We start from the raw sequence: 288,358 nt of genomic DNA, 5'->3' as shown, positions 1-288,358 counted from the left end.
GTCACATCCTGTGAAATAATTTTTTTAAAACCCAGGGAAGTACCATGGATCTGTTCCAAGTCTCTGAATCTAGATCAGAGTCAGAGACATATCTGCAGCGTCCCTAGCAGTAGTGAATTACCTATCGGAAGTTTAAATTTCCCGGGCAACTCCCATGTAGATCCGGCAATCAGAGACCAGGAGATTTGGGACATTGTCTTTTGCAAAGGAAACTGAATGTCCAGTGGATCTCTGGGTTGATTGGGGGAGAAGGAATTCCACAGCAAATAAATGTAGGTGATGAAAAAGCGTAAGGAACAGCATAAAAATTGAAAGAAGCACTAGAGTTATATTAGCAGCATAGTCCGATCAAAGGAGAGTCAAAAACTCACTGAGCATTGAGGACCAAGAGATAATCAATGCCATAACATAAACAAGAGAGTAGACTACTTGAGCCATTATGTCTGCTTCTTTCACTGATCAAGTATGATTTACTCTTCCGGAGCAAATTTGTGCCTTTCATACATCAAGTATCCCTTGAAGAGACTCAGTTCTTTAGATTCACAAGAATCCTGCAGTGGATAATTGTTGGTAACATGCCAGGGATAGAATCTGTCCTTGGGTAAAACACACCAGTTTAAAGGGAAAAAATACTTTTTCTCAGACAGGACTATTTTCCAAAGTCTGGTGTCCAGGTGGACCACAATAGCCATCACATGACTGGAATATATGTACAAGCACTTAGAAAACAATTTTGTTTAATATGTAATTATCTTTAACCAAAATAACCACAGGGAACAGTGGGTTTACATTAATTTACATTGCACTTCATTCAACAGTTAGATTAAATGCTATTCCCCTGCCAATATTAGCAAACAAAAGATTGCTGTTTTATTATTTAGGTTTGAATAAACAGAACAGTACGCCTAAACTGTGGTCTGCACTATGCTTTTTTTTAAAAAGCGCATATTGTGCCTCGGTGTGAGAAGTGCTTCAGTAAATGGACACTCAAGCGTGGGCAAATAAAATTGGACTGAGCAGTGAACGTGTGGTCTTCTCCGTTCCACACACAGCTGAAACTTAAGCTACCTCCAAGTCCCCTCACAAGTAAACAAAAGCTAGGATACAGTCACAATAAATGTCTCAGCAAAATAAAACAAAACCATGCATGGATCCAACAGCTCCACACACGATCACCGACACGTCTGAGGCATTGTACTTTCCATTCAGGCATCGTCTGTGAAATAAAAGACAGTGTCCCTCTGTGTAGATTGTGGCTGAATATTGTGGAGACAGTGGTTTAACAGTGGAGCAGGCGCAGGGTCACCAGCAGATCACTAACAACTATGTCAGCCTGCAGTGTTTTTTTGACTGATATGTCTGGAGATTTTCCAGTCCTTTACCACGGGATCTTTACTCAAGTCTCATACCCATGCCAAGCAGGAGGTCATAGGAAGGAAAAGGGCAACAGAAGGCCAACAGAGATCATTTGTTTCTCATCTTTTCTTCCAGTTAGCTGTATCTTATCATTTCCTGTAGTACTATAACTTACAATCTCATTCTTAACTTTAATAAAATATGATAACAAAAAGATTTGTTGTATTAAAATTTTTTTTTTAAAATAGTGCAAGCAGTAGGACAGCTGTCTGTATCGAAAGGGAACATAAAGTACATTAAATGCCTAGAGTTAGATTTTTCAACTGAGGTTTGGAATACTCCTTCTGTTCAATAGAAAGTTAAATTGACTTTTCACCATTCGAATTGGAATGATGAAATGAAAAATAGAAAATGCTGGGGATATACAGCAGCTCAGTCAGTACCTGGAAGAGAAAAGTAAGTCAATTTCTCGAGTGGGGCCATTTATCAGAACTCAGTTGTAATTCAATGTTATCAATAGAAATCGAGTCAAATTTGCAGGCAAGTGCTCGAGAAACAGATTTAGCAAATATCTTTCAGGGGAAAATGCAACACAAACAAGAAGGGACAAACAGCATCAGCAGTGAACAAGCCGAAAAAGAAAACATAAATCATCAAAAAGAACAGTAGTTGCTCAGATTTGAAAAATGGCAATAAATCAAATAATGAAGGTCAAATTATTTGTGATTTTGATAAGCACCTAATTATTGAAATGATTTGACTGCCTTATGTAAACAGGCCTGCCACTAATTGGATTCTTTATTCATTTTAAATGAATTTTATTACATCTAAGTTGGTGAAGCAACAATGGAAAAAATGTATTTCTGCTCGAGTGACAAAATTTTTTTTTTTTGTATTCGTTCATGGGATGTGGGCATCTCTGGCTAGGCCAGCATTTATTGCCCATCCCTAATTGCCTAATTGGTAAAATAACATAACAAAGTAGTTTCAATTGGTTTTCTTGGGCTACAAAAAATATTTCAAAAAAATGCCCATTAATTATTCAATTTCAGTCGAAAGCTCACTGGAATTTCAATTGGCAGAGGCCCAATTCATTTGAACTACTGGTACCATTTTCCCATACTCAGTCCCCGTCCTACCCCCCACCCGAATGATGGACACCATTCATTTCAAAGCCGAATGACCCAGTCATAGGATCGCAAAACTGAAATTTTGAGATTGGAACTCGTGCCCATTTGCGTGGGAATTGAACAAAGCACATTATACATCTACTTCATTCATGTTCATTTTTAAACCGTGTCCGGTAAATTTTGACATGGTGATTAATAATTTCATGAAACTCTCTAGTATGCTTTGTGTTGTTAACATGAAGCTTAGAGGCCGATCTTTTGCTTTGTTTGCAAATAGGATAGTTCGATCAGTTGTGTGAAGTTCAGGGTAATTTGAGACAGCAACATAGAATTTCTTGAAACTTGTCATACTCTATCTGGAAAAATTAGGACTTCACTCAGTCAAAAAGAAAATAAATTTTGAGGCCTAATATGACGCTTGAAATACATTTTAAAAGATAATTAATATACAAGAAATATTTCTATTGGAATAACTATGCTTCTTTTATAATGTCAGGGTACCTTTTATGATCCTGGTACTGAACCTGGAGGTTTGTGCTGTCTTGAGTTAGGAACAACTGGGGTGCAGGGAGTTTCCCGCAGCTGGAAATCTTACCAGGGCTGCAGGTAACGCTCATTTTGTTGGCAATAAGAGCATCACAGATAACAGGTGAATCACAGGTAGCAAGTGCACATCGCCCAAAAGCAATGATGTGTAGTTCACATATAATGTCAATATTCAGCAATGCAACTGCACCTGCTGCTTTTAGAAGTGAGCCAAGGGAGGTTACCTGAGCTCCCTTGTCATTTTACTGCTCAATTTTAGGATTCTGTTTTGATTTTACATGTGGTCTGATGTTCAGTTTTAATTATTCCTTCCCTTGAGTATTTTTATTTACTTTTAACACATCCATTTCTTACAGGGCTGCTCCTTTTTGTTTCTGCCCATGCTATTCTTTATTTTTACTTTGGTTCTCCCCAATTTATTTTCCTCTCTCCTATTGTTTTATCTGCTATCCGAGAAGGTCGATGTTGGGCCTTGCAATTGCCATGTCTTTGGAACATTTAACCTACTTGCGGGTTTCTGTTTCCTCGATACTGTTAGCTCGTGATGGAGTTTTCTTATCCTAATCTGCAACAGAAACAACTTACATTTATATGGCACCTTCAACATGGCAAACTGTCCCAAAGTTCTTCACAGAAAAGTTATTCAGACAAAATTTGGCACAAACCATTTCAGGAGATCTCAAGAGAGTTGAACAAAATCTTGATCAAGGAGGTAGGTTTTAAGAAGTGTCTCATAGAAACATAGTATAGTTACAGCACAGAAAGAGGCCTTTAGGCCTGTCGTGCCCATGCCAACTCTCTGCAAAAGCAATTCAGTCAGTCCCACTCCTCTACCCTTCCGTCGTAGCCCTGCAAATTATTCTCTTCAGGTGCTTATCCAATTCCCTTTTAAAGCCACGATTGAATCTGCCTCCACCACAGTCTCAAGCAGGACATTTCAAATCCTAACCATTTATTGCATAAAAAGGTTTTTCCTCATGTCCCTCGCTAGGTATATAAATAGTAAAAGGGTAGTGATCAGAGGCTAGGGCTGATTAGAGAACAAAAAGGAGATTCACACGTGTATCAGAGGGCACAGCTGAGACACTAAATGCTCACTTTGCATCTTTCTTTATTAAGGAAGGAGATGATTTCAAAGTCTGAGTGGAAGAGGAGCTGATTGAGACACTGGATTACTAAAAGGTGACAAAGAGGAGGTATTAGAAAGGCTGGCTGTATTTAAAATTGATAAGTCACCAGGACTGGATGAGATGCATCTGAGGATACTGAGAGAAATAAGGATGGAAATTGCGGAGGCCCTGACCATAATTGTCCAATTCCCCATTGACAGAGGGGTGAACAAAGAACAAAGAACAAAGAAAAGTACAGCACAGGAACAGGCCCTTCGGCCCTCCAAGCCTGTGCCGATCATATTGCCCGTCAACTAAAACATTTTGCACTTCCGGGGTCCGTATCCCTCTATTCCCATTCTATTCATGTATTTGTCAAGCTGCCTCTTAAACACCACTATCGTACCTGCTTCCACCACCTCCTCTGGCAGCGAATTCCAGACACTCACTACCCTCTGCGTAAAAAACTTGCCCCGCACATCACCTTTATAGTTTTCTCCTCTCACCTTAAATCTATGTCCCCTAGTAATTGACTCTTCCACCCTGGGAAAAAGCTTCTGACTATCTAATCTGTCCATGCCACTCATAATTTTGTAAACTTCTATCAAGTCGCCCCTCAATCTCCGTCTCTCTAGTGAGAACAATCCAAGTTTCTCCAACCTCTCCTCATAGCTAATAACCTCCAGACCAGGCAGCATCCTGGTAAACCTCCTCTGCACCCTCTCCAATGCCTCCATATCCTTCTGGTAATGTGGTGACCAGAAGTGCACGCAATATTCCAAGTGTGGCCTAACCAAGGTTCTATACAGCTGCAGCATGACTTCCCAGCTTTTATACTCAATACCCCTGCCAATGAAGGCAAGCATGCCATATGCCTTCCTGACTACCTTATCCACCTGCGTTGCCACTTTCAGTGCTCTGTGGACCTGTACACCCAGATCCCTCTGCCCGTCGATGCACTTAAGGGTTCTGCCATTTACTGTGTAAATCCTGCCTGTATTAGACCTTCCAAAATGCATTACCTCGCATTTGTCCGGATTAAGCTCCATCTGCCATTTCTCCGCCCAAGTCTCCAGCCGATCTATATCTCGTTGTATCCTTTGACAATCCTCTTCACTATCTGCAACTCCTCCAACCTTGGTGTCGTCTGCAAACTTACTAATTAGCCCAGTTACATTTTCCTCCAAATCATTTATGTATGCCACAAACAGCAAAGGTCCCAGCACTGATCCCTGCGGAACTCCACTAATCACAGCTCTCCATTCAGAAAAGCACCCTTCCACTGCTACCTTCTGTCTTCTATGACCAAGCCAATTCTGTATCCATCTTGCCAGCTCACCTCTGATCCCATGCGACTTTACCTTCTGTACCAGTCTGCCATGAGGGACCTTGTCAAAGGCCTTACTGAAATCCATGTATATAACATCCACTGCCCTTCCATCATCGATCATCTTTGTCACTTCCTTGAAAAACTCGATCAAGTTAGTGAGACATGACCTCCCCTTCACAAAACCATTCTGCCTCTCACTAATACGCCCATTTGCTTCCAAATGGTAGTAAATCCTGTCACGTAGAATCTTCTCCAATAATTTCCCTACCACTAATGTAAGGCTCACTGGCCTGTAATTTCCTGGATTATCCCTGCTACCCTTCTTAAACAATGGAATAACATTGGCCATTCTCCAGTCCTCTGGGACCTCACCCGTAGCTAGTGAAGATACAAAGATTTCTGTCAAGGCCCCAGCAATCTCCTCCCTTGCCTCCCTCAGTACTCTGGGGTAGATCCCATCTGGCCCTGGGGACTTAGCCACCTTAATATTCTTCAAGACGCCTAATACCTCCTCTTTTTTGATCTCAACATGATCCAGGCTATCTACACACTCTTCCCTAGACAAATCGACCGCTAAGTCCTTCTCTTTGGTGAATACTGATGAGAAGTATTCATTCAGTATCTCTCCCATTTCTTCTGGCTCAACACACAGATTCCCACCTCTGTCCCTGAGTGGGCCCACCCTTTCCTTGGCTACCCTCTTGCCCTTTACATATGTATAAAAGGCCTTGGGATTTTCCTTAATCCTGGTTGCCAGTGACTTTTCATGACCCCTTTTAGCCCTCCTGACTCCTTGCTTAAGTTTCTTCCTACTTTCTTTATATTCTCCACGGGCTTCATCTGTTCCCAGCCTTCTAGCCCTTACAAATGCTTCCATTTTCTTTTTGACTAATCTCACAATATCCTTCGTTATCCAAGGTTCCTGAAACTTGCCATGCTTATCCTTCATCCTAGCAGGAACATGCTGGTCCTGAATTCTTATCAACTGACGTTTGAAAGCCCCCCACATGTCAGTTGTTGATTTGTCCTCAAACATCCGCCTCCAGTCTAGATTCCTCAGTTCCTGCCTAATATTGTTATAATTAGCCTTCCCCCAATTAAGCACCTTAACCCGAGGACTCCTGTTATCCTTATCCACCAGTACCTTGAAACTTACTGAATTATGGTCACTTTTCCCGAAATGCTCCCCTACTGAAACTTCGACCACCTGGCCGGGTTCATTCCCTAATACCAGGTCCAGTATTTCCCCTTCCCTAGTTGGACTATCTACATATTGTCTCAGGAAGCCCTCTTGGATGCACCTTACAAATTCTGCACCATCCAAACCCCTAGCACTAAGTGATTCCCAGTCAATATAGGGAAAGTTAAAATCACCCACCACAACAACCCTATTGCTCTTATATCTTTCCAAAATCTGCCTACATAACTGTTCCTCAATCTCCCGCTGGCAATTGGGAGGCCTATAGTAAACCCCCAACATTGTGACTGCACCCTTCCTATTCCGGAGCTCTACCCATATTGCCTCGCTGCATGAGCCCAACGAGGTGTCTTCCTGTCGTACAGCTGTGATATTCCCCTTGACCAGCAGTGCAACTCCCCCACCTCTTCTACATCCCTCTCTATCCTGCCTGAAACATCTAAATTCTGGAACGTTTATCTGCCAATCCTGTCCATCCTTCAACCAAGTCTCTGTAATAGCAATAACATCATAGTCCCAAGTACTAATCCAAGCTCTAAGCTCATCTGCCTTGCCTGTTATACTTCTCGTATTGAAACAAATGCATTTCAGACCCCCAGTCCCACTGTGTTCAGTATTTCTCCCTGCCTGCCCTTCCTCTTAGTCCTACTGGCCACATTCACTGGTTCCCAGTCCTTTATTTCACCTGCTGACCTATTGCTCTGTTTCCCACCCCCCTGCCATACTAGTTTAAACCCTCCCAAGTGACACTAGCAAACCTCGCAGCCAGGATATTGGTGCCCCTCCAGTTTAGATGCAACCCGTCCTTCTTGTACAAGTCCCACCTGCCCCGTGGTTCCAGGGAACTGGAGAATTGAAAATGTTCAATTGAAAAATGTCCAAATGATAAGCCCAGCAACTGCAGGCCAGTCAATTTAACCTCAATGGTGACAAGCTTTTAGAAATGATAATCTGAGACAAAATTAACAATTCCACGGACAGATGTGGATTAATTAAGGAAAGTCGGCAATGATTTGTCAAAGGCAGACTGTGCTTATCTAACTTCATTTGATCTTTTTGATGTGGTAACAGGGAGGTTGTTGAGGGTAATGCAGTTATGTAGTGCATGGATTTCCAAGGCACGTCTGATAAAGTGCCACATAACAGGCTTGTCAGCAAAGTCAAAGCCTATGGAATAGAAGGGAAAGTGGCAGCATGGATACAAAGTTGGCTGAGTGACAGGAAACTGACAGTAGTGGTGAATGGTTGTTTTTCGAGCTGGAGGCAGGTACACAATGGAGTTTCCCAGGGATCTGTACTCAGACCATTGTTTTTCTTGATATATATCAATGAATTTTACGCTCCCACACTGGCAGGTTTTTAGGCGGCGGGGAGCATGAAATTGAAGGGACAGGATTCCCTCCAGGTCCCGCCCGCCCCAACCACACAGCAATTTTACCCTGGGGCAGGCAAGGCCTCGGATGGGAATCCTGCCTTTGCCCCAGTTAAGGCCCTTAAGTGGCAATTAGTGGCCACTTAAGGGCTGTGTCCATCCCAGCCTCAATTTTTATGCTGGCAGGAGGATTGAACCTCCAAGAGGGGAGCCCGAAATACATAAAAGCATCAAAGTTACATTCAAGGGGGTCTGGGGGTGGGGGTGGTGGGGGGGCACCTCCATCAGAAGCCCCCGTCTGAAGTCAAATATGACCCCCCCACCCCCCAGCCAAGCTTAGGGTCCAATGGCCTCCCTCCCCCATTGGCCTCTCCACCGATGCTTCGAGAACCTCCCTTGCACCCCCACAGGTCTTCCCTGCCCTCCCCTTCGTAGGACCCCCTGAACTTACCTGGGCCTCCCATTCCTGGACTTAGTATCTGATATCTTCTTGAACTGCCTTTTCTGTCCACTGCAGTGCTGTCGTTGCAGGGACGATTGGCCAGCAGCCCTCTGAGGTGGGACTTCCTCCCGAGTGAGGGTCAGAAGTCCCGGACTGCAGGCAATTAACGCTCGTTGGAGCATAAATTGGTTGTGGGGCAATCAGAGTTGGCCAGGATGTGTTTCCTGCTGTCTCTTTGGGTGGCGGGAAACAAGACCCCGCCATCTGAAAAATTCAGATGAAGTGTGAAGTAATATATTTTGGTAGGAAGAATAAGGAGGAGCAATATAAAATAAAGGGTGTAATTCTAAAGTTGGTGCAGAAACTGAGAGACCTGGGGTTGTGTCTGCACAAATTGTTGAACGTGGCAAGGCAGGTTGAGAAAGTGGTCAAAAAGGCCAACGGAATCTTGGGCTTCATAAACAGAGGCAAGTGCAAAAACAAGGAAGTTATGATGAACCTTTTTAATACACTGGTTTGGCCTCAACTGGAGTATTAAGTCGAATTCTGGGCACCACACTTTAGGAAGAATGTGAAGCCTTTAGAGAGGGTGCAGAAACGATTTACTAGAATGGCTCCAGGGATGAGGGTCTTCAGTTACATGGAAACATTGGAGAAGCTGCACTCCTTAGAGAAGAGAAGGTTAAGAGGAGCTTTGATAGAGGTATTCAAAATCGTGAGGAGTCTGAACAGAGTAGATAGGGAGAAACTGTTCCCATTGATGGAAGGGTCGAGAACGAAAGGACACTGATTTAAGGGGAAAGGCAAAAGAACCAATGGCATAATAGAATCATAGAATTTACATTGCCCTGAGTCTCAGATCTTGCACAGTTTATATACAAAAAAATTTGTTATCTGAACATCAATGTTATCTGTAGCTATCTGGATCTGTCCAAAACACCTTGCAATTTTACCAACATCTGGAGAAATCCATGACACACATCTGTGTGCTGTTGCACTTTATCAGAACTTCAATCCACTGCACTTTGCATTCCCAGGGGTTTCTATGTTTCGACAATGACAGAATGCTTTTGCACACCGGGAATATCTTTCATGAACACACAAACTGCTGCTATGGAAACCTTAGGCATTAACATACAGCAGACTGCAATGTCCAACTTCAACATGCTGAAGGATCAGATGGGTTTCACTGATCTCATTGACGCCCAGAGGTCTGTTCCCACGCAGTTTGGTAGTTTGGTGAACATCGTAAGAGAGCACCCAGCAGCAGAGAGATTTCCTTCATATGGCAGGAAACCTAGATGTCCTTCTGGTAGTATTAAAAGTGTCTGCTTAATTTCCCATTTGCAAAGAAATTCCGGAACTCCCCTGCAACATCCCTCCCCCACCCCCCCACCCTGTACCCCCCATTCCTGCCCTCGGAAAATTTATCGGGTCAGTTGGAAATTCCTGGTGTAGACAATCTTGATGTAAGATTTGGAATCAAGGCCATAGTGTTTTTTTTAAACATTCTTTACAAAGGAATAGTTTTGTTCTTGAATTGAATTCTTTTTTTTATTATTATTTTAACCATTTGAGAATGCTGTAAGGATGTTTGCTGTAAATATTACACAAATGTCAATTATGTACTTGTTTATGAAAGGAATTCACTTAATATTTTAAATTCAGAATGAGGTATAAAATGATGTTCCATTGTTTTTGAAAACTGATGTAAGAACTGAAGGAAGCATAAGACTGGTTTTACGATTCATTTTTTAGACACATTACAAAAAGCTCACCAAGATCTCAAAGCCAGGTTAGATACTTCTGTAGGTTTGTGGAAATGGAATTTTTCCATGAGAGTGATCTAAGAGAGATAATTAATTGGATAAGCATGTTAGAAAAGACCAAAAAAACAATTCTCAGTAATGGTCCTGGCGCTGCAAACAGTTTGTTATGTCTATGCTCGCTTGGTTTTCCTGGCAGTCGCAAAGTTGTTGTGAGCCAGATTGAAGAGGCTCGTTCTTCCTTGAAGCAATCCATTGAATCTGACTTCTCATTCAATTAACACTGCCAAATAGGATTTCTGTAAAATAAAAAAAGTCATGAGTGTTTGATATCGCATGATTCCATGTAATTTCTCACTCAATGGCTGGGATTTTCTGTGCCCGTCGGCATCGGGCGTGTTCGGTGGCATCAGTGAACAATATGGCACAATCAGTTTTACAACGGCGGGACACCAGTTTGCAATCATCCCCTCAGCCCACCAATGGCAGGCCGCGTTTCCCTCCATCTGACGTCGGGAACCTCATTGTAACACATCTGCAAATCATTATCAGACCAGCCCGCCAGAACTGATCATCCCGCCGCTGGATCGTCCGTCCATGCCGATGGGAAAGCACACCGATATGTTTCACAACAGCACATAACAGGCATGCACTTGGGTGGCTGCATGTTGAGGGGAACTCGAGGTGAGTACACAACAACTGTTGGAATTCAAGCTGAGGAGCATGGGGGGTGCGGTCAAGGGCAGCCCTGCCATTCAATATAGCAACAAGCATTCGGGGTGGAGGGTAGGGCAGGCGAGGGAAGCGGCCACGCATTAGGGAAACCTTGTATATAGTGACAATTCCTCTGCAGCTGAGATAGATCATGTGCAGCCACATTGAAATGATTGGAGTCGGGATTCCAGCTTCTTTGCCCTCTCAAGCAACGCAGAGGCATCAAAGTGCCACCAAGTGTTCCAGAGTTTTTCACCCCTCGGGCACAGACAGCAAAGTCATGAACATTTTAGTGGACTGCAGAACAGTTGGACAACTGCACACATTGTACAATCCACTCGCTAAAGCTGGCCATGGAGCAGTCACTGCTGGAGGTGCTCACAGCCCCTTGCAATGTCATTACCCCGGTTTGGACCAGTCTCCCCCATGGTACAAGCTAACAATGCAGCCTTGCAGTGTGGGTTAGGAGAATGCCTGTGCCTGAGCTGAGAGTACAACATACAGTCCAATGGACAAAGATGCCGCCAATAGGTCAGGTGGATTGGGGCGGAGGAGGGTGGGGTTTCGGGCAGCCATGCAGCGCACTAATCTCTGGCCATCCAAGTGGTGGCCAGCACTCTCCGGAAAGCATTAAGGAGCCCTCACACTTAACCAGGACACGTTTTTACAGCACCCATGATAACCACATATCTCTCCCTTTCACCTCACCCAGGACAAGGACAGTGAGGATGCAAGGGCCATTGGATTTGCCCAGATCTCAGGTTTCCAACAGGTGTAGGATGCGATTGACTGCACTCATGTGGTGCTTATGTCTCCATCGCAACACACCATGGACTACATCAACCACAAGGGCTTCCATTTGCTGAATGTGCAGCTGGTGTCTGACCACCAGAAAAGCATCCTGCAGGTGTGCACATGGTTTCCAGGGAGTGTGCACAACTCCTACATCCTCAGTCAGTCACATATCCATGAAGTCTTCCAGGGTCCACAGAAGTTGCAGGAATGGCTCCTCGGGGCCAAGGGCTACCCATAGAGGACGTGGCTGATGACACCCATGCAGCAGCCTCAGACTGCAACAGAGTGAAGGTATAACGTGGGTCATGCTGCAACTCGCAACTTGGTGGAGCAAACCATCAGGATGCTGACGATGAGGTTCCAGTGCCTGGACCAGTCTGGTGGAGCCCTGAAATACAGTCCACAGCGGGTGCCATCGTCTGCTGCACCCTTTACAACCTGGCGCTGCAACAGGGAGACGAGTTGGCTGAGGAGGAGATGGACGAGCTGGAGGTCTCATTTGAAGAGGAGGACACCGACGGGGATGAGGGTGAGGAGGTCCTCGAAGACAATGATGATGGGGATGAGGCCCTTGCACTGGCCAGACGAGGCAGGAGCGCTCGGGAGGCCCTCATAGCTGCTAGATTTGTGGAGGATGATGACGACATGCAGTGAGGTGTCTCCAGAGATCCTTACATTGCAGTTGTGAACGTTTGACTCCAGTCTGGCTTATGGCAGCGCCAATACCCTCTGTGAGAATGCTCCTGTCATGGAGACACAGTGGAGGCCCTAATAGTCGCTCGCTTGCAGGAAGATGATGATGATATGCAGTGAGGACACTCCATAGATCTTCACATGGCCTCTGAGAATGTCTGACTCCTGTCTGGCCAAGGGCAGCTCGCTTGCGTTCTGTGATCAGGGTCATATCATAGAGACGCAGACATGAAACTTTTGAAGCATCTGATCCTTTGCCCATCTTCAGTACCTGAGCCCTTCAGGAGCACAGTGTCACTGGTCACAAATGTTGAAGAGATGGGGTCCAGCACACAGAGAGAATGACGGAACTCTGTCTTGCCTGCCCACTACATTCTGGCAGCAATGACAAGCACCATCGAGGTACAGGTATCAGTAATGTGTCCAGGGTATGTGAGGCCGGACCATCACTTTTGTCTGAAGGCTGCACAAAGCACAGGGAAGAGGCCTTGGACTGAGGCACTGCCTTCATCTTGTGCAGAAAGGTTTCACATTCTCAGTGACACAAACACTGCTCATCAGAACAAGGAGCCAAAGGCAGGGAAACATTCTTGGGAGTTTATTGACAATAGTGAACAGTAAGTACAAGTGATTAATACCCATGTCCAGGCTTTGCAACTAATTCTTCTTAACTAACCCTTAACTAATTCTTCTTTCCTAACCCTGCCGCTACGTCTTGGTGCTCCCTGGACATCTACAGCGGAGGTGGAGGCAGCCTGCTGACTGCTATGCCCTGGTGACCTTGGCGGACGTTCCCTGTAGGGCTGAGACATGGAGGGTCCTGGCCTGCTTTCGGGGCCCTGCCCTGTGGCAGTGGCACCCTCCTCGGCCTGAGGAGCTGGAACTGCTGAGGTCACAGGAAGAGGGGATTCGAATGGGCCGGACATCCCTGGAGTCACCTGGATGCATGACTCAAGGGTGTGCACCTGCTGATCCTCCTCTCTATGGGTGTGCGAGGGCCTCTGGCTGACTCCTTGGGGAGAAGGAGTAGCTGGAGTGAGATGGAGCTGCTCCACAGCCCTCTCGCGTACATGCTGTTGGAGGCCAACTATGGCATCAGCGATGGGTTTAAGCCCGCACAGCAGTGCAGGAGCACCGTCCTGGACTAAGGTCTCCAGGGCAGCCGCGATCCTACCAGTGTTGACCTCGGTGCATTGGCATGCTGGTGCTATCACCTCAGAGTGAAGGCAGATGGGCTCCTCCATATTGCTTTGCAATCTGAGGAGTGCAGCAGACATCCCTTCCTGATGTTCCCGAGCTTACCTTTGCAGCTCCAGTAACTGTGACATGACCGAGTCCAGAGGCTCGTCATCTGACTTGGCCTCAGCAAGATTCTGGCCTCCAGTAGTCCTCCGAGTGCCGGGCACCTGGGAAGTCCCTGCCACCACCTGCTGTGGATCAGACAGTGTGATGTGCTCACCATGTGATCCCGGGGCTATTCTAAGCTAAGTCCCATTGAGGTGTGTGTCTCTGTGCTGGTGGCGGGTGTGGGTGGGCGCTGTGACGGAACTTCAAGGAGGGTGCCTCCAGATTCCTCAACAGAGGTTTCTTTAGGACTTGATTGGAGGCCCTGGGTCATGGACTCCATCAGCTGTTTCCCAGATGTGCCTGCAGAAGCAAGGGGAGATAGTTAATGCATGACAGTGGCCTGTGAAACAGGACACATCACTCATGGCATGGTTGTCTGATGGATGTTGCACTGCTGGACCCTCACTTGTTAGAGCAGCACCGACCTCACCATTGGCACAGGACTGGTTGTCGCCGGCCAGCTGGATGGCTCTGTTCTCAAAGTCTGTGAGGACCTTGATTTCAGGCATTTCACCACTGGTCTGTGACCTCTCCCTCCTGTTGTATGCCAGCTTCTCCTGCATGAATAGAGATGGAGAGAGTGTAAGCAGGATGCCTGCCAGGCCAGATGATAAGTATGCCTGGCATGTGTGGGTGGTGAGTGGTCTCATGGACGGGCTGAGGACAATGACGGTGAGCGTGAGAGAGGGAATGGTGATGTCCCTTGACCTGGTAGTGAGTGAGGGCCCTGTGGATGTGTGATAGGTTTGTGAGTGTGTGAGTTGAGAATGATGAGGAGAGTGACTTACCCTGGCGGAAGAAAGGAGATCATTCATCCTCTTGTGGCACTGGGTGGCTGTCCTCTTTTGCAGGGCGTTGGTGCTGACCACCGCTGCCATCGCCTCCGAAGCCTGGTTGGTCATGCCACTGCCCATCCTGCAGCCCGAGTGACGGTGGAGGACGTCCCAATTGGACTCCATGGCATCCAAAAAGTGTTCCAGTGACATGTCGCTGAACCTGGGGTCTGCAGTCTTTTTGCCTTTCATGGACATCTTCCCTGCAGCAATTGTGGGCTGGAAGCAGTGAAATGTGTGCACGCGGCTGGACTTTAAATATGCTGCCCGGCATAATGAAGCAGCACGGTGATGGCAGGCAGGCGAATGAGAGCCTGCCACAATGGAAACGGCGTGTTTTCTGGGAATGCATAACTAATGTGGCTTGTTTGGGATGATACGGCGTGAAAACCCACCATCGTGGCCGGTGGGTAAAAAGATATTTTGTTGGCATTTAGTGAAAATCTGGGATGATTCCACCCAATATCTGCACATTGATTAATTAAACTCCCTATATTTCATTAAAATCATGAATTGTGTGCAGTGCCCAGAAGGTATCTTTGGGGCTTTTAATACTGCCTTAACCTTTGGGGAATTATGTGATATGGAAAAATCATAGTGTCCTCTGTTGCTTATTTTGTATGGGGAATCTCATAATGGTATTTGTTCTGGTATACAACGCATTGATGACTTGCTTGATGCCTATGTGCATTGTGGATTGACTCATGTTGTGAATGTGTTCTACAGTCATTTAAGCTATAAAAAAATCCAAGGTCCTAATAACTTTGACTGCCTGTGGTAGTGTTGACCCTGCACTGGAGGACAAATCATACTCCAAATGATGAGAAACTGTCTCCCTGATAAAATAGGGAACTGCAAAGACAATTGTCCTTGGATGTTCCCAGAACAGAGTGCCTGAGTCTTTACACATGACTGCATGAGTAAGAGCAAAAGCGTATCATCCACCTTGCATCCCTCCTTCAATCTTAACCTCCTCCAAAAATCTCAGATAAAGAAAACTTCTCAATCCAAAGTTCATCTTAAGAATTGTTATCATAGCGATGAAACATCCACTAATATAACTTTAAGTACTGTTGTAATCTGATATGTAATATACCTTTAAGACAAGCATTGTAATGTAAGGTCACATGATCTTAATACCCAATAGCAGAGTAGTGCAGGCTACCTCTCTGTGAGAGAGTCTTGAGTTAGTCACTGAATAGAATTTTATGTTGTGAGCACACAAGTATAGCTGCTGAGTTTAGTTTGTAAATAAACAGCATGTGTTTATTTTAACAATGGTCTCCTGACGTTCTCTGTCTCTGTACCAACTCTGTCACCCCAATACAAGTGTGTAACCTAGATCCTTTAGCCCAACAAACCGAAGGACACTGGATCCAACAAGTGCTCACTTTCTGAACAGCCCAGAATAGGCTTTCCTTTCTTTTCCCTTTTATCATATGATTGAGTGGAGGCATATGAAGGAATCATATACATCCTTGCTTCAACATACATTATATTAAATTGAGCCCATTGTATAGAATGTGCAAACCATGTACATAAAGTGCTGCAGAGATGTTAAAGGAATCTGGTGATATGGATCTCCAGCTGATTGTCTGGTCCCCATTTGATCATTGCTCAATGGCACGAATCACCTCATTGGCAAAAACTTTTATCCTGTTATTCTTCCTCTCTCTTGCTTTAGGATCATGTTAGTTTACTTCTGGCCTCTTTCCAATCCTAACATATGAAGATACATATGAACATACAAATTAGGAGCAAGAGTAGGCCACTCAGCCCCTCAAGCCTGTTCCACCATTCAATAATATCATGGCTGATCTGATTGTAACCTCAATTCCACATTCCCACTTACCCCAATAACCTTTCACCCCCATACTTATCAAGAATCTATTTACCTCTGTCTTAAAAATATTCAGACTCTGCTTCCATCACCTTTTGAGGAAGAGAGTACCCAAGACCCTCTAAGAGAAAAAATTTCTCCACATCTCTGTCTTAAATGATGACCCCTTATTTTCAAACAATAACCCCTAGTTCTAGGTTCTCCCACATGAAGGAACATCCTTTCCTCACCCACTCCGTCAAGAGCCCTCAGGACTTATATGTTTCGCTCAAGTCGCCTCCTACTCTTCTAAACTCCAGCGGATACAAGCCTAGCCTGTCCAACCTTTCCACATAAGACAACCTGCCCATTCCAGGTATTAGTCTAGTAAACCTTCTCTGTACTGCTTTAAATGCATTTACATTCTTCCTTAAATACTGTACATAGTACTCCAGGTGTGGTCTCACCAATGCCCTGTATAACTGAAGCATAACCTCTCTACTTTTGTATTCAGTTCACCTTGCAATAAACAATAACATTCTATTAGCTTTCCTAATTACTTGATGTACCTGCATAGTAGTCAGAGTGACTGACCTCTCATTTTCCTTTCATCAATATGGAGAAACATCATATCTCTGCTTGATTAAGCTCACATTAAGCTCACGTGTGGTATTATAGGAGGGGACCATATCCGACCATTACATCCAACATCATACATACAGCTTCAGCATGCAGCAGCACCACATCAACCCCGGGGAAGTGTGTTTTAAGAATTCTCATTAATTTCCAAGCATATAGGTATTGAGCTATGTATAATGTAATTTTTATATTTCTTTTACAATAGTTACTTGACAATGAGAAAACAGTTCATTAAATGGAATAAAGCATTTATCAAAATGCAACACTAGTATAAATGCTGTAAATCTAAAAAGGCCGTAATAAGCTACAAATCATCACAAAATACATAGTTGAAACAGCTATTCAAAGAAATGTTGACTCATTTATGTTTCACTGACAGGACTGCATTCTTTCCAGGAGCTAAGCACTGAACTGGTTATAGGTCAACATAAACAGTATAATTACAGTTGATGTATATAATACTTGGAAAGAAAGAGAAGGCTGGAAGTGAGTTGTAAGGCAGATTTTCAATGAGAGATTGCCATAAAGCAGTCAGTCTAAAATTTCTGAGCCTAGCATTCCTTCCTAACTTCTTCTCAAAAAAGCCAATCCAAGCAGTGGGAAAAAAATCAAGTGGTGCAATAGGATCAGCAGTTTGTGTTGGATTTACTCTACAGAGCAGAGTCCTGTAGGAACTGTTAGACCTATACTGTCCTGAAGTCACTGGCAGTCAAAGAGGGGAGAAGGGCACAAAAACAGAAAATGCTGGAAAAATCCAGCAGGTCTAACAGCATCTGTGGAGAGGAAAAAAACAGAGTCAACATTTTAAGTCCTTATGACTCTTTCCAGGCTTTTCTGTTTTTGTTTCAGATTCCCAGCATCCACAGTATTTTGCTTTTATCTTAGGGAAGAGGGGCAACCTACTCTCAGCACTTTGGATGCGATGGAGTCTGCTCTTTTCTTTTAATCCTTTCATGGGATGTGGGCGTCGCTGGCTAGGCCAGCATTTATTGCCCATTCCTAATTGCCCTTTAGAGAGTTGTGGTGAGCTGCCTTCTTGAACCACTGCAGTCCATGTGGTGTAGGTACACCCACAGTGTTGTTAGGAAGGGAGTTCCAGGATTTTGACCCAGCGACAGTGAAGGAACAGTGATATATTTCCAAGTCAGGATGGTGAGTGACTTGGAGGGGAACTTCCATGTGGTAGTGCTCCCATGTGTCAGCTGCCCTTGTCCTTCTCGATGGTAGTGGTCGTGGGTTTGGAAGGTGCTGTCTAAGGAGCCTTGGTGAGATCCTGCAGTGTATCTTGTACATGGTACACACTGCGGCCAGTGTGCGTTGGTGGTGGAGAAAGTCAATATTTTGGATGTGGTACCAATCAAGCAGGAAGCTTTGTCCTGGGTGATGTCAAGCTTCTTGAGTGTTGTGGGAGCTGCACTCATCCAGGCAAGTGGAGAGCATTCCATCACATTCCTGACCTGTGCCTTGTAGATGATGGATGGGCTTTGGGGAGTGAGAAGGTGAGTTATTCGCTGTAGGATCCCTGGCCTTTAACCTGCTCTTGTAGCCACAGTATTTATATGGCTAGTCCAGAGCAATTTCTGGTCAATAGTTACCCCCAGGATGTTGATAATGGGGGATTCAGCGATGGTAATGCCATTGAAGGGATGATGGTTGGATTCTCTCTTGTTGGGGATGATCATTGCCTGGCAGTTGTTTGGTGCAAATGCCACTTGTCACTTGTCAGCTCAAGCCTGGGCATTGGACGTGGACAAAGCTGCATTTGGACATGGACTGTTTCAGTATCTGAAGAGTCATGAATAGTCTGAATGTTGTGCAATCATCAGTGAACATCCCCACTCCTGACCTTATGATGGAAGGAAGGCCGTTGATGAAGAAGCTGAAGATGGTTGGGCCTAGGACACTACTGTGAAGATTCCAGCACACCCCTGACTTGTGCCTCATTGATGGTGGACAGGCATTGGTTAATCAAGGGAGTGAGTTATCCACCGCGGGGTTGATGTGGTGCTGCTGCATGCTGAAGCTGTATGTATGATGTTGGATGTAATGGTCGGATATGGTCCCCTCCTATAATACCACACGTGAGCTTAATGTGAGCTTAATCAAGCAGAGATATGATGTTTCTCCATATTGATGAAAGGAAAATGAGAGGTCAGTCACTCTGACTACTATGCAGGTACATCAAGTGACTATCTCTTGTAACCACAGTATTTATATGGATGGTCCAGTTCAGTTTCTGGTCGTGGCAAATGCCAAGATGTTGGTGATGGATGACATGGTCAGGGATGTTAACACCAGAGCAAGAGGAGGAAGTCAAGTCAACCATCAGCCTGAAGGACAGCACTGGCCAACATCTAAGGCACTCAATTAAGCAAAAAAAAAGATTATTTCTGCTTTATCATGGAGCTAAAAGAAAATAGGAATGGGAATGCATGGAGTAGTTGTGCGTAATTTTCCCATTGCGCCCGTGGTTAGTTTTATGACAGGCAGGAGCAAAGAATCCAGCGGCAGGAAAAAAGTTAGAAATCCGCTGGCATAAAAGCAGCTTACAATTCTCCCAATGGCGGGTTTATGGTGGGTTGGTTATCCCGCAGACTAGTGGTGTGAACACCATTTGCATTCATTAACATCTCATGAATGCTCATTAAAACAGCTGCTCACCAGAATCTTGTCAGGCCTTCCAATCTTCCGCCACACCAGCGGGAAATCACATCGGCCTCAAACCTGTTTGAAAAGGGGTGGCATGCACAAGGCAGACCTCAGTTCACTCGTAACTTCAAGGTGGGTACAACACACATAACCTACCTGCCATAGCGCTGCACCGGTCTTGTCGTGATGAACATCACACTGCTGGGGCTGTAGGGTTGGTCTGCTCCTGCTCTTTGCCTACGTTATCCCAAAGGACAGCACTGTGCTGGGGTACTCATGCAGGCCTCCACTTTCAGACAGTGACCAGTACTGCAGCCGGAGCTGGGGAGCGCAGGGGCCTCCTACTCCCGGTGGCTGAGGCCGTTATCCACAGGACAGCACTGTGCAGTTGTAGTCAGGCAGAACTCCACTTTCATAACTAGCACTTCAACTGGGGGTGGGCTGTGAGGTGAGAGTGGGGGTGATGAACACAAGGTGGGCAATGGGGAAGGAAGGCTGTGGAATGGCAGTCAGGGGGAAGTGTGAACATGGTAGGGGGGGCAAAAGGGAGGGAAGGCTGTGGAATGGCTGTGAGGGAGAAGGGTGAGCACAAGTGGGCCTTTCTAGGGTTGCCCTCTAACTTGTTGTTTCTGCAAAAGTGAACGGGAGTCTGCTTAGAGAGAAAGGAGGAAGGCCTCCTTGCGATGAAAGCCACTGAAAGCCAATGGTTTCATTAGCACTGTTAAAGGGCTACTCAAAACTCAGTGGTTTCACATCACAGTCGCTGCATCTCAAGAGTAATGGGAATGTAAAATTTGGGAATGCAGACAATAGTGAAGGAGGCACAGCTGGATCATATATGGCATTCCATCAATGAAGGCCTGTCATGTATTCATCAGATTTAACATTCCTAAAGGGCCAAAGGGGATCCACTCATTGACCATGAGCAACTGATTGGTCATTAATATGCCAGACCAGAGATTGGAGCACAGAGTTAGGTTGAGTCACTCATCTCAAATTAAACTTTATCATCCCACACAGGGCTCAAGATGTTACATACCTGCGATGTTATCTTGATCACCTCTGTGTGTACTAATGTCTCAGGGACAAGGCAGCATCAGCCACCATGTAAGTAGGGCAGGGTAAACTATGGACCCTTATAGTTTCCATACATGTCATCTTCTGAGCATCACTTTCTTGCCCCGATGCCTCCGATGTTTCCTTTCAGAGAGAAGACAAAAGCAGATGTGGATCCAGGGCTCAATGCTGCCTTTGTCAGGATCCTAATGCAATGGAGGAGGCGAAGGAGGGAGAGGTGACTCCGTGTGCAGCTCCAGCAGGAGGCCACAACTAAGGGACATGGTCAAGCGGAGCTAGAGCATGAACAGGAGGGTCAGGAGGAGAGACCCAGACAACAGGGGTGACTCGCCAGACCTAGGGTTTATTGTAGTAGATTCTCCTATTTACAACTGAGTGAGAGGCAATGCCGTACACGTCTGCGCTTGTCCCAAGCTCTGGTGCATTACATGTGCCACATTCTTTGAGAAGACCTGATCCCACATGGAGTTCGAGTGTATCCCCTGCCAGTGGCTCTGAACGTGATCGCAGCGTTCAATTTCTTTGCAACTGGGTTTTTCCAGGGATCAACAGGCGACCTGTGTAGCATCTCTCAGTCTGCAACACATCAACGCAAAAAGGTCACAGATGCCCTTTACAGGAAGGCCCATCATTATGTCCGGTTTGCTCTGGATGAAGATAGCCAGGCTGCGAGATTCATCGGCTTCATCGCCATCTCAGGCTTCCCTAGAGTGCAGGGTGCAATAGACTGCACCGGGTGCCTATACAAGCTCCATGGCAGCAGCCCCTAATCTTTATAAATTGCAAGGGCTATCCTTCCATCAATATATAACTGGTATGTGATCACTGGAAGCACATACTGCACGTTTGCGCACGGTACCCTGAGAGTTGCCATGACTCCTACATCCTGAGTCACTCCCAGGTGCCTGAGATTTTTGGGGGGCCATTACGTCTGCAGGGATGGCTGCTTGGGGATAAAGGGCACCTACTGAAGCGCTGGCTGATGGCACCGGTGTGTCGCCCTCAGAGTCATTCCAAGTAGAGATACAACGCTGCTCACAGCTCCACGTGCTCCGTTATAGAGCAGACCATAGGGCTTCTGAACATGAGCCTGAGCTGGATAAGACTGCATGTGAGTCACTGTGATTGTCGGGATTTGATGAAGTGATGGAGCTGTGATCTGCGCTGGGTTGGTGGGAGAGGCCGATCTCCCCTTCCCCACAGGAGCGATTCCTGCCCTCCCCAGCCAGCTCAGCTGCAGCCTCCTCAAACTCAGTGAGGGCAATGATGGCAGCCGTCCCTTCCCCGGTCTGCGATCTCTCATGACTGTTGTGTGCCAGCTTGGCCTGTATGAAGAAGAAAGAAAGGCAAGTGATGAGAAGGGATGGAGCAGAGACTGGGTGAGATGCATGTCCCCTGTGTGTGGTGAGCCCTCCCCAGAAGGGCCAGAGGATGGAGTGTGAACAATATGATAGATGGGATGGTGGCAATGTTTAAGTCTTGGTGAGAGAATGAGTGTTGATTCGTGTTTGAGTGTTTATGTGTCCCTCGCTAATGGTTGTGTGAGACCCCCTGAAGAGAGTAGCTGTTTGAGTGCATGATGCTATGATGAGAGTTGGATATTGGAGGGAGTTGAAGGATGATTTACCCTGGTGGAGCGGATGTGATCATTCATCCTCATCCTGCACTGGGTGGTGTTTCGCATCTGCTCCGCGACGGCCTCCCAGGCTGGAGAGGTGAAGCTGCTGTGCTTGCTGCAGCCATCCCTGGGATACAGGACATGCCTGTGTGCCTGCACTCCTCTGAGCAAGGCCTGGAGGGCCTGGTGAGTGAAGATGGGGTGCTGCCTCCTTCTTGAGGCTTTTCGCCTTCTTCTTGTGGCTGGGGAAGACATCTTTGCACATGTCCTGAAGCCAGATGGGCTGGAGAGAGTGAGATGTATGTGTTGGACTGGCGTTTAAATGTGGCGCTTAGACCTTTGGCCCTGCCAGCTGATGGCGGACGAATCAGCTCCTGACCTGCCAGGTGATTCAGACCAATACTCGCCTGTGCTTAACTAATAAGCTTCCAAGCACGGAATCGAGCGCGAGTTCCCGCCATTCCAGCCAGCAGGGTGGGTGAAACCGCCTTTCATACTGCACTCAGTCTCATAAATGGAAAATTCCGTCTGTTGAGCTGAAGAGCATAGATTCATTTAAAGGGAAGCAAGACAGATACAAGGGAGAAAAGAATAGGAAGATTGTGAATAGAGTTAGCTGAAAAAGGGTAGGAGAAGGCTAATGTGCAGCATAAACACCAGCATAGGCCAGTTGAACTGAATGCCCTGTTTCTATGCTGTAAACTCTATATAAAATTTTGCAAAAGCACTGGAATCCTGAGGTTCTAATAACCTAACAAGGGCAACTAAAGTAGTAGAACTGTGACTTTCCATTTTTACTTTGGCACCATGGGACTCCCTCCACTGATTACTCTAACTTATTAAGTGGTTGGCAAGTCTTTATTCACAGCAAACCTTGACTGACTGGCTTTCTAACTCTTCCATCTGGTGCCACTGTTTAGAACTCCCCTCACAAGTCCTACTTGCACCTGGCCTCTATTACTCCAAACTTTCATGTTATAAGGTCCTTCTGGTACTTGTCCTTTCAGCTACAAAAGCTATCTGCTGATTGGGAGAGTCCATAAAGGTATTTGCCCTCGCCCAAAGGACCAAATGGCGATAAACTCTTCAGACCTGTCTGTATCTTGTCACTCAGTCTGCGGGCTATACACCTATACTTACCTCATGTCCTCATCTTTAGCAGATCCTGCACAGTGAGGTGGAATGGTAGAAGATGAGGAGGAGGAACAAAGGCCAATAAAAAGCATACAGAGGCTTGTTTTGCTGCATCAATACTCTCCTTTTTGCTGATCTGGGATTTCAGGGGCTTCCTGGTAGGGTGGCTGAACTGAGCATGTGTCTGCTTTAGGTGTAGATCTATCAATGTCATGATAACAAGGTAGGGATATTTTAAACCACTTTCTCCTGTAGGATGAGCACGTACAGGGATGCCCCAAGCAGCTGATGGAGCATTTGCATCAGGAAGTGTCTTTTAGACTAGGGCGGCTATTCCTCTGATTTTATACTGGACAGTCTGGTTTTTAGTTGGTCTGTTCACTGCCTGGTCCTGTATGTCGTTATGTCCTGTATACTAGCATTAGAATGGAATAGTCATTTAAAGAGGCATGTGCCTAAAGAAATTTCACAAATACAGGAATCTAAAAGACAATGACTAGCCAGGATTTTTCACTTGAAAATAAACCATTATACTCACAAGCCAAGTGCTTCTGTTACATTTTATATTGCGGGATTGTGGATGGGTGGCCTGTGATTATGTCATTTCCATGCAGTGATATCTTTCCCCTCTCCCCCACCCCTCGGCAGCTGTGCTGCTGGTCTGGTACCCAGTATTCTTGGCCTCTGGTAGTGACCACTCTACTTTAAATCAGGCAGTCTGCTGTAGAGCCTGCGGTCAGTGACCAGAAACATGGTTGAAGATCTTTCAGGCCTGCAGCTTTACTCTAATCTCCTGCCCTGTATCCAACATTAGACATAGGAGCCTGATCTGAGCTCTGTCCCTGGTCCATGCTAATAGCCAGGACAGGAGATTTCAGCAGACCTGACCTGCAGGCTCAGCACTTTTTGCGTGCACTCAATTCAGCATGATAAATGGGGTGGGGGCAGAGAGAGAGAGAAAGAGAGAGAGGACAGGAAAATTGGCCCCTTTATTTCTTCTTAATCTCTTTTCCTCCAATAAATCAGGTTTTTGTTCACCTCAGACTTCGAGTCCAAAGTCCTAGAATCATCAAACAATAAGCAAATACTGGAAGTTTAGAACAAAAGCAGGAAGAACTGGAAACACAGCAGGCCAATCAGCATTTGTATCAGGCTCAGACCCTTCAGAACTGAAAAATAAGAAATGAATAAGTACGGAAGAAACAGAAAAGGGAGCGGAGAGACAAAACAAAATACATGCTGAGAGGAAATATCAGTGGGATGATTATTGATTGTGTGATAGATCACTTTAGCCAGGCAAGAGAAAGGATCACTAAAGAAACAAATTATATTAGTGATACAAAGGGTGTGTGAGGGAGCAAGAGAACCAATGAAAAGGCAACAAAATGAGGGAAATGGAAATCATATAGGGCTAGAAAGTAGATAGCTTCGTTTTTTGGGTTGCGATTAATGACCTGTCCATGCACATTCAGGTCAAGATGGGAAACAAGCAAAGTTCTTGTACCTAATTCATCTGAAAGATTATAATGTTGGCCCAAGCGACTCCCTCTGGAAGGATGTTATGTTTCTCCAGGTGGGCAGGAAGCTCTCACACACCAACCTGAGGAGGGAGCGGGAGCATGTCATCAGGGAGGTCAATGTCCAGAGTTAAACCCCCAGGATATGGCAGCAGTGCTGGATAGAAGTACAATGACCTCACACGAGTGGCCAAGGGGAGAGAAAATATCCTCAGATTACATCTCATACCCACTGCACCACCAACTTCTCAATGCACCACACCCCATAACTCACACAGCAACTCTACTTGGCACTCAGGACTCACGTTGAACTTTCACATAGGGCACCTCACCAATATACAATTTCCAATACTTTGTGCATCACACAATCCTCTTGGTGCCTCTACAGAACCCTCCAGCTATTTAGCTATGGCAGACACATCACCTAAACACAGTGCTAAGCAATCACTGACAGTGTACTCTCTCTCTTGCAGGAAAGCATAATGCACAACAATCAGAAGACCCAGAGAACCAGAGGGGAGTGCTCCAACTTCAATCACCTGAGCTCTCTGGAGGAGGAGGTGCTCAAGATCATAGGCCCTTAGGCGACACAGCAAGAGGTATCTGGTGCAGCGGAGGCTGACCAGGATGATGATAAGTGGCTAGATTATCCTCCCTCTGAATTCTCCCCTCACCCTCATCCTGAGAAGTGTCAAGTGGAGGCCACAGATCTCCTGCTTTCCTTGCCCCATCCCAACTCACCCCTTCTGCTTTCAGATACCCAAGGCCTTCCACCTGAACAGTTTCAGCAGAGCCAAGAGGAACAGGAGTAAAAATCCCACGATAGTGATGAAGAGGCACCATCACTTGATCTAATGCTCACAGTCACCAACTCAGACACTGGCGCTCTGTAAATTTTAGAGACAAGTATAAAGTTAAGATCTGCACATGTCACCAGGCACAAGCAGCAGTCAGGCCAGGGGGAAAGGGTGGCTCATGTGCCAGCTCCCCAAAGGGTAAGGGTTATAGATAAGTCCAGCAGCAGGGGACTCAGATGAGGACTTTGATGGGGTGGGATATAGGAGAACACTGATGAGGATGCACACTGATGGAATTGGCATACCTGCCAGACAGTCTGCTGTCACTATCTAGCCTAGGAGCATGGATGAGTCAGATTCCTCAATGTGGCAGAGGGCATCGCATTGAACTGGAAGTCCAGACTCAGTCATAATGGAACATCTGGCAGCTGCTATCTCAGATTCCAAATATCTCAGTGATGCAGAGGAAGCTCAGACAGCTATCTGCGGTAGTTTCAGTACAGGTTCATGGCCATCATGGGTGAGGATCTCAGTGCATAAAAAGGAATGTAGATCACAGCAGATCAGGAATCTGCCGTCCAACACATTACCAGGATTGTTCAGGTGCCACCCAGTGGGAGTCCAGTAGAGGATGAACCTGTTGCTTTCATCAAACCATGGCTGCCATTCTGCCAGTGCCCTTGCTGTTCCCTCTGCCAGCCAGCCCAAACTGCTGTCACAAGTGCTGAGTCAGTTCAGTCCACAGTCAGGTCCCCAAGGCCCAGAGCTGCTCAAGGTCACCCTGCTTGGCCATCTGAAGTCTCCCCCACTGAAAATTAGCAGCCTTTCACCAGCCATGCTGCAGCCGCTGGGGTAACACTGCATAAGAGCATTGGGCAGGCAAAGGCACCCACAGATCAGGCAGTAGAGAAATGCACAAGGTTGAATGTTTAATTGTTGCTTGTATGATTGGATGTGTTGTTATGTAAAGGTATTTTATGAAGGTTTTTGATGGTGGCTTTTATTGTTCAATGTTGGCCAATGGGACATTGTGATGGGGAATGTGAAATGGATGTTACAGTGGTGAATGGTGGCTCCATGTTCAGAAGGGGATATTGTTGAAGTGGAAGTGGAGCACCTCAATTCATTCTCCTACAATCGTACAATTAAATGATGATTGCACTGTGTTCAGTACCATTCGCAACTCCTCAGATACCGAAGCAGTCCATGTCCATATGCAGTAAGATTTTTTATATATTCATTCATGGAATGTGGGCGTTGCTGGCTAGGCCAACATTTATTGCCCATTCCTAATTGCCCCTGAAAAGATGGTGGTGAGCCACCTTCTTAAACCGCTGCAGTCCATGTGGTGTGGGTACACCCACAGTGCTGTTAGGAAGGGAGTTCCAGGATTTTGCCCAGTGACAGTGAAGGAACAGCAATAGAGTTACAAGCCAGGCTGTTGTGTGCCTTGGAGGGGGCCTTGCAGTTGGTGATGATCCCATGTGTCTGCTGCCTTTGTCCTTCTAGGTGGTAGAGGTCCTTCTAAGGGCTTGGAAGGAGTTGCCATAGGAGCAAAGGTGAGGTGCTGCAGTGAATCTTGGGAGAGGCGGTGGTGTAGTAGATTTGTAACTAGACTAGTAATCCAGATACCCAGGGTAATGACCTGGGGACCCGTGTTTGAATCCCACCACGGCAGATGGTGAAATTTGAATTCAATTTTTAAAAATCTGGAATTAAAATCATGAAACCATTGTCAATTGCTGTAAAAATCCATTTGGAAATCTGCCTTCCTTACCTAGTCTGGACCCACAGTAATGTGGCTGACAATTAATTGCCGCCTGAAATGGCCTAGCACTTAGTTCTCGAAGGCTGGCCTAGCCAGCGACACCCACATCCTATGAACAAAAAAATAATACATACTGTGCATCGGTGGTAGAGGGAGTGAATGTGGATGGGGTGCCAATGAAGTGGGCTGCTTTGTCCTGGATGGTGTTGAGCTTCTTGAGTGTTGGTGGAGCTGCGCTCGTCCAGTCAAGTGGACAGTATTCCATTGGCCAGCCATATAAATACTGTGGCTACAAGTGCAGGCCAGAGACTGGAAATTTTGAGGTGAGTAACTCACCTCCTGACTCCCCAGAGCCTGTCCACCATCTACAAGGGACAAGTCAGAAGTGTGATGCAATACACTCCACTTGCCTGGATGAGTGGGGCTCCAACAGCATTCAGAGAAGCTTGACACCATCCAGGACAAAACAGCCCACTTGATTGGGACCCCATCCACCACCTTAAATATTCACTCTCTCCACCACTGACACACAGTGGCAGCAGTGTGTACTATATTCAAAATGCACTGCAGCAACCCTCCAAGGCTCCTTCAACAACACTTTCCAAACCCATGACCTCTACTGCCTAGAAGGGCAAGGGCAGCAGATACATGGGGACACCATCACCTGCAAGTTCCCCTCCAAGCCACACGCCATCCTAACTTGGAATTATATCGCAATGAAAAACATATATAAAGAGGGATGGAAGACTATGTAGGGGTGTGGCCATGTAAAATCCTGAAAGGTACACTGTGTGACGGACCTGAAGGAAGCCTCTAGCCATTTTTGCAGAAGTCTGCTATGTCCAGTAACTAAAACTGTGTTAAAAAGCCTTTGGAATTCCACTGTTGAGTGGGTGCATGTGGCAACCTTGCTGGATTGCTTATCTAAATTTAAAATCTATTTTGGATTGTTGCCTTAAAGAGGGTGTGTAGTTGGGAATCAGGTTAATTAGGAATTTTGGGATTTGTTACAGCATTAAGTAACTATAACCTTATGTACATGCTTGAAATATTTTCTTTTGTTAATAAATGTTTTAATTTAATTTCTAAAATCTCTAAAGGTGTTAGTGGACTCATTACTTCTGAATTCAATGCACAAATCATCTCATAATAAATACAAATTGCAAAACGGTTCTGATGGTGTGGCCAAGTTTCCCTTGTGGATTTGGTCTGCCCGGCACATCACCTGCCACATCATAAAATGTGACAAAGCAAAACTTACTGAAAAATACCTCACTGTAATTGGCTGAGTGACTTTTTAATTTGTACAGGTTCAGGTTCCAGCTTGCAGCTGCAAACCTGATCTTTGTTGGGTGATGCATGAATTTGAGGGCTGGACCAGGATATAGTCCAAGTTTCCAATCCTGGCATCTTATCAGCTGGTTGGGCTGTGTAATGTCAAGTTAGCTTCTAGTTATGGTCTTCTGGTGTACAACAGGGTTGCCCCTGTGAGCACCATTCTACTGCAGCAATGTCACACCAGCCAGGCAGGAAGCAGTCAGTGGCACATTACACCCTGGGGAAACAGCATTAGGTCTCCGCACTGCTGCAGGTGGCGCTACACAAACAAATTCCTAGCCCATAAAGTACAGTAGTTTTACTAGTTCTGAAAATAAAAGAGCAGATCAACAAAGAGGACGCATGTCACCCCTTTCAGCACTCTTCCAGGGTTATCAATTTCTTTTATATTGATCGACTGATTCAGATTCCAAAGCCCACTGTCTCGTGAATCAACCGCCAGCATTTTGTACCACTAAATCCATTTTCTGTAACCCAGTGGCAGACTGATACAGTAATTAGTTTACTTAGCATTCTAGCACATGCATCTGCACATTAGTAGGGCAGTAGGCATAGCATGCTGGGCTCTGAATTAAGAGTCTGTTGACAGAGAAAGAGACCTGGGTCTTACAATGCATGAGTCTCTTGGAACCGACTAGTGCAGAGGGCCCACATTGAAAGCAAATAGATGATTAGGATAATGTAATATGAAGCAAAAAGTACCATAGTGCTGTTATTCAAAACAATTGGTTGGATCCCATTTAGAATGCAGCGCCCAGTTCTGGTCTCTTTACGTGATGGGCAAGATAAAGACTGTAGAAAAGGTTGAGAAGAGGGTTATTAGATTAGTATCTAGTTTTTAGAAACCCATGGTTATCAGTACAGTCTCAGAAAGAATAAGGGCAGAGGTGTAGAAGCTGCATAGAAATAGAACTAGGTTAGATGTCAGTGCATTTTTCTTTATGCTGAAATCCACTGACCTTTGGAATGTGTTCCTGGTTTGTGCTGCAGGTGCAGGTGCAGATTTGCTGCAAACATTCAAAAAGGAGCTGGATGATTTCCTGGAGGAACATGATATCATGACATACAAAAGGTGTGTTAGATGTTTGATGATTTACCTTATAATCATTGTTAACTTCTGTAACTCACTTTGATCACTCTAAGCAATTGGTGAGGAATTTCTCAGAATTTATTTTTCCCCTGAATTGGCCTAGGTTTTTTCAAAAAGATATGTTTGCCTCTCCCAAAAGATTACTTAGCTGCTTGAGAGGTGGGAATTATTGGGGGTTAAGTATTGCCTGGTTGCAACACAGCAGAAATGAGGCAGATTTGCTGAACCAGCTGATCTTCCCCTTTCTTTTTTTGTATATTTGTATCTTTGTGAGACAGTTGCTGAATCAATATTGAATATTCCTTACGTCCCATACACCATGGGGTGAGAACAAATGAACATTTAAAGATTTATCTGAAATTTCTCTGCTATTTTAGTGAAGGTATTGCCCCATTTATAATAAAGTAGCAGAAAGAGGAACATCAGACAAGTGTCTGAAACATTTGTCCACTGGTATCTTTTTTGTAATTTCAGAGTCCGTGTCCTTTGATGAGCATTGATACCAGCCAATAATGTGTTCATCGGCATTATCTCCATGTCAGACTTTGACTAGTTGGTCAATAATTCTAGTCTGATGTCTCATTCCTTTTTTGGAATGAACCCTTAAGTGGTAGAGCACCTAAAAAGGGAAGGTCCTCCCAACAAACTGAACCAGCCTCAAACCTGTTACCCAGGAGGAACGTAATCATGGCCACTTCCCACTGCAGTACCCAGACTTAATGATTAGTGTAATTTTTATTTCAGGTTACAGCACCCACAGTAAGTACTTTACTTCAATGCTGTGTTGTTAAATGATTTGGAGATTTCAGCTATATTTGCCAATTTAATTTAATTTTATCCTGTCCGGCTCAATAATTCATCCAAGCTATTTCCCCTAATATGCCAGAAGTGTGCAACAGGCAAACAAATCAAGGAAATGGATGTTAAAGCTACTGCTAATTCTTTGTACCTTTTCTTTGTTTGAGAGGAATGTTAACTGTGCATTTCTCTTTAAGTATGCATACAATGTGATGACTTGTTTGTTTTTTCTCTTTAATCCATTTTATTTTTATTGAGTTATAATAATAGCAGTTTCACAAAGGTCATACAGTTAAGGCAATAAAAGTGGAGTTCATTAAAAGGTTCCAGACATTGGGCAAGACACTTCTAAACCGGTGCAGTTACACAAAACATACAAGACTGGCAAAATGACAAGATGACTTAATGCAGCATTAGTTTCAGGATGAGTTTTGAAAGGTGACAAACAGATTGGTTACACAATAGACTGTGGTACGAATATTTAGGATAACGTTTTGGGATGTTTTATGCATCTTATTGTGTCTATCTCTCATTATTATCAGCTTCATGGGATAACTTCCCTTATACTCCACAAATTATGGGTTTTGACAGCTGGTCTGGGACTTTTAGTTGATTTTAAAAAACCTTATTGTTACTAGAAGGCCCTCTAGGAATAAATGCATTTTACAGCATAGCCAGAAGCTAAGAAGTTGTGCAACTGTACAGTGAGCATAAATAATGCAGAACTGTCATCTAGAAGCCTCTCCATAACACTGGACTAGCAAGCTCATCACACACTGTCACTTGTTCACATACCCCACACATTTTACTGGAATAGTAAGAGTTACAGCAATGATGGAAATAAATCATCAAAAATAAATCAGTTAGAACCACCACCAGGGTGGAGAATGCAGCTGCATGAAACAATTTGAGTAAATTTGTCTCTTTGTTCACTTAACATTTGAAACTATGTTCAATTAGCCTGTTTCTAAAATCAACAATACTTGAACTAAATAATTTAAATTAAACTGGGCAAGCAGCCCATCAGTGACCCTTCAATAAACATTTCCTCTGCCATAAATTCACAATCTTCCACTATTTCCCTCTGTGTCTTGCACGTCTGTTTCAGCAGTATCTGCAATTGCATTGATTTGTTTCACTGGCCCCTTTCTTTTAATACAAAATGGAAATAAGGAAATCAGTATATCAAAAAAGAAATAATACAAACTACAGCTGATAAAATAATACAAACTATGATCCAAAAGGTTACAAGTGCAAATGCATCAAAGCTCATCAGATTATCAGTGGCAATGTGCAGTCACACGGGACTGAACTTTACAGTGGCTTTGGGACCCCAACATTGGCCCAAAAAGTGAGTCAGGTAAGTTTGGGTGAATACATGCCAAATATGCATGCTAGTATGTTTTTTATTTTGGTGGCACATATTTAAATTTTATAAACTCTCACGTTTCTTTTTTAAATTATTGATTTTGCTCCTACCTCGCCATTGATAGCGTTAAATGTATTTTATGACACATAAATCTCAATTGAAGACTTGTTGATACAAAAATATTTAAAGAAACTCTTCTTACTGTATCAGGTATGCACTGGTGTTGTTCTTTTAAATTAATATTGTTCAAATCATTTTAAATCGCGAGCTGTGATAGAAAGGGCCACAAATAGTCTGATGTACACCTTTCAAGATATGAGGAAATAAAGAACTTTAAGAAGAAATGCGAGAATTGGAGGAAGTTTCTCCAACCTGGTCAGAAGCAGGAAGGGGAAACACAATAAGATTGATGACTATTCTGCATGGAGGGAATGTAGCAGCACCAAGACCTTACAATAGACATTGTCAGAGGCTATTCCTCTGAGCTCAGTCCAACTGTGTAAATATCTCCAAGGACTAAACTGTGTTCAGCTCCTGAGTGAAGGAAATTAAAAACAGCAAAGACAAACCTCTGACACTTAGTAAATAATTCTTAAAGTAAATAACTCTTAGCATGTAAGATCATTTAGATATGTTTTCCCTTAATTTGTATTTTGAATGAACAGGAAACAAATCCAACATTAACAGTTCAGCCAACATGTATATAGTATCTGAAGCTGTACAATGTAGGATTAGGTTATCAGCTTCTCTGTTTTTTCTAATTGGGATTGAGTGAGTGAAGTGATTCTTTATTCATTTATACAATCAAAGGGACATTGAATCTTTTACAGTTTGAATATTGGTGCCTCTTTTATTCGCTTAGCCTTCCTCCCTGTGGGTTTAAACCATGTTGTAGTTACATAGCCCTTTCACTTTAACCTATCAATATTTCCTAACATTCACAGGGTGAAGATAACATCTTCCCTGAATTTACTGTAGAACAAGATTAATTTGGGAAAGGGGAAATTTTCAACTAGTCGCAATGAATTCAACCCGTGCCTGTCAGACAGAGATTGTTTCACTGCAGCTGGGATTCTTCTACCTTATAGACGAAGTTTCTCACTCAATTTTCTTATGTTACATCAATGATTACATTTCAATAGTATTTCATTGGCTGTAAAGTGCCTTGGGACATCCAAAGTCATGAAAAGTGCTATATAAATGCAAGGATTTCCTTTTTTTCTTGATTTCCTTTTGTTCTTATTCTTTTTTAATGTTCTTTTACTTCTGTGTTTTGCATCGTTATCTTTTCTTAACTCCATTGCTGGAATTACTTCTGTGTTTGAATCACTATTTTCCGTCGATTAATCATTTTTTTCAGGCAAAAAACCAAACGATAGAATAAGTTGCAGCCTGGAAAACTACCTATGTATTTTCTTATTTCTCCAATTTTTTCCACTCCTCCCTCTCCTGAAGATGTTAACTTCTTGTTGGAATATGGGTTGAAAGTTGCTGGTCACCTTTCAATATCTTATCAAAATAAAGATTATTTATGGGGCGAAATTCTCCACTGATCGGGTGGGCATGCGTCATCCCGTGATCATGCAATATTTTGGTCGGTGGGCGCGCGCAAAAGTCAGAAGCGTGCCCGCCGACAATTAAGAGGGCAATTAAGCCCATTAACAGCACAATTGTCTGTCATTTTGCGTAGTCCGTATGGTTGGCGGGCGGGCGAATCAGCCGGCTGGCCTTTGCACTTTTCAACAAGCCTCGTCCATTGGTGGGATGAGATATCCATGATGAAATAAAATATAAATAAATTTCTGTAAACAGTATTTTCATAAGCTAAATTTTCAGGTGACTGATTGTGATGCATGGACACTTTTTTCAGCTTTTGAAACCTTTATTTTTGCAGTTTCAGGTCTTCAGCTCCCTGAGGCAGCTCTCTGCCTTCAAGGAGCTTTCTGTCAGCACTGGCCTATGCCTGCTTTGACGTCATCGCCTGCCCTCTTCCTGTCCCCACTTGGGCAGCGCTAACCTTTTCAGCGCATGTCACACGCTGGCTAGCCAGTAATTGGCCAGCCAGCACGAAATTGCGGTCAGGGGCCTGGCGGCCTGCTTCCCGGCTGACCCTGGGCCCGTCGATCGCGCCTGCCCACCGAGCTGAAAATTCAGGCCAATGTGTTACAGAGGCTGTTAGTAAGTCAGTTAACCCTGGGGGAACTATTCACTAAACCAAGTCTTTTACTCATCTAGATCCACAGACATGCATTGCCAACTGGGATCACTGGATAGTAACGTAGAGTATGAGCTCTAGGTGATTCTCACCTCCCTCACCGAGAATGTTGAGGTTGGATGTACCCCTCTCCCTCCCTCAGTAATTCACAAAAATAGAAGTGAGTGACCCTTGCCTGAGAGACTGACCACATCAAATCTGGCTACAAAACCTAAAAATATCTAGGAGCATCAAAAAAATTAAGAAAAGCATTCATGGCCTTATTCTGAGCAGCATGTTTTAACCTTCTTAACCCAATGCCGCTATTTTCTCCTTGTAGCTAGGAAGTTTAATCAACATGAAGGAAGAGCAGTGAATCCATCAAAATTTGCTTAACAAAATGTTGGATTTTCTGTAGGCAACTGTACTATCTACAGTGATACTGAGTCACACAAACTAAACCTTTCCAGCTTAATCTCTGGGCTGCACATATACCAGATCATCTGCTGAGTTATGTTTGAATATCAGTATTTTCATGACAAAAACGACTGCTTCCTACACTGATCTTTGCCCCTTTTCTAAGGTCATCAGAATGCCCACAATTTCTTCTTGCACATGTGCAAAGGTTATATGGTCACACAGGTCCTGCACATGATTGTGATCAGCACCAAACAACAGGGAAAAATTGAAAACTTTTTTGATGTGTTTGAGGCTGTGGAGCTCCCAACCACAAGACTGACTGTTGCGTGAGGCAATGGGAGAAATGACAGTAAACTTAAACAGTACCAGCTTTCAGCTTTGGCAATTTATTTTTCATGGTTGATGAATATGATTCTATTGGAGACACATAGGCTGGAATTTTCCAGCCCCGTTAGCGTCAGGTGTCATGGCGGGTGGGGGAGGGGTGCAATATGTTGAGAAGGACAAAAAGAGGTTTTACGCTGTTGTGAACCAGTTTGCAATCGTCTGCTTCAACCGTCAATGGCAGGCCACGTTTAATGCCATCGCACATCAGGAATGTCATTTTAATACAAGCGCAGTGCAGCCTTGCAGTGCGGATTAGGAGAATGCCTACGCCTGAGATGAGAGTACAACATGCAGTCCAATGGGCAAAGCGGCCACCAATTGGTCAAGTGGAGTGGGGCGGAGGTGGGTGAGGTTTCGGACAGCCAATGAGCGTACCACGCACTGGCCATCCAAATGGTGGACAGCACTCTCCTGCATGCTTGAAGGGGCCTTCAGGCATAACCAAGAGAGGTTCTTAGGACACCCATGCTAACCCACGCATCTCTCTCGTTGATCCAGCAGGAGGAGAACATCAGGGTCATGGGGACTGGTGATTTAGCGGTATGTCTCAGGGCTTACAGAGACTAGAGAAGAGAGCAGCGGAGATGCCTGGCTCACCAAAGGAGGAATACCTTCCTCAAGGTGAAGGGGCAGCAAAGCCTGATGTGCACATAGCTGAAGGTCCACAATGAGCCGTTGCTCGTAGGCACCTCGCTAGTCCCAGGGTTTATAGACGGCACTTGACATTCCTGCAGATGACTGAGAACAAGTGTCATTGAAGATTGTGCATGTCTAGGGCACTGGTAGGTCACATATTCCACCTGCTGCAGGATTTGGAACCATCAGGACATGGAGGGCATCCACTGCCAGTGGCCATAAAAATGACCGTGGGGCTCAATTTTTACGCCAGTGGTTCCTTCCAGGGCTCCACAGGTGAGTTGTTCGTGATCTTGCGAGCCTCCATGCACAAATATATCTGGGAGGTCGCAGGTGCCATCTTCATAAGGCACAGAATTTTGTGCATTCCCCCCTCCCGGGATCAGGAAAGCCAAGAAGCAAGAGCGCTGGGATTTGCAGCGATTTCTGGTTTTCCACAGGTGCAGGGTGTCATCAACTGCACTCATGTGGCACTTAGATCTCCATGGCAACAAGCAGTCAGCTATGTCAACTGCAAAGGCTCTTACTCGCTGAATGTTCACCTGGTGTGAGACCACCACAAATGCATCCAACAGGACTACGCATGATTCCCACAATTCCTACATCCTTAGCAGGTCTCAGATCCCTGACATCTCCCAGGGTCCACAGAAGCTGCAGGGTTGGCTCCTTGGGGACAAGAGTTACCCACAGAGAACGTAGCTGATAATGCCTATGTGGCAGCCTCAAACTGCAGCAGAGCAATGGTACAACAAGGCTCATGCCGTGACCAGGGCTTTGGTGGAGCAAACAATAGGCATTTTGAAAATGAGGTTCCAGTGCCTTGACAGGTCCAGTGGAGCACCGCAATACAGTCCCCAGAGGGTGTCGCACATCATCATCGCTTGCTGTATGCTCCACAACTTAGCACTGCAACGGAGGGAGGACCTTGCTGAGGAAGAGATAGAGGAGCTGCACATCTCCTCCGATGAGGACAACGTCAAAGGGGATGATGATGATGAGGTCCTTGAAGGTGAGGATGCTGGCGGTGAGGCCATCGCACTGGCCAGATGAGGCAGGTGCTACTCAGGTGGCCATTAAAGCTGCAAAATCCGTGGAGGATGATGACAGGATGCAATGAGGACAGCCCTGACATCCTCACCTTGCATCTGTGAATGTTTGACTGCTGTGTGGCTTATGGCAGTGCACATACCCCCAGCGCTCAGGCTCATTACATGGAGACACAGCGGAGGCCCTAATAGTCGTTAGATTCCAGGAGGATTATGACAAAATGCAGTGAGGTCACTCCATAGACCTTCTCACAGCCTCTGTGAAGGCCTGACTCCTGTCTGGCTGAGGGCAGCTTGCCTGCGCTCTGTGATCAGGGTCATATCATAGAGATGCAGCTGTGAAACTTTAAAAGCACCTGATCCTTTGTCCACCTTCAGCACCTGAGCCCTTCAGGAGCACAGTGTCACTGGTCACAGATGCTGAAGAGATGGCGGGGGGCCACCCAAAGGTGCTGAGAGCACACAGAGAGAATGATGGAACTCTGTGACACCTGCCCATGACATTCTGGCAGCAATGACAAGCACCGTCGTGGTGTGGGCATCAGTAATGTGTCCAGTCAGATTCTTCTTCCAAGGTGTCTTCTGGGCTTGAGTTGAGAACCTGGCTCCTGGATGCCCTCGGCTGCTTCCCAGAGGTGCCTGCAAAAGCAAGAGATAATTAGTGCATGGCAGGGGGTTGCAGAACAGGGGAACTGACTCACAGCATTGTTGTCTAATGGATGTCGCATTGCTGCATCTTCACTTGGATGAGCACCACTGACCTCAACGTAAGGTCGAGGAATGGTCCAGATCCTCGCCAGCCAGCTAGATGACTCTATTTTCAAAGTCTGTGAGGATCTTGATGTCAGGCATTCCTCCACCAGTCTGAGGCCTCTCTCTTTTGTTGTGTGTCAGCTTCTCCTGCATGAATACAAGTAGAGAGAGTGTAAGAAGGATGCCTGCCAGGCCAGATGAGAAGGATGCCTGACATGTGTGGGTGGTGAGTGGTGCCATGCACAGGATGAGGACACGATCCACAGGGTAGATGAAGGTGTGTTTGAGAGAGTGAATGGTAATGTCCCTTGAACTGGCAGTGAGTGAGATCCCTGTGAATGTGTGATGGGTTTGTGAGTGTGTGAGTTGAGAGGGATGAGAAGAGTGACTTATCCTGATAGAATGGAGAAGATCATTCATCCTCTTTCGGCAGTGGTTGGCTGTCATATTTTGCAGGATGTTTGCACTGACCAGCGCTGCCACCACCTCCCATGCTGGATTGGTTACCTTGCTTGCTGGTCTTTGCCCAGCACGGGGGTACAGCGCTTCATGGCTGGCCTCCACTGCCTCTAGTAGGTGCCCAAGGGAGGTGTTGGTAAATTTGGGGGCAGCATGTTTCCTCCCTTTGACAGCCATGACTTTCCAGCAGCTTTCAATCCCTTAGAGAGTGTGGGATTTGCGCAGGAGTGCACTTTAAATATGGCACCCAATATTGAAGGCCTTACATGAGGGCGGGATGTGTGAATCAGACGCCAACCTGCCAGCAACCCAGCATGTTTCCTGGGAAAGCATTATTAATGAGGCTGGGTGCATCAGGAATGGGAAGGATGTTTGAGATCAGTTGTGATTTTGTACACAAGTGTGGAGCAACATAAAGCCCAGGAGACATTGTTTTTCTTGACACAAAAGCAAAATACTGCAGATGCTGGAAATCTGAAATAAAAATAGAAAAATTCTGGGAATACTCAACAGGCAACACCTGTGGAGATGCTGCCAAGTGGCAAGTAACATTTGTGCCACACAAGTGCCAGGCAATGACCATCTCCAACAAGAGAGAATCTAACCAATCTAACCATTTCCCCTTGACATCCAATGGCATTATCATCACTGAATCCCCCACTATCAACATCCTGGGGGTTACCATTGACCAGAAACTGAACTGGACTAGCTATATACATACTGTGGCTACAAGAGCAGGACAGAGGCCAAGAATCCTGCGGTGAGTAACTCAGCTCCTGACTCCACAAAGCCTGTCTCCCTTCTACAAGGCACAAGTCAGGAGTGTGATGGAATACTCTCCACTTGCCTGGGTGAGTACAGCTCCAACAACACTCAAGAAGCTTGACACCATCCAGGACAAAGCAGCCTGCTTGATTGACACCACATCCACAAATATTCACTCCCTCCACCACCGACACATTGTAGCAGCAGTGTGTACCATCTACAAGATGCACTGCAGGAATTCACCAAGGCTCCTTAGACAGCACCTTCCAAACCCACAACCACTACCACCTAGAAGAACAAGGGCAGCAGGCATATGGGAACACCACCACTTGTAAGTTCTCCTCCAAGCCACTCACCATCCTGACTTGGAAATATATCACTGTTTGTTCACTGTTGCTGGGTCAAAATCCTGGATCTCCCTTCCTAACAGCACTGTGGGTGTACCTACACCATTTGGACTGCAGCAGTTCAAGAAGGCAGCTCACCACCACCTTCTCAAGGGCAATTAGGGATGGGCAACAAATGATGGTCTAGCCAGTGATGCCACATACAATGAATTAAAAAATAGTTAAGGGGCATAACTTAATGCCCAATCCCTAGAGTTGAGGCAAGTACAGAGGTAATGGGCAGTTCATTTGATCAGGCAGGAGGGTGTGGGATGGGGACTCTGCTGCCTTCCCATCTCCCCCCCAGTTAAGCTCATGGCGAGATAGGTGGAGGCTGGTCTTCCTGCCCGGAGGCCACTTGAGACCCTTAAGTAGCCACTTTAGGGCTTCATCCCGCTGCCTCTGATATTCAGCCAGCGGCAGGCAGGGAACTCGCCACGTGGAGAGGTTGCCCAGCAAACCCTCTCAGGTTTGCCTATGGCCTCATGGGGGTTGGTCCCTTTTTCACAGGCACTCAGTGCCCAATCGAGTGACCCAAAATTGGGAGGGAATGGACCCGCTGAAAGTCACCCACCTGCCCTTGCTCCTGAACACCTCGCCCCCTCACTAGCCAGCATCCTCCTCCCTGCTACCTCACTCAACCACACTTTTTTAAAATTCATTTACTGCGGTCCCTGTGGTGTAGATACACCCACAGTGCTGTTAGGAAGGGAGTTCCAGGATTTTGACCCAGCAACAGTGAAGGAACGGCGATATATTTCCAAGTCACGATAGTGAGTGACTTGGAGGGGAACTTCCAGGTGGTGGCGTTACCATGTGTCTGCTGTTCTTACCTTTCTAGATGGCAGTGGTCGTGGGTTTGGAAGGTGCTGTCGAAAGAGCCTTGGTGAATTCCTGCAGTGCATCTTGTAGCTGGTACACACTGCTGCTATTGTGTGTCGGTGGTGGAGGGAGTGAATATTTGAGGATGGGGTGCCAATCAAACAGGCTGCTTTGTCCTGGATGGTGTCAAGCTTCTTGACCGTTGTTGGAGCTGCACTCATACCTCTCTCTAGATATCCAGCAAGCATCCCTGGTGAAAGCCTCAGTGTTTTCACTGCTCCTGGTGGCACTGCCAGTACTGGAGCTGCTGGCCTCTGTTTGGCCAACAACTCTCAAGGGCAGGATTTCTACCCTACTGGGGGCTTGATCGAGTGGGAGTACCAACACTGTCCAGGTAAGTGCCTAATTGCTGTGAATTTGGTGCAAGACCTCCCTGAGAGAAGTGATGTGGGAATCCATCAGTTCTCGAACTGGAGGGCAGGACCCCCGTCAAACACATTAAATTCCACCCAATGTTTCAATTCAATGACCATTCATCAGAACTGAGGAAAGATAGAAATTTTGAGCAAGTGAAAGGGGGAATGGGGAGGGTAGAACAAAAGGAAAGTCTGTTATGGAGTGGAGGGTAGGAGAGATTAAATGACAAAAAGTTTCATGGTACAAAGCCACAGGGAGTGCTAATGGGAAAGGAAAAAAAAGATGTGTCCAGATGAGGTTGTCAATGGCTGTATAGCAGCTATCCAAATGCAAAGTGAAGGAATAAAGAAAGAAACTAGAACAAAAATGAGCAAGAAATCATGAAACAAAATAGAAGCAGATGTTATGAGCTAAAATTGTCCAGAGAGCTGTAGAGTGCTGAGTCAAATGAGGAGGTGCTGTTCCATTCCTTGACCTTGCGTTGGGCTTCATTGGAACACTGTAGCAGCTGTGGGCAGAAAGATCACAGTGGTAGCAAGGTGGGGAATTGAAATAACAAATGACAGGAAGCTCAGAATCATGCCTGGGGACTGAACGGAGGTGTTCCGCAAAGCAGTCACCCAGTCTGTATTTGGTCTTTCCAATATAGAGGAGATGACATCATGAGCAGCGAATACATTTTGTACCAAATTGAAAGAAGTACAAGCATATCGCTGTTTCGCTTGGAACTGTTGGAATTGTTTTTATTGATTCTTGCCAGGTTTTCAACCTCTTGCCTCTTGCTTTATGAAGAAGCTGGAAACTACCAGTGCCCAGGGGTCCTGGTGGCTGCTAGCCTCAATTTGGGCATTTGTGAACCAAGCTAAGATAGCAAATTTATCTTTCTCATCCTTGTTCACTGACAGCTAAACCCCAAAATCTTTAAGGCCACAATAGGTGAACCAGGCTTAAAAAGAGTTCTTCTGATTTTGGGCTAATGTATGTCAGACATTAATTGCACGTTGACTGAATCAAGGGGCAATAACAAGCCCGTTATATCCCACCGGTGATATGACCTGAAACTAATGGTAAATGAGTTTGTGAGTGAGGTACATGAGTGGACAATGAGTGAAGGCATAAATCATAGCTCATTGTTCTCATACAGTATTGTTGTAATATCCTGTACACAGTGTGTTCTGTTCCCCCATAACTGGAATGAAACACAATACCGCTGCAGTTCACATCACATACAATAGCACATCAGTACAAATCACATGATTCAATCACGGGAACTTTCCATCCATCACTGTCCAATGTGACACCTGCTACCAGGAAAAAATGAATTAAGTAGTTTCCACAAACCAACTCCATGAACGTAACTTCACTCCTGCTGGCGTGATTTTCCAGTCCCGCTGAAGTCAATGGCATTTTGAACGGTTCGCAGCATTTTACAGCCCCGGCCCCGCCACAACAGGGCTGTCAAATTCTGCCCCATCTCTCAGCTAAACCTAGTATTGGCACAGTTCATATGACACTGTTCAATGAAAGGGACACACTTCAGCCAGCAAATTTATAAATGAGCAGTAATACTGTACATTCTCAAGTTTTCCTGGAAACAGTTACAGAAAGAAAATAAAGAAAGAACTCGCATTCCTGCAGCTCCTTTGACAATCTCAGGGTAGCCCAAAAGGGTTTCACAGTCGACAAAGTATTTTTGAAGTCTAGACACTGTTGTAATGTAGGAGAAATAATAGCCAATATGAATGCACAACAGCAAAGGAACAAATGGCCAAATAGTCTGTTTAATGAAGTAGGTTTACGGATAGTAATTGACCAAGACGCAGCAAAAACATTCTTGATTTGTTCTCCAATAGCACCATGGTATCATTTATATCCACCTAAAAGGGCACATAGGACCTCAGTTTAATACCTCATCCAAATGAAATGGCAGTTCTTCCAAAAGTACAACACTTCCTCAGTACTGCACTGAAGTGTATGCCTAACTTAAGTGTTCAAGACTCAGGAGTGAGATTTAAATTCCCTGATGTTGGAATAGGGGCAATGAACCCCCTGATCCTGGAATGGGGATTATGAACCCCCCCTGACCCTAGAATGGGGACTAAAAACCCCATGATTCTGGAATGGGGATTATGAACCCCCCTGATCCTGGAATGGGGATTATGAACCCCCCTGATCCTGGAATGGGGACTAAAAACCCCCTGATCCTGGAATGGGGATTATGAACCCCCTGATCCTGAAATGGGGATTATGAACCCCCTGATCCTGGAATGGGGATTATGAACCCCCTGATCCTGGAATGGGGACTATGAACCCCATGATCCTGGAATGGGGATTATGAACCCCTTGATCCTGGAATGGAGATTATGCTACCCAGACCATGGTAAAAAAGGAGGTAATTCTACCTCCTAGAAGGGTTTAAAATTGAAAAGGAGGATGTATTGGATAGGTTGCCTGTGCTTAAAGTTGATAAGGCCCCGGGACCAGATGAGATGCAGCCAAGTATACCACGAGAAGTGTGTGGAAATTGTGGAGGTGCTGATCATAATTTTTCAGCCTTCCTTAGACTCAGGGGAGGTGCCAGAGGACTGGAAAATTGCAAACATTACACCCTTGCTCAAAAAAGGGAGTAAAGATAAGCCCAGCAATTACAGACCAGTCAGTTTAACTTTGGTGGTGGGGAAACTTCTAGAAACAATAATTTGGGACAAACTTAATAGTCACATAGACAAATGTGGGCTAATTAAGGAAAGCCAGCATGGATTTCTTAAGGGAAAATCATGTTTAACTAACTTGGAGTTTTTTGAAGAGGTAGCAGAGAGAGTTGATGAGGGCAATGCTGTTGATGTGGTGTACATGGACTTTCAAAAGTTGTTTGACACAATGCTGCACAACAGAATTGTGAGCAAAGTTATAGTGTATGGAACAGTATGGGACAGTAGCAACATGGATATGGATTTGGCTGAATGGCAAGAAACAGAGCGTGGTGGTTAATGGATGTTTTTTGGGCGAGGAAGATTTGTAGTGGAGTTCCCCAGGGATCAGTGTTGGGAACCTTGCTCTTCCTGATATATATTAATGACCTAAACCTTGGTGTACAGAGCACAATTTCAAAATTTACGGATGACACAAAACTCAGAAGCATTATGAACTGTGATTAGGATAGTGTAGAACTTCAAAAGGACATAGACAAGTTGGTGAAATGGGCGGATAGGTGACAGATGAAGTTTAATGCCAAGGAATGTGAAGTCATTCATTTTGGTAGAAAGAGTATGGAGATACAACATAAAATAAGGGGTACAACTCTAAAGGGGATGCAGGAACAAAGGGACCTGGATGTATATGTGCATAAGTATATGTGCATAAATTATTGAAGGTGGTAGGACAGGTTAAGAGAGCAGTTAATAAAGCATACAGTATCCTGGCTTTATTAATAGTGGCATAGAGTAGAAGAACAAAGAGGCTATGTTGAATTTGTATAAGTCACTAGTTCAGCCTCAGCTAGAATGTTACATCTAGTTCTGGGTGGCACACTTTAGGAAAGATGTGAAGGCTTTGGATAGAGTGCAGAAAATATTCAAGAGAATGGTTCCTGGGATGAGAAACTTCAGTTATAAAGATAGATTAGAGAAGTTAGGACCCTTTTCCTTCGAAAAAAGAAGACTGAAAGGAGATTTGATAGAGGCATTCAAAATCATGAGGGGTCCAGACAGAGTAGATAGGGAAGAAACTGTTTCCACTTGTGAAAGGATTGAGAACAAGAGTGCACAGATTTAAAGTAATTAGTAAAAGAAGCAATAGTGATATGAGGAAAATTTTTTTCACGCAGCAAGTGGTTAAGGTCTGGAATGCACTGCCTGGGAGTGTGGTGAAGGCAGGGTCAACTGAAGCATTCAGAAGGGAAGTATACTGTTATCTGAAATGTGCAGGGTTACAGGGAGAATGGCACTAAGTGAATTGCTTTCTCGGAGAGCCAGTGAAGACATGGTGGGCCGATTGGCCTCCTTCTGCACTGTAACAATTCTGTGATTCTCTGGTGCCCTCACAAAAAACAAATTATTCAGTCATTATCACATTGCTTTGTGTGACTTTGCTGAGTGAAATTTAGGATTACAACAGGGGCTACACTTCAAAGTACTTAATTGGCTGTAAAGCACTTTGAGATGTCTGGTTGTCATGAAAAACACTATATAAATGTAAGTTTTTCCTTTCTTTCTCTTGTCAATGAACAGCAGCTGCTGTGACAGACTGCAAACTGCTTTGAACGCTGGTATCTGCAGCCATGATGACAGCAAGCCAACCTTGCATGACCTCTACCTGAGCTTTCACTGCAGCAATCAGATATTGGGTGACTTATGCTTCTGCTGCAAGGGAAGCTGAGGTATTAGCCATCATGGTTGGCTTCACAAGTGTGCTTATTGAGTTGGCCATGACTTCAACGCTGGAGAGGATGGGCTCCAAGTGCCACACAAAATTGATGTCAGACTCTTCCATGCTCCTGAACATTGCTTGCCAGCTTGCTGGCAGGCCTGCCAATGCACCAAGAATTTCAACGTGCATACCCACCAGCTGCTTCTGTTGCCTGACCTATTGAAGTCCTCATCTGGTCCTCTACAGCAGACCCCCTGTGCAACTTTGCCCTCTGACAAGCTGACACCTGTACTATCCAAATCCCCTAGCAGGCCACTTGTGCCCAGTGTCCCATCATGCGCAGATCCTTCCACTAAGATACCCTCTAAATTACCTGCTAGTCCATTTCAGTTTCTGGTCGATGGTAACCCCCAGGATGTTGATAGTGGTGGAATTCAGCAATGATAATGCCATTGAATGTAGAGGGGCAATGGCTAGATTCTCTCTTGTTGGAGATTCTTCTGGCATCTGTGTGGTACATATGTTACTTGTCACTTGTCAGCCCAAGCCTGGATATTGCCCAGGTTTTGCTATATTTGGACATGGACTGCTTCAGTATCTGAGGAGTCATGAATGGTGCTGAACTTTGAACAATCATCAGCAAACATCCCCACTTCTGACCTTATGATGGAAGGGAGGTCATTGATGAAACAGCTGAAGATGGTTGGGCCTAGGACACTACCCTGAGGAACTCCTGCAGTGATGTCCTGGAGCTGAGATGACTGACCTCCAACAACCACAACCATCTTCCTTTGTGCTAGGTATGATTCCAACCAGCAGAGAGTTTTCCCTGATTCCCATTGATTTCAGTTTTGCTAGGCCTCCTTGATGCCACATTCGACCAAATGCTGCCTTGATGTCAAGGGCAGTCACTCTGACCTCACCTCTTGAGTTCAGGTATTTAGTCCATGTTTGAACCAAGGCTGCAATGAGGTCCGGAGCTGAGTGGCCCTGTTGGAACCCAAACTGAGCATCAGTGAGCAGGTTACTGCGAAGCAAGTGCCACTTGGTAACACTGTTGATGACCCCTTCCATTACATTACTGATGATGGAGAGTGGACTGATGGGACGGTAATTGGCCGGGTTGGATGGGCTCCCCCATCATTGAGAATGGGGATATTTGTGGAGCTTCCTCCTACAGTGAGTTGTTTAATTGTCCATCACCATTCATTTCTGGATTGGGCAGGACTGCAGATCTTAGCTCTGATCCATTGGTTGTGGAGTTGCTTAGCTCTGTCTATCACTTGCTGCTTATGTTGTTTGGCACGCAAGTTTCACCAGGTTGACACCTCATTTTTAGGTATGCCTGGTGCTGCTCCTGTAATGCCCTCCTGCACTCTTCCACCACTGTCTGGCCAGTCTGTAGTCCTTGGTTGCCTAAAAGAGAAAGGCAGTATGGTAAGGCTGTGGTGCCGAAAGGGGGAGAAGTACAAGGTGCATGCTTATACTATCTGCAGCTTCTGAATCAGAAGGGAATCTGGGGTCAGGGCTAAGTGAGATGTGAGAAGAAGGATTATGTAGCATTTGAGCCACGCCACTGGCCAAGGCCTCAGCAAAGGCCATTCCAATAATGGCGAGCACCAGCTCCTACATGGGAATCGAGGCATACAGGTGAACCTGTGCCTCTGTGATTAGCTCCTGCTGCCTTCTGTTTTGTGCTACATTATTCACCAAGAGAGAGGGAAATGTGTTAGTGAGTGCAGTACAATCTGCTTGGACGATGTGGCTGTAATTGGGATTATATGTGAACAAATCATTGAAGGTGATGGTGCAAGTTGAGAAAGTGGTTAATAAAGCATGTGGCCTGGACTTTATAGAGAGTGGCATAGAATATAAAAGCAAGGAAGTTACAATGAACCTTTCTAAAACACTGGTTCAGCCTCAAATAAAGTATTGTGTCCAATTCTGGGCACCACACTTTAGGAAGGATGTGGAGGCTTTAGAGAGGGTGCAGAAAAGATTTATGAGAATGATTGCAGGGATGAGGGGCTTCAGTCACATGGATAGATTGGTGAAGCTGGGTCTGTTCTCCTTAGAGAAAAGAAGGCTGAGAGGAGATTTGATAGAGGTATTCAAAATTGTGAGGGGTCTGGACAGAGTAGATAGGGAGAAACTGTTTCTATTGGCATATGGGTCAAGAAACAGAAGACACCGATTTAAGGTAATTGGCAAAAAAAAGCAATAGTGACATGAGGAAAACCTTTCAATGCAGCAAGTGGTTAGGATCTGAAATGCACTGTCTGAGAGTGTGGTGGAGACAGATTCAATTGTGGCTTTCAAATGGAAATTGGATAGGCATTTGAAGAGCAAAGAATTCCAGGGACTGCAGGGAAATGGAAATGGGACTAGTTGAATTAATCTTGAGGGAGCACAAACATAACAGGCCAAATGGCTGCCTTCTATGCTGTAACCAATCATGTTATGGTGTAATAGTTGACACTGTATACAAGCTGTGAGATGTGGGTATGAAGCTTGCAGAAACCCTAAGTGTGCAACAGTAAGGTAAATCTATGAATGTTAGGTATGTTGCGATTAATAGAGATTCTTGGTAAGTGTGAGATAGGGTGTGATGCATTGAGCAGTTGCTGAGGCTAGTGGTGCAGTTGTAAGGATATGGTTTTTGAAGATCCATTCACTGACTTTGACCACTCATGTGAGATCATTGAACTTCTTGCAGCACTGCATTCAAGTCCTCAGGGCTAGTCACCGGGAATTAACTGCCACAGCTATCCATTTCCTTCTGAGACTTTGCTTAGAGGGTCTCTTGTCTCCTCTTAAAAAGCACATGTCTCCTTCTCTACACCTCAGAACGCAGTCTTCCATGAGATGCAATTCTTCTGGCTTTCTTAGGTAACAATCAGTTGTGTTGATATCCAGCACCTGCTGCAGTCAAAATGCTCCTCCCTTTAAGAGGTGCAAGCTGACTTTAATTAGTGCATGATAGCTTTAATAGTGCTAGCCTCTCACAAGTTTGGACCCTGCTGAGGCATACAGCCACTTACCACTGACTGCACAGAGCAATCACGTTAGTTACAAGGCATCATAAAGTTGGTGTGCTCCCTGTATCAGAAGCAGCAAGCTCAAATATATCCTGCATTATGATCCCCATGCTCATTATGGGGCTATTGAATTTTGTCCCCTTTGAATCTGGAGTGGGTCTATTAAACCTCTGACTCTGGAGGGAGACCACCATGAATCCTCTGGATCTGGAGTGGGACTATGAACTGAAGCAGTTCATGTCCAAATGCAGCAAGACCTGGGCAATATCCTGGCTTGGGCTGACAAGTGGCAAGTAACATTCATGCCACACAAGTGCCAGGCAATGACCATTTCCAACAAGAGAGAATCTAACCATCGCCCCTTGATGTTCAATGGCATTATCATCACTGAATCCCCCGCAATCAACATCCTGGGGGTACCATGCACAAGAAACTGAACTGGACTAGCCATATAAATACTGTGGCTACAAGAGCAGGTCAGGTGCTAGGAATCCTGCAGCAAGTAAATCACCACCTGACTCCCTAAGCCTGTCCACCATCTACAAGGCACAAGTCAGGAGTATGATGGAATACTCCCCACATGTCCTGATGAGTGCAGCTCCAACAACCCTCAAGAAGCTTAACACCATCCAGGACAAAGCAGGCCACTTGATTGGCATCACATCCACAGACATTCACTCCCTCCACCACCAATGCACTGTAGCAGCAGTGTGTACCATCTACAAGATGCACTGCAGGAATTCACCAATGCTCCTTAGACAGTGTCTTCCACAACCACTACCATCTAGAAGGACAAGGGCAGCAGACACATGGGAACACCACCACCTGGAAGTTCCCCTCCAAGTCACTCACCATCCTGTCTTGGAAATATATCGCCGTTCCTTCATTGTTGCTGGGTCAAAATCCTGGAACTCCCTATCTAACAGCATTGTGGATGTACCTACACCACATGGACTGCAGCAGTTCAAAATTCTTTCGAGTTATCAACAGTCACAGATTGCAACTCTTTCGAGTACAATCACAGTTCTTGGTTTCCGGGAGTGGGACACGAACCCACAACCCTCTGATTCAAAGGCGAGGGTGCTATGAACTGAGCCACAGCTGACACCTCAGCTGCAGCAGTTCAAGAAGGCAGCTCACCACCACCTTCTCAAGGGCAATGAGGGATGGGCAATAAATGCTGGCCCAGCCAGCAAAGCCCACATCCTATTAATAAATGAAAAAAAAGAACTCCCTGACCTTTGAGTGAATCTTGAGCTCTGATCTTAGAATGGGATTATGATTATTCTGAAGTGAGACTTGAACCTTCTAAATGCTACAATTGAACTAAAGCACACAAATAATAGCAAAAATCACAAGATTTGAATTTTACTCCAAGGTCTGGTTTGCAGTAGCATTAAACATTAATTTATATGACAAACAAGACCTAAACCACCACAAAACCTAAACTTCAGGAAGAGATGTATATTTATTTTGCCACCAAGGAACTCTGATCGCTGCACCTTTAGGTCAAGATGACTGCAACACATAGTGGGGAAATTTTCTGAATAATTCATTAAATACACTATAAAACAAATCCTCTTCCATAAAAAGAACTATTTGCAAAGGCAGCTTTATAATTATGCCACTAAATAATAATTTTACTCAAAACCTTAATACTACAAACAAGTTATGCAAATTAGCCTATTTCCTTTACCCTGTATCACCGGATAGCAGCAGTCAAACATGCTCTGAAATGTAGATTACTTGGCATTTGTAAGATTGCAAAGAATAACACAGGTTGGAGCCTGTTTCAAGGGTGTAACACATTGCAACAACAAAAGTAGGAACAAATTAGATCAGAAAGAAGGATAAGTGCTTCCGACACCATATCAGACTACAAATAGTTATCACATGTTGTGCATTGTGCCATGGCAAAATGGCTAAGCGGTGTGGCCCTTTGTAGGCAACATTTACTGTTTACTTGTTCTTGTCATTACTCTGGCCACTGTCCAATGAAAATGCTTCAGCAGACCAGTTGCAGGCAACCACACAACTTAGAAAGCTCAGTGGGCCACAACCTACACAATATATTTTCCAGGAAAGTAACTTTAAATCAGAGAACACTTAGGTGGGACATTTTGATATACATTTGAGACTACAGGAAATGTATTTAAATTGAGAAAAAAACCCATTCAAAGTAAGGTCTTTAACAATCTCTATCTGCTTCCTTTGGCCAAATTAATTTGGCACAAGAATCTTAACCAAGGCTTCAGTGGTCAGTGCTGATGTATAAACGCTACATAAAAAAAATCAGGACAGTCACAAATAGGGAACCAGAGCTAAATTCCATCACTAAAAATAAAAGCAAAACGCTGCTGATGCTGGAAATTTGAAATGAAAACAGAAAATGCTGGAAGAACTCAGCAGATCTGGCAGTGTCTGTGGAGAGGGAAACGGATGACTCTTCTTCAGAGCTAAATTCCATCACATCAGGATCAACTGAATAAATAGATTTAAGAATAGATTGGAGGAAAATAAAGCATTTAGACAAACAAATCCTAAAATGAAGATCCGGATTATATGTTGTGGCATTAGCCTGCCCCAACAGCATTTAATGATTATATAAAAAGGTTGGAAGAAGGTGGCATAAGTGGGAAAATCCATCTTTTCACTTCATCTCGACCATGAAATGTTTTCAATACGTGGTGCTCTTGCTTACTTATTTTACGCACAGCTCCCCGTCTTCCCAGAGAGAGGAGATACTGTTGGTCCTACAGTCATTGAATCTGTTTTTTTTTTGTCAATTGTTTGGGATGGTTTTACATGAGCCACTTCTTAAATTATCAAATTGTTTTCAGAGGCATGGGGTTGGATTTAACGGTCCGCTGCCGACGGGTTTGAAGGCGGGGTTTGTGCGGGTGGGTGGGACAGTTGTTAATCCAGCAGGTGGCCAGCACAATGCCTACCTGCCTGACCCTGCCCCCATTGCAAATTTACCAACTGCAGGGGTGGAGTCAGGTGGCCATCAACACTTGGGCCAATTGAGGCCCATCAGTGGGCAATTAGTGCCCACTTAAGGGCCTCCTCCTCACCGTCACTAAAATTTAACCGGAGGCAGGAGAGGCCCATGGCAAGCAGCCAGCCTGGCAGGTGCTGGTGCAGGCATGGGGGCCACTCCTTAACAGGCCTCCTGGGCCCATCAGAGGGCACCCCAAAGTTTTTACCCCAGCCCCAGGTTTCCCTCATCGCATGGTCTCTAAAAATCCCAGCTCCCTACCCGCTTTGGGATTTTCTACCCCAGAGGGTTGCGAATGCTCTATACTCGGCTATGTTTAAGGCTGGATTAGACAAATTTTTGGTCTCTCTGAGAATCAAGGGAGCAGGTGGGAAAGTGGAGCTGAAGCCCAAGATCAGCACGATCCTATTGAATGGCAGAGCAGGCTCAACAGGCCATATAGTCCACTCCTGCTCCAATCTCTTGCGTTCTTGTGTTTGCCCCCCTCACTGGGGCTTGCACCCAGTGAGATCCCCAAAGACTTACCCAAATCCAGATCCAATGCCGCACACCTCTGTCCTGAAATGCTGGAAAGTTGCCAGCCTCTGATTGGCTGCCAGATCTCTGAGGCATGATTTCCTGATCCAGAAGGGCAGGAATCCTGCATCCAGCCTATTAATGGCCAATTTAACATTAAATGGCTGAGGTGAGCTGGTATTCCCCTTGGTGGAGTCGTGTCCCCCCACCCCCCCCGACTCCTGGCATTTTAGCTGGGGGCAGCAGGGAATCCAGTGCCAGGTTTAATTTAGCCCATGGGCTCTCGAGATCTAAATACAGAGAGTGCACTATTTCCAGTGCTGAGTATGGAGATGTTCTCCAAGGCAACTCTATGCAATATTTGCCCATGTCTTCAGGGTATTGTTATTTCCTTATTGTACGGTTTGCTGTTTGCCTTGTTGCCTCCAAGTTACTGCATTTTTCTTTGCCCATAGTTCAAATGATAAAGAGTAAACTTTTTTTTTTAAAAGAGTTTCCTGATTGGGTGCAGATATTGCACTCAAAATTACGCTGGATTTTCGAGTTGAATTTTTTGCTCAAGTTTCCACTCAAATTTGTTTGCATATCAACAAACATAAGATCTTCCATGAACCAATGCAATTGGGCTGTGGTTTAGAATGTTCATTTTTTTCTCCTGCATTAAAAAATATTCCTTGATATATTTAAGATTGGTAACCTGGTGCAGTTTTGTGAATGCAGCTGGAAATGGATTAATCACAAAAAATAAGCAGTTTTAATGACTGTGTCAATCCACCACCTGTGAGTAACCAGGTTTTAAATAACTGAAAATTATTTTAGAAAACTAGGCTAAACCGTTTATTAGTTTAATTGGTATATAGCAGTCATCTTCTTAAGAAATTAAATACTTCTAATATTTAAAAGCATTTGAAAGGTTTCTTAAAACACCTAATTTTAAGAGCATCCTCAAAGGATCACAGAAAGGTGCAATTAGTGGAAACTCGCCATGGTGATCCATTTGATCTGAGGGTGTGGCCAGTTTTTGGGTGAGGCTGACTTCCAGCACAGCGCTTCTTAAACCAGCGCAAAAGGTCACGGAACTCCTATTTGCACTGGACGCATCTTGCACCTGAAATAGCTCAATCTTTTGCACCGGTTTGGATAATTTGTGGCAAACTGAGCTGGAAGATAGGTGTAACCTAGCAAAAACTCTACCTGGTCATATTTATTTGTTTTGCAACATATCGGATTGAAGTAGCCTACGTGATAAAGTAGGATAACTTTACAAGTTCAGGAGCAGCAACAATCATAAGGTCAAATAATAGACATATATTAAATGAAGGCGGCTGTTTGGCTCATTCTAACTTAGCTAGTTGTAAAGAACACAGTCACCCATCACAGATTGCAGCTGTTTCCTAAACGTTTCTGTGATTCTGTGATTCTGTTTTCAGGCAGTTTGCTTCCAACACCCTACCCATGCTTCCAAATGTTGATCACCCTATTTGTTAAGAAGAACTTCCTGATGTAAGTCTGAAATTTGTCTTTCACTCAGTTGTACTTGTGTGACCTCGATAGACTGCAACCATTTAATTTGAAGTAACTTTATGGATTTTCCCTTCTATACTGCTTACTATTTTACATATGACTATGACACCTCCTCTTGGTCCAGCTCCTTCAAAGGTCGAACAACCCAACCCTGTCAAGTCTTTCCTTCTAACTAATTATTCTGATGCTCAGAATCAGGTTTATGGCCCTTCACTGCACCATCTGCAAGACTTGAACGTTTCCTTTGTACCTTGGTAATCAGAACTCAGCCTAGCACGCAAAGTGACAGATAATATGATGGTAGGAACTCCAACAAAGCAGGCATGGAGGCTTGAAACCTGAAATACTCCCAAAGATTTCACAGTGCCTCAGTGCAGCTGCTGAACAAAGAGAACTGGGAGTCAGTACACAAGTTGTGCACTGCACACATTAGGCAGTCAAGTAATATGCGGATTTAGTGGCTGCCCCTAACATGACACATGCCTAAACAGTGCTTCCACATGGCATCTGTTCCAAACAGCTACTGAAGGGGAGACCATCATTAAGGCAAGGCCTAATAAATTAGGGCATACCTGGCCACCATTCACCTGGCAGCTCTGACACCAATGCACATTTACCCAGTGCCTAAATGTCCTATGTGCTCCTTATTAATTTGCACATTGCATGCTGTCCTCCCCAATGCTAGTTAAATGCCTGTTGCACAACAGTCAGCCAGTATATTTTCATGCCTGCTGGCATCCAAGATTACAGCCTTGGTGCATCTTGAGAGACATGTTGATAGCACCAGTATTTTATGCAGACGCAATCATTTCGTATTATCTGGCAAAGTGAGCCCATTTTGTGCAGGCACAGATAGCATCTCCACAGTGCTGGCACTAATGATGCAGTGCTCAGGTAGCATTATTAGCCTCAAGGTCCGGTTTGGCCAAAGCACCATACAGTTTAAGCATGACTGCCTACAACTTGTACTCTACAGTTTTGCCAATACAGTTTAGCATTACATTTTCTTTGTTAAATGCTGTTCCACATTGGTTGGGCATGTGAAGGGCCAAGTTTCACAAAACTCAAAAATCACTTTCAGCTTCACCCTGAATATTTTGTCATCATTCCTCCTATGTGCAATAATTAACATTTATTAATTATAATATTCTACTGTTTCACCTATCAACATATTTTATCTAATTCATTTTGGTCCTCGGCTGTCCCCGCAAATTTGATTGAGTTTGATATCACTTGCACATTAGGTCAGTTTTCACTAAGTTTCCAGACTTAAGTAATTCTTAAAAATTAGAAAATGAGTAGGGATCCAAAAACCTGTCAATGGGAAGGAAAGACTTTCTTTTATTTAGTGCTTTTTGTGACCTCAGGACATCCCAAAGTGCTTTACAATCAGTGAAGTGCTTTTGAAGTGTAGTCGCTGCTGTAATGTGGGCAGTGCAGCAGTTCCCACAAGCAGCAATGTGATAATGAGCAGATCATCTGTTATAGTGATGTTAGTTGAAGGATAAATATTGGCCAGGACACTGGGGAGAACACCTCTTCAAATAGTGGCATAAAATCTTTTACATTCACCAGAGAGAATCCAACAGACAGAATTCCCTCTCTGCCTAGACTTTATGCTCAGTCTCTGGGGAGTGGAATTTGAACCCACAGCCTTCTATTTCAGAGGCAAGCATGCCATCACTGAGCCACAGGTGATACCCATTGAACCCCTCCTTCAACCCCATCACCATTGCTCTAATTAATATCCACTGTTTAACACCACTGAGACAAATTCTTATCCATCCCTCACTATTTAAAAAAGGAGGGAGGGAGAAAACAGGGACTTACAGGCTGGTTAGCCTAATGTCAGTAATTGGTACCACAGGGATCAGTGCTTGGGCCCCAGCTATTCACAATATATATCAATGATTTGGAGGAGGGAACCAAATGTAATATTTCCATGTTTGCTGATGACACGAAACTTGGTGGGAATGTAAGTGGTAAGGAGGGTGTTAAGAGGCTTCAAGGTGATTTAGACAAGTTGAATGAGTGGAGAAAATACATGGCAAATGCAGTATAGTATGGATAAGTATGAAGTTATCCATTTCAAGAGGGAAAACAAAATGGCAAAGTATAATTTAAAATGGTGATAGAAAGGGAAATGTTAATGTACAAAGGGACCTGGGTATCCTTGTACACCAATCACTGAAAGCAAGCATTCAGGTGCAGCAAGCAGTTAAGAAGGCAAATGGTATGTTGGCCTTCATTGCAAGAGGACTTGAGTACAGGAGCATGGATGTCTTACTGCAGCTGTACAGGGCCTTGGTGAAACCACACCTGGAGCATTGCGTACAGTTTTGGTCCCCTTACCTAAGAAAGGGTATAGTTCCCATAGAGGGAGTGCAGTGAAGGTTCAACAGGCTGATCCCTGGGATGGCAGGATTGTCGTATGAGGAGAGATTGGGCCGATAGGCCTGTATTCACTGGAGTTCAGAAGAATGAGGGGATCACATTGAAAGATATAAAATTCTGACAGGGATGAACAGACTGGATGCAGAGATGATGTTTCTTCTGGCTGGGGGGTCTAGAACAAGGGGTCACAGACTCAGGATAGGGGATAGGCCATTTAGGACTGAGATGGGGAGAAACATCTTCACTCAGAGGGTGGTGAACCTATGGAATTCTCTACCACAGAGGGCTGTGGAGGGCAAGTCACGGAATTTATTTAAGAAGGAAATAGATAGATGTCTAAGCTCTAAAAGCATCAAGGGGTATGGGGAGAGCGCGGGAGTACGGCATCGAGATAAAGGATCAGCCATGATCATATTGAATGGTGAAGCAGGCTTGAAGGGCTGAATGACCTACTCCTGCTCCTATTTTCTATGTTTCTATGTTTAGCTTGGATACCCTCCACTTTGAGATTAAATTGTGGTTTTTCATGGAGAACCTGGTCAAAAAGCTATTTGGAGGTTTTTACACATCACATTTTCAAGATGTCAATAATCTAAGTGGAATGCTGCTTCCTTGCATAAATCAAGGAAATTGGTTAACCAGGATTCACCACCACCCACCCAACCCGCCTCCTACCACCACCTCCCCCACCACCCCCCACCCCCTTTTGAATCCATGAATCCATGGAGGCTGTCATTTATTGGATTATTCTCTTTAAGTAATGCTCTAATTTAGTCCTATAGATTGATTCTATTATTTTAACCAGTTTTGACTTGATATTATTGTATCCATAGTTGCCTGGGTTTGCATTGTCACCTTTTTTAAAAAAAAATAGTATTTGGCTCATTTCAAATCTAATGGACTTTGGTATTCATGAATTCCTTCATAATGATACTGTCATCATCTCATAAATCATCTATTGTCTCTCAGACCCTAAGATAAATATTAACAATCCCTGAAGATCTCCTGACTAATCTCACAAAAGTTTGTAAATCCACTTTGTGATGATTTCATTTGAATTTGAGCATCAATTTATTAACTTTATCAGGTATAGGGTGGAAATTAGATGGAAACGTTCTCTACGTCAGAACTGGGACACTGGAGATGTCTAACAAAAGGGCCCCATAAATTTAGAAGTGGCACCAATGCCCCTGCATTTTGGGCGTTGGTCATCCCACTGCTTAATTGAAACACTTTGCACCCAATTTACAACGAAACAATGGGCACAACAAATACCAACTCCTATCCCACAAAGTACAATGGTCCTTTCATATAGCTTACCTCCTTCATAGATGCAAAAATAGAAGACTGGCCCTCTGAATGAGGCTCTACTTCCAAAGTTCAGAATCAGTAAGTTTCTCCAAATCTGCAAGGGAGGCAGGGAAGCAGCAAATTGTGAGGGAAATTGTAGGAAGCAGCAGGAGGGTATGGATAGCTAAGCAAGACGAGCAGATAGGAGGCAAAGTGACAATAAGAAGTGATCTGCATTCAGTAATATTACAGCAAAAAGATTGGGGAATGTGAGTTTACGTGCAATAAAATTAAAGATGCATTCCCTCAGAAGGTGAAGAAGGGATCCCAGCTAGAAAGGACCATGTAGAAGTTAAAGCTGATACTGCAGGTTTGTGTATGGAAAGAATGGAATGAACTATCTTCTTTACTGTGGGAGGCTTTGTAACCACCAGTTCTACTGTTGTTTATTTTATTTCTGGAAAATACTTTTAACTATAACTGACTTTATGATTTCAAACTTTAGAAATAATAGAGTTTTGGCAGACAGCAATTTGCTGAAGGGTGGTACTGCACCATTTGATGTAAATTAAAAATAAAAATTTTGAACCTAAGTGAATATGCAGCATTAGTTAGGGATCAAACGTATATAAACTTGGCATAAGATTTTCTGGTAACCAACAGCAAATTGTTACTCCACAAACTTTCTATAGTGACACAAACATTATCCTTTGGTGTTTATGTGGGATATGCCAAATTATACCTGCTGCTGCCATTATATATGAATCCAAAATGAATTAAATCACTTCTTAAATTGCCAGACCATATTAAAATAATATTCAACATGGTGCATCAAATGACTGATTTATTTTTGTGGATCAATTTAGAAGTGATGTCACCTAAACCCTGCCTCCAATACCCACATCATTGTAAACTTGCATTGCATTGTATTGCAAGTGAACACAGGTATTCATTACGTTATTTTGTGATGTTCTGTTATACATGTGTTGTTGGTGCCTCAGCTGGGACCCAATGTGCTCTAACCTTGAACAATAGTCTAACTAGTGAAATATGGTGGTGAGTTCCCTCGAGTGCTATATTATGGCCTTGCATTGCCTACGTGGAGATTTCAAAAGTGGAAGTTACACGGAATATCTGTCTGAATTGTTGATTAAAATCAAAATCTGGGGTTTTGGTGGATGTCAGTTTCAGCTTGAATGAAGTTTCTTGGATCATGCTAAATAACTGGTGACCAGGATTTTAGTCTGTTCAGAAACATCAGCAAGGTCCCTAAACATGTGCAGCTTTTAGTTTAGCCTATGTCAAAAACAGTTTTTTTCATAGTTCAGAACTAACCAAAACGATAGGGTGACATCCTGTGCTCCATGTATGAAATCCAGGACAAAGTTATAAAGTAGATTTGTAGCAAAAAAAGGGGAAAATACCTGCAGCTTACACTAACCTGACACTGAGTACCTTGCAGGGGGAGTCAGACTCACAAAATGTGCATACTTTTATCAATGTTCACATGAGGACCTGGATTAAACAGTTGTTGATGGTAAGATTGGTAATGACACTGGAACTGAACATCTGGAATATTAAACTGGCTCGTACACCACAAATTGCCCTATGCTCATCCTTTTACCACACTGAAGGCAGATATCTATTGTACAGCTGATGAGGAAGCTCTAAGACTTGGGATAACAGCTGCTGTAAGACATTGTTTGGAAGCCAGGTATGAGAATAAGTGTTAAGGGCTCAGTACCTACCATGATTGGGTTGCAGAAAGACAAACAGCTGCTGCTGAAGTTTCTCAACTCCAGTTGGCGGAACCACTATCAACATGGTATGGTATGTGTCCATCTTGTAGCCAGGATGAAATGGGGAATACATTCAGATTACTTGGTGAATTGCATTCCTTACCCTGCCACTTCCAAGAGCTTGTGGTGCATGTTCTTTGCTAAACAAGGCTGAAACCCAAATTTGTCATTGTTTAGTGACCAACTCGTAATTATCCTTTGCACATAGGGATAAGTGCAGTATTTTTGAGGGCGAAGTGGCTTCAAAACATTATGCTTGGTGACAGAAATTTGGAACTATGGCCTGAATTTTAAACTCCTCCACCGGCTGGTTTTTAGGCAGGGGAAACGTGAAATTGAAGGGAGGGGATTTCCTCTGGGTTCCTGCCCACCCCGGCCACATGGTGATTTTACGCTAGGGCGGGCTAGGCCTCGGACAGAAGGCCCACCTTTGCCCCAGTTGAGGCCCTTAAGTGGCCAATAATTTGCCACTTAAGGGTTGTTCCCTACCCAGCCTCAATTTTTAGGCTGGCGGGAGTTAGATCCCAGGCGGGAAGTGGAGGGGCGGGGGGTAGAGGTGGGTAAACACCTCCATCAGAAGCCACCTTCTGAAGCCGGCTCCCCTTTCTTAAGGCCCAATCACCTTCAGACCTCCCTCCTGAGACCCCGATTGCCCCTTTCACGCTCCCGCAGGCCTTCCCTACTCTCCCCGCCCTGGGACCCTTAAAACTTACCTGGGCCTCCGGTGCCTGGACTTAGTTTCAGGTCTAATCAGATTGGTGGGCAGCTGGCTAAGGCAGGACTTCCTCCCGAGTGAGGAGCATAAGCCCCACTTGAAGCCACTCAATGCTCATTCAAGCGTGAAATGATTGCCGGGCACTCAGAGTCGGTGGGGTTCAGATGGTGGGAAGTAAGACCCCACCACCCGAGGCACCTGAACCATGCGACAGTATTCCAGAGCTGATGACTGACTAGCCAACCTGGCTCACTATTGGAACCTGAAGAGGTAGATATGTCATTGGGGCTCAGAATCATATTATTTGGTTGTGCATAACCCCACAGCATAATGCCCAAATTAGGTGGCTCTGGCTAGACAAGCAGTGGGAAACCTACAAGTGCCCCTTGCTGGTAGGTAGCACAGTTTTAGCCAGTTGATCTCCAGCAGCAACTTTGTGCACACTACTGGGTCACTGGGCTTTGGCTGTGCCTATTTGTGCCTGAGTCTCTTGGAGCTGCATGAGTGAGCTGTATCTCTCTAGGGGTGGACTGCACAATCTATGTTGGGTAGAAAAAAATCTCTACCTATGTGGCTTCCCCAATAAGTTGTCTTTGATTTTCATGCATGTCTGTGCTCTGACAAAACAGAACTTTGTTCATATATATTTAAAGGCATATTCAAATGATGGCTCACTGGAGTCTGGTTGGTAGTGAAAGATTTAATGTTAGTAAGGATCTGACTGTCCTGTGTTGAAAGCTTGTTAAATAGTGAAACTGCATAGCCAAAGTAGTGTGAGACTAGGCAGTGGTCTCAGACAGTTTGTAATAAACCAATACACCCTCGATCAATTGTAACTATAATACACATTCTACAACATATATCATAAGAAATCTAGGTTAAGTCAAGGAAAAATACAACTGGCCCATAAGACATTTTCATTAGTGTCATGTTGACATTACTTCTAACTGTCGTTACACAATTGGTTCTGGAAATGCCAATTCCAATGATCCTGAAAGCAGTAATTATTATTTCAAAAGCACATCTATAAAAGCACATGCATAATCACTAAAATGAATGGAAAATTCATTTTACTTGTAACTGAATGTTCTAGAGAAATTCAGTACAGAAGAAAATCACCAAGAGGGAAAAGTTAGTCATGATGCAAAAATGGGCAAAGGAACCATGATGCAGCATACCTCGTTGTCTCTAATACTAAGTTAAATGACTGTAGTGACCAGCCAGTGCTAAGTGGCTGTTGAATAGCTGTGTGTCTGAGCAGGGAGCATAAAAGCCTGAGAGGCTAGCACAAGTTCAAGCTAGCCTGCACCTGTTAAGGGGCGGTGCATGTTGACTGGAGCAGGTGCTGGAAGAAGTTCGAAAAGTGATTTTGAGTGTGGAGCACAACGTGACAGACAGCGTGGGGGAGGGAGCGCAAAGCTGAAGGTTCACCTAGAGTGCCTAATGCTCTTGCACTGGCCCTGGAGGGAAGCATGTTTTGAGAGAATGGAAAGGAAAATGGATTTGTGACAGAAGATCAGCTATGTTCACATTGAACAGAAGGGTAGTCTCCAGGGACTGTATAGTGTACTCCAGCTACTATTTCTTATGTTCTTAGCAGCCCCCACCCCGCACCTCACACCTAATCATCCTTCTCACATCCCATTTCCCCGTCATCCCACAATCTCATTTGATTTACAAGATGTAGATAATTTAAGCATGCGCCTCATGATTTCCCTTCATCCCAGCTGTGGTTTCAGTTGGAACCACTCTTGCTTTTACATCACAAGGTTCAGGATTCAAGTCCCATGCGATGACTTCAGCCCACAAAATCAGGCTGATGCTCTACTGTAATCCTGAGGGTGTACTGCACTGTGGAGATGTGAAACCAAGATCTCATTGTTAAACCAAGGTCTCATCTGCCTGCTCTGGTAGATATAAAAAATGTCATGGCACTATTTCAAAAAAGAGCAGGGGAGTTATCCCTGGCATCCTGACCAAAAATTATCCCTCAATCAATATCACAAAAACAGATTGGCTAGTCATTATCACATAAGATCATAAGACAGGAGCAGAAGTAGGCCATTCGGCCCATCAAGTCTGCTCCACCATTTAATGAGATCATGGCTGATCTGATAATCCTCAACTCCACTTTCTTGCCTTTTCCCCTTAACCCTTGATTCCCTTACTGATTAAAAACCTGTCTATCCCAGCCTTGAATATATTTAACGACCCAGCCTCTACAACCCCCTGAGGTAAAGAATTCCACAGATTAACTACCCTCTGAGAGAAGAAATTCATCCTCATCTCTATTTTAAATGGGCGCCCCCTTACTCTGAGATTATGCCCTCTGCTCCTAGACTCTCCCACAAGGGCATCTAACCTGTCAAGCCCCCTAAGAATCTTATATGTTTCAATAAGGTCATCTCTCATTCTTCTAAACTCCAATGAGTACAGGCCCAACCTACTCAACCTCGCCTAATAAGAAAATCCCTCCATACCCGGGATGAACCTAATGAACCTTCTCTGGACTGCCTCCAATACCAGTATACCTTTCCTTAGATAAGGGGACCAAAAATGTTCACAGTATTCTAGGTGTGGCCTAACTAGTGCTTTGTATAGTTTTAGCAAGACTTCCCTATTTTTATACTCCATTCCCTTTGAAACAAATGCCAATATTCCATTTGCCTTCCCTATTACCTGCTGAACTTGTATGTTAGCTTTTTGTGATTCATGCATGAGGACCCCCAAAACCCTCTGTGCTGCAGCTTTCTGCAGTCTTTTTCCATTTAAACAATATTCAGCTCCTCTATTCTTCCTGCCAAAGTGCATAACTTCACATTTTCCCACATTATATTCTATCTGCCAAGTTTTTGTCCACTCACTTAACCTGTCTATATCCCTCTGTAGACTCTTTGTGTCATCCTCACCACTTGCCTTCCCACCTGTTCTTGTGTCATCCACAAACTTGGCGATAGTACATTCACTTCCCTCAACCAAGTCATTAATATATTTGTAAATAATGGTGGACCCAGCACTGATCCTAATGGCACCCCACTAGTCACAGGTTGCCATCCTGAAAATGCCCCCCTTATCCCAACTCTCTGACTTCTATTAGTTAGCCAATCCTCTATCTAATATACTAATATCTAATATCTAATATACTACCCCAACACCATGGCTCTTATCTTATTAAGTAGCCTTATGTGTGGTACCTTATCGAATGCCTTTTGGAAATCCAAATATATTACACCTACTGGTTCCCCTTTATCTATCCTGTTTGTTACCTCCTCAAAGAATTCTATTAAATTTGTCAGGCATGATTTCCCGTTCATGAAACCATGCTGACTCTGCTTGATTATATTATGTATTTCTAAATGCTCTGCTATTACATCCTTTATAATAGACTCTAACATTTTCCCAATGACAAAATGTTAAGCTAACTGGTCTATAGTTACCTGTTTTTTGTCTCCCTCCCTTTTTGAATAAAGGTGTTAAATTGGCAGTTTTCCAATCCTCTGGGGCTTTTCCAGAATCTAAGGATTCTTGGACGATTAATACCAGTGCATCCACTATCTCTGTAGCTACTTGCTTTACTGTCCTAGGATGCAACCTATCAGGTCCAGGGGACTTATCTGCATTTAGCCCCATTAGTTTCCCTAGTACTTTTTCTCCAGTGATAGTTATTATATTTATTTCCTCCTCCCCCCTTTTGTCCCTTGATTATTTAGTATTTTTGGAATGCTATTAGTGTCTTCCACCATGAAGACTGATGCAAAGTATTTATCCAACTCCTCTGCCATTTCCTGGTTCCCCATTATTATTTCCCCAGCCTCATTCACTAAGGGGCCTATATTCACTTTAGCCTCTCTCTTCCATTTTATATATTTAAAGAAGCTCTTACTGTCCATGTTTATATTACTTGCTTGTTTACCCTCAAAGTTTATTTTCTCCCTCTATTTTTTTTGGTCATCTTTTGTTGGTTCTTAGAACTTTCCCAATCCTCTGGCTTAACACTAATCTTTGCCACATTGTATATTTTCTTTCAATTTGATACTATCCTTAACTTCCTTGGTTAACTATGGTTGGTTTATCCACTTCCTAGAATCCTTCTTCCTCACTGAGATATATCTTTGTTGTGAGTCATGAACTATTTTCTTAAACACCTGCCATTGTTCATCAACAGTCTTTTCTGCTGAACTCCTTTCCCAGTCCTTTTTTTACATGCCCTCATTATCTCCAGATTTATTCTCTGTCTATAGTATACCTACTGTTAGAGGACCTATAGGCGACTCCCACCAGTGTCTTCTTCCCCTTGTTATCTCTTACTTCCACCTATATGGATTCTACATCTTCCAATCCAAGATCATTTCTTGCTATTGCACTTATTCCATCTCGTACTAACAAAGCTACCCCATCACCCTTTCCTTCCTGCCTGTCCTTTTGAAAAGTCCCATACCCCTGAATATTTAGTTCCCAGCTTTGATCCCCTTGTAACCATGCCTCTGTAATGGCTATAAGATCATATCCATTAACCTCTATTTGTGCCATTAATTAATTTATTTTGTGCCAAATACTACATGTTTTTAAGTAAAGAGCCATTAATTTTGCCTTTTTACCATTTTTTCCCCCTTTGACCATATTTGCTGCTTTTTTTATGTTTGTACACTCTATCCCTTCCTGTTACACTCTGGGTATCGTTACTTAAGTAGCTTCCCTACAATGCTGCCCTATCCTTTTGCTTTTTAAGCCTACGTATTCCCTCTCCAGAACCCCCCACTATTTAGTTTAAAGCCCTCTCTACAGCCGTAGTTAATTGATTTGCCAGGATACTGGTCCCTGCACAGTTCAAGTGAAACCTGTCCCACTGGAACAGCTCCCTTCTACCCCAGTACTGGTGCTAGTGCCCCATGAACAGGGGTGGGCAATAAATGCTGGCCTAGTCAGTGATGCCCATATCCCAAAAATGAATTTTAAAAAACTGAAACCCATTCGTCTCACACCAATCTTTGAGCCACATTGCTATTTTTGGGAGCTTGCTGTGTGCAAAATTAGTTTCTGTGTTTCCAATATTACAACTGTGACTCAGCAGGTCTTCAGAAGAAGAGCCATACAGACTTGAAAGGTTAACTCTGTTTCTCTCTCCACAGATGCTGTCAGGACTGCTGAGCTTTTCCAGCATTTTCTTTTTTTATTTCAGATTTCCAGCAACTGCTGTATTTTGCTTTTATATTACAAAAGTGACTGCACTTCAAAAATACTTGATTGGCTGTAAAGTGCTTTGAGATGACCAATGGTCATGAAAAGCCCCATATAAATGCATTTCTTTCTTTCTCTATCATAAATTCCCATGAAGAACATACAACAATGTCCATTCCATGAGCATATCAGGAAAAAGGGCAACACTGAGGAACAGGCTGCTGAGGAGGAGGCATCAGGTAGTGGACCTGCCGTGCCCACTCTATGAGTTGAGAAGAGGGCTTGCTCACAACCTACAAGGTGAAAGGCATTGTACTATTTGATGAAGAGCAGGGAATTCCTCTTACCTGGCCAACATTCTTCCCTCAATAAATACACCAAAAAAATTGGCTTCCAATTCATCCCATTGCTCCTTGTGGCATCTATTGGAGGAAACCAGCTGGCCATTTACCTTCAAACACCAGTCACTGTATTTTTGAAAGTGAGACATTTTGTAAAGCAATGTGAAATGTTTCAGATGAAAATGTATTTTCACAATATATTTCCATCTGCAAATCAGTTTTTCTTAATACAAATGAAATTTGGCCACATGAACCACCGTTCAGTGCGAGCTAGTAATGAAATACCCATGGTCAAAAACTTCTTATCAGCTGTTATTGGTTGAACAGCAGGAACACTGATTGAATATTTATCTGCATACAGCCACACAGAGGCACATGCAAACACACTCAGCAACAGCTTGTATTTATATAGCGCGCACATATTTTACAACAGATATTAACTGCACCTCAAGAAACTGATCAGATAAGCCCGGGCATTAGATAAGAGTCTGTAAAACAAAAATAATTTGAACAGTTCATCCGAGATGTTATTTTCACTTATGCGCGCTTGTGACACGATCGGTTCAAAGAAAAACGCTGGCACTAGAATTTTGTTTTTGTTTCACGCTGATTTTATGATCAAAAGTTGTTTACGTTTCATTTCTCTGATCAACTTACTGAATGCAGTCGGTTCCACTTCTAACGCAGCTCACGGCCGAGGAGATCACTGCTTGACAGATTGATCTGGTATTGACGGAATGGGCAAATCTTTGGAAGAATAGGATAGTACATCTTTAAGGAGACTGAGAAGTGAAGCATAAATACTTCAGCTTTAAATCCCAATTTTAAGCCTCTGACAGGAGATTTATGAAAGTGCTATATATTATTGTGAATGGCAGGAAAGCCTCTATTATTCTCTTACATTATATATGACACTGGGCAGTGCGGCGCCTGGAGACTGTCTGCTTTAAACTAACTTCCCATGATTTCCGAGTCACAGCCAGACTTGTCCTGAAAGCCAAATATTTCACTTCTGAGACATTCTACATTTCCTGATATAGGATGCACTTGCGTGTCTCCCAGTGACCTTAAACATCAATTAACGAGTCATAATATCGCTCAGATATGGCCTGGGAGTCACTGAGAAAGTTGGCATGGAACTGCAGTCACTAATGGCAGCGTGAGGTTGGGAGAACCGTTAGAAAATAGAGCCGCTGTTTTCATTGTGTGCTCTCTAATCAGTGCAGGGAGAACAATAAATGCATGTAATGCTGATTTTGGACCACTTCCATCCAGCTTTTCCCATGCAACCAGCCTTGGGAACTGCTGATTGAGTGGCACACAAGGGGTACAGCCTTTACTCACTCAGCCGAAGACGTGGGTCGACCTTTTTTTTCCTTTTTTTTTATATGAGTGGGCATGAAAAGAATGTTTCTAGCATGAATACGCAGTAAACAATCTTTGTATTCTGCTCGAAAACTCTTCCAACGTTTTGATGTTTTCCATCATAAAAGACATGCAGAGGGTCACGTTTTGAAGTGTTGCACAGCCATACCTTTAAGTTTAAAGTGAACCACTTCCTTCGGCCCACATTTCTCAGGGTTGGTGGGGGGGGGGGGGGGGGGGTGGAGGAGGAGAAGGGGAGAGATTACATCCAGTTTTGCTTTTTTAAAATGTATTTCAATACATTTGGACGGAGTCAATTCCACGATGTTTTGGAGAGCGGAGTGATGTCAGGCCACTTTCAAGAACTGAAATTTCTGAATTTCATGAGAATGAAAATGAGAAGATGTGAAATATGCCTCTGATCGGCCCAGGAATAATCAACAGGAGGCGAGAGCGGAGCAGGATTGTTTAGTTGGGTCTGAGTGATGAAATTGGCAATAAGGCACAGATGCACGATGAGAAGGGAATCTTCGGCTGTGATTCAGACCGTGCGGCCACCTGAACAGATGCATTCCTCACTGGTACCTTAACTCTTCCAAGATAAGAGCGATCATTTCACTAGCTCACAAACTTCAGCTCAGCTAAGTACATCCCACCACAACCACCAACTCCCCTCCCGCCTCCCAAAAATGCACATAATCAAGGGAAGGTTGTTCTCTGCAATCCCTGTACGAAAATAAAGATGTATTGACTCCCCTCGAAACGTTTCGTGTAATCAATATTTCCAATAATGGAGCGATTTCAAACTGATGACAGCGCGGAATTCAAAATGTACCCATGCCATCTGTTTGGGGATGTTAATAATAAATAAATTCAAAAATGTAGAATGATTTTGCAATTGATCCATTTAGAACCTACATTTAGAAATCAATTTTTAACAAAATTACTTTTAAAAGTGCACAATTTAGCTGGGGAAGAATCAGCGCTTTCAGAAAGTTTAATTATCTGAAAAAAAAATTATGAAGTATTAAAATGGCATTTGGTAATTGTTTATGTCAAGGAGAAATAATATTAACTGTAGACTGTAATGTGGTGATTTCTAACAAGCTCATTTTTTGTTTGAACATATTTTCACGTGAACGACTGCATGCATAATAGCAAAATGTCTCTTATATTCCGCCAAATAAAGCGGCACCTTAGGTTGCAAGGATTAAAGCGTATGTCTTTTGCAAAGCAAAGGAGTCATAGCAAAGTGTGTCCCTGGTGCTGCCACAACTTCATCGATTTTTTAAAAATACTTTTGCAGATTTCCAAGATAACACACAAACTTTAGGTACTGTTTTCACAGCTGACACCTTAATAATGAGCTTGGGGTCAAAATTGTTTCTCGTAAATGGAAATGACGCCTTTTTGTTAAATTGTTAGCAAAATTTTGGAAATATTAAAGGGTAAAGAGAAAACAGGAAAAGCACACATCTGATATACAAATAGGCCATTTCAGTGGGAGAGATTTCACACTGGGACTATAGATTTGTAAAATCTAGTGGAGCTGAGACACAAAAGTATTTCCAAAATGTGGAAAACTTTGTAACTAGTAGAATTTGTCTGATGGAGAATATTGCCTAGACAGGATACCAGAGGTTTGCACTCTATATTCATATAATATGTTTAAAACTGAGAACTCTGTGCATATTTAGAAGGATACATTTCCATTTTGCTTATGAATGTTTGACTAGTGCATTTATTGCTTACATAGTTTTTATTTAATATAAATATATATTATATAAATAGCAAACTGTGATAACATTGAAATTTAATGAAGTTCAGGTCAACTATCAGCTATAGTTTCCACTACAATATTATGTAGAAGGAAGCCTCTGGCTTCAGTACTTGGATCGTATGCTGCTATTCATATTAACAATCTACCCTCATGAAGCAGGAACTTTGTGTGTTGCTATCAGTACAGCCATCTGCCTCTTATGAACATGTCACCTCAATAGCCGTAAAGTATATCTGATCAGATTTAACTGGACTCAATTAACACTTCCTTTCAACAGTCCTTTTATAATCAAGCATTTGAAATGTGACTGCTAGAAAACAGAATAATAAAGTTTACTGTATGTGGTGTAAAGTCAAGCCAGCGTGAGATTGCTTCCTGAGGGAGTCACTTGAGAGACAGATTAGGAACTAACTAAAAGGTTATACTGCCAATTTAGGCTTTGCATGCCCAAAACCATTCTGTATCAACATGACAGTCGTGGTAAAACTGTACCCTAAAATACAAGAAGCACAGAAATAGAGAACACGGGTTTATAATTTGCAAGACCCGGTCAAGACGACAAATTGGAAGACAACTTTTTACCCTATAGTGTTTTGGATTTGATGAAAAGGCTTCCAGGAGGAACAGTTAATGCAGTTTTAGTTAATTCTTTCGAAGAGGTACGAGGTAAATAGAGTGCAGTCATAGACACAGGACACAATTGACCGGGGACCGGGAGGTGGAGGGGGGGCCGGGGGGTGGGAGGTGGAGGGGGGCGGGGGTAGGGGGACCGCGGTAGAGGGATGTTGCTTCAGTGTCTTCATGCCAAAATTCAGATGGATAATTGTTCCAGAGTCTCATTTCATTACCTTTAGGAATTGGGTATTTATTCCCTTAGGGGATTAAGGGGATTCCCTTAGTGTGTCTGCATGTTGTGGGGGGTTTGGGGAAGGAAATTAAAGATGAAATGTGCATGTTCTGTTATTGACCAGGCATTGTGCACCAAATGGCTTTTTCTCTTACCATGTTTTTGGAGACATTACATAATTTCTGCCAGTTTTCCACTGGCTTGGTGCTCCTCTGTTTCCTGCCATTAATGGCTGATAATATTGTGCTAAGATCTGTATTAATGATGCCAGTTTCAGATATGAAGGACTCGCGCAGCCAGCTGAAAAACTGAAAGCACACTTGCTGTGATTTGCTTTGATGGCCAGGAAAACCCATTACTTAGTTTTGTTGGATGTTTATGTAAACCATGCATTTACTGCTTTTATATCGCAGCCTGGCCAGCTATTAGCTTTAGCGGGCCCTGGAATGGGATTGCAGTTGGCTGCATGAAACCTGGGCATCAAGAGTTCGCACATAGATCTCACGTTCTGCTCAGAAATACCTTCACTTCATCACTTTGTTTATTATGATCCTTTCTTGAGGATTTAATTGTTATTCATTAAAGGGGGAACTTTGAGTTATATCAGGGGAAAGGCTTCAAATTACAAGAGATCATTGTAGTGCAGTCACCGTTGATGGGGGTCGGTTAGCTCAGTTGGCTGGGCGGCTTGTTTATGATGCTAGCACGAGTTCAATTCCCGTACCGGCTGAGATCATTTATGAAGGCTTCGCTTCTCGCCTGCGGTGTGGTGACCCTCAGGTTAAACTCAACACAATGGGAGAATAGCCTCTGGGACTACGGCAACTTTCGTTGGTAAATCTGGCGGCCACTTTACAACAGAAGATCGCTTAAGCAACGATGCGATAAATAGTCAACTGATTTTTTTTTTTTGGTAGTGTTATGTCTACATAATATTGTAGCTGACAGAGGTGGAAACCTAAATTTTAACGTTATTACAGGTTGCTTATATATATTAAATAAAAAAATATGTATAATAACTGCACATGACATTGTCGGTCAAACATTCATAAGTTTGAGACAATTAGTTTCTCTTTGATATATTGAGCCTCCTTCCAGTTCTGGGCGCCATACTTGAGGAAGGATGTGAAGGCATTGGAGAGAGTACAGAGGAGATTCACGAGAATGATTCCAGGGATAAACAACTGTAGCTATGAGGATAGATTGGTGAGGTTGGGTCTGTTTTCATTGGAGAAAAGAAGGCCGAGAGGAGACTTGATATAGGTATTCAATATCCTGAGGGCTATGAACAGGGTAAATAGTGAGAAGCTGTTTCCACTTAAGAGTACATCAAGAACGAGAGGGCACAAATTCAAAATATTTTTTTACCCAGAGGATGGTTGGAATCTGGAACAAGCTTCCTGAAAGGGTGGTGGCAGGTTCAATCGAGGTATTCAAAAGGGAATTGGATTGCTATCTGATGTACAAGGTTATGGGGATAAGGCAGGGGAGTGAAACTAGGTAGAATGCTCTTTCAGAGAGCCAGTACAGACTCGCAGGGCCGAATGGTCTCCTTCTGCACGGTAAAGATTTTGTGATTCTGTGAAAGATGAAAAGGTCTCAAATGAGTGAAGGGAAACACTGGGAACAGTCAAATCACTCTGCTGATAGCTAGCTTTGCTTCACCATTTGAACAAAACACCACAAGGATTCAAATATATATTTAAAAAGGCAGAGATGAGGATTTTAACAGTAGATGGGCTGAGATAAGGGCTTAGGCAGACTTTGCTGTTGCTGAGGTGGTAGGTGGTTTTGCAATGGAGAGGACATGGGATCAGTAACTCAGCTTGAGGTCAAAAACAATACCATAGTTGATCAGTTTAATTCAACCTGAGACAGTGGCTAGGGAGCAGAATGAAATTGGTGGGAAGGGTACAGAGTTTGTAGAAGAGAAACAGAGATAACAGGTTTGGTCTTCCAAATGCTTAACTGGAGGAAATTGTAGCTCATCTACAATGGGTGTCGAACAACCAGGCTGACAGCACAGAGGTAATGCCATCATGTGGAACATGTGGAACCTGATCCCATGGCCTGGATTTTACACTCCTCCACCAGCGAGTTTGGAAGTGGTATGGGGACTTGTAATATCCAGCGGATGGCCTGCCCCCAGCCTACTCTTCCGCCTCCGACCTATCTGAAAGTTTATGGAGTGGGGGGGTGGGGGTGGGGTGGGGGGGGGGGGGGGGGGGTGGTGTTGGTGGTCAAGCAATCCACCTGATCCTAGGCATATTAAAACTTAGAACTGACCAATTAATGGTGGTTAAGGGTTCATCCCACCACCACCGGTATTTTACCCTCAGTGGGCCTGGGCCTAGGCCTATGCCATGCAGGAAGCCTGGCAGCTTTAGCTGCACAGGCTACTGTCAGGCAAGAGGGGGGGGTTCCTTTGGTGCCCCTTGGGCCCATCAGAGGCACCCCTCCAGCTGGTCACCCCCCCTTTTAATCCTGCCCCCTTGCCTCTTGAACCCGGCCCTCACCCCGTCATCTCCTTCTCCGAGAAATGCCAACCTGGTCTTACCTGGGCTCCTCAGCATGGTGTAGCTGCCTGCAGTCTCTGAAGTAGCCACCATCCCCATTTGGTGCTGCTGGGGCTGCAGAGCTGCTGGCTATCCAATTAGGGACAGACGTCTCATCTTAAAGCAATTAACGCTGCTCCCAGTTTTAAATTGATGCGTGGCAGCCATCAGGATCATGGCAGGCTCCCCGCAGTGTTTTAGCCAGGTGTCCCATAAAATTCAGTCTCATGTCTTTGGATGATGTTGCCCAAGGGGCAGCACGTAAATGAAGGATTCACCTCTAAATTGTTAACATGTCTGTTATCTCCACTGATGCTATCTGACCTGTTGAGTGTTTCATCATTTTCCATGTTTGGATGGATGCAATATACATTCAATATCACTTCCAGTAGACAATACCAGATGTGGCTGAATAAGCAGGGAACCAACAGAACAGCCTCTGAAGACGTTTCAGCAGCATTTCACTGGAGTTGTGATCTTGTAACTCCAGCAGAAATCTACGTGACAGATTTTAATTATGTGGCGACTCGTTAGACTTGAAGTACAATTTTCCAACTTTACATTTTGTGCAAGAAGTCTTCTCTGTCAAAAATGAGTATCCGGAATTCTGCCATGCGCTGCACTGATTGCTGACTAAAATGAGAGATAAAATTGTGTGGCACAGGAATCATTGATATCCATTCTCAGCAGGGGCACAAAGTGGAACATTTATCCCTTCAAAGCAGAGATAATCTATATTGTGTGAAAGAGCTCTCACACTGAATGTCGTTCTTCTGCTGAGCTCCATGCAGAGCTCACCTTGTTCATGTAAGATATGTACATAACTAATTTGTTAACATGGCCTGCAGAAGTTAGATTCTTAAAATTGGAAATTATTTTGAAAAATTGTGACAATACCTATTTTTTGAACAAGCATGTATGTTAATATTTTTCCCCCTGTGCTACTTTCTCAATTTTTGGACAGCAAGATTTTTTTGTTAACCAATATTTTTTCAAGTTTCATTCCAATTGAATTTACAGTAAAATACTGAGAATGGGAATTCCTTTGGAGGTTCCTATAGCACAGCCAAAACAATTAATGACAGACATCGATTGGAGATGTGACAAGAAATTAAGTCTTACATCCACACTGGTTATCATCGCAGGATGCACATTTACAGAGCCTGACACACCTAATTGGGCATGCTCGGGGAGACTCATCTTCACTAAATTATGCTCATTGCTCCAAGTTGTCAAAAATAGAGAAAGCGCTTTACAAAAGTGTGAAGTTTACTACAGTATTAAGCTAGTGAACCCCTCAAATCCACTGCAAGGAGATTTGCCAAGTCTACTGCCCCAATTTCTAATAAAATCAATTTTTGATTGCTCCAGAAGCTGCTGGTCATGCTACAGAAATACATAAATATTAAAAATCAACTCCCATCCACACCCTCCCCACCCACTCAACATTAATCACAGAACTAAAAATAAAAATTAAGGGTTATTTCCCTATAAATTACTATACCATATATACCACTATATACTATATAACTCTTTCGGGTGAGATATTAAACCGAGGCCCTGTCTAACCTCACAGGTTTACATAAGATATTCCAATACACTATTTTGAATAAGGAAAGTTATCCATGTTGCCCTGGTCAACATCACAAAAAAAAGCATCTGGTCATTATCACATTGCTGTTTGTGGGGAGCTTGCTGTATGTAAATTGGCTGCTGCATTTCCTACAAACAACAGTGACTACACTTCAAAAGTATTTTATTGCTTTAAAGTGCTTTGGGATGTGAAAGGTGCTATATAAATGCAAATCCTTTCTTTCTTTACCCTGTGTAATAATAAGAGATACACTAAAAACCTTATTTCCATTCATTAAAAATCAGTTATCATGCAGTAAAAATTAGACCTCATTCTCTGAAAAGCAAACCCCATATATAAAAATCAGAGTAGATATTTTTCTTGGTCCCCACACTATCAGAATTTTAGAAGGAAGAAATATGCCTATCACCTGCCTTAGCCCCAATCCTGGTCAATTGCCTGAGGAGGGTCACCACTACCCTTTGATTTTGTTCCTTACTCAATTTGATATCTGCACAGCCACTGCCCTTTAATCCTATGGGCTTCAATTTTGCAAATAAATCTATTATGTAGTACTTGAACTTTTTGAAGGGTCGGAGACACATCATCAACACACAGCCATCCTCCCTGTTAGCTGTTTCATTAAAGGACTCAATCAATTTAGTCAGACACAATTTACCTTTACAAATCTGTGCTGTTTTCCATTTATTAATTCATTTTTTCCAAGTAACAATTTATGTTGCCCCATACTAATGTATCTAAAACTTTCTCCAGCTGATTGTTAGGCTGACTGGCCTATGGTTGGTGGGTCTATCCCTCTTCCTTCTTTTGAAAGAAGCAGAATATTTGCAATCCTCCAATCCTCTAGCACCACTCCTATACGTGAGGAGGGTTGGAATATTGTGGCCACAGCCTCTGCATTTTCCACCCTTACATCCCTGAGCAACCTAGAGTGCATCCCATCTGAATTGATGACTTTTCCACTTTGAGTTCTGCCTACCTTTTAAGTATTTCATCTTTATCTTTTTTCACTCAATTCAATTTTTCTACTACCTCTTTTACTGCGACATTGGCAGCATCCTCTTCTTTAGTGAAGACAAGTTGTTACAAAAGTACAAGTTACAAAAGTACAAGTTACAAAAGTTACAAAAGTACTTGTTGAGTAGCCATGCACTTTGCCTCCATAAAAAGATCTCCTTTTGGATCCCTAATCAGCTCCACCCTTCTTTTGACTAACCTTTCACTGTCATAATAGCGAGTCTCCTTTGCGCCCTTTCCATAGCCCTTATATTTATTAAAGCACAAATTTCCTGAATATGCATAAAACTGGGCACATTATTCTAAATTAAAAACAAAATACTGTGGACACTGGAGATCTTAATTAAAAACAGAAAATGCTGGAAAAACACAGCAGGTCTAGGGGCATCTGTGGAGAGAGAAACAGAGTTAATGTTTTGAAGTGTTTTCTTGCACAATATTCTAACTCTAGCCTAACCAATTAATCCATTAATATTTGGGTAAATTTGGTATTCCCTCTTTCCCTGAGAAATCCACAGCAGCATATCAGTTATTGGTTCCAGAATTGCATTCTGGCAAATAACATGGATTAAGATGACATGCACATTACATTGTAAGGCTCAGACACAGATATTGTAATAAGTAACTATTTTATACCATATTATCATATTTGCTATTCATTTTGAATGCAAAACCTAGAATTCGATGCTAAATGTAAATGAATATTTGCTTTGTGTGTTCATATGATATTCCTTTTAATATTATTTTAACAAAGGCCACAAGGATCACAAAAATAAGCAGAGGTGAGGAAGGTCAAGCGACACATCTACTTTAACATACCACAGAAACCCACAATCCCCACATCACAACATCCAACTTACTCCAGAATGACTTCAACACTTTTTGCCTGTTACCCTACCCAAAAAAACTTTACAGTTTTGTGTGAAGTGCCTCCTGACATCACTCCTTACCTTGCCTTTTCTAAATCTGTGTCTATGTCACCTTGTCTTGTGGTTTAACATAGACACAAGTTCAAATAGTGGCTAAAGAAATATACTAATATCATCAGCAGCCATTTCTAAGCTCAACAAAGAGCCTTAGTGTTAGTTTTGGCTCAAGGCTAGCACTATTAACTTGGAATCTGAAAGTTTTGGATTCAAGCCCCACCCCACCCCCCACAAACCCTCGACACTTGAGTGAGTGCTGCCTGTCCGTAAAGAGACTTGAGGTGTTGTTAGATGGATGTAGTAGCACTGTTTCAAGAAAGTAGTTGTGTTGTCCTGGTGACTCAACTGACATTTATCTCTGAATCAATAAAAAAAAATTGGGACATCCTGAGGCTGTGAAAGTGAGTATTAAATGCAAATTATTTTTTATTATGGTGCAGAGTGTATTACTTCATTAGCTGATAACCACAACACATCTGATTTATTATTCTACTTTGGGATATAGCTTAGCTAGGTATATCATCTCTACAAAGTAATATACATACTAGAAAATACATAAAAAGTCCAATCCTGGTATAGAAAATGAAGCAAATAAAGGTTTAAAATTCTAGGTTTTCTGTGGAAGCTTGCTCCTGACCCCACCCCCAAGAAAAATATCCTGTTCATGGTGTGCAGTATAACAAATTTAATGAGTTGTTCCGTGCTGTGTGCAATATAACAGCAATGTGTCTGGGTGTGTGCCTTTACATTATGCAGTCGAAAACTGGTGTTCATTGTATTTCAGCAGTTTAAGGATGTGCTCTGTGAATTTGCATTTTACAATGGTAGCTTAACGTGTTGCTGGGTGCCTTTATATTGTACAACAGTAGTCTGATCTGTTGCTGTGTGCGTGGCGAAGGGAGTGCAGCAGTTGGTTGGGTTGCTGTGTGCGTGTATATTGTGCAGCGGCCCTTTGATGGCTCTGAGATGCATGTGCGGCACTATGTGATTGACCCAGGGCCTCGCTGGGCGGGTCCCGCTGAGTGACGCGCACGCTCTGCACAACGCTCACACGGCGATAGAGTTACATTGCAGTCAGGGGGAGCTGTGGGAAAGAGGAAAGAGTTTGGCACCGATCCCAGCGCGGCAAAACTCTCCATCGGAACTCCAGCAACAGAACAATACCACTGGAAACAGTGATCACTCAATACAAACACTTAATTCTCTTTTACATCGAAGTGTAATAACCGCTGCTATTTCTGATTAAAAACAACCAGTACAGTCCAATATTTTGATCTATGTATTAATTTGCAAAGTCATAATATAAAAACACTGATTTTAATAAGGTTATTATTTGATTGTTGCAATTGTAAACATTTATATCTCATTTATTTGCACAAATAGTGGATCCACCGATACAAATAACAAATTAAATGGCCAAACAGCCATTGTCATCATATTGCAAGTGGATTGCGTTTCGTTGCAATATCACTAACTTTTTTTTTACAATGGAATAGCTCCTACCTGCTAAAGTCACCAGGCTGCCTGACAAACTTAAATATTGTACTCTACTTGTTGTATCTGCCCTTGTGCCCGGCTGTACGTTCTTTAAATTACGCAAGTTTTCGAATGAAAGGGTGGACGAGGTCCACCTTTACCTGTCGCCCAGGCCTACCTCTGACTTCAGTCTGCAGCTCAGCATGTTGCGCCGGCTTCTGGTTTCTTAACTGAATGTTACTACCCGATAGTTTGCATCTTGATTTTTATTACCGGTTTGTCTGTGCTCGTGGCTCTGAATTGTTGTTCGGCCTAACATTTCAAACTGGAAATGTAACACTTTATAGTGAGCAATAAACACATTCTGTGATCAGCGCAAAGAAGTGCTTGTATGTTAGATTGTTTGACCCTCAAGTTGCTGCGAAGATTTTTGGAGCCTGCGACGGATCTGGTGGAGGATACGTTGACTCCCGAACTGCCCTGGGATCTCAGTAATTGCCAGTCATTGTTACAGTTATTCTGGGAACAGTCGTCTTTTGTAGAATCAGTGACCAGTCAACAGCAACACGTGTCTTCTCGACCGGAGACCACTGCTGAACCTTTACTACAGATCTTAAATCTAATCCGCGGCCATTAGTAACGGCCGTATCCAAGTGCTTTGCACCTGATTCACACTATAGAGTATGGTTTCAAAATATTAATGCCATTTAAAGGGCCATTCCTTCGGTGGTTATCAGAACAATCTCGGCAAATACTAAATAAGCAAATTTCCAGACAACCAATGCGTGTAAAACTTTATTCTTAAACAACGCTAAATGTATTTTGATCACACCCCTCCCCCAATTACATTGATATCAAGATGTCTTTTGTTAACATCACATTATAGTACATCGCGAGATGACTTGGCTTGTGCGTATTAAAGAAAAATGTGATGCCCTTATTCATTTCCTTCGTGTTTGTCTTTGAGCTTTTAGCTAATCTAGAGTTAGATTTGGAAATATTGGACTTTGTTGCAAGTATCAATATGGCCCTTGCTGTATCCCGAAGAAGCGTATACTAAATCTTTCAAATGTTTAACTAGTATGCTCAAAATTACTGAAATAATTTTTTAACTGTATAAAGTTTTATATTACGGACTTTTATCTGTTGTGAAGTAAAATGGAATTCAACCCAGATAAGTGTGAGTTAATGCATTTGGGGAGGGCTAAGAAGGCAAGGGATTACACTATAAATTGTAGGACCTTGGAAAGTACTGAAGATCAGAGAGACCTTGGTGTGCATATCCATAGATACCTGAAGGTAGCAGGGAAGGTAGATAAGGTGGTTAAGAAGTCATATGGGATATTTGTCTTTATTAGCCAAGGCATAGAATACAAGAGCAGGGAGGTTATGCTGGAACTGCATAAAACGCTGGTTAAGCCACAACTGGAGTGCTGCGTGCAGTTCTGATCACCACATTATAGGAAGGATGTGATTGCACTGCAGAGGGTGCAGAGGAGATTTACCAGAATGCTGTCTGGGCTGGAGGGTCTGAGCTATGAGGAAAGATTGGATAGGCTGGGGATGTTTTCCTTGGAGCAGCAAAGGTTGAGAGGGGACCAGATAGAGGTACAGAAGATTATGAGAAGCATAGATAGGGTGGATAGGAAGGCACTTTTTCCATTAGTAGAGGGGTCAATAACCAGGAGGCATAGATTTAATGTAAGAGATAGAAGGCTAAGAGGGGAGTTGAGGAGAAATTTTTTCATGCAGCGGGTGTTGGGAGTCTGGAGCTCACAGCCTGAAAGGGTGGTTGAGTCAGAAACTCTGGTAACATTTAAGTATTTAATATCCACTTGCGTTGCCATAGCCTCCAGGGCTATGGGTCAAGCGCTGGAAAATGGGATTGGTGTAGTCAGATCATTGTTGACTGGCACGGACACGATGGGCCAAATAGCCCCCTTCTGTGCTGTAAACGTCTGTGAGTCTAAATATTTCTTCTGCTTCTTGCTTGTGCGCTGATAATGCACGTGGTACTTTTCTACGCAAAGCAATAAACCGGTGCCAAATCATGACTCATGGCCACTCCCTCTCTTATTACACTGCTTTTCATCTCATACAGGCTAGATCAGTGAAAGGTGATGTTTCATAGTCAATGCATTCAATTTTGTTATCCGTTCTCATTAGTCTTGAGGAATTTGGCGAATGTTTCTGATCAAATACAAAGCGTTTTCATTTTATGAATATGTAATTGTTATATGAAAGTATTGCTGAAATATTGTGCAATGTACTTTTCAACAAAGATCGCCTGTGTCGTATTTCAGTTTTCTGACAATTTGTAAAACTGTATATGTCGTAGTTCTTTCAGTGTAACTGGCTTTGCTCAGATGGATATAAAATATTCTATATACGCAGGATATGTGTGCAAATCTTTGTTGCGTAAATCTAGCAATATATGAACATGGAAAATCAAGGGTCCATGTTGATGAATGAAGATTAAATATCGCATAGCAATACACAGGTCCTGTTAAATATCGTTTTCATCTGTGTAACCTCCATCTGCTGACATATCTGCCTGCTCAAATTAACCGATGAATGTTTTTACATTGCACCATTTATTTGTATTATTGGCGTAGGGAGGAGCATTATCTACCCAAAGTAATTCAAAAAGTGTGCAGGCACACTGAGAAAGAGTAACATTGAAAAAGGAATTAATTACACTTTGTCCGCACATTGTTATCGAGTGTGTAACCTTACTGGTTTAATTATGAACACCCTGGGACTTACAAGAATACCTAAACGCCGCTATTATCACTGAGAAAATGTGTTAGTAAAATCATTATCGGCACATAGATTAAACGAAGCAGCATTACCGTAAACAGCATTACTGCCCAATCTTCGAAGTCCTTCAGTTTAGTTTTTTTAATACGTAGACGATTTTAATACGTGGACGATTATTTTAAAATGTCAACTGCTACATGTATTTTTTTAAATCGTATTAAATCCCAGCAGGTATATTTAAGCGATCGTCGTTGCAATGTATTATCCGTTTTCTCGTTATCATTATTAACTAGCTGCTTCCAACGGCCGACCGGATCTTCTCTTTGCTATCAGATCAGATTTATCAACATTCATAGCATTGCTAAAGTATGCAGGATTGTGCCGGTCTCGAAATCAAAAATACAATGAAACATACTGTAACAAAAATGTATGAGAAACATTTCCACTCGCAGACATTTGCGAAAAGATACAAAAGTGTTGCGTAAATAATCCACTTTGTACCTGCCCTCCTGTAAATGTTGTGTAAACTTTACACAAAGCAACACCAGCAGAGTAATGAGGTGTGAAATAGGCCAAGCTCCTCCTCATCAGTGGCATCAGCATTACAAACACACGAGATGCGTAACATTCAATATACAAACACCCCTCGGGCTGAGAAATAGCACAACATTGGAATCGGCCGTTCATATCCACTGTGTCAAAACATTATCGAAACATCAGGAGGTCAACAGGTTGGATCCGGGGTTACTGTCAAAACAATTACACGTCTCTTGATCCCGACTCCACTAAGTATTGATCCATGAAATGACACGATCTCCTGGCATTTAACACACACATCTTTAAAAGCTCATACTCTCACTATGCTTGAAGCAATTGAGCTCAAGGTTACAAAGATGGAAATGTAACATTATTGATTTAATTTAAATCGTTCATAATTGCAGTAATTTAAAAGCAGAAGCGTATTTCTGTCTATATGCTTTACGATTTTAAAAAAACAAGTTAATTCTTAATCTTTAATGCTTTGGGGCGCACAGTTCATTTAATTGACAACTACTATTTTTAAAGATTCGTATTCATTTATTCTATTTACTTTTGAAACGTCGTTTTTACATTGTTCAAGTGTAATTGCAGCCAGAGTGATTACTTCCGAAGCGGTCAATAGCATACATAAACAGTCAACAGAGGTTACACGGGGGAACGATTTCATAAACATTTATCAATAGCCAGATAACATTCCTTAACTCTCCAACCAAAGTGGATTTAAGTAATAATCCTTTTGCTCTTGTAATTTTCCAAAAGTTCCGATCAATCTGCACTCACTGACACATATCCCTGAAGAGTTAAACTCGCAGAGATTTGCTGAGCCCCCGCAAACCGAGTAAATACAGACATCAAAAACACATCGACTCGGAACAGTTTGAGAGATGAGATCAAGATAACCAGCAGACTGTTGTGACAAAAATATGGATTGACTGTTCCGGAGTAAGACGTCTAACGAGAATATACAATGCGCATATGTGCACCAAGTAAACGCTGTGGGTGGATTCTTGTTCCACCTTGGAATTGTCTATGTGACAGTTAATTATATTTTTCAATTTCGTAAGACAATTCAAACATTGTAAAACGACGTGAAATTAAAGATGCCAAATAATTATAACGTGTCATTTGAAAATGTTGGTTATTCTGACTTTATTTTCTTTTGAGTGATGTATATATTCTTAACATGTTATATAACAAAGTAATAACAAGGTAAATTTGCATATGAATAAAATGGTCGGTATGTTTCTGACAATAGTCCGGCTGTCTTTAAACTGAGCAACAATGCCTCTTCTGTTTTATCCTCTTTTTTATTATTTTGCCCAGAACACCTTGTCTGGAGGTATGCACAGAGGGTGCTGTAATGTTTTTCAAACCACCTCTTGTGCAGACAGCGTGTAATTCAGAAAGTTCAAATTACAGGGGAAGTGCTGAAGAATAGTGTCCTGTTTCTGTTCACACGGTTATACCACAGCTTAACCATGCACCGAGTACAAAAGCGGCTTTTTAAAAAAAGAAAATCAATGGGTGCTTCTGTCTTTCACTGTCTATAGACACTTTAAACAGCCAAGCTTGGCTTACATAGTACATACATATGCGTTTATAATCGCGTCTGAGATTTGACTCCGGGGCTTGGACTGAGTGGAATACATGCCCAGTTTACTTGTGACATTGATACTAGGCTCGTGTTTTAAACTGTTACGTTTCCTTCGCATACAGCCTTAATAGAACTCTGATTTTATAAAAGGAAAACTAAACAATAATTTTTCTCTGAAGACGCTATACAAGTCCATTGTATTTTATTAACGGTGGAAAGTAGTAGAATCCGCACAACACAGTGGACATTTACCCACTTATCGCTAAAATTAAACAGGGTCCAGCCCAAATACGAAGGCACATTTCTGCAGATGAACAAGCCAAGTCTTTTAATAATTGATGTTTTAATATTTCCCAAAGAAAAACAAGGGTGAATGGAATATGGCAATGCATTTTATAGATTTAAGTATAAACCCATTCTTATAAAAGGAATATTGCAACTTTAATGCACACGCTACAACATCTGTTAACGTTACATATGTTTCCCCTCCCAAGAAAAAAAACGTTTGAAAGTTTCTCTAACAGTCGATTCCCTTTTAAGTGAGCTCTGTGCTGAGCTTTCCCACGCTTTCCTCGACCCGCGTGTTTGACGTACGGAGGAACCGTCATCATTCCTTTCCACCAATGAGAAAGGAGGCTCCTTGGAAAGGGGAGCGGCGGCCTGTCAATCAGAGCCTGTTGCGGTGGGGGTGAGAGTGAGCTCAGCGAGACATTGCAACATTGATATAGCTTATACCGTGGGAAAGAGCATTAGACTGAGTTCAGGCTGCCAACAGCGCGCAGGATCTGTGGTTTGAGCTCAAAGACCACGTTTCAAAATCCAGATCGTTGACAACTGCAGTAATTTCCTCCCGCGGCAATGAAGCGCCCTTGTGAAGAAAGTTCTTCAGATAGTGATATTGATGAAACTATAGACGTAGGGAGTGAAAATAACTACGGAGGGTGAGTTTAGGGTCGTTTTCAACTTAGTATAGCGTGTACTTTTGTGACACCTGTTAATCCTGTTCCTGCATGCTTGTGATTCGTCTAGAACGGGAATAAGGCTGACGATACCGACTTTTTGTTTCAACAGTCAGGGCAACAATGCACTCACAAGAGCCGGCTCCCCGTCTACAACTTCCCAAATCATGGCCAGGAAGAAAAGAAGAGGGGTGAGTTACTGCTTTATCTATCATTGTACACGTTTCGATTATTCCTTAAAATATTTAACCCGCCCTAACTGTGCGGTTCACTTTCTCCTAGATTATTGAGAAAAGACGTCGCGATCGTATTAATAATAGTTTGTCAGAGCTCCGAAGACTAGTTCCTACTGCTTTTGAGAAACAGGTACTCCATAGTGATTTTTTTTTTGTATTCAATTTTGTGCTCGGTTAGTCAAATAGCTTTCAAAATGTTATTTGCAACCTCTACCATGTCATAGTGATAAACTAATTGCAAATTCATAATGGATTTAATTAGTGACGGGGTGTTATATTACCTCTTTTATGGATGCTTGAGTGAAATACTGCATTGACTTGAGGGCAATGCTAACATCACCAGATTAAATCTGAAAAAGAGTTTAGCAAAATAATTGCGACTATTTTCTTCTTTCTCAAGGGTTCAGCCAAGTTAGAGAAAGCGGAAATACTTCAGATGACAGTGGACCATTTAAAGATGCTCCGGGCGACTGGAGGTAAAGGTAAGGAGTTAATTGAGTGCCTCTTCAGAGGCGATTTGAAGAGGGAGCCTAAGCAAACAGCACATTGACAATTGTGGGCGGGCCCGGCTGAGTGCAGTGGAAATGCTAATAGCATCATTGAGCTCGTGGGAAAGAGCCGGCGGGACAAAGGCAGCACTTGACCCCAGCTTCTGTTTGCTTTCCTAACACTGCGGGAGTGAGTGCTTTGTGAAACCAGGGAGCCGCATGCAGAGATTGTTTGGGCTTTTTTTGCTTAAAGCAGTCAGACCTGCCCGGGGAGACAAAACAAACACAAATAAATAGACCAACAGGGCCTTCAGCAACGTCTCCACACTGCCACCTAATGTCAACACGGAGGCACAAACCTGTCACGCTGTGAAATTTATCTGTCAGATCTATAACAGATCCTTTTCGTCCGCACGGCAAGAGACAATTTGCTGCAAACAACTAATTCGTTTAACCTATTTCATCCTTCAGCTCGTGGTCATAGCGTGATTTAAATAATAATCCAATAGAATTTATTTACAAATACTTGCTGCTGCCTCCAAAAGGCGATTAATGAAATCAATGATCGAGCGCTTTAAATTGGCTTCTAAAATGTTGAGAAATCGTATAAACGATTAAATGAAACTCTTGATTTACGCATCCCCCCCCCCCCCCCCCCCCCAATAAGACACACAACCGTCAATGCTGTATTGGAATATTGGCAATGTTAATCTAGTGTAATAATAATAACAGTGGACCTGTACACTATTCCCGAGTCACCTTTGGACTACATCCATTTAATTGGTTCTCCTGGTTATTTTTCGCTCTGCAGGGTTTTTGGACGCTCACGCCCTCGCCATGGACTTTATGAGTATCGGTTTCCGGGAGTGCCTGGCCGAGGTGGCCCGCTACCTGAGCTCGGTGGAAGGGCTCGACACCTCGGACCCACTGCGGCTCCGCCTGGTCTCTCATCTCAACACTTACGCCTCTCAGCGGGAAGCGGCTGTCATGACCTCGTCGGTCGCTCATCACCATCACCACCACCACCACCAGCAGCAGCAGCATCACCAGCAGCAGAGGCTCCATCACTCGCACCAGCAGCCGCACCAGCAGCACTGGGCCGCCGCCTTCCACCAGCTGCCCTCCGCCTTGCTGCAGCACCACGGGCTCTCCAGCGACAGGCTACTGGCCTCGGCCTCCGAGCTGCACCCAGGTACCGCGGTCCCGGCTCCAGCAGGGGGCTCGGCCCTGCTCACTGCCACCCTGGCGGCGGCCGCGGCTCACACCGACGCCACGCTGAGGGCGGCCCCGGGCGGCGGGGGGTCAGTCGCTGGCCGCCTGCCCCCGCTCTCTACCTCCCTGCTCTCCCTCTCCGCCACCGTACACGCTGCCGCCGCCGCCCACACCTTCCCGCTCTCCTTGGGCGGTTTCCCCGCCGCCGCTGTGCTGACGCCGGGCGGCCCGGCCCTCAGTCCGCCGGGCTTTGCCGCCATCCCGCAGGGCGGCAGCGGGGCCAGCGGCAGCGCGGGAGGGAAACAACCTTACAGGCCCTGGGGCACCGAGATCGGAGCTTTCTGAACAGACTGAGTGAGAAAGACTGAGGCAAAGTTCCGCCCTCCCAGGCCCCGCTCGCCCTCATCCTGCCTCCCAGCCCCCTCTGTCCCTTTCCTGGGGGGGGAGAGGAGGGCCGTTCACAGCGGTGCAGGCACTCGCTGCAGGAACCTGCTCAAAGGCAATTCCATCCGTTGCCCCTTCCCTCCATTTTACATTTGACTCCTGCTGGCAAACCCGTCGCCCAACTCAATTGATTTGAACAATTTAACATCTGACAACTCGAGCAAAAAAAAAAAAATGTTGATGAAAACAATAATGTAATTGCTTGAAAACCTTGCTCTCTGCAGGACCTTGGCTGGTAACCCACTGCAAGAGCCACCAGTACTGTTACCAGCAAGTCGACAGCCACTGGACTCGGGAGCTTTCGGCTTTTAAGTACCCCAATGTTGACTATTTCGTTTACGCAAATTGTAACCAATCGACTGCATCTCCCTGAAGAAGTTTATCTCCAATTGACACCCACTGCAGCCGAGCGAGCAGAAAAGAAGAGCCTTCTCATGTCGTTAGCAAGTCGACCACCACCCAATCGAGGAGTAGAGGAGTGGAACAACTCTCGCTGATTTTGGAAGCATCTCGCTTGTAGCGCCGTCTCTTGCAATTGCAGTATTCCTTCTATAAATTAGAGGCAAAGGGTTTTTTTTTTGGATGCAAAGTACACTTTTCTCCTGTGAGACCTCCTACCGTCTCACGAACAATGTTACTGATGTTTGGTGGAACAATGGAATAATTCAAATTGAGCTAAGTCGGAAGCTCCTGGCCACTAATATTCTCTCGTGGGATACTCGAGAGTTTTCTGGTAAAATGGGGAACTTAAACAGTCAATCACCGCCAAAAGCGAACGGATGGGGCACCTGCAGGAAACAAACCGAAACTTAGCGATCAACGGGTTACTCCTACAGTCGTACATACATTCCCGTAGCATCAAAAACAGCACTAATACCGAATAAGCATTCTCACACCGCTGTGCCTCTCGTTTTGAATGTTGAACAGATGTTGACGTTTATTTGGTTTGGAAATGGTCAGCAGTAACCTGGACACCGATCCCATTGCAAGAAGTACATTTTGCTGGGGCATACATGGCAATATTTTTGCAACTGTATTTTCTCGCTGGATTAGAAAAGGGCTCATTTTTAAAGTTCGGGGCTGAATTAGACACTTCATACAATGCAACGGAATGTTTGGTCCAATTTATGTATTATAAAACTAAAGAGCAAAGCAACATTTACTGCACCCGTTGTTAACTTCTTTGATCACTTGTCCATTGCGCATATTTTACTTATCCAAATTCATAATCTGTTTGCCCCGATTCTAAATATGCAACCTTTTTAATTAAAGATTAACAAAACTGAAAATAGAGTGAGCAGAATTCTATTTGTGCTTCTTCAGATGTACCACACACAGTTAGAATGGCAACCTCCCACTTTGGTTTAAAATATTACCTGTACAGCTATCATTCCTGGAAATTAATACAACTCCATATCTTTGTCAGATTACAATCTGTGTCCATTTTGATGATTATGAATATCACTCCTACTAAAGGGAGGTGTTGGCAGAGTGCTATTGTCACTGGACTGGTTATCCAGAGACCCAGGGTAATGCTCTGGGGACCTGGGTTTGAATCCCACCATGGCAAATTTTGATGATGATCATGAAACCATTGCCAATTGTCATGGACTAATGTCCTTTGGGGAAGGAAATCTGCTGTCCTTACCTTGTCTGCCCTACATATGACTCCAGACCCACAGGATGTGGTTGGCTCTCAAATACCCTCTGGACAAAGGCAATTAGGGGTGGGCAATAAATGTTGGCCCAGCCAGTGACACCCACATCACATGAACCAAAAAAAAGCTCTGTGCATTCTGATATACTTTACATACCATGTCCTCTATACCATCATCTCACATGGATAAGGAAGCAGGAGCAATGTCATGTCACGTGATTCTCATTAATTTTAATGTATTGTCCTTTTTCATCCATTATAATGCAGTTTCTTAAAGTACATTAAGTGACCTGTTGTCTTAATTCTTTCAGCCTTAAAGCTTAAAGTTAATACAATGGTATCAGGAATCTCAAATGCGCTTCACCACCTTTGGATTTTTTCCAGTGCTCTTTTATTCTAATTATCTGCTTTGGATGTAACATACGAGATAATTCCTCCATCATTCCCCCCAGTGGCTCTTCTAAATAATATCATACACATATGTGCAATGAAATGAATGACAATTAGTCATACATATTTACTCAGCAGTGAAATTATCACTTCATGACAGGAAAACAAAAGACCAAAATGTGGATTTTTAAATGTTGCTGTTGATATACTAAGCCAAATAGAATTCTGCCAATAAATTTGCTTTTGTTGCATTTTGGTTTCACCTTCCAAACATTTGTGTGCTTAGAATACTTGTATTAATGCTAGATTAATAAAACTTCTCAACTACTGCTGCAGGGTTATTCTTTTGGAGAAGGGGTTCCCCTAATTCTTTAAGTGAAACATGAAAGTTATTATTAAAATATTAATTATTAGATGATTGCACAGTGAACTGGTAAATGTTGTCACACAATAATTCTTAAATAAGCTGAAGTCACACCATTTGCTTTTTGAAATGACATAGCACCTGGTTGACAAGGGAGCTATGCAAAAACAAGCAGACACTGAAATTACATGTCCAGTTGAGCTTAACTTGGAACTAACAGGCCAGAGTTTATGCCGAGGACATTTTTTCTGGATCAAATAAATTCTATCTGCAGCCAACTCTAGTTCTCCATGGCAAGCAATCCGTAGTTAATACTGGGCCCTAGACATCAGGCAAAGTACTTGATGAAATAGAATTATCCAGAGCTGAAGGCTGAGGTCTGCCATAATTCTAGAATATTATTATTTAATGTGTCAATGCTTTGAGGTTTGTGTGTGGAAGACAGTTTGTAATGAGAAAAAGCTTGTACAAGAAGTTTCCTAGATGTGCAAGTACAATCTTAGATCACCCCCAAGATGATTTTTATTCAGTTACATTCCCACTGTCACTAATCTGTTGCTAAATATACTGGCCCAAGGCTAAGCAAATGACATTTAATTTTGAGCTCTGTCCCAAATGCAACTTATTCGCTCAGTTAAGTAAAATGTAAAATATGAGGTGAGAATATGTTTGTTCGTAAGATCAGAAATTAGTACTTGTGTATAGATGAAACACTGTAGTTAATATGTTGCACTTGAATTCTCTGCTGTGTGGAGGAGACAGTGGTAATAAATAAGTTTACTGTATGCAGGAGATGATACAATACAAGATGACACTTTTTGCTTCTTTACCTGCATTCTGTAACCCATTATGCATTAAATGTTTATAAATATACACTGGTTTTACAAAAAATGTGCTGCTTATTGAACATTCTCTGTACTACTTTAAGAAATGTAACTTAATTGATACTAATTGGTTTTAGGTACTGATTAACAATCTGTAACCTTTTTGTAAATGTCAGTTTTAAATCATCAAAAAGAAAATAAGATCTAATTTTTTTAAAGTCACATTTGACTATAGTTAGATGGCTACACTGAATATTTTTTGTAAGATCAATACTTTAGCCTGAGACAATTTTTCACATGAGACATGTTCTACCTGTGCCACTATGTTGCTTCCTTTGGTATATACCCATTATAGATATCAAATATGTGAACAGCATAGGCACCTTTACTGACTCTGAAGTATGAGACATGCAACCTCTGTTCTCCCCTGTTTGCTTTATTTGTTGTTACTGTTCCAATCAAGCCTCTCTGGACACTGTAGAATTCTTTCCCTTTGCAGAAAGGAAGGGATTCAGCTATGGAGATTTAGATTTAAGTGAAATGGGGATCTGCAAGTAGCTTGTTGCTCCCATGAACCATGATGCCAAGGTTCCTCAATGTTGTTTTGTAGGGTTTCATTTGCCAATAGGGGAAGACATTTTCCCACAAGAATGGATAAAAATTTGAAGCCAGCTTGTACATCTCTGAATAGCCGACTGAATACTAGCATTGGCAAGGATGAAGTCAGATTGCCTGCCCTTCCTTTAACAAGGAATGAGACTAATAGAGAAAAAAAAACCTTTAAAATGGGAGGAAGTATAGCTAGCTTCAGCAGTCTTTAAATAAAAACAAAATACTGTGGATGCTGGAAATCTGAATAAAAACAGTGCTGGAAATACCCAGCAGGTCTGGCAACAGCTGTGCAGAGAAAAACATAGTTAATGTTTCGAGTTGAATATGACTCTTCTTCTTCAGCAGTCCTGAACAACTTTGAAAAGAGTCACAAATAGAGCAGCATAGGAGGACAAATTGGCCAAGAAATTGGATCACATCTGAATCAGTACAATGCTGGTGCAGCACATATTGAAGGTGCCTAATGAGACTGGCAGCAACTTCATGTGGTGCATGAACTTAAAAAACTTTACCCACAAAGTGGCCAGTTGAGATTTGTTTTTATAAAGCAAAATTATATGAGTGTTGTGAGTGGGTTTTCTTTATTGAGTCCCATTAAGTATTGAACAGTGGGCTGCAATGATTTGATATTTTCATACAATGCCAGGGTAAGCGTTGCTACTACAAACTAAGTAAGAAAATTTTAACTTACTTTCCAGATGGAAATTTTGTCCAGCACTTGAAGAAATTGACCAGCAACTTAATGTGTGCATATTAATGCATACATTATGATGAAGATCCTAGAAACAGATTTTCTTTCCTTTTCTGTCTGGGCATGTCAGGCAGACTGCACACCAGGGTACATGTCACCTGACCTACCCAGAACTCATCGTATTTTCAGGTTGAGCTTATTCGCTAGGGCCAGTATACCTGAGATATCGGCCTTTTTGTTGGCAGGATGTTGCACCTGGCAAATATGGTAGGGTGTACATGTTGGAACTGAACTGAGCCAACAACCAATCTGTAGTTCAAGAATCTGAGTCATGACAAAAGGAATCAAAGCAAACTGCTATGAGCTGAAATGCTTTGATGTAAAAATTTTTACCCATAAAATATGAGAATCTTCTAGTTTAAACGACAGAACTGATCTAAGGCTAAAAGCTGAAACAAGAAAATATATATCTCCTGCAAATAATTTAAACAAACCCAATTTGGCTTGGAAGTACTCAAATAGAATTTCCTGCATCTCTCCAAAAAAATGGAAACTAGATTAACACTAAAATACCATACGATACTTAAGCTTTGATGTAGACAGGTCAAGATGCCCACATGAAAGTACTCTGGAGCAAATATTAAATCTGAGTGGCTCCAAAGTGGCTGTAAAATTTATACTGGAGTCAAACTGTTACCTGCTTGGTTTTAGATATGATTTGGGTGGTTCACATGTAACTCTGGTGAACAGGCTATGACTTCTGGCTTGTTACTTGGTTCCTGATTACATGTCCGGTTTCTTTCATTGGCTTCCATATGCAGAGCCTGTTTTCAGAGCAGGATAGTCTACCCTTGTGACCGCTGCAGAAATAAATGCTTGGTTTTCTTTAGACTTTAGCTGGCCAAGGAATCAGGTCCTTGAATGACTAAACTAGTAAAAGCATCACAATGACAGGACTGCCAGCAATAACTGTTGCAAATCATACCAACAATAGCGTGCTAAGCATTTAATCCATTTTTATTCCAGATTGTCAAGGAACATCCCGATTCTGTTAGTTGAACAGGAATCAAATTATTCAGCACTAGACTCTAAAGAATTGGACAACCCCCCACCACCACCCTCAAACTAGACCCTGAGGTACAATTACAAAAATAATATTGTACTTAGCATTGAGTTCAACAACTTCAGACCATGAACTCGCACTTCTACCTTCATCCCCCTTTTTAATCCCTTTTCAAAAATGTATTTTTATTTTTTATTTACTTATTTTCCTTTTCATTCATTCATTCATTGTTTTATCCCTTTTTTAAACCCATTTTTTATCCTTTTCCCCCTACCATTGCCCCCTCCGCCACCGCCCCCCCCCAAAAGGGCCATCTGTCACTTATTCTATATTGTTCTTTCACAGAGTGCTGACCCTTGTTCTGCTATTAACACATTCTACTCTCTTACCTTTATGCCACTATCAGCATTACCACTAACACTCCCTTTGTCTTGTGGCCCTGACAACTTTATCAATTTCTCCTTAGCAGCCCACCTATCACTGACCTTCTATACTGCTTTACCTGCTCCACCTCACCAAACAGTAAATACATTTCACCACATTTCTACTTCTGTTTAGCTCTGAAGAAGAGTTGTGCTGACTCGAAACGTTAACTCTGTTTCTCTCTCCACAGATGCTATCAGACCTGCTGAGTTTTTCCAGCATTTTCTGTTTTTATTTTATGCTGTATTTTTAGATATATCTTTGGTGTAATGTACATGACTACATTACCCCAAAATGATTATTAGATTTCTTACAGTTTTGTTATTGTTCAGACAATCATGAGTCTTTTAATCAGGAGCTTTTTACATAAAAAGTAATGTTTTCCAGCTTAAGTTTTCAAAACAAATTTCACACCAAAGGATAGAATGTCTATATCTCCCCCTTCCATTATCATGAATCATGCAAATAAATAAAATATTGTAAAAGTAATAAACGATTAATGAAATCATAACGAAGGCTTTGTATCATACAACAGGAAAATACACAGATTCATTTTGAATGGCTTCTGTATCATGTACAATTCTAATAGACAATGGTCCCAAAAATCTGGTGGGACTGCACTTTTACTGTAAGTCCTGAGGGACACCCACCCTGAATCTTAGCTGTCCCTACCAAAGTTCACTTGATTCCCTAACACTGTATGTGCCTGACCACAGTGGACACATCTGGGGTGGCTGACTTTACAGCAAGTTAGAATAAAATCATAGAGTACTTACAGCTTAGAAGGAGGTCATTTGACACAGCAAGACCATGCCAGCTCTTTCCAACAACAATTCAGCTATTCCCACTCCTCCACCCTTTCCCCATAGCCCTGCAATTTTTTCTCTTCAGTTGCTTATCCAATTCCCTTTAAAGCCTTGGTTGAATCTGCCTCCACCACAGTCTCAGGCATTGCATTCCAGATTCTAATTACTCATTGTGTGAAAAAGCTTTTCCTTATGCTGCTGTTGGTTCTTTTATCAATCATCTTGAATTTATATCCTCTGGCTCTCAACCCTTTTGCCAATGGGAACACTTTCTCTACCTACTCTGTCGAGTCCCCTCATGATTTTTAAGACTTCTATCAACCATCCTTAAGAGAACAACCCCAGTTTCTCCAATCTATCCATGTGACTGACATCCCTCATCCCTGGAACCATTCTCATAGATCTTTTTTCTCTAAAGCCTTTACATCCCTCCTAAGGTGCGGTGCCCAGAATTAGACACAATACTGCAGTTAAGGTTGAACCAGAGTTTTATAAAAGGTTCGTCATAGCTTCCTTGCTTTTGTGCTGTATGCCTCTCTTTATAAAGCCTAAGGTCCCCTATGCCATTAAAACCTGCCCTGTCACCTTCAACAATTTGTGCACATATAACCCCAGGTGTTTCTGTTCCTGCACTTCCTAAATAAAGAATTATACCTTTAATTTATTATCACTTCTCGTTTTTCCAACCAAAAGGTATTACTTCACACTTATATGCAATAAATTTCATGTGTCTGCCCATTTTATCAGTCCATCAAGCATTTGGCCTTGCTGGGAATGTGAGGATCACCAGAAGCTTTCTAGAAACAAAGTATAGTTGACTTCCATGACCTCATTGAGGACAAAGAGGTCTAAATCACAATCCGACCTGGACCTCCAGGGGGTTCCCACATCTGATGCTGGATTGGCTGGTTTACTGGATCTCACTGTGTGCCTATGCCAACCATTACTCTGGAACCCAAATGAAGAAAATATTTTTAATTTAAACTCTCAAGAAATCTCACTACAGACACAAATACTGAAATGATACTGAAAAGAGATAGAGATTAAGATGAAGCAGAGAAAGTGTGCTTATGACAGAAGTCAGGTGGATAATACAATTGAGGGCCAGATTGAACATAAAAAGTTTAGAACAAAAACAAAAATACCTGGAAAAACTCAGCAGGTCTGACAGCATCTGCGAAGAGGAATACAGTTAACGTTTCGAGTCCAAATGACTCTTCATCAGAACTAAGGAAAAATAGAAAAGAGGTGAAATATAAGCTGGTTTAAAGTGGGGGTGGGGTGGGACAGGTAGAGCTGGATAGAGGGCCTGTGATAGGTGGAGATTGCCAAAAGATGTCATAGACAAAAGGACAAAAAGGTGTTGACGGTGGTGATATTAGCTAAGAAATGTGCTAATGGGGACATTAAGGGTAGAAAGCAGGACGAGCAAGGGACAGATAGCCCTAGTGGGGGTGGGAATCGAAATAGGCTAAAAGGTAGAGATAAAATAATGGATGGAAATACATTTAAAAATAATGGAAATAGGTGGGAAAAGAAAAATATATATAAATTATTGGAAAAGGGGAATCGGAAAGGGGAAAGGGGGTGGGGATGAAGGAGAGAGTTCATGATCTAAAGTTGAAAACATTACTTTTTATGTAAAAAGCTCCTGATTAAAAGACTCAATATTCAGTCCGGAAGGCTGTAAAGTACCTAGTCAGAAGATGAGGCGCTGTTCCTCCACTTTGTACAGCACCTCATCTTCCGACTAGGTACTTCACAGCCTTCCGGATTGAATATTGAGTTCAACAACTTTAGATCATGAACTCTCTCCTCCATCCCCACCCCCTTTCCGATCTCCCTTTTTCCAATAATTTATATATATTTTTCTTTTCCCACCTATTTCCATTATTTTTAAATGTATTTCCATCCATTGTTTTATCTCTACCTTTTAGCCTATTTCAATTCCCCCCATCCCACCCCCATTAGGGCTATCTGTACCTTGCTCGTCCTGCTTTCTACCCTTAATGTCCCCATTAGCACATTTCTTAGCTAATATCACAACCATCAACACCTCTTTGTCCTTTTATCTATGACATCTTTTGGCAATCTCCACCTATCACTGGCCCTCTATCCAGCTCTACCTGTCCCACTGCCACTCCCCCCCCCACCACCCCCCCCCCCCCCCCCCCACCACCCCCACCCCTCCCCCTTAAACCAGCTTATATTTCACCTCTTTTCTATTTTTCCTTAGTTCTGATGAAGAGTCATTTGGACTCGAAACGTTAACTGTGTTCCTCTCCGCAGATGCTGCCAGACCTGCTGAGTTTTTCCAGATATTTTTGTTTTTGTTATAGAATTCCAGCATCCGCAGTATTTTGCTTTTATAAAAAGTTTAGAGGTGGATTGAAAAAAACAAATGTGAACCAAAGGGAAAGTATGAAAAGAGACTGGCAGCTAATATAAAAGGGAATCCAAAAGTCTTCTACTGGCATATAAATACTAAAAGCATAGTAAGAGGAGGAGTGGGGCCAACTAGGGACCAAAAAGGGAATTTGCACATGGAGGCAGGTGGCCTGGCTGAGGTATTAAATGAATACTTTGCATCTGTCTTTACAAAGGAAGAAGATGCTGCCCAGGTCATGGTGAAAGAGGAGGTCATTTAGACATTTGAAAAGTTTAAAATTGATAAGGGGGAGGCATTAGATAGGCTCTCTGTACTTAAAGTTGATAAGGTACCAGGACTGGATGAGATGCATCCAAGGATACTGAAGGAAGTGAGAGTAGAAATTGTGGAGGCATTGGCCATAATTTTCTAATTTTCTTTAGATTTGGGTGGTTCCAGAGGCCTGGAGAATTGCAATTCTTACACCTATATTCAAAAGAGGATGTGAAGATAGGCCTAGCAGCTGTGATGAGGACATAAGGAATCTGCAAGGGGATATAGATAGGTTGAGTGAGTGGGCAAAAACTTGGCAGATAGAGTTTAATGTAGGAAAGTGTAAGGTCATGCACTTTGGCAGGAAGAATCAAAAGGCAGACTATTATTTAAATGGAGAGAGATGCCAAAAAACTGCAGCGCAGAGGGATCTGGGTGTTCTTGTGCATGAAACACAAAAAGTTTGCAAGCAGGTCCAGCAAGTAATTAAGAAAGCAAATGGAATTTTGGCCTGTATTGCTACGGGGTTGGAGTTTAAAAATAGGGAAGTCTTGTTACAACCGTACAGGGTGTTGGTGAGGCCACACCTGGAGTACTGTATACAGTTTTGGTCCCCGTATTTAAGAAAGGATATACTGGCATTGGAGGCAGTTCAAAAGAGATTCACTAGGCTGATTCCTGGGATGAAGGGGTTGACTTATCAAGAATGGCTAAACAGGTTAGGCCTTTATTCATTAGAGTTTAGAAGAACGAGGGGTGATCTTATTGAAACATACAAGATTCTGAGGGGGCTTGGCAGGGTAGATGTTGAGAAGATGTTTCCACTAGTGGGAGAATCTCAAACTAGGGGACATAGTTACAGAATTAGGGGACACTCATTTAAAACTGAGATGCGAAGGAATTTCTTCTCTCAGAGGGTAGTGAATGTCTGGAATTCTCTACCCCAGAGATTTGTGGTGGCGAGATCACTGAAAGTATTTAAAGAGGAGGTAGATAGATTTTTGAAATATCGCGGGGTTGAGGGCTATGAGGAGCTGGCACGAAAGAGGAGTTGAGGCCTGGGGCAGATCAGCCATAATCTTATTGAATGGTGGGGCAAGCTTGAGGGGCCAAATGGCCTAGTCCTGTTTCTATTTCTTATGTCCTTATGTTCTAGGCTAGTCAGTTTAACCTCGGTGACATGGAAACTTTTGGAAACGATAATTAGGGACAAAATTAATAGACACTTGGACAAATTCAGGTTAATTAGGGAAAGCCAGCATGGATTTGTTCAGGGCAAATCATGTTGAACTAACTTGCTTGCGTTTTTTGATGAGGTAACAGAGAGGGTTGGTGTGGGTAATGTTGTTGATGTGGTGTACATGGACTTCCCAAAGGCATTTGATATAATGCCACACAACAGACTTGTGAGAAAAGTTAGAGCTCATAGAATAAAAGGGTCAGTAGCAACTTGGATAGGAAATTGGCTGAGTGACAGGAAACAAAAAGTAGTGGTTAATGGATGTTTTTCAGACTGGAGGAAGGTTTGTAGTGGAGTTCCCCAGGGGTCAGCATTGGGACCCTTGCTCTTCCTGATATATATTAATGATCTAGACCTTGCTGATCAGGGCAGAATTTCCAAATTTGCAGAAGATATAAAACTTGGAAGCATTGTGAACTGCGAGGACGATAATGTAGAACTTCAAAAGGACATAAACAGATTGGTAGAATGGCACTGAAATCCAATGCGGAGAAGTGTTTAGTGATTCATTTTAGTGGGAAGAACACGGAGAGACATTATAAAATAAAGGGTAAAATTCTAAAGGGATTGCAGAAGCAGAAGGACCTGGGTGTATATGTGTGTGAATCATTGAAGGTGGCAGGGCAGGTTGAGAGCACCGTTAATTAAGCATTCTGCATCCTGGGCTTTATCAATAGGGCCCTAAAGAACAAAAGTAAGTTACATCAAATCATTACAAAACACTGGTTTGGCCTTAAGTGGAATATTGGGCACTATACTTTAGGAAGGATGTGAAGGCATTAGAGAGGGCACAGAACAGATTCACGAAAAAGATTCCAGCAACGAACCTCAGTTATAAGAAAGATTGGCGAAGTTGGGACTGTTTTTCTTAGAGAAGGTTGAGGGGAGATTTGATAGAGGTATTCAAGATCATGAGGGGTCTACACAGTGTAGATAGGGAAGAACTGTTCCCATTGGTAAAAGGATCAGGAACCAGAGGGCATAGATTTAAGATAATTGGCAAAAGAAACAATGGCGCCATGAGGAAAATCTTTTTCACACATCTAACCAGCTAAGATTGATAAGGAAGAGATATTGGATAAGTTGTCAGTACTCAAAAGTGATAAGGCACTGGGACCGGATGATCAAGAATAATGAAGGAAGTGAGAGCGGAAATTGCAGAGGCACTGGCATTAATCTTTCAACATTCCCTGGATTCGGGCGAGGTGCCGGAGGACTGGAGAATTGTAAACATTACGGCCTTGTTCAAAAAAGGTTGTAAAGACCTGCCCTGCAAATACAGAGTAGTCAGTTTAACTTCAGTGGTGGGGAAACTTCTAGACACAATTATTCGGGATAGAATTAATAGTCACATGGAAAAATTTGGATTGATTCAGAAGAGTCAGCATGGATTTGTTAAAGGAAAATCATGTCTAACTAATTTGCCCGAGTTTTTTGAAGAGGTAACAAGGATGGTTGATGAGGGTAAGGCCATTGATGTGGTGTATCTGGACTTCCAAAAGGTGTTCAATACAGTGCCACACAACAGACTTGTGAGGAAAATTATAGGTCTTGGAATAAAAGGGGCAGTAGCATGTGGATCCAAAATTTGCTGAGGGATAGGAAACAGAGTAATGGTTAGTGGGTGTTTTTCAGGCTGGAAGAAGATTTGTGGTGGAGTTCTCCAGGGGTCGGTATTGGGACCCTTGCTCTTCCTGATACATATAAATGATCTAGATCTTGGCGGTATGGGACAATTTCAAAGTTTGCGGACGACGCAAAACTTGGGAGAATTGTAAACTGTGAGGAGGACAGTGTAGAACTTCAAAAGAACATTGACACATTGATGGAGGGGGCAGATAGGTGACAGTTAAAGTTCAATGTGGAGAAGTGTGAGGTGATATACTTTGGTACAAAGAACATGGAGAGACAGTATAAAATAAAGGACACTATTCTAAAGGGTGTGCAGGAGCAGAGAGACCTGGGTGTACACATGCATAAGTCATTAAAGGTGGCAGGACAGGTAGAGAGAGCTGTTTCTAAAGCGTACAGTATTCTAGGCTTCATTAATAGGAGCATAGAGTACAAGAGCAGGGAGGTTATGATGAGCTTATATAAGACACTGGTTAGACCTCAGCTGGAGTACTGTGTACAGTTCTGGGTGCCACACTATAGGAAGGATGTGAACGCATTGGAGAGAGTGCAGAAGAGGTTTACGAGAATGGTTCCAGGGATGAGACACTTAAGTTATGAGGAAAGACTGGAGAAGTTGGGATTGTTTTCCTTGGACAGAAGAAGGCTGAGAGGAGACTTGATAGAAGTTTTCAAAATAATGAGGGGCCTGGACAGAGCAGATAGGGAGAAACTGTTCCCACTCATAAACGGATAGAGAACCAGAGGGCACAGTTTTAAAGTGTTTTGCAAAAGAAGCAAATGCGAGGTGAGAAAAAACTTTTTCACACAGCGAGTAGTTAGGGTTTGGAATGCACTGCCTGGAAGGTAGACAGGTTCAAATGAAGCATTCAAGGGGGCATTGGATGATTTTCTAAATAGAAACAATGTGTAGGGTTACAAGGAAAAGGCAGGAAATTGGCACTAAGTTAAAATGCTCAGAGAGCTAGTGCAGACATGATGGGCCTAATGGCCTTCTTCTACACCGTAACAATTCTGTGATTCTGCGAAGATGGTTAGGATCTTAGCTACCTGAGAGTATGGTGGAGGCAGGGTCAATTGAGGCTTTCAAAAGGAAATTGAATCATTATCTGAAAAGATAGGACTACAGAGAAAAGGCAGGGCAGTAGTGCTAGGTGAATTGCTCCTTAAGAGGGCCAGCACAGACACAATAGGTTGAATAGCCTCCTTCTGCAGTGATTCCATGAATCCAGCTGTTCTCATTTTATTATAATATGAAGCAGAAATAAAAGCGGTGGTGGGTAGGGAAAGAAGTAGCTTGTTGCAAATGAATGCAAAAATAACTAAAAATATGCAAGTTACACAATTGATAAGCAAAAATAACACAATGACAGACAACTCATGGGAAGGGGGGTAAAAGACAAACATAATAAATTAACATTTGGAATTTGCAGGAAATGCCAGCAAAATGTTTGCTTTAATTAGCATCAGCATTATATGGCAGCACAAAGTGCTTTTACACGAACTGTCCACTTGAATAATCGCTTGTAGTTTAGTGTTATTCGTATTTTTTGCTCTGTTTTAACCGGCTGACTCATTCTAACAATGGCAAATTACATGTGTACGGACTGTGTAGTGGAGATTGTAGAGAAATGCAAAATGAGATAGTGATTTCCATTAACAGTAGGCAGAAGAACAAGTTCGCTAGATTTGCAAGAAAAATTAATGTTGCACATATATTTAAAGTCGTTTTAAAAAAAAACAATGATCGTTTAAAACGTGGCATTTTTTTAAAGAAAATTAGCATCTGAACAAACGAAAAAAAAAACCCATTCCCTGACCGGGAATCGAACCCGGGCCGCGGCGGTGAGAGCGCCGAATCCTAACCACTAGACCACCAGGGAACTCGACGAAATCTTACCCCAAGGACTCTATAAATAATGTGACAATGTGCATTTACAGTATCCAATTTCACCTTTTTATCTGTCTACCCACAGCCGCCTCTTATGGCGCTGCTAACGCTACACGGAAGTATTAATCCTTGCGCCTCAAACACCGACTGTAAGATTCTGGCGGCGGCCCCAGAGCCCGCGGTCTAATGCAAGGAAGTTTCTTGCTGCTTATAAAAAAGAACTGGCAAATTTTCTTTCTATCTGTCGCAGTGCTGTAAGAATCTGCAGCTCATACGTTGTGCACAGACAGGCTGCCATTCGTTTCATTCTGGACAATTGCAATTTTCTTCGCCCCACTTCTCCAATAATTCAAAACTGTATACGTTACACTTTTGAATGAGCTTCCATAAAACAGAATAGAAGCGATTAAGAGCCCAGTCACAAACCTTCCAAAGCCCAATAATTATTTTTATTTTCCTGCCTTGTTGCATCAGGACCGGGTGGGCTACATATTACATTTGTACACTTAAATCCTGCCCCCTTTTGGTGACTTTTTAGGGCGTACGTGTTGTGCTCTGCATTTTCTTACATTAAAATTGTGCATTTTACTTAACTATAAAAACATTTTTTACTTCACAGTTGTTAAAGTCTTAATGTACCTGTCTTTCTGATTCCCCAAAGCCTGTCAATAACAATGACTTATATTTATATAGCACCTCTAACGTAATGAAATGTCCCAAGGCACTTCACAGGTGTATTATAAAACAAAGCGTTCCGACGTCATCGCATATTTCGGGTGGGGGGCCGGGGGGCTAAACTCAGAAGCGTGCCTGCCGATAATTAAGAGGGAAATTAAGCCCATGAACCCATTCCCTGACATTAACAGATTTTTTTATTTCCCATCCATAGTTACGGTTGGCAGGCGGGCAAATGGAACAGACGGCCTTAGCATTTTTCATGAAACCTCATCCATGGGCAGGATTATGTTTCCGTGATAAATTAAAATTAAAATTAAAATAAATTTCTGTGGACAACATTTTCATTACCTACATTTTCAGGTGACTGATTATGAAGCTTGGACATATATTTCCAGTTTCTGTGACCTTTATTTTAGGTTATTCAGGTCTCCAGCTCCCTCGAGGCAGCTCTCTGCCTTCAGGCAGCTTTCTGTGAGCGCTCGCCTGCGCCTGCGCTGACTTCAGTGTTCACTCTCATCCCGCCTCCACCCCGCAGCGCTGAGCATTTCAGCGCACACTTCACGCTGGCTGGCCATTAATTGGTCAGTCAGCGTGAATTTGCGGTTGGGGGCCAATCACGGTCGGCCCTCTGTTCCTCGGTCGATCCCGGACCCACCGATCTAAAAATGCTGCCCCAAGCTACATAAGGAGATATTAGCCAAATGACAAAAGCTTGGTTAAAGAGGTAGATTTAAAGGAGTGTCTTAAAGGAGGAATGTGAGGTAGAAAGGCAGAGAGGTGTAGAGAGCGAATCCCAGAGGTTAGGGCCAAGGTTACTGAAAGCATGGCTGCCAATGCAGGAGCAATTATAACTGGGAATGCACAAGAGGCCAGAATTAGAGAAGCGCAGATATCTTGGAGGATTGTGGGACTGGAAGAGATTGCAGACATAGGGAGAGGCATGGCCATGGGGGTATTTGAGAACAAGGACAAGAATTTTAAAGCCAAGATGTTGCTTGACCAATGTAGGTCAGTGAGCATAGGGGTGATAGGGGAATGGCATTTGGAGTGAGTTGAGACACGGGCAGCAGTTTTAGATGACAAGTTTAAGGAAAGTAAAATAAGGGAAACTAGCTGGGAGTGCATTGGAATAGTTGAGCCTAGAGGTAATCAAGTCATGAATGAATGTTTCAGCAGCAGATGAGCTGAGATAGAGGGTGAAGTCACACAAATTGGCAACAAATGAACATGCGGATTAGGAGCAGGAGTAGGCTATTTGGCCCCTTGAGCTCCAATGTTCCAAAGGCAGAAATGGAATTTAAAAATGTACAAAAGAGTGATATTTGGTGCTCATCTTTATTCACGATTCCAACTAGACTGCCAAGCTGCCTGAGCAGTCATTCTGTTTCTTAGAAGCATTCCTTGACAAAAGATTTGTTTTCCCCTCGTAAGAGGCTTTTTCCTCCAGCACCGCAGCTCAGAGTTATTGTCTTTGGCAAGCATAATGGCGATAGGCTCATTGATCAGTGTGGGATAAAAAAATAAGTTATTGCAGCACAAGATCCTTCATGTATTCTGCCAAGGCTAAAGTATTGGGCCCAATTTTAACTCTGCGCAAGTGGGTGAATTTTGATTGAGTTAAAATCTCACCTGTAGTACATGTTTGCATACAATATTAGTTGACCTGTTAGGAGAGTCAAATAATTTTTTTCCCCGAGCTGAATGTTGCTTGTAATCTGAATAGCAGATGGCCTTCAGATGGATAACGTTAATAAAATATAGAAGAAAGAAACATAGATAAGTAATTAATATAATTAAATAATTATTTAAAACACATTAAGGGTGGCAGGACAGGTGATGTGTCAAGGCTGCAGTATGTAGGAGCTCCTGGATAGCATTATGATCCAGGGCAAACACGTCTGCAGTAAGTGTTTGCGGCTTGAGGAACTTCGGCTCAGAGTTATTGAGCTGGAGTCTGAGCTGCAGGCTCTGTGACACATCAGGGAGAGGAAAGCTATCTGGATGATTTGTACCAGGAGGCAGTCACATCACTTAGGATAAGGTCTTCTAATTTGGACAGTGGCCAGGGACAGGAGAGTGTGACTGCGAGTGAGGCAAATAAGGGGACCCAGTGGGCATGAGTGCACGAGTGTAAGCCTCTGCAACTGTCCAACAGGTTTGAGGTTCTCCAGCTTGTTTGGATGCGAGCAGGGGCTGCAGGGTGGATGAGCAAACTGACCATGGCACCGTGGTGCAGGGAGCCATTCAAGGGGTGGGGAGCAAAAAGGAATGTAGTGGTAGTCAGGGACAGTATAGTGAGGGGGATTGACACTGTTCTCAGTAGCAAAGAGCGAGAGTCCAGAAGGCTTTGATGTCTGCCCGGTGCGAGGGTTCGGGCCATCTGCTCAGGGGTGGAGAGGAACTTGCCATGGGAGGGGGAGGATTCAGTGGTTGTGGTCCATGTAGGTACCAATGACATAGGCAGGATGAGGAAGGAGGCTCTGCATAGTCAATATGAGGAGCTAGGCACCAAATTAAGAAGCAGAGGTAATTCCTGGATTATTACCTGAGCCACGTGCAAATTGGTATAGGACAAATAAGATTAGAGAAATGAATGCGTGGCTCAAAGACTGGTGTAGGAGAAGTGGGTTCCAATGGGGTACTGGCACCAGTATTGAGGAGAGTGGGATCTGTACTGTTGGGATGGTCTACACCTGAACATGCTGGGGCTGGTACCCTCATGAGCTGCAAAACTAGGGAAGAAGAGAGGGTTTTAAACTGAATAGTGGGTGCAAGGGATCAAATTTGGGGATACATGGTAAACCACAGAGTAGAGACAAGGCAAGAGAGACAGGTATCAATATGAGAAATGATAAACAGACTGTGACAGGAAGGGACATAGAGTACAAATCTAGGAGTAAATTAGCAGATAAGGCTAGAAGCTACAAAAATAATAAAAGGACAAAACTAAAGGCTCCTTCCTTAAACTTGAGGTCATCTGAAACTGCTGCCAGTGTCTCAACTCGTTCCAAGTCCCATTTCCCTATCATAGTAAATGTAACTCCTTTATTCATAAAGGGAGGGAGACAGAAAACAGGAAACTATAGGCCAGTTAGCCTAACATCTGTCACAGGGAAAATGTTAGAACCTATTATTAGGATTGGATTATCGGGGTGTAGGCAGGAATGTGAGGTTGAGGTTACATTCAGATCAGCCATGATCTTATTGAATTGCAGAGCAGGCTCAAGGGGCAGAGTGGCCTAATCCTGCTCCTAACTCGTATGTACCGGATGTTCAATACTGAACCAATTAAGCAATGAGCTTTTGGCTTGCACATGCAATTTTTTTTATCCCTCTCCAGAACAATGTCATGTATCTCAAAAAGCAGAATACTGCAGATGCTGGAAATCTGAAAGAAAAACAGAAAATGCTGGAAATACTCAGCAGGTCTGACAACTGGCTGGTTTTATGTCACATCTCCCTTTTGTGCGTGGTAAAATCTGCTGATCATTTTATTGGGTAAGTTAAACATATTGGATTTATACAGTACCCCTGCTAATAATTTTGTGCTTTAAAAATTTGTATTATGGCTCAGTTAGTAGCACACTTGCCTCCGAGCCACAAAAGGTTCTGGGCTCAGGCCCCATGTTAGAGCTTGAGCACAGAAATCAAAAACTAACACTCCAGTGCAGTACTAAGGGAGTGCTGCACTGTTAGAGGCGCTGTCCTTTGGATGAGATGGTAAACTGAGGTGCCACCTGCCTCCTTGGGTCGATGTAAAAGATCCCATGGTACTTTTCAATGAAGAGCAAGGGAGCAATGTCCTGGCCAATATTTATGTTTCAACCAACATTACACATAATAGATTATCTTGTCATTATCACATTTTTTTTTGTGGGAGTTTGCTGTACACAATTTGGCTGCCACATAATAGGAGGTTATTAGAAGTGGATACAGAATACTAAAATACTTATTTGTCTTCTTTTTGTTCCATGGTATAAAAGTAATTTTTCCTGTCCTCCTTAATTCTCCACTTCCCCTACGGCACATATCATTCTGACCAGCCTAGTCATGGTTAACCTGGAGAACTGTTCTCAGGTCTTCCCTATTAAGCCTCTTGACTTGGCCACCCACTGTGGCTGTCCAGGTTACTCACAATTCACCACCCGATCGGCTGCCGGCAGCTTTCCACCCCTGCCCTGAGCTCCTGCTTCTGAATCTCGGGTCTCGCTCTCTCGCCACACCCTAGGCCTCTGGTGACGTGGCCGAGGCTCAGGCATCAGAACATGGCAGCAGCTGGCCCAGAGTGCAGCATGTCGGTGGGGGTGGTGGGGGGGCGGGGTCGCAGCATTTGGACTGGCTTTTGAAATCTCTCCACGAGCCAGATGAAAAAGTGCAACGGGGCAGTTCCGGCCCCTGGGCCGAGGTTTTCCCATCCCTGCTTTAAGGTAACATATTCCAGATCACAAGAAATTGTGAAAAAATGTTTCCTGATGTCACCTCTAATTATTTTTGCCAATCAGCTTAAATCCTTCTGTTACTCAAAACAGTTTCTTCTTATTTACTCCATAATTCATGATTTGAACACCTTTATCAAATCTCCTCTCAACCTCCCTGCTCCAAGGAAAACAACCCCAACTTCTCCAGTCACTCCACATAACTGAAGTCCTTCATCCCTAATATCATTTTAGTAATTATTTTTTAAATTAATCATTCATGGGAAGTGTGCATCACTGGCTAGGCCAGCATTTATTGCCCATCCTTAACTGCCCTTGAGAAGGTGGTGGTGAACTGCATTCTTAAACGCTGCAGTTTATGTGGTGTAGGTACACCCACAGTGATATTAGAGAGGGAGTGCCAGGAATTTGACCCAGCAACAGTGAAGGAACAGTGCTTGCACACGAACAGGGGAGAGAGCTCATCCTGAGTGAGACACAGCCAGAGTGGATATTGGCAATTTGGTGCACTGTGGGAATTCGGTGCATAGAGGAAGAGGTGCTCTTGGCATTTTCTCCTTGCTATCCAACTTCTTAAATCTTCAGAGCATGGTCTTGCCCTGCTGCAGCAGTAGAGGCTACAAGAGAAAGGAATGACTGGTAAGTAGTGGGTAAGGTCGGATAAGTTTTTACTACTTTAATCGCTTAGAGTTTAAGGTTTTTTTGTGGCTTATAGTTTGTATATTCTATAGTAACGAGGATCAGGAAAGAAGGGCCTTAGAGTAATTGATTTAAAAGGTTTAATTTAAAGGGATAAGTCATGGCAGGAGAGCTCAAAGCTGTGGTGTGCTCCTTGTGCTCCATGTGGGAAGCCGGGGACATTTCCAGTGCCCGGGACCAGCATGCGTGCAGGAAGTGTGACCAGCTGCAGTTCCTGGAAGCTCGGGTTTCAGAGCTGGAATGGCAGCTGGGGATACTGTGGGGCATCTGCGAGTCTGAAAGCATCGTGGATAGCACGTTGAGAGAGGTGGTTACATCGCAGATGAAGGGACTTGAGGAAGGAAGGGAATGGGTGACCACCAGGCAGTCCAAGAGAAACAGGCAGGTAGTTCAGCCCTGGGGTCCCGCTCGCAAATCGGTATTCCATTTTGGAGGCTGAGGAGGGCTCCAGTTCCTCCAGGGAGTGCAGACAGAGCCGAGCTTCTGGCACCACAAGCAACCTGTCTGTACAGGAGGGAAGGAAGGGAGGAAGAGCAATAGTAATAGGGGATTCTATCATCAGGGGAACAGATAGACGCTACTGTGGCCATCAACGTGACTCCAGGATGCCTCCCTGGTGCCAAGGTCCGGGATGTCACAAAACGGCTGCTGGGCATCCTGAAGGGGGAGGGTGATCAGGCAGAGGTTATGGTACATGTTGGTACCAATGACATAGGTAGAAAGAGGGATGAGGTCTTGCATCAAGAATTCAGGGAGTTAGGCAGTAGACTAAAAAGCAAGACCTCTCAGGTTGTAATCTCTGGATTACTCCCAGTGCCACGTGCTAGTGAGCTCAGAAATAGGAGAATAGCACAGATGGATATGTGGCTTAAGAGCTGGTGCAGGAGGGAGGATTTTAGATTCCTGGATCATTGGGACCGTTTTTGGGGAAGATGAGACCTGTACAAGCCGGACAGTCTACATCTGAAGCAGAGCTGGACTAACATCCTTGCGAGCGGGTTTGCTAGTGCTGTTGGGAGGAGTTTAAACTAATTCAGCAGGGGGAGGGGACACAGGATGTTAGCAGAATAGGGACACATCATAATACAGTAAAACAATCAAGTCAGAGGGAGTACAGCTGCATTAAGTTTCAAGGGAGTAAGGTGAGGCTGGATGGGCTCTACTTTAATGCCAGGAGTATTACAGGTAAAACGGATGAGTTAAGGGTGAGGATTGACACATGGAATTGTGATATAGTAGCCATCACTGAGAGGTGGTTGAGGGAGGGCAGGATTGGCAGCTCAACATTCCGGGATATAGAATCTTCAGGCGAGACAGGGGAGGGGGTAAAAGAGGAGGAGGCATTGCATTATTAGTTAAAGAGTCAGTTACTGCAAGGAGAGATGATATCTTGGAGAAGGCATCGAATGAAGCTTTGTGGGTAGAGCATAGGAATAAAAAAGGGGCAGCCACGTTGTTAGGTGTTTATTATAGACCCCCAGATAGTCAGCGGGAAATTGAGGAGTAAATATGTGCACAATTTGCGGAGGTGTGTAAAAATAATAACAATAGGGTAATTATATTAGGTGATTTCAACTTTCCCAACGTTAATTGGGATAGACATAGTGTTAAGGGCTTGGATGGAGTGGATTTCTTGAAATGTGTACAGGAGAACTTTTTAGGTCAATATATAGAGGGTCCAACAAGGGATGGTGCAGTGCTGGACCTAATTCTGGGGAATGAAGCCGGACAGGTGGCTGAGGTGGTCGTGGGGGAGCATTTTAGTGATAGAGACCACAACATGGTACAGTTTAAGTTTGTTATGGACAAAGAAATAGACAAGTTGCAAAAATATGTTTTGGATTGGGGGAGAGTGGATTTTAGTAAAATAAGGCAGGACCTGGTCAAGGTAGACTGGGAACAGCTACTTGTGGGGAAATCTACAGAGGAGCAGTGGGGGCGTTCAAAAAGGAAATGGGGAGGGTACCGGCTCAACATGTTCCCACTAGGGTGATAGGAAGGAGTAACAAGCCCAGAGAACCATGGATGACCAGAGATATTCAGGATACGATGAGAAGGAAAAGAGAGGCTTTTAGCAGGTACAAGGGAAGCAAATCAGCGGAGGCATTAGTTGAGTACAGAAAGTACAGGGTGGTGCTTAAGAAAGCAGTTAGGAGAGCAAAGAGGCGATATGAAAAAGCTCTGGCTGGTAAAAGTAGGGAAAATCCCAAGATATTTTATAAGTATATCAATGGGAAGTGGATAATCAGGGTAAGGGTAGGGCCTATAAGGGACCAAGGGGGCAATCTATGGATGGAGCCAGAAGACATTGCTAGAGTGTTGAATGAATACTTCACATCTGTCTTCTCCCAAGAGAATGAGGATGAAGGTATTGAACTCGGAGAGAGAGACTGCGAGGTTCTTAAGCAAATTGTTATGGGAAGTGACAAGGCATTGTAGGTGGTGGCGGGCTTAAAAGTGGACAAATTTCCAGGTCTAGATGATTTGTGTCCCAGACTGCTGAGGGAGGCAAGGGAGGAGATCGCAGGGGCTCTGACCCAAATTTTAATTCCACTCTGGCCACGGGGGAGGTGCCAGAGGACTGGAGAACAGCTAATGTGGTTCTGCTATTTAAGAAGGGTTGTAGAGATAAGCCAGGGAACTACAGGCCAGTGAGTCTCACGTCAGTGGTAGGGAAACTATTGGAGAAAATTCTGAAGGAGAGGATCTATCTCCACTTAGAGAGGCAAGATTTGATCAGGGATAGTCAGCATGGCTTTGTCAGAGGGAGGTCATGCCTAACAAATTTGATTAAATTTTTTGAGGAGGTGACCAGGTTTGTTGATGAGGGTAGTGTAGTTGACGTAGTTTATATGGATTTCAACAAAGCCTTTAACAAGGTCCCACATGGGAGACTTATAGAGAAGGCAAATGCACATGGGATACAGGGTAATTTGATAAGGTGGATTCAAAATTGGTTTAGTTGTAGGAGACAGAGGGCGATGACGGAAGGATGCTTTAGTGGCTGGAAGCCAGTGTCCAGTGGCGTAACACAGGGATCTGTGCTGGGTCCCCTATTATTTGTCATTTGTATAAACGATATAGAGACTATGTGGGGGGTAGGATTAGTAAGTTTGTAGATGACACAAAGATTGGACAGGTGGTTAACAGTGAGGTTGAGTGTCTTGGGCTCCAGGAAGATATAGATGGGATGGTCAAATGGGCAGATAAGTGGCAGATGGAATTTAACACTGAAAAGTGTGAGGTGATACACTTTGGAAGGAGTAATTTGACAAGGAAGTATTCAATGAACGGCATGACACTAGGAAGTTCTGAGGAACAAAGGGACCTTGGCATGTGTGTCCATACATCTCTGAAGGTGGAAGGGCATGTTAGTGGTGTGGTGAAAAAGGCATATGGGACACTTGCCTTTATCAATCGAGGCATAGATTACAAAAGTAGGGAGGTCATGTTGGAGTTGTATAGAACCTTGGTGAGGCCACAGCTGGAGTACTGTGTGCAGTTCTGGTTGCCACATTATAGGAAGGATGTGATTGCACTGGAGGGGGTGCAGAGTAGATTCACCAGGATGTTGACTGGGATGAAACATTTAAGTTATGAAGAGAACTTGGATAGACTTGGGTTGTTTTCATTGGAGCAGAGAAGGCTGAGGGGCAACCTGATCGAGGTGTACAAGATTATGAGGGGCATGGACATGGTGGATAGGGAGCAGCTGTTCCCCTTAGTTGAAGGGTCAGTCACAAGGGGGCATAAGTTCAAGGTGAGGGGCAGGAGGTTTAGGGGGAATGTGAGGAAAAACATTTTTACCCAGAGGGTGTTGATGGTCTGGAATGCACTGCCTGGGAGGGTGGTGGAGGCAGGTTGCCTCACATCCTTTAAAAAGTACCTGGATGAGCACATGGCATGTCATAACATTCAAGGCTATGGGCCAAGTGCTGGTAAATGGGATTAGGTAGGTAGGTCAGGTGTTTCTCATGTGTCGGTGCAGAATCGATGCGCCGAAGGGCCTCTTCTGCACTGTGATTCTGTGAACGGAGATATATTTCCAAGTCAGGATGGTGAGTGACTTGGAGGGAAACTTGCCGGTGGAGGTGTTCCCATGCATTTGCTACCCTTGTCCTTGTAGGTGGTGGAGGTCACAGGTTTGGAAGGTGCTGATCAAAGAGCCTTGGTGAGTTGTTGCAATGCATCTTGTAGACATTGCTACCACTGTGTTGTCAGTGGTGGGGGAAGTGAATGTGTCATTTTCCAGATTGACACCTCAGTTTTAGTTATGTCTTGTGCTGCTCCTGGCATGCTCTCCTGTACTCTTTATTGAACCAGTGTGGATCCCCTGGCTTGATGGTAATGGTAGAGTTGGGGATATGCTGGGCCATGAGGTTACAGATTGTAGTTGTATACAATTCTGCTGCTGATGACCCACAGCGCCTCATGCCCAGTTTTGAGTGGCTAGATCTGTTCGAAATCTATCCCATTTAGCACAGTGGTGGTGCCACACAACATGATGAAGGGTATCCTCAATGTGAAGATGGAACTTTGTCTCCAAAAGGCCTGTGTGGTGGTCACTCCTATGAATAGTGGCATCATACAGATGCATTTGAGACAGCTAGGTTGGTGAGGGAGAAGTCAAGTAGGTTTTTCCTTCTTGTTGGTTCCTTCACCACCTGCCAAAGACCCAGTCCAGCAGCTATGTCCTTTACAACTTGGCCAACTCGGTCAGTAGTGATGCTACCAAGCCACTTTTGTTGTTGGACATTGAAGTCCCCTGCCCAGAGTACATTTTGTGCTCTTGCCACCCTCAGCGCTTCCTCCAAGTGGTGTTCAACGTAGAGGAGTACTGATTCATCAGCTGACGGAGACAGTAAGTGGTAACCAGCAGGACATAAGAACATAAGAAATAGGAGCAGAAGTAGGCCATTCAGCCCCTCAGGCCTGTCCCACCATTCAATAAGATCATGGCTGATCTGCCCCAGGCCTCAACTCCTCTTTCGTGCCAGATCCTCATAGCCCTCAACTCCCCGATATTTCAAAAATCTATCTACCTCCTCTTTAAATACTTTCAGTGATCTAGCCTCCACAACTCTCTGGGGTAGAGAATTCTAGACATTCACTTACCTCTGAGAAAAGAAATTCCTTCACATCTCAGTTTTAAATGAGTGTCCCCTTATTTTGTAGCTATGTCCCCTAGTTCGAGATTCCCCCACTAGTGGAAACATTTTTCAACATCTACCCTGTCAAGCCTCCTCAGAATCTTGTACGTTTCAATAAGATCGCCCCTCATTCTTCTAAACTCTGATGAATAAAGACCTAACCTGTTTAGCCGTTCTTGATAAGTCAACCCCTTTGTCCCAGGAGTCAGCCTGGTGAATCTCTTTTGAACTGCCTCCAATGCCAATATATCCTTTCTTGAATACGGAGACCAAAACTGTACACAGTACTCCAGGTGCGGCCTCACCAACACCCTGTACAGTTGTAACAAAACTTTCCTATTTTTAAACTCCAACCCCGTAGCAATACAGGCCAAAATTCCATTTGCTTTCTTAACTACTTGCTGCATCTGCATGCTAATTTTTGTGTTTCATGCACAAGAACACCCAGATCCCTCTGTGTTGCACTTTTTTGGAGTCTCTCTCCATTTAAATAATAGTCTGCCTTTTGATTCTTCCTACCAAAGTGCATGACCTTACACTTTCCTATATTGCCCACTCACTCAAACTGTCCATATCCCCTTGCAGATTCCTTATGTCCTCATCACAACATGCTCTCCTGCCTACTTTTGTATCGCCAGCAAGTTTGGATATGTTACATGTATCCAAATCCAATCCCCCTCCTCCAAGTCATTAATATAGATAGTAAATAATTGAGGTCTTAGGGCTGATCCTTGTAGCTCTCCACTAGTTACGTCTTTCCAACTGAAAAAGACCCATTAATCCCAACTTTCTGCCTTCTGTATGTTAACCAATCTTCAATGGATGCAAATACATTACCCCCAGTACTGTGAGCTCTTATCTTGTACAATAACCTTTTATGTGGCACCTTATGGGATGCCTTCTGGAAAACCAAATACACTACATCTACTGGTTCCCCTTTATCAACTCTGCTTGTGAAATCCTTAAAGAACTCTAGGAAATTTGTCAAACATGATTTCCCTTTCACAAAACCTTGTTGACTCTGTTTGATTGTCCTGCTATTTCTTCCCTAGTAATGGACTCTATAGCATTTTCCCAATGACAGATGTTAGGCTGACTGGCCTATAGTTTCCTGCTTTTTGCCTCTTTCCCTTCTTGAACAGGGGCGTCACATTAGTGGTTTTCCAATCCGCTGGGACCCTCCCGGAATCCAGTGAGTTTTAGAATATTTTGTTCAAGGGGGTTTCCTTGCCGATGTTTGACCTGATGCCATGAGGCTTCATAGGGTCTGCAATCGATGTTGAGGACTCCCAGGGCAACTTCCTCCCAACTGTATGCCAGTGTGACACCATCTCTGGTGGGTCTGTCCTGCCAGTGGGACAAGACATACTCAAGGACGGTGATGGTGGTGACTGGGACATTGTCTGTAAGGTATTATTCCATGAGTAAAACTATGTCAGGCTATTGCTTGACTAGTCTGTGGGACAGCTTGGCCAATTTTGGCACAAGTCCTCAGATGTTAGTAAGGAGGAATTTGCAGGGTTGACAGAGTTGACATGGTTAACAGGGCTGTATGTGCCATTGTTTTTTCTGGTGCCTAGCTCTATGCTGGGCGGTCCGACTGGTTTCATTATTTCTTTTAAACTTCACAACTGTTTTGATACAATTGAGTGGTTTGCTGGGCCATTTCAGAGGACATTTAAGAGTCAACCACATTGCTGTTGGACTGGAGTCACATGTAGGCCAGACCAGGTAAGGACGGCAGATTTCCTTCCCTTAAGGCATTAGTGAATCAGATGGGTTTTTACGACAATCAACAATGGTTTCACGGTCATCGTTAGACTAGATTTTAATTCTAGTTGTGTCAATTGAACTTAAATTCCACCAGCTGCCATAGTTGGAGTTGAACCTGTCCCCAGAGCATTAGCTTGGGCCCCTGGTGATATTACCATTATACCACCGTCTCCCATAACTCTGCCAATCCCACTTAAATTGTTTTGCATTTGTCCCCTATGTGATTCCTCCTACTTCTGACCTATCCTTTACTCTACTTTGATTTGCATCACCCAGCCCACTATGACCTTGTTTCTCTTTCCTAGTTGTTTCATCCTGGTGCTCCTTCCCCTACCAAATTAGTTTACATCCCTCCTCCACATCCCCACGAGGACAATGGCTCCAGCACCTTTCAGCATTGTCCACCAGAACTAGTTCCAATGTCAGAGCAATCTGAAGCCGTCTCTCCTACACTATTTCTCCAGCCATGTTTTATCCTACTATTCCTATACTGTATAATGTTTTAATCTTTTTTCCGACGAGAAAGATCGAGAAAGCTTTTATATTGGTTGCAATGAGAAATCTGGTTTGCTTAACATTGTTTCATATACAGTTGCACTTTTCAGGAATGCAACTAAAATGTTAAGCAAGGAATTGCTGTATTCACTAGCACATGGCACTGGGAGTAATCCAGAGATTACAATGAGGTTCTGCTTATTAACTTCATCTCTTGCTCCTGAAACTCTGACTGCAGGACCTCAACCTGTTTCCTCCCTATGTCATTGGTTCTCACTTGAACCATGACTTTTGGCTGTTTACCTTTCCCCCTCAAAATTTTCCACCCCTTCCCAGTGATATCCTTTGCCCTGGCATCAGGGAAGCAACACACCATGTAGCTTCATGACCAAAGCCCACATCAGATTCATGATCTGTGAAGAGTAATGTAATTTGACCCAGGCCAGTGAAATGAGCTAAAAACAAAAAACTACTGCGGATGCTGGGAATCCAAAACAAAAACAGAATTACCTGGAAAAACTCAGCAGGTCTGGCAGCATCGGCGGAGAAGAAAAGAGTTGACGTTTTGAGTCCTCATGATCCTTCGCCACAGTGTTACTAAGATACCATCAAATTCATGCGTCTGTTCCATATAGGATCAGCCCTGCTGGAAGTGCAAATGTTTAGATGCTGGATGGAAAAAGATCCAGTTCTGCTATGATGGCCCTTACAGAAAATAGTAGGCCAACACTCATTGCTCAGAGTCACAGGGGAGAAATGGTGACTTGGTGTGATACCAAAGGGACACCGAAAGACAGTGTTTGAAATGTACTATGGGATGAGTCACAGTTTTCATAAATGGAAGGGTCATGGAGAAAATTATAGGGGAAAGACAAAATTGGAGAGAAAATTGGGAGAAAAGGAACAAAGCACTGTGACTAATTAGAGCTTCTGCTCAATTGCTTTGATTTTGTTTTGTGCTATTTGGCCAAAATTGATGTAGCTGGTGTGAAGAATACGGAATTTTAAGCACAATTTGTATTCAGCACAACTCAAGTTTCTGTGATCATTTGTACCAGTTTTAAAAGTATCGTGCTGGAAGCAGTCCCAAAAAATTAGCCAATTAATCACCATTGGGATTTTCTACTGATTGCACTTGTTTGCAGGCCTTTTAATCTGATTCTTCTGGGTGCATGGACATTAAAAGGTATGATTTAAAGGCTTTTGAAAATAATTTTTGTTTTAATTTGCAAAGAAACTACTAAATTGTTTTATATTCCTTTAAAGGTGAAATTCAATACTTTAAAATTGGATTGCTCAGAGCCAGTGGATTGAAATGAAAGTGACTTATTTATTGTGATAAACAAACTTCATAAAATTACCATTCCTAAAATATATGAAGGAATATTTTTAAAAGCAAAATTTTTTTTAAAGTTTTAAATGCTGCCTGATTTAGCTGGTTCATGGCAGATTTTATGTTTGACAACATGCAAATATGTTTGAGCGGAAAACTTCAGGGAGAACGCTTGTTAATTCTTTGTTAATGTAGGGAACTATCTGACTGATTCAGAATTGTTTAAATGTAGTAGCATTTGGCTGATAATATTAAATGCATGATACAATGGAACATTTTTATAAGTCAAGTATTGTTTGCCACAGACACAGCAAATAAGATAATTAGATGAGTTGTCACTACAAATTTGAGGCCATCCCAGCCTCTGCAACTCAAGTGGAATACCCTATTGAAATGATAGACCCTCCACTTTGATTGTTGAGATCACCCCAACTTTCAAACCATTTTCCTGCTTACACTCGCTGAACAAAAGAAAAAGCATTGGATTGTAAAACTGATGCATTGTGGGCATGTAGCACAAGCGGCAATCCCCTCATCGGAATCTGGCTGTCTCAGACAATGCAGGATGTTTGAAGGCTATCGCTAAAAGCAACTATAAAAATAGGCTCAGCATTTCGGAAACAAAGAGCTGTTTTAATTTGCAAGCTGCCTTTACTATTGATGGCTATGTTTCATTGCCAGGAAAACTGCAGTGGAATAATACCACTACTGCACCTCAGCAGAGATCAGCTAACTCAGCAGAGACTAAGGATTGCGACTGATACTTTGCTGGTTCAAACTAGATACATTTACTGAGCCAATAGAGATTAAATAATGTTTTAATTCTCATTGGAAGTAAATCCAATTATGAGTGAATCGAAGTGTTGTTTCCAGGAATGTATCTGAATTTGGAAACATGACTAATCAATAGATTGGAACCAGAAGTATGCTGAATTGCTTTGCATTTAAATTATTACAAGGAAATAAGTAAAATGAACTTTAGAGCATCAGGAAAACAACAGTATAAGAACATTAGAAATAGGAGCTGGTTTAGGCCATTTGGTCCTTTGAGCCTGCTCCACCATTCAACAAGATCTTAGCTGATGTTCTACTTCAGCTCCACCTTCCCCACACTATCCCTGTATCCCTTAACTCCCTTAGTACCCAAAAATCTGTTGACCTCTGTCTTGAAGAAACTTAACAAGTAAGCATTTATAGCTCTCTGAGGTAGAAGATTTCAAAGATTTACTCCCTTTGAGTGAAGAAATTTCTCCTCATCTCAGTCCTATATGGTTGATCCCTTATTCTGAGACTATGACCTCTGTTCTAGGTGCCCCAGCCAGGGGCAACATCTATCCTGTCAAATACTTTGAGAATTTTATATGCTTCAATTCAATCACCTCTCATTCTTCTAAACCCCAGGGAATATAGGCCTAGTCTTGGCAGAAAAGTTGAAGCTCATGGAATAACAGGGACAGTGGCAGCACGGATACGAAGTTGGACAAGTGACAGGAAACAAGAGAGTAGTGGTGAACGGCTGTTTTTCAGACTGGAGGAAGGTGTACAGTGGTGTTTTCAGCCGTCAGTTTTAAGACCACGGCTTTTTTTGATCTATATTAAAGACCTAGACGTGGGTGTACAGGGCACAATTTCAAAATGTGCAGGTGACACAAAACTTGGAAATATTGTAAACTGTGAGGGGGATGTTGATAGACTTCAAGAAGACAGACAAACAGGTGGAATGAGTGGACCCATGGCAGATGAAATTTATTGCATAGAAGTGTGAAGTAATATGTTTTGGTAGGAAGAACAAGAAGAAGCAATATAAAATAATCAGTGTAGTTCCAAAGTGGGTGCAGGAATAGAAATACCTGGGGTATATGTGCACAAATTGTTGAAGGTGGCAAGACAGCTTGAGAATGCAGTTAAAAAGATACACAGGATCCTGGGTTTCATAAATAGAGGTGTAGAGTACAAAAGCAAAGATGTTATGATGGATCTTTATAAAACACAGATTGAACATTAACTGTAGTTTTGTGTCCAGTTCCTAACAATTTAGAAAGGATGTAGAGGCTTTAGAGAGGGCACAGATAAGATGTTCGAGAATGGTTCCAGGGATGAAGGGCATCAGTTACTTGGATAGATTGGAGAAGCTGGGGCTGTTCTCCTTAGAGAAAAAGTTGAGACGAGATTTGATAGAGATGTTCAAAATCGTGGGGCCTAAGTAGAGGAGATAAAGAGAAACTGTTCCCATTGGCAGAAGCACTGAGAACCAGAGAACATTGATTTAAAGTGGTTGGCAAAAGAACCAATGGTGACATGAGGAAAAGCTTTTTTATGCAGTGGGCGGTTAGGATCTCAAATGCACCACGTAAGGATGCGGTGAAGGCAGATTCACTTGTGGTTTTCAAAAGGCAATATATTAGTACCTAAAGAGAAAAAAATTGCAGGGGAAAGGGCAAGGCAGTAGGATTAGCTGATTTGCTCGTGTAGAGAGCTAGCACAGAGATATTGGGCCAAATGGCTTCCTTCTGTGCTATAGCCATTTCACCATTCTATGGCACTGATTTTGCAGCCAGGGGTGAAGAGGCAGCTTTCAGCAAAGTGATGGAAAGTGTTGTGGGCAGTGCTATCAAACAGCACTTGCTTAACAATAACCTGCTCACTGACGCTCAGTTTGGGTTCCGCCAGGGCCACTCAGCTTCTGACCTCATTACAGCCTTGGTTCAAATGTGGACAAAAGAGCTGAACTCCAAAGGTGAGGTGAGAGTGACTGCCCTTGACATCAAGACAGTATTTGACCGAATGTGGCGAATGAGTGCTATCAAAACTGGAATCAATGAGAATCAGAGGAGAAGCTCTCCGCTGGTTGGAGTCATACCTAGCACAAAGGAAGATGGTTGTGTCAATCACCTCAGTTTCAGGACATCACTGCAGGACTTGCTCAGGGTAATGTCCTAGGCCCAACCATCTTCAGCTGCTTCACCAATGACCTTCTTTCCATCGTAAGGTCAGAAGTAGGGAAGTTCGCTGATGATTGTACCATGTTCAGGACAATTCACAACTCCTCAGATGCTGAAGTGGTCCATGTCCAAATGCAGCAAGGCCTGAACAATATCCAGGCTTGGGCTGACAAGTGGCAAATAACATTCACGCCACATGACTGCCAGGTGCTGACCATCTCCAACAAGAGAGAGTCTAACCATCGCTCCTTGACATTCAATGGCATAAACATCACTGAATTCCCCACTATCAACATCCTGGGAGTCACCATTGACTAGCCATATAAATACTGTGGCTACTAGAGCAGATCAGAGGCTAGGAATCGTGCAGGGAGTATCTCACCTCCTGACTCCCTAAAGCATGTCTACCATGCACAAGGCACAAGTCAGGAGTGTGATGGAATACTCCCCACTTGCCTGGATGAGTGCAGCTCCCACAACACTCAAGAAGCTTGATGCCATCCAAGACAAAGCAGCCCGCTTGTTTGGCACCACATCCACAAACATTCACTTCCTCCACCACTGATGAACAGTAGCAGCAGTGTGTACCATCTACATGAACTCACCAAGGTTCCTTAGACAGCACCTCCCAAACCCAGGGCCACTTCCATCTAGAAGGACAAGGGCAGAAGATAGATGGGAACACCACCACCTGCAAGTTCCCCACCAAGCCACTCGTCATCCTGACCTGAAAATATATTGCTGTTCCTTCACTGTCGCTGGGTCAAAACCCTAGAACTCCCTTCCTAACAGCACTGTAGGTGTAACTACACCACATGGACTGCAAGGGTTCAAGAAGGCAGCTCACCACCAGCTTCACATGGGCAATTAGGGATAGGCAATAAATGCTGGCCTAGCCAGCAACACCCACATCCCGCAAATGAATTTTTTAAAAATCCCCACGGACCACACTAAAACTTGCTTCGTTGGCTGCAGTGAGAATTTCAAAATGTGAATGGTCCATCAACGAAAGGGGCAGCAAGGCCCTGCAGCAAAGCTTTCCTCCCTTTCTTCTCCAAAGTCCTTTAAATGTTTCCTCCCAAATCCATTTTTGAATTCCTTCAATCAGGTTTTCGTCCCTGTACAGCACCAAAACAACTCTTATCAAAGTCACAAATGACATCCTATGTAACTTTGACAAAGGTAAACTTTCCCCCCTCGCCGTTGTCGACCTGTCTAGTTTTTGACATAGTTGACAACATCATCCTCCTCCAATGCCTCTCCACTGTCATCCAGCTAGATGGGACTGCTCTCACCTAGTTTCTTTCTTATCTATCTAATTGTAGCCAGAAAATCACTTGAAATGACTTTTCCTCTTGCTCCTGCACTGGTGCTCCCCAGGTGCTTTCCTGGGCCCCCACCTATTTCTCATCTACATGCTGCCCCTCAATGACATCATCCAAAGACACAGATTTAGTTTTCATATGTCTGCTGATGACATTCAGCGTTATCTCACTGCCACCTCCCTTGACTCCTCCACTTTGCAAAGCAATCACACTGCTTAACCAACATTAAGCACTGTAAACACCTGGACAACATTCAGTAAGTAACATTTGTGCCACACAAATGCCAGGCAATGACCATCTCCAAGAGAGAATCTAACTATCACCCCTTGATATTCATAGGGATTAATATCGCTGAATCCCTCCCTATCAACATCCTAGGGGTTACCATTTACCAGACACTGAACTGGACCAGCCATGTAAAACAATGGCTACAAGAACAGGTCTGAGGCTGGGAATTCTGTGGCGAGTAGCTCACCACCTGGCTCCCTAACATCAGTCAGGAGTCAGGAGTGTGATGGAATACTCTCCACTTGCCTGGATGAGTGCAGCTCCAACAACGCTCAAGAAGCGTTACACCATCCAGTGGCAGCAGTACCATCTACAAATGCACTGCAGCAACTCAAAGGCTCCTTTGACAGAATCCTCCAAACCCACGATTCTACCACCTCAAAGGACAAGGGCAGCAAACACATGGGAACACAACCACTTGCAATTTCCTCTCCAAACCACACGCCATCCTGACTTGGAACCATATCCCTGTTCCTTCACTGTCGCTGGATCAAAATCCTGGAACTCTCTCCCCAACAGCACTGTGAGTGTACCTGCACCACATGGACTGTAGCAGTTTAAAAAGGTGGCTCACTACCACCTTCTGAATGGCAAGTAGAGATGGGCAATACATCTTGGCCTAGCTAGCGAAGCCCACATCCCATGAATGAATAAAAAAATCCTGGAACTCCCTCTCTAACATCACTGTGGGTGTACCTGCACCAGGTGGACTACTGCTGTTGAAGAAAGCAGCTCACACCTGAGGGACTATTAGGGATGGACAATAAATGCTAGATCCTCGCCAATGCTCACATCCCAGGAATTGAGTCAGTCTTCAGCAGAAAGGCAGGTAAGTGCTTTTTAATGATTTTAAACACTTTTGAACACTTTTAAACACTTGTAAAACTTTTAAAAGTCTGTGAAACCTTTGATATAATGTATTAAACCTGTAAAAACTTTTAAACACTTTTAAAAGCTTAAAAAGGTAAGTGCATATATAGACTTCAGGAAGGTGCATTGGACAATCTATAAAAAGGTGAGCTAAGCAAAATAAAGTTATTTGAAAACACTTATTTACTTGCATACAGAAAAGAAGATGGCTGCACAAAAGGCAGATGAGGTGAAGAAATGTCATAACATTATTGATGAAGACCTCAACACACTTCTCAATAAAGAGGCAAAGCATCACTGGCTTCTCAATAACAGTAAATGCAGGGTGTCTGAAGAAGTTAGCACCTTGGCTTGGAGGCTGTGACTGTTAACAGCACCGTACCCATGGACTGTTAAGCAATGTCACAAAAAATTTGAACAATTTAATGCAATTTGCCAGGGCTTGTAGAGTTCTTGGAATTAACTTTCATTTAAATTTTCATTTAAGATTTAAAAAATATGAAATGAAGATTTTTTTGTGGGCTGTTTGGTGGCTGGCTGGGATGTTCAAGGTGATATGAAGTCAAACGGTCATAAAATTCAATTGCCTTTGGAGACAGGGATCGCTAAATCTAAAGATTTCTTATCTTTACCCACAGAGTGGAGGCATGAAATTGCTTTTAGTGGATGATAACTGTCTGCAAACCTCACAATGTGTCAAACCCAAGCTAACAAAGAACCAGAAAGTAATATTTATTTTGCATGCCTATTTAGAGTAAAACGACTCGTAGTGCCCTGAACCATTCATTGGCCGGGTGGTCTGGCCTTTCTGAAGGATCGTAACGAGTATGAAGAGAGAGCCAGGCAGTTGGTGGAAATTAGTAATTCTTCAGTGACTGATGATCAAGCTGACGTTAGAGTGAGGAAAGGTGAATGTCAACAGCTGAATGTTTAAACCATTTATGAGCAGTATGAGCTTCTGTGCCGTGACAAATGAACATGCATCATCGCTGCAAATGTTTTCTTCTGACAGGTGCACAGCTTTGGACATACAGGCTGGTGATGGTGGTGAGTCAGCAGTTTTATGGGACAGTCCTTCTATCTTGGACTTCAGGACTGGGATTTGATATAGACAGACTGGGGACATACTCTGGTGCTGCTTAACACTTGTTTATTCATTCTGCGTCTAAACAGGTTACAGAGTAGGTATGTAGCACCTAGCATTATTCCAGCTCTTTAATGGAGGAGGTGTCCTCTTAGCTGGAACTGAGGAACTGGCTGGCTGAGAGCATCGGTTGCTTGGCAGAGCTCCCAGTGAACCAAAGTAGAGATAATTAGTGCATGGCAGCAGAGTCAAAAGCAGGGGACAGAGCACTCACAGTTGCGTTGAGACAGGGATAATGTGGTGTCGGATCCTCATGTGGGTATTCACCGCTGGCCTCAATGTTGCCACAGGCATGGTCCACGTCCTCACTGGTCATCACGATGGCACAGTCCTCAAAGTGAGTGAAAGACCTAATGTAGGCCACTTCAATCCCAGTCTGGGACCTTTCCCTGCTGTTGTGAGCCAGCTTCTCCTTCATGAAAGCAGATGGGGAGAGTGTAAGCAGGACACATGGCACAGCATGGAATGTTTGTGTGGTGAGCGGAGCCATGGATGGGATGAGGACGTGAGTTCCAGAGGATATGACCCTGATGGAGATGTGAGGGTGTGTGAGTTAGTAGTGTTGCTCCTTGAGGTTTGAGATCCCTGTGGATGTGTGATGGGTTTGTGAGTGTGTGAGTTGAGAGTGATGAGAAGAGAGACTTACCCTGGCGGAACAGATGAGAGCATTCATCCTCTTCCTGCACTGGATGGTTGACCTCCTCTGTGCTTTGGTGGCACTGACCACTACTGCCACTGCTTCCCAGGCTGGATTGGTGACTCTGGTGGACCTCCTGCAGCTGGAGCATGGGTAGCGGATATCACGGCAACCTTCCACTGCATCCAGCAGTGCCCCAGAGTGGTGTCACTAAATTTGCGGTCTGCCATCTTCTTTGCTTTCAGGACCATCTGTCACCTGGAGCAGTTCTAGTCTGTAGACATGAAGTAGGCTGCGCTCTGGTGCGCTTTAAATATGGTGCCCAGAGCGAGGAAGCGCTAAAGCAGAATGGCGTGGTGGGCAAATCTGAGCCTGCCCACCAGCAAGCTGGCATGTTTTCCACGAATTCATTATTAATGAGGCACTGGGAATGGGGCTATACAGTGCAAAAACCCGCCATTGTGGCAGGCGCCCGCTACAGCACATTGTGCAAATCTGGGATGATTCTGCCCTATTTCTTTAACTATTTACATTGCATTTCTCTAACTCCCTTTTTTACAACGACAGATTTTACCAAACTCTAACTCCTATACTTCCCCTCCCAAAGTCAGAGTCCTGGAGAATTCAATGATTCAATGTCCCTCGGTATTCTTGGCCCTTAGAGAAGATGTCTTGGAAACATAAGTGTTTTCTTCTGCATCTGGTAGGATAGCATTGTCTGCGGAATAGGACAAGACTTTATCGGTATTGCTGGGAAGCAGAGTGTAGGTTTCAGGATTACTGAACTGCAAGGACAATGAAGACTCTTCAACAAATGATTGATCCAAGAGAGAAAACTGAAGAAAATCAATCTTTGGACTCTCTGGGCCTTAAAGAGAAGAGCTCAGGACACTGAGGAACTTAAACACACAGGGAAAGAGCTCCAGGAGAGGAGTAATCTTCAACTCCAGGGAAGATTATCACAGCTATATCATCCACTGTTGTATCAATGACCAAAAAAGCAATAAAGATCTGATATTTTGATTAACTTAGACGACAAAGGAAAATGTGACTAAATTCCTTTAAGACTCTCAGGAAAAGAAGAAGAGATGATTTTCAAGTGATATTTTGGGAGGCATTGTAAGAGACCCACGCTTCTCTCTGTGTGAGGTTTCTCCGTTATGGGCAATTGGAAGAATTGCAGGGAATCTGGAGACAACACAACCTCATTTTCTGTAATGAGACTAATTTCCTGTAGACAATCAACATGGGGACAAGATCACTGTGCAGGATTCTTCAACTTCAGAAATGCTAAAGATTCTGTTGCAGCTTCTGTGCTGTCCTCCAGCTCTGGAGGAAAGAAGGCTTTCAGTTGGGACTGAAGTATGGGCGGCAATTGACTCTCACCCTGGGAAGTACCAGCTTTTTATCAGTGTGATCCTCTATGGACTCTGACATGGATTCAGGCAAAGCATCTTCTGTGGAAAATATTTCATGGACAATTGGAGGTAGGCTAGGCAATACATTAGTAGGTCCAGTAGAACAAAGATCTGAATGCTGCTCAGCCACTTGAAACACAGCTGACTCCTCTAAAAGAATAACAGAGACTTCATATGGTGCATCTATCAACTGGAAAGATGAATCATTCTCTAGGACCTCCATCTCCAAGAGATCATACAGTGCTGCAAGGGATTCTTCCTCATCGCTCTCTAGGAAGAGCCAATTCAGGCCCAGCAGGTCTTCATGGGGATGATCACCGTTTGCTGCAGTGCCTTTTGTATCCATCACCTCTGGCCTTACTTCATGAGTAACTGTGAGTTTCATAACTTCAGTCTCTGCCCTGGGTCTAGTGGATGGTGTCTCTGTGAAAGAAAATAACTTGCCACTGAGTGTATAAACTTACTCAGCTTCAGGTCCAATTTGCAAGGCAGACTTAGAGCTGTTAACCATGCTATAATTCGGCCCAACACATGACTCTGTTGACTGGATAGTCCCACAGGCAGTGGCTCCACCCACAAGAAAGCCAGCCAAACCAGTGCAGCAGGTGGTGCCCATCCCCATGAAGACCTGCTGGGCCTGAATTGGCTCTTCCTAGAGAGTGATAAGGAAGAATCCCTTGCAGCACTGTGTGATCTCTTGGAGATGGAGGTCCTAGAGAATGATTCATCTTTCCAGTTGATAGATACACCATATGAAGTCTCTGTTGTTCTTTTAGAGGAGACGGCTATGTTTCAAGTGGCTGAGCAGCATTCAGATCTTGATTGACCTCAATGGGTTTCTTTAAGATAACTGGGGATGCTATTACCTTTGATCCCGCCAGGTCATTGTCAAGGAGCAGATTGGCCCTGTCCATAGGCATACTGGGGATGACTCCCACAATCACTGGTACAGACCCAAGGCTGCACTCCAAGTGCACCTGATATAAGAGGATGTACCCTCCTTCAATCCCCTTTACCAACACCTTAGCACTTACTGCACATTCTGGTGGGAAGGTCATGCTTTTTCTCAACAGTAGAGTTTGGCTGGCCCCTGTATACCTCAGTATCACTACAGGCCTACTTGGTTCACCCTGGGGAAATGTGTCCACCCTTCTTTCAGATACAAAATCCTTGTAACTCTCAGGGATTTGTTTAACCTCACCCGCACTCCCAGGAGTGCATCTACAGGGATTCGCAGCCGCAGTCAGTGCCATAGGCTGGTCTGCCATGCTCTTTGACTGACTCCCATTCTCCGCACAGGGGGTATGTGTCCCGTGTTTTACCCGTAACCTCCAGAAATTTGCCTGGAGGTGCCTATCTTTCAACAGTTAAAACACATAGGTCTCTTGGCCTCACTTTTCATCTCAGCACTACCCCTTCTGGCCTGAGGAGGCACCCCAGCATTTCCCTTTCCCATGGGTACTCAATTTCCTGTCACTCTCTCCACCCCTATCCTTTCCAGTTGGTTAGAGGTGGCTAGGGGATGGTCTGTTCTGGGACAAGGGTTTGTGGATCAGTTAATAATCATCAGCCAGTGTGATTGCCTGCCTGGCCCCTGTTACTCTCTGTTCCTCTAGGTGTGCTCTTATTGGGAAGGTATGGCGTTTATAAACTCCTTAAGGAGAATTATTTCAGAGAGTTTTCATAAGTGGCTTCTGTTTTAGTGCTCACACCCTCTGGTCAAAAGCTTTCCTTGAAATTTCACTCTTCAGTAGTAGGGACCAATGTTGGACTGGCCACTTTACCAGCTGTGCTAACCGCTCGAAAAAGATAAAGTAGGCTTCCACCTCTGCTTTATCAAATGTAGGGATTAAATGAGCAAACCGGGTTGCCTCAGCTCTTAAGTCTGAGCTAGTGGTGTCTTCAAGGGACACAGTAGGATCTCTGGCCCTCAGCTCAAGCAGTTTTAGTTTAAACTCTCTTTCCCTCTCTCTATCCTGAAATTCTCTCTCTTGTCTCCGTGCTCTTTCCTGTCTTTCCTCTTTTTTTCTTTCCCTTTCCTTTTCCTTTCTCTTTCCTGAAATTCTAATTTCTGTTGCTCCAATTTTAATCTCTCTACCGTTACTCTATCCATTTCATTGCCCCCAATTTCCACCCGTAGACCGTTGTCCATCCCTTTTAAAATTTCAGGTTTTCTGGCTTTCGGGTGAAATTCTAATCCTAAGTGCCTCGCTATCTCTTTTAACTCTTCGAGGGACAGAACTGTTAAATTTTCCTTCCCTCCCACCTGTAAAAATTCTAGCATCAAATGTGGACATCTCTACACTTTAATTGTAAAGACTGCAGAAAACCTTTTTTGCAGATTTTAAAATTGGTTTCAAAGGAACAATTTACTTTCCCCATTCTAATTTGTTTGTTTTGTCTGTGGGAACTATTCCAGCACCAATCCCCCAGTCTGTTATGACTGGTCCCCAGGTGAGCTCCCCAATTTGTTAAATTCCCGAACGGGGCCCTAATTTTGTTATGCCGCTGGGTAAGGAGGAATGAGCTGGCTCCATTCTTTATTCAATCCCCTCAGTTGGTCGCAACAAGGTTAATTTAAAAGAGAACCCTTCCCCCCTGTGGATAGCTTTTCCCAGTCCAAATGTATTTCCTTTCAGAAGGAGCCAATTTAACGAGGCCTTCTTGAGTCAGAGAAAGACCAAGTTTATTAGCTACTGAAATGCAAGGAAACTTAATAAAAATGCAACACATATACACACAGATTAGAAATGAGAAGTGAGTCCAGAAATAAAAATTTTAAAAGATATACGAATCAGTCTTTGGCTTGTCTGTGAGGTGTAGATGGCAAAATGTTGCGGCCGTTAAATTGGGTGATTCCAGTAGGCCTGATTTTGGCAGTTTCACAGTGGATTTGGAGACACTTGATTCTGCAGGATAGCTGAAGAAGCTGTCCTATTTCCATTTTGATTGCAGCTTCCCCTGAGCCTTGCCTCCCGCAACAGAGAGAAAGAAAGAGAGAGAGACTTCACCTGCATCTGCAGGGGTGACTAGTTGGCCTTCTTGTGTTGTCACTCTCACAGCACACTAGCACAAACTGCACTGCTCTGCAGCTAACTTTTTAGCCCATTTATCCCCGTATATTTCTGTAAGAGAAAAAAAACACTTATTGCGCCCATAGCTTGTTTTCTTTGATCTCCAACGATTTTATACATTCAGAGATATGAACCAACAGGAGATAGATTTTAGATGACTGCTAGACATGGTAATCAGTCTTTTGTCTCTGCAAGTACAGGAGATTAAAGTTTAGTCTTTTGGATCTTTCCTATCTCCCTTTTAAGTGTTTCTGCTTGAAGAAGGCCATGACATTCTGGTGCGACATTCCATGTTCTCCCAGGACAGGTCTGTCAGTACAATCTATATAGGATTTTTTCCAGAAAGTGGTCACTTTACATTATCAGCCATCGTTTGCTCAGTGTCCTTGTTTGTATTTTGTTAAAAACCCACACAGCTTCCTTAAAAAGTTCAATATTCCTGTAAGTAATTCGTGACTTTAATGGCTTTTCTTGACAATACAAGCAACATAAGAATTAACATGCAGGTACAGAAATTAGGAAGGCAAATGACATTTTGGCCTTTATTATAAAGCAATTGGAGTACAAGAATAAAGAAATATTGCCACAACTGTACAGGGCTTTGGTGAGACTACACCTGGAGTATTGGGTGCAGTTTTTATCTCCATATTTAAGAAAGGATATACTTCCATTGGAGACAAGATTGGCTCCTGGGATGAGACGGTTGAGCTATGATGAGAGGCTGAGTAAATTGGGTGTTTATTCTCTACTGTTTAGCAGAATGAGAGGTGATTGCATTGAAATGTACAAGATTCTGAAGGGACTTGATAAGGTAGACACTGAGAGGATGTTCTGCTGAAGAGTCATACGGACTCGAAACGTTAACTGTGTTCCTCTCCGCAGATGCTGTCAGATGCTGTCAGACCTGCTGAGCTTTTCCAGGTATTTTTGTTTTTGTTTTGGATTTCCAGCATCCGCACTTTTTTGCTTTTATAAAGATTTGACTTTGGTGAACTCAGGAATCTTTCTTCAAATTTGGGAAAAAAAATAGGTTTCACTACTTTCATGTAGTCGAGGCTAAATTATCCAATTTACATTGAGTCACATTGTGTGATAAGAATGAGATCTTGTGTAGATTTGAATGCGTGCCTTGCAGTATTGATTGGAAAATAATTCAAAGCCTTTTAAATGTACAATGAAGTCTTTGCAATCATGAGAAACTATACCAGTGTGAAAGTTAATTAATCATTTACAGTAGCCATACCAAGCAACATAACACATTTATCTCTCTGAGTTAACAAAAGAATTACAACACGAGGAGTAATTTGATTCAATGACCTCTAAAACCAATACACAGTTTATTGTTGCATGTTTAAACACTCAAAACTCCTTATTTAGATGTGAATAAAGATTCCACATTTGTTCATTTTAAAATTGCAAAGCTATTGTTCTAGGAAGGACCCTGATATGGAAGCATTAATTGGAAACTAATTTTGTGATTTAAAACAACTTCTGATTTGGAAAGCTTAATTAGAGAGAGTCAATTTGATATTAGCTAGAGGGGGTCAATTTGATAAGAGTGAAAATTCAGCCCTAAAGGTTTAATTGTAATTAAATTGATATAGCCTTTAGCTGGATCATACTTGCCAATGTAAAGCAGAACCTGTTTATTTAATTCTATCTGAAGAAATAAGATGGAAAGACCAGGTAGGCAATGGAAGAAAAGCAATCGATACTGTAAATTGTGTAAAGTTTTTCAAAAGAAATTGAGCTAAAAGTTGAAATAGGAGACAAAGTTTCTTCTGAATTTGACCAAATGGCAACAGCAAGTTCAAACTGCTGATGCGTAGAAGCATATTTTCAAAGGAAACAGCTAAAGGAAGCATTTCAGGAGTTTAAGGATCATTTTGCAAAGATGCATATGACTGTGGTAAAACCAACCACAAGTGAATAAAATACCTTCAGATCTGAAACAAAAAGAATTAAGTCTGAACGACAGTAGAGAATGGCTTTCATATGTAAGATATGTTAAGTGTGCTGATGAAAAATGTAATGCCAAGTTTATTGAACTATTGTAAAAGGAAAAGAGAAGTATATTCTTGACTTTACAGAATTGAAAAGAAGAAAAACATACTGACCTTCTAAATAGAACAAAAGGAGAGCTTCGACAGCAGCTGCTCCTGAGTTCATAGCCCTGAGGTCAAGTGTGTTACAAACAACAATTTCACTGAAACAAAAGGAACTGACCGTGTTTCTTCAGATACCAAAGAAAGATGCCATTTCAAAGACTACAAAGGACTTCCAGCTTCAACAACTCATAGGTAAAAACATATCTCTGGGTTCTCCTTTCACTTCACTTACTTCTGACTCCAAACCTTCTTCCAATCTCACCCTTGACTTTCCTCAGACTTTCCCCTCTCTGACCCTGAAAGATCTGTCCTCAGCAAAGGCCTCAACTTCATCCCCTTCCACCCCACTTCAATTAATTTCAGCTTGGCATGACACTGAGCTCTTCTTCCATTGCCTTCACCTCCACATCCACTTCTTTGACCAGGGGTCTTCCCCATCTCAGCGGACCCTTTTACCCAACTCCAGTATTTTCCCTCCACCTGGACCCCTTCCCTCTGTCCTCTTATCCTCTTTTGATTGTTTTTCTGAGAACTGCCAGCATGACATCAATCATCCTAATTTCTCTTCTCTTCTCCCTCACTCATTCACTCTAACCTGTCTTCTTCTGAACCGGCTGTGTCTTTCTCTCTGGGCCTATCATTGTCATCAAGTGTGTTGCCCAGGGTGGTCCTGTTGTGTGGTGAACTGACACCTACCTAGCAGAGGTGAAACATCAGCCCTCTAACAATTCATCCTACCTCACCCAGAGCATGACCCCACTACTGAAAACCAAGCAATTGTTTCCAGGACTGTCATTGACCTTATCTCCTCTGGAGACCTTTTCTCAATAGCCTCGAAGTCCCCCAACTCCAAAGAGCCCATATAATGAGAACTGATAATACTGATCTGGATACATCTTCCATGGAAAACTACATCTTCCATGGAAAACCCTGTATTGTTTCAACCAGCAGGAGCTGATGATATTTGTCTGGACTCTGCATGGAATCAACTAATGGACATTGGAACAATAGGAAATAAACTTTGACATTTCTGAGTTAAATTATTATTAAAGCAGTGCAGATCTGAGCATCTGGACTGCCGTCAAGAAGGAGGGTCAGGAAGGGACAGATTGACTCGTGGACCTACAGTTCTCATCAGTAAGACCAGCCGTGTGGAGGATTGTAAGTATTTTCAGCCATATCCTGGTGATACTGACCTGAAGCATTTGGGCTGTAGTCAGAAGATGGGTCAAGTTTGGTCACCTTGACTCAGGCCTACAGTCAACACCGGACAGACCAGCCATGTTGGGGATTGTAAGTTTCAGCCAAATCATAGTGATATTAGTCTGAGGGTTTTGTGAAGGTTTGGGGCAAAAACTTGGTGTTTTTTTGCCGGTACCTTGTAACTTGTTTCAGCCATATCTTGATGATATTGGTCTGAGGGTTTTTTTTCCTCAAGGTTTCAGGACAATAGGTGATGGTTTGCCTGTGTTTTTTGTAAGTTTTAACCAAGTCATGGTGACTTTGTGTTGGGTACTGGGAATAGGTTGTTTTAAATTTTGTGTTTTGTACTGTGGGGTTATGGGTGATTCAATAAAGCAATTGTGAATTATCTGAAGAAACTTGTCTTGCTGGTCATTCTGTTCAAGCCATACACTTGTGAATCTGGTATCACAAACTTGAGTATGGGGAGGGTCTCTAAGGGAAAATGGGAACCCCTACAGAATTGGCGACCGTGGCAGGACACAAGTAGGTGATATGGCTGAACAGATGGCACCGTGGACAAAGTGGGGGAGGAAAAGTAATCCTCCCATGACAATGGAAGTGAGGTTACAGAAGTATATCTATGAGAAGCTATGGGGAGGCGGTGGTTAGTGGTATTGTCACTCGAGTAGTATTTCAGAGATCTAGGGTAATGCTCTGGGGACCTGGGTTTGAATCCCACCATGGCAGATGATGAAATTTGAATTCAATAAAAATCTGACCACAAAACCATTGCCAATTGTTGTAAAAACCCATCTGGTTCACTAATGCCCTTTAGGGAAGGAAACTCTTTCGAGTTATCAACAGTCACAGATTGCAACTCTTTCGAGTACAATCACAGTTCTTGGTTTCTGGGAGTGGGACATGAACCCACAACCCTCTGATTCAAAGGCGAGGGTGCTATGAACTGAGCCACAGCTGACACCTCCCTTTAGGGAAGGAAATCTCCCACAGCAATGTGTCCTCTGAACAAGGACAATTAGGGATGGCCAATAACTGCTGGCAATAAACACCCGTATCCCTTGAATAAATATTTTTTAAAAAGCTGGGTTGAGGGGTGGACTGAGCCTTCCCAAAGGTGAAAGTAGATAGAAAAGGCAGTGTGGTTGTATGGATATGACCATAAAGATCAGTGTGAAAATATTAAACTCAAGCAAGAAGTAGAGATCCTTGGAAACAAGTCACAGACAGGGAAGTGGTAGTTAACTTTAACTGTTTGATGAAGGAGCTTGAGGAGCTAAAGAAAGGGCCACAGAACAGTCAGATCATGAACAGACTATGAGCTATTATAAGGGCCAGGTCTGTAAGGTAGAGGAAGAGAGAAACAAATATCAGAGGTTGAGACTTGAAGGCTGAGTGTGAGGGTATGAAGGTTGCTTACCATTTGGTACAGAAAAGGGACAAGGTCCCTGAAGTAGAGAAGTTGTCTAATAAGTAAGTCCAGGCACTGCTCACTGAGTGCCTGGAGGAGGGGGACAGGGTCCCTTTTGCAGAAGTTGTGTTCATTCAAGAATGGATGGAGGAGAAAAAGCTAAGGGCTGAAAAGGTAACAACCCTTTTGGTTAGAACAATTTATTGAGCTGAGAAATGTGGCAAAGTTTTTCAGGAGTCAGAGAATGTAAGATGCAGGGGAATTCGGAACTTAAAAGGGAAAATGGGCAGGCAACAGATCTTGGTCCCTGCTGAGATAAGAAGAGATGAGCTCCTCTGTCAGTGAGACCATGGTGCAGCTGTTTGTGTAAGGTTGAGATGTAAGAGAAACTCTGAGGTTTAAGAAAATGGTTAGGGGGAAGTAAGAAATTAAGTTGATAGACCCACATAATAATTAAAATGCTGTGTGAACAGTAAAAGCAACTTTGCATGTATATAAATGGATTCACTTTCTGATTGTGTGTTTTAATTAATTTTGTGCGTCTGTGCTCCAGTGTTCAGTGCCTGTCATTGGGTGAGTATTGGAAGTGTTAAATCCAATTGTATTATTCTTTTAAAAATAAAAACAAAAAACTGCGGATGCTGGAAATTCAAAACAAAAACAGAATTACCTGGAAAAACTCAGCAGGTCTGGCAGCATCGGCGGAGAAGAAAAGAGTTGACATTTCGAGTCCTCATGACCCTTCAACAGAACTGAGTAATATTAGGAGAGGGGTGAAATATAAGCTGGTTTAAGGTGGGAGAGTGTGGGGGGAGAGAAGTTGTTGGGGGGTGGGGTTGGTTATAGGGACAAGCAAGCAGTGATAGGAGCAGATAATCAAAAGATGTCACAGACAAAGGAATAAAGAGGTGTTGAAGGTGGTGATATTATCTAAACGAATGTGCTAATTAAGAATGGATGGCAGGACACCCAAGGTACAGCTTTAGTGGGGGTGGGGTGGAAAGACTAGCAGGGCATTAAAGGTATAGATTTAAAAATAATGGAAATAGGTGGGAAAAGAAAAATCTATATAAATTATTGGAAAAAACAAAAGGGAGGGTGAAGAAACGGAAAGGGGGTGGGGATGGAGGAGGGAGTTCAAGATCTAAAGTTGTTGAATTCAATATTCAGTCCGGAAGGCTGTAAAGTGCCTAGTCGGAAGATGAGGTGCTGTTGCTCCAGTTTGCGTTGGGCTTCACTGGAACAATGCAGCAAGCCAAGGACAGACATGTGGGCAAGAGAGCAGGGTGGAGTGTTAAAATGGCAAGCGACAGGGAGGTTTGGGTCTTTCTTGCGGACAGACCGCAGGTGTTCTGCAAAGCGGTCGCCCAGTTTACGTTTCGTCTCTCCAATGTAGAGGAGACCGCATTGGGAGCAACGAATGCAGTAGACTAAGTTAGGGGAAATGCAAGTGAAATGCTGCTTCACTTGAAAGGAGTGTTTGGGCCCTTGGACGGTGAGGAGAGAGGAAGTGAAGGGGCAGTTGTTGCATCTTTTGCGTTTGCATGGGGAGGTGCTGTAGGTGGGGGTTGAGGAGTAGGGGGTGATGGAGGAGTGGACCAGGGTGTCCCGGAGGGAACGATCCCTACGGAATGCCGCCGGGGGGCGGTGAAGGGAAGATGTGTTTGGTGGTGGCATCATGCTGGAGTTGGCGGAAATGGTGGAGGATGATCCTTTGAATGCGGAGGCTAGTGGGGTGATAAGTGAGGACAAGGGGGACCCTATCATGTTTCTGGGAGGGAGGAGAAGGCGTGAGAGCGGATGCGCGGGAGATGGGTCGGACACGGTTGAGGGCCCTTTCAACGACCGTGGGTGGAAAACCTCGGTTAAGGAAGAAGGAGGACATGTCAGAGGAACTGTTTTTGAAGGTAGCATCATCAGAACAGATGCGACGGAGGCGATGGAACTGAGAGAATGGGATGGAGTCCTTACAGGAAGCGGGGTGTGAGGAGCTGTAGTCGAGGTAGCTGTGGGAGTCGGTAGGCTTGTAATGGATATTGGTGGACAGTCTATCACCAGAAATTGAGACAGAGAGGTCAAGGAAGGGAAGGGAAGTGTCAGAGATGGACCATGTGAAAATGATGGAGGGGTGGAGATTGGAAGCAAAATTAATAAATTTTTCCAGGTCCCGACGAGAGCATGAAGCAGCACCGAAGTAATCATCGATGTACCGGAGCAAGAGTTGTGGGAGGGGGCCGGAGTAGGACTGGAACAAGGAATGTTCCACATACCCCATAAAGAGACAGGCATAGCTGGGGCCCATGCGGGTACCCATAGCCACACCTTTTATTTGGAGGAAGTGAGAGGAGTTAAAGGAGAAATTGTTCAGTGTGAGAACAAGTTCAGCCAGACGGAGGAGAGTAGTGGTGGATGGGGATTGTTCGGGCCTCTGTTCAAGGAAGAAGCGAAGGGCCCTCAGACCATCCTGGTGGGGGGATGGAGGTGTAGAGGGATTGGACGTCCATGGTAAAGAGGAAGTGGTTGGGGCCAGGGAACTGGAAATTGTTGATGTGACGTAAGGTGTCAGAGGAATCACGGATGTAGGTGGGAAGGGACTGGACAAGATGAGAGAGAAGGGAGTCAAGATAACGATATTATTCTTTTGTGCCGAGTGTGTGTGTGTGTGTGTGTGAGAGAGAGAGACTGGGTCTTTTGTCTCTTTGATCTCTGTGTTGCAAGCCAGTGTCTGTGTCACTTAGAAGTTGTTTAACCCCTTGTGATCTATTTCTGTATGTGGCTTTAAATCAGTTGGTTGTTTAATGTGTTTCAAAAGCTGAATCCTTTTTTTAATTGGTGTAAGTGAGAAAGAAATTATGATAGCATGAATATTGGAATCTAAGAAAATGATTGTGTTCTTTGTTCTGAGAGAGAAAGAGATAAAGGGGGATCCTCTCCCATGCTGCGTGAGGCTGCTGTTAGGTTTAATTTTTGTCCGAAGTTAGGATGTTGTGCTGTGAAAATTCATCTTTCATGAGTTCCTACTTACAAGTGTTTCAAAAGGTACCTTGAAGAAAGAAGACCTTGGGAACCCAAGACTTATTTTCTTTTGTTTCTTTGTAAAACATGTGCTACGCTTATTGGTTTGAGTTGATAAAGTTAAATGAATATTTTGGAGATAGAATCAGATGCTTCCAAAATGAAGAATGTGTGTGTGATAAAGAGTTTACGTGGATGAGTATGTTTTAAAATTTCTCCTGAAATTGTGATATCTATCTTAAAAGGGAGGTGTAATTAGTGAAGTAAAATCTTCAATGCTTGAACCTGGAGCCATGATTACTGGCCAGAATCATGATTCCAGGGTATTTTGATAAATATGTGGGAATTTTAATCCGGATACAAATTCACATATGTGAAAGCGAAGGTAGTTTTAATGTTTGGTAGGGTTGATTGGAATCTGGGATATTTGAAGTGATCATGGCTAATCCTAATTGGAGTAATTTTGGGTTAGAAACTTGTTGCAAAGTTTAAGGGTTTGGGAATTTTGTCCCTAGAAATGGGAAAACTTTGAGATTGGATACTGCTAATTGGAACTTGAGTTCAGACTGCCAAAAGTAGGGGACATAAAAAAGAGAGCTTGGAATTTTAAACAATTGGAAGGGTAATTTAAAATACTGTCTAAGGAGAATGTTAAGAAATCTGAACAAGTGTGTAAAAGATGTCATAAAAATTCAAAATGTAGAAACAGTTTTTGATTTTTAAAATTTATTTGTATTGGGCATTACAGAATTTTTAAGTTTCTCAATTGTCAAATATGTTTGGACAAATTAACTCATTTTGCCCTGAGCAAATTGGATCTTTTGTGTTTTTCTTACAGGTAAGCTGTAACTAACAAGATCTGCAATAGCTTCAACGAAATAGTTATGGGCTAAAGACTTTTTTTTAAAAAGGAAAGCTAAGGGGAATTTGGCCTTAACCCATTCAGGCCATTGATTATTTCACAATCAAAGTGCTTGAGTATGTGAAATCTGATGTAAACGCATTGACCAATGAGTGTCAGACTTTTCAAAACCAGTGAGTCTGGGCACAAGAACTTGAAATTGACGAATTAATTTTAATTCATATGGGTTGGTACATTTTGAGGGAAAGTTATCTGAAATTCAAAGGGATTCTAGAAAAACAAAAAGGCATACACAGACCATCTGGGTGTTCTACTGATATAAAAAAAGGGATTTCTTTTGAAGAAGAAGTGAATTAAATATTACAAGAAATCTGTCTGCCCAAGAACACTGTTATTTGGATTTAGGACAATTTTGAGACAGGTGAGCAAAAGCACAGGAATTGCAAGACCCCTGAGTGAGAAACCACAAGAAGGATACAGATGGAGGGAGAGCTGGAGGATATTTTAAGACCGTGCTTGATGTAATTTTAATGATATTGAGAAAGGTGATCTGCAGGTCGGGAGTGTCATACCAAAAGGGGTATCAATCTAAGATGATATTATTCAGAAATCACATTCAAGTTACTTTGGATAAGCTGTTTCAGGCCAGAGAGATCAGTAATGCTCGGGATGGATTTTGGCACTAATATTCCGGTCCATCCCTGGATCTGGATTGATCCTCATTTTTTGTTATTGTGCAATTCATTATTGTATTATATTTACTGTGTGATTTGAAAAGACGTAGATGTAAGAAAGCCAGATGTCTGTATGATTATATGCAATTGCAAAGCAAGAGAAGGAATGTTGTAAAATGGATAACTGCTTAGATAAGTATGTACGTAACTTAATTAAGGGGGAGGAAACACTTTTGTCACCCATGGTTGGCAAAAGTCATGTGACCGAGCAGTAATATCTCATTTTGGGTATGATATCTGGCCATTACCCAAGTGTTTAACAAAACTGGTAAAAGAGGTGGAGCTTTCACAAAAACATTATTATACTCTCCAACAGGAGACTAGTAAAACGAGAGATGAGATCAGGGAGATAACAACCCCGCCCCCTTGGGGGGATATTGGTATCAATGTTGAAGCCCCCCCTTGGATGTGAATTGTATCACATGTATTAGTAGTTGTATAGTTAGTTATGGTGTTATATCTACTTATACTATCATCTAAATTAAAACATAAGGCAAAACAGGTGAAATTAGAAGGGTTATTTAAATGAGGATTTGGGTTGATGGATTTAAATGTATAGATTCTGTAAAAAATACAAGGTTTGGCTGGGACCTGCAATACCTCATCACAGCAGAAGATTCATCAGCAGTAACATCTCATTTAAGGTATAAAAGAGATATTATATGGGGGAGACGTAGGATCGAAATCCCTCCAACTGGGAAATTTATGGAACATAATTTAAAACCCATGGACATGTTTTGACCTCATGATTGAAACTATAAATTTCAAAAAGATAAACTGCAGTCAGCAGTACAGGGCTGGGCAGCAAGGGGTTAATTCGGGCATTTAGTGAAAACACAGTGGGCAGAATTTTGCCCTTGGTGGGCAGGCGGGCCCCACCAGCTCAGTGGTGGGCGGGCAGCTGAACTCCGGCCCTGAAACAGGCCCCGCTGCCATTTTGAGTGGGCGGGCCAATTAAGGCCTGCCCGACAGGAAGCAAAATGTGCTTCCTGTGCGGGGGGTGGAGGGAATCCCCATCTGTCAAAGTGCGCTCTCTCATGCATGCGTGCGAAAGAGCGCACTGCTCCCTGAGACTAGGTGCTGTCTCAGGGAGATTACTGACAGGTAAAAAAACTCCAAAAATAGAAAAGTATTAAAATTATTAACATGTCCCCCTCATGTGACAATGTCACACGAAATGGGACATGTTAATAAGAAACACAAACTTTATGAAACTTTTTAAAAACGGACATGAAACCTCATCCCGCCAGTGGATGAAGTTTCATGAATAATCAGGAGCCCGCTGGGGCTCGTGGCCTGCCCGCCAGCCTTAAGGTTGGACAGGCAGGGTCTTTAACAATCGTAATTAGCCTGTCAATGGCCTTAATTGGCCATTGACAGGTCAGCAGGCGGACAGTTGATTTCACTGTCCGCCCGCCTTCCTGAAAATTTAAAGGGACCGGGATGACATCGGGGATTCCTCGCAACGTCATCCCGCGTCATTTTCCTGTTGGCAAGCAGGTCCCACCCCCAAATCACCAACGGGAAAATCCTGGCCAGTAACTCATCAAAAGGGTTTGGACATTGAACTAATGCAATCAAGAAGTCTGATTACATAATACAATGGCATAAAGGAAATATCATCAATGCAATACACTCAAGGAATTATTCAACTGCCACAGACAATAGTACTGAAATAGGGCCATTCAAATCCTCATTAACTTTGGAGCTAGGTGCTGTTACTATGCCACCTCAAACAGCAGGAGAATTGCTCATACAATGAGAACTGCTAACGTTCATTTGGATACATCTTCCATGGAAAACCCATGGTTTCAACCAGCAAGAATTGATGACATTTGTCTGGACTTTGCATGGAATCAACTAATGGACATTGGAACAACAGAAAATATGTTTTGACACATCTGAGTTAAATTGTTATAAAAGCAGAGCAGATCTGAGCATCTGGGCTGCAGTCAAGAAGGAGGGTCAGGAAGAGTCATCTTGGCTCACGGACCTACAATTCTCACCAGAAAGACAAGCCGTGTGAAGGATTGTTAAGTGTTTTCAGCCATATTGTGATCTTACTGGCCTGAAGGTTTTGAGCTGCAGTTGGAAGAAGGGTCGGGTTTGGTCACCTTGACTGAGGCCTACAGTCAACAACCGACAGACCAGCCGTGTTTGGGATTGTAAGTTTCAGCCAAATCGCATTAATATTGGTCTGAGGATTTCGTGAAGGTTTGGAGCGAAAACTTGGTGTTTTTTTTGTCAGTACTTTGTAACTTGTCTCAGCCCTATTTCAGTGATATTGGTCTGAGATTTTTTTTTTTCCTCAAGGTTTCAGGACAGGACATGGTGTTCTGCTTGTGTTTTTTGTAAGTTTTAACCGAGTTGTGGTGACTTTGTGTTGGGTACTGGGAATAGGTTGTTTTAAATTTAGTGTTTTGTACTGCGGGGTTGTGGGTGATTCAATAAAGTGATTGTGAATCATCAGAAGAAACCTGTCTCGCTGGTCATTCTGTTCAAACCATACACTTGTGAATCTGGTGTCATAAACTTGAGTGTGGGGAGGGTCTCTAAGGGAAAAGGGGAACTCCTATACCACTCACTTCCCCAAGTAAAGGCATTCCTTTGGCTATCTGCATGGGTCCTCACTCTACCTGCCTTTTTGTGGGATGTGTGGAACATTCTTTGTTTGAATCCTAACCAGGTCCCCTTCCTCACCCTTTTTTACGTACATTGATGACTGTATTGGGGCCATTTCCTGTTCTCGCCCTGAACTGAAAAATATCATATACTTTGCTTCCAATTTTTGCCCTTCTCTCACCTTGTCCCCCACTTCCTTTCCTTGACTTCTCTGTCTCCATTTTAGGGGATAGGCTATGATCAATTTAGTATAGGCCTGCTGATCCCCACAGCTACCTTGATACACTTCCTCACACCCTACTTCCTATAGGGACTTTACTCCATTCCCCAGTTTCTCTATTTCCGTTGTAGCTGTTCAGATGGTGCAACCTTCCATACTGGCACTTCTGACATGTCTTCTATTTTCCTCAGCTGAGGACTCCTGGCCCTCCACCATGGTTGTCAGGACCGTTGACCATGTCCTTTTTATTTCATACCCTTCTGCTCGCACCCTTTCCCCTTCCTCCCAGAAGCAGGCTAAGGTGCCCCCTGTCCTCACCTTTCATCCCACCAACCTCCATATTAACAGATCATTTGCTGCCCTTTCCACCTTCTCTAGCATGATGTCACCACCAAATATATCTTCCCCTCCCCTTTCAGCATTCTGGAGGGACTGTTCCCTCCACAACACTCTGGTCAACCCCTCAGCACCTTTCCAGTTAAACACAGGTGTTGCAACACCTGCCCTTTTACCTCCTCCTTTCTCATGGTCTAACACTCCTTCAAAGTTAACAGCAATTTATTAGTTCTTCTTTAAATTTAATATTATGAATTCACTTCTCACAATGTGACCTCCTCAATATTGGAGAAACCAAACACAAACTGGGTGACCACTGTGTGGAGCATCTTCATTCAATCCACAAGCATGACGCTAAGCTTCCAGTTGCCTGTCATCTTAATTCTCCACCTTGCTCCCACTCTGACCTTTCTGTCCTTGGCATGCTCGTGTTTTAATGAAAATGAATTAAAGCCCGAGGAACATCACCGTCTTTCGACTGGGCATTTTACAGCCTTCTGGGCTCAACATAGAGTTTAATACTTTTAGATGATAACCCCTGCCCCCATTTTGTTTCATGTTTCTTTTCTGTTTTTTCTTTCTCTTATTTCCTGCATTCAGACGGCAGCTGAGATCATGAAAGCAATCAACCTCCTGTTGAGTGATGAGGCGCCAAGGTCGGATGCAATGTCAGGTGAAATTTACAAGACAGGAGGCACAATATTCAATACAGACAAATTCACCAAACTATTCCAGGTAATTTGGAACCAGGAAGCCATTCCTCATGATTTCAAAAAATAATCAATTGTCCACCTTACAAAAGGAAGGGAAATCTCAAGCTTGGGACAACTATCAAAGCATCTCCCCATTGTGCATTGCTGTGAAAATACTTGCAAGAATCCTGCTAACTAGCTTAACACTGCATCTTGAACAGGACCTTCTACCAGAGAGTCAATGTGGCTTCAGAAAAGGTCCCGGTATGGTTGATATGATGTTTGCTGCACATCAGCTCCAGGGAAAATGGCAAGAGCAGAACTGCATCTTGTACTCAACATTTCTTGACTGGGCTAAAACCATCAACAGAGTCAGTCATAAGGGCACTTAGGAGGTCATGGCAAAATTTGGCTTTCTAAAAAAGCTCATCACTATGGTGCGGCAATTCCATGACACTATGCTTGCTCATGTTCTGGATAGTGGAGAGTCTTCTAACACCTCCCCAGTCACAAATAGAATTAAGTAGGGCTGTGTGTTGGCTCCTACCCTGTTCAGCATGATGTTCTCTCCATGCTTTCTGTTTTAATGCTAGGAACCAGATATAGTTTAAGTAAGTATTGTTCTTACTTGTGAGTGTTATTAATAAGCTATAGCTTTAAGTTTAAGCTTTAGCTTTAAGTTCAAGTAAGTTATGTGTTTATTTGTGAGTCGAAGGGGTGGAACTTGAGTTTTAGTTTAATTTTTAAAGTTGCCTGCAAATCTGTGGGTTTGTGTGTATACACATTTTTAATGAAGTTTTATGACTCTTGAAGTAGAAAAACTGGGCTGTTGCCTAGCAACAGGGGGCCCACAGACACAGGGAGAAAGAGAACAGCAGTTTGTGAGTTCAGTTGGTGATTATGCTCTAAGGTGAAGAAAACAGGTTAAGTCTCTCTCTAGCTGGATATACTGGCAGATTGCTGAGGAAAATAAGTTAAGAATCTTAGATGAGTTACTCTAAAGTTAAAGCAACTGTAAATGCCGAGTGAATTCTGGATCTCATGGGAAATACCAAGTTTTCAGCAGTCTACTGGGAGAGAAAACTGCAGGGAGCAGGTCCTAAAGGAAAAAGAGAAATGTCCCAAGGAGACCTTTAAGTTAAGTCAAAGGACAAGGACATGGATCTGGAACAAGATCTTGTTCAGTGGAAGTGGAAGCAAGGAGCAGAGAGAAAGGCTCCAAGTTTAGAGAGAAAGCTGCAGGAAGCAGACTCGAGACAAAGTGGGCTTGTGAGAAGCCAGAATATCCAAGTAGACAGCCAAAGGCTGGTGACTCCTTACTATAAGCATGTGAAGCAGTGGTGTTCTGATGGCACAGCTGAGTATCTGAGAAAGAGTGAGTGGAAGAAAGCTTGAATGCACGTGACCATCAGAATCAAAAAGACTGATGTCACATATCCACTGCCCAAGCAGGATGTGAAACCAACAATACCTCTCAACGGTCAAGGGTTGAAGCAGTCGACAAATTTATCTACCTCAGCAACACCCTCTCCAGAGTAGTTCACATTGACAATGAAGTCAACACCAGAATAGTTAAGTCCAGCATTGCCTTTGGTAAGATATGAAAAATTGTATGGGAGTGAAGAGCAATTAGTCCCTCAACAAAAACAAACACCTAAAGAGCAGTTGCCCTTCCCACTCCCCCGTATGCTTGTGAGATGTGGACAGTTTAGTCCAGTCTCATAAACAAGCTACACCACTTTCACATGACCTGCTTGCGAATACTAATCAAGATCAGATGGCAAAACAAGAGATTCTCTCCCTGTCTGACATGCCTAGCACCTACACTCTGCTGAAAAGAATTCAGGGCAGAATATGATGGCAGCTTGCTTGTTGAGCGCTATCCAAAAAAGCTCTTCTACGGCAAGCTAATTGAAGGGAAATGTTCACATGAGGCTAGATAAAGCACTTCAGGGACACTCTGAAGGTCTCACTGAAGAGTATTAACATCACCCCTGAGCCATGGGAGAACCTCGCATTGGATTGCTCTATATGGTGCAGTCTCACCAGCAAAGGCACCAGCTCCTATGAACATAACAATGTTGCATTGGCCAACAGCAAGTCCAGAGCTGCAAGGACCTCTTCCACACGAATAATAGATGTGTGCACAAATGCAACAGGTTTTTTCATGCTCAAGTTGGGATGATTAGTTCATATTTGAACACATCGCAGCAGAAACTTAACTCATTGAATTCTTATTGGTGTCATGGTCATCTTCAACAACAAAGGACGAACACAATTCAGGATCCAGCCATTCACACTTCCTTTAGTCTCCTGTGGACTAAATCACACTTCCTCCCTGTCATTTTCTCCTGTCTGGAGAAATTCAGGACCTCTTTGGTGGGAGGGTTAGGTGGTTGATGTTGGGGAGAACATTAGGAACTGTTGGGTATGGAGGTGGAGTGGGGAGAAGAAAAATGAGGAGAGGCACTATAAACTAAATGGTGCAATTGTAAAAGGAATGCATGAACAGAGAGACCTGTGGATGTACGTAAGCAAGTCTCTGATGGTGGCAAGTAGAGAAGGTTTTTGAAAGACTTACAGGATCCATGGCTTTGTTAATAGTAGCAGGGGGGATTTAATGGGGCACTGCAGTCCCTGGCCTTCCCCACCCACCCCAGCTAAAAAGTCAGGGGCGGGGATCGTGACAGCTGCCCCGCAGCAATTTAATGTGGGGAGCAGCGTTAATTGCTTTAAGGTTAGATTTCTGCCCCTTTCTCAGGAGGAAGTTTTGCCTTAGTAATTTTCCAGGAGCTCCGTAGTTCCAGCAGTGCCAGCCAGGAGCAGTGGCTACTGTTGGGACTACAGGCAGTCACACAATGCCGTGGAGCCCAGCTAAGTCCAGGGCAGGGAGGCGAGGTGAGATGCTGGAAGGAGGGTTATGGGGATTGTAATGAGCTTGGGGGAGGGCGCCTCCCATGGGCCCAGGGAACCCGTAACGGAGGGTGCCGGGCTTCCCACATGGCATGAGCCTACCTTCACCATGGGTAAAATACCCGGTGGGGTCTCTAAAGGCTAAAGGGTGGGTGGGCTGCCCAATGCTGCACCCACCACAATAAAATTTCAGACAGGTTGAGGCAGGTGGGTAGGTGGCAGGAAGGCCACCTGCTGGATTTTATTTGTGCCCCCACCTTCAAACCCACTGGTAGGGCCATAGCTCATAGCCTATAGAGTGCAAAAGCAAGGGCATTATGCAAATAAATACAGCCCAACAAAGGCCACACAGCAGAGAAGAAATCACCATAGCAACAAGAACAAGCCCATGCCTGCTGGAGGTCATTTGAACAGCTGTATACTTGTTGAAGATCCTGAGAGGAAGCAAGTTAAGTGTCAAACAATTGTGAGTTGCATTTCTATTGTTGATAAGCCACTGCCTTAGGAGATGTGTTTCTATGTAAAACATATTTTAAAAAGAATGTATTTTAAAGCCCGGCAGAAAATGCCTGGAAAATGGGATTAGAATAGTTCAGTACTTGCTTGACCGGCGCAGACTCGATGGGCTGAAGGGCCTTTTTCTGTGCTATAGACCTCTATGACTCTATGACTAATTTTTAGCGGAAAGAGACACAGCTTTACAATGAATGCTCCCATCTTGTCTTTCACTTTCTGGTGGTGCCACCTCACCTTGTATCATCCTGATCTCTTATGTTTATGCAGGCTTACAGATTGCCTGTGAAGCAGATTTGGCCTCAAGAGAAAGCTATGTTGCACTACAACAATATTTATCAAAATACTTAGAATGTTCCCAACAAGCTTGAGCCAGTCATGAATATATAACTTTTAGTATGGGCTTAGTCTAAGACAGACACTTGGTTTCCAAAAAGTTAGGCATTTTGCCAATTCAGATGGTGTTGTTGTTAAAGCATTCTTATTCATGCATAAATCTAACATATTGTTTAAATTCTAAATCAATTTTCTAGTTTATTAATAATAAATAATTTTCTTTATAAAATGATGGTTTGTGCCTGAAGTTTCTTTAGGAAAAAGAGCCCATTCAATTCAAAACTAAAATTAAATCTTGAGGAAATTAAAGGCCAATTCCCCAGATTAAATTTTATAATTAGGTTACAGCTTTTGCTTCTACAAAAGGTTGTATAACCCATGGGTGAAAAAGACTGAGAAATTAATTTGAAAATAATTAATTTTCTCAAGAATGGAACATTGTCTTCAGAGAAACATGTCAAGAGCAAAATAAATTAAGAAAGACCAATTGTAGGATCTTCAGGCCTAGTCAAGCTCGAGGACAGAGGTGGCTGGGACTGATGAGCAGGTTTCCTGATCCTGTTCCTATTGCCTGCCAATTTGGCCAAGGCGGGTTTGGGGTTGGCCCATCCCCACGAGGTTGGCTGCCAGTTAAGAGCAGTGTTAAGGGCAGCTAAGGACTCCCAGTTAGCCTCCTGTTTCCTGATGCGACAGTGGGAGTGGGGTGCATTTAACTATCTGGAGGTTGGCACCCAACAGCAGGTCCTCCCTTCCTGCCTGCATGAGCATGGAGTCAAAGGTTACCCTTTGAGGGATTCCAACCCCCTCATCCCTTGCAGAGCTGTGGCCTATTTGCATTTTCTGTTTTTCTTTTGAGAGGGCACCTTCATGTTGAAGCACCTTCTCAGTTACTTATCCTTTACTGCATCCCACTGCTTAGTGTCATAAGAGTCATAGAGGCCTACAGCACAGAAAAAGGCCCTTCGGCCCACCGAGTCTGCACTGGTCAAACAAGTACACAACTATTCTAATCCCATTTTCCAGCACTAGGCCCATAGCCTTATATGCCACAGCATCGCAAGTGCACATCCAATTACTTCTTAAATGTTATGAGGGTATCTGCCTCTACCACCCTTTCAGGCAGTGAGTTCCAGATTCCCACCACCCTCTGGGTGAAAAAAATTCTTCCTCACATCCCCTCTAGACCTCCTGCCCCTTACCTTAAATCTATGCCCCCTGGTTATTGATCCCTCCACCAAGGGGAAAAGTTCCTCCCTGTCTACGCTATCTATGCCCCTCATAATGTTATACACCTCAATCATGTCCCCCCTCAATCTCCTCTGTTCCAGCGAAAATAACCCCAGTCTATCCAATCTCTCCTCATAACTAAAACTCTCCAGCCCAGGCAACCTCCTGGTAAATCTCCTCTGCACTCTCTCTAGTGCAATCACACCCTTCCTACAGAGCAGATTCCAGAACTGCAAGCAACACTCTAGCCGTGGCCTAACCAGCATTTTATACAGTTCCAGCATAACCTCCCTGCTCTTGTATTCAATGCCTCGCCTAATAAAGGCAAGTATCCCATATGCCTTCTTAACCACCTTATCTACCTGTCCCGCTACCTTAAGGGACCAGTGGACATGCACACCAAGGTTCCTCTGATACTCGGTACTTCCCAGGGTCCTACCATCCATCGTGTATTCCTGTGCCTTGTTTGTCCTGCCCAAGTGCATCGCCTCACACTTATCTGGATTAAATTCCATCTGCCACTGATCAGCCCATCTGACCAGCCAATTTATATCCTCCTGTAATCTAAAGCTATCCTCCTCACTATTTACTACCTCACCAATTTTCATTTCATCTGCAAATTTACTTATCAACCCTCCTACATTAGAGTCCAAATCATTTATATATACACAAACAGTAAGGGACCCAACACTGATCCCTGTGGAACCCCACTGGACACAGGCATCCAGTCACAAAAACACACCTCGACCATCACCCTCTGCTTCCTGCCACTCAGTCAATTCTGGATCCGATTTGCCAAATTGTCTTGGATCCCATGGGCTCTTACCTTCGTTATCAGTCTCCCATGCGGGACGTTATCAAAAGCCTTGCTGAAGTCCAGGTAGACTATGTCAAATGCATTGCCCTCATCTACACACCTGGTCACCTCTTCGAAAAATTCAATCAAATTTTTCAGACATGACCTCCCCTTAACAAAACTATGCTGACTGTCCTTGATTAATCCCTGCCTCTCCAAGTGTAGATTAATTCTGTCCCTCAGAATTGCATCCAATAGTTTCCCCACCATTGAGGTTAGACTGACTGGCCTGTAGTTCCCTGGGTTATCCCTTCCCCTCTTCTTGAATAACGGTACCACATTGGCTGTCCTCCAGTCCTCTCACCTCTCCTGTGGCCAGAGAGGTATTGAAAATTGCCAGCACCCCTGCTATCTCCTCCCTTGCCTCACTCAACAGCCTGTGATACATTTAATCCGGGCCTGGAGATTTATCTACTTTTAAGCCTGCCAGACCACTTAGAACCTCCTCCCTTTCTATGCTAATTTCTCCAATTATATCACAGTCCTTCTGCCTGATTTCCATACCCATGTCATCCCTCTCACTTGTGAACACTGACACAGAGTATTCATTTAGAACCCTACCTACGTCTTCCAGCTCCACACACAAATTACCACTATGGTCCTTAGTGGGCCCTACTCTTTCCTTAGTTATCCTCTTACTCTTAATGTACTTGTAAAATAATTTTGGATTTTCCTTTATTTTACCTGCCAATGTTTTTTCATGCCCCCTTTTTGCTCTCCTAATTTCCTTCCTAAGTTCCCCCTACACATTCCATACTCCTCTAGGGCTTCCACTGTTTTGAGCCCTCGGTATCTGCCATAAGCCTCCCTTTTTCTCTTTATCCAATCCTGTATATCCCTCGACATCCAGGGTTCCCTGGATTTGTTGGTCCCACCCTTTGTCTTTACTGGAATATGTTGGCCCTATGCTCTCCCTATTTCCATCTTGAATGAGTCCCACTGCTTCTCACAAGCTGGAAGGCCTCTGATTGGCCCTCTAGCTTTGAAAGCTGCTTGTCATCAATAATTGGACAGGGAACCTAGCTCCATGCCAATTAAGGGCAGGCCATGGTGATAATCCCAATGAAAAGCCACTTGTTCTGTACCAAACTTTGGAAATTCCTCCATGGATGGTACCTAGTTGCCCTACTGTTGGTCTTTGTCTACTGTTTCCAGAATGCCCAGTTGTATACATGCATTTCCACTCAGTAAAGATATGCTTTGATTGTGCATGATATAGCAGGTCTTAATAATCTGTCGCCCTTGTGGTGAAGGGTGGTGGTTAACTGACCTTTTACTTGAAGATCCATATCACCTGGACCTTGTAACTTAATGCTTTTTGGCTGAAGGTCTACTGCTTTGAGTCATTCCAAATGATCAGCCAGTATTGTAATGTCAGATTGGTGTCAAGTTTGAGGTAATTTTTAAAGCCTTTAACTTCCAAAGTAACAGACCAAATTCTTGTTCTTGATCCTTTACTTCTCTCAGGAACGTTGTAATCTTATTTATTTCTTTATGCTCAATTCCTTGATTTGTCTGCATTTCAAATACATTCTCTTGCTTTCATCCTTTAATGAAATTTTTAGATTTACAGAACTGCTTGAAGTGTCCTGTCTTTCTGCATTGCAAAACACTCTGCATTCCTTGCTGAGAAATCTTGCCTTCTGTGCTGCTTTTGAGTACAGCAGCAATAGATGGCCACTGTATGGTTTCCCACCCTTTCGCACATTTTGGTGGGCTCTCGAATGGGTACAGCCACCAACTTTGGGCCTGCTCAGCTAACAGATTCATCCAAAGCCTTGGTATCCTGATGGATTACAGCTGATTTTGCTCCCTAAATTCTGCCTACCTCGCATATTCAACTGCTTGATTGAGTGTTAGGTCATCTTTTGTCCATCAAAAAACTGACAGCCTTTCATCATGCACTCTGATGATAATGCGGTCATACCTGCAACAACTGGCTAACCTATACAGGTTTGTAAGAAACAATTCAATGGATTCTCAGACTTTTGGGATCTCTGGTTGAATCATGCTCATTTGAATATAAGGTTCTGTTTTGGGCTGAAATATGCATTGAATGGTTTTAGGACAGTTTTGAAGTCTGTGGGGATCTCTTCTACCCCCTGTCTCAGGATGACATCATTGGCAACATGCCCCGCTGTGTAGCAGAATGAACTAACTTGGTGCTTCTGCTCTTTGGCATGCAAACCTGATGCTGCTTGATACCTCAGGAAGAATTTTTTTCCACAACTCCCAAGGCTGACCTCTCTGTGGACCTTTGAGGTTTTCAAATGGCTGTGGAAAGGTACGCTGGCCGGGGAATGGCCGCACATGCGCAGTTCAGTGGTTTTGTGATCTTTTTGCTGAGGACCAGCCCTGCCCACACGTGCAAAGAAGCGAGAGAGAAATGACGTGAAGGATGACCTGAAAGGGAGCACCATCATAGCGAGTGTGCCCCAGGAAGAAAGGCATGGGAGGGGGACAGGGAGAAGGTCCTAAAACAGGTAGGGGGACAGGGGGAGGTCCCAAAAATAAGTCCCAGGTAAGGGACAAAGCCAGGGGACAGAAATAGGTCCCTTAAGTGAAGTTATAGAAAGAACCAGAATAATAGGCTCCGAATTCAAGAAAGAGCTGCAGGGAGCAGACTTTAAGTGAAGTGGGCACATGAGGAGTCCTGAAGATCCTAGAAGGCAGCTGAAGGTTGGTGACTCCATGCTGTGAGCCATTGGAGCAAAGGTACCTCTTTGCAGCAGTGATGTTCTACTTGGAAGGTGAAGCTTGAGTGTGCTTGGAGATCCAGGAGAAAAAGAGTCTCAGAAGGTGAGATTGAAACCCTGCATGGTAGGCTATGGTTGAAGCCGTCCAAGTAGGAGCAACATTTGGAGACAATTCCAAGGTGAGATCTTCAACTGTGGAGATTGGAAACTTCATGAGAAAGACAAAGTTTCAGTGGGATAAGTTGGCTCCCAATGTGACAAAAGTTTGGGTGGATTGTTGAGAAATCCATTGGACTTGTTTTGGTTGCATTTTTCAACTAACAGTGTTGTGTGTCTGACCACAGTTCGCCTGTTAATTCACATGAACCTCAAGCTTATCCTGAATGTTAGAGTGTAATATGGATATTGTAAATTGATTTATCTTTTGACCTTGGAAAGCAAAGTTTATTCTTGTTTGTTCTAAACCCGTGGAATCTTGTGGCTTTATTCACTTAATAAGCCTCTTGAATCTACTTTATACAAAATATTATTGGTCCCTAGCCAGATCTCCCCCTATCATCCCAGGGTCTGGGCAAGGATCATAAAAGTCTTCTGACTCTTCCTTTGAAGAATTCTTCTTCCAATTTCTCCCTGTGGGTGTTCTGTTGATGGCACCAAATTGTTGTTAGACTGGTGTCACCACAGCTGCTACAATGTTTTGTGGTTTATCTTATGGCCTAATCTATACTGGGAAGGTTTCCTTCTACTCATGTCTGACTCAGGTAGGTTTCTTCAAAACTATTTATGTTTATTTACACAATATAGATGATAAGTCACTAGGTAAGGACAACTCTCTTGTATGCAGACTATTCCATCTTCTCGAGTGTCTTCAACACATGACTTCTGATGTCACTGCTACATCATCATACATCACTATCTCATTATCTTAACTATTAACCCATTATGCTACACTGAGATGCTCTGCCATGCCTCTATTTATTAGATTACTATCTAAACTTATCAGAAATAAACTTAAGACTTGTCCCTGGTCTGGACAGAAATAACACTCCAGCTACTCACCAATCAATTCCTCCTCTGTGCTGACATTTCTTTAGGTGTTTTTACTTCTCTTCCGATGGACACTCTCCCCTTCCTTTGGGCTGTCTGATTGAGGCCTACTCCTGCGGTACTTGCTGCTTATAACTCTCCCTTCACTCTGCTGCTCCACCCCTGCACTATTTCTGCGCTCCTTTGCCTCCGGGGCTCTCTAATTCTGCCGTTGCCGCTCTGTTTAAATCTCGGTCCTCTCTTTCTTTTTAGTAATTGAGAGTATTATTTTTATTGAGGGTATTATTTTTAAACAATGTGGTATAAGGTTGCACAAATGTTGAATAAATAATTTTAAGCATAGCGCACAAACCATCAAAAGAAATTGCTCAGTGAAAAAAGGCATACAATTTACAACTCATTGCTGGTTTATTTTTCCCTAAATAACTGAGTCATAGTGTATCTTGTTTATACCAAACATTTATTGATTTTAGTATTTAAAGTTAATTTTGAAAATTGTTTGTAAGGACATATGATTGCTGTGGTTCTGTTTAAAAAGCTAATGTACCATGCCGCAGTCATGTGGCATTTAACGATGCATATTATAACTAGCAGAAGGAGTGAACAAAATGTTCTGTTGTTCAGTAAGTTATGATGATTCAGAAAGTCACATTAAATCCCAAATGACAGTGTCATGGTACATCAATTCCTTAACAGCACTTCTGCAATCACGTGCTCTCACATAATAAAACAATATTCTTTATTTTCAAAATTAACATAAAGTACTAAAATCAATAAATGTTTGGTACAAACAAGGTAAACTGTGACTCGACTATTTAGCACTGGATTGGAGCGGTAAATTGTGCACCTTTTTTCACTGAGTGATTCCTTATTTTGATTTGAGCATAATGTTCAGAATGATTTATTTTAAATTATCCAGAGGAACATAATGTATTAAGGTGAGGGACATTTACAGTACAGTTAATTACATTGCAAAGGGTGACACTGAGATAGATAAAGTGAATTAAACAGAGGAGCCTGTTCTGTGGAAAGAAGTCATGCAGACCACAGTTTATATTCCTGCATATAAAAGGTAGGTGGGATATTTGTTGATATACATTGTGGTTACTGTTGCCTCCTGGAACACCCCCTTGGTTGCCTTTGTGAATCAGAGAAGAATTATTTTCCCTCCTGAATTGCCTTAGAATTTTTAAAAAAATCTTATATTTTCTAGGAGTTTATAAGGTTGCGGATGAGTAAAGACCATTGGGGACAATGTTACTAAATTGTTACATGGTTGAATGTGACAGATTCAATGGACCATCAGGACATTTTTGTATGTTTGCAATTTTGGTATAAATGAAGATCGTTTAAAATATTTTTTCATTCTGTGACAGCAAGTACCAGGTATAACCCAGAAAGTATTAACCATTAATATTAAAGCCCATACACATGAGATAAAATTGAGATTGTTATAATTAGAGGTCCTAATGCCCTAACCATTAGTTGTAAGTTTCATTGCACTATCATTTACAACAGTGCCTTTGTTTAGTCGTCACTATAAAAACACACACTATAAGTATTACACAATCATGTAAGTGTAACTATGTCACACAGATTCCTTGATGAGGACAAAAGCAGACATGCCTTGGGATATGGAGGATAAATCAGTCTGTTTTCCTGTCCCCTGATTCCTTTTCCTAATGCAAAGCTAGTGAAAGAGGCCTGAGATAGATTTGACTGTCATGTGCTTTGTTTTCAAGTAGTCTGCCCTTCAGACAAAGAAGAAATTGAAGGGTAAACTAAATAATCAAAGAAGGCTGGAAAAACTCAGCAGGTCTGACAGCATCTGCGGAGAGGAATACAGTTGACGTTTCAAGTCCGTATGACTCTTCATCAGAACTAAGGAAAAATAGAAATGAGGTGAAAGAGAAGCTGGCTGAGGGAGGTGGGACAGGTAGAGCTGGATAGAGGGCCAGTGATAGGCGAAGGCAAAGAAGAGATTGCCAAAGATGTCATAGACAAAAGGACAAAGGGGTGTTGACGGTGGTGATATTAGCTAAGGAATGTGCTAATGGTGACATTAAGGGTAGAAAGCAGGACGAGCAAGTGACAGATGGTCCTAGTGGGGGTGGGGGTGGGGGTAAGGGATTGAAATGGGCTAAAAGGTGGAGATAAAACAATGGATGGAAATAAATTTAAAAATAATAGAAATAGGTGGGAAAAGAAAAAAATATATAAAAAATTATTTTAAAAATTATAAACTATTGGGAAAAGGGGGATCGGAAAGGGGATCCTCCATCCCCACCCCATTTCGATCCCCCTTTTTCCAATAGTTTATAATTTTAAAAATATATTTTTTCTTTTCCCACCTATTTCTATTATTTTTAAATTTATTTCCATCCATTGTTTTATCTCCATCTTTTAGCCCATTTCAATCCCTTACCCCCACTAGGGCTATCTGTCACTTGCTCATCCTGCTTTCTACCCTTAATGTCACCATTAGCACATTCCTTAGCTAATGTCACCACCGTCAACACCCCTTTGTCCTTTTGTCTATGACATCTTTGGCAATCTCTTCTTTGCCTCCACTTATCACTGGCCCTCTATCCAGCTCTACCTGTCCCACCCCCTCAGCCAGCTTATAGTTCACCTCATTTCTATTTTTCCTTAGTTCTGATGAAGAGTCATACGGACTCCAAACGTTAACTGTATTCCGCTCCGCAGATGCTGTCAGACCTGCTGAGTTTTTCCAGCTATTTTTGTTTCAGAGTTCCAGCATCTGCAGTATTTTGCTTTTAATCAAAGAAGGCTGACTTGAGGAGGCAGGGCAGACCAGTGTTCCCATGAAACCCTATAATTCTAGCATTTTGAACATCCCTGGTTTTAATCGCTCCATCATTTGCAAAGGCTTTCAGCTCTGGGATTCCCTCCTCATCCTCTCCACCTCTCTTTCTTCCTTGAGGACACTCCTTACAACCTACTTAATTGACCAAGATTTTAGTCATCTGTCCTGATAACTCCTTATGTGGCACAACTTCAAAATTTGCTTTATAACGCCCCTGCTCAAAACGCCTTGGGACGTTTCATTATGCTTAAGGTGCTACATAGATACAAGTTGTTGTTGTTTGGCGCGGGGCTGGAACCGTAGCCCGGAACGTTCGATTCCACTATGACGTGCAGGAGTGGCGCGCATGCTCAGGCAGGACGGCTGTGCGCAGTAACGGTCCGGCGGCAGCCAGCAGGAGGAGGATGTGATCGCGGAGAGCAACCGCCGCCTCGGGAAAGAGGAGAGGAAGAGTTACCGTGTACCCGGCGGGGCCCCGGGAAGACAGATAGAAAGAAACAGGGCCCTGGGTAGGTTGGGGCTGATCAGGTGCTGAAACCCATGATGAGCCGTCGGTGGGCGAACTTTGCTTCCCGACTGATGAGCCAACACCTGCCGCCCCGCCCCCAACCCCGGGAGACGGGCTCGGCCGCTCTGTCTGGTAACCGGCTGGGAGGTGGGGGAGTCACAGCAGACTGCGCCTGGGGCCTGCCCGCCCGCTAAGACTGCTGTCTTCCTGCCTGAACAGGGCCGTCTGGAAACGTCCTGGCCTGAGCTGCAAATGAATATTTTTAAAAAAAAATCACTTCCATGAAGTTTTATCAGGTCCATCAGTTCCACTGAAGCTCAGTATTATGAATGATTTTAATCAAATTGAAGGAACGTATATTTCTCATATGTTAAACATGGTTTGCATGCAATGTAAAGGATTCTGACATGCATCTTCTAAAATTGCTTAACGTGTCATTATTATCTAAGACTACTTTTGTCAGCATTTTAGTTTCAAGAATGCTTTGTTTTTTTTTGTATTGAGGAACTGTGATTCAAAATTGCCATGTCAATTTGCAGCTGGCCCAGCATTGTGCTCTTGTAGATTTTGCCACCCCACCAAATAAAAAGGGGCAGGGCTAATGATTCAACCCGGCCCTTAGATTTAAAGAAAATACAACGCAACAGGTCCTGTTTGTTGGCTATCGCGTATCCTCCATTTATTTATGTATCATATATCTGGAACAGATTCGTACTGATGCAACATTGTGGAAATTCGGAACCTTTTTTGAAAATTACAGTAGGTGCAATACTGATGAACAAAATAGCATGTTGAACTTAAATGAGGAATACTAAACTGTTAATCATTTTCTAAAATCTGCCTTCATTATTTTATAACCTGTCATGTTTTATTTGGAACAAAAACAGAAATACCTGGAAAAACTCAGCAGGTGTGGCAGCATCGGCGGAGAAGAGCATAGTTGAAGTTCGCTCTTCTCCGCCGATGCTGCCAGACCCGTTGAGTTTTTCCAGGTATTTCTGTTTTTGTTTTGGATTTCCAGCATCCGCAGTTTTTTGTCTTTATCTCTATGTTTTATTTGGATGCCTACAATTGTCCTGATTAATTTCCATATATGTTAGTTTGTAGTGATACAGCAAGAAAATCCAGAAAAATTAAGATAGCACTTGGTAAAATTCTTAAATCATCTTGTTAATTTTATTGTCTAAAATTTACTCTAATTTTGATGTTCAGCTAAATGACAAATACTGACTGAATTTGGTTTGCCCCTAGATGCATCAGTAACTAAGCTTACCTTGAAAAAAATTATTTGAATGGAAATTATCAGGCCCCCATTGCAGTACTGTGTTCTCCTTTACAGTAGTTAAAGCAATTATTCAACTGCTTTTATATTGAGCTAGAGGTGATGCCTGAATAGCTTTGCTGTTGATCAGTTCCCAAGGTGTGAAAGCACTCTATTCCAAATGGCTTGCCAAAAGACTATGCTTGGTCTGCATTCATACAGCATTTTATTTGAAAATTGAAAAGAATGTTAAGTGTAATGTTTCCTTGCGTGACTGAATGATCTTGAGTAGTAAGCTATTAGTATTAATCAGTTAAAAGTCCAAACTTCATCTAAGCATGGACCAAGGAGGTTATTGCTGTAGATTGTGTGAAAATTCCATTTAGGCAGATAAACACTGCCATTGGTCCAAACAGCATGATTGTTGAAAGATACTCCATAATTTCAGTTTAAATGCTCGAATATGGAGGAATCCAGAGGAGGCCTAAACAAATAAAATAGCTCTATAAAATAGAATAAAATCTTAATTCCACAAAAGCTGATAGCACTGGCTTAAGTGTTTCAAAGTAGGAGCTGGCTCCTGCTATGGTTTAAGTATCTTAAATGTTGCTGTCACTGATGTGGTCTCCCAGTTGAAAATATTATGCCTATTAATAAGAAATAGTCAAAGTCAGGTTCTAATAACGACAGAGCAATATACCAATTATCGGTTCTGTAACAGGTTGTGGAAACCATAATGAATGAGAACCTGTTGCAGCATGCCAGTCTAGTTCACAGAATCACAGTGCAGAAGAGGCCCTACAGCCCATTGAGTCTGCACCGATACATGAGAAACATCTGACCTACCTACCTACCTAATCCCATTTACCAGCACTTGGCCCATAGCCTTGAATTTATGACATGCCATGTGCTCATCTAGCTACTTTTTAAAGGATGTGAGGCAACCCTCCTCCACCACCCTCCCTCTGGGTAAAAAAGTTTTTCCTCACATCCGCCCCCTAAACCTCCTGCCCCTCACCTTGAACTTATGCCCCCTTGTGACTAACCCTTCAACTAAGGGGAACAGCTGCCCCCTATCCACCCTGTCCATGCCCCTCATAATCTTGTACACCTCGATCAGGTCGCCCCTCAGCCTTCTCTGCTCCAACGAAAACAACCCAAGTCTACCCAACCTCTCTTCATAACTTAAATGTTTCATCCTAGACAACATCCTGGTGAATCTCCTCTGCACCCCCTCCAATGCAATCATATCCTTCTTATAATGTGGCAACCAGAACTGCACACATTACTCCAGCTGTGGCCTCACCAAGGTTCTATAGAACTCTAACATGACCTCCCTACTTTTGTAATCTATGCCTCGATTGATAAAGGCAAGTGTCCCATATGCCTTTTTCACCACCCCACTAACGTGCCCCTCCGCCTTCAGAGATGTATGGACACACATGCCAAGGTCCCTTTGTTCCTCAGAACTTCCTATCGCCACGCCATTCATTGAATACTTCCTTGTCAAATTACTCCTTCCAAAGTGTATCATCTCACACTTTTCAGGGTTAAATTCCATCTGCCCACTTGACCATCCCGTCTATATCTTCCTGTAGCCCAAGACACTCAACCTCGCTGTTAACCACCCGGCCAATCTTTGTGTCATCCGCAAACTTACTAATCCTACACCCCACATAGTCATCTATGTCGTTTATATAAATGACAAATAATAGGGGACCCAGCACAGATCCCTGTGGTACGACACTGGCTTCCAATCACTAAAGCATCCTTCTGTCATCACCCTCTGTCTCCTACAACTAAGCCAATTTTGAATCCACCTTATCAAATTACCCTGTATCCCATATGCATTTGCCTTCTTTATAAGTCTCCCATGTGGGACCTTGTCAAAGGCTTTGTTGAAATCCACATAAACTACATCAACTGCACTACCCTCATCTACACGCCTGGTCACCTCCTCAAAGAATTCAGTCAAATTTGTTAGACATGACCTCCCTCTGACAAAGCCATGCTGACCATACCTGATCAAACCTTGCCTCTGCAAGTGGAGATAGATTCTCTCCTTCAGAATTTTCTCCAATAGTTTCCCTACCACTGACGTGAGACTCACTGGCCTGTAGTTCCCTGGCTTATCTCTACAACCCTTCTTAAATAGCAGAACCACATTAGCTGTTCTCCAGTCCTCTGGCACATTCCCCGTGGCCAGAGAGGAATTAAAATTTGGGTCAGAGCCCCTGCGATCTCCTCCCTTGCCTCCCTCAGCAGTCTGGGACACATCATCCGGACCTAGAGATTTGTCCACTTTTAAGCCTGCCAACACCTCCAATACCTTGTCACTCCCTATATCAATTTGCTCAGGAACCTCGCAGTCTTTCTCCCCAAATTCGATACCTTCATCCTCATTCTCTTGGGTGAAGATGGATGTGAAGTATTTGTTCAATACTCTAGCGATGCCCTCTGGCTCCATCCATAGATTGCCCCCTTGGTCCCTTATGGGCCCTACTCTTTCCCTGGTTATCCTAGTTGGACTATATACATAAAATATTCAGCTTAGAAATAGGCCATTCATGCCAACCAGTTCATGCTGGTGTTTATGCTTCACCCGGACCTCCTCCCATCTTTCCGAATCAAAATTGACCACTATAACCAACTATTCCCTTCTCCCTCAGTTGTTTGTCAAGCTTCCTCTTAAATGCATCTGTACTATTCCCATCAACCATTCCGTGTGGTAGTGAGTTCCACATTCTCATCACTTGGGTAGGGAAGCTTCTGAATTCCCTGTTGCATTTCTTGCGGGCTATCTTCTATTGATGACTCTAGCTTGAGTTTTTCCCACAAGTGGGAACATTCTTGTAGTACCCACTCTGTCAAAACCTTTCATAATTTTAAAGACTTCTATTAGATTCCCTTTTCATCCTTTCCTGATATTTATACCCACATATTTCTGGTATCACCCTTGCTTAATACAGGTTTAACATAAACTTTCCTGCTTTAGAAATAAAGTCTAGTGCTTGGTATGCGCTTTTATAAACTTTCCTGCTTTGGAAATAAAGCCTAGTGCTTGGTTTGCTTTTTATGGCCTTGCTAACCTGTGGCGCAACTTTTAGTCATTGATGTATTTGTACTTTGAGCTCCCTTTGTTCTTCTACCCCACCTAGACTCTCACCAAGTAATAAGTTAACTCCCTATTCTTTGCACCAAAATGCACTACCAAACATTTATGTGTTGAGCTATATTTGCCAATTATTTACCCATTCTGCAAGTTTGTTAATGTCCTCCTGCAATTTGTGGCAGTGCTCCTCAGTATTGTCTGTGCCCTAAGGTACAGAACAAATCAGTTGACATGTCAGCATCTATTATAAATGGAATGATTCTCTCCATTGGTATGAAGTAGAACTAATAATGCCAAATGTTCCAGGAGCATTTGATTAATAAGTAGCTGGAGCTTTTGGTTTTGATTTGAATTAGTCAAAGGATTGAAACAAAATTTCATGTTTAATATTCATTATGAAGAAAATAGGATTTTTTGTTTTGCTTTGCTTTTGTATGTTTCAACGTTAACTTGCAGATAGGATTAAAGTTGGCTCCCTCCTGTTCTTTAGATTAAGTTGGCGGACCAGAACAGTTCGGTCTGATAATTCAGAAAGCTAATTTTAATCCTTGGTAAACTAACTGGTTTTAACTGGGAGCATGTGTATTTATAACTGCTGAGTCTGGATAATGATTCCAAAGATGATGGCGGGAAGTAATTTCTTATCTGCTAAAGACAAAGGTGCTGGCTCACACATCAGAACTGCAGGTTAGCTCTTGTTTTGAGTGTTTGTCATTGGTAAAATGATTGCCTGGTTCAAAGTTTATATTTGCAGAGTTGGCTTTAGAAACTGCTTCAAGAATGCGAAATTCAGAACTGACTAAGCTAAAATGTTTTGGATCATTCTCAGTCTTGCAGAAAAAGGAAAATCGTAATATAGACTCATTCTCAGGCATCGCTTCCAAGGCCAATATTTATTGCTAATTCTTAGTTGGCCTTAAGGTAGTGGTGTATCACCATCTTGAACTGAAGTGCTGTTAAATAGTGAGTTCCAGGATTTTGAATTGGTGATAAATGAACACCAGTATATGTCGAAGTCATGATGGTCTGTGACTTGGAGGAGAACATGGGCGTGGCGTTTTTGTTTACATTCATTTATTCGACGTGGGTGTGGTTGGCAAAGCCAATGTTGCAATCCCTGTAGAGACCATAAGTTTCAGAGTCATAGAATTGTAAAATGGTTACAGCACAGAAAGAAGTTTGAAGTCCCAGTGACCAACTCAAATGATCACGACAAAATTTCATATTTTAAGACTTTATTTCAACAAACTAAAATCAACTAAACATTACTTAGTAGGCAACTGATACACTAAGCTACAGAAGATATCCCCCTTAACTTGCTAACGCAAGTGAAAACTCCACGCTGTGTTTATACAGTAACACTGCAGTCTCTGCAGAACTGTAGTCTTTATAGGAACCAGTCTAAAGTTACTCCCAGCTTCCAAAAGGGTCGTCCCGCTGAGTCATAATATCCAGTGTCTGTAGAAAGTAATTTCCCTCAGTGTTCTGAGAAGCCATGAACTGATTTCCAACAGCAAGGTCTATTTCGGTTTCTCCTGACCACTCCAGGGTGGATCTTCTAATGTCCTTAAATATCCACAGATCCTGCCTCTTTGACCAGAGAACAAGCTTCCACCAGCATTCTGCCTGGTAGCTAACAGAACAATCTATTTCCTGGGTGTGAAAGCTGGCAACCCCATGGCAACCAGGTCACATAGGCTTATCATCGGGCAGGGCTGATAGAAGATCGCATGCCCCTCTCCATTACTCCATTTTACCTTGAATTAAAAGAGATAGGCAGTTTAAAACATAGCTATTTCATAAAACCTCACACTTGTAATATCATCCCTAATTACCTTAAGAAGGTGGTTGGTGAGTTCCTGCAGCGCTATTAGAAAGGGAGTTCCAGGATTTTGACCCAGCGACAGTGAATGAATGATATAATTCCAGGTCGGGATAGTGACTTGGAGGGGAACTTGGAAGCGGCGGTGCTCCCATTTACCTGCCGTCCTTGTCCTTCTAGGTGGTAGATGTTTTGGGTATTGAAAAAGCCGTGCTGCATTGGTGCTGTGCATCTTGTAGATAGGACACACTATGGTGGTGGAGGGAGTGCTGATCAAGCAGAGTGCTTTGTCCACTATAAGACCATAAGACGTAGGAGCAGAAATTAGGCCATTCGGCCCATCGAGTCAGCTCCGCCATTCAATCATAAGTTTCTCAACCCCATTCTCCCGCCTTCTCCCCGTTACCTTTGATCCCCTTACCAGTCAAGAACCTATCTATCTCGGTCTTAAATACACTCAATGACCTGGCCTTTTGTGGCAATGAATTCCATAGATTCACCACTCTCTGGCTAAAGAAGGTTCTCCTCATCTCTGTTCTAAAAGGTCTTCCTTTTATGAGGCTGTGCCCTCGGATCCTATTCTCTCCTACTAATGGAAACATCTTCCCCATGTCCGCTCTATCCAGGCCTTTCAGTATTCTGTAAGTTTCAATCAGATCCCCCCTCATCCTTCTAAACTCCATCAAGTATAGACCCAGAGTCCTCAAACGTTCCTCATATGTTAAGCCTTTCATTCCTGCGATCGTTCTCGTGAACCTCCTCTGGACCCTCTCCAGGGCCAGCACATACTTCCTGAGATACGGGTTCCAAAATTGCTCACAATATTCTAAATATGGTCTGACCAGAGCCTTATAAAGCCTCAGCAGCACATCCCTGCTTTTATATTCTAGTCCTCTCGAAATAAATGCCAACATTGCATTTGCCTTCGTAACTACTGACTCAACCTGCAAGTTATCCTGGACTAGGACTCCCAAGTCCCTTTGCACTCCAGATTTCTGAATTCTCTGCCCATTTAGAAAATAGTCTATGCCTCTATTCTTCCTACCAAAGTGCATGACCTCACACTTCCCCATGTTGTATTACATCTGCCACTTCTTTGCCCATTCTCCTAACCTGTCTAAATCCTTTTGCAGCCTCCCCATCCCCTCAATACTAGCTGTCCCTCCACCTATCTTTGTATCATCTGCAAACTTAGCCAGAATGCCCTCAGTTCCTTCATCTAGATCATTAATGTATAAAATGAAAAGTTGTGGTCCCAACACTGACCCTTGCGGAACTCCACTAGTCACTGGCCGCCATCCTGAGAAGGACCCCCTTATCCCCACTCTCTGCCTCCTGCCAGACAGCCAATCTTCTATCCATGCTAATACCTTGCCTCTAACACCATGGGCTCTTATCTTACTGAGCAGCCTCCTGTGCGGCACCTTGTCAAAGGCCTTCTGGAAGTCCAAGTAGATAATATCCATTGGCTCTCCTTTGTCTAACCTGCTTGTTACCTCCTCAAAGAATTCTAACAGATTTGTCAGGCATGACCTCCCCTTGATGAAACCATGCTGACTTTGCCCTATTTTACCATGCACTTCCAAGTATTCTGAAATCTCATCCTTAATAATGGGGGAGTCCAGCAGTCAGTGCAAAAGACAAGGCTGAAGCATTTGCAGCCATCTTCAGCCGGAAGTGCCAAGTAGATGATCCTTCTCGTCCTCCTGGGGTCCCTGGCACCACAGATGTTCATTTTCAGCCAATTCGATTCACTCCACATGATAGCAAGAAACAGCTGACCACATTTAATACTTCAAAGTTTATGGGCCCTGACAATGACTTGACTATTACTGAAGACTTGTGCTCCAGAACTAGCCGAGCTCTTAGCCAAACAGTTCCAGTACAGCTACAACACTGGCATCTACCCAGGAATGTGGAAAATTGCCCTGGTATATTCTGTCCACAAATGCAAGACAAATCCAATCTGAGCAATTACTGGTGGATCAGTGTACTATCAGTCATCAGCAAAGGAGTTGTCAATATGCTGTCACCAGTGTTATCAAATGGCACTTACTCAGCATTGGCTCGCTGATGCATTGTTTGCTTTCTGCCAGGGCCACTTGGCTTCATCTCTTAATACAGCCTTGGCCCAAGCATGGGCAAAAGTGCTGAATTCCGGAGGTGTATTTCAAATTACTGCCCTTGACACCAAGGCAGCATTTGACTGAGTTTGGCATCAAAGGTCCCTAGCAAAACTCAAGTCATTGGGAATCATGATGGGAGAAAGCTCCACTGTTCTGCCTACCACCAAGGAAGTTGGTTTTGGTTGTTAAAGGCCAATCACCACAGCTGCAGGACATCACTGCATGAGTTCCTCAGGGTAGAGTCCGGCCCAGCCAGCTTCAGCTGCTTCATCAACAACCTTCACTCCTTTATAAGGTCAGAAGTGCGTCTGTTTGCTGCTGATTGCATTGTGTTCAGCACTATTTGCTATTGCTCTGACACTGAAGCACTCCATACCCACTTGCAGGAAGACCGGGACAACAATCAGGCTTGGACTGATGAGTGGCAAATAACACTCCTGCCAGACAACAATCATCTCCGACAAATGAGAATCTAACCATCTCCACTTGGAGCTCAATGACATTACTATCACTGATATCCTGGTGGTTACCATTACCCAGAAACTGAACTGGATTAGCTATATAAATACTGTGGCTACAAGAGCAGGTCAGAGACTGGGAATCCTGTGGAGAGCAACACTCCCCCTGATTCCCCAAAGCCTGCCCACCATCTACAAGGCACAAGTCAGGAGTGTGATGGAATAGTCTCCACTTGTCTGGATGAAGGCAACTCCAATAATACTCAAGAAGCTCAGCACCATTCAGGACAAAGCAGCTCGCTTGATTACACCCCATCCACCATCTTAAATATTCACTCCTCACTCACCCCAGAATTCCCAGTCTCTGACCTGCTGTAGTAGCCACAGTATTTATATGGCTAGTCCAGTTCAGTTTCTGTCAATGGTGACCCCCAGGATATTGATCGTGGGGGATTCAGTGATGGTAATGCCATTGAATGTCTAGTGGAGATAGTTGTTTTCTCATTTGTTGTAGATTGTTGTTGCCTGGCATTATTTGCCAGGCAACAACGATCAGTTCAAGCCTGATTTGTTCTCCAGGTCTTCCTGCACATGGGTGTGGAATACTTCAATGTTTGAATAATAGCACATAGCACTGAACACAGTGGAATCATCAACAGACATCCCCACTTCTGACCTTATGATGGAGGGAAGGTTGTTGATTAACGTACAATGACAGCATTGTGTACCATCAAAAGATGCACTGCAGCAACTTGTCAAGGTTCCTTCACCAGTACCTCCCAAGCCTGCAACCTCTACCACCTGGAAGAACAAGGGCAGCAGAGGCATCTGAACGCTACCTGCAAGTTCCTCTCCAAGCCACACCATCCTGACAGGGAATTACATTGTAGTTTGTTCACTGTGTCGCTGGGTCAAAATACTGGAACTTGCTCCTTAAAAGCATTGTGGGTGTACCTACAGTACAAGGGCTACAGCTGTTGAAGAAGGCAGCTCACCACTACCTTCTCAAGGGCAATTAGAGATAGGCAATAAGTGCTGGCCTTGCCAGCGATGCTCACATCCCATGGACAAATAAAAAAAAAATAGGTGATTGCTCAAGCATCAGGACTGTAAGTTAGCTGCCATTTAAATGTGTGCCATTGGTAAAATGATCAGCTTTGTTCAAACTTGACAAAGATTTCTGTGAAAACAAAATTCAAAAATTTTACAGCAAAATTGAGTTTAGATCTAACTAATCTGCAAATCTCTGATTAATTCTCAATTTTGAACAGGCAAAAGAAAACTATAACATAGCAAGATCAATTATATTTAATAACCCAATATAATTTCAGTTCTTTCAGTTACAGCTGCCTCTTTTGTACAGCTGGTGAGGCATTGGTTTGTATTAGATATTTTGTGATCTATCCCAATAAGTATCACTGACTTTTTTCAGTATCAGCCAAGCTTCCTTCCCCACTTGAAGTATAACTGTCGCATTTTAGTTGCATGCTCTTCATGCCACTATAATTAACCAACAACAATTTGAAGTGGGAAGCTGCTATCTGATGGCTTTCTCTGCCCCCCCACCCCATAATTCAGAATTTTTTAAATATTAGAAGTAGTGGGATCTAAGTGGTTCCTGTCATCTTGGAAGCTTATATTCCCACTATATATAATTTAAATACAGCACTATCTGCTTTTGTTGGTCTTGTGCCATTGGGAACCAAAGTAAAGTGACTTTGACAAAGTCAAAGTTTAGTCAATCAGCGCAGTGTGAAAATTGCTTTACATCCACACAATCTATTAAAATATTGGCAGTGGCATTAGAAGGTTTTACGTAATGTGAAAACATGTGACTAGACTCGAGATAAATTCATTTACAGGTAAACAATAAGTACCAGGTACCATTCTGTTTGTGAAGCAGTCTGAGTCGCAAGATTGTGTCATTACAGGCACCATTCCTATATGCGGATGACAAGAAACTGGAATGAAAAGCAATTTACTGAGCACGGAAGGAGAAAATAATCTGCTTTTAGTATTCTACTATGGAGACTAAAGATTTGAAAAAAGAGAGAAGACCAGGTTATTTTGCCAGGTAAGATTTTTCAGATATTTATCTGTTATACACTGGAATTTGTATACAGTACTTGGGTTTAATTTTTGTTGCAAAGGATTTAAACCAGAAACAAAACATTATGGAAAAAGATCTACAGAAGTACTTATGTGTCATCATGCCCCTGTTTTGAGGCGACAAATGCAGATGGGATGAGCTTGACCACCACCTCAAGTAGCTATGAAAGATAATAAATATTGTATATTTTATGTTTGTAGCATTGCTAAGCCCTTGTCCACTATGAAGTAATTTTTAGATCAGAAATCTATAACATAGATACATCACTGCATACATCAGTATATTTGAAGAAATTTATGAAACTAAGTATATACAGGACCATGCATGAAAGAACCCTTGACGAAATAAAACTCTGCTTTATACTTTTAGGAGTTTCATAAATATTAGCTACTATCTTGTGTTATTGCACACAATCAGCTGTTTAGTATTTAGATCAAACGTGTTAGAAAGCAGTGGGATAACTGGACCAAGAATGGGGTGGGGGGGGGGGGTGGGATGTGCAAAGATGATGTTAATGGCATCTGAGGAGGGTTTGGAAACCTGGAATCATCAGAAGGCAATAAAAAGCTGCATGGGACTGTGCCAGGCCACTTTCTTAATTAGTGGAGCATGAGTTGCTACTTCATGAGGCAAAGAAATAGCTCTAGATTTATTCATGGGGTTTTGGATTCGTTCTTAAGTTCACGCTCAGGCAGAAGTGTGGTGCAGTTTCTTCTCTGTGGGGGTAGTGATGGGCAGAATGGATTGAGACTAAATTAGTCTGCAATGAAGCTGGGTTGTTGGAGGACCGCTTTGTCCTTGGTAGAGGTACAGCAAGCCCCTGTTTTAGGTTGCCCTGCTTTAAGTTGTTCCACTTTAAAGTAAAGCAGTTTTTAGGGCTGGTATTCTTGATTTTTATCTTCAATTTCTATTTAACAACATTTTTATTTAACAACGCATCGTTGTTTTGCGTCATTGCTTCTTGTTGATCTGACATTGGGTCCTGTGACCCGATTGGAGCCATTCTGAAGTGAGTGCAACCTGAGGTGTTCGCTTGCACTTGAGGGAACTGCAGCCTGAAGCAAAGTTTTCAACAAAGAATATCCAAACCAACAAGCTTTTATTGCAAAGAGGAAGGTGAATCCTGGGCTGCTCATACCCATACAGAAAAGACCTATTTCTTGACTCTGCAAGCTGATTTTAATTTTGGAGCCCCAGGGGCTGTTGTGGCTAAAAACAAAGTCCTGGAAAAACTCAGGTCTGGCAGCATCTGTGGAGAGTGAAGCGGTTAACATTTCAAGTCGAAAATTCAGCATCAGTATTTTGCTTTTATTTTAGCGTTTGCTGTGGAGCTTTACATCGAGTCAGACAGAGAGGCCATTTTTAAAGTCTGTGAGAGTGTGGCATATGCTATTGTACGCAGGTAAAATTGCTTTCCTTGTCTCGGAGCTTGTTTGGGTGAAAAATACAAGGCGCAGTACTTAACCTTCAGGATCCCGACTCTGCAATCTTCTGATTAACCTTGGAGCCCCAAGTATGGCCCTTTTTCAACTTTGCTGCAGGTGAGGCAAAGAGGCCATTTTGAAGTTGGTGAGAGAGGCATTTGCTGAAGGTGGCGAATTGACTTGCTGATCGTCGAGGAGCTAATCACTCAAAGCCACTTAGGAACGAGGAGCAGAAGTAGGCTATTCGGTTCCTCGAGCCTGCTCCACCATTCAATAAGATCATGGCTGATCTGACTGTGGCCTCAACCCCATGTTCTGCCTACCCCTGATAACCTTTGACCCCCTTGTTAGTCAATTATCTACCACTGCCTTAAAAATATTCATTGGCCCTACCTCTACCTGTCGTCTCCTCCATGTGGTTGACTCTTAAATGCCCTCTGGAATGACCTAGCAAGTCACACAGTTGTAACAAACCATTACAAAGCCACAGAAAAGGAATGAAATCAGACAGACCACTCGGCATCGACCTAGGCACCGGACATGACAACAGCAATCGCAGCCCTGTTGACACTGCAAAGTCCTCCTTACTAATATCTGGGGGCTAGTGCCAAAATTGGGAGAGCTGTCTCTCAAACTAGTCAAGCATCAGCCTGAAATGGAATTGTACCTTAAAGATAATGTCCCAGACTCCTCCATCACCATCCCTGGGTATGTCCTGTCCCACCGGCAGGACAGACCCAGCAGAGGTGGCGGCACAGTGGTATACAGTCGGGAGGGAGTTGTCCTAGGAGTCCTCAACATCAGCTCCGGACCCCATGAAGTCTTATGGCATCAGGTCAAACATGGGCAAGGACAAGGCTGATTACCACGTACGCCCTCCCTCAGCTGATGAATTAATGCTCCTCCATGTTGAACATCACTTGGAGGAAGCACTGAGGGTGGCAAGGGTGCAGAACGTACTCTGGGTGGAGGACTTCAATGTCCATCACCAAGAGTGGCTCAGTAGCACCACTACTGATCGAGCTGGCTGAGTCCTAAAGGACATAGCTGCTAGACTGGTTTTGTGGCAGGTGGTGAGGGAGCCAACAATAGGGAAAAACACATTCAACCTTATCCTTACCAGCCTGCCTGTCGCAGAGGCATCCGGCCATGACCGTATCGGTAGGAGTGACCACTGCACACTCGTTGTGGAGACGAAGTCCCGCCTTCATATTGAGGATACCCTCCATCGTGTTGTGTGGCACTACCACCGTGCTAAATGGGATAGACCTCGAACAGATCTAGCAACTCAAGACTGGCTATCCATGAGGTGCTGTGGGCCATCAGCAGCAACAGAATTGTGCTCGGAACACAATCTGTGACCTTATGGCCTGGCATATCCCCTACTCTACCATTACCATAAACCCAGGGGATCAACCCTGGTTCAATGAAGAGTGCAGGAGGGCATGCCAGGTGCAGCACCAGGCATACCTTAAAAAAAAAAATGAGGTGTCACCCTGGTGAAGCTATAACACAGGACTGCTTGTGTGCCAAACAGCATAAGCAGCAAGTGATAGACAGAGCTAAGCTCTGCAGTCCTACCACATTCAGTTATGAATGGTGGTGGACAATTAAACAACTCACTGGAGGAGGCGGCTCCACAAATATCCCCATCCTCAATGATGGAGGAGCCCAGCACAGCAGTGCAAAAGATAAGGCTGAAGCATTCGCAACAATCTTCAGCCAGAAGTGCCGAGTGGATGATCCATCTCAGCCTCCTCTGGAGGACCCCAGCATCACAGATACCAGTCTTTAGCCAATTCGATTCACTCCATGTGATATCAAGAAATGGCTGAAGGCACTGGATAGTGCAAAGCTATGGGCCCTGACAATATCCTGGCAATAGTACTGAAGACTTGTGTCCCAGAATTTGCGCCCCTAGCCAAGCTGTTCCAGTACAGCTACAACACTAGCATCTACCCAGCTATGTGGAAAATTGCCCAGGTATGTCCTGTACACACACAGCAGGACAAATCTAACCCGGCCAATTACTGCCCCTACTCTCCATCATCAGTAAGGTAATGGAAGGAGTCATCAACAGTGCTATCAAGCGGCACTTGCTTAGCAATGACCTGCACACTGATGCCTAGTTTGGGTTCCGCCAGAGCCGCCTACTCCTGGCCTAATTATAGCCTTGGTTCAAACTTGGACAAAAGAGATGAATTCCCGAGGTGAGGTGAGAGTGACTGCCCTTGAAATCGAGGCAGCATTTGACTGAGTGTGGCATCAAGGAGCCCTAGCAAAACTGGAGTCAATGGGAATCAGGGAAAAATCTCTGCTGGTTGGAGTCATACCTAGCACAAAGGAAGATGGTTGTGGTTGTTGGAGGTCAGTCATCACTGCAGGAGCTCCTCAGGGTAGTGTCCTAGGCCCAACCATCTTCAGCTGCTTCATCAATGACCTTCCTTCCATCATAAGGTCAGAAGTGGGGATGTTCGCTGATGCTTGCACAATGTTCAGCACCATTCGCGACAACTCATACTGAAGCAGTCCATGTCCAAATGCAGCAAGACCTGGACAATATCCAGGCTTGGGCTGACAAGTGGCAAGTTAAATCCATGCCATAGAAGTGTCAGGCAATGACCATCTCCAACAAGAGAGAATTCAACCATTGCCCCTTGATGTTCAATGATATTACCATCACTGAATTCCCCACTATCAACATCCTGGGGGTTGCCATTGACTAAAAACTGAACTGGACTGACTAACCATATAAATACTGTGACTACAAGAGCAGGTCAGAGGCCAGGAATCGTGCGACGAGTAACTCGCCTCCTGAATTCCCTAAAGCCTGTACGCCATCTACAAGGCACAAGTCAGGAGTGTAATGGAATACTCACCACTTGCCTGGATGAGTGCAGCTCCCATAACACTGAAAAAGCTGGACACTGTCCAGGACAAAGCAGTCCGCTTGTTTGGCACTGCATCCACAAACATTCACCCCCCTCCACCACTGACGCACAGTAGCAGTGTGTACCATCTACAAGATGCACTGCGAGAATTCACCAAGGCTCCTTAGACAGCACCTTCCAAACCTAAGACCACTACCACCTAGAAGGACAAGGGCAGCAGATCGATGGGATACCACCACCTGGAACTTCCCCTCCAAGTCACTCACCATCCTGACTTGGAAATATATCACCATTCCTTTCCTGTTGCTGGGTCAAAATCCTGGAACTCCCTTTCTAACAGCACTGTGGGGTGTACCTACACCACATGGACTGCAGCGGTTCAAGAAGGCAGCTCACCACCACCACCTGAAGGGCAACTAGGGATGGGCAATAAATGCTGGCCCAGCCAGCGAAGCCCATATCCCGTGAATGAATTAGAAAAAATACAGCATAAAGTTGTTGCTTCCCCTGACATTGCATAACATAAGGACATAAGAAATAGGAGCAGGAGTAGACCATTCGGCCCCTCAAGCCTGCTCTGCCATTCAATAAGATCATGGCTGATCATCTTGTGTTTCGATTTCCACATTCCCATTTAACCCCGATAACCTTTGATTCCCATGCCTAACAAGAACCGATTTACTCTGCCTTAAAAATATTCAATGACTCCGCCTCCACTGCCTTCTGAGGCAGAGGGTTCCAAAGTCGCACAGCCCTCAGAGAAAAAATTTCTCCTCATCTCTGCCCTAAAAGGGCAACTCCTAATTTTAAAACAGTGCCCTTAGTTCTGGACTCACCCACAAGAGGAAACATCCTTTCGATGTCTACCTTGTCAAGGCCGTTCAGAACCTTGTATACTTCAACCAAATAACCCCTCACTCTTCTAAACTCCAATGGAAACAAGCCCAGGCTGTTCAACCTTTCCTCAAAAGACAACCCACTCATTACAGCTTATCAACCTAGTAAACCTCCTTTGAACCACCTCCAATGTATTTATATCCTTCCTTAAATAAGGAGACCAAAACTGCGCACATTATTCGAGGTATGGTCTCGCCAGTGCCCTGTAACTTAAGCATAATATCCTTACTTTTATGATTAATTCCTCTCGTAATAAAGGATAGCATTCCATTAGCCTTTTTGATATTGTTGCAATTGTCCTGATGAGCACAAGACAAAAAACTTCGACGAAATGTTTTTTTTCAGCAATATTCAGGCTCTGTATGACCAAACGACTATCACTTAAGTTTGTTTCACTTAAAGTCACGATTTTCAGGAACACAACAGCTTTAAGTGAGGTGAGGCCACAGTCAGATCAGCTGTGATCTTATTGAATACAGAGCAGTTTTGAGGGCTGAATAGCCTACTCCAAATTCATATGTTTGTATGTAAGACTTATTGTATGGAATTTTGATGAAGTTATTACATTACATCTTCAAAGACAATCTATTTGGTTAGAATTAAGGAACGGTAGAGGAACTATTATGCTGGCATGCTTTATAAGTCAGTGGAAAATAGTGCAAAGGAGGGAGGGGAGCACATTGCAGAAAGATACACAAACTAACTGGGAAAATAAGAGTGTTAAGGGCAAATATGTGGAATTCCTGAAATATGTGCAAGAGAACTTTCTTAATCAATGTTTCTAGCCTAACGAGGAAGGAAGCAGTGCTGAATCTAGTTCTGGGGAATGAACTGGGGCAGGTGAAGCATGTTTAGTGGGAGACAATTTGGCAATCAATGATCACCATCACCAATAGTGGGTTTAGATTAGTTATAGAAAAGTATGAGGAAAAATCAAGTGTGAATATAATTCAATGGAAGGAAGGCTAATTTTGGTAAGTTGAAGAGTTCTGGCCCAGGTGGGTTGGAATCAAAGGTTGGTAGGTAAAATATTAAATGAGTGATGAAAGGCCATCAAACAGGGCTTTGGTGAGACTGCACTGAAGTACTATGTGCAGTTTTGTTCTCCATATTTGAGGAAGGATATACTTGCATTGGAGGCGTTACAACGAAGATTCACTAGATTGGTCCCTGGGACGAGAGGGTTGTTCCATAATGGGAGGCTGAGTAAATTGACCCTGTACTCTCTGGAGTTTAGAAGACTGAGAGGTGATCTCATTGAAACATAGAAGATTCTGAAGGGGATTGATAGGGTGGACATTGAGAGAGTGTTTTTCCTAGGTGGGGAATTTGGAACACGGGCACAGTCTCAATAAGGCAACAATCATTTAGGAGGTGAGGAGGAATTTCTTCACTCAAAGGGTTGTGAACCTTTGGAATACACTATCCCTAAGTGCTGTGGATGCTCTGTCATTGCATATATTTAAGGCTAGGATAGACAAATTTTTGGTGTCTCATGTAATCAAGTGGTATGGGGAGTGGGCAGGAAACTGGAGCGAAGGCCAATGATCAGTGATTGTATTCACAGAATCTCTCAGTGCAGAAAAAGCCCTTTGGCCCATCAAGTTTGCACCGACACGTGAGAAACACCTGACCTACCTACCTAATCCTATTTACCAGCACTTGGCCCATAGCTTTGAATGTTATGACGTGCCAAGTGCTCATCCAGGTACTTTTTAAAGGATGTGAGGCAACCCGCCTCCCAACATCCTCCCAGGCAGTGCATTCCAGACCGTCACCACCCTCTGGGTAAAAATGTTTTTCCTCACATCCTCCCTAAACCTCCTGCCCCTCACTTTAAACTTATGTCCCCTCGTGACTGACCCTTCAACTAAGGGAAGCAGCTGCTCCCTATCCACCCTGTCCATGCCCCTCATAATCTTGTACACCTCGATCAGGTCGCCCCTCAGTCTTCTCTGCTCCAATGAAAACAACCCAAGTCTATCCAACCTCTCTTCATAACTTAAATGTTTCATCCCAGGCAACATCCTGGTGAATCTCCTCTGCACTCCCTCCAGTGCAATCACATCCTTCCTATAATGTGGTGACCAGAACTGCAAACAGTACTCCAGCTGTGGCCTCACCAAGGTTCTATACAACTCCAACATGACCTCCCTACTTTTGCAATCTATGCCTTGATTGATAAAGGCAAGTGTCCCATATGCCTTTTTCACCACCCCACTAACATGCTCCCCCGCCTGCAGAGATCTGTGGACACACACGCCAAGGTCCCTTTGTTCCTCAGAACTTCCTAGTGTCATGCCGTTCATTGACTACTTCCTTGTCAAATTACTCCTTCCAAAGTGTATCACCTCACACTTTTCAGGGTTAAATTCCATCTGCCACTTATCTGCGCATTTGACCATCCCGTCTATATCTTCCTGTAGCCCAAGACACTCAACCTCGCTGTTAACCACCCAGCCGATCTTTGTGTCATCCGCAAACTTACTAATCCTACCCCCCACATAGTCATCTATGTCGTTTATATAAATGACAAATAATAGGGGACCCAGCACAGATTCCTGTGGTACGACATTGGCTTCCAGTCACTAAAGCATCCTTCTGTCATCACCCTCTGTCTCCTATAACTAAGCCAATTTTGAATCCACCTTATCAAATTACCCTGTATCCCATGTGCATTTGCCTTCTTTATAAGCCTCCCATGTGGGACCTTGTCAAAGGCTTTGCTGAAATCCATATAAACTACATCAACTGCACTACCCTCATCTACACACCTGGTCACCTACTCAAAAAATTCAATCAAATTTGTTAGACATGACCTCCCTCTGACAAAGCCATGCTGACTATCCCTGATCAAACCTTGCCTCTGCAAGTGGAGATAGATTCTCTCCTTCAGAATTTTCTCCAATAGTTTCCCTACCACTGACGTGAGACTCACTGGCCTGTAGTTCCCTGGCTTATCTCTATAACCCTTCTTAAATAGCGGAACCACATTAGCTGTTCTCCAGTCCTCTGGTACCTCCCCCGTGGCCAGAGAGGAATTAAAAATTTGGGTCAGAGCCCCTGCGATCTCCTCCCTTGCCTCCCTCAGCAGTCTAGGACACAAATCATACGGACCTAGAGATTTGTCCACTTTTAAGCCTGCCAACACCTCCAATACCTTGTCACTCCCTATATCAATTTGCTCAAGAACCTCGCAGTCTCTCTCCCTGAGTTCCATACCTTCATCCTCATTCTCTTGGGTGAAGACGGATGTGAAGTATTCATTCAACACTCCAGTGATGCCCTCTGGCTCCACCCATAGATTGCCCCCTCGGTCCCTAATGGGCCCTACTCTTTCCCTGGTTATCCTCTTCCCATTGATATACTTATAGAATACCTTGGGATTTTTCCCTGCTTTTACCAGCCAGAGCTTTCTCATATCCCCTCTTTGCTCTCCTAATTGCTTTGTTAAGCTCCACCCTGCACTTTCTGCACTCCACTAATGCCTCCGCTGATTCGCTCCCCTTGTACCTGCTAAAAGCCTCTCTTTCCCTTCTCATCGTATCCTGAATATCTCTGGTCAACCATGGTTCTCTGGGCTTGTTACTCCTTCCTATCACCCTAGAAGAAATATGTTGAGACGGTACCCTCCCCATTTCCTTTTTGAATGCCTCCACTGCTCCTCTGTAGATTTCCCCACAAGTAGCCGTTCCCAGTCTACCTTGGCCAGAGCCTGCCTTATTTTACTAAAATCCGCTCTCCCCCAATCCAAAACATTTTATTAAATAGCAGAGCATGGCCGAGGGATGGTATGGTCTACTACTCCTATTTATTATGTTGTGTTCTAAACCAGGAGAAAGTTAGGTAGACACATTCCCAAAAGGAAGGACATACAAAGCTGATGCTCCCTGGATGACTAAAGATATAAAGATCACCACGAACAGAAAAAGGAGTTTGACGATAAATGCTAAGTTTATAATTTTGTGGAGAACCAAGTTGAATGCAAAACATATATTGAGGAACTGAAAAAATAAAGGGGAAAAGAGAGCATGAGAATAGGTTATCTGATAACATAAAAAGGAACTCAAAAGCCTTTTATAAAACAAATAGTAGAAGGACCGTGAACGGAATAGTAGGGCACATTAGGGGTCAAACAGATGATTTTACGGAGGTAGAGGGCCTGGCTAAGGTACAAAATGATAGGTGGAGGAACAGGTAGTATTGAGGAGGCGGGGAGGATGCAGAAGGATTTGGACAGATTAGGAGAATGGGCAAAGAAGTGGCAGATGGAATACAACGTGGGGAAGCGTGAGGTCATGCACTTTGGTAGGAAGAATAGAGGCATAGACTATTTTCTAAATGGGCAGAGAATTCAGAAATCTGGAGTGCAAAGGGACTTGGGAGTCCTAGTCCAGGATTCCCTTAAGGTTAACTTGCAGGTTGAGTCAGTAGTTACGAAGGCAAATGCAATGTTGGCATTTATTTCGAGAGGACTAGAATATAAAAGCAGGGATGTGCTACTGAGGCTTTATAAGGCTCTGGTCAGACTACATTTAGAATATTGTGAGCAATTTTGGGCCCCGTATCTCAGGAAGGATGTGCTGCCCCTGGAGAGGGTCCAGAGGAGGTTCTCGAGAACGATCCCAGGAATGAAAGGCTTAACATATGAGGAACGTTTGAGGACTCTGGGTCTATACTTGATGGAGTTTAGAAGGATGAGGGGGGACCTGATTGAAACAAAATACTGAAAGGCCTGGATAGAATGGATGTGGGGAAGATGTTTCCATTAGTAGGAGAGACTAGGACCCGAGGGCACAGCCTCAGAGTAAAGGGAAGACCTTTTAGAACAGAGATGAGGAGAAACTTCTTTAGCCAGAGAGTGGTGAATCTATGGAATTCATTGCCACAGAAGGCTGTGGAGGCCAGGTCATTGAGTGTATTTAAGACCAAGATAGACAGGTTCTTGATTGGTAAGGGGATCAAAGGTTACGGGGAGAAGGTGGGAGAATGGGGTTGAGAAACTTATCAGCCATGATTGAATGGGGGAGCAGACTCGATGGGCCGAATGGCCTAATTTCTGCTCCTATGTCTTATGGTCTATGGTCTTTACTCTTCACTAAAGAAGGGGATGCTTCCAATGTCACAGTAAAGGAAGAGGTTGTAGAGAAAATGGGTAGAATGAAAATAGAGGGGCACTTAAGATAGGCCGTGCTCAAAGTGGAAAAGTCACCTGGGTTTGGATGGGATGCATTCTAGCTTGATGAGGAAAGTAAGACTGAAAAATGTGGCCTGCAACCTTGAAATCCTCCTTTAAAATGGGAGTAGTGCCAAATGACTAGAGTACTGCAAATGTTACACCCCTTTTCATAATAGAGGACAGAGGTGACCCTGGCAATTACAGGGCATTCAGCCTAATGTTTGTGGTGGGGAAGCTTTTAGAGACATTAATTGTGGACAAAGTAAATTGGCACTTGGGGAAATGTAGGTTAATGAGTTTCAAAGAAGAAATCATATTGGACTCTCACTATTAACTCTGTTTCTCGTTACTGTGATAGGAGAGTGTGCATTCAATTCTAGCCCCATTTCTCCACAGGTCGTAACAATAGTTTAAATGTTTAACTCGCCCACAAAACTGGCCAGTTGTTTACCTTTGGTACTGTTATTTGCAGCATAATAAGACTAACGAGGCTTCTTTCAGTAAACACCAAAAATTTGATTTATAATAAAACTCCTTCTAAAACAAGTTATAAAACTGGGTGACATACAAGCTGTAGTTTAGAAATGTAATGATTTCCTCTCTTTTTTAAAAAAGGCATTCCCCATGCGCACCCTCAAACACTAAACAAACAGTCCCTTGCAGAGGCTGGAGTTTGGGGTGTTTCTTTTAAAAGGATAAAACTCGCAAAGGTCTTGACACTGTTGATCTAACAGAACTCAACACAAGAACACAATAGATCTGAAAATTCTTTCAGATGGATTTTTGGTGAAACTGGCCTTGATGACTCTTAATTATCATAACTTTGCAGACATTCAAAAAAAAACCAGATGAGTTATTCTGATGAGATGTTTCTGATGAAAGTTTAACTCACTTTAGACTGCATGTAACACAAAGGTGAGGCAGATACAGAGAAAACGTCATCTTCTTGCAGCTTCTAAGGCACACACATTCTCTCACTGAGAGTCAAAGAATCAAATGTTCAGGAACACTTCTCTCAGGCCAGGTGTTTTTAATTAAAGAGCCTTTAGCCTGGCAACAGCAGTTCTTTGTTAACTTAGATATATAAAGTATCTCTTCCCTGTCCAGGTGTTCCCCACTGGACATGCCTGTTGACCTGTCGTTTCTTGAAGAATGGCATATTTGCAGCCCCAGATTAATCTTGTAGACTTTTAAAAATAACTCAGGAGGGATAATGTCCAATATTCAATGTCCTTCAATTTTTCCAAAAATGGGTTCCTCACACTCTCCACAGATGCTGTTTGACCTGCTGAGCTTTAACAGCGCTTTTCTGTTTTTATTTCAGATTTCCAGCATCCACAATATTTTGCTTTTATTTTAGAGGAACTGAGGTTGTTGTTCTGAGAGTAAGGAAGGTGAAGGAGAAACTTGATAGCGGTGTACAAAATCATGAGATCTAATAAATTAAGGAGAAACTGTTTCTGGTGGTGGTACAGTTGGGAACAAGGGTACAGGTGTAAAGTAATTGGCAAAAGAAGCAGAGGTGACATGAGGAAATATTCTTTTATGCAGCAAGCTGTTAACATTTGAAATGCACTGCATAAGAGGGTAGCGGAAGCAGGTTCAATAATAACTTTCAAAAGGGAATTAGATAAATAGTTGAAGGGAAACAATTTGTTGGTCAATCGGGAAAAAGAGCAGCAGATGAATAAGGAAGCTGTTTCGAGGAGCCAGCATAGACAGTTTGGTCTCTGCTATCCTGTATGTTGGTAGTTGGATTTATAATCATTAGCGGGTGGCAAAAAGCATACTGTATTCTGGTGGCATCTCTTTCATTCGGTAGAAGTTGTGGGTTTTCTGTGTATGGTGGGTAGTTTGTGTACTTTTTTCTTGTGTGTTTGGAATTGTTGGTAGAAGGTCTTCAGCTCTGTTGCTCTGCCTATTTAATAATGATTGAAGGGATTTGTGTGCTTGTTTCTAATTGGTGAGTATAGGTTGTTTTCAGCTGTTCTATCTGGGGTGTTGAGGTTTATGAAGAGGTGATGGTGACGGAGGGGTGATTTCTGCTCCTACATAGATTTCTCATCAATGGGAGATGTGTGTGGATAGTTACATAGATGAGTCCTCATAGAGAGTGAAGTGGGGGCACTCAGTGGGCAAGACATGCTTCAGAGGAATTCCTGTTTGCTTTTACTCTCATGGTCCTCTGGTTTCATTCTTTGTTAAAGAAGGACAAACAATAGCTGCTCCACTTTGTGGTACTTTCTGTATCAACCTGTATTTATATAGTGCCTTTATTTTAGAAACATGTTCCAAGATGCTTCATAGGAACATCAAACAAAATTTGGCCATGCGAGGAGGTATTAGGACAGATGACCAAAAACCTGGTCAAGGTGATAGGTTTTAAGGAGGGGAGGGAAGTTTAGGGAGGGAATTTCAGATCTGAGACCCTTGACAACTGATAGCAGGGCTGCCAATCGTAGAGGGATTAAAATTGAACATACCCAAGAGCCTGAATTGGAGGAACACACAGAGCTGAGTGGGCTGTAGAGTTGGGGGAGGTTAGTGACAGGGAGGGTTGAGGGCATGGAGGGATTTGAAAGAAAGAAAGAATTAGAAGACTCCCCATGTCTAGAGACGCATAAGACAGACCTTGCGTTTGTTTTCCATAGACTATATTTCCTGGAACAGGTTGCTAGCCTGAAGCTGGAGGCTACAGCTTGAGGGGTGCCACTTCACATCAAACATGGCTGATCAGGAGTCTCTCCCATTTACTACCAGCCATTGGAAGGATTTGTGGATTGATAATCAACCTGTTTGATCGTGTAATGAATGCACTTTCCTTGGCCCCGAAGTCTTGAAGTGGGACTTGAACTCGGAGCTTCTGTCTCAGAGGTAGGGACACTGCCCACTGCACTACAAGACCTCCCTCTTGAAAGAAAGGATAAGGATTTTAAAATTAAGGCATTTCGAGACTCTGAACCAATGTAGATCAGCGAGCACAGGGACGTGTGTTGGGATGAGGGCAGCAGAGCTTTGGATGAGCTCCGGTGCACACAGATTGGAAGATGGGAGTCTGGCCAGGTGTGCAATGAAATAGTTAGGTCTAGAGGTAACACAACCATGGATGAGGGTTTCGGTAGGAGATGGGTGGATTTGCGTGACATTACTGAGGTGGAAGTAGGCAGTTTGGTGATGGAGCAGATATGTGGCCGCAAGCTCATCTCGGTTAAGAAGGATACCAAAGTTCTGAACGACCTGTTTCAGCCAAAGAAGGGTGCCAGGAAGAAGAATTGTGGGGATTGAAAATAATGCCTTCCATCTTCCCAATATTTAGTTGGAGTAAATTTCTGCTCATCCAGTACAGAATGTTGGATGACCGGTGTGACAAATCGGAGACAAGTGGAGGGTTCAAGTAAAGCTGAGTGTCGTCGGTGTATCTATGAGCCCTGATGTTGTGTTTTTAGATGATGTTGCTGAGGGACAGCAGTTAGATGAGAAGGAGGCCAAGGATTGATTTTGGGGGAATTCTGGAGGTAATTCTGCAGGAGTGGGCAGGGAAACTGTTGCACGATTCTCTGGCTACTATTAGTTAGCTAAGAATGGAACTAGTTGGACGACAGAAGAATGACATTGGAGGAGCAGAGTGTATTGACCATGAGAGAGATCGAGAAGGATAAAAGATGATTTATCATGGTCACAGATAGGATGTCATTTGTGACTTTGAGGGATGTTTCGGTACTGTGACAGATTTGTAAACCTCATCAGAGGGATTTAGACTTGGAGTTGCAGGAAAGATGTGCATGGATTTGGGAAAGGCAACAGCATGTTCAAGGACTTCGGAGAGGGACAGTAGTTTGCAAGAATAGAAGCCTAAGTTTTTTTTTGAGTAAACGGGTGATGGTGGAATATTTGAAGGAGTTGGGGACTATACCTGAGGAGAGGGAACTATTAACAATATCAGCTAACATGAGGGCCAGGAAGAGAAGTTGGGTGGTCAGCAGTTTAGTGAGAATAGGGTTAAATAAACAGGAGGGTGGAGTTTATGCAACATTCCTTCTAAGCTGCACTGGTGTGTGGCCGTCCAGCAGTCCAGAACTTAATGTGCAGGGAACAATCGGGTTGCACACAAGAAGCAATCGCTTTAGCATGTGCAGCCATGTGGCAATCTGAATGGGACTGTGCACAGTGCAATGTGCTGAGCACAGCAAAGGGAAGTTAGAGGGAACATTGGTCTCATGAATAAGATCGGAGAAGAGTTGGAAGAAAAGCTAAATGATCCCATGCCTTTTGACGGCATGTCTCCAATGTTTAATGAATCATCGTGTCAGTGATTTAATTTGCAATTTTTGGAAGTAGGAAGGATGCTGAAATTTCTGTGCAGTGGGTGAATTTGAAGGGAGGGCAGTAGAAGAGTGTTGCGATTTCTGCTCAGTGCGAGTTGGAGCGGGGATATCTGCTCTGTTGGAGGGGGATGGCAGTCATTATTTATACTCTGTGATGGAAGGGTCAAATATCTATATCCAGCTTGGCAAGGTTTGTGATTTTTTTTTGTGTAAAGGAGGAGGTGAGAGTTTTTGTTTGCTCACTGGAGGATAGGGTAGATTGGGGTATCTGTGGGTGACTTTTTTTGCCTCTCACTTATTCCTCCCATCTTGCTTTCTTGATGTACCACAAAGGACTTGCTTTGTTTACAGATACTTAACAATTACTTGCATGCTTTTATGCCTGCACACGAGCTTTTATTCTGGCTTCCACAAATGCACATCTTCACTGGACCTTTTTCAAGACCAAGGGTGGTTAGGAAGGCATATGGGATACTTGCCTTCATTAGCCGAGGCATAGAATACAAGAGCAGGAAGGTTATGCTGAAACTGTATAAAACGCTAGTTAGGCCACAACTGGAGTACTGTGTGCATCTGTGGTCAGCATATTATAGGAAGAATGTGATTACACTGGAGAGGGTGAAGAATTTACCAGACTGCTGCCTGAGCTGGAGTGTTTGAGCTATGAAGAAAGATTGGATAGGCTGGAGTTGTTTTCCTTGGAGCAGCGAAGGTTGAGAGGGGACCTGATAGAGGTGTATAAGATTATAAGGGGCATAGATAGGGTGGATAGGAAGGTACTTTTTCCATTGGTAGAAGGGTCAATAACCAGGGGGCATAGATTTAAGGTAAGAGGTAGAAGGCTAAGAGGGCAGTTGAGGAGAAATTTTTTCATCCAGAGGGTGGTGGGAGTCTGGAACACTCGGCCTAAAAGGGTGGTTGAGTCAGAAACTCTGGTAACATTGAAGAAGTATTTAGATGTTCACTTGTATTGCCATAGCCTCAGGGTTATGGGCCAAGCGCTGGAAAATGGGATTAGTGTAGTCGGAGCTTTGTTGACCAGCGTGGACACAATGGACCGAATGACCTCTTTTGCTGTAAACGGCTATGAATGGATTTCTGACCATACTGATGTTGGGCTGTGGAACCATAACTTTAAAAAAATTCTGTCTGGATGACAGTGGAATTGCTAAGCCTTTTATTAAACGCTACAAGGTAACGTTAGATGCAGCCCATTGTATTTAGCATAAGCGTTGTACCTTTAGAATCGTGAGGTCTTTCTACATACATACATAACAGATGTTGCAAGTGAGTATTGGAGGGTAGTGCATATTGTCCTGTTAATCACAGAAATTAAACATTAACTGGGAAATAAGACCAGTTAAGCTCCTGAGAGTTAGTTGTTGGCAAAGTGCTCAAGCATTCCAAGACCTTTAGTGAACAAAGGACAAGAAGATTAATATTTAATGCCAAGAGATTATGTATCTTAAATCTTTTAAATTCCTTGAGGTAAACAAATTGACAAATCAAGAAAAAAAATGCAGCACAGAAGGGAGGCTGTTCATCCTGTTATTCTTAAAAAAAACCATCTACTCTAATCTCAATCCCATGCCCTTTCAAACACTAATCCAATTCCCTTTTAAAAATGCGTTGCAGTTTCTGCCTAAATAAGCACTTTAATAGTAAAGTGTTCCTATTAATAACCCTCTATGCAAAAGCATTTATTCTAATTTCCCTCTTCAATCACCTAGTGACCCTGAGTTTGTGCCCCCTTGTTACCGATTCACAAATAATCTTTGAAACCATTTCATAATTTTGAAAACCTCTTAGGCCTATCTTTTTTAAATACATTCTTGGGTTATGAACGTTGCTGGCAAGTATTACCATTCCAGCAATATAAAGCATCAGTTGTTTCTCAACCTTGCCTCATAACTGTTCTCATTTCTAATATAATTCTAGTGAATTTTTCCTGTACTCTTTCTGTGACTCTTAACATCCCTCATGTAATACTGTTATTTAATCAATGCCATGTACAAATTCAGTATCACCACCTTGATTTTGTAATTACAAAACAGAGGAAAACTTCCTTTGGAAGACCAACAACTTGAATTCATATGGTATCTTTTTAATGTACGGAATGTTCCAAGCCCTTTGCGAATAGGACATGAAAATCACGCACTGAGGCATGAAAGCACAGATTATGAAAAGTGAACAAAGCTTGGTAAAAATAGATTTTGAGGTGTCAGTGATTTTTTTTTCTCTTCCCCTGCTGGGGGAAATCGGCCTGGCTTACAGAGGGAATTGACGTGTAGGCCCCAGCTGGCTGAAGATTTAAAACAGGGTGGCAGGGGGTTGGTGAGAGGTGGAGTTAACACAAGAATGATGAGGTATGAGATTGGTTAGGGTCATAGAGGAGTTTATGTACAATGATTTTAAATTAGAGGTGGAGAACAGGGAGGTCCCCTATGGTCCCCTATCTCTCCAGATCAAAAAATACGATCACCATAGTAGATGCATCGGTCTCATGGAAAACTTAGAAGCATTGCAGTTGTGCTGTTTTACTGAATAGGAAATAACTGCCCATGAAATAACTAAAATACTGCCTTTATCCATCGTTTAATAAAAAATGCAGTTGCACTGTTCTGTTATTTGTTGTTTTCCATGTTATTTTTGTGTATTTTTGACAACACAGAGATATTTAAATCTACATAGGCTACCAACTACTCACCAAGAATATTCCTATTTGCTTTGACAACAAAGCCCAACAATAGAGTATTGTTTTCTGGTGGCGGTGGCTAGGCAAGAGAGCCTAAAATTGAACAGAATCCGAAGAGGAAATGTTTATTAATTGATTTGAGAGGGATGTGTATATAAGAATTGAATAATGGAAGTAAATAGGGTCTAACAGATGTGTATTTTTAGCATCAAAGCACAATGCCAGTTTGATGTTTGCTGCAAGAATAAGTTTCAGTTCATTCGAATTGTTCCAGTTGGAGAAATTTGAGGGTGCGGTTGGACTACTTGCCTATCTGAACCCAGGCAAGTAGTCTGACTGGACCATCAAAATTGAATCATCAATGCCCGTCTTGTGAACTGTGCAGCAGGTGTGTCAATTACCTCTTGAACTAGGTTTTCTTTTTTGAATATTACGAATCTGTTTTAAACACACCATACTCATTGGATTAGTTTGGTCACCAATCTAATCAATTCATTGCATGAAGCATCAAAGTCACAACTACCATGATTAAAATGGAAGAGGAATGGAAGAAACTGGAGTAGGTAAATCTGTAGTCACCAATTCATCTCATGCCCTGTGTGTACTCAAATTTATGGAATAATTAATACTTTTTAAACACTGGCACAAGTATAATTCAAGAGCAATAAATGGGGAAGTAGGGGTGTGTGCGGGAAGAGTGGTGCAGAATATATCAGAAACTGAGTCAATTAAAGGGTCCTTGTTTATGATTGTGGCATTTTCCAGAGTTTGATGCTTGGATTATTATTATTTGCATTGAGTTGTAAGTGAATTAGAAGTAGGGACAAACTGGTACAAAACTTGGAGGATTAATGGGAAACATAGACTAGATACAGAATGATCAGAATAAAGGGTGCTAACAAGTGTGAGACGTCATCTAATATAGACAAATGCAAAGTAATGAGACTGATGGTATATAATGAACAGTATCTTAGAGTGCACGACACATGAGGAATCTGGGGTACAGATGGGTAGATTAACTTGTGAAATTTTCATCTTTATCAAAAGTGTGTGTAAGTCGTTATTTTCATAACATGTAAAGTACTAACCTACTATTAATGGCCAGATCAGTTAATTCCATATGACAATATACCCAAAGTCAACTTGGAAGCAAAATGACACTAGGTATCTGTGTAATGTTGATCTGACAGCTCATGCTACATAGCTTTCACCTGTTACTGATGATCTTAGGTGACAGTAGAGAGTCTCCCATTTGCATTTAAAGGGTTAAATAAATTAGGCAGTAGAATATTTAGTTCTGACTGTTTGGATGAGTTAGATTTCCATTTTCAGTCTGATGATTATATTGTCATGAAATTGAAGCTACATTGGATTGTTGCATGCTACACTTTGCCTTTCCACCATGATTTCTTATGCGTAAATTGTTTGGTATGCTCAACAAGCCAGCAAAGCAACAGCAAATAAGCCATCCAAGGGAAATTCTCTTCTTCCAGTAGCCTTTTCACAAACAGTGATCCTAAAAATGCATAGAAGGAATACATACTGATTTAAATATTTAATCTTTTCTGATTAAACCACCTTGGTGGTAGAGATAACATTTAATATAATCATGTTTTTACCCTACCTTATAGTCAATTTCTTCTTCAATCCAGCATCAACACTTGATTTTTTAACTGTACTATCTGGGACCTTTGAGCCCAAAAGACTTAAATAAACAATGCAGTAATCTTGAAGCTTTCTTTTTAAGAAGAAAAACCATTCTACTTCCTCCCTGTTGAGTTTAACCATATTGCACTGCTTAAAAAAAATCTTAGTCTACAAATATTAAAATGATGAGTTTATGTTTGAATTTAAAAGGCAAATGAAATCCTGAGAGCAAGAATCTGAATAGAGCAGTTCTTTTTCACAAGTAAATGTGAGGATCACTTATTTTTATTTCCTTTTCCCTGACCAAGGCTTGTGTATGTGAAAATGGTATGATTTGAATGGCTCTTTGATGTTTTGCATGAGCTGTTAGAAAGCACATCACCTCTATATCTTTGCAAATGGCACAGCTGAAAGCAGATAGTGAGCAGAACTGTGGGTGTTAATCCGTGTTTCACAGTACAATCAACTCCCATCTGGGGTTCTATTCCTGCGAAATCATGAAGGGTGAATTCGCAAACGGTGAACTTGCGCATGCGCAGATACGGCACATGTGCAGTGTGTGTTTTCCATGTGGGAAAGGTGAGAGTTTAACAATCTAAATCGCAGATGGGTGAAGCTTTGGGGCTGTGATAAGTGATTTGGTTGTACATGCACATTCGGGTAAACAAATTCACAATAGAGGGAGTTGCGAATGACGGGAATTGATTGCATGATCTGGAAGATTGATACACTCAAGTACTGTCTAACCTTTTTGCCTATTAATCGCATTAATATCAACCTCTTATTTTCAAACCCACACATTCTGTTACTCATTGTTTTGCACATGTGCTGTGCCCAGCACTTGTGGCTGATTTGACTGCTGTTTTGGTATGTGTGGAATTGTTGGTTGCAATGTTTGTGTTATTGTGACCAGAGGGAGTAATGCAAGCACATGTGACACTATGAGAAGTGAGATGCTACAAGTTTAAACATTTTTTTATGCATCTTGTTCATCAATGCCATGCTGTTTTAATGTATGTACGCGTATATTTGTGCTTTTAAAAAAGTGTTCTGTGTTCCATAAAGTGGAATTATTTAAAGGGGAACATAACATAAGAAATAGAAACAGGAGTAGACCAGTCGGCCCCTTGAACCTGCTCCGCCATTCAATAAGTTCATGGCTGATGATCATTTGTTTCGATTTCCACATTCCCATCTAACCCTGATAACCTTAGATTCTTGTTAGGCAAGGGAATCAATCGACCTCTGTCTTAAAAATATTAAATGACTCTGCCTCCACCACCTTCTGAGGCAGAGAATTCCAAAGTTGCACAACCCTCTGAGAGAAAAAATTTCTCCTCATCTCTGTCCTAAAAGGGCAACCCCCTAAGTTTAAAACAGTGCCCTCTACCTCTGGAATTGAAAGGTCTTGGTGAAAATTTCATGTTGCCAAAGCTGAACAAGAGTTTTTCGCTCCTGTTACTGTCTTTGAATCTTTTAACCAGATTGGCTAGATGTAAAATGACATCTTTAGTTAAAATATTCAACTTTGGAGTTATTTTAGCAAGTTAACATTGGTAAATATTGTTACTATAAGCAAGATGCAGAAATTACACGACTCGCCTACTAAAATAGTTTGCAAACTTGCTCTCCGTCATTCATATCCTGGTTTTGTCAGGGCTGCTTCCAGGGCTATTTTCTTTCTTTCTTGCAGCCTGTTTGAAGTCTTAAAAAATTTATGCATGGGATGTGAATATTGCTGGCAAGGCCAGCTACTGTTACCAATCCTTAATTGCCCTTGTAAAGATGGTGGTGGTGAGCTAATCCTTGAACCTCTGCAGTCCATCTGGTGTAGGTACACGCAAAGTGCTGTTAAGAGGGTAATTCCAGCATTTTGACACAGCTACAGTGAAGGAACAGCAATATATTTCCAAGTCAGGATGCTATGCGGTTTGAAGGGGAGCTTGTAGGTGGTGGTGGTCCGATTCCCTTGTCCTCCTAGATGGTAAAAATCGTGGGTTTTAGAGATGCTGTGAAAGGAGCCCTTGGCAAGTTGGTGCAGTGCATCTTGTATATGGTCCACGCTGCTGTCAATGTGTGCTTGTGGTGGAGAGAGTGAATGTTTAAGGTGGTAGATGGGGTGCTAGTTAAGCGTGCTACTTTGTGCTGGACTGTCAAGTTTCTTGAGTGTTGTTGGAGCTGCACTCAGCCAGGCAACTGGAGAGTGTTCCATCACACTCCTGACTTGTGCCTTGTAAATGGTGAATAGGTTCTGGACAGTCAGGAGGTGAATTTCTCACCAGAGAATTCCTGGCCTCTGACCCCTTGTAACCATGATATTTGCATAGCTGGTCCATTAAGTTTCTGGTCGATGGTAACCCTCAGGAAGTTGATGGGAGATTCAGTGATGGTATTGCCCTTGAACATCAAGGAGAGAGAGTTAGATTTTTGCTTGTTAGAGATGGTCATTGCCTGACATTTGTGTGATGTGAATGTTACTTGCCACTTGTTAGCCCAAACCTGAATGTTGTCCAGGTCTTGCTGCATGCGGGCATGTGGACCCTCAGTATCACAGGAATCATTAATGGTTACTGAGCACTGTTGCAGGTACACTAATGTGTGTCAATCTGAGCAAAACCATGTTTTGTAAATTTTAATCTTCTGAATACGAAAATCTCGATGTAATTTATTCTTCATGGGGAGCTAATTTTATACTGTTCAATGTAGAATATAGTTAAGAGTGGAGGGCTAAGCCTGTGTTTGCATGCAAAGCTTTCTAGCAATTATCTTGCTCTTTTAGGCCATTTCAGATATTTCTGCAATTTCATTTGTTTACATTGTAAGACTACAGGCCTGGTTAGAGTATAGCTCTTGAAAATTTACACAATATTTAATGCCAGCAGTGTCACCTTTGAATTGACAGCAAACTATATTGTGGGGTAGTTGTATATCTAGAGCATTTATGAAAAATTGGCCAACTAGAATGTGCATTGTGTGTTGCAATAAAAAAGTTGTGTGATGTATGAAAGAGTCAATATGGGGTGTTGAAAATATTAGTAAAGTTGTGCAGGGCGTTGGTAGGGGATATACTGTGTAGAGTTTTGGCCTCCTTAGCTAAGGAAGGATGCACTTTCCCTAGACGGGATGCAACAAAGGTTAAAAACAAAAAGCTAAAAGCTACTGCGGATGCTGGAAATCCAAAACAAAAACAGAATTACCTGGAAAAGCTCAGCAAGTCTGGCAGCATCGGCGGAGAAGAAATCAGTTAACGTTTTGAGCCTTCATGGCCCTTCGGCAGAACTGGAGCATAGTTAGAAGAAAGGAGAAATATAAATTGGTTTAAGGTGGGTGGGGGGTGGGGGGGGGGAAGAGACACATTGAGGGTGTGGTGTGATGATTGTGGAGATGAGCAGATAATCAAAAGATGTCACAGACAAAAGGGTCAAAGAGGTGTTGAAGGTGGTGGTCTTTGTCTGAGAAAAGTGCTAATTAAGAATGGAAGACAGGATATTCAAAGTACAGCTCTAGTGGGGGTGGGGTGGAAAGACTAGAGGTTTTAGTTTTAGATTTAAAAATAATGGAAATAGGTGGGGAAAGAAGAATCTATATAAATTATTGAAAAAAAAGCGGGGGGGGGGGAGTTTAAGATCTAAAGTTGTTGAATTCAATATTCAGCCCGGAGGGCTGTAAAGTGCCTAGTCGGAAGATGAGGTGCTGTTCCTCCAGTTTGCGTTGGGCTTCATTGGAACAATGCAGCAAGCCAAGGACAGACATGTTGGCAAGAGAACAGGGTGGAGTGTTAAAATGGCAAGCGACAGGGAGGTTTGGGTCTTTCTTGCAGACAGACCGCAGGTGTTCCGCAAAACGGTCGCCCAGTTTGCGTTTGGTCTCTCCAATGTAGAGGAGACCGCATTGGGAGCAACGAATGCAGTAGACTAAGTTAGGGGAAATGCAAGTGAAATGCTGCTTCACTTGAAAGGAGTGTTTGGGCCCTTGGACGGTGAGGAGAGAGGAAGTGAAGGGGCAGGTGTTGCATCTTCTGCATGGGCATGGGGAGGTGCCATAAGTGGGGGTTGAGGAGTAGGGGGTGATGGAGGAGTGGACCAGGGTGTCCCGGAGGGAACGATCCCTACGGAATGCCGTCAAGGGGGGTGAAGGGAAGATGTGTTTGGTGGTGGCATCATGCTGGAGTTGGCGGAAATGGCGGAGGATGATCCTTTGAATGCGGAGGCTGGTGGGGTGATAAGTGAGGACAAGGAGGACCCTATCATGTTTCTGGGAAGGAGGAGAAGGCGTGAGGGAGGATGCGCGGGATATGGGCCGGACACGGTTGAGGGCCCTGTCAACGACTGTGGGTGGAAAACCTCGGTTAAGGAAGAAGGAGGACATGTCAGAGGAGCTGTTTTTGAAGGTAGCGTTATCAGAACAGATGCGACGGAGGCGAAGGAACTGAGAGAATGGGATGGAGTCTTTACAGGAAGCGGGGTGTGAGGAGCTGTAGTCGAGGTAGCTGTGGGAGTCGGTAGGCTTGTAATGGATATTGGTGGACAGTCTATCATCAGAAATTGAGACAGAGAGGTCAAGGAAGGGAAGAGAAGTGTCAGAGATGGACCATGTGAAGATGATGGAGGGGTGGAGATTGGAAGCAAAATTAATAAATTTTTCCAGGTCCCGACGAGAGCATGAAGCAGCACCGAAGTAATCATCGATGTACCGGAGAAAGAGTTGTGGGAGGGGGCCGGAGTAGGACTGGAACAAGGAATGTTCCACATACCCCATAAAGAGACAGGCATAGCTGGGGCCCATGCGGGTACCCATAGCCACACCTTTTATTTGGAGGAAGTGAGAGGAGTTAAAGGAGAAATTGTTCAGTGTGAGAACAAGTTCAGCCAGACGGAGGAGAGTAGTGGTGGATGGGGATTGTTGGGGCCTCTGTTCAAGGAAGAAGCTAAGGGCCCTCAGACCATCCTGGTGGGGGATGGAGGTGTAGAGGGATTGGACATCCATGGTGAAGAGGAAGCGGTTGGGGCCAGGGAACTGGAAATTGTTGATGTGACGTAAGGTGTCAGAGGAATCACGGATGTAGGTGGGAAGGGACTGGACAAGGGGAGAGAGAAGGGAGTCAAGATAACGAGAAATGAGTTCCGTGGGGCAGGAACAGGCTGACACGATCGATCTGCCAGGACAGTTCTGTTTGTGGATTTTGGGTAGGAGGTAGAAGCGGGCCGTCCGAGGTTGGGCGACTATCAAGTTGGAAGCTGTGGGAGGAAAGGTTGACTGGTTCCTGGAATGAGGAGATTGTGTCCCACAGGAGGGATTGACTATATTAGGCCGATCTTCTCTGGAGTTTAGAGGAATGAGAGCTGACCTAATTCAAACATATAAAACTCTTAAAGGGGCTCAACAGGGTAGATGCTGATAAGTTTTCTCTGGCTGTAGATTCTACAACATAGGATCATCATCTCAGAATAAGGGGTCAGCTAGTTAGGACTGAGGTGAGGAGAAATTTCTTCACTCAAAGGGTTGTGAATCCTTGGAATTTTCTACCCCAGAGAGCATGGATAGTCAGTTGTTAAGTATGCTCAAGAGATTGACAGCTTTTTGGGTACTAAAGGAATTTGTAGCGTGGGTATGTCAAGTTAAAGTAGGAGACCTGCTGTGATCTTATTGAATGGCAGAGCAGGCTAAATGGTATACTCCAGCTCCTATTACTTATGTTCTTCTAAAAGAAGTGTAAGTTGTATCCTTGGAGGAGCAGTGTTTTGTTATTTAATGCAATGCATCCTTTCTTCCCTTCCCTGACCCCCACACGATTATAGTACCCTCAGGTAAATAATCCGAGTTAAAATAATCATTTTTTCAAATCCCTCCACTCACCTCCCTGCCCCTCCCATTCCTACAATTTCCTCTAGCCCTAAAACCCTCCCAGGTATCTCTGCTCCTCCAATTCTAGCCTTATGAACATCCCTATATTAATGCTCCACCGTTGGCGACCTTGCCTTCAGCTCCCAAGGCCCTGATCTCTTGAACTCCCTTCCTAAATCTCTTCACCTCTCTTTCCTCCTTTAAGACTCTCTTTAACACCTACCTCTTTGACTAAGCTTTGGTCATCTGATGTATCTCCTTCTGTGACAAGTTTTGCTTGATAACACTCCTGTGAGGTGTCTTAGAATGTTATACTAGGATGTGATAACAGGACACTTAGAAAATATCAACGGGATTAGACAAAGTCAACATGGATTTATGAAAGGGAAATCATCTCATCGAAACGTATAACATTGTGACATTCTGGACAGGCTGGATGCAGGGATTATGTTTCCTCTGGCTGGGGGGGTCTATAACAAGGAGTGTAGGCCATTTAGCCCTGAGATGAGGAGAAGCTTCTTCACTCGGAGGGTGGTGAACTTGTGGAATTCTCTGCCACGTGAGGCGTTGGAGGCCAAGTCAATGAATATATTTAAGAAGGAAATAGATTTCTAGACTCTAAAGGTGTCAAGGGGTGTGGGGAGAGAGTGGGAGTATGGCGTTGGGGTAGAAGGTTAGCTATGTTTCTAATTAAATAGCAGTTGTTGTCTTGGGATTTGGAAAACTTCTGATCACTACTGACTATTCTGAATAAAGTTGCTAAGCAATGAGTTTTACAGGTCAATGAGGTATGACAAATGTGTGTAACAGACTATTATGATGGCTTTTTACTTGAATAAACCATGCCTGGAATTTGTCAGCAATGTTCATTTGGCAGTTGGGAGATTAATAGTTAATCTCAAACATATTGTAAGTAAACCCTGATCTGTCCTAAGAAATTGGGAATTTGCGTAGAGGAACAGACCCTCTGGCTGTTGTGCATTTGCTGTGTAATATTTTCATTGTTTCTGATCTCTGACACAGGTTTGATTTACCTTTTCAATTCAAAAAAATTTTCAATTAAAAGATTTTGGAAGTGCAGTATCTTAAACTGAACCAGCCTTATCAGTGGAATTTTTTTATCTTTGCAGTTTGGTTTTTAAATTTCTAGAGTGTGGTCTTTTTAAAATATGAACATGAAGTACTTGAAAATTTATTTAGAACTATCAAAAGGAAGACCTTCTAGTCTAATACAGAGGATGAAAATGTAGATATTATGTTTACAGGCTTTAGATGTTCTAAAGCATAAATTCAAATTGGTATTGATGTCATTTGTGCTCAGTTTTATTAAATTATTTATGCGAATGTATGGAGATCTTAACATTTGTTTTTTCTTACACAATCAGACTGATCTGATGTTGCCTTTTTAATTTGTATTTTCTGTTGCTTTATTAAATATTTTAATGTGTCTGTGTTTTATGAAATATCATGGAATTCATCCCACTGTTCCATGATAAAATTAATAGTTGTTCCCAGATTTGTTTTCTTGTGTCTTTTCATCTTCAGGTTAAAGTCTGCCCTAATTGTGTGTTTATTTTCGCATTTCGTCAATCTTCAAGTTGTCTAATTTTCTTTGAACTTTCATTGTTATAAATGATCACATACTTCATTCTCTATGATCTTCTGAAATTGTTTAATTTTTCCATTCACTATTGTTTTGCGGATTGCAATCACTAAGCTTAGTTTTTGGGCAATATAAAAAGTTAACATGGAAGTTGCTTTGTTGCTGCTTTAGGATAAATTGGAGCTTTTTTGCAGATTTAAAAAAGTGCCTTTTAACTGGGTTAGGATAGTACACTGTATGCCTTTACTGATTAACACCATGAAATACTAAGTTATTCAAGAAAACAGCCGCATGCCATTCAAATCAAAAGTATGTTTGAGCCACTTTTATTATCATCCCATTTGGCTACTTGTGCCTGCCTAATTTAATGTGTTCCTGGTATTTGCATACATGTGCTCTAAATGCATCAGTTGTGCCTTGAATTTCCACCCCCCACCCTGCCTGATCCCTTTTATTTCTGAGTCATTCTTTATTCTAATGCTACTTGTTTCTCCCAGTCTTCTGGATACGAAGTTTCTCCTCTTTAACGCTTCCTCCTGGTTTCAATATATGCTGGATACTGAGGTTCTGTCGGTAGCTCAGTTGGTTGAAGACGAAGAACGTCTTGAGTCTGTGTTCTCAATTCGGTGGAAAGTTAGCTGAAGCCCACCAGGGTGGCAAAATGAGTGCAAGGGTATTCCCTCATGCATTCCAGTAGCGGTCATTGGGTAGCTTATCTGTGTGGACGTTTGATAAGGACATATTTGGGTGCAACTGTATTGTACCTTTTTGATTTGGGTAGTCAGCCAGTACTCAACTATCTACCTATGTAAGTGAAGAATCGAAATTTGTTACTAAAAGGCATCTATAATGCTTATAGCAAGGAGTCAGTTTGCCCTATGGGAGAAGTGGAAATTGATAGAAAAAGATGGTTGGATAAATGCCATGCAACAATGTACATTAGCGCACTGTAACTGGAGAACAGCTGCAATAGAAATAATGCTGCATTTTTGCTTGATTTGCAGAAGTGACTGAGTTTCCTGCTAAACAAAACTCTGTTCAGAGAATAATTTGAGGGTGTTCTCATCATATCAACTTTGTATTTCTAAATAGTATTTTCCCAACTGGGATCTGTTTCACCATCTGCTGAAGGTATGAGCTTTGTCATGCAGTGCACATATAATGCCTAACGTCGTCTCCTTGCTGCACACACTTTTGCTGCATACAGAATGTTCCTCATTGCCCCTAGCTAATACTCCAAATCTTTCTACAGCAAATTCCAAACGCACCTAGGTTTTGCTTTGGTGCCATCAACAAGGTCATGTTTGCATTACCATACAGTGTTGCTCTGGATTCGAGCATCTTAACACTTTCAAGTCTCTTCCTCTTACAGACTGTTTTTCGTATTGTAACTAAAATGCACTGAGCTCACAATATTTTCTGTCCTCTTTTCCATCCCCTTCTTCCAGATGCACAATCTCCCATGCATATATATTCCTCCAACACTTAGGCCAGAATCTTCCAGCCCCCCTCCCGGGATTGGCGAGCCATTGAAATCTCAGTTCGCATTGGCGGGACCGGAAAATTCTGGCCTTAATTTCCTTATTATCTAGTTTCTTCAGTCTATCTTTCCTTCACTGGGTTTCCTTGTACTCATAATAATAATTGAGATACTGATCTGAGCCATAATTGTTTTGCTCAGTCCCCAGACCCTTAATCAAGAGTCCAATTAGAATGGCAACACCTGCTCATTCCTGGTGTATCTCAGCATGAAAAATATAATCTAAACAACCAATACACAGCCCGAGTTTGTTGGAAGCACAGCCATCATTTTGTGCCAGATAAGGATTTACCTTGAGATCAGGAAGCCAGTAAGGACACAGCAAAAAAAAATCACTGTACAGAGCCTCAGCCTCTCTAGTTTTAGCAGAGCACTCAATGGGATACAGATGTATGACACCCATTTTATACCGATCTCATGAGAAGCATCAGGCAATGTTTTGATTTTGCACTCCGCCTTGCCCCATCAGCTGGCAGAATAATTTTTTTTGTGCATCTTTCAACAACTCATCCAAGAAATGCATCAGGACATTGCCTATCCACAGTTTTTCTTTCTATCAAATTTATTTTTCTTTTCTGAAGAATACACTGACTTTGTTAGATACAGTTCCAGTCAGTGAATTTCACCCACCCCTTCCTTGTAGCTGATCCATTATTAATGTGCAAGATTAGGCTGTGAGTTTTTAGTAAGATATTCAATCGGGGGAGGAGCATTGCGATCAAACTCAATTCTGTCTATACATACGCACTTCATCAGGGGATAGCAACCAGTAGTGAGAAGGCTCACTGATTTCTGTTTACCTTACCTGTCATCCTAAAATAAAATTGAAACTTTCCTGCTGCCTTTCAAAGCAACTTCGTGTTGGAAAATATTGTTGGATTGATCTCACTGATCTCTAATGGGGTTTTTCAGTTCTCATTGGTTTCCTTTGCATGTTATCTTCTGGCCCTGTTGCCTCTTCACTTGACAATGTGCTTTGTGTACTCTGGCACCTGTTTGACACTGGAGCTTTGGAAACATCTGGCTTAGTGACTACTATTCAGGAAGACATTTTTAGTCTTGAGGTCTGTTGTTTTTGTATATCATAATTTGAAACAGAGCAGTGTTTGGTGCTGATGCCTACTATTCACAATTTGCATCAGGTCCTTGCAAAAATTATGCAGTGCTTTCTCTTTTATGGTGTAGATTTGCATTTTTAAAAATTGCTTTTTCTTCCTCCCCACAACTAAATTCATTTCTGTATTTGGGCTGATGGAAGAGGGCAGGTCTACAAAAGGAGTGGCTGGAGGAAGCAGATTGTGGAATGTTCATGGGCAAAGCTGTAAACACTTCTGAAGAGGTGTCTGCCTAAGACCTGGGTTTCTGCCTGTTCTTTTAATTAAACTTGGGATTCCATTCTTAAGCTGACTTGTGTCTGATTTTTATTCAATTGCCTGTGAGATAATGAGAAGATAATTTGTCCACTACCCTCATCTTGGAATCAGAGACTGAAATTCATGATGCCAGAGGAGGAGTGCAAGTTCAACTCACAGTTTCTGCTACAACAAAAACAAAAATACCTGGAAAAACTCAGCAGGTCTGACAGCATCTGCGGAGAGAAATACAGTTGACGTTTCGAGTCCATATGGCCCTTCATCAGAACTAAGGAAATAGAGAAATGAGGTGAAAGAGAAGCTGGCTGAGGGAGGTGGGACAGGTAGAGCTGGATAGAGGGCCAGTGATGGGTGAAGGCAAAGAAGAGATTGCCAAAGATGTCATAGACAAAAGGACAAAGGGGTGTTGACGGTGGTATTATCTAAGGAATGTGCTAATGGGGACATTAAGGGTAGAAAGCAGGACGAGCAAGTGGGAGATGGCCCTAGAGGGGGTGGGGTGGGGGGCAGGGATCGAAATGGGCTAAAAGGTGGAGGTAAAACAATAGATCGAAATAAATTTAAAAATAGGTGGGAAAAGAAAAATATATTTGTAAAAAAAATTATAAATTATTGGAAAAAGGGGGATCGGAAAGGGGGTGGGGATGGAGGAGAGAGTTCATGATCTGAAATTGTTGAACTCAATATATTAAGTCCAGAAGGCTGTAAAGAGCTTAGTCGGAAGATGAGGTGCTGTTCCTCCAGTTTGCGTTGAGCTTCACTGGAACATTGCAGCAGGCCAAGGACGGGCATGAGGGCAGGGTGGTGTGTTGAAATGGCAAGTGACGTGGAGGTCTGGGTCATGCTTGCTAACAGATGGAAGGTGTTCCGCAAAGCGGTCACCCAGTCTGTGCTTGGTCCCTCCAAAGTAGAGGAGACCGCTTTGGGAGCAGCGAATGCAGTAGACCAAATTGAGTGAAGTGCAAGTGAAGCGCTGCTTCACTTGAAAGGACTGTTTGGGCCCTTGGACGGCGAGGAGGGGGGAAGTAAAGGGGCAGGTGTTGCACCTTCTGCGGTTGCTTGGGAAGGTGCCGTGGGAGAGGGTTGAGGTGTAGGGGGTGATGGAGGAGTGGACCAGGGTGTCCCGGAGGGAACGATCCCTGTGGAAAGCTGCCAGGGAGGGTGAAGGGAAGATGTGTTTGATGGTGGCATCATGCTGGAGTTGGCGGAAATGGCAGAGGATGATCCTTTGAATGCGGAGGCTGGTGGGGTGATAAGTGAGGAGAAGGGGGACCCTAACATGGTTCTGGGAGGGAGAGGAAGATGTGAGGGCGGATGCACGGGAGATGGGCCGGACACGGTTGAGGGCCCTGTCAACCACCGTGGGTAGAAAACCTCTCGGTTAAGGAAGAAGGAAGACATGTCAGAGGAACTGTTTTGGAAAGTGGCATCATCAGAACAGATGTGACGGAGGCGAAGGAACTGAGAGAATGGGATGGCTTCCTTACAGGAAGCAGGGTGTGAGGAGCTGTAGTCGAGGTAGCTGTGGGAGTCGGTAGGCTTGTAATGAATATTGGCGGACAGTCTTATCACCAGAAATTGAGACAGAGAGGTCAAGGAAGGGAAGGGAAGTGTCCGTGATGGACGACGTGAAAATGATGGAGGGGTGGAAATTGGAATCAAAATTAATAAATTTTTCCAGATCCAGACGAGAGCATGAAGCAGCACCGAAGTAATCATCGATGTACTGGAGAAGGAGTTGTGGAAGGGGGCCTGAGTAGGATTGGAACAAGGAATGTTCCACATACCCCATAAAGAGACAGGCATAACTGGGGCCCATGCGGGTACCCATAGCCACACCTTTTATTTGGAGGAAGTGAGATGAGTTTAAGGAGAAATTGTTCAGTGAGAGAACAAGTTCAGTCAGACGGAGGAGAGTAGTGGTGGATGGGGATTGTTCGGGCCTCTGTTCGAGGAAGAGGCGGAGAGCCCTCAGACCATCCCGGTGGGGTTTCTGCTACCAGGCTCTCCATTTAGCAGCCCTAAAGCATAAAGGGGAGTAATGAGAATGAGAAGTGCTGGATTATTTTTCAGCTATGCGTTATATTTAAATTTTAGAACATTTCTTGAATGATTTAAGGGTCATTCTATCCATTATACTGCTAACCATATGGCATGGGAGAGAGAGCCACACGACCGTCCCATGAAATGTCATGATATCTTACCGTGTTCAGGTGCTTTAAGTATCACTGGAATTTTTTTTTTGCCACCAGAATCTGGCTTTATTTCTGATATATGGCAGAAACTCCATGTAAGCATACAGACCTGACTGAGCGAGTAACATGCATTTTTTTTATTCGTTCGTGGGATGTGAATGTCACTGGCCAGGCCAGCATTTATTGCCCATCCCTAATTGTCCTTAGAGAGGCATGTAAGAGTCAACCACATTGCTGTGGGCCTAGAGTCACATGTAGGCCAGACAAGGAAAGGACAGCAGATTTCCTTCCCTAAAGGACATGGTGAACCAGATGGGTTTTTACGACAATCAGCAATAGTTTCATGGTTGTCATCAGACTTTTGAATTTATTGAATTCAAATTTCACTATCTTCTGTGGTGGGATTTGAGCCCGGGTCCCCAGAGCATTGTCCTGGGTCTCTAGAATATTGTCAGTAACAATACCAAATTGCCACTGCATATGATGGCTCTTCAACTGTCATTGGAACATTTCTCAAAGCATCAGTGGTTGATTTTTTTAAAATGGAATGCCATATTCCCAATATTGTACATACTATTTGTGGATGAAAAAGCTTTAGTTTAAATTTTTTTTTTTGACTTTTCAGGCTGCTTCACATGACGTCCCCATACGTCTCACTCTGCAGCCTCTCTCTAAATCTGCACTGGTAAGTTTGCTGAAAGTTGGTGGAAAAACTAAGGTTTGGGGAAAAGAAGTGTTGTAGAATATCTGGACAGGGAGCCAGGATTATGTAAAATCACCTGTGCCACAATCACATCAACTGTTCTGCAGTCATTGCTGTAGGTTTTATGTTTGTGTAAGTCATACAGCTGTGCAACAATGGTGACTATTACCTAATTATTTTTATTCTGTTTTTCCATTACCCATTTCAATCTTTAAATAAATAATTTGAAATGCTTATGAAATTATGAAATGTTTAGACTCAGTACTAATTCTTAATTGCACCAATGCATAATTGTTACTGAATTTATACCTAAATAGTTTGGATCAGTCTAGTAGCAGTTACAAATCAAAGAATGCTAAGGCAGCCATATCTCTTAAGATTTCTGCTGTTATGCGATTCACCTCTTGGGTGTTTACATTTGTAATTAAGGGAACTAGTTAAATGTCTGATGTAGACTATAATAATGTACATTTATATGGCATCTTTTTATTATAGTATTCATAGTAGATTTGACACATTGGTTAACCGATCTGCATGAGCTTGAAAGGAGCAGGTTGTGCAGTTGAATTGTAGTAATATTCACCAACATGTAAATTGTGTAGTCAATGCATACGTTTCAGTAGAGCTAGTTCCTTCTGTGTTTGAGATATTTGTAAATCCAATTATTTTTCCTCAGTGCTGTTTGGTAATTAATTTGTAATTCAGTAGTTCAGCTGTGGTTGTCTTATATATTTTGAAAGGAAATTTTTACCATTGCTGTTACTACATGTAAAGCTTTACAGGGTTTGTCTTTTAAATTTTTATACTAAGATACCATCTGAAAACTCTTTCAGTATATTTAGCTGTGTAGAACTATTATTTCAAAAAGTTTTCAATTTCTCGTTTGGTTGACAGCTTTGTCTCACCTTTTTAATTGCCCATATTAAAATATGGGTCATATTCAATTGCCAAGCTCTTTCAGGGAAGTTATTAGGACAAAAGTCAATACAGATCATTGATAAAGAGAAAAGGAATACATCTAGGTAAAAATGAGATTGTGTGGTGTGGGAGGATTCCCCTTTCCCAGAATGTCACGATGATCTGTTATTCCTGCATCCTGCTGTTCAACAGGGAAGAAATAGAATTATAGAATGGTTACAGCGCAGAAGGAGGTCATCCAGCCAGTCATATCCATGCCGACTCTCTGCAAGAGCATTTTAGCTAGTCCCGCTTGGAGGCTTTTTTCCCATAGCTCTGCAATATTTTTCCCTTTAGCTGCTTACCACTTCCTTTTGAAAGCTGCTGTTCTGATGAAAAAATCATGAAAACATAAGAACATGAAAAATAGGAGCACGAGTAGGCCATTCAGCCCTTTTGAGCCCACTCCGCCATTCAGTGAGATCATGGTTGACTTACTTCAACACCATTTTCCTGCACTTTCCTGTATTGCTTGATGTTTTAATATGTAGAAATCTTTTGATCTCAACCTTGAACATAGTCAGTGACTGAACCTCCACATCCCTCTGGAGGCAGAGAATTCCAAAGATTCACCACCTTCTGAGTGCAGAGATTCCTCCTCATCTCAAGCCTAAATGGCCTACCCTTATTCTGAGACTGTGTCCCTGGGTTCTAGACCCCCCAGTCAGGGAAAACATCTTTCCTGCATCTACCCTGTTAAGCCATATAAGAGTTTTATATGTTTGAATGAGATCACCTCTCATTCTTCTAAACTCCAGAGAATAAAGGCCCAGTCTACTTAATCTTTCCTCATATGACAATCCCTCCATCCCAGGAATTAGTTCTATATGCTTACCATAGAGGGATGCACTCCCTCTATGGCAAGCATATCTTCCCTCTAGGTAGAGAGACCAAAACTGCACACAATACTACAGGCTCTATATAATTGTAGTAGGACATCTTTATTCCTATACTTAAATCCTTAACCTGAAATATTAATGCTTCTTTCTCCATAGATGCTGCCTGACCTACTGAGTATTTCCAGCATTTTCTGTTCTTTTTTCAGTATCGCGTATACCTTTTTGTCAATCTGCCCTGACACCTTGAACTATTTGTGCATCTATATCTCCAGCTGTCTCTGTTCCCGCACCCACTTAGAACCTTTATTTCATATGTTCTCTCATTCTTCATACCAGAATGTATCACTTCACTCTTCTCTGCATTAAATTTCATGTGCAAATAGTTAAAAACAGAGGCAAAGTGTTCATTCGCTACCTCAGCCTTGCCTTTTGCTTCCATATATAGGGGTTTCCTTTTTTCAGCCCCCACTCTGCCGCCCCACCCCTGCATTACTGCCTGTTTAGTATTTATATGGCTGTAGAGGACTTTTGGATTTCCTTTAATGTTTGCTGCCAATCTCTTCTCATTCTCTCATTTCCTTTCTCACTCCCCCTCTTATCTTTCAGTGTTCAGACTGATTCTCACTTGTATTATCTACCTGACACCTGTCATACGCATGCTTTGCCTCTGTCATCTTACTCTATCTCCTTCGTTATTCAGGTGACTTTGGCTTTGGTTGCCCTGCTTTTCTCCTTTGAGTGAATGTTCCTTGACATTAGCCAAACCATTATGTTGAAGGCAGCACATTGTTTAACTACAATGTTGCCTGCCAGTCTTTGATTTTAATTTGCCCGGAGCAAGTCCGTTCTCAACTTGCTGAAATGGTCCCTTCTGTAAGTATTTTTACTCTTTGTCCTTTCCCTTTTCCATATTTAATCTAAACCTTGATCACTGTAACCTAAATCTTCCTCCACTGACACTTTATCCACTTGACCCAACACATTCTCCAGAACCAGATCCAGCAATGCCTTCTTCCTTGTTAGTGAGGAAATGTACGTCTCATGAAAATTTCTTGGAATACATTTCAGAAACTCTTCCCTTTTCTGCCCTCTATGCTATTACAATTCCAATCTATATTAGCATAATTAACATCCTCCATTATCACCACTATATAGTTCTTGCACTCTATGTAATTTCCTGCAAATTTGACCTGCCACATCTTTCCCACTGGTTGGCGGGCTATGGAATGTACCCAGTAGTGTAATGGTACCACAACAGATTCTTAACTCTAACCAAACATAATCTGTCTTCAATCCCTCCAGGACATTATCTTTCCAGCAATGTAATATGTCCCTTAACAGTGTCATTACGCAACCCCCCCCCCCCCCCCCCGCCTCTTTCCTGAACACCTCCTGTCCAGGAATATTTAGTGTCCAGTTGTGCCCTTTTTTGAGCCATGTCTGTTTAAATTTGAAGCATTATGGAACATTAGGATTCATTGTTTATGTGGTGTGACCACATAATCAGCTATGGTTACAAGCACTCACTTTCCGTATATCAAACTACTCTTGGTTTGCTTCAATTATGTAAATTCCTGACCGGCCACAACTTGTAGGCTTCAACAATATGGTTTAGCTGTATTTCGTATGGCTTTTGTTGCCTCAAGTCATTGCTATGATAACTAGTTTCTTGAGTGTCTTGCACTGCCATATGAGAATTAAATATAGTAAGATTTTTTTATTGAACCACACTTAACCATATCATATTTCCTTTTAATAATTGAAAAAAAACCTGAATTTGACTGCTGCTGCTATAGATACAGGAAAGGTTATAAACTCCATCAATGTTCTTGTGTATTGCTGAAAAAAGAGACATGTCTAAGCTTTTCATCTTGCAGTCTTCAGTACACTCACAAGAATACCAGCATAAGTGGAAAACAGCAATTTATACCGTATGTGAAGAGTGCTGATTGGTGGGCAAGTGGCATTGCCTTGGCAAATGTACCAGTGATGGTGACTGACAGTTGACTGCTAAGCATTGTTTGAAATTTAAACCACGCAGCTTGAACCTGATTGGTCAAAGCATTGCCCTGAGGAATGAGTCATTGAATGGCTGTCACATATTTTGTTTAGCTGAAACAGGCGCAATGTATGTACATGTTCTTTCTGTCTGTGAAGAACAGGGCCCTGTGTATTAATATATGTATCTTCTAGTACACACATGCACCACGCTGTGAGTCTAACTGACTCTTTTAAATTGGTTGTCAATGCGATTTTTAGCACACCAAGGATTATTTAGCAAATGTTGTTCAATCGCGGAATCAAACCTAATGTTGGACACTGTTTTGAGTTTTGCAAGCACGGGCTGGTTGGGTAGGGTCTGTACCCTGCCCTTTCCGAACAGCGGCTGGGCCATGTTGTTTTATACGATCTGCCATTCTTTGGGACATCCGGCCTACATACCTAGCATCACACTGGCACTGAAATTCATATACCACGTTACTCATTTGTGTGATAGGTAGATGGCAAATACCACTCGCTGCTGCATAGTAGGAGTCTGAATTGGATCTGTTGCTCAACATGACCAGACAGTCTTGTTCGAATGTAAGCTAATAAAATGCTTGCTGGACTTGTGTAAGAGCTACCACATGAAATATATGACAGGGTTCATCCTCACTGCTTGCTACGTCCGCCTGTGTATGGGCTGCCCAAGACGCACACAAATGATGTCCTTCTATGTCCCATCTTATCTATGACCGGCTCTGCACAAAATGAATGGCCAAATGGTTGGGCAAATTGTTACAACCAATTTTGTCCAAGTTTTCCACTTAAACGGTGAAGGTCTCCTTCACATTTGTGAAGGCCATACAGAACTTGCATATTAATAGCAATGCTGTGTCCATGTGCTCATTTGACATTGCTAGCCTATTCACCCATGTTCTACTTAAGGAAGCCATAGATATTTGTGCTGTAGCACTATATCATAGCGACATAGACCTGCCACCAATTCATTGAACTTATGAACTCGGCAACACACTCAGTTGAGTTCAGATTTAATAATACCATGTATGCCCAAATAGATGGTGTTGCCATGGGTTCCCTCTAGCCCCGGTTCTCGCAAACACCTTTGTTGGGTTCCATGAGAAACGTGTCTTCGATGGAGTGACACCTAACCTCCAACCCCTCGTGCATATGATAAGTTTGCTACATTTAAACCTGAAGCTGCATGTAACGATTTCCTATGCAGTATCAACACGAGTGGTATTTGTCACTAACAGGATGCTGCGGTCAAGCCAAAAAGATGTCTGCCTATCTCACAAATGAGGAATGTGGTATATGACTTACAGTGCAAGTGTGATGTATGTAGGCCATATGTCCTAAAGACTGGCAGATCGTAAAAAACAGCATGTCCCAGCTGCTGTTTGCAATGGGCAGTGTACAGACCATACCCAACCAGCCCATGCTTGCAAAACTCAAAACACAGTTTCCAGTATTAGATGTGATTCCGTGATTGGACAACATTTGCTAAATAATCCGCGGTGCGCTAAGAATTACGCTGCCAACCAATTTAAGATTGTCAGTCGGGCTCGCAGTGCGGCGCTTTTGTGTGTGCTGGAAGCTACATTTTTTCATACATAGGACCCTGTTCTTTGCAGACAGAAAGAACATGTACATACATTATGCTTGTTTCATTACACTAAACAAAATAAGTGACAGCCATTTGCTAACTCCTCCCTCAGGGCAATGCCTTGACCAATCAGGGCCAAGCTGTCTGGTTTAAATTTCAAACAATGCTTGGCAGCTAACTGTCAGTCACATCACTGGTGCATTCTCCATGGCAATGCCACTTGCCAACCAATCAGCACACTCTTAACATGCAGTCTAAATTGCTGTTTTCCCTTTATATTGGTATTCTTGAGTGTCCTGATGAGTGCAAGGCGGAAAGCTTACACATGTCTATTTTCTTCAGCAATATTCAAGGACATTTGGTAGTACAGAACTTATGGCATGACAATGGAGTTCTGAAAACCTGAGCTCCGGAATGAATGAGCCATGTCCTTAGCTAAACAATTCTAGTACATCTGCAACATTACCTATACCTGTCAATGTGGAAAATTTGCCCAGTTGTGTCTTGTCCACAAAAAAAAGCATAAATCCCACCTGGTGGTTACTGCGCTTTCAGTCTACTCCCAAACATCAGGAAAGTGATAGGAGTCATTGACATTGCTATGAAGTATTACTTAGTCACTTAGTATCTTACTAATGCTCAGTTTGTGTTCTACCAGGATCATTCAGCCCCAGATCTCATTAGAACCTTGGCCCAGAATGGGGATAAGATCTTAATTCCAACTCTATACAATCTGGCACAAATACTACATTGTGTTTCCATAAAAATACTTGTTTGTTAGATGCCAATTATTTCAATCCCAGACCGTTACTGCAAGAGTTTCATACTATAACGCTCCAATCTCAACTGCCTTCAGCTGCTTCATCAATGACCTTGCCTCCATCATAAAGGCAGAAGCGGGGCTGTTTGTTGACAGTTTGCAGTGTTCTGCTCAGTTTGCAGTTCTTAAGATGATAAAGTAATCCATGCTATCATGCACCAACACCTGGACAATATTCAGCCTTGGGTTGATGAGTGTCAAGTAACACGTGTGACTGACAGTGGCCATCTCCAATAAGAGTGAGTCTAACCACCACCTCATGACATTCCATGGCATTACCATTACCAGGTCCCTACTGATAACATCATGGGGATCACCATTGATCTAAAAACTCAACAGGGCCAGCCAAAACTGCACGTACTGCTCAAGGTGCGATTTAACCAAGCTTCTATACGATTGAAGCAAGACTTCACTACTCCTGTACTCAAATCCTCTTGCGATATCATTCCATCAGCCTTCCTAATTGCCTATTGCACCTGCGTGTTGGCTTTCAGTGATATGTACAAGGAGACCCAGGTCCCTTTGTACATCTACTTTCTAATCTCTTACCATTTAGGAAATACTCTGCACATCTGTTCCTTTTACCAAAGCAGATAACCTTACATCTTTCCGCATTGTATTCCATCTGCCATGTTCTTGCCCACTCACTAAGTCTGTCCAAATCCACCTGTCTCTGCTTTACATCTCCTTCATAACATACATTCCCGCCTAGCTTTGTGCCATCAGCACACTTGGAAATATTACCTTTGGTCCCCACATCCATATCATTGATATATATTGTGAACAGCTGGGGCCTAAGTACTAATCCTTGCAGTACCCCACTGGTCACAGCCTGCCAATGCGAGAATGACCATGGACTCTTACCTTCGTCATCAGTCTCCTATGTGGGATCTTATCAAAAGCCTTGCTGAAGTCCAAGTAGACTACGTTAAATGCATTGCCCTCATCTACACACCTGGTCACCTCTTTGAAAAATTCAATCAAATTGGTCAGACATGACCTCCCCTTAACAAAACCATGCTGACTGTGATTAATCCCTGCCTCTCCAAATGTAGATTAATTCTGTCCCTCAGAATTGCTTCCAGTAGTATTCCCACCACTGAGGTTAGATTGACTGGCCTGTAGTTCCCTGGTTTATCCCTTCCTCCCTTCTTGAATAACGGTACCACATTGGCTGTCCTCCAGTCCTCCGGCACCTTCTCCTGTGGCCAAAGAGGTATTGAAAATTATTGCCAGCGCCCCTGCTACCTCCTCCCTTGCCTCACTCAACAGCCTGTGATACATTTCATTCTGGCCTGGAGATTTATCTACTTTTAAGCCTGCCAGACCACTTAGAACCTCCTCCCTTTTTATGCTAATTTCTTAAATTATATCACAGTCCTTCTGCCTGATTTCCATACGTCATCCCTCTCACTTGTGAACACCAACACAAAATATTCATTTAGAACCCTACCTATGTCTTCTGGCTCCACATACAGATTACCACTATGGTCCTACTCTTTCCCTAGTTGTCCTTTTACTCTTAATGTACTTGCAAAATAACTCTGGATTTTCCTTTATTTTACCTGCCAATGTTTTTCATGCCCCCTTTTTTGCTCTCCTAATTTCATTTTTAAGGTCCCCCCTACACATTCTATACTTCTCTAGGGCTTCCGCTGTTTTGAGTCCTCAGTATCTGCCATAAGTCTCCCTTTTTCTCTTTATCCAATCCTGTATATCCCTCGACATCCAGGGTTCCCTGGATTTGTTGGTCCCACCCTTTGTCTTTACTGGAATATGTTGGCCCTGTACACACTCTATTTGCTTCTTGAATGAGTCCCACTGCTGTGATGCAGATTTACCTAAAAGTAGCTGCTCCCAGTCCGCTCTGGCCAAATCGTATCTAATCTTATTAAAATCGGCCTTCCCCCAATTTAGAACTCTGATTTCTGGCTCATCCTTGTCCTCTTCCATAATAACCTTGAACCTAATGGAGTTATCACTATCTGCAGAATGTTCCCCCACTGATACCTCTACCTCCTGCCTGGCTTCATTTCCTAAAATTAAGTCCAGGATCGCCCCCTCTCTTGTAGGACCTTCTACGTACTGGCTTAAAAAGCTCTCCTGGATTCATTTTAAGAAGTCCGCTCCCTCTAAACCTATCACACTATGACTAACCCAGTTAATGTTGGGGAAGTTGAAATCCCCCACTACTACTACCTTATTATTTTTACACTTCCCTGAAATTTGCCTACATATCTGCTCTTCTATTTCTCTGACTGTTTGGGGGCGTATAATACACTCTATCGAATGTGATTAAATAAGAACATAAGAAATGGGAGCAGGAGTAGGCCATTTGGCCCCCTCAAGCCTGTCCCGCCATTCAATAAGATCATGGTTGATCTGCCCCAGGCCTCAACTCCTCTTTCATGCCAGCTCCTCATTAGCCCTCAATTCCCCAATATTTCAAATATCTATCTACCTCCTCTTTAAATAGTTTCAATGATCTAGCCCCCACAACTTCCTCAGGTACAGAATTCCAGACATTCACTACCCTCTGAGAGAAGAAATTCCTTTGCATCTCAGTTTTAAATGAACGTCCCCTTATTCTGTAACTATGTCCTTTAGTTTGAGATTCCCCCACTAGTGAAAACATCATCTCAACATCTACCCTGTCAAGCCTCCTCAGAATCTTGTTCTTTTCAATAAGATCACCCCTCATTCTTCTAAACTCTAATGAATAAAGGCCTAACCTGTTTAGCCGTCCTTAATAAGTCAACCCCTTCATCCCAGGAATCGGCCTAATGAATCTCTTTTGATCTGCCTCCAATGTCAGTATATCCTTTCTTAAATACGGGGACCAAAACTGTACACAGTACTCCAGGTGCTGCCTCACCAACACCCTGTACAGTTGTAACAAGACTTCCCTATTTTTAAACTCTAACCCCCTAGCAATACAGGCCAAAATACCATTTGCCGCCTTAATTATTTGCTGCACCTGCATGCTAACTTTTTGTGTTTCATGCACAAGAACACCTAGATCTCTCTGTGCTGCAGTTTTTTGGCGTCTCTCTCCATTTAAATAATAGTCTGCCTTTTGATTCTTCCTACCAAAGTGCATGACCTCACACTTTCCTACATTATACTCCACCTGCCAAGTTTTTGCCCACTCACTCAACCTATCTATATCCCCTTGCAGATTCCTTATGTCCTCATCACAACATGCCCTCCCTATTTTTGTATCATCAGCAAATTTGGATACATTACACTCTGCACCCTGCTCCAAGTCATTAATATAGATAGTAAATAATTGAAGCCCCTGGACTGATCTCCACTAGTTACATCATTCCAACCTGAAAAAGATCCATTAATCCCGACTCTGTCTTCTGTGTGTTAGCCGATCCTCAATCCATGCTAATGCATTACCCCGAATACCGTGAGCTCCTATCATGTGCAATAGCTTTTTATGTGGCACCTTATCGAATGCCTTCTGGAAATCCAAATACACTACGTCTACCGGTTTCCCTTTATCAACTCTGCTTGTTATATCCTCAAAGAACTCTAGAAAATTTGTCAAACATGGTTTCCTTTTCGCAAAACCATGTTGACTCTGTTTGATTGTGGTAAGCTTTTCTAAATGTCCTGCTAATACTTCCTTAATAATGGATTCTAGCATTTTCCCAACTATAGATGTTAGGCTGACTGGCTTATAATTTCCTGCTTTTTGTCTCCCTCCCTTCATGAACGGGGGCATCACATTAGCGATTTTCCAATCTGCTGTGATCCTCCCAGTATACATCAATGCTTTACAGAATCACAGCTGTTACAGTGCAGTAGGAGGCCATTCGGCCATCATGTCTGCGCCAGCTCTCTGAGCAATTCATCTCGTGCCATTTCCCCATCTTCTTCCTGTAATCCTGTACATAATCCCTCTTCAGATAACAGTCTAATCCCCTTTTCAATGCCTTGATTGAACCTGCCTTCACCACACTCTCACACAGTGCATTCCAGATTTTAACCACTCGCTGCATGAAAATATTTTTCCTTGTGTTGCTTTTTGCTTCTTTTGCCAGTTACCTTAAATCTGTGCCCCCTCATTCATGATCTTTCCACTAGTGGGAAGTTTTTCTACTCTGTCCAGACCCCTCATGATTTTGAACACCTCTATCAAATCTCCTCTTAGCCTTCTCTTCTCCAAGGGAAAAAAATTCCCGACTTTTCCCACCTAGCTTCGTAACTAAAGTTCCTCATCCCTGGAACCGTTCTTGTGAATTTTAGCTGCACTCTCTCCAGTGCCTCCACATCTTTCCTAAAGTGTGGCACTCAGAACTGGATCAATACTCCAGCTGAGCCCATCTAGTGTCTTTTAATCACCTTGCTCTTCTACTCTATGCCTCTGTTAGTAAAGCCTAGGATACTGTATGCTCATTAACTGCCCCCTCAATCTTTCCTGCCACCTTCAATGACTTATGAACATCTTTGTAAATACATTTTGATCATAACTAAATAACTGCCAAGCCTCTTTTTAAAGTAGCTAATTAATATGTAGCATTAATTACTCTGGATAAAAATTTGCTCTTCGTAATAGTTAATCAGAGTGGGGGCATAGGAACGTTACGCTGAAGTTTGGGGCTGGAGTATACAGCTGTTTAGTCAGTTTCACCACTGTAGCTGGTAAATGTAAGCAGCAATTGAAGAAGCTCTATTGGCTTTGTGTAATGGTGAAGCTGCCTGAAAGGACTTAGTCACAGGTAATTGCACTTTAAGGTCAAGCAGCTGCTTAAACTGCACAAAACAATCAGAGCACTCGCTATGGTTTAAACAGCACCTTTATAATGAATGCATGTGTTAATGTCAAATGGAATGCACCACCTCAATGTAGGGGCTTCTGAGAGAATTAGGGACAATGTAAATGGTGCTGACTATATCTGTAATATTTGAAAGCTTGCATATTTGCCGCGGATCACAAACATTTGTTTAATGCTGAAAAGAGAGACGTGTTGCCAAAGCTTTTCATCTTGCATTCAACAGGACAAATACGAGAATGCTAAATTTCAAACGAGCACAACAATTTATATTACAGGAGAAAAGAATGCTGATTGGTTGGCAAATGGACTCTGTCTGAAGAGTTGCCATGGAGAATGCAACGTGGAGCTAAATGCTCCCTATGCTTCAGAGTAATTCAAAAAAGACGCAAAGCTTGAACATTCATCAGAATTGAAGAGAAATAGAAATGAGGTGAAATATAAGCTGTTTAAGGGGGGTGGGGACAGGTGGCGCTGGATCCAGCTCCACAAGTCCCCACCCCCCTTAAACAGCTTATAATTCACCTCATTTCTATTTCTCTTCAATTCTGATGAAGAGTCATACAGACTCGAAACATTAACTCTCTTCCTCTCCACAGATGCTGTCGGACCTGCTGAGTTTTTCCAGTTATTTTTGTCTTTGTTTCAGATTTCCAGCATCTGCAGTATTTTGCTTCTATCAAAGCTTGAACATATTCCTTTTGTTTGCGGGGAACAGGTTCCTGCTTGTAAATGTATGTCACTTCTAGCAGGTGTAAATGAGCCACATTATGAGCTCGACTGATTATCTTAAATTGGTTGTTAGTGTAGCTATTAGCACACTCAGGATTGTTCTACAGTGCTGCCCAATCGCGGTATTACATCTAACAGACATTTTGTTTTGCGTTTTACAAGCATGGGCTATTTGACTACAGTCTGAATTGTACCCATTATGAGCGGTTGGAGGAATATGTTACATATGAAAGACGAACGTACAAGATAAGAGCAGAAGCAGGCCATTCGGCCCCTCAAGCCTGCTCTGCCACTCAATAAGATCATGACTGATCTGTTTCACATTCCCATCTACCCCCGATAACCTTTGATTCCCTTGCCTAACAAGAATCTATCTGCCTCGTCTTTAAAATATTCAATGACCCCGTCTCCACTGCCTTCTGAGGCAGAGTGTTCCAAAGTCTCTCAACCCTCTGAGGGAAAAAAAATTCTCCTCATATTTGTCCTAAAAGGGCAACCCGTAATTTTAAAACAGTGCTCCCCAGTTCTGGACTCGCCCACAAGAGAAAACATCCTTTCCACGCCCACCTTGTTGAGACCGTTCAGGACCTTTTATACTTCATTCAGGTCACCCCTCACTCTTCTAAACTCCAGCTCAGTTTGTTTAACCTTTCCTCATAAGACAACCCGCTCATTCCAGGTATCAATCTAGTAAAGCTTCACTGAACTGACTCCAAAGCATTTACATCCTTCATTAAATAAGGAGACCAAAATTGCACACAGTATTCGAGATGTGGCCTCACCAATGCCCTGTATAACGGAAGCATATTACATCCTTACTTTTATATTCAGTTCCACTCGTAATAAAGAATAGCATCCAGTAGCCCTCTTGATTACTTGCTGTACCCGCATACTAACTTTTTGTGACTCATGCACTAAAACACCTAGATCCCTCTGCACCTGAAAATTTTGCAGTTGTTCTCTGTTTAAGTAATATTTTCTTTTTCATTCTTTCTGCGAAAGTGAACAACTCACATTTTCCCACATTATACTCCATCTTGTTTGATTTGATCAGCCATTTGTTAGGATATGTACTTGGCATCGCACCGGACACACATCCATACACAATGTCTGTTTAGACAAATAAACATGTGTTTCGTCTTGTTTTCTTTTGGACTGAACAGACTATTTTGAACCAATGCTTTAAAATAGAAAAATTTGCAAATTTAATTTTTAAATAATCAGCCTCATTAGGAATAAAAAGAGAAAATGCTGGAAAAACTCAGCAAGCCTGACAGCATCTGTGGAGAGAGAAACAGAGTTAATGTTTCAAGCCTGTGTGACCCTTCTTCAGAGCTAAAGAGTAGAAATTTGATGAAATCTGTAGTTCTTTGACACTAAACTTCTGTGGCAGGGCCTCATGAGAGAAATTAGAGCAGTATCTTGGCTGGCTTGAGTAGGGCAGAATTTTACAGACCTGCTGAGCTTTTCTAGCATTTTCTGTTTTTATTTCAGATTTCCAGCATTGGCAGTATTTTGCTTTTAGCCTCATTAGGAATTTTGCCATATAGGTTTCTGCGAATTAAAAATTAATTTGATATAGCAAGTTCTCCTTTGGATCCCTGTTGTTAAGGCCAACACAAAATGACCCAACGCTTTTAATCAATTTAAGCTGTAGTAGTCTCACGGCCTTGTTAAGGTTGTAGCACAAAGCCAACAAATATATTTTCATTTGACAAATTACTCCTGTCCCTTTTATTCCCCTCATTTACTTGACACCTGTGCTTTTTTTTTGTTGCAGATAATTCCATTTATGTGGAGCCAGTTTTGGCTCTCTCTTATTGAACTTTTCACGTAATATATTGTAGCTCCTCTTGTGCACATGTGTTGAAATTCCATATATGCCCAAAAGTGAAAACACACAATGTAATTTAAAATAAAATATCCAGAAATAAGCCAACGTTTGGGCCACCATGCAATTAAACCGAACAGGCGCCAGAAACAATGGTGTTCAATCTAAAAGTGAATGTTAGGTAATTGCTCACCAGCAGCACATAATGCCAAGTATGTTAGGGTTTCAAACCTGCAGTTCTTTGACACTAAACTGCTGCGGCAGGGCCTCATGAGAGAAATTAGAGCAATATCTTGGCTGGCTTGTAATAGGGCAGAAGTTTACAGCCCCATTGTGGTAGGGGTGGGGCCATAAAATGTAGCAAGCCGTTCAAAAGTCCATTGACTTCAGTGGGACTGTAAAATTCCGCCCATAAACTTGTGTTGGCTGATAATGAACCATGTAGATGTGGGACAGGTCAGTTCTGCTGTTGGTTGCAGAGGGTGTACGACAGGGGTATGAATCCTTTTGAAACAGTCGGGCAGGGCTGTGTATCACAATTACTGAATGGGAAATCAATAATTAAATCAGTTTTGAAAAAGAATCATAATGGAATATCATGTTAATTCCCAATCTAGTTGCATTTTTAAGCCCTTAGGCCTTGCAATTTCCAGCAAACAGGATTGTTGGGCAGGAGGGAGAGTGACAGCTTCTCTCTGACACAGAGTAACCTTCCAGTAACTTGTCCACCAAAAAACTGCTGACTGAAATAGGAGCCAGACTTGATGATGTTACTACCTTTTGAGCTCTCGGCACCTCTTCAACAGTCAGGTATATAAATCTTTAAAAATCCAAAACAACTTTTGACTTAGGATTTCAGCTTTGTCACAAGGCACCTTCCTTCACTTCCTACCTTCTGTCATTATGTATCCCTGAGCAGAGAGAGAATATGAAATAAAGTTTACAAGTTTAAAGGAGATATAGGAGCAGAGGCACCTGGGTGTGTATGTGCATAATCATTGAAGGTGGCAGGACAGGTTGAGAGAATGCTTGATAGAACATATGGCATCCTGGGCTTTATAAGTAGAGGCATAAAGAAGGTTATGTTAAAACTGTAGTAAATGCCTGGTTCTGCCTCAACTGGAGTATTGCTTCCAGTTCTGTGCACCACACTTTAGGAAGGATGTGAAGGCATTCGAGAGGACTCAGAAAAGATTCATAAGAATCATTCCAAGGATGAAAAACCTCAGTTATGTAGAAAGATTGGAGAAGTTGAGATTGTCCTCCATGGGGAAGAAAAGCTTGAGAGGAGATTTGATAGTTACTCGAAATCACGAGGGGTCTGGACAAAGATATATAGGGAAAAAACGTTCCCAATGGTGGAAGGATTGAGAACCATAGGGCACAGATTTAAGATAATTTGCAAAAGAAGCATTGGAGATATGAGGAAAAAACTTTTGCATGCGGTTAGGACCTAGAATGTGGTGGAAGCAAGTTCAGTTGCGGCTTTCAAATGGGAATTGGATCATTATCTGAAAAAGAATTACAGGGTTATGGGAAAAAGGCAGGGGAGTGGCACCAGGTGAATTGCTTCTTCAGAGGGACAGCTCAGACACCACAATTCAGATGGCTTCCTGCTGTGCTATAACCATTCTATGATTCATCTTATGATTTCCTATTTCGGGCAAATGCCTTTTTGCAAAAACGCACTAAATGTTTTCATCAAAATAACTAAGTGTGCAGCCTGTTCCCAATAAGCACAGATCAGCTGTTACTTTTTGTCAAATGTCCAATTCATAAACTCTGTCCCGTGTTTTTCAAAGGGTTGCTGCCTTTCAATTATCCTGTAGTCCTGTCCTTTGTCCTTTATGACCTCAACCTTGAGAACACTAACTAGCAATTATTTTTCTTTCTCCCTTCTCCCTCTCATCCCTTACTCTTATGTTTTTTGCTCCTTTTGTTGTCGTAGACGTGTGCGGGATGGGGTAAGAGAGAATGGTAGCGGGAGAAGATATATTCCTGTCTTCTTCAGATTTGAACTAAAAGTGTTGAAGATACCTGAGGTAAATCCTGATTGGTGGAGAAGAGGAGTACTGCTCGGAGATGGAGGTTTATGTAAACCCTAATATCACTCACTTTACTCAAGTTTGGCACGACCAAGAGCAAGAGTGAAATGAAATTTCTGGATTTCGGCCTGCAGGTTGTTAAACATGTCAATTTTAAGTCAGTTCAATCTGGAAAATTTTTGGAAAACTGAATTGCTAACTGTAGCCAGATTCAGCTAATTGAAACTCATCCTGTAGTAGACTAACTAACTCTTCCATTTATCACAGCCAACAGTAATATAATATTTAATATTTGCTGTCGCTCTCATTATACATAGGACACTTATGCTTTACAGAGCAGTCTGAATTTACCAGACATTGCAAAGTGGCACTTGGATGGCTTTTGTCTCTGCTATAGAAGAAGAGGCACTGAAATCTCAGTAATTACATACATAGTTCTAGTATTTTGATTCATGCCTAAGCCAAAATCTCCAACTTCAAACTAAAATACTGTAGATTTCTCTTTGTATGGCATGTATGAAATGGAGTACGTGTCTTAATCTATTTTGAATAGGTGAACTCTTTTAACGATTTGTGTTGCTTACTGGAGGAATGATGGGTATTAAGTTTTGAAAAGTTTTTAGCATGTGTGAAATCCTGAGTTTTTATATGCCTCAAAAACGGTTTGAGAAAGAGAACTGCACCAAGTGTGTTTAAGATGGAAACTGCTACCCAGTGACAGCATGTCCCTTTAGTAAGGTGACCTTGATTATTACAGCTGAAGGTGTAAGTTCAAAGTTGAATGACCCATTGTGACAGGGGCAAGAGTCAGCAACTAGTGGAGGAACTGAACATGCAGTCCAAGTTAAAATCAGGAGTAGTTTTTAAGTTTGAATCCACTGAAGACTGTACTGTTATGCAGGGCTTGTTTGCAGAAATGTCATTTAGCTGAATGTTTTGTCAAGGAAGAATTTATCAGAAATGTAGACCATGTTATCTTGGCTTAGGTTACTGTTGTGGAGAATAAGGTTGCATTGTAATGTTAGAGGAAGGCGGTGGCTTAGTGGTATTATCGCTGACTAGTAGAGACCAGGGTAATGCTCTGGGGACCTGGATTCGAATCCCACCATGGCAGTTGGTGAAATTTGAATTCAATAAAAATCTGGAATTAAAAGTCTGACGACGGCCCTGAAAACATCACCGATTGTCATAAAAACCCATCTTGGTTCACTAATGCCATTTAGGGAAGGAAATCTGCCGTTCTTACCCGGTCTGGCCTACATGTGACTCCAGACCCACAGCAATGTGGTTGACTCTTAAAAAAAAACCCCAAACGAGCAATTAGGGATGGGCAATAAATGCTGGCCTAGCCAGTTATGCCCACATCCCATGAACAAAGGTAAAAAAAATGTTTCCTCGAACAGAGGCCCGAACAATCCCCATCCACCACTACTCTCCTCCGTCTGGCTGAACTTGTTCTCACACTGAACAATTTTTCCTCTCACTTCCTCCAAATAAAAGGTGTGGCTATGGGTATCCGCATGGGCCCCAGCTATGCCTGTCTCTTTATGGGGTATGTGGAACATTCCTTGTTCCAGTCCTACTCCGGCCCCCTCCCACAACTCTTTCTCCGGTACATCGATGATTACTTCGGTGCTGCTTCATGGTCTCGTCATGACCTGGAAAAATTTATTAATTTTGCTTCCAATCTCCACCCCTCCATCATTTTCACATGGTCCATCACTGACACTTCCCTTCCCTTCCTTGACCTCTCTGTCTCAATTTCTGGTGATAGACTGTCCACCAATATCCATTACAAGCCTACCGACTCCCACAGCTACCTCGACTACAGCTCCTCACACCCCGCTTCCTGTAAAGACTCCATCCCATTCTCTCAGTTCCTTCGCCTCCGTCGCATCTGTTCTGATGACGCTATCTTCAAAAACAGTTCCTCTGACATGTCGTCCTTCTTCCTTAACCGAGGTTTTTCACCCACGGTCGTTGACAGGGCCCTCAACCGTGTCCGGCCCATCTCCCGCGCATCCGCCCTCACGCCTTCTCCTCCCTCCCAGAAACATGATACGGTCCCCTTTGTCCTCACTTATCACCCCACTAGCCTCCGCATTCAAAGGATCATCCTCCGCCATTTCCGCCAACTCCAGCATGATGCCACCACCAAACACATCTTCCCTTCACCCCCCCCCTGGCGGCATTCCGTAGGGATCGTTCCCTTCGGGACACCCTGGTCCACTCCTCCATCACCCCCTACTCCTCAACCCCCACCTACGGCACCTCCCCATGCAAACGCAAAAGATGCAACACCTGCCCCTTCACTTCCTCTCTCCTCACCGTCCAAGGGCCCAAACACTCCTTTCAAGTGAAGCAGCCTTTTACTTGCATTTCCCCCAACTTAGTCTACTGCATTCGTTGCTCCCAATGCGGTCTCCTCTACATTGGAGAGACCAAACGCAAACTGGGCGACCACTTTGCAGAACACCTGCGGTCTGTCCGCAAGAAAGACCCAAACCTCCCTGTCGCTTGCCATTTTAACACTCCACCCTGTTCTCTTGCCAACATGTCTGTCCTTGGCTTGCTGCATTGTTCCAGTGAAGCCCAACGCAAACTGGAGGAGCAGCACCTCATCTTCCGACTAGGCACTTTACAGCCTTCCGGACTGAATATTGAATTCAACAACTTTAGATCTTGAACTCCCTCCTCCATCCCCACCCCCTTTCCGTTTCTTCCCCTTTCGTTTTGTTTTTTTCCAATAATTTATATAGATTTTTCTTTTCCCACCTATTTCCATTATTTTTAAATCTATACCTTTTATGCCCTGTTAGTCTTTCCACCCCACCCCCACTAGAGATGTACCTTGGGTGTCCTGCCATCCGTTCTTAATTAGCACATTCGTTTAGATAATATCACCACCTTCAACACCTCTTTGATCCTTTTGTCTGTGACATCTTTTGATTATCTGCTCCTATCACTGCTTGCTTGTCCCTACAACCACACCCCCCCCCACCCCCAACTTCTCTCTCCCCCCCCCCCCCCACCTTAAACCAGCAATATTTCACCCCTCTCCTAATATTACTCAGTTCTGTTGAAGGGTCATGAGGACTCGAAACGTCAACTTTTTTCTTCTCAACCGATGCTGCCAGACCTGCTGAGTTTTTCCAGGTAATTCTGTTTTTGTAAAAAAAATGTTTGTTTGCCAGGGGTGGTCTCTGAGTCAGAGTCAAGCTCCTACTTAAGGACATGCACACACTATCTAGGTTGATATTTTTTGACTGTGGGAGTACTATATTGTTGGAGGTGCTGTCTTCCACATGAGACATTAAATTGCATTATGTGTTGTGTATTCAGGTTGACGTAAAAGATTCTGTGGCACTATTTGAAGAAGAGCAGTGGGATTCTCCTGATGTCCTGATTAAGCAATTGGACAAAGAAGAATACTCCAACTGGCAGGATGTGACTAGTGATGTCCCCTGGGAACTGTAGTGGGCCCTGAGCTTTCCCTTATTTATTAATGACTTGGATGGAGAAATGGATCTTTATGCCTAATTTTTCTGATACCAAGTTAAGATGACACAGCAATTAGTATTTTTGGGAGCAGAAAGTTACAAAGAGACATTGATTGATAGATAAGTGAGGGAGGGCAAAACTATTTTGATGGGAGTTCAAGGTGGGGAAGTGCAATGTAATTCTCTTTGGACTGAAGAAAGATGGATCAGATTATTTTCTAAATGAAGAGCTAGGAACTGTGGAGGACCAGAGATTTAGAGGTCCATTACAGAAATCACCAAAACCTAGTGGACGGGTACAAAAACAATTCAAACGGGTAATGAAATGTTGGACTTCAAGAGTACTGGAATACAAAGGGTTCGTAGTTGTGCTGCAGTTGTATAAAGATGAAGTTCTGGTTAGATCATATCTGAATATTGTGTTCAGCTCTGGCACTGCACCTGAGGAAGGATATATTGACCCTGGAAGAGGTGAAACACAGATTCACCAGAATGATATTGGGGCTAAAACGGTTAAATTCTGAGGATGGGTTGCATATTGTATTCCTTCAAGTATAGAAAATTAAGGGATGATATAATTGAGGCGTTTCAGATTGTTAAACAATTTGATAGGGTTGGTAAAGGGAAAGTATTTCCCCCGGTGGGCTAAGTTCAGAATAAGGGGTCATAACCTGAAAATTAGAGCTAGGCCATTTAGAGATGATGTCATCAAACATCATTTCATGCATAAGGTAGATGAAATCTAGAACCTAAGAAAATATTGAGTGTCGGCCAGTTTCAAATGTGAGATTGATTAAATTTTTGTTAGGCAAGTATATAAAGGGATGTTCCCAGGTAATGCCGATTTCTTATTCAAAATCAGTTTGGCCTTCACATGCAGCGAATGATCAAAATCGTAGCTTTCATAATTGATATAATTTCTGTATATCTAGGTTACACTTGACTTTTTAACAAATATTCATAAAAGTCTTTTATTTTAAGGCTGAAGAAAAAAACAAAGCAACTGAAACAGAAGGAAGAGGAACCTTCAGGTTGCAAGGCTGATAAACCATTACACAAAATACAAGTTGGTCAAGGTGTTTCTGAAGAAAACATCAATGTAACTCCACTACATTTTTTTGACCATGAAAAGGTTATGGATAATTTTAAAAGTTCCTTGAAAACAGGGGACAATACTGCAGAAGACAATAAAAGAAAAACTGCTCAAAGGAAGGAAATCCGTCGTGCAGAGCTCAAGAGTTTTTACTTGTCTGGTAAGTAACTGTAGAGGATCTTGGTTCACATTTCAGCCAAAATCTTTTTGTTTCTAAATTGAAGTTGCATGTTTGATAAGTATTCATCGTAGTTTTGCAGTGATCATTTTTGCTAGCTTTATTTGCCGTTACAAAGGTTTGCAAGTGTTTGTATGCTTATCTCTCAATGGTTGCATTATATTTTTGTTATACCTGAAACACCTAATTCAAATTGTTAAATGATCATCTAATAGAAATAGAATTTCAGGTTGATTACAGCGCACAGTCGTATATAAAACATTCCAATAGCCAGTCAAAATATATCTGTCAAAGTCCACTGTGAAAGCACTATTTGATGTGATGGTATAATCACTGAGAGGTATTTTCCACCACTTGCCCTATCTAGTTCTTTGTGGTGGTCATGTGGCTCTTATCAGCAAATCACACATTATCATATTGGATCCCCAGATGAGCTTCCAGCCACATATTCACTGTAACACAAAGTCGGCTTATTTCCATTTCTGTTACGTCACCCGATTCCACCCCTGCCTCAGCTCGCTTGTTGAAACCCTCATCAATGCCTTTGTTAGCCCTTGACTTGACTGTTTCATCACAATCCTGGCTGCTTTCCACACCTTCCTAAACCTGTGGTCTTCAAACTCTGCTGTCTATGTCTTTACTCTCAACAAATCCCATTCACCCATGAACCATATGCTTGCTGACCTACATTGGCTGCTGGTTAAGCAATATCTCTATTAAAATTAGCTTCTGCACTTTTGAATCCCTTCATAATATTGCCCCTCCCTATTTCTGTAACCTCCTACAGCCCTTATATATCTGTGTTCCTCCATTCTGGCCTCTTGACCATCCTTAATTTAATCACTCCTCCACAGTCTCGCCTTCAGCTACCAAAACCTTATGTTGTGGAATTCCTAAACCCCTCCACCTATTTTTCCTCCGTTCAGACACCCTAAAACCAATCTCTGGTCAATTGACCCTAATACCCTCTCATGCAGCATGGAGTCAAATTTTATTTGACAGTACTCCTGTGAAGTGCCTTGGGGCTGATCACTATATTAAAAGGGCTATATAAATACAAGTTGTTCTTGGTTGTTGGTAATGATTGACAATATACATTAAAATGAGAGGTGGGAAGGAAATTTGGATGATTAGGGATTTACTGGGAATTGGATCATGGACCACGAGATGGATCTTGTAGAGGAGGTGAGCTTGGAGAGGGCAAGGAGAGATGAGGAGAGGAAAAATTAGATGAGTTCGCAGTTAGGCTGGGGACAAGTCTAGAGGCAGGATTAACTTAGTACAACAGTGGGAATGGCAAAGCCGGGTAATTACAGGCCCCCTTAGTTTCACTTCAGTAGTAGGCAAAATGCTTGAAGGTAACATAAGGCACTACTTAGATAAACAAAGCATCATCAGGGGCACGCAACATAGTTTCTGGAAAAGGAGATGTCGTCAATGCTAAGTTATTTGATGAAAGCAGTCCGATAGACATTGTTAACTCAACTTTGAGGAAGCCTCTTAAAAGGCACCTCACAAGGTTACAGAATAAAATCATTTGGAATTTACAAGTAATCTAAGGTGGATTAAAGATTAATTGAATCCCTTAGGCACAAAGTTGTTATTGAATTTGGATTCGTTTGGAGACCAGTGTCTGGTGTTCCACATGTCTTGGTGTTAGGATCATTCTTCACTAGCTTCATGAATGACTTTGATGCAGATGTTGGGAATATTCAACAAATGAGTGAATGGTACAGAGCTATGGGCAATTGTTAGATTGTGTAGTGTGCTAAAGTGTACTGCAAGCACATCTGATTTGCTGGGGTAATGGACCTGTGTTTGATGAATAATATCTATTTTAGAAAACTGTTGCATTATATAAGTGAACAAGCCGAACACTAAATATACATGCACCTAACAGTGAATGAATTGAAGCCCGTGGTCAGTGCATCATACTTTAAAGGTTCATGACTGATTTTGTTTGCTTTTCTAGGATTCTGTAGGCACTAGATAAGTATTTTTATTCATTCATGGGATTTGGGTGTTGCTGGCTAGGCCAGCATTTATTGCCCATTCATAATTGCCCTTCAGAAGGTGGTGGTAAGCTGCCTCCTTGAACTGCTGCAGTCCATGTGGTGTAGGTACACTCACAGTGTATTTAGGAATGACAGTGAAGGAACAACAGTAAATTTCCAAGTCAGGATGGTGAGTGGCTTGGAGGAGAACTTCAGGCGAAGGTGTTCCCATGTGTCTGCTGCCCTTGTCCTTCAAGATGGTAGCGGTTGTGGGTTTGGAAAGTGCTATCTAAGGAGCCATGGTGAGTTCCTGCAGTCCATATTGTATCTGGTACACAGTGCTGCCATTGTGCGTCTGTGGAGGAGGGAATGAATGTTTGTGGATGGGGCACCAGTCAAGCGGGCTGCTTTGCCCTGGATGGGATTGAGATCCTTGTGTGTTGTTGGAGTTGCATCCATCCAGGCAAGTGGAGAATATTCCATCACACTCCTGACTTGTGCCTTGTAGATTGTAGACAGGCTTTGGGGAGTCAGGTGAGTTACTCGCTGCAGGATTCCTAGCCTCTGACCTGCTTTTGTAGCCACAGTATTTATATGGCTAGTCCAGTTCAGTTTCTGGTCAATCGTAACCCCCAGGATGTTGATAGTGGAGGATTCAGCATTAGTAATGTCATTGAATGTTGAGGGGCAATGGTTAGATTCTCTCATATTATTGATGGTCACTGTTACTTGCCACCTGAGCCCAAGCCTGGATATTGCCCAGGTCTTTCTGCATTTGGACATGGACGGCTTCAGTATCTGAGGAGTTGCGAATGGTGCTGAACATTGTGCAATCATCAGTGAACATCCCCACTTCTGACTTCCCACAATGAAGTCCTGGAACTAAGATCATTGACCTCTAGCAACCCCCACCATCTTCCTTTGTGTTAGGTATGACTCCAACCAGTGAAGAGCTTTCCCCCTGATTCCCATTGACTCCAGTTTGGCTAGGGCTCCTTGATGCCTTGAAGCAAATGCTGCCTTGATGTCAAGGGCTGTCATTCTCACCTTATCTCTGAAGTTTAGCTCTTGTCCATGTTTGAACCAAGGTTGTAATGAGGTCAGAAACAGAGTGACCCTGATGGAACCCAAACTTAGTGTCAGTGAGCAGATTATTGCTAAGCAAGTGCTGTTTGATAGCAGTGTTGATGGCCCCTTCCATCATTTTACTGATATGGAGAGAAGACTGATGGGGTGGCAATTGGCAGGCTTGGGTTTGTCTTGCTTTTTGTGTACAGTACATAACTGGGCAATTTTCCACATTACCAGGTAGATGTCAGTGTTGTTGCTGTACTGGAGCAGCTTGGCTAGGGGTGCGGCAAGTTCTGGAGCACAAGTCTTCAATATTATTGCTGGAATATTGTCAGGGACCGTAGCCTTTGCAGAATCTAGTGCCTTCTGCTAATTCGTGATATCACGTAGAGTTAATAGAACTGGCTGAAGACTGGCTTCTGTGATGCTGGGGACCTCAGGAGGAGGCTAAGATGGATCACTCTGGCTGAAGATTGCAGCGAATGCTTCAGCCCTATATTTTGCACTGATGTGCTGGACTCCCCCATCATTGATGATTGGATATTTGCAGAGCCGCCTGCCCCAGGGCGTTGTTTAATTGTCCATCACCATTCACGACTGGATGTGGCAGGTTTGCAGAGCTTTGATCTAATTCATTGGCTGTGGAATCACTTGGTTCTGTCTATTGCTTGCTGCTTATGCTGTTTGACATGCAAGTATTCCTGTGTTGTAGCTTCACCAGGTTGACCTCATTTTTACTTATGCCTTCTGGCATGCCCTCCTGCACTGTTCATTGAACCAAAGTTGCTCTCCTGGCTTAGTGGTGATGGTAGAGTGAGGGATATACCGGGCCATGAGGTTACAGATTGTGGCAGAGTACAGTTCTTCTGCTGCTGATGGCCCAAAGTGCCTCATGGATGCCCAGTTTTGAGTTGCAAGATCTGATCATAATCTATCCTGTTTAGCACGGTTGTAGTGTCACACAACACAGTGGAGGGTATCCTCATTGTGAGGACAGGACTTCATCTTCACAGGGATTGTGCAATGGTCATTCCTACTATCATGGAAAAATTAATCTGTGGCAGGCAGGTTAGTGAGGATGAGGTCAAGTATGGTTTTTTTTCCCCTCCCTTAGTTCCCTCGCTGTGTGCAGTAGACCCAGTCTAGCAGCTATGTCTTTTAGGACTCGGCCAGTTCTGTCTGTAATGGTGCTACGGAGCTGCTCTTGGTGATGGACATTGAAGTACCCCACCCAGAGTACATCCTGCACCCTTGCCATCCTCAATGCTTCCTCCAAGTGGTGTTCAACGTTGAGGAGTACAGATTCATCAGCTGAGGGGGAGGGGTGGAACGGTTGGTACGTGGTAATCACCCCTTGACATTCAGTGGCATTACTAACGCTAAATCCCCCACTATCAATATCCTGGGGGTTACCATTGACCAGAAACTGAACTGGATTAGCCATATAAATACTGTGGCTACAAGAGCAGGTCAGAGGCTAGGAATCCTGCGGTGAGTAACTCACCTGACTCCCCAAAGCCTGTCCACTATCTACAAGCACAAGTCAGGAGTGTGATGGAGTTCTCTCTACTTGCCTGGATGAGTGCATCTCCAACAACATTCAAGAAGCTTGACACCATCCAAGACAAAGCAGCCTGCTCGATTGGAACCTCATCCACAAACATTCACCCCCTCCACCAGCAACGCACAGTAGCAGCAGTGTGTACCACCTACAAGATGCACTGCAGAAACTCACCAAGCTCACCAAACCCACGACCACTATCATCTAGCGGAACAAGGGCAGCATGAAAGTTCCCCTCCAAGCCATTCACTATCCTGACTTGGAAATATATCACCATTCCTCCACTGTGGATGGGTCAAAACCCTGGAACTTACTCCCTAACAGCACTGTGGGTGTACCTACACCACATGGACTGCAGCAGTTCAAGAAGGCAGCTTCTCACGGGTAATTCAGGATGGGTAATAAATGCTCGCCTAGCCAGCAAAGCCCACATCCCTTGAATGAATAAAAAAATACCCACAGGAGGTTCCCTTGCCCATGTTTGACCTGATGCCATGAGACTACATGGGGTCTGGATTCGATGTTGAGGACTCCCAGGGGAACTCCCTCCTGACTGTATACCACTGTGCCATCACCTCTGCTGGGATTGTCGTGCTGGTGGGACAGGACATACCCAGTGATGGTGATGCCTGGGACATCATCTGGGGCATGATTCCGTGTATGACTATGTCGGACCATTCTGTGAGACAGCTCTCCAAATAACATCCCCAAGTGTTAGTAAGTAGGACTTTGCAGACTTGACAGGTGTGTTTGCTGTTGTTGTTTCCGGTGCCTTGTTTGATGCCACGTGGTCCGTCTGTTCGCTCCTTATCCAATTTTCTGTAGCGGTTTGATACAACTCAGTGGCTTGCCCGGCCTTTCCAGAAGGCATTTGGAGTCAACTACATCGCTGTGGATATGGAGTCATCCCAAGTAAGGACGGCAGATTTCCTTCCCTAAAGGATATTAGTGAACCAGATGGGTTTTTACGGCAATTGATAATGGTTTAATGGTCATCATTAGACTTTTAATGCCAGATTGTATTGATTGAATTCAAATTCCGCCATCTGCCGTGGTGGGATTCGAACCTGGGTCTCTGGGTTACTAGTCCAGTGATAATACCACTGCGCCACCACCTCCCCCTAAGGTAGACCATGACGAGCTGCTTCACTTTGTTTAGAACAGTAGAACCAGAAAACACCACCTGCACTTGAAGCGGGGAATTAATTCAGAACTCATCTGTGGGAACAATTAGGGGCAATTTTAATGTGTAGGAGAGCGAGGATTTTTTAATTGTTTCATGGGATGTTGCTGATGAGGCCAGCAGTTGTCCATTCCTGATTGCCCTTGAGAATGTCATGGTGAGCCGCCGCTTTGAGCTGCTGCAGTCCATCTCAGCAAGTATACCCACACAACCACCTTCAGGTGCTTCATCAATGACCTTCCTTCGATCATAAGGTCAGAAGTGGCAGTTTTAGCTGATGATTGCACGATATTCAGCGCCATTCGTGACTCGTCGGGAACTGAGGCAGTCTCTGTCCAAACACAAAGAGCTGGACAATATCCAGCTTTGGGCTCACAAGTGGCAAGCAACATTCATGTCACACAAGTGCCAGATAATTACCATCTCAAACAAGAGAGAATCTAACCATCTCCCCATGTCATTCAATGGCATTACCATCGCTGAATACCCCACTATCAACATTCATTGACCAGAAATTGAACTGGACTAGGTACATATATTCTGCGTGGCTCCAAGAGCAGGTCAGATACTAGGAATCCTCTGGCGAGTAACTTCACCTCCTGACTCCCCAAAGCCTGTCCACCATGTACAAGCACAAGTCAGGTGTGTGATGGAACCCCACCACCTGGAAGTTCCCCGCCAAGCCACTCACCACCCTGACTTGGAAATATATCGCCATTCCTTCACTGTCGCTTGATCAAAATCCTAGAATTCCCTCCCTAACAGCACTGTGGATGTACCTACACCACAGGGGCTGCAGCAGTTCGAGAAGGCAATTAATCAACACCACCTCAAGGGCAATTAAGAATGGGCAATAAATGCTGTTCTAGCCAGCGACGCCCACACCATGTAAATGAATTAAAAAAGGGTTCCAGGATTTTGATCCAACAAGTGTGAAGGGACAGCAATATCTTTCAAGTCAAAGAAGAAGATGAGTCAGATGGACTCAACGTTAACTGTCTTTTTCTCCACAGATGCTGTTAGACCTGCTGAGTTTTTCCAGCATTTTCTGTTTGTTTCGGATTTCCAGCATCCGCAATATTTTGCTTTTATTTTCGTTCAAGTCAAGATGGTGTGTGGCTTTGAGGGAAACTTGCAGGCGGTGATCTCCCCATGCATCTGTGGTCCTTGTCCTTCTAGCTGGTAGAGGTTGTGGGTTTGTAAGGTACTGTCAGTGGAGCCTTGGTGAATTGTTGCAGTGCATCCTGTAGATGGTACACATTTCTGCCATTGTGCACTGATGATGGAGGAAGTGAATGTTTGTGGATGGAGTGCTGATCAAATAGGCTTCTTTGTCCTGGATTGTGTTGAGCTGCTTGAACGTTGTCAGAGCTGCACTTATCCAGGCAAGCGGAGAGTATTCCATCATACCCCTGACTGCTTTGTAGTTGGTGAACCAACTTTGGGGAGTCAGGAGGTGAGTTAGTTGCTGCAGAATTCCCAGTCTCTGATCAGCTCTTGTAGCCACAGTATTTATATGGCTGGTCCAGTTCAGCTTCGGATCAATGGTAACCCCTAGGATGCTGATTTGGGATGGGGGGGTGTGGGGTTTAAAACCGGAGATTTAAAGTATGTTGGGAAGCTGACTTCAACACTCTCTGACTTCTGCATTTAACTGCAGTGCGTTAAGCTGTTTGAGAGCAACCCCCTCAAGAAGTGTGTTGTGAATTTCAATATGTTAATCGGTTAATTGCATAATAGAGTCAGAGTTTTACAGCACTGAAAGAGGCCCTTCGGCCAATCATGTCCACGCCAGTCATTAAGCCCCTATCTACTCTAATCCCATTTTCCAGCACTTGCCCGTGGCCTTGTATGCTATGACATTTCAAGTGTTCATCTAAATACTACTAAAATGTTGTGAGGGTTCCTTTCAGGCAGTGAGTTCCAGATAGCCCCACCGTCTGGTTGAAAAATGTTTTCCTCCAATCCCCTCAAAACCTCCTGGCCCTTAACTCTGCCCCCTGGTTATTGACCCCTCCACTAAGGGGAATTGTTTCTTCCTATCTACCCTATCGGTGTCCCTCATAATTTTGTACACCTCAATCAGGTTGCCCCTCAGCCTTCTCTGCTCTAAGGAAAACAGCCCCAGCCTATCTAGTCTCTCTTCATAGCTGAAACGCACCAGCCCAGGTGAATCTCCTCTGCACCCTCTCCAGTGCAATCACATCCTTCCTATAGTGTGGCGACCAGAACTGCACACAGTACTCCAGATGTGTCCTAACTAACGCTTTATACAGCTCCATCATAACCTCCCTGCTCTTTTATTCAATGCCTCAACTAATAAAAGCAAATATCCCATATGCTTTCTTAACCACCTTATCTACCTGTGCCGCTGCTTTCAAGGACCTATGGGCATGCACACCAAGGTTCCTTTGATCCTCTGTACTTGCTAGGGTCCTAACATTCAGTGTGTACTCCCTTGTCTTGTTAGTCCTCCCAAAATGCATCACCTCACTTTTCAGGATTAAATTCCATTTTCCACTGTTCTGCCAATCTTACCATCCTGTCTAATCGTGTAGTCTTGCTATTTACCACACCACCAATTTTCGTGTCATCTGCGAACTTACTGATCATACCTCCTACATTTATGTCTAAATCATTAATGTACATTACAAACAGCAAAGGACTCAACACCAAACTCTGCAGTATGCCATTGGACACTGGCTTCCAGTCACTAAAACAACTATCGACCATCACCCATTGCCTTCTGCCCCAAGCCAATTTTAGATCCATTTTGCCAAATTGCCCTGGATCCCATGTGCTCTTACCTTCTTGACCAGTCTCCCATACGAGACCTTGTCAAAAGCCTTACTGAAGTCCAAGTAGATTACATCAACCGCGCTACCCTCATCTACACACCTAGGCACCTCCTCGAAAAATTCAATCAAATTTGTTAGACATGATCTCCTCTGACAGAGCTGTACTGACTATCCTTGATTAATTCTTGCCTCTCCAAGTGGAGCTTAATTCTGTCTGTCAGAATTTTTTCCAAAAGTTTCCCTACCACTGCATCAATATTAACATGGCCGTTGCAATTTGACTGTGGGTCCATGGCTTTTCCAGGCTTCCTGGAATTTGCCAGTGAAAACAAGGCCAAGTACATGGCGGTGATTTAAGGGGTTGAAGACATGAGTGGAAAAGATGTCAATAAATACTGAACTCAGCTGCTTTCTACACTGTGTATCAAAGACTTTGTTCACGGTACTTGTGTTGAACGATAACGATTACAACTTTGAATGTTTGGATTTCTGATTTGCACTATGGCTCTTTCATCCATCAGATCAGCATGTTTGCCACTCATGCGGTGTTACTTTGGACCTCAGCTGAGGACCAAGATGGCCAGCACCAGTATTAGCAAGAGTAGTACCAGCTGGAGCAGGGCGTGCAGCAACAACCTAGTGCTTACACATCTGCAACTCCATAGGGGAGAAGGGATCAGCGGAAAGGTGCAGCTCACTGGAGGCTATACCTGGTATCCAGGGTTTACAGGCAACGGATGAGCTTTTTTGACATGTCAGGACACCAGTGTCTCAGGAGACTCAGGGTCTGGTTAGGCTGGGACAAACACTTGCAGCCTGCTTGAACAAGACCTGCTGCCAGATGGACCTAGTGGCTACACTTTACCAGTGGCTGTCAGTCGCCACCATCCTCAACAACTTGGTCTCTGATTGCTTCCAGGGTTCTACTGAGAGTGTTTGCAGGATCTCAGTCAGTACACAGAAACGTGTAAGACAGATGGACTGTTTTGCCAGGGTAGGCTGTTATGTCAACTTGGCTTGTGGTAACACCGCTCAGAGAGCGTGTGGGATCCATCAACTGCATATGTTGCAATTAAGGCACTCCTAGATCACCCAGGAGTATTTATAAACCACAAGGGCTTCCACTCTGTCAATGCGCATCTAGTGTGCAATTACCAAAAGATCATTATGTAGGTGTGTGGAAGATTCCTGGGCGACTGACAATTGCTGTTGCCCTGTGGGAGTCCTCCCTCCCAATTCTTTTGCACTTTGAAGCAGACGTACCAGCTGGCTGCTGGAGACAGGTGCCTGGACAGATTTGGAGGCGTCCTTCAGTACAGGCATACTCTCTAAAAAGGCCATGGTGTGCTGCGCTCTACACAGCATTGCACAGCAGCAAGGTTTGAACCTACAGGAGGAATACAATTGTCAGAACACAGAACCTCTTCAGAAGATGATGAGAGGCAACGGTGGCACATGACATGTCTTACCTACCATGCATCAAACATGATAAGATGAAAAGGGAAAGTGATGAAAAGATATAACATTTTAGTGGAACTTAAACAGAAACTTACCAATCTAACATTTTAACACACCCACATGCAATACCCTTGTGCAACTACAAATCTTCATTCTGCCATTCCTAGCACTTCTATATGGTGCAACCCCTGTGGCATCAGTAGAAGTAGAGACAAGCTGCTCAGATCTGTCCTCTGACTGTTCAGATGCCCTTGGCCAATGCCCTCTAGGTTTTGAAAACCATAAAGGCCCTGCCAAATCACCACCTGTAACTTGGCCATCGGGACACAGGCAGCTTGTGGTGAACTGGCTGAGAAGTGGTTATGAGTGAGGGCGGAAATGCTTTGAGCCTCAACTTTCATGTCCCATTTCACCATCGTCAGGACCCACCCGTACTTCCTTGCTAGCAATGAAGACATTTTGTTTCAAATCAATTGCGTGAAGAACAGTCAAGGCTACGGTATCCTGCATCCTATTTAAGATGGCATTCATAGTGTGCAAGCCATTAATGAAGCCTGCATGCACTTGTTTGATTGTCGAATTTAATACCCCATGCAGGTGATCGCTCTTTCCATGCATGAACCCATCATCGCAATGGTCTGTGATAATATGCTTAAGATGCATTCCTTCAGCCTCTCTGCGAGCATGCACTGCGGTTGGAACATCTGCCATACATTGCACATTCTTTACAGCTGCTCCATAAGTCCCCTGTCTCTACGGTCCCCAAAATATAGCCTTTGCATCCAGCTTGGATCATCCTGCAACCTCTGATGTGAACTCGTACTGCTGAAACAAAGGTTCACCAGGCTTGTATCCGGAATGGCAGGACTGTCCTATGAATAGAGATTGGGGAAACTGGGCCTGTATTCTCTAGAGTTTCGAAGGATGAGAGGTAATCTCGTTGAAACCTACAAGATATGTAAAGTGATAGACAGGGTGGATGCAGGTAAGATGTTTGTCCTGTTGCAGAGTCTAGAACCAGGGGACATGATTTCAACATAAAGGGGAAGCCACTTAAGAGAAACTATTTTACTCAGAAGATTGTGAATCTTTGGAATTCTGTATCCCAGACGGCTGTGGAAGGTCAGTCATTTGAGTATGTTTAAAGCAGAAAATTGACAGATTTCTAAATACCAATGACATAAAAGGATATTGGGATAGTATGGGGAATAAGGCATAGAAGTGGTGATTAGTTGTGATCACATTGAATGGCAGAGCAGGCTCAATGGGTTGAATGACCTACTCCTGTTCCTATGTTCATGTCCCTGTCTCTGCTATCTGCTCTTGCTTGTGATGTATGAGTCATCAGGTGAAAATCTGTTGGTTCCACCGAAGTGGCGCATGGTCTACCTGAGTCCCTTGGCGCACCTTAAAAGAGGTGAGCTCATGTGAGCTTGTAGCTGCCTTCTTAGATAATCTCCTGCGGGACACTTGAAGGCTTGTGGGAATTTAAAAGCTTGAATTAGAGCTACCAAGGTAAAAATGTTTTGAGATCATTATGCACATCATATTTAATTTGCTGCTGACATCAAGTCAACATGATTAAGTGTTGTATGCCATGTGGCTGACTGGTATTTAGTTCTGTCACCAGGTAGCTGGGAAGTCCCCAGCTCTGATGGCCAAGCATGCCAAGACACCACTGATGCCCAGAACTGCCACCTCTGCGGCTATCAGTGGAGAAATGGCTGGAGGGCCAGCTTCCATTCTCTTCCCCTCCCGCGTTTTGTGCTATCTTCCCCTGCAGAGAGGAAAAGAGACCTATGAGTGAGTGTGATGGCATGTGTTGGATGGATGGAGAGCATTCTTTGAAGGAAACTGAGGGAGAGGTATGACATTGCATAAAGGTGAGTGTGAGTATCAGTAGTAGATGGACAGATGTGGATGTGAGGAAGTGCTTAGACAGAGATGGGTTTACCTGCAAGGTAAGTTGGTGTGGGGAATGATTTGCTGGAGTATGCTTGAGAAGACAGAGTGAGGTGTTTGGGGTGGTGTGGACAGCAGGATGTGGGTGACTATGCCAATGCACTCACCTTTCCTGCATTGCTTTGGTCGTTACACCACTTTCAGCACTGAATCCACAAGCCAACACGTGTCTGCTTCTGACCTCATTGGCAACCTCCACCCATGCTGCCTTTGTTTTACCTTCAGGTTTCTTCCACCTTCACTAGTGAAGAGTATCTTCCTTACAATCCCTGGCATCAAGCCAAGGGAGGTGTCCAGCTCCAAAGCCAATCAAACTATTGGTGTATTCCTTTAAATACTGGAGTTAAAATTAATTCATGTGGATTGTCGTCATACCCACTCAAGCTAATTAGTCGAGAAACCTGGAAATGATATAGTGATGCAGTGGCCAACTTAACAGCAGCTGACCGAAGAGCTGTACTTATTGCTGGGTTTCCTGCATTCTACCAGACCCTCCGTTCTCAGCAGGTCAGAAACTAAAAATCCAGCTCAATATTTCAGTGAGCAAGAGCTTTATGGATTAGTTGATATTGATTTTTCCAAGTGCAAATCAAATAGATTTCTTTCAAAAAGCAATATTTTCAAATCAATATATCCTCTCTTTTTTGGAGCGTGTGAGCAGTTTGTTTAATTACATGACCCCTTAAATTTTTTTGTGCAGCAATGCATGTGCTATAACTGAAAGAGGCTGACTTATATATCGCTTGAGTGAGAACTTTGGGTTACTGTGTGGCTCTGCAGCTTAGAGGGAATATTGTTTCTGATATCATAACTCACTCATGTATTATGTGCTAAGTGTAGAAGGCTTGGGGGAATAGATAAATTTGGACCAATAGTTCCCAAAGTGCTCCATCATTGAAGCTTTTCTTGCATCACATCTAGGTCTACTGTGGATTAATTGATCGAGCAAAAAATGCACATGATACACATTGTAATAATATATTACACTTAGGAGAGCTATGACTTACCAAAAGGAAAAGTTCTTGCTATTCATTAAACTGATAACATAACCTGGGCATCTCTAACTTCTTAATTATAAACTTTGAGAGCAAGCACTGAAGTTACACGGAGCAGGAATATTGGCTATTTGAGAATTTTTACCACCTTGATGGTGGGGTTGCGGTTGTTGTTGGTTAGTTAGGGTTATTTGCTGAGTAATTTATTTTTTGCCTTATAATCTTCTCTCTTCTTTTACCATTTATCTTAACCCTGAGTCCTCTGGCTACTGACCCTCCTGCCAGTGGAAACAGTTTCCCCTTTATTTACTCTTAACTTGAACATTATTAAATCCTCCTTGTACCCTTATCTTCCATTTGGCTCCATTTCTGCACACTGTTAGGTATTATGGTCTTATGGAAATCATTTGCAAACCCCAAAGTGGGGCTGCTAACTCTGGTTTGACATATTCCTGGAGATTTGATCATCTGGTTTTCAGTCACGTGATACTACTTGTGATATTTAATCACATGACATCTAATAATTGGCCACTTTTTTGCAAATGCTATCAAATTAACCTTATTTGAGTGTTTTAGTATTACTAAGCCCCAAATAAAATATTAGACTTTTTTATTCTTTATGGTGTGATAAAAAATATTTATAAGTCAAAGAAATAAAACATTATATAATGGCACACATCACAAGCCAACAGGTACTCTCCTTTTCTCCAGTTTGTGTTGCCTTCTCTTTCGATCCCTCTCTTAATTTATTGATCTCTCTTCTCGCGCCCCCACCACACCATCTAGTTATTGTGTTCTCTCTTCCTTTCCCAATTTCTGTTTCTCTCTCCCCGCTCCTCCAGTTTGTTTTGCGCTTGTGCGCTTGCCCTCTCTCTCTCTCTCTCTCTCTCTTGCTCTCTTTTCTCTCTCCCCCCGCCGCCGCCGCTGCCAAGTCTCAGGACTCATGAAGTTTCCAGGCTGTTTTTATTCAGTCTAATGCCATCATCCTTGCAACTAACAGTGAAGTTGTGTATTCTGAATTTTGGAGGGAGCAGAGGGCTCAGACAACATTGGTTGCAAGTCACAATAACCAGGGTGCTGCCCATGCATGAACTGCACATACAAGGACCATTTCTCCTGAGTTGCCAGCAGCAGTGCTTGGGAGACCAATCACCCATTCCAGTAGACTTCAACCCAAACAGGAAGTTTGGGAAGCCTACCCCAAAGTATCCCCAGTTTTAACTGCTGTGCATAATTCAGGTACTACAAGGCATTTTTTCATTTTTATATAAATATAGCTACATAGTACAGTTGTGTATTCGTCTTTAGATTTATTTTCAGAGCATTCTTTGTATTAGTTGAGCTGAGGACCATGAAGCTTAAATATGTTGTTCCTAGTTAGGTTCCATGATGTATTTTTGCTATAGTGATAATGTGTGGGAGCTCCCACAAGTACTCTAATCTCAAAACTGATAATGTCTGCATGTTTTTGTGGCAGAAGCAGTAACGAACGTGAACTCAAAAGGTAACACTACATTCTACTCGTATTGTTGTCTGATTTTATAGTCAGAGCTGCCTGTTTCTGGTTTGGTATTAGAAACATAGAAACTAGGAGCAGGAGTAGGCCATTTGGCCCTTCGAACCTGCTCCGCCATTCATTATTATCGTGGCTGATTATCTAACTCAATAGCCTGCTCCCGCTTTCTCCCCATACCCTTTGATCCCTTTCGCCCCAAGAGCTATATCTAACTCCTTGAAAACATACAATGTTTTGGTCTCAACTACTTTCTGTAGTAACGAATTCCACAGGCTCACCACTCTCTGGGTGAAGAAATTTCTCCTCAACTCAGTGCTAAATGATCTATCCCATACCCTCAGACTGTGACCCTTGGTTCTGGACTCCCCCACCATCAGGAACATCCTTCCTGCATCTACCCTGTCTAGCCCTGTTAGAACTTTATAGGTTTCTATGAGATCCCGCCCTCATTCTTCTGAACCCCAGCGAATATAATCCTAACTGACTCAATCTCTCCTCATATGTCAGTCCCGCCATCCCAGGAATCAGTCGGGTAAACCTTCGCTGCACTCCCTCTATAGCAAGTACATCCTTCCTCAGATAAGGAGACCAAAACTGCACACAATATTCCAGGTGTGGTCTCACCAAGGCTCTGTACAATTGCAGCAAGACATCCATGTTCCTGTACTCGAATCCTCTGGCTATGAATGCCAACGTACCATTTGCCTTCCTTATCACCTGCTGCACCTGCATGCTTACCTTCAGCGACTGGTGTACAGGGACACCCAGGTCTCGTTGCACATTCTCCTCTCTCAATTTATAGCCATTCAGATAATAATCTGCCTTCCTGTTTTTGCTACCAAAATGGATAACCTCACATTCATCCACATTATACTGCATCTGCCATGCATTTGCTCACTCACTCAGCTTGTCCAAATCACACTGAAGCATCTCTGCACCCTCCTCACAGCTCACCCTCCCACCCAGCTTTGTGTCATCTGCACATTTGGAGATATTACATTTAATTCCCTCATCTAAATCATTAATATATATTGTGAATAACTGGGGTCCCAGCACAGATCCCTGCAGTACCCCACTAGTCACTGCCTGCCATTCGGAATAAGACCCGTTTATTCCTATTCTTTGTTTCCTGTCTGCCAACCAGTTTTCTATCCTGGCCTATTGTATATAGACAATGTAAAACGTGCCATGTGTGCTTACCACAACCACGTGGGATTGCTGTGCTCCTAAAGGAGCAAATATTGAGCAAAACATGTATACTCATCTATTTCAGAGCCATGGGCTGGATGCTGTAAAACGACATTCAACTTGAGTCCAAATGACATGATGAGATTTCTGCCCAAGTTTGCGAATGTTGATAATTTGGAATGTTTGTTCAGTGTTAATCAAACTGATTTGGCAAAGAATTGGAGACCACCTGCAGTTATTTTTATTGATCAAATTCTCAGAGAAAGATTTTTAGCATGTCTGCATGAGAAGTTTTATGCATGATCCAATTGAAATGTGGAGGATTTTGACTTCTAGCTAATTCCAAAGTTACTTTGGAAACACAATTTGAGGTGAAAAATCATTTTCTTTCAGTTGTTTGACATTCACTGAGACCCAAGAGCCTTTGAACGAGGTTACAGAGAATGAATGGCGAAGAATAATTACTCCAAGCAGTTAATTGTCAGTCACCATCAGTGGTGCGTTCTCCATGGCAACTCCACTTGCTAACCAATCAGCACACCCTTCACATAAAGTATAAATTGTTGTTTTCTCCCTTATATTGGTATTCTTGCAAGTGTCCTGATGAGTGCAAGATGAAAAGCTTAGACATGTCTCTCTTTTCAGCAGCACTCAAGTTCTGTACTACCAAACAACTAATTATACACATTGTTAGCTAACCAATAGTGTCCACTGATCATGGTAACCTGGGGGTTACCATTGACCAGAAACTGAACTGGACTAGCCATATAAATACTATGGCTACAAGAGCAGGTCAGAGGCTATGAATCCTGCAGCGAGTTACTCACCACCTGACTCCCCGAAGCCTGTCCACCATCTACAAGGCACGAATCAGGAGTGTGATGGAATACTTTCCACTTGCCTGGATGAGTGCAGCTCCAACAACATTCAAGAAGCTTGACACCATACAGGACAAAGCAACCCGCTTGATTGGCACCCCTTCCACAAAAGTTCATTCCCTCCATCACTGATGCACAGTAGCAGCAGTGTGTACCATCTACAAGATGTACTTCAGGAACTCAGCAACACTCCTTAGACCGCAGCTTCCAAACCCACACTGCTACCATCTAGAAGGACAAGGGCAGCAGACACATGGGAACACCACTACTTTCAAGTTCCCCTCCAAGCCCCTCACCATCCTGACTTGGAACTATATCGCCGTTCCTTCACTCCTGGGTCAAAATCCTGGAACTCCCTCCTTAACAGCACTGAAGGTGTACCTAGACCACATGGACTGCAGCGGTTCAAGAAAGCAGCTTACCACCACCTTCTCAAGGGCAATAAATGCTGGCCTAGCCAGCGAAGCCCAAATCCCATGAATGAATAAAAAAATGAATTTTGCATATATAAAGCAAATGCACCTCAAATGTCTGAGAACTTTATAATCCATGAATTTTTGAAGTGAGGGAATTCCTATGTTATATCATTTTTTCATTCCCTCTCCCGTTTGAATTAATACTCTCATCTTGGGGTGGGCATTTGATTGAGTGAAGCTTTATGGGTGCTCACAGCTTTTGTTTGCATTTTGTAACATCTATATGAGTTAAAACAGTGTTGTGAAGCGGCTACTGAAAGAGGAGGCAGAAATCACCAAGTTTCACACTGTAGGCCAATCATTTCAGCCTGCTCTTACTTCACCAAACACATTGTCTCTTCCCCGCTGCCCCTTCACCCCCGCCTGTTTGTGTCTCTCTTCACCTACATTCATGACTCTTCTTATACTTTGACACTTCAAAGAAGTGGCCCCAACCTTCTCCTTTCCACTGGATCTACTCTACATCTTTCATCAAGACATGTTGTGGACCTTGCACTTCTTCCTCAACCAATGGCCTAACCAATTCCCATCCACCATCACCCTTCTCTGCTTGGCAGAATTTATTGCTGCATTCAGTAACTTTTCCTTTAAATTCACTCACTTCCTGCAGATAAAACTATCACATGCAAAGGTTTTCAGAATATCATTAATTGTATTTCAAATTCCTGCACATCCCTTATACTTGTGGGCCTTCTCTGACTCTACCTTTCCTGGACTTCTTTCTGTCTCTGGGAGTGGGCATTCGGCTATGTTCAGTTATGCCACTGGCTCACCTTGACTATACTTTTTCCACTCTGCTTCCTGAAGGACCCCAATCCCTTTTTCCAGTAAGCTGGAGATAGAAGGGGAGACTGAATAGATCATCACTGTAAATTATGGTTCAGAAACGATAAGTTTCTGCAAGTATGTGCAAGTATTCTTTAATACTTTGAAAATTACTTTTTGATATATTTATGGTGCAGGGATGGGCTTACTTTATAATGACTAATATTTTTGATGGCAAAGGATTTTGGATGCAGGAGTGCAAACCTGCATGTTCACACAAGAACAGAATTTCTGGAAAATACAATGAGGAAAGCATGTACTAGATATGTACGTACACTTTGTGTCATCACTCATGGGTTGGAAGGTATGTTTTATAAAATGTAGAATTAAGTTATTAATTTACACGGAATAAGTCAGTTAGATTTTTGACATCAAATTATATGATTGCTTATTTTCATGAGATTGTAAACCAATGGCTTTTATTCTCACCATATGTTTACCTATCTCTCAATTTTTTTTGTAGTTTGGAAACATATGAAGATAATCCAGGCTGTTGGTAGTATGGCATATAATACTGCTGAGTTAGGTGAACATTGGCCTGGCAATGTAGGGATGGCAGTTCTGAGGATGTAGGACTTCTGGAGAGGCAGGTAGAATGTGGAAATATTGTGGAGAGGGTGGTCTTCAGGTCTGTGAGTATTGGGCTTCAGCACCACTGGACCTGATGTGTTAAGATTCAGGAAGTGTTGGTGAATTGCTAAGATATGGCGAGTAATGAACTTATGCTCTTGACAAGTTACAGGCAGTGTTTGAAGAGATGTTGGTGAACATGAGAGAGAGTTTACTTGTAGGTGCATTAGGAGTCATGATTCGGGGAATGCCTGTGTTGGTAGGGTGATCCTGGTGTATGGCAGTTCTGGGTAGGGGGACCACTGTATTTGAGAACATTGGAGAGTCTACTGTTTCTAAGAGCATGGGGGTCTGATCTAGATCTGTTGTTGAACATCTAGGATCCAGCAATGTTCTTTTTGGGAGTAGGTGGCTTGGGTTTTTCTAGTATTACTGGGTAGCTGGAGGGGCTGCAGGAGAATGGAGACTCAGCCTTCATCCATGTCTGTTCCACCAAAGGAAAATTTTACAGAAGCTAAGAGCATGCTTTTAGTTGCTTTTTTAAAGCATTAATGTGCCTATATCAAAAGTGTTGGCAACTATAATTTAAACACATTAAGCATTTTGATAAAATCCCAGTTGGTTGCAGCTCAGTAGCTGGCAAGTGGCATGGGGGAGACACTTCACCATGGGTGGCAACAGAAAGGACTGATAATAAGGGATGGTAACTGGGGAGTGGTTAGCAGTGTATTGACTCTCGGGATAAGATGGGTGAGTATCAGAGCTGGAGTTTTTTAATCTTTCATGGAATGTGAGCATTGCTGGCAAGTCCAGTATTTTTTCTCCTTGAAAAGATGGTTGTGAGACACTTGCTTGAATCACTGCAGTCCATGTGGTGTAGGTACTACCTGTATGCCGATAGGGAAGAAGTTCCAGGATTTTGACACAGCAGCAGTGGAGGAATGTGACATAGTTCCAAGTCAGGATGTTGTGTGTCTTGGAGGGGAACGTGTAGGCTGCAGAGTTCCCAAGCGTATGCTGTCATCCTCCTTCGAGGTGGTAAAGGTCATTAGTTTGGAAGGTGCAGTCAAAGGATCCTTAATGAGTTTCTGTGGTGCATCTTGTATGGGGTATACACTGTGCGCTGGTGATGGAGAGAGTGATGATTTAAGGTGTTGCATGGGGTACCACTCAAGTGGGCTCCTTTATCCTGAATGGTGTTGAGCATCTTGAGCATTTTTGGAGCTGCATTCATTCAGGCAAGTGGAGAGTATTCCATCACACTCCTGACTTGAGCCTTGTAGATGGTGGAAAGGCTTTGGGGAGTAAGGAGGTGAGTGACTCGCTGTAGAATTCACAGCCTCTGACCTGCTCTTGTAGCCACATTATTTATATAGCTGGTCCAGTTCAATTTTTGGTCATGACACCCAGGATGCTAATGCCCTTGAAAGTCAAGGGGAGATGATGAGATTCTCTTTAGTGATTCCCATAGAGACTGATAACTTTCAGAAGAAAGGAATCCCCACGAAGCCAACAGAAAGAAAACTGATGGACAAGGTTTTGCTTTTTCAGACTTTTACTGTAACAAACCAACAAAATTTGAATATTAATTAACAGGCAAAGGATATTTCAAATAAAAAGGTAAATTTCACTTTAAATGGTTGATACAACAAAGAAATGCCTCGTGTAATTACCAGCACTCCCATTACTTTCTGCACAAATGTGGCATGGCGTGCAATCTCTGTGTTTTCCCAATTCTGCCTGTTATGTAGGATCTCTTGCTTCCCACTCAGTTGTTTCAGCCCTTGACTCACATTCATTAGCAGCCATATTCAATCCCAAGTATCCAGACACGGTTAATACTGACAGACACATAAGTAGAGACCTGCATCAACACCAGGATCTATTCTGAACTGCCAAACAGAGAACTCATCCATTCATGGAGAGCATTGCTTGCTTCCAGTCACACACGAATTCTGTGTGTTTTGAATTGCCTGCCACAAAGTCAAGCTGAAACCCAACACCGCTGCAATTAGTTTTCTATTTACCTTTTAGCTTCTTAATTTTTTTTATCTCTGTGGCAACCTCGGGTCACATTTTTTGGAACCTAATGAGCTTGTCAGGAAACTAATTAACCCTCTTTCAAATACTCCCAGTTTACTTTGGCGTTAAAGGGGACATCATACAAAAATAAAATATAGGCTTTTCTCAAAGCACCTGGTGCATCACATTAGTTGAAGATGGTCATTGCCTGGCACTTGTGTGCTGTGAAAATTGCTTGCCATTTATCAACCTGACACTGAATGTTGTCCAGGTCTTGGTGTATGCAGGCATGGGCTGCTTCAGCATCTGAGTCATCGCGAATGGCACTGAACACTGACTATATCACATAGCAGCAGTGGGATACAAATTTTGTGCGTCAGAAATAGCACTGTGACAACTTATGCACAAAGTAATTGTTATGTTTACAGGAAGTGCACTATATGGAAGAGTTTTAATATTTGAACGTTAGCATATAAAATAATGGATACTAAGTGATTATCATTTAGTAATCATATATATAATCTTAAATTGATACTCTTATTGAAATGAGCATATTTGCTGTAAATCCTGTCCATATATCTTTTACTTGTATGCACATTGGATGGATTTTTAATTTGTCTTTTGGCTTTGTAAATGAAGGTATAAAATCCAGCCACTGCAAGTTTATTGATGATTTGCAGTTGGTTCCAAGAAAGCAAGAGTAAATGTATTTTGAAAAATGTTGAGCTGTAGGGTACTGTTTTGTAAGCCATTTAGAATTATTTATGAACATATGAAATAGGAGCAGAGGTGGGCCATTCCGCTGTTCTTTAAGATCATGGCTGATCTGTTTGTGTTTCGAATTCCACATTCCCATCTACCCTCGATAACCTTTGATTCCCTTGCCTAACAAGAATAGATCTACCTCCACCTTAAAAAGTTCAATGACCCCGCCTCCACCGCCTTCGGAGGTAGTGTTCCAAAGTCAGACAAACCTCAGAAAAAGTTCTCCTCATCTCCGTCCTAAAAGGGTGACTCCTAATTTTAAAACAGTGCCCCCTAGTATTGGACTCACTCACAAGACGAAACATCCTTTCCACTTCCACCTTGTCAACACTGTTCAGGATCTTATATACTTCAAGCAAGTCACCCCCTCACTCCTCAACTCCAGTGGAAACAAGCCAAGTTTGCCTAACCTTTTCTCATAATACAACCCATTCACTCAAGGTATCAATCTAGTAAACCTCCTCTGAACTACCTCCAACACATTTACATTCTTCCTTAAATGAGACCAAAACTGCATACAATATTCGAGATGTGGCCTCACCAATGTCCTGTGTAACTGTATTTATTTAAATTTTTGAACAATTGCTGAATGTTGATATAAAATTAGTAATAACATTTAATATGTTTAAATAAAGAGATTTGTTTGATGTTTTCTATCTTTTTTTAAAGGTGACAGTCAGATAAACAATGAGAAGGAAAAGAAAATGGCTTCCCAGAAGCCAATGGGAACCACTGAATACATGGTAAAATTTTAATTACTGATTTGTAAGATGTATAATTATTTTAATGTAGCTGAAAAGTTGGTTATGGTAAGAGAAATTGTAAGACATCAGAAGATAGTTGTAAGGAAATATGTAAGAGACAATGGGAAAGAGATACTCTTGTATAAGGTGGTGACTATAGTATAAGAGATCAGTTCAACTTTTTATAATGTATTGTAGGCTGCGTCTCAAGATACACTTAACACCATCGCTTTGAAATTCGATGTTACTCCAAATGAACTTGTGCAGATTAACAGACTTTTCAGTCGTGTTGTTGTTCCTGGTCAGGTATGGCTTTTGTAACTTTGTAAAAACTTCTCAAATACTAATCTAATATTTGACATATTTTTGGAGGTTGGCTTAAGTTTAAAGTGTCCTCTCCACCTTTCAGATTTTATTCGTACCAGATACACATTCTTCACATGGTGCAGTAAATTCCTCAGGCTGTGGTAGCCCTCTTACTCCACCATCATCTGATGCCGAGTATGATAAACTTCCAGTAAGTATTCAAGTTAACTAATACTTTGTTCTATAAATTATTTGTGCATCCTGTTAAACCAGAGGGTTTTGAATGTAAATATGTATTAAAAAGCATCTGCAGAAATGTTAAAACATAGTTGTCAATTTTTAAATTACCTTAATTGAGGTATACCTGGTAACCGTTACTTGTAAGAGTTAAATGCGCGGTTCAGAGACTGGTTTGGGAGAAATGGGTTATGATTCATGGGGCACTAGTGCTGGGGAAAGTGGCAGATGTACAGTTGGCCTGTCTTTACCTAAAGCACGTATGGCCCAGTGTTCTGGCGAGTCATAAACTGGGGTGGTAGAGAGGGCTTTAAACTAAATAGTGGTGGGCAGGGAATCAAATTTGGGAAGATGTGATAAATTAAAAAATACACTTCAAGAGAGCATGGTAGCAATAAGGAAAATGGTGATCAGAGCGTGGTAGGAAGGGACAGTGTACAAACCTAAGAGTGCTCCAGCAAATAAGGCTAGAGGTTACAAAAATAAGAAAAAGACATAACTGAAGTCTCTGTATCTGAATGCTTGTAGCATTCGTAACAAAACAGATGAATTGACAGCACAAATATAAATAAATATGTATGATCTGATAGCCATACAGAGACTTGGCTGCAAAAGGACAAAGACTGGAACCTAAATATTCAAGGGTATATGAAATTTAGGAAGAACAAGAAGCGAGGAAAAGACGGAGGGATGGCTCTGTTGATTAAGAATGACATTGATACATTAGAGAGAGATGACCTTGGGTATGGAGATCAGGATATGGAATCAGTTTGAGTAGAGATGAGAAATCCCACTGTCTCTGGGTCAAAATCCTGGAACTCCCTTCCTAACAGGACTGTGGGTGTACCTACACCACATGGACTGCAGCCGTTCAAGAAGGAAGCTCACCACCACCTTCTCAAGTGCAACTAGGGGATGGGCAATAAATGCTGGCCCAGCCAGTGAATGAATTTTATAAAAAGTCGTTTGTGAGGGTGGTTTATGGAGCCCCTAACAGTAACAACACTATAGAATGGGGTATAGAGGAAGAAATAATGGGGGCTTGTGAAAAAGATACAGCCATAATCATGGGTGATTTTAATCTACATATAGATTGGGCAAATCAGATTGGCAAAAGTAGCCTGGATGAGTTCATAGTGTTTTCGGGACAGTTTCTTAGAGTCACATGTTCTAAGAGGCAACCAGGGAGCAGGTTATATTAGATCTGGTACTATGTAATGAGGCAGGCTTAATTAATGACCTCATAGTGAAGGCGCCCATAGGTAGCTGTGATCATATGATTGAATTTCACATTCACTTAGAGGGAGAGAGGGGTCGATCTAAGACTAATGTTTTAAACTTAAATAAGGGCAATTTTGAAGGCATGAAGACAGAGCTCGCTAAAGTGAACTGGGAAATTAGGTTAAAGGATAGGCCAGTAGAGATGCAATGGCAGAAATTTAAGGAGATAGTTCAGAATACTCAAAAGATAATTTCCAGTGGGAAAGAAAGACTCTAAGGGAAGGATGCATCCAACTAAAGAAGTTAAAGATGGTATCAGATTGAAAGAAAAAGCGTATAATTCCGCAAAGATGAATAACAGGTCAGAAGTTTGGACAGAATATAAAGAACATCAAAGAATGGCTAGCCGATTAACAAGGAAGGAGAAATTGGGAGTATGGGAGAAATTAGAGTGAGAGAGAAAGAAATATAAAAGCAGATAGTAAGAGTTCCTACAGGTGTTTGAAAAGAAAGGAGTAAGCAAAGTGAGCGTTGGCCCTCTAGAGAGAGAGATTGAGCCTGGTGCATTAATAATGGAAAATAGGGAAATGGTGGATGAATTGAACAGATATTTTGTGTCTCTCTCCACTGTGGAGGATACAAGTGACACCCCAGAAATAATTGTGAATCGGTAGGCGAAAGGGAGGGAGGAGCTAAAAACAATTACATTCACCAGGGAATGGATGCTGAGAGAATTTTTTGAACTAAAGGCTGACGAGTCCCCAGGTGCTGATGGAACTTCATCCTAGAGCCTTAAAAGAAGTAGCTGCTGAGATGATAGATACATTGTTTTTAATTTTCCAAAATTTCCTAAATTCTGGAAATGTCCCATCGGATTGGAAAATAGTGAATCTGATTCCTCTGTTCAAATGAAGGAGGGAGACAGAAAGCAGGAAACTACACGCCAGTTAGCTTAACATCGGTCATAGGGAAAATGCTGGAATCTATTATTAAGTTAAGACAGTTATAGCCGGGCACTCAGAAAATCTCAAAGCAATCAGACACAGTTAACAAGGTTTTATAAAAGGGCAATCATGTTTGACTAATTTACTAGAGTTCTTTGAGGAAGTAACAAGCAACGTGGATAAAGAGGAACCAGTAGATGTTGCATATTTGGATTTCCAGAAGGCATTTGACAAGGTGCCACATGAAAGGTTAATACATAAAATAAGAGCTCATGGTATAGGGGGTAACATATTAGCATGGACAGAGGATTGATTAGCTAATAGAAAAGAGAGTAGGCATATATGGGCCATTTTCCGGTTGGCAAGATGTGACAAGTGAAGTGGCGCAGGGATCAGTGTTGGGGCCTCAATTATTTCCAATTTATATCAATGACTTGGATGAAAGGACCAAAGGCAAGGTTGATAAATTTGCTGATGATACAAAGGTAGGAAAGTAAGTTGTGAAGAGAACATAAGGAATCTACAAAGGGATATAGATAGGTTAAGTGAGTAGGAAGAAGTTTGGCAGATGGCATATAATATGGGAAAATGTGAAATTTTGGCAGGAAGAATAGAAAAGCAGAATATTACTGAAATGTAGAGAGATTTCAGAACGCCAAGGTACAGAATCACAAAAAGTTAGTACACAGGTGCAGCAAGTGATTAAGAAGGCAAATGGAATGTTGTCGTTCATTGCAAAAGTAGGGATGTTTTGCTACAGTTGTACAGGGTGCTGGTGAGACCACATCTAGAATACTCTACAGTTTTGATCTCCTTATTGAAGAAAGGATATAATTGCATTAGAAGCAGTTCAGAGAAGGTTCACTTGACTGATACCTGGGGTGGGGAGTGCGTGGTTTATCTTATGAGGAAAGGTTGGACATATTGGGGCTATATCCATTGAAGTTTAGAAGAATGAGGGGTTATTTTGAAACACAAGATTCTGAGGGAACTTCACAGGGTGGATGCTGAGAGGAAGTTTCCCCTTGTGTGAGAGACTAGAACTCAGGCAAAGTTTTTTTTTAAAAAAGTGGTGTCCCCTTTAAGATGGAGCTGAGAATTTTTTTCTCTCTGAACGTCACGAGCTTTTGGAACTCTTTTCCCCAACGGTGGAAGCAGGGTCATTGAATACTTTTAAGGCAGAGGTAGATAAATTGTTGATTAACAAGGGAGTCAAAAGTTATGGGAGTAGGCAGGAATGCAGAGTCGAGGCTGCAGTCAGATCAGCCATGATCTTATTAAATGGCGGAGCAGGCTTGAAGGGCTGAATGGCCTACTTCTGCTTCTCATTCGTATGTTTGTATGTTGTAAACTTAATTGATTGATCTAACCTTTACAGGATTCTGATCTTGCAAGAAAAGTAACTGCAAGGAATTTCCTCTGCTCACCAGTGCATTCGCAGTCTATTGTGAGAATAACTTCATCAGGTTCAGAAGACGACGAACCACTTACTGAGAAGTTTTTGAAAATGAACTGCAGATACATAACAGATGGCGAGGTAACCAGAGTGATTACCTTGATAAATTTGAATCTTTATCATTTTTAATCTTTGCCTCTTTCACATACTTCAGGAGTAAACATATATTTTTGGGGAGAACTGAGAATCTGACCATATAAATTGAATACCTGAAGTCCAGGTTTACTATCTACCCTATTGTTGACAATTGATGTGATTTACTGTTACCACCAAGAAAGTGCCATGCCTCTCCAAGATCGTTTCAACTTCTTGCCTTTCCTGAATGATTTTACATGTTTTGCACATAGGCGCATTTGCTGCAGAAAAATGTAACAATATTTCCAAAGCCATGAGCTGAATTTAACCACGGTACAAATTCCTTTTAGAATTTCAAATATACAAAAATGAGAATACCAGTCCAAGTGCCCAAGTATCTTTTCAAGGTATAAAAGCTGCCTTTTCACTTGAGATGGGAGACAAAAAAGACATTTCTAGTTGTGATATTGTTTAGTCAATGCTTTACAGAGAAAATCAATTGGCATGGATAGTTTCTATAATCAGAGTATAGATCTATACTTCGTTCAAAGTACCATCTCAAGGTAGAGTCATGCATTGTTCTTGTGTGGATGTATGCAAATGTGAGAATGAAAGTTTTTTTTAAAAAAGAAGCATGTATTTTGGTTGTTAAAGAGAATATAGACTATTGGACAGAGATTGTATGGACACCTATCATCTGGTCCTATGCTCCAGAACCATCATCGCTGCACCTTATCTGAGCCATTTTCCCTAACTATAAGCCTTTAAGTGTATCTTCTCCCCTCTGTTTCAGAATTATTCCCAGATCCACGTATCACTATTGAAGCTAATATTCTCATACTACATCTATAATTGCCTCCCTGAACATTGTCATTTTGGCTCAGTTTTTCCCTCTTTCAGGCTTCACATAATTATGTCAGCGCATCGGTGCAGATCGATGGAAATTTTTTGTTGTTGGAGGAATACCCTTTTTTTGGTTGAGATGGGCCTTTACTGCCTGTTCAGTGGCCTGGGTGGATGCTAAATGATCCCATGGTACTATCTGAAGAACAGATTCTTCTTGGTGTCTAGACTAGCACTTCTTTCTCTGCCACTACCATAAAAATCGATAAGCTGGTCATTCATGCCATGGCTCTTTGTAGGATTTTTTTTTTGCTTACATAACGGTCCTTGCACTGCAAAGGCCTGGACCTTCCAAGAAGTAGCATTGATTGTTGGATTGCCGCTGTGATTGAAGATTTCCGCAACTCGATACTGCTGCGCATTTCAACTGGGACCTTGCAAGCCCAGCTTCCATAGAAATGCGCAGCACAGTGCCCTTGGGGACCCTGTTGAAGTGCAGTGTAGTCAGGGGAAGACAGACCACCACTACCCCCCCCCAACTTATTACAGCACTAGCTGTTGCAAGGTTAGTTCAAAGCATCAGTTTGAATGTTAGTGAGTGGGTGAATGTTAGTGAGTTTTTATTCATTCATGGGATGTGGGCATTGCTGGCTAGGTTAGCATTTATTGCCCATCCCTAAATGCCCTTGAGAAGCTGGTGGTGCCTTCTTGAATCGCTGCAGCCCACGTGGCGTAGGTTCACATACAGTGCTGTTGGGGAGGAAGTTCCAGGAATTTGAGCCAGCGGTAGTGAAGGAACAGCAATATAATTTCATGTCAGGATGGTGAGTGGCTTGGAGGGGAACTTGCAGGTGGCTCTGTTCCCATGTGTTGGCTGCCCTTGTCCTTCTAGATGGTAGCAGTCTTGGGTTTGGAAGGTCCTGTCTAAGGACCCTTGGTGAGTTCTTGCAATGCCTCTTGTAGATGGTATGCACTGCTGCCACTGTGCATCAGTGGTGGAGGGAGTGAATGTTTGTGAAAGGGGTGCCAATCAAGTGGGTTTCTTTGTCCTGGATGGTGTCAAGCTTGTTGGAGCTGCACTCATCCAGGCAAGTGGAGAGTATTCCATCACACTCCTGACTTGTGCCTTGTAGAAGGTGGAGATGCTTTGGGGAGTCAGGAGGTAAGTTACTCACTGCAGGGTTCCTAGCCTCTGACCTGCTCTTGTAGCCACGGTATTTATATGGCTAGTCCCATTCAGGTTCTTGCCAATGGTAACCCCCAGGATGTTGATAGTGGGAAATTCAGCAAAGGTAATGCCATTGAATGTCAAGAGGCGATGGTTAGACTCTCTCTTGTTGGAGATGGCCATTGCCTGGCACTTGTGTGGCACAAATGTTATTTACCACTTGTCAACCCAAGCCTGAATATTGTCCAGGTCTTGCTGCATTTGTACATGGACTGCTTCATTATCTGAAGAGTCGTGCATGGTGCTGAACAGCGAACATCCCCACTTTTTACCTTCTAATGGAAGGAAGGTCATTGATGAAGCAGCTGAAGATGGTTGGGCCCAGGACGCTACTCTGAGGAACTGCTGCAGAGATGTCCCGGAACTGAGATGATTGTCCTCCAACAACCACAACCATCTTCCTTTGTGCTAAATATGACTCCAACCAGTGGAGACTTTTCCTGCTGATTCCCATTGACTCCAGTTTTGCAAGGGCTCCTTGATGTCACACTCGGTCAAATGCTACCTTGATGTTCAGGGAAGTCAGTCTCACCTCACTTCTGGAGTTCAACTCTTGTCCATGTTTGAACCAAGGTTGTAATGAGGTCAGGAGCGGAGTGGCCATGGCGGACTCCAAACTGAACATCAGTGATCAAGTTATTGCGAAGCAAGTGCCGCTTGATAGCACTTTTGATGACCCCTTCCATCACTTTCCTGATGATCGAGAGTAGACTGATGGAGCAGTAATTGGCTGGGTTAGATTTCTCATTGTGTACAGAACGCACCTGGGTAAGTTTCCACACTGCTGTGTAGATGGCAGTGTTGTGGCTGTACTGGAACAGCTTTGCTCAGGATACGGCATGTTCTGGAGCACAAGTGTTCAGTACTATTGCTGGAATATTGTCAGGGCCCGTAGCCTTTGCAGTATCCAGTCCCCTCAGCCGTTTCTTGATATCACGTGGAATTAATTGAATTGGTTGAAGACTGGCATCTGTGATGCTGAAGACCTCCGGAGGAGCCTGAGATGAATCATCAACTCGGCATTTCTAGCTGAAGATTGTTGCAAATGCTTCAGCCTTATCTTTTGCACTGATGTGCTAGACTCCCCCCATTATTGAGGATGGTGATATTTGTGGTGGCACTTCCTCCAGTGAGTTGTTTGATTGTCCACCATTCACGACTGTGAGTGAATGTTTGTTAGTGAGTCGATAGGGTGGGCGAGGTGGAGAGTTGAAACTTCCTGGGTGATTCCTACAGAAGTTCACGCATCAGGACTTCCACTGGGTCCTGACGTGCATCTTCATTTGTACATCCAGTCCCTGACAATCTGGAAGCCAGAAAATTTGGGCCAAACTATTTATTTTTAATCAACTTACTTTGAAATATTCAGAAGTGGAGAGGTGCTATATAAATGCAAGTTTTTCTGTCTCATTAACTTTGAAATTTGGGGGCATAGAAATTGAGATATCTTCAAATCATTATAGTGTGAAATGAGTTGTAGAGATACCATAGCATCCTTTTTTAAGTAAACTAGACCTGTAACGGTTGTTGTCATTTACTCTTGTATTCTGTACATTGTAGAATTACCTGTCATTTTTTTCACCATCAGGGTGTAGTGGGAGGTGTTATGATTGTCACTCCAAATAACATAATGTTTGACCCGCACAAGTCTGACTCCCTTGTCATAGAGAATGGTTGTGAGGAGTATGGGCTCATTTGTCCCATGGAAGAAGTCATATCCATTGCCTTATACCCTGATATCTCGCACATGAAGATTAAAGATGCGCTTCCATCGTGAGTAATTTTCTTTTACAACAAATTTTTTAAAAATTATTTCTGCTTTGGAAAATCACTTTGCCTTTTACTATTACATGCCTTTAATAGTAAAATTGCAATGTAAATAAAGTATTTACTGGTGAAACAACCTAAAATTTAGTAAAAGTAGCACATAAAAGACTTTAACTGACAGTCAAAAAAGCACCAACTGAAACTAGGATCACTGGATCTACTAAAGGCTAATTACATTCTTTAAAAATTAATAAAATTGAGAAAGGCATCTATCTGTCACATCTGCAATATTTACTTTGTCTGGAGGCTTTGAAGTATAAAATGACCTGTTCTGAATTTGCTTTGCCATGTTGCAAATGCTTAAATCATGCTAAGAGTTCTGGGACTTATAGATAACATCTTTGATATGACTCACCTTGTAATCTTTTGTACATCATTGTATGTGAACAATTTTAAATTCTTTTCCTCATTACTTTTGTTTTCCTTGCAAGATTTTAGATTTTGTTGGACTTTTTTGTGTTCATTTATGTTAACTTTTGGTTTAACATCCATTTGCATACATCATTTATCCTGACAGTGATGTACCAAAGGATCTCTCTCCTCTGTACAGGCCTGGAGATTGGGATGATTTGTCTGCTGAGAAAGACCTAAATCCATTTAATCGTTTCAAGGGCATGAGTAAAAATCACCAATTAAGGAAGCATGATTCTTTGGAGAATTGTTGTCCTGACAAAGGAAGTATGGAAGATGCATCTGATGAAGTTTTTACGGAACTTGCACCATCCCCAGTTAAAGAGGAAAGTGCTGCAGCTTCTACTGATGTTATTTATCGAGGTGTTGCTGAAAATATACTGTCAAAAGCCAGTACAGTGGAGTCTGACCTGCAAAACAATGAACATTACCAAAATTATTCAACTACTAAGAAATCAACAGATATATCTGATCTGGTGGAAAGTAAGAAACAAGACTTACCTGTGAAAATTAGTGATTACACTGATCAACAAGCTATGCTTCAAAAAACTTCGACTGGGCAATTGTCAAAAATGTGCATTCATTCTTTTGAAAGCCCACCTAGAATGGTAGCTGATCCTTTAGATGAGGGCAGTTCTGCGAACAGTGAAATTACCTGTAGCAGTGATGACATTTCAACCGCTGAAAGCAAAGGGACCTACTTGGAAAATGACTTGAGTAAAGGGAGCAAAATTCCCTTGGTGCAAGTTTATTTACCTAGTGATGATCAAAACAATGAAACTGCAAAATCTACTCTGAAGAAAGTAATTGAGGAAGATAATTTTGAAACTGTTTGTCAATCAGAAGTACAAGCTTTCTTTAACAAACTTAAAGGACCAATTGAAGGTAAATAACAAATATTTCACTTTTCATGCAATCATAAAATCACAGAATTTTACAGCAGATTATCTGGCTCATTATACTTATAACCAGCTATCTGAAAGAGCTTTACACTTGGTCCCAATCCTGGGCTTTCTACACATGCTCCTAAAATTTTCCTTTTAAGTATTTGTTCTTTTCCCTTTTAAAAGCTACTCATCAGATTCTATTTCTTTCACTGTTTCTGGCAGCCAACCATTGAGGGTTCTTAAATATTTCAGAATGGCATAGACAGATTACTGCAATGGGCAGTTAGGGAAAAGTGGCACTGTAAGATCAGTAAGAAGGAGATGCATTTTGGGAGGGACAAAAAGGAATGGGAATTTACATCACGTGGAATGGTGTGAAGGAACTGAGACACTAGGGGGTACAAATGCATAATTCTTTGAAAGTGAGAGTACAGTTATATATAAAGGTTTAGAAGAGATTAAGTATATGTGCTCATAATTTATGAAGGGTTTTGATAAAGTAAATTGGGAAGGCTATTTCCACTGGTCGGTAATTTGGTAACTAGGGGTATAAATTCATCAACACTAAATGAAGGTTCGCAGAAATATTTGTATAGTAGGTTGCTGTAACATCTAATGCCCAACTATAAATATTGATGGAAACTTATTCATAATTATCTTTTAAAAAGGACGTGGATAAGTATTTAAAAAAGTGAAACTTATAAAGGTTGTGTGCTGTGACATGGTGGGTTGAATAATGCTGCTGTAAATTCTGTAATGGCGGTGGTATAGTGGTATTGTCATTGACTAGTATTCCAGAGACCCAGGGTAATGCTCCTGGGGACCCAGGTTTGAATCCCACCATGGCAGATGGTGAAATTTGAATGCAATAAATTTGAATTTTGGTTCACTAATGTTCACTTTAGGGAAGGAAATCTGCTGTCCTGTCCTGGTCTGGCCTACGTGTGACAGCAATGCCCTCTGACGGGCAATTAAGGATGGGCAATAAATGCTGGCTTAGCCAGCAACACCTACATCCAGTGAATAAAAAAAAGTTGTGTTTTGGGAATAGACTATAAGAACAAATACATTTTCACAATGGCTAGGACACAGTAGAGTACTGTGTACAGTTTTTGGGTGTCCCCCAACATAGAAAGGACAGGAAAACCATAGAGCAAATACAGCTTAGGTTTACTAGGGATAAGAAAGTATACTTATGAGGAAAAATTTGAGATAGTGTATCCACAACTACAGGAGCTGAGCAGGCTAAGAGTATATTCAAAACCCTTCGCAATTATCAGAATTGAGGAGGTGAATATCGAATATTTCTTTGGCTGGGTACTCTGATGAAGGTCTATTAAATTTAAGTTACCAGTAAAAGTGAGGAGAAAGGTTACTAGAAATTTATTTACACAGAGGTTTGTTGGAGCATGAAATGCTTTGCTGCAGGAAGAAGCTGAGGCAGAGCCCACTATATTTTAGAAATAAGTAGATAGCAGAGAAATAGTGTGGGCCGTGGGATAGCCATTCATAGCCCATTCTAATTGCAACAGTCCATTTATATGAATAAAAATAAGATCTTTCTTTTGCACGTTTTTTAATATTATTTTCAGACATGCTTCCATGAAAAGAGGAGAGGAGTAAGAAACCACCTATGTTCCTCTTTTAGATTGTGCAGACAAAGAGCTGACACATTCAGCATGGCCTCAGTCGCCACCTTTTTTGATGACAGGTTTTTATGTCCTAACAATGATCTACGCAAAATAGATAAATTTCTTAACATCTTTCTCTTTGTTCTTAGATTTATAGCCTACAGTTAGACTGTCTGACCAGTGGTACTAATTATTGATATTTTCCTGTTCAAAATCTCTCATAATTTGATCAGCTTTATCAGATCTTCTCATGACAAGATCTTGCATTTATGCTTTCAATGTAAAAGAAATCATCCAAGAGACTACATAGAAATGTAAGAAGAAATGAATGTCAAGCTGAAGAGGTGATATTAGGAGGGATGACCAAAGTTTTTTGTGGAACTTGGTTTTGGGGGAATCTTGTGAAAAGAGTGCAGAGGGTGATTAGAAGCCAGAGTTATCTGATGTACTAATTCTCATTTCAATAGCCCATTCTGATTACAACAGGCCGTTTATATGAACAGGAATAAGATTTTTCTTTTGCACATTTTAAAAATATTATTTTCAGACATGCTTCCATCAAAAGAGGAGAAGAGTAAGAAACCACCTATGTTCCTCTGCATTAAAGTTGGGAAACCGATGCGAAAGTCATTTGTGTCTCTCAACGTGACTACTATGCATCAATATGTGAAGAGAGGGAAGCAGCCTGAGTATTGGTTTGCTGTTCCACAAGAAAGGTGAGTTATTTAATGTTCAGATACTTTATAAGTCAAAGCTTTCAGTGGCTGATCATTTTCTAGTAAACTAATACTTAGCCTTATTTTCATGAAGAAAAAATTTGCAGCACTTTGAAATCACTTCAGTGTATTATCAAACAATTGTGTAGGAGCTAGAGACAGCAGCAATTTGTAATTATTCAGCACCATAATTTAAGGAAAAGTCTAAAGTATTTCATAAAAGTGTAAGCAGTAAAATAGATGCTGAGCTAAAGAGGATGCAGAGTTGGATTTCAGTAGAGCCTTAAAGGCGGAGAGAGATGTGGAGGGCCAAAGGGGTTTAGGGAAAACACTTTCAGTCTGTTGATGATTTAAGATGTTATTCAGATGTTAGTCATCAGGACAGAAGATGATGTATGGATGAAGGTGTCCAATGGAAGATCTTGATGTAACCATCCAGAAATGGCCAAAGACTCCCCATTACTGGTTCCAATTGTCTCTTAAATGATCCCAGGGTTCTCACCTTGAAAACTCTATTCCTCCACATATTGATCATTCTTGTGTGTGAAGAATTATTTTGTGATTTTTTTTTTCCCCCCCTCTGTACTCGTTTGAACTTGTCACTGTCCTGTCTTGCAACATAATTTAAATTCCAGATACCTCTTCCACACCTTTTTACGGCTCTTTATAAAGTAACTTCTCGAGCACCTTCTTTACAGGCCCGAAAGCTGAACTTTCTGCAGCCATTTCTTATAACTCAGACTTTTGATATTAAATATCAGTCTTGTGGGTCTTCTCAAAGTGCTTATAGCTTTTGAATTTCTACTTTCTATCCTGACAATAAGAACTGGGTGCAGTACTCAAATCTGACCAGAACTATACAGCTTGAATCACAAGTTTCTCTAATTAATATTCTACTGCTTTGGGTGCATAGTTCAACTTTCTGTTGGTTTTGTTCATTGATGCTGTGCATTGGTTGAACATGCTTAGTGTCGAGACTATTGAGGTTCGGAGGACTCTTTCACATTCAACATTTGCTAGTTCACCATTCTGAAGATGTTCACATTTTCTAGTGGAATTCATGCTTTGCAGTCTGTTCATGCAGCTGACCTCTACCTGTATCCTTTTCTGACAGTCCAAACTGGACCTTTGGACTAAAGTAAATATAAGTAGTCTAATTACCTAAACCATCTGACATTTGACTGATTTTCTATGTAAAACATTGACTACAGTATTACAAGCATTCAGGATTTTTCCACAGTGAATAGGCATTTTGTAGACAAGAATTATTGGACACTTCTTTGAGTGGCTTTTTGTATGTTTAAAATTAAGAACCAGACTAGAGAGTCAGTGTTATCCAAATATCTGTGTTCTTTCTCAACACACAACTTGGCTTTGATTAACAGCAATTTTCATACTCACGTTCTTCATTCATATCTAGGTTAAGGAATGGTGCACGCTTTGTCTAGAGTACTCGTCATACCAATTTTCGTAAAAACGCAATTAATATTCAGTAGAGAATGATATGACTCTGCATGTTGCTAATCAAGTTTAGCATAGCAGTTAATTACCATTTTTAAACTAAAAATATAAATTAAACCACTTTTGGGAATGGGTCCACCAATTAGCATAAAATACTTAAATATTCATGTTCTGATACTTCAAACTCCCAGGGCGCACAATTCATTTACAAAGTGCTGCTTTGTGCAAGCCTAAGGAAGCAAGATGGTCTCAGTTCTGGACTGTATAAAGGGCTACTCAAGTTGCAGCTGAAGTACTTTTGACTTGCTTGTTCTCGGGCAAAGTTGGTGGAAGAACTGTGGTGAGTTGCTAGAGTAATTTGGTGGTTTATGCTGACTGCAGAAAGGAAAAAGACAACATTGTCTTGCATATGTATGGGGGCAGTAGTTGCAGTGCCACTCACTCTGCAGCAAGAGCAGGACTTGCAGAGTGGAACCTCTGCGAGGGGGTAGGGGAAGGAGGCCCTATCCAGAAAGGGTTTTCCTGGAGCACCAGTCCTACACTACAATGATCAGGGAGCGGTGCCCCAGGAGGTTTCATTTCAGTAAGGAGGTAGTGATAGTTGGGTTAGCTCCTTTATGACAATCTACAATCTCAAACTAAGGTGAAGAACAGGGCTTCCAGTGGTGGTGAAGATCGCCATCACCCTTTCTTTATATACAATGGGATCATTCCAGATGGAAGTAGGCAATGTCAGCGACATATCATGATTTGCCATCCACAGAAACATCAGGAAGATGACATGAGCTCTGCAGGAGGAGAGAAGACTTCATTCTCTTCTCCCTGAGGATGGAAGACCAGGATGGAAGGACACAAGAGTTCACAGGATTCTTGATACAGGGTTCCACGCAAATGATTCTGTCCCCCCACCCCCATGTCAACAGAGAGTGATACGCAAGGGCTTAAACTGAAATAATGTGCAGTTGGTATGCGACTTCACAAGGAAATCATCCATTATCCCAGTAACTCCAATTATGCTTTTATCCTATGACTGGCAGCAATTCCCACTGTCTCCAGCCTTCCAAGACTTGTTTCCAAGGAAACAAGATGAATGCTCAGTGATGAAGGCAACTCTTCAACCATCTCACCATGGTTACAGGGACTTCAGTGAAAGACATTGAGCCACCTGCAATAACATGGAGCAAGCTATCAATCTTCTTGAGTAGAGGTCTCGCTGCTTAGACCACTTGGATTCCAAACTCTGTGTGTGATGCTCTGTGCTATGGTGGAGCCAGCTCCTCCATGCCCCTAGTCAGTGACTGTAGGCTATCTGGCAGGCCTGCCAATGAACTAGGCGTCTTGGTGTACATGTTCATTGTTCTCCTGTAGTCCATCCCAGCACGCCCTTGTCTGAGTCACTTGTAGCAGAACTGATGCAGTTCTGTCCAGGGGAGCTCATTCACGAGCTGACCTATTTCCCTGGCATGGCTGCAACCCATTTCTGTCCAGTGACTCACCACTTGTAACTCCAAACTAGCATCTGATGTTCACACAGTGCCAGTATCTGAGCTGGTGGCAAGTGCTAGGTCAAGTGGTGGTGCTTCTTCCTCAGAGCTCTCTTCCTCCTCACCCTTCTGCCTGAAACTGCAGTGGCCGAGCAATGGGCATTTCCTGATTATTGGAAAGTGCAAAAGCATAAGGGGAAAGATGGGGGAGTGGTGGTGGTTGCTGGTGGGGAGAAAAGCAGAAGGTCCATGGTTCCTATTATCAGTTTTCATTTCATGGCACCTTTCAGGCTGAGGGTGAAGCGTGAGTGGAGAAGGTGCATAAAACAGCAACTAACCATCATTTTGGATGACCTCCATTGTGTCAGTTGCAGGCAGCGGCGTTCATTATCTTGTGGATCATCTGTTTATGGTAACTTGGGATGGATTTGTGGTAGTCCTCTGCCAGTTGTCAGGCTCCCCACCCTGTTATAGATTACTTTTTCCTGGAAGAGGAGACAATGATTGTGAGTGTGTCAATGTGGTTGGGTGAACTGCCTGCCTTGGCTAAACAGCTGTTGGTTTTCTGAGATGTGTAGTATAAGGATGTTAAGTGTGAGTGCTAAATGTCAAGATGTGCTGTTGGGTGAGCATTGGTTATGTGGTGCATTGGGCACTGTGCGAGGTGTGGGTGGTGGGGTAGGATGAGAGATGTGGAGCTGAATTTAATGGCTGCAGTGATGACCCCGATGGTGGGCTGGAAAGCTGGGAGGGCAACCCTGCATTCATCATTCAAGGAAGCCCCGGCTCAATTCAGTAGTCACCAAGCCGTTAACTGCCAGGCATTGGAGGGCAATCAGAGGGCCTGGAGTTCTTCAATCCCAACAGTGCCACTGGGAGTGGCGGCCACTGCTTGAACTGCAGCCGGTCAGGAGCAGCCACCATGGAGGAGGACCCAGGCAAGTAGTTCAGGCTCATTGAGGCTAGTCAGACAGGCCCCAGCAATAGTGCGGGTTTGGTGTTTCTGAGGGCATGGAGGGGTATTTCCAAGGAGGTGCCCCTTGCCACAGTGAGTGGTTGGTCGGGGAGTTGGGGGCGCAGCTCCCAGTCATGACGCTTGCCCCCCACCCCGGAGCCAGAATGCTGCCAGCCTTTATGGGTAGGCTACCTATGCATTGGCCGCTTAAGGGACTCAATTGGCCTCCAGGTGAGAAGATCACCCTTGGCCTTTCCTGCCCCTGATTGAATCGCAGGGTGTTGGGACGACAATGGTCCCTCCAACCCCACCTTCTCTCCTGATTCTAAGCCACGCTATCCAAATCTGCTCCCAAGGGTCAGATTAAATTCTGCCATAATGTGCAGATATACTGGTTCATCTTGACCACACAGGTCAGCTCATTAAAATTTTTCTTCACTGTTGCCAGGCTCTAGGACATTGTGGACATTGACCACTGTTGACACTTTCCATTTCTTTCCTAACCCTGCCAGAATCATGGCCTCCTTCCTGGCTGCTATGTAGTGAGGTCAGAGCAAAAGGTTGGTGGGTAGACAAAATTTGAGTCTTACCACCCCGTTTCCAACGGGTGCAGGAATTGAAGCCCCCATGCTGAAAAATCAGGGTGTATGAATTTTGCACCCTTGTGTTTTGTTGCCATCAATAGATTTAAGGAAGAGAATTTCTAATTTCAAGTCAATGCAGTGACAGTTACCCTACTGTGTTGACTGCATCCAGCTAAATTATATCTTGTACATTAGAGTCCCTCTGATCAAACATCATTTATCAAACTGATAGTTAATCATTTAGTTAGATATCCCAGCTTGTGTTTTGTACATAGTTATTTTATATTGCGTGTAAGCTTATATGCTAAATTAATATTGCAACTTGGCTTAAAATTAATGTGATCAATCTTCTAAACGGTTGACTTACTGAGCTTCCACTATATTTACATATCACTGTACTTAACAAGCCTTCACAATATCCATAATTTTATGTCTGGCAAGTATCTCCTTCCCAACAAGAACATGGAGGTGTGGTTGGATGGTGAGGGGGAATTAGCACTTTTACTTTTAGCCCTGAATGTCTGCATCAGTTGGACACCTGTCCTGGTTTATGCAAGGCAAGCCAGAGATGACCCATAGAGGATTTAGCAGAGATGTGAAGCGTTTCGTCTTTCTTGCTACTTCCTGCTCCCACTCCTCCTAACCCTTCAACCCTCTAATTTAGCAATATTTGGTATCTGCTCTTTATTTTGTCAGCTCTACTCCTGTCAAAGATGCTGATGGGCTTCAGGGTGGCACTCCGGGGAAACTGAAGATAGAGACCTGAGAAGACTTTTGAGAATTGGCCTATGTTCCAGATATCAAAATCAGTCCTTTATTTGTCAATAAATCATATTGACACAGGATTTGAGGTTAATAAAATACTTACTATTTATTGGTAAATTTAAAATACAAACTCAATGAACTCTTACCTTCATTTGTTGGTAATTTTGGAAAATCAGTATACAAAATGCAAATCAGAAGGCATATACTGCCTCTTTTTGAAAATTTATCAGTTTCATTTTTACGTAAATATAAGTTATTTGGCAGCTGGATTGGCTGAACTGGGTACTGCAGAATTTAATTTTTATTTATTGAGAGCTTGTTTAAGTTTAACCATGTGTTGTAAACCAGTAATGTTTCTCCAGTGTTAACGCACCCCTTTTGGGAGTTTTGGTGAAAGAATTGATTAGGGCTTTCAATGGGCTTCGCTGGTAGACAATCCAGCACTGTTACCCAAAAAAATAGCATAATTAATGTGATATGTTGCTTCACTAAATCAACTCAATTGTGCTGACAAACTATTGGTACATTTTCTGACTGATTTATAACCCTGACTGGAAATAGGGCATTACACAAGTCAAATCAGCTTGACCTGTCGCACACTGAACCTGAGCAAATACCCAGGTTAAATATATTTTAATCGATCAGACAGAGACAGATTGTTTGCAGTGATTGAAAGGCTCAGAATGAGGGGCTGTACCTATGAAATTTAGGACAAGAGGACAAGATTTTTTTTTCACTCATAGGATTATGAGGACGCAGAGTACACCACCAAAGTTAATGGTTGAAGCAGACGCCATACCTATACTTAAGTATATGTTAGATCAGTGAAGGACAACCTAGGCTAGTGAGTGGGCCTCTTTCATCTCAGTGGGCTGCAAGATTGAAATTGGGCATGTGCTCTGACCATGAATAAGAAATACATTTAATACACACTGAATATTTTATAACTAGTTGTGGAAAATGTTTCCACGGCTTCCATCAAATTTGAAAGCGCTCGAGTTTGCTGGGCAGAACCTTTTTTTAATCCATTCATAGGATGTGGGCATCGCTGGCTAGGCCAGCATTTATTACCCTTCCCTCATTGCCTTTGTTCAGATGCCATTTAAGAGTCAGCCACATTGCTGTGGGCCTGGAGCCACATGTAGGCCAGGTAAGGACAGCAGATTTCCTTCTCTAAAGGGCATTAAATAACCAGGTGGGTTTTTACAACAATCGCTAATGTTTTGTGGTCATCATTAGACTTTTAATTCCAGATTTTTATTGAATTCAAATTTCACCATCTGCCATGGCAGGATTGAACCCAGGTCCCCAGAGCATTACCCTGGGTCTCTAGATTACAAGTCCAGCGACAATACCACTGGACCATCGCCTCCCCAGCGCTTTAGTTGCACACAGAGGGAGCACACGGCTCTCACAATCAATATTATGTGCAATCAGCAAGCACCTCACTTCCTGTACCCTTGCTTTGCATGCGTATCATGTAAAACTACGTGGACGGAACCAATGGAATCTGGCAACCCTGCATGTGAGCAACGGTCAACAAAATGTCTCGCAGGCTGCACTCAAAACCCTGATGGGCCACATGTAGGCCATAGGTTGCCCACTACGGTGTTAGATAGTTGATTAGATAAAGAAGGGAATAAAAAGATATGGGGACAAGGGATTAGGACTGCTGTGGAGACTAAACAACATGAACTGTTGGGCCAAATGGCCTGTTTATTTTTTACGTAAAAGTGATGTAAGACAGAAGGTTTGGCTCACTTTTCAGCACAATAGACCAGAAGACTGGGGGAATGGGGATGTAGTTTGGCTGAGTGGGGAGTGGCTAAAAGTATGAATGCTGGTACTGTAACATTTCACACCTGGAAACCTGTTACCTCACCAAGTCAGCTAATGTAGGAGAACCCATAATTACTTTTCACTATAAGGCAGTGTCTTAAGATTGTAATTTCCTCTTTCAGACTGTGCTGAAGTACTTTCCAGCCTTCCTACAAATGTCCACAACACTGATGTGCCCTTTACGCACACAGCCATCACCTGCAAATTTCCTTCACTCTGATCCTTGCATACATTCAGCCATTTTTGAAGAAGAGCAAGGAGACTTCCCCAGTGTCCTGGCCAATATTTATCCCTCAACACACTCCCACAGCATTATCTGGTTACAATCACATTGCTGTTGCTGCACCTTGCTGTGTGCAAAATCAGCTGCACTGATTCCGACATTACAATAGTAACTACACTTCAAAAGCAAATAATTGACTGTAAAGTACTTTAGAGCATCTTGAGATTGTGAAAGGAGCTATATAAATGTATGTCTCTTTATGAGATCTCTTTTTGAAAGGATGACTTCTATATGTTTTGGTGCAGGTAAGCATGCAAAGCAGCATGCTGCATATGAGGGCTCTGGTAGATGAGACCACGCACTGATTGTACACACCCTTGCATGACCAGTTTCTCAATACTGCAATCCACCATAGCATGTGATAATTCGAGAGACATAAACAGCAGAACGTCCATCCATTGCATCCTCTCTGCCAAATGCGAGAAGAGTAGTTGCATATCCTACTATTCAGAATGCCTAGGCACATCGAGAAATAAGTCTATCCATACTGCAGGTTATTGAATCTCTTCATTATTGTGACTCTTTTATTGTTAGCTGTGGAGGGGATTTTAACCCCCAAAGGAGGGTGGGAAGTTTAAATTGCAAACATTTTCTAGCGCAACTACAACGGGCTCCCAGCATTCTCATTTTCAAGTCTAACTGAGTCACTATTAGCTTCTGTTCAGTCACCTGCTCGCCAAAGATGGTTTCATAATTAGCACGTGGTAATTGGATGATATTTCAAATGATTTGAACAGTAATTTGAATTTGACGTCTCCAGCACAGAACATGGTTCACCAGTGAAATGGGTGAGATTGAATAGTGTTTTGTAGGATGTTTAAAGTTGAGATTGCATATTATCGATAAAGGCTCTCCTTTCAGTTATTTGGTCAGTGCCATCTGGCAAATGTTTACAAGAGCTCTTGGGATCATTGACATTTTGAGAAGATTGGAGGTATACAAATGAAGAACAGCTGGATTGGGGGGGTGGGGAATGGTGGTACCGTGGATATTTCCAATAGGACATTGGAAGTAAAGGACAGTCACTATCCACAACAGCAGCTTCGTGCAGTAACAATGTCTGGGGAAAGGGAGGCACGACCCATGTGAGGATCTACAGAGGTTCAGCCTCCCTTGACCTATTTGAAGAGCAGTGTTTCCACAGGCTCAGATTAATAGTAGGTGGTTACAGACAACGTGATTTCGTTGAAGAGGAGCTGCTCCATGCTGGACCTGCTGCCCACATGTTGCCCATCACTGTGAAAGTTACCACTGCTCTCAATTTGTTTTTCTTCTGGTTCCTTTCAGTGCACTACCTCAAGGATGTCTCAATTGGCTGTGCATAAATGTAGGAGGCAGGTCATGAATGGGTTCGTTGCCAGGGTGTCAACTTACATTAACTTCTGCAGTGGTGGTATTAGCCAGAATGAGTTGGCACTTGGATTTGCATCTCTGGCAGCCATCCCACAGGTGCATGATGCTGTTCATTATACACACACAGGCAAAGACACACACCAAGCTGAGGACCACTAGATAAACTGGGACGTTGAATGGGAAAATAGATTAAAAGGTAAGATGTTAGAGAAGCAGTGGTGGACATTTAAGGAGATATTTCATAATTCTCAACAGAGGAAGAAAGGATGCACCATCTGTGGCTAACTAAAGAAGTTAAGAATGGCATCAAATTCAAAGTAAAGGTGTACAATACTGCAAAGATTAGTGGGTGCCCAGAAGATTGGGAATTTTTCACAAACCAAAAAATAAAAGAAGAAATTGGAGTATGAGAAAACTAGCAAGTAATATAAAAACAGACAGTATAAGTTTCTACAAGTATATAACAAGGAAGAGATTAACTAAAGTAAGCACTGGCCCCTTAGGGGGTGAGACTGCAGAATTAATAACGGGGAACAAGGAAATGGCAGAAACTTGGAACAAGTATTTTGTATTTGTCTTCACAGTAGAAGGCACTTAAAGCATCCTATCAATAGTTAAACATCAATAGACAAAAAGATGGGAGAAACTTAAAGCAATCACGATCACTAGGAAAACTAATAGGACAAAAGGCTGACAAGTCCCCTGGACCTGACGGCCTGCATCATAGGGTCTTAAAGGAAGTGGCTGCAGAGATGCATTGGTTGTAATTGTCCATAATTTTTGAGCTTCTGGAAAGGTCCAGTGGATTGCAAAATGCAAATGTAACACCACTATTCAAGAAAGGGAGACAAAAAGCAGGAAACTATAAGCCAGTTAGTGTAACGTCTGTCATTAGGAAAGTACTAGAATCCATTATTAGGGAGGTAATAGTTGGACATTTAGAAAATTATAAAACAATCAGGCAGAGTGAAAATGACTTCGTGAAAGGGAAATCGTGTTTAATGAAGTTCTTTGAGGATTTGACAAGCGGGGTAGATAGAAGAACAGGTAGATGTGTATTTGGATTTCCAAAAGGCATTCAGTAAGGTGCCACAAGAGCTGAGCTCATTTTGTTGGGGTGATATATTAACGTGGAGAGAGGATTGGTTAACAGGAAATAGAGTTGGGATAAATGGGTCATTTTCACGTTGGCAAAGTGTAACTAGTAGAGTGCTGCAGGGATCAGTACTAGGGCCTCAATTATTTACAACCTAAATTAAAGACTTTGATGAAGGGACAGACTGTATTGTAACCAAATTTGATACAAAGATAGATAGGAATGCAAGTTGTGAGGAGGATACAAAATCTTCAAATGGATATAGGTAGGCTAAGTGAGTGGGCAAAATATTGGTAGATGGAATATAATGTGGGTAAATGTGATGTTGTCATTTTGGCAGGAAGAATATCCCAACATTAATTGGAATGGACATAGTGTTAAGGGCTTGGATGGAGTGGATTTCTTGAAATGTGTACAGGAGAGCTTTTTAGGCCAATATGTAGAGGATCCAACAAGGGATGGCGCAGTGCTGGACCTAATTCTGAGGAATGAAGCCAGACAGGTGGCTGAGGTGGTGGTGGGGGAGCATTTTAGTGATAGCGACCACAACATGGTACAATTTAAGCTTGTTATGAACAAAGAAATAGACAAGTTTCAAAAAAATGTTTTGGATTGGGGGAGAGCAGATTTTGGTAAAAATAAGGCAGGATCTGGCCATGGTAGACTGGGAACAGCTACTTGCAGGGAAATCTACAGAGGAGCAGTGGGGGGCGTTCAAAAAGGAAATGGGGAGGTTACAGGCTCAACATGTTCCCTCTAGGGTGATAGGAAGGAGTAACAAGCCCAGAGAACCATGGATGACCAGAGATATTCAGGATACGATGAGAAGGAAAAGAGAGGCTTTTAGCAGGTACAAGAGAAGCAAATCAGTGGAGGCATTAGTGGAGTACAGAAAGTGCAGTGTAGAGCTTAAGAAAGCAATTAGGAGAGCAGAGAGGGGATATGAGAAAGCTCTGGCTGGTAAAAGTAGGGAAAATCCAAAGATATTTTATACGTATATCAATGGGAAGAGGATAACCAGGGAAAGAGTAGGGACCAAGGGGGCAATCTATGGGTGGAGCCAGAGGACATCGGTAGAATTTTGGACGAATACTTCACATCCGTCTTCACGCAAGAGAGTGAAGATGAAGGTACGGAACTCGGGGAGAGAGACTGCGAGGTTCTTGAGCAAATTGATATAGGGAGTGACAAGGTATTGGAGGTGTTGGCAGGCTTAAAAGTGACAAATCTCCAGGTCCGGATGATTTGTGTCCCAGACTGCTGAGGGAGGCAAGGGAGGAGATCGCAGAGGCTCTGACCCAAATTTTTAATTCCTCTCTGGCCACGGGGAAGGTGCCATAGGACTGGAGAACAGCTAATGTGGTTCTGCTATTTAAGAAGGGTTGTAGAGATAAGCCAGGGAACTATAGGCCAGTGAGTCTCACATCAGTGGTAGGGAAACTATTGGAGAAAATTCTGAAGGAGAGAATCTATCTCCACTTGGAGAAGCAAGGTTTGATTAGGGATAGTCAGCATTGGCTTTGTCAGAGGGAGGTCATGTCTAACAAATTTGATTAAATTTTTTTGAGGAGGTGACCAGGTGTGCAGATGAGGGTAGTGCAGTTGATGTAGTTTATGTGGATTTCAGCAAAGCCTTTGACAAGGTCCCAAATGGGAGACTTATAAAGAAGGCAAATGCACATGAGATACAGGGTAATTTGATAAGGTGGATTCAAAATCGGCTTAGTTGTAGGAGACAGAGGGTGATGACAGAAGGATGCTTTAGTGACTGGTAGCCAGTGCCCAGTGGCGTACCACAGGGATCTGTACTGGGTCCCCTATTATTTGTCATTTATATAAACGACATAGATGACTATGCGGGGAATAGGATTAGTAAGTTTGCGAATGACACAAAGATTGGCCGGGTGGTTAACAGCGAGGTTGAGTGTCTTGGGCTACAGGAAGATATAGACGGGATGGTCAAATGGGCAGATAAGTGGCAGATGGAATTTAACCCTGAAAAGTGTGAGGTGATACACTTTGGAAGGAGTAATTTGACAAGGAAGTAGTCAATGAACGGCATGACACTAGGAAGTTCTGAGGAACAAAGGGACCTTGGCGTGTGTGTCCATAGATCTCTGCAGGCGGGGGAGCATGTTAGTGGTGTGGTGAAAAAGGCATATGGGACACTTGCCTTTATCAATCGAGGCATAGATTACAAAAGTTGCACTGGAGGGGATGCAGAGGAGATTCACCAGGATGTTGCCTGGGATGAAACATTTAAGTTATGAGGAGAGGTTGGATAGACTTGGGTTGTTTTCATTGGAGCAGAGAAGACTGAGGGGCGACCTGATCGAGGTGTACAAGATTGAGGGGCATGGACGTGGTGGATAGGGAGCAGCTGTTCCCCTTAGTTGAAGGGTCAGTCACGAGGGGACATAAGTTCAAGGTGAGGGGCAGGAGGTTTAGGGGGTATGTGAGGAAAAACTTTTTCACCCAGAGGGTGGCGATGGTCTGGAATGTGCTGCCTGGGAGGGTGGTGGAGGCGGGTTGCCTCACATCCTTGAAAAAGTACCTGGATGAGCACTTGGCACGTCATAACATTGAAGGCTATGGGCCAAGTGCTGGTAAATGGGATTAGGTAGGTAGATCAGGTGTTTCTCACGTGTCGGTGCAGGCTCGATGGGCCGAAGGGCCTCTTCCGCGCACAGATTCTGTGAATAGAAAAGCAGAATATTAATTGGAGAGAAACTGCAGGACACAGGACCCCGTTGTCTTTGTACATGAATCACGAGTTAGCGTGCAGGTACTACAGCAAGTCAGTAGAAAGGCAAATAGAATGTTGGCCTTTATTGCAAGGGGAGGGTGTATAAAAGTAGAGAAGACTTGCTACACGTGGAGTACCATGGACAGTTTTGTCCTCTTCACTTGAGGAAGGATATACTTTCATTGGAAGCAGTTCAGAAAAGGTTCAGCAGGCTGATTCCTGGGGTGAAGAGTTTCGGCTTATGTGGAAAGGTTGAGCAGGTTGGGTCTATACTCACTGGAATTTAGAAGAATGAAAGGTGATCTTATTGAAACGTATAAGATTCTGAGGGGGCTTTACAGAGTAGATGCTGGGAAGATATTTCCTCTTGTGGGGGAATCTAGTACTAGAAGGCACAGCTTAAAAATAAGGGGTCTCCTATTTAAGAAGGAGTTGAGAATGAATTTCTTCTCCGAGGGTTGTTAGTCTTTGGAATTCGTTATCACAGAGTGGTGGAGGCTGGGCCATTGAATATGTTCAAGGCTGAGTTAGTCAGAACTAAGGGTTATACTCTTTCGAGTTATCAACAGTCACAGATTGCAACTCTTTGAGTACAATCACAGTTCTTGGTTTTCCGGGAGTGGGACATGAACCCACAACCCTCTGATTCAAAGGCGAGGGTGCTATGAACTGAGCCACAGCTGACACCTCTAACTAAGGGTTATGGTGGACATTCAGGAAAGTGGAGTTAAGGACACAATCAGATCAGCCATGGAGGAGCAAGCTCAATGGGCTGAATGGCCGACTCCTATTTCTTATGATTGTCAACCTTAAGGCATTTCATTCATCACTGGACAGCTGGTGTGCAAACACAATAAAAGACTCGTACATGTGTGTGCCAGATGCCCTTGGAGCTGTCATGACACTTTTATCCTGTGGCAGTCCAACATTTGAATCCTCTTCGTATCAGGAAACAGAATTAAGGGCTAGCTCTTGGGAGATGAGGGATATGTACCCCCTTCAAATTTGGCTCAAATGCCTCACTTGTGGGGTTCCCCACAGGGATCAAGGGTGCTACATTGGGAGCTAAATGGCCACCAAATATGTCATTGAGAAAGCCTTTGGAGATGTTGAAGATGGCCTTCGGATGCCTAAATAGGTCTGGTTGTGCCATTTAGTGCCTGCCAGCCAGGATGTCCAGAATCATGGTCGTGTGCGGCTATCTGCACAACATTGCACAGTAGAAAAGATTGGAGGTGGAGGACGATCAGAGCTCATTAATTGTCTTCCTCTGAGAATTTTGAGGAGAATGAGGGTGATGAGCAATACAATAATGGGGCATCTGTTGCCAGACCAGCCAATACATTGCTGCTTAGAATGCCTTAATAACTCGAAGGTTCAGCTAGTGGTAACTTGCACAATAAAAAGGAAATCCTCAATCATAAAAAAGAATCTCATCACCACCAGAACCTCCTTTTGCACAAAACCATTCTTCAAGCATACACCCATTACACATCCAATGGGTCCAATCTTGTATCAACTTTAATCATGAAGCAAATGAAAGGGTGAGTTGGCATTTGGGGTACAATAATGGGGAAGTCATGGAAGTGGTGCTCATTCATTTGTGTTATTTTTAAAAAAAGGAACTTAGCATTTTGTCAAACACCTATGTGCAAAGCCATAGTGATTTATAATCACTTATTGTGCTTCTACTGCTTTTATATGGTGCATCCTATGTGGCTTCAGCAAAAGGAGAGGCAGCCCACTGAAATCCCTCCTCTGACTGCCTCTGACCTACTGGATTTTGGAGACCCTAAAGTTCAGTTACTGAAGCCCAACAAAAGCTGTTCCACATATACCAGTACGTGGACACACTCGCAGCTGAGGCACAAAGCAGCAGCCGTCAAGAACTGGCTTTGGGCAGGGGGTGGTGCCCAAAGACTGAGTGTTTTGACTGGAGTTTCCATTCCCACGTTCTCTTTTGCCATCATCCCTCTGGGCTAGTGCCAGAACATTCTTGCCATGTTGAAGATCAGTTACTCATTGGAAAGCTAGGTACAGGATATCCTTTCAATCCAGTAGACATCTGTACAACAATGATCATGGCTTGCTCAGACTCATTTGAGAGCTTGGAACTTCTGAGTTTGCTGTTTTCTCCAATATAGACGTCTTAGCCATTCCCTGTGACACCAGTCAACTAATGTTAGAGTTGCACAACTACTGTGGAAAGTGTACATAGTACGTCAGAGTCATTACAGCACAAAAGGTGAGCATTCTGCCCATTGAAACAATGCTGGCTCTGTAGACCAATCCAGTCATCTTATTCCACTGCTCCATCTCTGTAGCCCTGCAAATTTACTTCCCTCAAGTGCATATCCAATATTTTTTAAATCATTGATCAGCATATTTTGATATTTTACTTTGCATCCTTTATCAAGTCATTGATATTTTGGAAAAAAAGCTGTGTTCCAAGCACTGAAGCTTGAAAGACACTACTATCCACCAGCCTGCTGTCTGAAGAAAACAACCATTTATGACGACTTGCTCTCTGCCTTTAAGCCAATTTCTTTCCAAGCTGACGCTGAATGAGTCTCAATTTTGTTAACCAACCTTTTCATGTGGTATTTTGTCAAACCCATTTTTAAAAAAGCATCCATATAGATGGCATTCATTGCATTCCCCTAATCAATGTTTGTTGTTACCTCGAAAAAAAATTAGATTAGTCAAACGTAATCTGCTTTATACAAATTTTTAATTAACTCAAACCTCTCCAAATGCTTGTTGATTCTCTCTCTCTCTCTCTCCTCTCTCTCTCTCTCTCTCCCTCTCTCTCTCTCTCTCTCTCCCCCCCCCCCCCCCCCCGCCACCCCACCCCACCACCACCACCACCACCACCACACACACACACGCACACCGGATTATTTCTAAAATCTTACCTACTGCTTATGTTAAATTGACAGGCCGTTAGCCATTCAGATTGTCCTTGCACCCTTTCTTGAATAAAGGTGTCACATTTGCCATTCTCCAATCCTCTGCCACCTCCCCTGTATCAAAGGAAACTTGGAATATTCTGGCAACCCTTTTTCCCATTTCCTTGCCCACTTCTTTTAGCACCCTGGGATGTAAACCATCTGGACCAGGCTACTTATCCACTTGAAGGATGGTGAGCTTTTCCAGTACATTAATTTTCACCCCATCCATTACCTCTACTATCTCTGCTTCTACCACTCATTAAATATTCTGACCTTTCCCTGCACCTCTAAACATTTACCACCCTTTTTGTTGCTAATAGGTGCCACCCCCAGTAGAAGAGTTTTTGGTTCCCTTATGTTAATTTCTGATTTCTTCTTTGCCAGTCTTATTTTCTTCACTGTCCCTTTAACTTATTGTATTTAGCCTGGTTCTTGCTTAAAGAATTCATCTGGTATGCATCATGCACCCTGATTGTTTTATCATATTCTCTATCTCCCTTGTCATTCGAGGAGCCCTGAGTTTGGTTCCCCTACCTTCCACCCTTTTGGAATGTACTGAGCCTGTACCTGAAATATCTCCTCCTTAAAGATCCAACCAATTTTCCTGTCAGTCTTCGGGTCCATCTCTTCCTGACCTGATCCTGCTCTCATCTCATTGAAGGTAGCCTTCTTCCAATTTAGAAGTTCTACTTTAGACTGTACCTGCTCTCCTTTACTCAACTAAACCTTATGATACTGTGATCACTAACTTAGTATTCATTTATGGGATGTGGGTGTTGCTGGCTAGGCCAGCATTTATTGCCCATCCTTTATTGCCCTTGAGAAAGGTGGTGGTGAGCTGCCTTCTTGAACTGCTGCAGTCCCTATGGTGTAGGTAGACCCACGGTGCAGTTAAGGAGAGAGTTCCAGGATTTTGACCTAGTGACTGAAGGAACGGCAATATATTTCCAAGTCACGATGGTGAGTGGCTTGGATGGGAACTTCCAGGTGGTGGTGTTCCTATGTTCCTGCTGCCCTCGTACTTCTAGATGGCAGTGGTTGTGGGTTTGGAAGGTGCTGCCTAAGAAGCCTTCGTGAGTTTCTGCAGTGCACCTTGTTGATGGTACACACTGCTGCCACTGTTCGTCGGTGGTGGCAGGAGTAAATGTTTGTGAATGGTGTGCTTATCAAGTTGGGCTGCTTTGACCTGGATGGTGTCAAGCTTGAGTGTTGTTGGAGCTGCATTCATCCAGGCAAGCGGAGAGTATTCCATTACACTCCTGACTTGTGCCTTGTAGATGGTGGACAGGCTTTGGTGAGTCAGGAGGTGAGGTACTCGCTGCAGGACTCCCAGCCTCTTGACTTCTTGTAGCCACAGTATTTATATGGCTTGTCCAGTTCAGTTTCTGGTCAATGATAAACCCCAGGATGTTGTTAGTGGGGGATTCAGCGATAGTAATGCCATTGAATGTCATGGGGCAATGGTTAGATTCTCTCTTGTTGGAGATGGTCATTGCCTGGCACTTGTGTGGCGTAAATGTTACTTGCCGCTTGTCAGTCCAATCCTGGATATTGTCCAGGTTTTGCTGTATTTGGTCATATACTGCATCAGTATCTGAGGAGTCACAAATGGTGCTGAACATTGTGCAATCCTCCCCACTACTGACCTTATGATGGAAGGAACATCAGTGATGACGTGGCTGAAGATGGCTTGGCCAAGGACATTACCCTGAGGAACTCCTGCAGTGATGCCCTGGAACTTAGATCATTGACCTCCAACAACCCCAACCTTCTTCCGTTGTGCTCGGTATGACTCCAACCAGTGGAGAGTTTTTACCCTGATTCCCATTGACTCCAGTTTTGCTAGGGCTTCTTGATGCCACAGTAACACTGTCGATGACCCCTTTCATCACTTCACTGATGATGGAGAGTAGTCTGATTGGACGGTAATTGGCCGGATTGGATTTCTCCTTTTTATGTCCAGGACTTATCTGGGCAATTTGCCACATTGCTGGGTAGATGCCAATGTTGTAACTGTACTGGAACAACTAGAATAGTGGCATGGCAAGTTCTGGAGCACAAGCCTTCAGTACCATTGTCAGGACCTATAGCCTTTGCACTATCCAGTGCCTTCAGTCGTTTCTTGATATCACGTGGAGTGAATCAATTTGGCTGAAGACTAGTATCTATGATGCTGGGGACCTCTGGAGGAGGATGGATGGATGGATCATCCACTCGACACTTCTGGCTGAAGATTGTTGCAAATGCTTCAGCCTTATCTTTTGCACTGATGTGCTGGGCTTCTCCATCATTGAGAATGGGAATATTTGTGGATCCGCTTCCTCCAGTCAGTCGTTCAATTGTCCACCGCCATTCACAACTGGTTGTGGTAGGACTGCAGAGCTTAATTTGATCCGTTGGTTGTGGAATCACTTGCTGCTTATGCTATTTAGCACGCAAGTAGTCCTGTGTTGTAGCTTCACTAAATTGATACGTAATTTTTATGTATGCCTGGTGCTGCTCCTGGCATGCCCGCCTGCACTCTTCATTGAACCAGAGTTGATCCCCTGGCTTGGTGGTAATGGTAGATGGTGGGATGTGTCAGGCCATGAGGTTACAGATTGTGGTTGAGTACGATTCTACTGTTGCTGATGGCCCTCAATGCTTCATAGTTGCCCAGTCTTAAGTTGGTAGTTCTGTTCAAAATCTGCCCCATTTAACATGGTGGTAGTGCCACATAACATGATGGAGGGTATGCTCAATGTGAAGACGGGACTTCGTCTCCACAAGGACTGTGCAGTGATCACTCTTGCCAATACTGCCATGGTTTATCTGCGGCAGGCAGGTCGGTGAGGATGAGGTCAAGTATGTTTTTCCCTTTTGTTGGTTTCCTCACCACCTGTCGCAGACCCAGTCTAGCACCTCTGTCCTTTAGGACTTGGCCAGCTCGGTCTTGATGGTGCTACTGAGCCACTCTTGGTGATTGTCATTGAAGTTACCTACCCAGAGTACATTCTGTACCCTTCCCCTTCGGTGCTTTCTCTAAATGGTGTTCAACATGGAGGAGTACTTATTCACCAGCTGAGGTGGGTGGTGTGTGTGTGTAGGGTTGGGGGGGCGGTGGGGGGTGGCTAGCAGGGAGGGTGGAACGTGGAAATCAGCAGGAGGTTTCCCTGCCCATGTTTGACCTGATACCATGAGACTTCATGGGGGCTGGAGTCAATGTTGAGGACTCCCAGGGCAAATCCCTCCCAACTGTATACCACTGTACCTCCACCTCTGCTGGCTATGTCCTGTCCCATAGGCAATGGTGATTGTGGTATCTGGGACATGATCTGTAAGGTCCTGTGAGTATGACTATGTCAGGCTTGACTAACCTGTGTGACAGCTCTCCCAATTTTGGCGCAAGCCCCCACATGTTAGTAAGGAGGGTCGACATTTGTCGTTCCAGTGCCTAAGTCGATGCTGGGTGGCCCATCCGGTTTCATTCTTTTTTATTGTCTTTGTAGTGGTTTGATACAACTGAGCAGCTTGGTGGGCCATTTAAGACTCAACCACATTACTGCGCACCTGGAGTCATATGTAAGCCAGACCAGGTGAGGACGACAGATTTCTTCCCTAAAGGACATTAGTGAACCAGATGGATTTTTACACCAGTCAACAATGGTTTCATGGTCATCATTAAACTTTAATTCCATCTGCCATGGTGGGATTCCTACCCGGGCCCCAGAGCATTACCCTGGGTCTCTGAATTACCAATCCAGTGACAATACCACTATGCCACAGCCTTCTGTCATCCAATGCAGGGTTGATTTTTTAAAAAGATTTCTTCATCTCTACTCCAGTTATTGTAACTTTATTCTCCGTTACGAAATACTGCCTGCAGGCAGGGGAGAACATTCTTTCACTGTGTACATCTCTCTACCCTTCATCCTTCATGAGTAAGCAACAATAATTAGCAAGCATGGGCAGTTAGGACACCCAAAGTGTATCTGACAGAAATGTAGAGATGGAGGGATGTAAATGCACCAGTATTTTTTTCCAGTGTGCTAACAGCACTGTGGATGTACCTACACCATATGGATTGCAACAGCAATTAGGGATGGGCAGTAAATGCTGACCCAGCCAGCGATACCCACATCCCATGAATGAATAAAGAAAACTGAAAAATTGCCTTTATAAATTAAATTTAGATTGTATATTTAGTGTTCAGTAGAATTCCCCTATAACCTTTCTAAGCTAACCAGAAAAGCTCAATTCTTTGCAAAAAGTATAATGTTAGATTGAATTGGGAAAAACTTGAAAATGATTTGCTTTTAATGATAGTTGGAGCAGTTGTCATGTCAGACAAATGTACAAGCAGGTACTTTGCCAAATACGTGCTTGAAATCAGACCAATTCAGTTTTGTCAATATGTGATGTTCAGAACATTGGCAGACTGCTGTGATTAATAAGCAACTTTTAAGGATCAATGTACTTCCCTGTTGAAATATGATTGTACTGGCAATGATTCAAGCATTAACTAAATGGTTTAGCTTTCATTAAATTAAGCTCTGAGCCTAGCTGTAGCTTAGTTCAGAACGTGAACTCAACAAAACTGCACTAAAACAGCAGAAACTTTCCAGTGCTCTACATAGCTCTTTGCTCAGCTTTAAAATGGGTCTCGGTTACAGTGTTAGAGAGTAAGTACTATTTTTTTATCCTCCCTCCAAAATTACAATTTTATGTTTTGAATGCTTGAATTTTTAATTTGTTGAAAATATTTGTCTGACAAATTGAATTATTTTATGTGAATGAAATTCATAATGCCACATTGCTGGTCTCAGATGAATAGTCATGAAGTGCAGCTGCCAAAATCAGATTTTTACTGCACCGGACATTGTGCCTATCAACCTGCATGTAGAGAGCTCCCCTTGTGAGGATTTTAATTTTGTGAAAAAGATGGGAGATTCTCATTTCTCATAAAATCTAAGTGACTTGGTAATAAGTTTACAAAGTGCCAAGACTTCCAGTAAACTGGCAGAGTTGATTTTAATTGCGGCTTTACACTGAGCTGACAACATATGACAGTTTAGCTAAAGAAGACCATATGCCCCATGCAAAAAGCTGGAAACTACTACATCTAAATTATTAGTGCAGTGCACCTGGGAAATACTATTTGAGCAAGATGGATGGAAACTGGTTCAGATTTTGTTCCCTGTTTTACTGTCACCTGTGACTTACATAGAGTCATAGTCATAGAGGTCTACAACACAGAAAAGGGCCCTTCAGCCCATCGAGTCTGTGCCTGTGCTCCTCTTCTCTTTCTCCTGATATCAGAATATGTTGACTTATCATTTTGCTAAAGGTAACTTTAAGATATCGGTTGTGCATAAACAGACTGAGGATGTCATATGTTATAAGAAAGTGGACTCTAGTTCGATACATATAGTGACAGAGAGCATCGTGGAGGCATGTGGGGCATAGAAATGCAGCCAAATGTACTGAGCTGCTAGAAGCTCAGGCTGGAGTGTAAATTAACAGGACGTGGGCAATAATTTTCAGTGTGACTAATTGTATATAGGGGTCAGAATTTTAATTTAGTCTTAAAAACTCACTTTTGTTTCCAAATTGCATTTTCTCACTATTTTGATTGGATAATAGTCAGAAATAACATTTGGCAAAAATGTATAAGTTTTAAAACAAAATGATGTCCATTAAGTATTATATCTGTGTAAGGTATTGCCTAATCTTGCATATTCTTGGGAGCCTTTGAGCCTCCTATCTGTTTTACAGTATAAAATTAAACTTGCCTGTGCATGTAGCTAATGTTGCAGTTGCTGTGCAAATAGTTACTGTAAATCTGTTGTGTTCTGTTAAAAGGATTAAGTTCATGCAAATGTTCAGTTTTTCAGAAATTATATTCAGCATAGAAATGGCTTCACTGAAATAGCAGATAATTTAATTGCATGTAATTCCAAACTCTCAATTGTTGGTGCATTAACAACATTTCCCTCTTTCTTGTACAATCCAGGGTAGATCACCTGTATGCATTCTTTGTTCAGTGGTCACCAGAAGTATATGGGAAAGATGCCAAGGACCAGGGATTTGTGGTGGTGGAGAAAGATGAACTGGAAGTGATTGACAATTTCTTCAGTGACCCAATTCCTAAAAGTTGGGAGGTGGGTTATATTGAGTAATTGTATTTCAAATTTCTAAATTTTAATGTTTGAAAGTTTTTCTTCTTAATTTATAATCTTAAACCAAGTCCTTGCCACTTGAAACCTGAGCTATGCTGTGCACTGGTAACTCCATCCGGGTATGTGCATTGAAACATCAAAAGTTTTCCCCTCCATAGATTTCTGAGGTTACTATCTTGGCAGCTTTTATGGTTGTCCTCTCCAAGCAATCTTCCATTTGCTGTAATGTGGTAGAGCTGTTTTTAATGAGGTATGCTATTGAAAATATGTCACCTTTTATGAAATTAAGTAAATCCCTAGCAGAAATAGAACAGTTCTAGGTATCTGAGAAAGATGTAAAGGACATGTTGCTGTGCATATACAGGTTTGCAAGTTGCATTCTCTTATCCATCCTGTTGTGACCGGGTTCGGGTCGTCGAACGGTCAACTTCTCTACTACTGGATGTAGAATGATCAAATGATTATTCACTCCTACCTGGTATGACCTGCAGGCTGGAAAAAGTAGCACTAATAGCTGCACTGATTATCCTGAGAACAAGTACCTTGTTGTTCTACTTCTGGAACATAGATTTTTTTTAAACTTTCAAACAACATTCATCATTATAGCTGAGAATTATACACCTACAACAAAACAGAAAATTCCACTGTAGATATAATACCCAGTACTATAATGCAGATAATACCAAACTGGTGAAATTTCTTCACTCAATGAATGCTCATTTTACAGTAATAATTCCAAGGAATTCTGTGCATGAATGATATGTAGTTGATTTGAAAGCAGCAGTGGTTTAGACAGGAGTAGCAGTTCAATTTTGAGCAGAAACCGTGGAGCGTGGGTTGGCAGAAACAACATGCAGCGGTTTTCAAGATAAATGAGATAGATATCTCTTGAGAGATAAATGAAATGGTGGAGAAAATTACAAGTTTCTCTCTCAACGTTATCTCCCTCTTTGTAATAAAGAAAACACTTGCATTGCCCATGTTCTGTTCATGAATACCCCAGGCAATGTTCCAGTGTTCTATAACAGAAAAGTGCTCCAATAAATGGCCACACCTGAATGATAGCACCATTGTATCTCAAATTGCTGGTGGTGCAAGCAAGGCATCTGGGATCTTAATGAGCAGTGTGGGACCCACAGTATATCTCCATAACCAATTAGATTTAAGGATTGATTGCGAATGAAAAGAGACTTGACAAAGGAGGAGGATGAGTTATAATAGGTGAATTCACTGACAAATCAGGTACAGAAAGGTAAATAAAGAGTTGGAAAGAAAGCTCGGATTAAGAGATAAAAAGGGACAAAGGAAAAGTAAGGGATTTTTAAAAATCAGCATTTTAAGACCTCCAATAACTTGGCACCTTAGGGATTAACAAGCATCAAAAACATTTGTGAAGGGATGTGACTCCACGGTTTTTTAATTGTTCACTTTCTGGTCAAGAGAGGCTGCTTAGCAATCTTTAACAATTATCACATTGTTAAAAGGGCAGTTGCGCTGTCAATTACAAGACTTAAATTTCTTTACGTTTAATGAGCAATTAATGTACAAATGCAGAAACTTCATGAAAGTGATGAGGTTAATGGCCCTGTTTTCAAAAAGCTGAAGGAGGAGTGGTATAAATCATCCAGAAATTTGTGATTATAATTCACAGGGTACTCTTTCCTCCCCCCCCCGCCCCCCAAACAAGTAGCTAGCTGATTTTGTACTTTAATAAGGAAGTGTGTCCACACGCTATTATTTCTTCAGCAAATTCCAGCCCACTTTGTTTACTTAAAATCATAACACTTTGCAGCCTCAAGGGGATAACCAACATACTTTGATAGGCGGATATTACATTGTCCTTTATAAAGTATAATTTTCCAGGTTTTATTACACAATGCATCCTATGAATTTCTATTTGCACGTTTAAAAAAAAAAGAAAATGCATTTATAGAGCATCTTTCACAACCTCAAGATGTCCCAAAGTAATCAGTACCCCATGAATTATTTTGAAATATGGTCATGGTAATTATGTAGGTAAACATGGCAGCCAATTTGCATTCAGCAAAGTCAACAGTGAGATAAATTAATCGAGACCAATTAATCGGGTTTGGTTGGGACAAAAGTTAACCAAGACATCAGAAGAACTCCCTTGCTACTCTTCAAATAGTGCCATGCGATCTTTTACATTCAGCTGAAGGTTTATTAAATTGTCTGAAGGATCGCACCTCTTGACTATGTAGAATTATCTCAATTAGCCTAGATTGTGTGGCGAAGTTTATCGGTGGAGTTTGAACCCATGACCATCAGACTCCAAGATGAAAGTGCTACTGCTAAACCTAGTTAATACTTTTTTGTTCTTGTCATGTTTTGTATTTAAATGTATCCATAGTACAAAAATAATTCAACATTAATTTTACAGAAAACAGATTAAGAACATTAATGATAAATGCAGTTAGATATAATTAAAGAGTGTGGGAGTTTGAGGGATGATCTTCGATCACCTCTGCTCGTTCCTGATTTTTTTTCCCCTTATGTTCATAGCAAAGGGTCGCCTTCATACACTTGCACTTCTGCCTTGAATTTTATTTTATTTATGTCTGGTCTTTTGAAGAATTCTCCAAATGAGTTGCAGGATATTGATCTACCCTGAGAGCAACTAGCTACTTTTAGTTCCCTTCACACATCATTGTCTGGTTTGACAACATTGACTTATATTGGTTTGGATTTTTTTTTTTTTGAGCAATGGAAATCTTTTTTGAAAATTTCACCACCCTACAATTTGGCCTCATCATTTTTCCTTCGTGGACTATTTGAATGTAAAACATTGAAAAGGGGAAATTTTTCTTATTTTTTTGTTAGGTTCACTTCAAAAAGTGGATGTTAAGTCATCAATAATCCTATTATCCTGATATAAATTACTTCTGTAATAAAATCACAGCGGGAGTAATTCCCAAAATGTCAGTAATTTCATATCACAATCTAATCATCAGAATTAAGAAAAAAAAAATTACTTCATGAACAAAGAGTGAAGGGACTGAGAAAGAGAAGCTAAGATATTTCCAGTGAAAATTAGCCTATTCCATTCCACGCCACTGATGTAATGAATGTGGTTAGACTTATTGCATTGCATTGTCAGCCTTGTGTCTTGTGAAATTATGGTCTGCACCGTGGTGTTAAACGCTGTGTTAAGTATTGCCTGTTGTGGCTCAAGAACCCCTTCCTGCATGGCAAAGAACCTGTTTGACTCCACTGTGAATTTCAAAGGGTTCTGATGATGCCCCATCATAGCTGACCTTACCTACCATGTTGTCATGGAAATAGGAGACCACGTTGACTAATTTCAGTGGGCTGCCAATTTTCTTGTTACACAGCTTTTGCTGACATGGTCGAATGCCTTGCTGAGATCAATAAAGGCAAAATATAGTGGCCTCCTTTGTTCAGGGCATTTCTCTGCAGTTGCTGGACTGAGAAGATAGTGTCAATTGTAGATCTTTCAGTAATGAAACTCTATTGGGATTTGGGGTAGATGCGTTCTGCATCACATACATCCTGGGGCACTGCCTCCTCACTCCAGCAGAGTCAGTGACACTGTGCAGACACTGTTGGAGTGCTGATTAACTGCGCTTGATGAGTTCAGCACCTGGAACTTTGCCCATGGTAAGTGAGTCAGTCGTTTTGCTGAGCTCCTCCGCTGTGGTTCGATATCCAGCCCTCTCATATCATGCAGGCTTTCTGTGGTGTCCAGAGCTTCCTTGGTGACCGTGTTCTCAAAACTGCACTCAATAATGACTCCCCAGCTTTTGTTTTCAGTGGAGCTGTTCGCTAATGTATCTGTTGCCTTTTTGATGCCTTCATTCATGCCCCGATGTATGCTTGTGTCAAAGGACATCCAGATGTTCTGGCAAAGTTGTAACCAGTAGTCATTGGCACATTTCTTAGCAGTTTGTTGGGCTTACTTCGAGCCGCTCTTAGTGCATTCAGAAACTTCTTGTTCGGATCTCCAATTAATGGGAGCAATCGCTTGACTTCAGTGAAAGGCTCCATGGGGAGGTATTGTCGCTGGATTAGTAATCCAGGGACCCGGGTTCAAATCCCGCCATGGCAGATGGAATTTGAATTCAATAAAACCTGGAATTAAAAGTCTAATGATGTCCATTGTTGATTGTCATTAAAAACTCATCTGGTTCACTAAAGTCCTTTAGGGAAGGAAATCTGCTATCCTTACATGGTTTGGCCTACATGTACTCCAGACCCACAGCAATGTGGTTGACTCTTAAATGCCTCTGAACAAGGGCACTTAGGGATAGGCAATAAACGCTGGCCTAGCCAGCGAGGCCCACATCCCATGAATGAATCAGCATTTTTCTGCTTTTGCTTCCTGCAGTTATACTGCAGCTGCCAAGGTTATTTCTAAATGTCTTTAATTAGTTTTGGTTAGTGAAAATTAGCAGGGAACTTTTTTTTCTAAATTAGTGCTACTCATTGACCTGAGTCAACTTGCAATGCACCTCTCCCCTTAATAGCTGTTTTGCAGCAGACCTATATGTTGATCCTCCATTCATTACCTGCTCAGCTGTGGGATATTATTGGAGCTAAGATTCTATCCCTTTCCCTGTCCTCTTTTGGCCTCCAGAAAGGAGTTGCTATTTAACATTCATCCGAAAGTAAAGTGAACACTTGGCAGCAACTCAGCGAGACGATGTGATCAAGAACGTATGCAAGTCCCAGAATACTGGCCCATCAACCAGACATCCTGAGAGATTATGGACTTAACAAAAGTGTTGTAATACTGGCTTAAGCTTCTGTAGAAAGTTTGACCAGAGCAAATAAGACACTTGAATTATTTGCAAATCATATTTGTATCCAGTGTGTCAGCATCACTGGACATTTTTGAAGTGACACTTCATTTAGAAAAGACTCCCAGTTAGAAAAGAGGCTTCTTAATAGAGAGAATTTATTCAAATAATTCTAAAACCATATAATTGTTCAGGAATATCAGTTTAAATGTAAGGAATCATGCCTCTAAAGCATTCCTCCACTGGATTTTCAGTTTCACGAAGAGCACCAAAGCCTTGAAGTCGACAGATTGGGGTTCAAGCACCATCCTAGGATTTGAACACTTAAGTCTCGGCTGACACTTTAGTGAAGTAATGAAGGACTGTCATGTTATTGGAGTTGCTTTTTTACAGAGGTGGTTTAAGTGGCTGTAAAAAGATTCCAGTTCATCACTGGTAGAATAGCAGGGAGTTCCTTTGGTGTTCTGGCCAAAATTTATCCAGTAATCAGTACCACAAAAATCATATTTATTTGTGGAATCATCTTGTGTGCAAATTGGCTTCTGTGTTTGCATAATGGTTACTAAACTTAAAAGTAATTCACTGGCTCTGAAGCACTTTAGGGCATTGGGAGGATGTTTAAGGCCCTGAGACGCAGCTTCTTTCTTTATGGCAAGAGTTCAGACATGGGACTTTGAGGAAGCTGTAGGAATAGGTTAATAATGCATGTTTCAACTTTTGAAATAGACAGGAAGTGATGTGTAGAAACTGGCTATTTTGCAGTTCTGTTCCAACTCAGTAGTAGGAATTTACTTTCTAGAGAACTATATTTGTTCAAGGTTGCTGTGGCACATTTGCAAAAATGTGAGGGTTTTTAAAAAAAAAGTACTTGGCCTAAAGTGCTGTGGCATTACTCATAGGTAAATCATTCAGGTTGAGAAGACCTAGTTTATCCACCAGAGAATGTGCATTTTTTCTAAATGTTGTCACTGTGTGAAGACTTAAAACAAATTGTGTAGCACTGGGAATAGCGGGTACATTACATTTACTTTGGGTATCCTTGTGTTAGATCCAAAGTAGACTCTTCATATAATCATTGTGATTATAGGGCAGAATACTAGTTCAGAAATTCGAGCAAATTTAAATAAAACACAGGCTTTATCAAAATTAATGGCTTTATTTGGCTCATTATCAGGTTGCTTTGGTTTATTGTTCAAATTGTAAATTGATTTTGGGAGATGGGCATAAAAGATGGATTTAGAAAATATAAAATCAAGCTGAGATGGTGAGTATTCACTTGAATAGGATTGTTTTATCTTTTCTTCATATTCATTTACTCAATATAAAGTTTAATATAAATGATAAAAGTTGAATGGAGTGGCATATTTATATTGTGTATGTTTATCTTTTTATATAAAATAATAAAAGCATGGATCCACACTCCCAGTTCATCTAATGATACTTTATGATGGGTGTACAGGAAGGGAACTTTGGCAAGTTTCCAGTTTAGCTTTCTGCTTGAGCACATTTGGTTTCTAAGCAAAACGAAAGTTACTATGTATAATGGAAAGTAGCTTATTATGCAGCAACAGCCAATCAAGTACAATGGAACGTAGAAGTACGCACCCCATAAGCAGTTGAGGGTAGTTAAATCATTGTTATTTCCAAGTGATCAAACAGAGTTTTGTGGAAATCCAGTTGCAAAAATGAAGAGCCGCAGAATACAGGATAATATTAGAGTTGTATTCCAAGCAAAGGGAGAAGATGGATCCTTTGTGCAGGTCAGTTATACGTTTTTCTTCAGTGTAATTCCGTTTAGCGATTTACTGAGAAATTATTCATTTGAAGATGACCAAAACCTGCCTTTCTTAAAATTAAAATCTGATACAATAGTTTTCCTTTCCAGCTGTCTTGTATGTTTTAAGTTGCTCAATAATTGCATTGAGTTGTATTTACAATATTCTCTCTCTCTAAGCTGTTCTTGCAGTTACTGATTAGCAGGCTTAAAATAAGGATAATAGGGACATTTATTTTCAGGGTAGGTTTAAAAATAGTTAATTATTTAAAGCACCAATTACTCTCCTAAACAAAAATCTCTAATTCTAATTTGAATCACCTTACTATCATAACATTTAATTAAAAGCATTTTTTTATTATTTGAAGTCTCTGCATTTATACCTCCAGCATTCACTTAGAAGTAGCACATTAGGAAAGTTTTCTTAAATGATTTTCCATTTTTTTTTAAACAAAAAATTATTCTGAGCTGTCGTTAGAAATTGGAGCATTGAATTATTTGTATTTCTTATGCAATAAAAAAATGAAGCAATTTAAAACATTTTCATATACTACAAAACCCTGCTGCTATTTGTTCGCAAGTGTATGGAATTTGCAGTTTTTTATGATTGTTCCTTGCATCTAGGCTTTGGTTATGAGGAAGAAGTAAGTTTTGACTATCGTTTGCATAATTTCAATCATAGAAGCTAGCTGAAAGTTTATAAATCTCCCTTGAGATCTATTTTGGTGAATTAAATTTTCTCCAATCGTCTTCCTTTCTTGTCTGAGGGTTGTGATTAATGCTGGCTTTTTACACTTGTTTTATCACCCAACTGTCCCCTCAGACCTTGAACAGGGTGTGTTAGCAAGCTATCCAGTAATAAGGAGGCATCATGCCAAGCCGATAACACATCTGTCCAACATCAATTCAAAGCATGCTGCAACAAAGTCACTGGACAGCAGCCAACAGAGAGGCTGTTTTTCTTTGAGGTTGTTGGAGATGAGGGAGTTTTGAAAAATCCCACAACTTTTGTAATATATTTGTTTTACAGATCATCACCATTGAAGAGGCAAAACGACGCCAAAGCGTTGGCAGTTTTTATGAAGATGAGGCAGAAGGTCTAGAACCTGTTCTTGCAGACCCTAGTGAACTGTTGGAGAGTTTCCACATTGAAAAGGTAAAGATATATGAAACCCATTCTAGTGGCTGTAATGTTTTGCGTAAAGAGAAATCGACTAATTAAGTGCTTTCCTCACAGCTAACACAGCACCTTCCTGCAAGAACACAGGGCTATGCTTGGCAACTTATGTACAGTACAGCTGTTCACGGAACAAGCTTAAGGACACTTTACCGCAGTTTGGCTGTTGTTGATACTCCTGTTCTTCTTGTTGTCAAAGACATGGATAATCAGGTAAAGAAATGATTATTTGAGCTACCTGAGGAAATAAACATGCAACCATAAAGAAGAATACAGAATTATATGTTTGACAAGTCCAAGAATTTAGCAATGGAATAAGTAAGTTGGTAAACCTAAGATTTTTGTACTCTTTGCAGATATTTGGAGCATTGGCATCACATCCTTTCCGATTAAGTGACCATTGTTTTGGTACAGGCGAAACTTTTCTCTACACATTCAATCCACAATTCAAGGTAAGTTCTTAGAAAGTTTTTGTGGTTGAGAGAGGTTGGCTGGTAAAATCATTTCTAAAAATCAATTACTCACTTTTTATAAGTTTTTAAAGTTAGTGAGTGATTTACTAAGTAGATTTACATCATGCTGTGTTAACTGCCATCTGTGCATCTTAAAATTCTGGACCAAAGTTTGTTGGTATTATTGTCTTGTTTAGATGTCTGATTTGAGAAAAAGTGTGTTTTGTCAAGTATGTTAGTTGCACTGTAAGTTTTTTGTAACAAAAGGAAGAATTTCTGATGTGTGCATTTGGGAAAGGATCAGAGCTAGTTTATTGGATTCTTGCAAAGCAAATATAACATGTATTATGCAGGAATAGGACAACCTTTAGCTGGGTTGCTAAGGATGGGCAATAAATGCAGCTTTGTCAGTGTGATCTACATCCTGAGAACAAATACTTTTCACAAAAAAATAGTTCCACCGTTTAACATGTTTCCTGCAGAAGTACTTGCCATTTGTCTTGTGCAATAAGTCCACATTTTGGAAATGTTTGATGACTTTAATTAATGTATAATTGATGCAAGTAAACTTCTAATGGTGTAGAAATGCCATATTTTATGTTATATTATATAACTTGGATATAAATTGAATATATTTGAATCCACTAGATATTCAGGTGGAGCGGAGAAAACTCGTACTTCATTAAAGGAGACAGAGACTCTTTAGAACTAGGGGGTGGCAGGTATGTATCCACTAAGTACAATGATGTTATTATCTCAATTACTACAGCTTACGATATGCTTTTAATTTTTATATAAGCCTGAAAATTAATGCAGAATACGTTTATATTGTATGGCCTTGGAGTATTTTTTCTTAAAATAATGCAACCACAATATTGTAGTTGATAGTTTTAACTAAAAGAATCTCACCATGTGATGTGGTAACGATATTATAATATCAGTACTTGCACAGTATGTAGGCTTAAAAGCAGTCCTAATTAGCCCCCATTGGTACATTACATTAACTCGTTTGGGTGAGGTTGGTTAGCTGCACGATAAGCTGCAGTATTACACAAGTGAAGTACTTCAATTTGTTGGGAAGATGATTTCTAAGGGGACCTTTATAAGTAGAGAAAATCTCACTGACATTTTTTAAGGATTTCTAAGCATGATAGAATCTAGGGTGAATTTTGCATGTTGTAGTGTAATAATTTTCTATTTCTAAAATCGTTTGCCTTTTGAACTGATTTTTCCCCCATGTTCAAATGTGGTGTGAATAAGGCACTAAGGCACAAAAAGCCCTGCACATTTCATCAAAAGGTTTAATAGTTAGAAAATCTTTCGTGACTGCACTTGCACCCACTGGGAACTACATTGAAAATGGCTTGAATCACTCGGGACACATGAACTTTGTAAAGGGGAAAGACTTTTATTGATATCTGGCCTGCTTTTGTGCTCAGGTCCCAGAAATGTAAGAAATTGTCTTCCTGCCCAGTGGCCTTCTATTAAGTTTATCAAGATTGTATATAATAAATGGCCCAAGATTTACAGTGGTAATGATGGTGAAACTGTCAGTGTTTGCCGTCATTACTGCACTGAAGCTGACAACTTGGGGAGTCACAAAGGCGCAGAATAAAACAAATCCAGCCATTGCTGTCAGTAATTCTACTGCTCCTCCAGAGGATGCATTGTTGAGGTTTTCTCAAACTCTATATTCTCTAAGCAACCAGTGCATTGACAAAAGCTTCCATTTTTATACACAGTTAGTCTCACTGAGAATCCTTAAAAAAAAAGGTGCACCTTGTTGAATAAGGTGGAATTGGATAATTAACGTGTACTAAGTTCATAATTACTGCTGAGCACCTTCACTGGCCTTGAAAAGCTAATTTTGTATTTATGGAATGGCAAATCTATCCATTATGATAAATTCTACAGTTTTAAAATTTTTCCTTAAAGTTTTGCTTGTAATATTTTACCTTTCATTTAATCCAATCATTATTTATTTTACTGTCTGAAAATTTAAATTGTAAGTGAAGGGATTCAGCAGTTTTAATTTCATGGTTTGCAGTCTGTGAGAATACTTCATTGTGATTGGCTGTTTATCTTACTTGCTAACATTGCTGCTGCTCCACACCTGGAGATCCCCTTAACTTGGTGACCAATTTAAACTGCTGTTGGAAAGGGAAAATACATGTTAGAAATCGCTAGATCTGTGCGAGCAGCTTTCTTAGAAATCAGCAACAAGCACTATTGCTGCTGACCGTAAAACCGAATATAATGAATAAACACACACAATCAGTATTGAATTTATTGCTGACAAATTTTATGATCTTAATTTTCTACCAATCTCAATTTGTATTTCAGTGGCCATTTTGGCTTGTGGCTTGACGCAGATTTATATCATGGAAGAAGCAACCCATGTAGTACATTTAACAATGAAACACTGTCAAAAAAAGAAGACTTCATTGTGCAAGATCTGGAAGTGTGGACATTTGTATAAATTTGCTTGATCTTTTACCAGTCCCACCTTGGTTCTGCTGTTCAGTCCATTGGACGATATGATTCCACTGCTAGCTGCCTTACATTGTGTCTGGTGCTCTCAGCATACTGCAAAAGAGCATGTTTCTGAATGCATAAGCTACAATTTTAAAGTTGAACTACAAAGGAGATCATAGGCCACAGTTTTCCAGCAAGTCGATGATTGCTTCGTATTCTATTAACTTGCTTGGGATCCTTACATCTGCATTTCATCGCGTACTAAAGGAAGCCAGTTAAGTCAGTGAAATCTTTTTGACAGTTTTTTGGTGTAAAGGAAGAGCAAAAGAAAACTTTGTCATGACAGATGTATTTCCTTCCAAATGCTGTGCGCTAGACGAAGAGTGACTGGCTATAAAGTGCTTGTACATCCAAAGCTATGGTGCAAAACAATGCTTTTCAATTTAAGAGGATATTAAATGTAAAAGCATTTTATGACCACATAATGCATGTTGAAGGTACATTGTTCAATACTAGTATGTTAGTCTGGTCTTTTTAATTGTTTTATCACATTGCTTAAAGTCCTAATTGGAATGTTTAATATTCTCTAGAAATGCTTGTTTGCATTCCAGTAAGTGGAAGTAAATCTGTTGAAAAAGTGACAATCCTGGGTTGGGCGGAGGAGTTACAATTATGCCAGAATCATTTATATATTATAGTACAGTACTTTAATGTAACTCTTATTTGTTTTTGGTTACATTAGATGTTTTATACCCTGTATTTAGGGTTGGTTTTGTATCAGTGCAGGCACTGAACGCCATGTTTCAAATCTTCGTTTACAGTTAATGATTATGTAAAATACTTGTTTATTGTGTATGTATTTTTGCATTCATTTGAACATTCCGGTGTCTTAAGGGTATAAAGGGAACTGTTAAGCGCACACAAGGAATATCATAGCACTTTGAAAGAAATGGTAACAGCTTTTTTGGCACCATATACAGCTTGAATTATGAAGAATCAAGTCTACACATACATCATTCTCCCTTCATTTCAGTCAATTAAAGTGCATTTTGTGTAACAAAGTACAGTGCAAAAATTTTTTTTGATTATTTCCGGATTATTTTGATATTAGGTTGTTAAACAGATTTTAAAGAAACATCAAACTTTTCAAAAAGCTTAGAACAATTAAAATGCATGTTATGTAGGTTTGATTTTTTTTCTTCTGTATCATATATTGAAACAGTGATAGAAAAATAATGCTGTTTCCAGTATCTATTTCTGATCACCAAAATTCAGGAACAAGATCTAAAGAGCATTTCGATACTATTTAAAGTCACAAGTTTTCAACAATATTTTTGCATATTTGGCTGTTGTGATGCTCTTTAAGAATATCTGAACAGAGCACTAAATGTTTCACCAGTTTTTTTTAAAGTTTAGCATTTGATATGTTAAACAATAGCTTACGAATCATATTGTATTTAATACACTATACCCATAGTGTTATAAAAACAATCAAAATTGTATCTAAATTCAGTATCTGTGACTCATTAAAAACATACTGTAACACTTTTGCAGTAAATCCAATAAATCTATGTACTTAAGCATCATCGATGTTTAATATTCAGAGGAAAGAAGCTGATCATATCTATTTATTGAGTATAAGCTCAGACTTTGATTTAAAAAGTGCTATCTTATGAAAACTATCTTTGTCTTTGTCCCTCCAAAATTGTAGCTGGCAGGCAGTTTTCAATGAGTGACATTACAACCCAAGTTTTTGGATTTTTATGGAATATTTTCTCTGGTTTAGCTTCAGAAGCCTCTCCTGAATACAAATTTCAGATTTTAAAAAATTCGTTCATGGGATGTGGGCTTCACTGGCTGGGCCAGCATTTATCGCCCATGCCTGGCTGCCCTTGAGAAGGTGGTGGTGAGCTACCGCCTTGAACCACAGGTGTAGGCACATCCACAATGCTGTTTGGAAGGGAGTTCCTGGATTTTGGCCCAGTGACAGTGAAGGAACGATGATATATTTCCAAGTCAGGATGGTGAGTGACTTGGAGGGGAACTTCCATGTGGTGGGTTCCCATCTATCTGCTCCCCTGTCCTTCTAGATGGTAGTGGCCGTGGATTTGGAAGGTGCTGTTGAAGGAGCCTTGGTGAATTCCTGCAGTGCACCTTGTAGATGGTACACACTGCTGCTATAGTCCCTCGGTGGTGGAGGGAGTGAATGTTTGTGATGTGGTGCCAATCAATTGGGCTGCTTTGACCTGGACGGTGTCAAGCTTCTTGAGTATTGTGAGAGCTGCATTCATCCAGGCAAGTGGGGAGAATTCCATCACACTCCTGACCTATGCCTTGTAGATGGTGGGCAAGCTTTGGGGGGTCGAGGTGAGTTACACGTCGCAGGATTCCTAGCCGCTGACCTCTTGTAGCCACAGTTTCTGGTCAACCCCCAGTTCAGTTCCTGTTAACCCCCAGGATGTTGATAGTGGGGAATTCAGTAATGGTAATGCCATTGAACATAAAGGGGCAATGGTTGGATTCTCTTTTTTGGAGATGGCCATTGCCTGACACTTGTGTGGCGTGACTGATACTTGCCACTTGTCAGCCCATGCCTTGATATTGTCCAGGCCTTGCTGCTTTAGTATCTGAGGCATCACAAATGGTGCTGAACATTGTGCAATCATCAGCGAGCATCCCCACTTCTGACCTTATGGTGGAAGGAAGGTCATTGATGAAGCAACTGAAGATGGTTGGGCTGAGGACACTACCCTGAGGAACTCCTGCAGTGATGTCCTGGAGCTGAGATGACTGACCTCCAACAACCACAACCATCTTCCTTTGTACTAGGTATGACTCCAACCAGCGGAGAGTTTCCCCCCCTGATTCCCATTGACTCCAGTTTTGCAAGGGCCCCTTGATGCCACACTTGGCCAAATGCTGCCTTGATGTCAAGGGCAGTCACTCTCACCTCACCTCTGGAGTTCAGCTCTTTTGTCCATGTTTGAACCAAGGCTGTAATGAGGTTTGGAGCTGAGTGGCCCTGGTGGAACCCAAACTGGGCGTCAGTGAGCAGGTTATTGCTAAGCAATTGTCGTTTGATAACAATGTTGATGACCCCTTCCATTACTTTGCTGATGATCGAAAGTAGACTGATGGGGCGGTAATTGGCCGGTTTGGATTTGTCCTTTTTGTGTACAGTACATAACTGGGCAATTTTCCACATAGCTGAGTAGATGCCAGTGTTGAAGCTGTACTGGAACAGCTTGGCTAGGAGCGTGGAAAATTCTGAATAGTCTTCAATACTATTGCTGGAATATTGCCATAGCCGTTGCAATATCCAGTGCCTCAGCCATTTCTTGATATCACGTGGAGTGAATTGAATTGTCTGAAGACTGGCATCTGTGATGCTGGTGTCTTCCGGAGGAGGCCGAGCTGGATCATCCACTCAGCACTTCTGGCTAAAGATTATAGAAATTGCTTTATATATTTTGCACTGATGTGCTGGGCTCCCCCATTATTGAGGATGGGGATATTTGTGGAGCCTCCTCCACCAGTAAGTTGTTTAATTGTCCACCACTATTCACGACTGGATGTGGCAGGGCTGCAGAGCTTCGATCTGACCTGTTGGTTATGGGATCACTTAGCTCTGTCTGTCACTTACTGCTTACGCAGTTTGGCTCTCAAATAGTCCTGTGTTATTGCTTCACCATGTTGACGCCTCATTTTTAGGTATGCCTGGTGTTTCTTCTGGCATGCCCTCCTGCACTCTTCATTGGACCGTGATAATGGTAGAGTGGGAGATATGCTGGGCCATGATGTTACAGATTGTGTTCAAGTACAATTCTGCCGCTGCTGATGGCCCACAACGTCTCAGGGATGCCCAATGTTGAGTTCCGAGATCTGTTCAAAATCTATCCCATTTAGCACAGCGGTGGTGCCACACAACATGATGGAGGGTATCCTCAATGTGAAGGCAGGACTTAGCCTCCACAGCAACTGTGTGGTGACCACTCCTACCGATGCTAGCTGGCAGGTTGGTGAGGATGAGGCCAAGCATGTTTTTCCCTCTTGTTGGTTCCCTCACTACCTCCCAGTCTAGCAGCTATGTCATTTAGGACTCTGCGAGCTTGGTCAGTAAGACATAAGACATAGGAGCAGAAATTAGGCCATTTGGCCCTTTGAGTCTGCTCCGCCATTCAATCATAGCTGATAAGTTTCTCAACCCCATTCTCCCGCCTTCTCCCCATAACCTTTGATCCCCTTACCAATCAAGAACCTATCTATCTCGGTATTAAATACACTCAATGACCTGGCCTCCACAGCCTTCTGTGGCAATGAATTCCATAGATTCACCACTCTGGCTAAAGAAGTTTCTCCTTATCTCTGTTCTAAAAGGTCTTCCCTTTACTCTGAGGCTGTGCCCTCAGGTTCTAGTCTCTCCTACTAATGGAAATATCTTCCCCATGTCCACTCTATCCGGGCCTTTCAGTATTCTGTAAGTTTCAATCAGATCCCCCCCTCATCCTTCTAAACTCCATCGAGTATAGACCCAGAGACCTCAAACGTTACTCATATGTTAAGCCTTTCATTCCTGGGATCATTCTCGTGAACCTCCTCTGGACCCTCTCCAGGGCCAGCACATCCTTCCTGAGATATGGGTTCCAAAATTGCTCACAATATTCTAAATGTGGTCTGACCAGAGCCTTATAAAGCCTCAGCAGCACATCCCTGCTTTTATATTCTCGTCCCCTCGAAATAAATGCCAACATTGCATTTGCCTTCCTAACTACTGACTCGACCTGCAAGTTAACCTTAAGAGAATCCTGGACTAGGACTCTCAGGTCTCTTTGCACTCCAGATTTCTGAATTCTCTCCCCATTTAGAAAATAGTCTATGCCTCTATTCTTCCTACCAAAGTGCATGACCTCACACTTCCCCACATTGTATTCCATCTGCCACTTCTTTGCCCATTCTCCTAACCTGTCCAAATCCTTCTGCAGCCTCCCCACCTCCTCAATACTACCTGGCCCTCCACCTATCTTTGTATCATCTGCAAACTTAGCCAGGATGCCCTCAGTTCCTTCATCTAGATCATTAATGTATAAAGTGAAAAGTCGCGGTCCCAACACTGACCCATGCGGAACTCCACTAGTCACCGGCCGCCATCCTGAGAAGGACCCCCTTATCCCCACTCTCTGCCTCCTGCCAGACAGCCAATCTTCTATCCATGCTCGTATCTTGCCTCTAACACCATGGGCTCTTATCTTACTGAGCAGCCTCCTGTGTGGCACCTTGTCAAAGGCCTTCTGGAAGTCCAAGTAGATAACATCCATTGGCTTTCCTTTGTCTAACCTACTCGTTACCTCCTCAAAGAATTCTGACAGATTTGTCAGGCATGACCTCCCCTTGATGAAACCATGCTGACTTTGCCCTATTTTACCATGCACTTCCAAGTGTTCTGAAATCTCATCCTTAATAATGGATTCTATAATCTTACCAACGACTGAGGTCAGGCTAATCGGCCTGTAATTTCCCGTCTTTTGCCTCACTCCCTTCTTAAACAGGGGGGTTACATTAGCGATTTTCCAGTCCTCTGGGACCCTCCCTGCCTCCAGTGATCCCTGAAAGATCACCACTAATGCCTCCACTATCTCTTCAGCTATCTCCTTCAGAACTCTGGGGTGTAATTCATCTGGTCCAGGTGATTTATCTGCCTTCAGACCTTTCAGCTTTCCTAGCACCTTCTCTTTGGTAATGGCCACCATACTCACCTCTGCCCCCCGACTCTCTTGAACTTTGGGGATGTTACTCGTGTCTTCCACCGTGAAGACTGACGCAAAGAACCTATTCAGTTCCTCTGCCGTTTCTTTGTTCCCCACTACTACTTCTCCAGTGTCATTTTCCAGCGACCCAATGTCCTCTTTTGCCTCTCTCTTACCCTTTATATATCTAAAAAAGAACTCTTGCAATCTTCTTTTATATGATTGGCTAGTTTACCCTCATATTTAATCTTCTCCCTCCTTATTTCTTTTTTAGTTGTCCTCTGTTGGTCTTTGTAGGCTTCTTTGCCGCATTGTATGTTTTCTCTTTAGCTTTTATGCTGTCCCTGACTTCCCTTGTCAGCCATGATTGCCTTGTCCTCCCTTTAGTATGCTGCTTCTGCCTAGGGATGAATTTTTGCTGTGTCTCCCAAATTACTCCCAGAAACTCCTGCCATTGCTGTTCCACTGTCTTTCCTGCTAGGCTCATCTCCCAGTCAATTCTGGCCAGCTCCTCCCTCATGCCTCTGTAGTTGCTTTTATTCAACTGTAATGCCGTTACATCTGATTCCAGCTTTTTCCTCTCAAATTGCAGGGTAAATTCTATCATATTATGGTCATTTCCTCTTAAGGGTTTCTTCACCTTAAACTCCCTTATCAAATCTGCCTCATTACACATCACTAAATCTAGAATTGCCTGTTCCCTACTGGGCTCTACCACAAGCTGCTCCAAAGAGCCATCTCGTAGACATTCCACAAATTCCTTTTCTTGGGATCCACTACCAACCTGATTTTCCCAGTGTACCTGCATATTGAAATCCCCCATGATCACTGTAACCTTGCCTTTCTTACACGCCTTTTCTATCTCCTGGTGTATCCTGTGCCCCACATCCTGACTACTGTTCGGAGGCCTGTACATAACTCCCATTGTGGTTTTCTTACTGTTGCAATTCCTCAACTCTACCCACACAGATTCTACATCATCTGACCCTACGTTGTTTCTTGCTATCAATTTAATTTCATTTCTTACTAACAAAGCAACCCCACCCCCTCTGCCAACCTGCCTATCTTTTTGATAGGATGTATATCCTTGGATATTTAGCTCCCAGTCCTGATCCCCTTGTAGCCATGTCTCCATGATGCCCACCACATCATACCTGCCAATTTCAATCTGCGCCACAAGCTCATTTACCTTATTTTGTATACTGCGTGCATTCAGATACAACACCTTCAGTCCTGTATTTCCCGTCCCCTTTCTCATTGTCGTCCCTTTATCTGATGTGCTTGAAGTTAGATTCCTAGCCCTTTCCAAACACTCTGTCCTATTTTGTGTTCTGGAGAACTTAATAGCCTCTCTTGGGCTCTCCTGTCTTTTCAGTTTTTTCATAATTTCCCATGAAGTTGAATCCACCCCCCAACACGCTGACCTGCTGCTTTGTTTCCCATTAGTCATACTTCTTGGAGTTTTACCCTTCCCTTCCCCCCCACTTTCTAGTTTAAAGTCCTGTTGACCACCCTATTTACCCTTTTCGTTCGAACATTGGTCCCAGATCAGTTCAGGTGGAGACCGTCCCAACGGTACAGATCCCTCCTGTTCCAATACTGATGCCAGTGCCCCACGAAATGGAACCCCTCTTTCCCGCACCACTCCTTTAGCCACGTGTTTACTTCCCTTATTCTTGCGTCCCTATGCCAATTTGCACGTCGCTCAGTCAGTAGTGGTGCTACTGAACCACTCTTGGTGATGGACATTGAAGCCTCCAGAGTACATTCTCCGCCCTTGGCCCTTGCCACCCTCAGTGC

The 288,358-nt window shown here is 42.7% G+C and overlaps 2 protein-coding genes and 1 non-coding gene across 4 annotated transcripts; 2 read left to right on the top strand and 1 right to left on the bottom strand.

Annotated features, from left to right (window-relative positions):
* The first annotated feature begins 81,896 nt into the window (after nucleotides 1-81,896).
* hey2 (hes-related family bHLH transcription factor with YRPW motif 2) lies at nucleotides 81,897-85,762 on the top strand. Its single transcript, XM_078542151.1, has 5 exons — nucleotides 81,897-82,085; nucleotides 82,216-82,294; nucleotides 82,386-82,469; nucleotides 82,740-82,821; nucleotides 83,639-85,762. Exons 1-5 carry the CDS (start codon nucleotides 82,003-82,005, stop codon nucleotides 84,382-84,384), a joined length of 1,074 nt encoding a protein of 357 aa, XP_078398277.1. The 5' UTR covers nucleotides 81,897-82,002; the 3' UTR covers nucleotides 84,385-85,762.
* Nucleotides 85,763-98,637: 12,875 nt separating this feature from the next.
* trnae-cuc (transfer RNA glutamic acid (anticodon CUC)) lies at nucleotides 98,638-98,709 on the bottom strand. Its single transcript has one exon. It is a non-coding gene; the product is annotated as a tRNA-Glu (tRNA).
* A 52,553-nt stretch (nucleotides 98,710-151,262) lies between these two features.
* Nucleotides 151,263-282,322, top strand: LOC144680774 (nuclear receptor coactivator 7-like). 2 transcript variants are annotated; one of them, XM_078542152.1, is made up of 17 exons: nucleotides 151,263-151,864; nucleotides 161,816-161,958; nucleotides 194,233-194,292; nucleotides 214,407-214,678; nucleotides 236,628-236,701; nucleotides 236,900-237,007; nucleotides 237,111-237,218; nucleotides 240,788-240,946; nucleotides 244,600-244,784; nucleotides 245,356-246,134; nucleotides 248,315-248,483; nucleotides 269,993-270,140; nucleotides 277,741-277,866; nucleotides 277,948-278,100; nucleotides 278,244-278,339; nucleotides 278,988-279,061; nucleotides 280,683-282,322. In XM_078542152.1, the coding sequence occupies exons 2-17, from the start codon at nucleotides 161,909-161,911 to the stop codon at nucleotides 280,816-280,818; spliced, it is 2,697 nt and encodes an 898-aa protein (XP_078398278.1). In that variant the 5' UTR covers nucleotides 151,263-151,864; nucleotides 161,816-161,908; the 3' UTR covers nucleotides 280,819-282,322. The 2 variants fall into 2 exon arrangements, with proteins under 2 accessions (XP_078398278.1, XP_078398279.1); XM_078542153.1 differs by lacking the exons at nucleotides 151,263-151,864; nucleotides 161,816-161,958; nucleotides 194,233-194,292; ... (6 more) ...; nucleotides 245,356-246,134; nucleotides 248,315-248,483 and adding an exon at nucleotides 268,514-268,661.
* Nucleotides 282,323-288,358: the final 6,036 nt, after the last annotated feature.

Source organism: Cetorhinus maximus, chromosome 5 (assembly GCF_964194155.1).
Source record: "Cetorhinus maximus chromosome 5, sCetMax3.hap1.1, whole genome shotgun sequence".
NCBI classification, from domain to species: Eukaryota; Metazoa; Chordata; class Chondrichthyes; order Lamniformes; family Cetorhinidae; genus Cetorhinus; species Cetorhinus maximus.
Note: the sequence above shows the minus strand (reverse complement) of the source record. Positions and strands in the feature narration are given on the sequence as shown.

What these genes read in the sequence shown, in the direction of transcription:
- hey2 (XM_078542151.1), top strand. Translation starts at nt 82,003, where the DNA reads ATGAAGCGCCCTTGTGAAGAAAGTTCTTCAGATAGTGATATTGATGAA. An exon ending in AGTGAAAATAACTACGGAGG is followed by an intron (nt 82,086 to 82,215) that starts GTGAGTTTAGGG and finishes TTGTTTCAACAG; the next exon opens with TCAGGGCAACAATGCACTCA. An exon ending in CCAGGAAGAAAAGAAGAGGG is followed by an intron (nt 82,295 to 82,385) that starts GTGAGTTACTGC and finishes ACTTTCTCCTAG; the next exon opens with ATTATTGAGAAAAGACGTCG.
- LOC144680774 (XM_078542152.1), top strand. Translation starts at nt 161,909, where the DNA reads ATGGAGACTAAAGATTTGAAAAAAGAGAGAAGACCAGGTTATTTTGCC. An exon ending in GATACATAACAGATGGCGAG is followed by an intron (nt 240,947 to 244,599) that starts GTAACCAGAGTG and finishes TTTCACCATCAG; the next exon opens with GGTGTAGTGGGAGGTGTTAT. An exon ending in TTAGAACTAGGGGGTGGCAG is followed by an intron (nt 279,062 to 280,682) that starts GTATGTATCCAC and finishes TTTGTATTTCAG; the next exon opens with TGGCCATTTTGGCTTGTGGC.